The sequence below is a fragment of the Talpa occidentalis genome, unplaced genomic scaffold, assembly GCF_014898055.3.
Source record: "Talpa occidentalis isolate TD23 unplaced genomic scaffold, MPIMG_talOcc4v2.1 talOcc4.7, whole genome shotgun sequence".
Taxonomy (NCBI): Eukaryota; Metazoa; Chordata; class Mammalia; order Eulipotyphla; family Talpidae; genus Talpa; species Talpa occidentalis.
Genome location: NW_023605083.1, coordinates 78,297,078 through 78,585,435, shown reverse-complemented (window position 1 = coordinate 78,585,435; position 288,358 = coordinate 78,297,078). Strand labels below are relative to the sequence as shown.

Genomic DNA, 288,358 nt, shown 5'->3' with positions numbered 1-288,358 from the left:
CTTTTACTTTTTACATTTAGGTGAGTTCATTTTTGTGTATGGTGTAAGATCAGAATTAAGGATAATTTCTTTTTTATATGGCTATCCAACTGGTTGAGTATTTATCGGTCCTTTTAATACATAGATTAAGATCTTCCAACTTTAGGAAATCCTCTAGCACCATCTCTTAATAATCCCCTCTCTGTTTTCTGTTTTGGAGCTCCTGTCACTCAGTTACCTGGAGGGTTCCTCTGGATCAGTTTTTTTTTTTTCCTCTCATGTTTGTCTTTTTCACTTTTTCTTTTACTTTCTGAGTAATGACCTCAACTTTGTCTTCCATGCCTTGTGTTAAATTTTGTTTCAACATTTTTGTGTCCATATTTTTTTTATTTCTATGTGTTTAATCTTATTTTCTAATTGTTCTTTTTCTACTCTGCCCTCCTGATTGTGAATGGCAGCCACTGTTGTATGTCCCTTGGTGGATCCTTCCCATTCCCTGCAGAGCCTTCTGTGCCATAGTGGAGGGCTGAGACACCTAGCCTTGGTTGAAGTTCCAGAAGGGATCCACACCTCCATTATTCCTGCTTTTGATGTCATCTTTCTTTTCATTCTTTCTCATTGCCTAAAGTCAGATTCCCTGGGGAAGTGAAGACTGGAAAGAAATTTATACACAGGACACTTCTGGGAGTGTCCCCAAGATCAACCCTGAGGGAGGGTAAAGGAGATAGAAATGGGTTGAGAGAGGAGATGAATTACAATGCAGTTGCAACAAAGGCTTCAGCTGATCCCCAAGACAGCTCTGAAGTTGGACTGGTCCTCTAGAATCATCCTACCTTGAGGAAAGGGAGCAGGAATTTTGTCCTCCCCATCCCATTGTTCTGTTGTTGAGTATAGGTTTTGCTGGGGAGCAGGATATGCTCTTGGGCTAAGTAGCTCTCTTCAGATGAGGGAAATAATGGAAGGACTCAGCTGAGACCTATCGGCTGCTCGCCCTCCCGGCAGTGGGGGAAGGAGTTCCCCCTGCATTTATGGGACCCAGTCCTACACATACTCACTCCTTCAGGATACATATTGCCTGCGTCCCCCAATATCTAGGATACATAGTCCCGTTCCCTTCTAGGGTACATAGTCCCGTTCCTTTTCCAGGAGGTGCCAAGCTTCACCAGTCAGATTATGTATTAACTTTATCCTAGTTATCAGTCTGGTGACCAAAGAAGAGATAGGAGCAGATGCTGTCCAAAGCCACCGCATCATCTTTCCCAAGAGGGAGAGCGGGAGACAACTGGCCAAGTTCTCTGGAGCAGGCCCTAAAGGACAAGGGGATCCGAAGATTCAAACTATTTGAGTGCATTGATGAAGATGGTCCCATAGCAAGTCTCAGTGCCCCACTCCTTCGGTCATGGTTCTGACTTTGATTTGAAATAGCTGAAGGGGTTTGATATTGAGTTTTTCCTGCCCTTCAATTCCAAGATCATCATAGAGGCTGCTTCCCTGGACCTCTCCTGGGACTAATTTTCTTAGGTTGACTTAGGTGAACTCTGAGACAGAGATTTATGTTCAGAAAGTTTACCGGGAATTTCTTTGAGATTGACACCCTTGGGGGAGTGTCAATGCCCTCCCTGTGAAGGCTCAAGAAATACCTCTGCAGATAAACAAGCTGAGTCTAATGCTCATTACAGTGAGGAAGGTCAGACACCAAGGAGACCCATGGGAAGTCTCATTAAGACAGTGTTAAAAAGCACTTATTATAGAATTTTCATGTTAGCTGATTTGGGGAACTTTGCTCTGAACTGGTTGTTCTTAGGAAGCAAGGCTAATTCTATGATCAGGTGTCTTAATAAATCTTATCTAGCAGGAAGAAAGGCTAAAGTGAGGCTAAAGCCGTAGTTGGTAAAGAAGCAATATTCATCACATTAGTCCGAATAGGGGGATATTTGGCATTTTGTGGTTTGGACAGTGAGCGTGCTCTGTCTTTGCTGAGACAGAGTTGTTTTGGGTTTTGCCTCCTTTCACTCCTTATCACAGAGGTCTTATCCCGTGTTCTGTAAGACTATTTTACAGGACTAAGTATGAGAGCAGAGCCTGGCCATAATCCTGGCTTCCTCAGAGCTGCTTGTCTCTTCCTCAGGAGTGAAGGAAGCAGGAATGGGTGAAGGGAGGAACTGAACTGTGATGAAGCCATAGGAAAGGGCTGAGCAGATCCTGCAGAGAGCCGGGGAGCTGAGAGGGCCAGTCATTGCTGTCCAACTCTGAGAAGGCACTGAACCCTCAGACCTCCCTCCCCTCACTGAGCAGTAACTGGGTGCAGACCAGCCCAAAGCTCTTGTTTGGCTGAAGCAATTCCAGAGAACAACTCTGCTATTGCTGTTCTCATTGAGAGCCATCAACTGGGGGAATGATGATTCCTCGCTGAAGCAGCACAGCATCCCACATCACTATACCACTGTCCTTAGCCTCTCTCTCTCTCTCTCTCTCTCTCTCTCACACACACACACACACACACTTAGACACATATATACTTACGCATCCATACTCACTACACTCACTTAGACACACGCCTGCCCCACGTGAAACCAGATCCCTAAAACTCCCTCCCTGCTCTCGACCTTACTGTGGGGAAATGAAGTTGACATCGTGCTGTTCCCCTCAAGCTGTGTAACACCCTCCCACCTACCACAGGAAGTAAAGGGTGGGATAGAGAGGGAGAGGGTGGGAAAGGGGGGTGAATGACAAGACTCTGCCCAGGACCAAAGATGGCAGGTATATCTAAAACTAGCACCTTTGCACCAAAACCTCCCACTACAACCCCCAGCTCAGGCCTGTCTTCTGCATCCCTCCTGGGAGCAAAATAATGTAAAATATCCTTGGAGTAGCTAATCTGCACTACAAAGAGAAGTTGAGGGGAGAGACATAGGCTAGAAGGGAGGATTGAAAATGCTCAGGGGGCCCCATTAATAAAAACAATAATTCAGCTTCTTCCTGAGCAATCCTGAACAAAGAGGAGAAATTGCTGAGTCCCTACCTAAGTGGGCAAGGAGTGGACAGGAGAGGTGAAACTGGGACAGGTTAACAGACTGGGCTAGAACCACTAATGTGCATTTGAGTTTTTCCAGAGAAACTTAAAAGTCTGCAGTTTTAACAAACACTCCCATGGGGCTAAAACCAAAATTTCCTGCCTGCTTCCCTTGAAAGGTCTCCCAAAAGGAGCTACAAGAGGGGAGATGACCAGAGTCTTGGATTCAGTGAGTGGCTCCCTGCACCTCCCAGATTCGTCTGCACAAAGAAAGGGATAGGCAACACTGCAATCACCAATTACGTGTCAGGCCATCAGCTGATGACAGGGTAGCCAAAGCAAAGTTGACTTCTTTATTTCCCCACAATAAGGTCTAGTGCAGGGAGAGAGTTTCAGGGATCTGGTTTCACATAGGGCATGTGTGTGTCTGTATGAGTGTAGTATGTGTGTGTGTGTGTGTGTATGCGTAAGTATGTATGCTAGCTCTTCACACCTGATCTCCTATGATCTCCAACAGCCCTGTGATAATGTTAATAATAAAATAATTAGCATATATGGGAGCTCATTATATACCAGATGCTGTGCTTTATCTCGTTGACCTGCACAACAAAACTGAGAGGTAGACCTGTTAACAGTCCTGTTTCTCTTTGGTACCAGCTTTGTTGAGATGTAACTCACATATTGCACAATTCATCAAAGTGCAGATATGACTCAATGGTTTTTAGTATAGTCTCAGAATTGTGCAACTATCACTACAATCAATTTTAGAATATTTTTTATCATCTGGACATATAATAGCTGGTCTTTTGTGCCTGACTTTAACTTAGCATAATGTTTTCAAGGTTCATACATGTTGTAGCATGTGCCAATACTTCATTCCTTTTTATTGCTGACCAGCATTTCATTGCACTGATACACTGTGTTTTGGCTACCCTGTCATCAGCTGATGGCCATTTGGGTTGTTTCCACATTTTGGCAATTATGAATAATGTGGCTGTGAATATTTGTGTGCAGTTTGTGTGTGGATAAATGTTTTCACTTCTCTTGTGTACATAAGTAAGAGTGCACCTGCAGAATCATATGGTAACTCATGTTTAGCTTCTTACGGCTGTCAAACTGTCTTCCAAAGGAGCTGCACTATTTTACATTCTCACCGTAAGTGCATGAGGGTTCCTACTTCTCCACATCCTCGCCAACACTTCTTATCATCTGTCTTTTTTTATTATATTCATCCTGCTGTTGTTAAGTGGTATCTCATTATGGATTCAATTTGCCTTTCCTTAATAACTAATAAGGTTGAACACCTTATCATGTGCATATTGGCCATTTGTACATCTTCTTTAGAGAAATGTCTATTCAGATCCTTTGCCATTTCTAGTCGGTTATTTGTGTTTTCATTATTATGTTATAAGGATTATTCACATCTCCTAAATACAAGTCATTTATCAGATTTATGACTTGAAAATACTTTCTCCAATTCTGTGGATTGTCTTTTCATTTTCTTGATAGTGTCCTCTGAAGACAAAGGTTTTTCATTTTAATGTGCCTATGTTATCTACTTTTTCTTTTGTTTCTTACCATAACCCATTTTATGTATGAAAAAAACTGAGAAGGAGTTTTAGCAACTTGCCCAAGAACACGTAATAGTAACAAACAAAGCTAAAATTCAAACCCAGGACTGCAGAAGCCAAAGCTAACTTTGAGCAGCTGAGGAAGTCACCAAGAGCAGGGACTGTGTCTCCTGCGGTTCTGCCTGAATTGGTACAGGTTCCTGAGCCCTGGGAGAATGCTCGTTCCTACCCGCTGCCCATAGGGTGGGGCGTGGTCATAGCAACTGGTCCTGGCAACAGAATGGCGGCTCCCTGTCCCAAGCGCTGATTCCTCAACCACCACTCAGCATGTCTGCCCCACAGGCCTAAAGACAGAATCTCTGCCCGCGGGAAGTTTCTGTACAGCATGACCTGTGTTAAGTGGATGGATAAAGGGTAACTCTCACTCTAGGACCCTTCAACTTACCAGAGATCAGGAGCTCAGCCAAGAGTATTAAGATTCTTACAAAGTCCTTCATGCTCCAGTTTAATATTTCCCACATATCACCTCATTTTTCTCTATAAATATTCATTCCTTCAACTAATCTGTAACAGCATTGAACTGAAAAACTGAAAGATAAGGTGTTTTTCTCTTTAGGTCACCCTGGGAAAGACGGAAAATTGTCTCTGCTCTACAGATGAGGACACAGAGTTACCAGAATATGACTGGACCAAGGTGACAAAGCCAGATAGTGGTGATCAAATAGAGCCCAAGGCCCAACATCTGGGCTCTGTCTACCCCACAATGAATATCCAGTCAATGGGTTCAAACTCAAGGCTATCTCTGCTTCTGTTCCCCATCTAACAATTGGACTTGTCGATTAGAGAAATGTTATCAAGACTGAAAACACCAAGACAAGTGGGTCTCAGAGCAACTATCCCTTCTACCTGTTCTGCTGAAACAAAATGATAGCCCCACAGCTTCAGAAAGAAGCTACTACCAGGTGCTGATATGGCAATCCAGCTTCCTGTCTAGGAAGATAGGGTCCATGCCCATCCTTTAATTGTTATTATTTTATGACTAATTTTCCAGTCAAATCCTTTATTTGTGCAAGAGCCCATCCAGCCTTGAGCGTATTCTTCTTGTCTTTGAATTTTATGTCTCTCTCTTTTTTTAAACAAGATTTATTTATTTATTTATTTATACAGGCGCTGGGTACAGTCAGAAGTGCGGGAGGGTGAGAGAATCCACCAGAGCCAGAGCGGGGAGCAGAGCAGGCAGAAGGACCCAAGTACACTGCTGAGGGGAGCAGCGGGCGGCAGGAGAGGTCTACGCGCGATGTGGGACCCTCGCCGGCTGCCGGCAATCGAACCGATGCTGCAAGAGGCTGCGAACAGCTTCGCAGACCAGCGCTCAATCGCTGCGCCACCGGGGAGGCCCTTATGTCTCTTTTTAATTAAAAAAAAATAAGAAGGCACAAATTAGGTCGCCACCAAAGACTTCCCTTCGCAAAGAGCAGATCTACAGTTATTAACCCTAGCACTGCCAACAATGGGTTAACTTCTTCCAGGTTGATCCCTTCTCTAAAGAGTTTTTTCTCTCAAGTGGTTTGGGATCCAATGTCCTGAAAGTCCCTTCCAGCTCTAACTTGCTAAGGATGGGATGATAGCCAAGTTGCACAATGACCTCCACAATGACCAAGGGCATACTCCACCTGTTCATGAAGATGACAAGCTCATTTATTGAGCACCTGTTGTGTGTCAGAAACCTCATTTTTAATATTCCATCACCATTGTGAAGGAGTAGCCAGAGGAATTCCTGTTAAATATAAGTCAGATCATATCATCTCTGCATAAAACCCTCTGAGGGTTTCCTTCTCACTTGGAGTCAAAAGACGAAATTCTGACAATGACCTACAAGGTCCTACATGATCTGCCATCTCTCCACCTCTTCTGCTCCTCCTCTATCCTGAGCTCCCTCCTTTTCAGCCACACTGGCCTCCTCACTGTTCCATGGATGTACCAGGCAGGCTCTCACCTCTGCACTTTGCTCTTGCCTGGAATTCCCTTCTAGACCAGTAGTATTTTTTGCCAAAAGACATTTGACCCTATTTTTGGTTGTCACAGCTGGGAAGAGAGTACTACTGGCAAGTAGATATAGACCAGGATGTTTCTAAACATCTGACCCTGCACAGGATAGCCCTGCAACAAAGAATCACCCCATCCCAAATGTCAAGGCTGAGAAACTTAGACACAGATGGTCTTTCAGCCCACTCCTTTCCTCCATGGCAGCTCCCCTTTCTCCATCTTACAACTGGAACCATTGAGGTCCAAGAAAAAATGAGAATGTCTTCTTACATGCATTTAGAGGCAGCAGCAAGAGATTCAGATCTTGGGCCTCCTAATTGCCTGGCTGTGCTGAGTCCCTGGGTGTAAAATACTAATGGGCAGATTCCACCCACACAGTGATCAGAAAGCAGGTGAACAGATGCTCACAGACAGATCAGAGACACATTGAAGGAGCAGGAGCTACTCGAGATATGCTTTACCATTCTTGTTGGCTTCGGGTAAGGGCTGTTGGGCCCCAGAAGAGGCATAGTTTCCGGAGGGCTAGAGCACTGGTGCCTTCAGGTGGTGCCTCTCTACGTTCTCCCACCCAGCCTTGGCTTCAGAGCTGAAGGGTGAGGCCAAGTACTGGCTCTGTCTCCTCTCTGCTATGGACACTTGGCCAAGTCCCTTTCCTACCCTGGCTTCAGTTCCCCTGCCTGTGAAGTGTGAAAGCCGGATGTGTGGTTTCTGAGGGACCTCTCCAGCAAGAAGACTCCAGCTGAACCCAGGACCCCCCAGGTAAAAGTCACATAGGGATGCCCCACATTGAGCCTCCCCCTCTCACCCAGCCCCCCCCACCAGGTTGAACACTTGTCTCCTCTGACCAATCAATTAAGGGAGCTTGAGCCCCTCAAGGTGTTCCCGCCACTGCTACTCTCCTTTGCTTTCCTAAGTTTCTCAGCATCTCAGCTCCTATTTCTGGGGCTGGGTCTTAGAATTCTCACAATTAGAGAGAAGGAAAAGAGAGACCAATAATTGCTAAACATTTCTGAGCCCAGCAAAACCCACAGGTTTTCACACACATTTCTAGTTAGGATCCTCCCAGTGGGGAGTCTTATCCCTAACTGAGACATCTAAGAGTCAGAGAAGTTAAGTAACTTGCTCAACATCACACAGCCCTTGCTTGGCAAGGCCAGAATTCCAATCTGGAACAGTGCATGTTGCATTTGCATCATCAGAGAAGTCATATGCTATGAGAGGTCACCCCTTCTCTCCCCCACCTTCACCCACCCCTCCTAGCCATAAAACAGCCTCACCCGTGTTAGAAAAAGATAGCATGTTACTCTCAGAAGCCAAATTTCAGGCCTCATGTGAGAAGCAGCCAGAAACTATGGAAGAAACCCAGACTGTAGAGGCCCCCGCCTTGAGGCTCACTCTTGAATGCCACTGCCAAATGGGTAAATTTGAGCAAGTTATAACCAGTTTCCTCATCTGAAATGAAAGGATGTCAATACCTACCTCCATGGAGTTAGTACGTGAACTGAGCCTGCCAATGAATATGAAAATACCTGGCACAGAGTATATGTTGGATAAATCCATTCCTCCTTCCTTTTTCCCACAGCCCAACTTCTCTTAGGTTAAAGTCCTGATTCTTCTTCAGATCTTCAGCTCTAAGAAATGGGCCTGGATATATTCATCTTAGCAACATCTTAGCATCTTAGCAACATGCCTCATCATAAAGACATGTTCAAGAGAGTGTTTTTTCTCTAGTTGAAAAGGTATATATACACCCTTCTGTTCATGACAGTACAAGTATACAAAGACAAATGAGTGGATCAAGAAGATGTGGTATATATACACAGTGGAATACTACTCAGCAATATAAAAGGATGGCATCTTGCCATTTGTGACAACATGAATGGACATAGAGGGTACTATGCTAAGTGAAATAAGTCAGACAGAGAAAGATAAATACTGTATGACTTCAGTCACAGGTAGAAGATAAAGAAACAAAGCAAATAAGCAAACAAAACAAACTCTTAAATAAACTCTTCCCCTCTTGGTTACCAGAGGAAGGATGCTGGAGAGTGGGTTAAATGAGTAAAGGGGTCAAGCATATGATAATGGGTGGAAACTAGACTTTTGGTGGTGATCATGACATTGTGTTTACAGATGTAGAATCATAATGCTGGATAACAGAAATTTACATGGCATTGATAAAATAAACCTATGGTACCTCAATCAAAATTTAACAAAAATTAAGTTTAAAAAATGGTTTCCTGTCTGCCCCTGCCCCATAGAGGAGGCATAGCACAGACAGTGGCCACAGCAGCCATGACAGCCTAGCAGGCCACCGTGGGCTTTTCCTGCCTCCCCCCTGCCTGGGAGCCTGCCATCTCCATGCATTCCGTTCAAGCTGAAAGTTGGCACACAAGCACAACAAGCCAGATGTTTGAGTTTTGTTAAGAGCAGCTTAAATAAATCCTTTAAAACAATAATTCTTCACCACCAAAGGGACATTTCTGTTCTGGCTTCATCTTTCTGACACACAAGAGATTTTTTTAAGGAAAAAAGGGGGAGATATTCCCTCTATGAAGCGGGAACATTTTTAAAAAGCACACAGGTTTTGCCATCATGCTCTGGCCTTTCTGATATCACCAATGAAAGAGAGAAGAACTTTGGGGACTAGCCAATATTCTACAGCCCTTGGCACACACCTGAAGCTGCAGAAGGTGTCTGGGGAAACCTGAACAGGTGGAGGCCATCTGACAAACTCCCTAAGGCTGAATTTAAAGAGACATACACTTGGATGGCGTTGGTGTGTTGGGGAATCTTCTTCCTTCTCCTTCCTAACCACACTTCTTTTCCCAATGGAGACTTTGCCAAAAGCATGCTTGAGAGAGAGACAAAGTCCATCGTCCATCTCTCCACCGCTCTGTATGATGGTATCTGAAAGTGTGTCCTGAGATTGGATGCCCTGTCCAGCCTAGAGGCAATGCTTCCCAGGGAAAGTGATATTGAAGGAAACATGCACATGAGTCAAAGCCACCCTAAAGATGGTGCTGGACACAGTGCACAATACTTCTAGGAATCATTTACAACACACGATTGTCTTGGTATAAATACCTACTATTATATATTGAAGACCAGATTGCTAGGCCTGGTGTAGCTTGAACAATATACCCTACCTGGTAAGAGCTATAGGAGGAACCATGTGCTGAAAACTGGACCAAGACTTCTAATGATGGGCAAGCAGCTACTATCAGACCTGTCCACCCACAGATGACAACAATCAACTCTGGGTAAGATATTTTAAAACTACCTAAAGGCACTGGTAAAACAAAAGGCAGGAAAAATTAAAGGGAAATTGACATTTGGAAGAACAGCAATGGGTGTATTTAGTGTTTTAAAGCTTTTCTCCTGCGGGCAGATCACAGTCAATGTCACACAGGATAGCTAAATTTATAGAAAACCCACAGCCTTAATGGTTTGAATCAGAGAAAATGTGGATGAACACAGCAGCTGGAAAGTGATGGCAGAAATCCCAGAAATGAGAGAGCCACAGAGATTAAGTTCCAACTTTTATCTATAAACTTTGTGTAAAACTGATTCTTCATCTTATATTCACAGGGAAAACTCCAAGTAGCCCAGCTGAGATCATAAGAACTGAACTGAGATTTCAACTGTTGCCAGCAAAGCAGAGACAGAGTTTGGAGTTTGAGTTCAGATGAATTAGAAACAAAATAAATACTCTTTAGAGGCATATCATAAAATCCAGAGTCTCCCATATATCATCACAATGTCCAGGACACAATCCAAAATTACTAAACATATGAAGACACAGAAAAATGTGACCAAACTCAGAGATATCAGTGGGATCAATGGTGAGAAGACATGGTGACTCTGAGATTAGATAGGGCTGGATTTGTGTCCCAGCTCCACCACTCCCACTTGTGTGACCCTGGATAGTTCCTGTACTTCTCTGAGCCACAATTTCCTCAGGTACCAAAAGAGAATAACAGTAACTTCTTCCCAAAGCTACTATGAAACCAAACAAAATAATGAACATGAAGGTGTCTGGAGCAGTACTTGGAACAATACATAGCATGAGCTCAATAATTATCTGTTGGCTTTAAATAATGATTCGCAAGTCAATGGTGCATTTAAACCCCAACTTCAGGAGTCTGAAAGCCTCTTGACATTCCCTCTCCTTCATTTCCTAAGTTGAAGTGGTTTGCATTGCATGACCCAAGGTCTGAGGAAATCGTTCTGATGTTTTCTGAGACAGCCACACCCATAAAGTCATTTGAATTGCTACATCTTCAGTAGGTTACTGGAAGAGATTAAGAGAAAGAAACAAGTTCCTGTATTCTCCAAGCCCTGGGCTCAACTAGGAACACATTGATCAGGAACTGAAATGCCAAGATAGTCAAGATCAGATGTGTTCAGATTGGAAGGGGAACAGAGAAGTGACTTGATCTAATATCCTCATTTCAGATACGGGCTATCTGAAGCCCAGGAAGGAGAGGTGAAGGGGGTAGATTCCCATGGAAAGTTAAAAGAAGAGTCCACCACCTTGACACCATACCTTAGAGGATACTGAGTACATATTATTCATAATTTTTTATTCATAATATATAGCATTATGAGCTGTATGAGTAAGGATATGAGATGACTAATGAAAGGAAATGGCATTCCCATTTTTCAGATAAGAAAACTGATCCCAGGCCACCCCTGGTTGCGCAGCACTTGAGCACTGGGCTGCCAGGCTGCCCACAGCCTCTGCAGCACCAGTTCGATCCCCGGCCGCCGGCAAGGGTCCCACATGGTGCAATAGACCTCTCCTGCCATGCCCACTACTCCCCTCAGCAGTGTATTTCGTCAGTCTGCCTGTTCTGTTCCCCGCTCTGGCTCTGATGAATTCTCTCACCCTCCCGCACTTCTGACTATACACAGTGCTTGTATAAAGACATAAATAAATCTTAAAAAAAAAAAAAAAGAAAGAAAAATGATCCCTAAGTTGTGATGTGATTTGTTTCTTGACATCCTGACAAGCAATGTCTACTCAGGGCTCATCCCAGCTCTCTCCATCCCAATTCTCAGGCAGAGGCATTCCTATTAGACTATTTACCTAGGAATATGCTTCCTGAGTGCATTCTAGGAAGAGGAAACTGGACTAGCCAGAAGGAACCATGCTGGGGAAGTGGCAGAGACCAGTCACTACTGGTTAGCTATGGGAGAAATGTCAGCTATATTCCTACCCCATCTGTACTGAAAGCCATACATTTGTGTGACCTTGACTTGGGGATGACCTTTGGGATGTTCCTCTGGGTTCCTGGAACTGGATCTATGCAGAGTATCTCACCATTCTCAAACTAAGAGTCGCTAGGGAGATGGAAACTCCTCAAAAATAAGCCTCTTGAACAACTGGGTCTCACAATCTCCCTCACTTCCCCATCTCTCTTTTGCCAACTAAACCTCTCAATTCTAACCTAGTGCCTCCCAAGGCTAGAATAAATACCCCCTGTCTTCACCTCTCTTCTCCCTGGTACCTAGCCAAGGCCCAGGCCACAGGGAAATCAAATTAGGACTTATAGGTGACCCCTCCCCCCAAGCCGATGCCTGAGGAATCCCTGCCATTCACTGAACTTGACTTACCCCATTTGTCCAAGGCACAGATAACTCTATAAAACTAGTGGTCTTGGTGCTAAGGCTGGGGTCCTTTGTTCTCCCCAGTCCCATCCCCACCTCTGCCCCCCAACTATGCCTATCCTTCAGACAGTCCTCCAGCCTCTCCCTACCTCCACCATGCTGCTATTCTGAATTGCTCATAAACTGCCAAATTTGACTCACTTTTCTTCATAAATCCAGAGTTTCCAACCCCCTGTTTGATTTGTGTTCCTGAATTATCCATGAAATTTTCAATGGCTCGGTGAACAGCCAAGCAGAGGTCCCCCTCAGCCCCTCGTAGAATCCACTAAAGACTGAGACAAGTGACGATGGGAGCACCAGAAAGGGGGGATTCAGTCTCTCAAGAAGGAGAAACTCCAGGGTCATGGCAGGGAACTTACAGAAAACAGTGAGGGGAAGCACCTGGCCAGTTTTGGAGAAGCTACCAGAAGTGGCGGGAACAGAGGAGTGGACTTAGCAGAAATCAAACAGCTTGTTCCTGGAATCTCTGTGAATAAGAAATAAGGCCATTATGCTCAGTGAAATAAGTCAGAAGGAAAAAGAAAAAATATCAGATGGTTTCATTTATAGGAGAAATATAGGGGAATCAAATAAGGGATCAGGAAAATATAATAATAATAATAATAAATAAAAAACCAAAATTAGCAGGAAACTATAAATCAGAGACATTCCATAGGGGAGGGGGAGGGGATGGAGAGGGCTCAAAACAGGAGGGACGAGCACAAGGGACTGTGGTGATGGGGCACAGGTGAGCTGATGGTGGGAATTTTATGTGGCCTACACCTGAGAGAAGAAAGCAAATATTGTACAAAAATGAACAATGATGTAAAATATATATAAATAAATAAGTTTAAAAAAAAGAAAAAGAAATAAGGCCTCTGGCATTTCTTTGAATCCAAGATCATCAATCCACACAGCATTGGGTTATTAAAAAAAAAACAACAACACTTCAGATTTACTTGATTTCATTTAAAGGGATTTTTGGCCATGGTAAATATTCATAACAAAATTCACCATTTTAACCATTTTTAAGCAGGCAGTTCAGTGCCATTACATGAATATTGCTGTGCCACCCACCATCCATCTTCAGAGCTCTACCTGATTTTACAAGGTGAAAACCCAAGTGCAGAAGACAAGAGGACCAGCTCAGGGCATACAGCATGTCTGTAGCAGAGGCCAGGTTACAATGTGTCCAATGAAGTGCCGCCCTGTGTGGCTAGGGGCTGAGTGTGTGCTCCAGAGGAGAAAAAGCCCTTCCCAAAAATTCCTCCCCAGCCACGGCCCTCCCCACCCGACAGGTAGCCCCAATCCTGAGCACCTACTCATCCTTTCCTCCTTGAACTTGAGAAACAGCTCCCAGCTGCATCTGAGCCAAGAAGTGCAGTGGGGGTGCTGGCCCCCCAGCAGGTTTATGGAAGGCATCCATCCCCAGCTGAAAGCTTAAACACATTTACATAATCAACCCCCCTTGACCTACTGTTCCAACCATTTCTCATGAAACCTCACGGAGACCCTCATTCTTACTTTTTTAATCAAAAACATCAATTGACACTACCCCTCCTCCCCCAAGTTGGAGGAGGGATGCTGCTCTGCTTAGATCCAGGATTCTGGTGTGACACACAGTAAATTAGACCCGGGGAGAGGGAGAGTTATCAAATACAGCTCCCCTACACTCCCATACCCATACACACACACAAATGTGAGCATTTGATTACCATGGAAAATCATTTCCTGACAATAAGTGCCCCCCTACTCTCTCCGCCTCAGCCAGATGGCTTTTGCTAGAATATTTGTCCCTGTAATGAACCCTCATCCTGTACCTGAATAATTCAGACACAGATAGCACTGGGTCTTGGAGGGAGGTTTGGGATGAAGCAGAGGAGACACAGGAAGCCCCCCGGGGCTGACAAAAGTGAGACCAAGGCCAGTCCACCAGGGGGTAGGTAGGAGAGAGAGGGTCCCTGAGATGACACTTAACCTGACAATTAAAAGTTTTTAAAAACCCAGTCATGGGAAGAGAGCAGAGGAGAACATTCCCAGCAGAGGGAATAGCATGTGCAAAGGCCAAGCCTTAGCCACATGTCTCAGGTTACCTGCTTCCCACCTTGTCCCAGCCTATCTCTTCTTGGGGGATTGGAGAGGTGGGGAGCTCTCTCCGCCCTGCTTACCACTAACTCCTACCCATGAATAGGTGAACGGTGTTTCATAACTGACAAGCAGTTATCCTGTGAAATGGAGCAGGAAATGTTATTTTAGAGGTGAAAAAGTGTGCTTTAGAGACACTGAGTGACAAATAGTCTGGGACAAGCCAAATCTTCTCCCATAGAGCCTGTATTGCTTCCCACCACCACTGCCCTGGAGACCTTGCGTGCCAGCATGCGTAAGGCACGTTCACTGTCAATTCGGCTGGAAGGATAAAGAGAGTCCTGGAGCCCTCACTAGATTTTTACAGGCCTTTAATGTTGGAGCAGGGAACTAGATACACAGGCATACCACATAGAGGGGCTGGCATGTGAGGAGGCAGGCACAGACCAGACAGGGGGCCTGGAAGGCAGGCAGGCAACCAAGCCCACAACCCCCCATGAATCTTTGCACTCTTTCTCTGGCCTCTCTCTGGCCTTATCTCTGGAGTTCTCAGTTTCATGTTGTCTCATGGTCTCGCCTCAGAGTGGTCCCCTCACCATGCTGCCGCCACTGCCTTTAGCCCTCTCCTAGGCACAGGTGTGAGCCTTTACACATGCCTGCCCCGGTGCTCTTTGGGCCCAGGTATCCCTAGTCATGGGCGTGCAGGCCCCACATCCATGCTAGCAGCAGGATGGCAAGCCTGCTTACTTCATTTACCCTACAAGGCCCCAGAGAAGCTGAGCAGGTCAGCTGAAGTCCCACCTCTTGCCAGAGGGCCCTTCATTCCCACTGGCCCCCGGGGGAGGGGGGAGTTAGGGTCACGGAGATGTGCTGTCCTGCAGGATGGCGAGAGAGGCGCAGTCAGAATCAGATGTCCTGCTTTGTATCCCAGCTCCTCCTCTGACTGCTCCTGGGCCACCCACTTCCTCTCCCTCTCTTTTCTCATCTGTAAAATGAAGTTAATAATTTTCCCTACTTGATAAGGTTGCTCTGTAAGCACTTGGCGCAGTGCCCAGCACATAGTAAATACTCAAAAAAAATAATAAAACATAAATAAGATTAGTATTATTCAAGTTCAGGCACAAGACAAGATTGCGTTTTCTAATTTGTCTTAAAAATGAAACACACACCCTCCAGCCCCCACATTCACAGTTTTTATATAAACCAAATGCTGTCTCCATCCTACTCCCCTCGCCCCGCCTTCTGTGAATGACCAAAACTGTTGACCATTGCCACTGTGGGAAGAAGCCCCAGGCTGCTGTGACAGTCCATTCAGATGACATGGCAAGTGCCCTTGCGCCCTGGACAGGGCTGTATTAATGGTCTCTGTTGATGAACATGCTTTTAAAGTACGGACCTCATTATCTGCTGCTCCTGGACCCTACTGGTCCCTCTACTTCTATTTTTCAGCTATAAGCAAGCAGGCATAGAGCGGCCCCCTAAGTCATGAGCAGACTTTCATGTTGTAATCAAATAAAACTTACAACAAAGCTAATCAGCCACACGTGGGTGCTGTGTGTTAGGCTCATTCTGCTACTTGGAGGGAAACACTCAATGGTAAGCCACTGCTCAGTCAGGAAGTGTTTATGTTTTTCTCCTTTGTCAGTCCTGAATCTTTAAATGGTGGTGGCATTAGACTGAATCTGTATCACAGATAGGTGTTCTGAAGTGCCTTCTTGGGAATTCCGAAGACCCTGGATCCCTCAGTCAGAGGTGCCTGCTGCTCCCGTCCCTGCCCGGCCACTCGGCCCCCAGGCTGAGGCTTCCTGGCCTGCAGGTGTGTCTCTTCCATCCCTCCCTTCATAGCGCCATGCTTGTGTCCATCAGTCTCAGGGAAGTTGGTCAAAAGAACACGGATGCGGAATTAAAATGTCTTAGATTCAAATCTTGTCTCTCCCACTCAAAAGCTACTTGACAGAGAGCCACTTATCTTCTCAAAACTTTAGTTTCCCCATTTATATGAGGGGTGGTTGTCAGGATAAAGGAACCCGCATGTGTTTTACCAGAGGGGCACGTTATACACACCCTGGCATCAGACCACTAGCATTCAGCTTAGCTACTTGTGGGCTATGCAGCCTTGAACAAGTTGCTAAACTTCTCTGAGCTTCAGTCTCCTCATCTTTGAAGTCAGAATGGACAAAGTATCTACCCCACAGGGCAGTCATGGGCTAAGGGGGACACTTCATGTGAAGTGTAAGCAGCATGCCTGACACACCTACAGAATATATGCTACAAACGAAAGCAGCACTATTACGGGTCCAGCGCTTGGCATATCACAGGTACTCTCTGAAATATGTGGATTCCCTGCTCCCACCTGAAAGGACAACCTGGAGGGTGTGAGCAGCAGGGGGCCTGGAGCCCACAGCCAACACCTACATGACCAGGGTGGTAACACTGAGACGGGTCTTCTTTGGCATAAGGTGGTCAGGAAAATCTGAACAGGAGAAAGTTGGGTTGGAAATCAGACAGGTAGGAAAGTGAGGGCTCAGGCAGGACTGGCTCCAGGTCTCAGGGCTGTGACTGGTGGACCAAAGATGTAGGCCTTCACCCTCGGCTACGGAGAGGTCAGCAGCCCTCGCTCTGAAATGTGCGCCACTCAACTGTGAATGAATAATTTACATTCTTTGATTTTATATTGCTAAGGAGGAGAGGGAGAAGACCATGAGGGCAGTGGGTACCTGAAGATGAGAAAGGAGGAGAGGGAAATTCCCTTCTGGCCTGTCGAAACTCCTCGGAGATGGTTCCTATAGTCTGGACTCTGGAAAGTTGGCTCATCCTTCCCCACTGGAGGACCCTCCCCCTCACCTCCAACATAGAAAGCTGCATGTGCTTGTTTGGACTAGTGCCTCAGTAGCCGAGTAGGGAAGAGAACAGGAAAGGGAGTGAACACAGAGGCATAATGGTGCAAAGCTACCACGAGCACTACCAAGCAACTTCCATTGTTCCACGCAGATCTCAACTCACCCGCCAGAAAACCTCTGTTCCTTCCTTCAGAAAACACTGAAATAGTCCTTTCTTCACCAGCACGTGGGGGTGGATGACATTATTAACACCCAAATGTGACTAGCTCCAAGCAGCTATCTGCCTTCGTAAACTCCCTCCCGAATCTAGGCGGCTCCTGGGAATATCTCACCCATGACTAGATTGAGGTTTCCGTTCACTTGATTGCTCTGCAAATTTACTATGATAAAAACCCTTCACTAAGTGAGGTGTGTTTTGTTTTATTTCATCTTCATCTCAATATTACTTTATCCAAGTATCTTTGAGCACCTGCTTTGCAGCAGGCACTGCGCTAAGAAGGCGGCATTCCCCTGCACGGTGGGAAGAATGTTCCCTAGATCATGTTATGTTAGGTACCAGTGTTGTTTGAGCCTCCAAAGGCTTAGAAAGTTCATAAAGAGATGTTTTCAGGTTTCTCCTCTCTGGGGACCCTCAGGCTACCAATATCATTGGGTGTGGAAGCGTTTGATGACCAGTCACACCCTTGTACCCAGAACAACTGTCCCTCCAGCCCTCAGGCAGACTACAACAGCCAGCCCTCAAGACTCCTGTGCCTTATGATCCAGCAATTCTACCCCTAGGAATCTGCCCAAAGGACACAAAAACACTAACTCAAAAGGAGACCTGCATGCCTATGTTTATTAGGCCTGTATGTAGCAGCACTATATACGCTAGATAAGATATGGAAACAACCTAAATGTGCCAGTGCAGATGAATGGATCAAGAAGATATGGTATGTATACGCAATGGAATACTACTTAATGATCAAAAAGATAAGCTCATGCCATTTGTGGCACTATGGATAGAGCTGGAAGGGATTGTCATGAGAAAATAAGTGAAGGAAAAAGATAAGTATTGGATGGTTTCACTTATATGCAGAAAATAGAGAAACTAAACAAAGGGTCAAGAAAAGACAAAACTTGCATGCTGACCATAGATATGAGGCATCAAGCAGGGGAAGGGGAAGGAAAGCGGTCAAGACAAGAGAGGGAAGAGTACAAGGGATGGGGGGATGGGTCACAAGGGTTATGATGATGGGAGACCTATGGGGACAACACCTGAGGGGAGAAATCAAATAATGTCTAAAAATAACAATTATATTAATTTTTTTAAAAAGACCTGACCCCGGGCCTCCCCTGGTGGCACAGCGCTTGAGCACTGGGCTGTAAAGCTGCCCGCAGCCTCTGCAGCGCTTGTTCGTTCCGTGGCTGCCGGCGAGGGTCCCACATGGCGCGCAGACCTCTCCTGCTGCCCGCTGCTCCCCTCAGCAGTGTATTTCGTCAGTCTGCCTGTTCTGTTCCCCGCTCTGGCTATGGTGAATCCTCTCACTCTCCCGTGCTGCTCACTGTACCCAGTGCTTGTATAAATAAATAAATAAATCTTTAAAAATAAATAAATAAAAAGACCTGACCTCTATGATGAATTGTCTCTCAGAGACCCCACTATCCCCCAGCATCCTGGTTTCCACAGTCACTTCCTTTGGTCTAGCAGACACAACTCTGAATATATAACCCCACTTGTGGACAGAGTCAAGGGTTTGTGTTACCTAACCCCACTCACCCCCCACCCCTGCCAAAGTCTTACTCTCCCCGCTGGAATCAGCAAATGCACACAGGTGCTTGGGGTAAGAAGGGGCATACTGCAAATGCCAGCTAGAGCTGAGCCTCAGTGAACCAGAGGGTGCTATATCCCTCCTCAGTCTTGACTGGCAGCCCATATGTGCATCTCCTGGACACTCCCTGCTGTGAGAAAAGGAGCAGCCTTCAGTGATACAGCCAAAGATGGAAGGAATGGCTTCCTGCTCTGACCTGACCTTTCCCCCAGGGCTGGGCCTGCTCTTCTCTAAGTCTGGCATGTAGGGTGCTTGCAATGCACCATGCTTCCAGCTGGAAGCCAAGATGTGCAAGAAGCATGTTGGGGGAACTCTGAAGGGGTGGGTGGGGGTTCAGTGACACACACACACACACACACACACACACACACACACACTTGACAACCTTTCCCAGCCTTCACATGAACTTCAGGATCCAATTTTCACCTAGTCCCAGGTTCCAATTCATGGTTTCTGTGGCCTCCTAACTCCTTCCTGAAGCCAAGTCTCTTGGCCCCCATTCTGCTATCTACAATCAAATCCTTGAACTTGAGAACTGGCCTCAATAGCTTACTAATAGTAGTAATAAAATCAGTAATAATGGCTAATATGAGCCAGGTACTACTATATATAATACAGTCAATTTTTTCACAACCTTGTGAAGTACTATTATTAACCCCACTTTGCAGGTTTAAAAACTGAGGCACGTACTCCACAGATGATGAACCTATCTCAGAACACACCTTCTGGCTAACAGACCTCACCAAGGTAAACCCCTCATCCGCACTTCTAGATGTCCAAGCCAGCAAGTGTCAGAGCTGAACACTGGTCTGTGCCAAGCCTGTGCGAGAGGCTTCATGTACATCTTATTTTGTCCTTAAAATGCTCTGGATAGTGGGCATTACTGCCCCACTTTGCAATTTCAATATGCTTAAAGGGCATGCCCAAGTAAGAGGGCAAGCTGGAAATATGTGGCAGCCCGGCCTCATGCTTCCTGCCCTCCACACAACCACCCAGTATCTACAGCTGGCAGGCAGCACCCTAGCCCTACCTCTCCTCTGGTCCTGCATCTCTGATCCTGGAGGGGGGGTCCCTGTTCCAGGGGAGACAAAGGCAAGAGGGAAAGTCAGTACCCAGGAAAATGCCACAGGCATGAGGACTGAGGGCAATTCTCTGGATGGCTGCACTCGTCTCCTCCACCCCCTTCCCTGGACCCAGTGAGGAGAATCTTGCCAAAATGTAAAACTAAAAGGCTCTTCCACCTCATCAAGGGGGCCCTAAACTCCCCTGAAGACCAGTTTCTGGGCTCATATTGGCAGTGGGCTCTTTGCCACTTGGGGTGAGTTTCTCTTTAGCATCTTGCCCACCCTCACCCCAGGGTGAGGGACTGGGTACAGCCTCTTAACATTCACCTCCCCGACCTTGCACAGGAGGAAACTAGTCTTGCTTTCTTACTCTAAGCTCACCTTTCCACTACTGTTTTGTTTAAATAAACCTCCTTCTTTCAGATAGAGGCAGCACCTCCTGAGACCCCAGTCTATCCCCAGTCTTGTCATATCTGGGCTTCCATGCCTCTTATAAGAAGGCTTCCCTGGGGCCTCCCAGGTTGCGCAGGTGGTTGAGCGCAGCACTGTGAAGCTGTCCACAGCCTCTGCAGCGCCGGTTTGATCCCGGCCAGCTGTGGAGATACCCACATGGTGCGGCAGACCTCTCCTGTCTCGCCTACTGCTCCTCTCAGCAGTGTGTTTCAGTCAGTCTGCCTGTTCTGTTCCCGGCTCTGTCTCTGGTGAATCCTCTCACCCTCCCACACATCTGGCCTGTACCCCAGTTCTTGTATGCATGAATAAATAAATCTTTAAAAAAAAAAAAAACAACAAGAAGTCTTCCCTGAACAGCCCGACCCAACTCTGCATCCTCCAACCTGGGTTGTGTCCCTTCAAGGTAGGTGGAATCTTTCAGAGCATTCTTGGAAGGGTGGGGGAGCGGCCTAGAATCTCCATATCCAGGCCTTTGCAAATGCTATGTCATCTTCATTGTCAAGAAAACCACTCCACATATCCTGCCCACAAAACTTTCTTATGTTCAGCACACTGTGAAACCACCTCTAGTCACCCCAAGTTTCATCATTCCTTGCTTAGAGCCCTCTACAATGCATCCCCTTTTTCCTTCTTCATCATAATGTGATATAATTGTAGGCTCAGGAGATTAAGCACCTTGACAGCAGAGAAGATTCTTAGTGCAGCACACAGTGCCAGCACATGGTGGGTACTTAGTAAAAGTTGAGTGGAGAACTTTGTCATTCCTGAGGGCTAGGAGCCCCCTGGAAGGGCGGGCTCCTAAGCCTTTGTACCTCTAGCACTGCATTGGTCTCAAGAGCAGAATCCACCTGGAGCTGGGCATGGGGTGGGCATTCAGAGCACACACAGTAGACTATGTAACTGTGAATAAAATCAACATTTAATCGGCCACTTACAAGGGTGCTGGGTGCTGCACTATGCACTTTACACCCATTATCCTGTTTACCTCACACAATAACTATGTCACAGAGACACCATTAGCCCCATTTGCAGATGGGAAAGTGAGAGATCAAAGGGGTTAATTGAACTGACCAAGGTGACACCACTAAATGGCAGAGCCCATACTCCATCCAGGTCTGCCTGACCCTGGAGTGCAGGCTCAGACCCACACCTGTCCCTAGGGTATTCACACCCCACCTCCACTGCACAGTGCCCCCTTGTTTGAGTTTGAGGCTCCATGTGAGTCCACAACTGGGAGGTCCGAAGACTCGGCTGAGAGTGACAGTGCTATCCGGCATACCCTCCCCATACCCCATGCCAGGACTCAGCTGCTAGGGGACACCATCAAAGGTAAATCATCCTGGTCAATTACAGAGTCAATTCTCCAGCTCTGGGAGATAAGCCTCACCTGGCATATGAAAGCCCTTACCCTAGGCGCCCAGCCACCTGCAAATGATAATTAAAGTGACGTGTATTCAGATGTCGAATCATAATGCTGTATGCCTAAAACTTACATAATGTTGTAAACCAATGTTACTTTAATTTTATTAAAAAAAAAAAAAAAAAGGAGGGCTTCCCCAGTGGCTCAGCGGTTGAGTGCTGGGTTGCGAGGCTGCCAGTTCGATCCCTGGCTGCCTGGCGAGGGTCCCACATGACGCGTAGACCTCTCCTGCTGCCCGCTGCTCCCCTCAGCAGTGTACTTCGACAGTCTGCCTGTTCTGCTCCCTGCTCTGGCTCTGGTGAATTCTCTCACCCTCCCTCGCTTCTGCCTATACCCAGTGCTTGTATGAATAAATGAATAAATCTTAAAAAAAAAAAAAGGAGTGAGGAGGGGAACCCAGGGCCTCCGAGGGATCTGAAACTCCCAACTCAGCCCTGTAGGCCCATCTCACCCTGCCCTCCCCTTGCTCCAGCCACCCAGGGCCACAGTCCTTTACCTGAACCACGGCCCTTAAAACTGCCTCTCGTTTTCACCAAACCCAGAGGCATCAATGGCCAACCCTGGGCAACCTAGAGGAAGAGGAGCCCTCCTCACCTGCGCAGGACCCAGGGCCTGGCTTACCGGAGGTCCCAGACCTTAGGTACTCAGGGGCATGCACACAATGAAGACATCTTAAGAGTCCCTTTTAAAAGGATGTGATCTAAGTCACTTCATCTTTTGAGCCTCCGTGTGCTCACCTGTAATATGGGTGGGAACTCCTGGCAGGCCTGTCTGAGGCTGCTGTGGGGAGATCAAGCAGCTCACTTGGTGGAAAGGTTCAGTGAGGAGCATCCGGTCACACAGATATATGAGGCGATCCCAGCCAACAGCGTCCCAGCACACTCACAGAGCACTGTTCTAGTGCTTTGTTTGCCTTACTCATTTCATACTCAACAACCCTCTGAAGTGGAAACTATTATTACCCCATTTTACAGATGAGAAAAGGGAGGCTAACTAAGTTGCCCTCAGACACCTAGCTAGTGTGTGGCTGCGGTGAGTTTGAGGCAGGACAGTCTGGCTCTTGCTCTGTTACAACCACTGAGCCACACTCTCTCTCTGAGCTACCATTTGAGGGGGAGACAGGGGGTGAGGGAGGTGGCCTTTCTGGACAAGATGGCCAGTGGGAGCTGCCTTTTGGTGAGCACCTACTGTGTGCCAAACACCTCTCAATTTAGCAGCCCTGGGGAACAGGTACCCTCATCCCCATTTGGTGCACCAGGAGATGGAGGCCCAGAAAGCGTTCAGTCTCCTGGCTGGTAGAGATTTGCACCATGTCTTCCTATTTCCCCGTCCCAGTTATTTCACTCTACCCCAAGCTTGTCCTCAGGAACTCTGCCACCCTCTGCATTTCTGACACCCTGAGTGGCTAGGGGGGGTGCACAATAAGAGGATCAGGCTGGACATAGGCCACATCTGCCTGACATTTCCCACCACAAGGCTCCTGCTCAGGTAGCCATCTGCTCGGCACCCACCTTTTCTCTCCATTGCCCCATCCAGACTGCTATCCAGGACACCCACCACCTGCAGAGGGGGCCTAGCATGGCCAGAGCCTGAAATTGAAGGGCTTTGGAATGTGATAAGAATCTCTCCTCTGGCCAGCCCAAGTGGCTCTCAGAGCTCCCCATGCCCTACCCGCATAGCCAGCAGCAGCCCTGGCTCCCCTCAGGCCACATCTTCCCTCTTCTCCCGCCCCGCAGGCCCAGAGGGAGGGAGGCGGGGACTGGAGCTCTTCTGCCTCTTCCTCCTGGAGCCCCCACCGAACCCTTAAAGCAACTGGACGCCACAGAGCGCTGCAGAGGGTGCGTGGGGTAAGGCTGCCCCCCACAGGTAGTCAGGAGAGGAGGTTGCTTTGCTGCGAAAACCTGAAGTCTCTATGTAAGTGTGGAGAAAAGTAATCAGAGGTGTTGTTTCTTTGCTGGATTGTCTCTGGAACACTGAACCTCACCCCCAAACCCTGAGGCTGGGAGAAATCCATTTAAAAGTATAAGAGAAGAGGGGTAAGGATATGAGGAGCCAGCTCAAAGTGGGAGGAGGGTGCTGGAGAGTTCCAAGTCCAGCAAATGCGTATTGGACTCAAGCAGAGAATAGCAAAGCCAGAACCTCCCCTAGCACAGGGTCAAAGGCATGTGCCACCACCACCCCCTTCACCGCCCACAATCTGGTTCTCAGCCTTCAGAGCTTCATCCTATACCCAGCAGCTTCAGACCAAGGGCAGCAAAGCTCCTAAAGACATTTGCCTCTGCTGCCCTTAGTTTAGAGCCCCACGTCTGTAAGGACATTATCCTCACTGCTCTCTCACCCTGTTGGAGCATGCGTGCAGTGAGGCTCGAGAGCCCACCCAATAGATAAGCCCACCGCCAGCCAGCGCTGAAAAGCAGGTGTGAGCAGGGGCTGGAGCAGGCCTTCCCTACCAGCCGGTCAGGGCCTTGACGGGGCTGTTTCTTCTTGGTTTGGCCTGGATTTGAGTCCCAACTCCACTACCTCCTCTCTGAGTCTGTTTCTTCATCTGTAAAATAAGGAGAATGATTCCTGCCTCATTTGGTGTTTGTAAGGATTTATGCAGGGTATTGCTTCATAAAGTTTTAACATAAAGTTAGGTACATACTCTGGTCTCCATACACTAGGGAAGGCCTTGATTGGATTCCAGTCATCTCTGCAATTTATCCAACAGTTCCTGGATACCTTACTTAGCCCCTGTGTGCCCAGTCTCCTCATCTGTGCAGTAGGGATTAACACGCCCACCACAGGCTGCAGTTACAGTTAAAGAAGGCACATGTGGAAAAGCTCTTGGTGTAATTTAGGTTTATGCTCAGTCAGAATTATTAGTACCCAGGGCCTCCCCAGTGCCGCAGCAGGTTGAGCACAGTGCTGTGACGCTATCTGCAGCCTCTGCAGCACCGTTTCAATTCCTGGCTGGCAAGGGAGATACCCACATGGTGCAGCAGACCTCTCCTGTCTCGTCCACTTCTCCCCTCAGCAGTGTACTTCGGTCCTTCTGCCTGTTCTGCTCCCTGCTCCATCTCTGGTGAATTCTCTCACCCTCTGGCGCCTCTGGCCTGTACACCAGGGCTTGTATAAATAAATAAATTTTAAAAAAAAGAATTATTGGTAACCAGATAACTGTCAACCAATTTTTGGCTAAATCATGGAACCCCAATATTTTCAAAGGAATTCTGAAGCCAGATGAGGGGTTTCCTAAAGAACCCTCCAGCTTGAATCTTCCCCATCCAGATAGTCATACCCATTGTGTTTCAGAGCCCTGAATTCTAGGGTCAGAGTCCCTGACTCCTCATCAGGGCAGAAACAAGGTGGGCCCAAGGACTGGAAGTTCTCCCCATGTTGTGCAGATGAGTAAGCTCCCTGGCTGCAGCTCAGACCCCTCACCACATGCCAAGTCCCAGCTCTGAGACCCCTTGATCAGTCACACTCAGGAACCAGCAGGAGGACAGGAGAGGTGGACTTCTGCCTGGCTAATGCAGGGCATCTTCAGGACTCTGTCCTGGGGATCCCCCAGAAGTGGCCTGTCCTTGTGCAAGGGGATCCTTCTGAGCACCTATCTCTACAGGAGTCAGGGTTGGTGGGGACCTGGGTCCCTTCCTAAGGAAGGCGTCAACTCCACAGGGCCACGAGCAGGTTAGGACAGAGAGGCTCAGAGAAGACGAGGAGCTGAGCTCCAGTCAGAGCGAGTCATAACTGACAGGCTGGAGAGCAGCTCTCAGACCAGCTGAGTCCTAGACCAGGGCGCTTCCCCTGAACCCGTCTTTCCTGGCTTCACTGAGCTAGGGAACCCCGCCTGTGCAGGGCATCATTCAGTGCTCTGGTGCACAGGCAAGTGTAAGTTCAGAGCCTGGCTCTCCCGGTTCCAGGTTGAGGCCCCTCCGACAAGCCCACTTAAACTCTGAGTCTGTTTTTCATCTGTAAAATGGGGGCACTAATGTTTACTTCACAGGCTGGCTGGAGGATGCAGGAAGATAATGGGAAAGAGTTAGGTAAAAGGATGGAGTATGTGCTGGCACATGACAAGCATGAAATATGGGAATGCAATTATCACGGCCACCCCTCTGTAAACCGCATTCTTGTATTCACACACACATACACATGTGTGCACATGCATACACACCCCACGTACACAAACATGCCCTCTCGCATCCCCATGTACACAAACACACACAGCACATATGGCAAATAGCAATAAAAGAGAAGAAAATAATAACCTCAGCCTGGCAACCTGAGACTCTGGCTAATTCCTGCACACTTTACTTTTGATGGCACTGGATGAGGGAGCCAGGGAGGAGGGAAAAGGAGAAGCAAGAAGACAGGCCCTGAGAAGGGACAAGAATTCACACAGAAGCCAAGAGAAAGGGTTTTCCACAACAGTCCTGCTACACCTCTCCCCACAGGCCCTGCTGGTCACCTAGCAACAAGAATCTCTCCAGAATCCTTCCTAAATCGCCAAGAGCCTGCGCCTCAGCAGTGCCCTCCATAGTTCCCCATCACCCTCTCTCAAGGCTAAAGCTGCCCTCCCTGGAAATCCACACCTCACACATCCTCAGAGCCTTCCCAGACCAGGAGAACCACAGGAAGCATTGCTGGGACCTCGATGACAAGGTGATCCATAGGAGGGGCAGCTGGCCTGGGCTGGACAGGATGAGGGCGTGGGGGCTGGGGGGCATGACCCAGCCCTGGGAAAGGGAGAAGGGACAGAGACCACCCAGCTATTCGGCCAGATCCAGAATCATCTGCAATCTTTTTTCAGAAGGCACAGCTGTGAAAACCCAAAGCCATTAAATGCCAGAGCCAGTGTTTGGGGAAATTAAGAGCAGAGCAGGGAAAAGTGAGCGAAGCATTTGCTGAGCTTGTGCTGCGTGCTGAGCATCCCACACACGCAGTCTCGCCACACACCCGGGGAGGTTAGGACCCCCATTCTCATTTTACCGAAAAAACAGCTGAGGCCTGGAGGGAAAGGGTCCCTTGCCCACCATCAGAGCAGATGGTTGGCAGTCCTCGGGTCAGAACTCAGATGTGTCTCACCCAGGACACAGGAATTTCAGGGCTGGTGCCAGGAGCCTGTGAGACAGAGCCTGCAAAATACAGGCCCCTGCAGAGCGCCCAGCACCCACAGGCTCGCTGCCACAGGAAACACCTGCCTGAGCAGTGCACAGCAATCCGCACAGTCCTTTCCTCCGCTCCCCTCCAGGGCCCATGGCCTGTTTCCCAGTAGCCCCGGGCTGTGGTGGTGAGTCACTGGTCCCCTCCAAGGGTTCCTGCAAGTCCCAAGGTCTCTGACAGTCAATGACCACCCACCCCTGAGATGTCCATGCCCTCCTGGAAGTCCAAGCTGCCTCTGAGAGCCAGGGCTCTTTATTACTGGTCCAGTACCATTCTGAAGGTAGGGCTCTACACACAGCTGGCAGCATGGCTGGTGGCTCCACAGAGAAGCAGTGATGGGAACAGTGGTCTTAAGTGAAAGCCTGCCCCTCACCAAGGCAGCTGGCACCCCAGGACAGGTGCAGGGCATGCGGTAGGCTGGTTATAGGGAGATTCCCTGCCCAGGACTGCCAGGACCTGGGCTATTGGGTATGTGCTGAAACCCCCCATCCCCTGCCCCAGCCAGCAGCCCTCAGAGTTCTCCCTGCATTCATCCTTCTGCCCCTGCTTCACAGTCCCTGCCTCTGGCTTGCAGTTCCCTGAACAGGCCACCCTCGCTCCCACCTTCACACCTTCCTTGTCTCACTGTCATCCCCCTCCCCATTAGCCTGGAATGTCTTTTTCTTCTTTCTTCCCGAAGTTCAGTGGTTCTCACTGCACATTAGAATGACCAGAGGAGATTGTGATTCAATAAGTCTGGGCAGGGCCTGGGCATCTGCATTTTAAAGTACCCCAGGGAGATTCTATCATGCCAACTCGAGGCTCTCGGGTGGAACTACTGCTTTTCATCATGCCGCAGCTCAGAAGTCAGCAACTCTAGGAAGCCTTCCCTACCCATCCTTCCAGCCCCAGCCTGGGCTAGATGCTCCTCCTCTGAGCTCCAGGTCTCCTGGTACCTCCAACTACAAAAGCCCTTATCACATAATACTATAATTGCTTTTATTACAGCCTGTCTTGCAAAGCCTGCCATCAACTCCAAGGTCAGGTCTGGGTCTTAGTTATTTCTACATGCCCAGCATGCAGCACAGGGCCTGCCACAAAGAGGCTTCAGAGATATTTGGTGAATGAATGACTGAACCCAGGTGCTAACACTGACCACTGGTGTCTCTTTCTCTCCTTCCTCAGACAAGACTTCCGGATACTTAACTGCCTGCCCCTTTGCCTAGTCATCCCGCTGCAGTTTCCCAGACCACCCTGGGTCATATGCCGAGTGTGCCCTCCACATCAGCCTGGTAAACCTGCTCCAGAATCTCTCCTGCTCTGGGAAGCCCCCATGATTAACTCAGTGGTTCCTACTATCCTCCTTGATTTAGAATATCCCGGTTACTTTCCCACCACATTCCCTCACGTGACACTTGGGAACAAATCCAGGACTAAGAGTCAAGAGACTTGAGTTCCTGTCGCAGACTTCCTGTGTGACCTTGGGATAGCCACTTAATCTCTCAGTCTCTCATTTCCCACCTATGAAATGGGGGAAATAATAGTAACCTCCTAATAGAGTTGCTGGCAGGTTTAAGAGTTAATAAACCTAAGGCCTTACCACAGTGCCAGGCAGAGTAAGTGCTATCATCAAAGTATTTGTTACCTACTATTTATCTACCATTTGAGGGAAGGCGAACCCTGGGTTTGAGGCCTTTCAAGCCTGTTGCACTATTATCCTAGGTCATCTGGCCCAATCTCCTACCTATGGCCAAGTCAACCGGCAAAGGGCGGTGGAAGGGCCAGACTTGGCCACTGGTCCAAGCCTAGTAATGTTCTGCAAACACAGTCACGCTGTGTCCAGACCACAACCCAGTCACAACCAGGGCTAGTAGATGTCCCACCCCACAGGCCTCAGACCCCAGCGCAGACCACTCCACCAAGGTTGGGAGAAGCACATGTTCCTAAACCTCACAGCCAGTGCGGTCCCTCAGTTGCTTTTCCTGCTCACTTTTCAGCCTCCGTTTCCCACTCACCAAGGCCCAGTTCAATTCCCTCCTCACTCTCCCCCTCCCCCTTTAAACAGATGGGAGCATCAAAGCCAAAAAACACTGAAATTGTCAAAGGCAATTTCTCTCCAGAGATAACGAATTTGCTGCAATTTATATTTCCAAACAGGAAGTGCAGCTGAGGAGCGGCAACCAGGCAGGTTCACACCTCCAATGACCATCTCCTCAGTCAGTGCAGCAGGGAAGGGGGCCTTCCCTCTGTCCACCTCTACAGAAGAGGTGCACACCACCCCCATCTTCACTCTAGGGGCAGGAGTGCTACAGCGGTAGGGGTCAGAGCAAGGGAAGGAGATAGAAAAGAGAACCAGTTGGCCGGTCCCTCAAGGTTCACACAGCCATACCCATCCAGCCAAGGGCAGACAGTGCCAACAATGCATCCTGAAAGGGCATAAAGGGCCACCTCTGCCTCTGGTGACAGCAGGACAGCAACAGAGGCCAGGTGCATCGCCAGCTGGACCAGTCATGTTACTTACAAAACCTCATTACTCTGCAGCCCCTGAGAGTCGGGTGGTCTTCCCCCATTACAGGAGAGGACACGCCTGACAGGGATAATGGGGCCTCCCTCAAACCACACAGTTAGTAGGACACGACTTTGCCCACTCGCCCCCCGACTCCAAAGGTGCTTCCCAACACCTTCGGCACTCTTTCCACCTTAGTTTCTCATTAGCAACTTGGTTTTGGACCAGTGTTTCTTAATATATACTTTTAAATATATGCCCCTGTTTAAGAAGCAACATTAGGATCGCACATTCTTTCTGGGATCTGTGTTATGAAAACATAGAGGTATTTTTGTTGTTGTGTTTTCCAAAATCTTAACGCTGAATTTACTGTTTCTTGTGATAACTCCTCCCTGTGCTCCTGCAGGAGGACAGGGCCTCCAGCCCTCATGCCAGCCCTCACTTGGCTGGAAGGCTCTGGGCTAATCTTTTGGGTGCTATCAAAGCCCACACCCCATGGGAGGTAGCAGACCCCATGTCAGGGGCACCGCTCTGAGAGCCTGGGCAAGTCAAAACCTCACTCTGTAACCTGAGAATAGAAATAAAAATAGTTCCCAAAAAGTGGTGCAATGAAGATTAAATGAGTAAATACCTGTCAGGCACCCAGAACACTAAGGGTAAGTGGTAAGTGCTCTGTGCTAACTGCCTTTAGGTCATACGGATGTGTAATCACAGATCACCACTGGTCTGTTGCCAGGAAAATTCCTGTCGCATGTGCCTGTTCCCTCTCTTGATCCTGGGGCATCATTTTGGGGACATGTTCATTACTGCAGACCCTCAGTGTCCAGGATGACCCAGAATTTTGTGGGCCTGGGATATGTGAGTACCCAAACAAATCACAGCCTCTGATCTGTTTGGGTTTGATTTCAAATATGAAGAACTTCCATTTCCTCATATTTGAGGAACTAGCCATCTGGGAAAAATTTTAAGTTAGGTATTTGCCACACTCTACACACCAAAATAAATTCCAGATGGATCTCAGATTTAAATATAAACAAATGAAACCATAAATTTAAGTGAATCTTATGTGGGCAAAACACCTTTCTAACTAGGACACAAAACCAGAAACCAGAAAAGATGGATAAGTAAACTACATTAAATTGTTTTATGTGAAAAAAAAATTACAACCAAACTTAAAACACAATTATAAGGTCAAGAAAAATATACCTTTGTACATCTTTCAGAAAAAAAGTCCTAATTTCTTAAAGAACTGGAAATGAGAGAAAATACCAAAGACCCAACTTAAAAAATAGGTAGAGAATATAATCAGACAATTCACAGAAAAGGAAACAAAAATAGCACTAAGACATAAGACAAGAGCCTCAACCTCATTAACAAGGAAACACACAAAACTTGAAGCTCGCACTCTGTGGCTTTCCATCTGTCTCTGGGGGGGAAATTGTCAATTCCATTTCAATAAAATGGGAGAAAATTTAATTTTAAAGTTTGATAATACTCTTTTGAAGAAACAGGAAGTTTCCCATTTTGCTGGTAGGAATGTGAAATGACAAAATGTGCATGGAGGGTAACCTAGCAAAATTTGACCCAGGACATCCACTTCTAGGAATTCATCCTATTGATGTCTTTCTACTTGTGCAACGTGACTTACATACAAGGATATCATTGTTCTATAATAAATCCCACATGGGGAAAATTAAACAAATGTGGCATCTTGGACAAAGGTCCTTAGCCACTCTAGGCCTCCATTTCCTTACCTGTAAAGTAAGGATAAAATGGCCCCTGCCTCAGACACTGTTGTGTCATATAAAGATGTAAAGTCCCTGGTGTGGACACCTGGGGGTTGGGAGGGCTTTGTGTTACTGTTCATAGCATTATTATGACTAACGTTGTCCCCGACGAGACCCTACCTAGAAACTGACTCTGATCTTGTAGGTGAGTTGGAATAGCCAAGTCATCTCCCTTTAAGGAGCCATGTCTGGTAGGCAAACTGAAATGGTAACTGAGGAGGTAAAACCCAGTCAATGTGTTGTGTCCTGCCAATGTCCACAGAAGCTTGGTCAGCAATGGAAACAGAAAAAAATGGCTCTCCCGGAAGCACGCCTTGACAGTGTCCTCCCAGCTCTCGCCCTGAGAGGGGGCATTTTGGTCAAGTCTATTGGCCATTTTTTCCTCCTTTCTTAGAAAATTTAGCATTGTGATTGGGGAAAGCTGAACAGAATTAGCTATTTTTCATACCACTCTATCAGGTAAGTATTATTATTCCTCCCACTTTATAGAAGAAGAAACCGAGGCCCCCAGTTGGAAGGATTCACACAGTGGCCAAGCAGCAGGGCCCACACTTGGGCCTGGGTCTCTGTTGCATCAGCCTTGCCCAGGTGGGCATTCCATCCACCTGGTGGCTGCATTTCTCAGTGTAAACCACGGGGTAGCATTCTGGCTTATATTTATCTGCTTCTTCCATGTATCTGTCAGTATGAACTGGCCCCAAAGGTAAGATCTCTCTGCGCATAAGGACAAAATAGAGTTTAGCACCAGAAGGTCAAGATGGGGTCAGGGGACCCATTCAGGTATTCTTAGGAGTTTATTCTCTCCTTACTCCTATTTTTAGAGAAGGAAGCTGGCTTGAAGTGGCACATCCAGCAATGGCAGTGCCAGGTCACCCTGTCTCCTTCCTGCATCTCCCCTAAGAAATCTTGGCAGACTGATGGCAGAGAGGGAGAGGGCGAAGTGGGGTCCGCCTTTGTGTGCCCATAACGACAAGAGGCCTCTGAACAGAATCAGCATTCCTTTCAAGGCCAGTGAGTCCCAGCCTCCCACACAGGGGCAGGCTCATATGGGCTGCCAGCTGTCCTAGCTAGTTACCTCCCCAATAAAGGAGGGCGCCAGTACTGGGGAAGGGGTATTCAGTAAGAGCACCGGCTTCCTGGAATCCTCGTAGTCCCTTTAGCACAAGATAAATTGTTGCCTCTGATTCAATTTCTTCCTCACTCGCCCCCGCCCTGCTCAGCTTCCTAAAACAATAAGAAAACACATTTCTCATCACTGCATTTAATCCTTCAGGCAGGGAACAGGAGCTACACATCTAGTCTCATGCGTGAAATGAGGAGAGAGGGAGAAGGCCAGGGAGGGGCAGTGGGAGGGTAGGTAGAGACTCAGAGGGGAAGACGGCTGGAAATGAAATTCTTGGGGATATAGGGCACAGTTTGCTCTCTTATGCCCTTAGTAAATTAATTATTCTTTCACTCAACTAGTATTCATTGCAGCAGGCTCTATTATATATTGCACAGAGAGAAAAGGGAAAGACACAGGATTCACCATGTAGTCGGGGACACTGACCTATAAGCCACCTGCTGAATTACAGCATTTCACAAACTCTCACGGGGAAAGTTTTGGGTTCTGAGGGAGCCAGGGATCAGAGTTTTCCTGTGGCTCTGGAAGATTTTGCAGCACATGGGGCATTTGTGGTGGCCCTCAGAAATTCACCAGACAGGTGGCACAGAATGAAAATGTCACATAGAGGGGCTTCCCCGGCAGCAAAGCGGGTTGACCGCAGTGCAGTGAAGCTGTCCACAGCCTCTGCAGTGTGGGTTCAATTCCCGGCAAGCCAGGGAGATTCCCACATGGCGTGGCAGACCTCTCCTGCCTCGCCCACTGCTCCCCTCAGCAGTGTATTTCCGTCACTCTGCCTGTTCTGTTCCCTGCTCTGTCTCTGGTGAATTCTCTCACCCTCCACTGCCTCTGGCCTGTAACCCAGTGCTTGTATAAATAAATAAATCTTAAAAAAAAGAAAGAAAGAAAGAAAGAAAATGTCACATAGAGGCATTCCAACACTGCAATGGTCCTTATAGGAACTGCATGTACAGGGCCGGAGTGTCTGCAAAGTGCTATTGCACCCACAACATGCCATCCTGTGAAGTAGAATTATTCTATCACACACACACTGCAGATGAGGAAACAGAAGCCCAGGGAAGTGACATGTCTTGTGTGGGTTTCCACAACCAGTCAGTAACACAGCTAAAAGTGAATTTCAGGTTTGTCTGCCTCTTAAACCTGAGCTCCTTCTACAATCCTGGGGTTATTGCTTTGTTCCCCAGGAGAAGAATGCCACAGAGGAGGGTGTAGTGGGTCTCAGGTGGGGTTAAGGAAGCCTGCAGACAAATGGCCAAGGCTGCCTGAAACTGGTGAGTTACACCCCCAGGTCAATCCACACACATTACTAGGCCTGAGCTGAGAGCACCTCTGCGCTTGAAGTGACGCTCTCACTCAGTCAAGCAGTCATAGCCACAATGGAAATGGTTAGTGTTTTGACGAAAAGGATGTCTGGTCTGTTGGCTTAAATTTGCTCTTGCCAGGCCTCCCCTGGTGGCGCAGCGGTTGAGCGCTGGGCTGCGAAGCTGCCCGCAGGCTCTGCAGCGCCGGTTCGATCCCGGCTGCTGGCGGGGGTCCCACATGGCGCGACAGACCTCTCCTGCCATGCCTGCTGCTCCCCTCAGCAGTGTATTTCATCACTCTGCCTGTTCTGTTTCCCGCTCTGGCTCTGGTAAATTCTCTCACCCTCCCATGCTTCTGACTGTACCCAGTGCTTGTATAAATAAATAATCTTTAAAAAAATTTTTTTCTTGCCTTATAATGATGGGTATATATACATGTGTCCATATGTACATATACATGTACGTGTGTATATATAGGAAATCAACTGCCATTTTGAAAATGGATTGAATGAAAATGAATAAGGAGGTAACGGACATAACTTTTTGTAGCACTTACAGTGTCCATGTACCATACTATATTGTCCATTTCATTGGCTACTCTGATAATGCTATCAAAGGAAATGATATAATCCCCATTATACAGATGAGGAAACTGAGGCTCAGAGAGGTGAAGTTACTTGCCCAAGATGTCTGACGTATCTCTTGAGCCACTGCTCATATCTTTGATCCATAAATGTCCAGAAGAGGAGTAATAGGAAGTCAAGACCCAGGATACTGGGAGTCACTGTACAGCATCCTCCTGGGTGTCCATGGTTCTACAGAGTCCCCTTGTTATCGGGGAAGATGAGGGGCATCCCAGGATCCCCAAACCTACCCACTATAAATGGATTCTGCCATCTACTACATTAAGACAAAACGTAATCTAGTATGCAAAACCTTTAATGACAAGGAGCATTAATACAATTAATGTGCAATAAAGAGAAGGGAAAAGATAGGATAGTTTACACAAGAAACACCCAAAGTTACTGATCCCCATTACTAATACCCAGCAATAAAGACATTAATTTGTCAATACCAGACTTGACAAAATTTGTCAACTCAAAATTTATGATTGAAGAAATAGAAGGAACAGGGTATGGAAGGGAAGCAGAACCACCCAAACTGATGGTTGAACCCATGACAAGTTTCCGAAAAAAAAAAAAGTTTCCAAATTTCCAAATTTCCTGCCAAGGATCTTGCAATTGTGCTACACTTTAAGGCAACTGACACAAGTTGAGGAACCTTGGGCTGGTTAACCATGGGTGCCCCCGCCTTACTAGCTCATCAACTGTTCCAGGGCAATAAGGGGCACTAAAACTAGCCAAGGACAGGGCCCAAATACTTTACCATTCATTGTCTGAGTTCACCCATGCAAACAATTGCAAGACCACTCAGGTTCAGGGAACAACAATGTGGGATTTAACAAACAGGGTGAAACAAAGAGTCATTGAGGCCACGAGTGATTGTTTACCTCACCCCACTTAGTGTCCAGTGTTTAGAAATCCTAAACAGAATGGTGTCCAAGATGGTGTCTTCCTCACGCCGAAGACCTGCAACACATATTCCAAACAAAAAGCCACACTTCCAAAATGGCCTCTTCCCGCCACTGAGGGCCTGGAGCACATGGCAGCCAGAGGCAGCAGGCGGGGATCCAACTCGCAACAACAGCAGGAAATGTTCACAGGAGCCAACAAGATGTGCGAGGCACCAGCAGAGCCTATCAGACAAGCAACACTGGAGGCAGCAGTGGTCAAATGACCCAACAAATGGCCCACATCTGCATAGCTCAGTGAGGGTCCAGCTCCAGGCCCTCACCTTCCCCTCCGGGATGTACTGGCAGCAAAGGTGGGAACAGTTTCAGCTGTCTGGCTACCTACAAAACCTCTCAACATTTTCCTCCACAGTTGGCTGCTGGAAGCTTCTCCTCATCCTTTGGAGGCCAGCAACAGCAATCAGGAAGATCTGCACGGTGGGGCCTGGAATGGCTGACCCCAGGGGATGCTTCTTCTCTCCCGTATATTCTCTGAGCCCCCAACCCCACCAATTCTTCCTTGCCTGGGCATATTCCACCTAGCCTATTCATCCTCACCTGCACTCCTCCCGAGGCGGTGACACCTATTAAGAGCCCTTGGCCCCAGTCTTGCCCTTTAGCCCTTGTAAAGGGCAGGAAATGACCACAGTGCAGGTTTTCTGATCCTATGCAGAATGGGTAAAGGAGGAGTCAGAGGCCTTAGTGGCTTTTGCAGGTCTTTTATTGGGGTTCACTAGGCATATGGCAGGCAGGGGTGCTGGGGGGCCGGGAGGCTGGCAGTCCTCCCAGCCCCCCAGCAAATCCGCACTCTCTGGGCTCTCTGGCGTTCTCTGCTTCTGCTTCTTTGCTTCTCTCATCGGCTTCTCTTCGGCTTCTTTCTCAGCTTCTGCTGCTTCTGCTGGCGTCCCCATGATGCCGCCCTTAAAAAGCACAGTCTTAGCGCAGGTGTACCCACTTCAGGTGCCCGCCATCAGGCATGCATTCAGGATCACAGGGTTCCCTCATCTATCCTGATGGCAGGAGGGCAGAAAAGCCTGATTTTTTTACCTTACCCTACAGCCCTCCACCCCCCTTTCACCCTCATCTTCATTTTAAGGTGATCAGTGTCAACAATAGTAAATTAGCGCTGACACTGGCTTATGAGAGCATGACCCCAAGAGTTGTGGCTACAACATTAAACTGAACCATGAGACAGAACTAGAAGTCCAAAGGATGCCATTTTAGTATCTAGGGAAATGTGACCCTAAGAAATAGAAAGAACATAAACTTTTTAAGAAGTAGCAAGGTCAAAGGTTTTGGAGGCTTGGAAATAGGAGAATATTTCAGTCAAATGACTGAAGAGACCAAGTGAAATCCATTAACTTATTGGCCTGGGAAAGAGTTGCTGGTTTTCTGTAAGAGAATAAAGAACTGAGTAGTAAAGGGACTCAGATACTGGGGTGTGGACTGTGTGACACCCCCCCCTCCTTCTTTAGTTTATGGAGTCCTTGATTAAGCATCTAGATATGGATTTAGTGGGTTCCATCAATGCTACTGATAAAAATCTAGTCAGTATTGTGGCTGAAAACTCTGATTATTATACAACCTCAGGCATCTGACGAGGTGACTCCCAAAACTACTTGGCAAGGAGTAATCATCTCCTTAATGGGTAAAGATCTTTCATCCTCAAATATAGAAATGTTTGAGAAACTCAAACCAGCAAGATGAATATTTTTAGATGTTAAAGTTTCTGTGATATTAGTACCCCCAGTATTTGTAATGTTTGAGAATTTGGCTTATTTGAATAGAAATAAGCCCTTAATTCCCATCTAAAATATAATTTAATGATCAAGTTATATTTGTGATTTTAATTTGAAAAATCATATTAAATTCATATACAATATTGGAGCATCTAAGATGACTTAAGATTCTCTTAGATTTAAGATTCTCTTAGAGGGCCTCCCCGGTGGTGCAGCGGTTGAGCGCTGGGCTGCGAGGCTGCCTGCAGCCTCTGAAGTGCCGGTTCGATCCCTGGCCACCAGCGAATGTCCCACATGGTGCGCAGACCTCTCCTGCCGCGCCCGCTGCTCCGCTCAGCAGTGTATTTCATCAGTCTGTCTGTTCTGCTCCCTGCTCTGGCTCTGGTGAATTCTCTCACCCTCCCGCGCTTCTGACTGTACCCAGTGCCTGTATAAATAAATAAATAAATCTTCAAAAAGAAGAAAAAAAGAAAAAGATTCTCTTAGATTTACAATTCTCTTGGGTTTATAAGAACTAAATCACCGAGGAAGGTTTATTAGGTAATGAAGCATACTATTTAAAATATATTATATCTATCAAACGACAGTTGAAGTTGTTTAAGTTTGTAATGGAACAAACACCATCCCAAAGTGTTTTGGTAGACCTATAAATAGAAAAATTAAAAATTAAATAACAAGCTAAATTTCAAAACTTAAGGAAAATTAGGTTTTTATAAAATGTATAAAATTAGCAAATTAAGTATTTCAAAAGCCAATTGTCCCTTGAATCTTTCTGTGCATAAAAACCCTACAGCTTTGCCACTCACTCTGTGTTCCAAGGACTAGCAGTATGGGCATCACCGGGGAGTTTGTTAGCCATGCAGCCTCTCAGGCCTACAACCCTGTCTTTCTGAATCAGAAACTGCATTCACAGGCTGCCCAGAGATGTGGCTGCCTGTCAGTTTGAGAAGTCCTGCCCTATCACAGCACTCCGCATCAGTCTCACTCTACCTAACACAACAAGTGGCAGCCCCATTGTCCCTCTCCATAGAAGTCCCCCCAGCCTCCTGGGGGCAAGCAGAGTGTTAATGAAAGAGGTGCAAAGAAAGGCCCAACCCTTCCTGAGTGGGAGTTTTTCTACCACTCCACCTTCCTCCATCACTGGCTGCTGAGAAAGGTAAATTTTGTTGAACTGCCCAAGGCCACACTAATCTTTAATTATGCCGCTAATGTCTCTCTCCCCCCAGGTAGCCATTATGCCAGCAGTTACTCTAGTGCCCTGGCTTTAAACAGCTTGCAGATTTCCTGACAGTATTAATGGAAGTTTTGCAAATTGATTTGGGGAGATTAGGTGGAGAGAGGCTGGTGTGACTTGACGTGAAGCGGCTCAGATCTTCCTGTCCTTGATCCCTACCCAGGGCAAAAGAGAAGAGTGGGTTCCAGGCCTGACTCCTAAAGTGACCTCGGGCATGTCGCTTCCTGGGTGAGCCTCTTCTTTAAACTAAGTGGGTTGACCCTGTCTAGATCCGCTGGTTGATTTCTCCAGGCTCGCACTGCTCTGATACCTCTCAGAGGCTGTCAGAGCGGCTTGCCTTAGACAGGATGAGTTTCCTTCCTTCCTTCTTTCCCTCATCCACTCACTCATTCTCCTCTTCACTCAGTACACAGGACTGAGGACCATATTAAGCTCTACAGAGGGCACTGGGAACACAGAGATGAATTAACTGCTTTCATGCTGGCACACAGTCGCCCTCGGGAAAATCAAGGGCAAACAGTTCTCACTATTCACTGGGTCAGGACAGGAGCACACAGCCCTGCCTCCATGATCCCCTCTCCTCCAAAACCCAGAGGAGAGAGAAGAAAAGGGGCAGTGAGACAGGACAGAAAGAGAATTGGCCTGGTGTCAGGGACCTGGGATCCAGAGCCAGGTTTGACTCTACTTGCTCTGTGACCTTGGGCGAGTCACTCTCTATTTCTAGTCATCTGTTTCTCACCTCTCCACCCCCGAAAATGAGGAAATGAGGATGGTAATTCCTATTGGGTCTCGCTAGGGGGCAGTTGAAAAGAATGTAATGAGGGAACCTGACAGCCCTCTGGGTACTGGTGTGGGAGAAGGACTGCCATCTTTTCAGTTGCCAGGGAGCTGCCTTGCCCATCTCTTAAGAAATCCAGCCATAGGGCAGAGTAACAAAGGGGCAAGCCTTGGCTGAACTCTTGTAATACTTCCTGCCCCCATCTCATAATTGACAGTCAAGGCCTTTAAACATTCCCAGAGACAAGCAGAGCAGGGAAAATGGAAAAATAGACCCAGGAAGCAGAGTAACGGTAAAAGCCAGGAGTCTGCCCACTCTCCTTGTAGGGGGCGTCCAATAGTGGATCTGGGTCCTCGAGTGTATCCCCATCTCTAAGGCATCCCATGTAGAAAGCCAAAGGCCCATCCTGACTCTTCTCCCAGGAAGGGTTAAGTAACTAACTTGGGGAAGTGACCCTGGCCCACACGAGTCAGGGCAGTCAGGAGACGAGGTGAATTCCTACCCGCATCTCTGCCCTTGCCCCTCTTGCTGCCAGCTTCAGCCTTTGCTCCTCTCTCCTCTGAACTTCAGCTTCCATGTCTTTACCATCTCTGACAGCCCCTCTAACACGTGCATCCTAAATTCTGCCCAACACCACTGTCCCTGCCTTCAGAGCCTCTGTCACTTACAGGCTCACACCCTCCACCATCATTGCCACCAGCAGCAAGAGGGTTTATGGGTCTGGTTTTATTCTAAAAATAAGTTTTCAATTAAAATTGAGAAGTATGAGAGAATGCTGCCTCAGGCAGGCAGCCCCTCTCTGAAGCTTCCTTTCAAACAGATGGTTTGTAGCATTTTTAATTAATGAGAGATGTGCAGATGGGGACCCTTAAGAGCCTGCAGCAAAATGTGGAGGCTGGGAAGGTGTGGGGCAGAGCTGGCCCTGAACAGGCTCTGGGCCAGGGGGTGACGCCTGAGTCCGGAAGGGAGCCCTGTCCTTCAGCCCTGTTCTCCTCCTTGGCCAGTTAGGCAGGCAGCACCTGGGACCGTCCTGTCCTGGCAGCCCTGAGGATAAGAAAGTCTTGCACCCTGAATTCCTTGTCCTGCACCAGCATGCAGGAAAGAAAGGATGGTGGAAGACCTCTACAAGTCAGACAGACCTGATGGGACTTTGCAGACCTTGCTTTAGGACGTTTTATGCTTCTCTCATCAAAAGGCCCCATCTCCCCAGATCTCCACCTTGAATAAGTGTTTATTATCTCTGAGCCTTACTATTCTCAAGGGGAAGATAAGGATTGAAAAATCATAAAAACAGGCTCAAAAGGATCATAAAGTCCATGCAATTCAACCACCGGGGCTTGAATATCTACCAAGAGGCAACCTGGTCTCCAAGGCCAGAGGTTTCATAGCTTCCAGAATCACACAGTGGCCGGCTTTACTTGCAGTCGACTGTTAGAAGTCTTCCTTAGAATAAAGTAGAATCTGCCTGCCTTAGTTAAATATGATCACTGTGAAATCTAGGAAGAGATCATATATATGAGGTTGCTTGGTACATTGGCTATAACTGACTTTGATTGGGAGCAGGTGATCTGGAGCCAGGTGAGGACAAAGTAGGGATCAGCCAAGGTAGGGTCACAGAACAGCATTCCAAGCCTTCTACTGAGGCCCACAAAGTGAGACACAGCCTCCCCAATCCCTATTCCACCCCAGAATTCACCCCTGCCCCTAGGGCTCAACCAAGGGAAAATGGTGATAGAAAGGGCCCCACATTAATGGGTATTACTCCATCAACAAAATTTCCTGAAGTCCCTCCTCTGTGCCAGGACTGTTCTAGGAACTGAGAGTTCAGCTGGGAACAGAGAGCATTTTCCATTCTAGTTCAGGGGAGATGAACAATAAGCAAATCAACATTTCATTTAAATCTCAGGTGGTGATGAGTGGTCTAGAGAAAGATAAAGCAGACCATACATAACAAGGCAGGAGGCAAAGTGTTTTGCTAAAAATGGCAGTGTAACTAAATTGAGTGAGCCATGCAAGAGTCTGGGGGAGGAGTGTTTTAAACTGAGAGAAAAGCAAAGTCCCCAAACAGAAATAAGCCTGACAAGAGCAAGGGCGGGAAGCAGTGTGGCTGGGGAGAAGGGATGGGGCAGGTGGTACTAAATGAGAACAGAGGAAGGGTGGAGTAGAGTAAGATCTCTTAGGCCACTGTGAAGCATAGGAGTTGGGGACACAGGAGATGATTCCTGACAGGACCTTCCTCCTCCCACCCTGCCAAGCTCATGTTCTGCTCCTGCTTACTGTTCTGCAAGGACAAAAATGTGGCAAACCATTTATCATCCACAGAGGCTTTGCCAAAGAGAAGCGGGCTAGCAAGGAAGGGCAGGCTGGATGGATGGCTGCAGGGACTGAGGGAGAGATGCTGCGCTATTCGTGAGGATTCAGGAGATGTGAATTTTAGCGGGGAAGGGAAAAAACAAAAGTGTAGACAATGTAGGCAAAGAGAGAATGCCGAATAATAATAGCAATTAACACCATGTGCCAGGCACTGTTCTTAAAACTTGACATTGTTTTTTCCTCATCCCCAAAGCCCTTGAGGATACTCATTTCATAGATGAGAAAACTGAGGCAGAGAGCAGTTAAGTAACTAACTGAAAGAGTCAACCAGGTTAAGTCACAGCACAGACCCAATGAGGCAAGGTGGCTTCCAAGGCCATGCTCTCAGCTGCGTAGGCTACTCGGGAGAGGGACCGGACAAAGATGGCTTAAAGAGAAGCAGGCTGGGCAAGGCGGAGGGAAGCTCAGGGGATAAAATTTTGCCTGGCATACCCTCTCGCATATTCTCTCCCCACACTCAATGGTGATGCAATCCACTCAGTGGCTGGGAAGTTTCCAAAGCACTTTCCTATTTGATCTTTTCAATGACTGCGAAGTCAGCACTATCATCATCCCCAATTTATAGATTATGACACTGAGACTCAAGAGATTAAATGACTTCACTAGGAGGTGGCAAAGACAAGATTCAAATACGGGTTTGCCTGACTTCAAATCCCATGCTCCCGCATGCATCCAAAAATGCCTCATGGGCACCTGTGAAATGGAAGACATTGAACTAAGTGTTCAGACATGGGAAAGAGACACTGCCCTTGAGAGGATCCTCTGCTTAGTGCCCCTGTCACTTAGTCCAGAAGGAGCATTCATCTTACTCCTCCGACCTAAGGTAGGTAAGGGGAGGAGGTGGGAGTAAAGAGGCTGTGAAGAACACCCCTGTGCTCCTCCTGCTCTGGGCTCATCATGCATCCCCGAGCCCTTCCATGAAACCAACAGGATACATGTAGCTCAGACTGTTTCCCACCTAGCATCACGCTTCCCTAGCCTGCAACATGAGAACCCTGGGTGCATCTAGAGTGGCAATGTGCCTGCCTAAATACTACATTTCAGAGCCTCTATCGCAATTAGGCTAGCCAATTAGTCTAAGTTATGGCTAATGAAATGTAGAGGAAGTCATTGTGCAGGACTTCAGCAAAAGTTCCTTAAAATATATAGAGATTTTTTTTTTAAGATTTTCATTTCTGTACACTTAGAATAATCAATTCTTATGTTTTGAATATTTATGTTAATTCATGGTATTTTTTTTTTTGAAGTTGAATTAGTGTTTTATGCTAAGTATCATGGCATGTGATATTTTACAGACTCCATTTCTTCTCCCCTCCATCTTCAATGAGAAAAAATTGACTAATAAATTTATAGGAATTTTAAAGTATAAAAAAAAAAAGAGAGAGAGATTTCTGTAGGGACCTCCTTTGACCCCTTTCTCCCGCTTCCTGCCTGGAACTCAGTGGCTGAGTTCCAACATTCATCATGGATCATAAAGACAACTTTGAGGCTGGAAAACATGTACCCGAGTTGCCATCCAACAGCAGAAACAAAAAAAAAAAAATTTAGAGTCCTGGGTCCCAGATGATACTGAAGAACCCTGATTTCCCTTCTTCTATATGCGAGGAAGATATAAACTTTCATATTGCTTAAATATAGTTATTATTGCTGACCTTAGTTGCTGACAGTTCAAATGCTTAACAATACAATAGTTATTACCATCATCTCCATTTGAAAACTTAGGTTAGCAAGTTGCCCTGAATCCCACAGCTAAGTAACAGGACACAAACTTGAATCTGTCGGGTTCCAGAAGTCATGCGCCTCCCATCCCTTTGGTTCACTCAGTGAATCATAAGGTGGCACAGGAATTACAGCTGACAATCTCCACATCCCCTACCCTTATCTCTGGGATGTATATCGAGGAGATCATCTTCCTCCTTATCTATGCACTCTAGGAGATAAATTAAAGGCAGCAAGCGCCTCTTTAATTTCCATTTTAACATCCCCTTTACCTCGAAGTCCCAAACTGCCAGGCTCTTTCAAGATTCCTGGAAGTCCCCCAAACTCATTCTCATGCAAACTTGGTAATGTGCTCTCAATACGTCTTCTCTAAGGAAACTAGTGTTTAATTCATCCCTTAGAATTTACTAGATACCAAATAATGTTGTCTGGGAGTAAAAATCCTATTTCTTCCTTTTCAAACTGGATGCCTTTATTTTTCAAGACTGCATTAGAATAAATCTCAGGAACTCTCTTGAATCAAAGAGGGGAGAGTAGTCATCCTTGTTTTGTTCCTGATCTTAGGTGGGAAGCATTCAGGTTTTCACACTGAAGTATGACTTCCCTAAAGTCATTTATATCTCCTTTATATAAATGCTCTTTTTATCAGATTAAGGAAGTTTCCCTCTAAGTTTATTGAATTGTATCATGAATTTTGTACATGATTTGTGTGTATTGATTGATTTTGTGTGTGTTGTCCTTTATTCTGTTAATATGTATTACATTAATTGATTTGGGATGTTAAAACATAACATTCCAAGGAGAAATTCTACTTGGTAATGGTATATAATCTTCTTATGTGATGTTGGTTTCAGTTTGCTACTATTTATTTTATATATCATTCTTCATTTGTGTACAATGTATGCTTTCTCATCTTGGTTATAGTCTCCGAGAAATTCCTACCACCAATTCGCCCTTGTACCATCACCATGGTTCCTTGAGCTCTTCCCACTTGTTTTGATCCTACTCCCTTCTCCTCCCACCACCCCGTCCAGCATAGAATGTCTCTGGTTTATAGTTGCCTGTTGATTTTGATATTCACTTTATTATAATTACTTTTTTTTCCTGATCCCTTATTGGGATCCTCTAAATTCCTCCTAAAAGTGATACCATCTGGTATTTTTCTTTTTCTTTCTGGCTTATTTCACTGATCCCTTCCAGCTCCATCCATGTTGCTATGAATGGCATGAATTTATCTTTTTTGATTGCTAAGTAATATTCCATGGTGTATATATCCCACACCTTCTTGATCCAGTCATCTATTTTTGGGCATTTGGGTTGTTTCCATATAGGGTTGTTTACCTATTGTAAATAGTGCTGCAATAAAAATAGGGGTGCACCCTATGTTTATAGCAGCACTATTTACAATAGCTAAGCACTATTTACAATAGGTAAACAACCCAATATGGAAACAACCCAAATGCCCCAAAATAGATGACTGGATCAAGAAGATGTGGTACATATACACCATGGAATATTACTCAGCATTCAAAAAAGATAAACACATGCAATTTGCAGCAACATGGATGGAGCTGGAAGGGATCATGCTCAGCAAAATAAGCCAGAAAGAAAAAGAAAAACACCGGATGGTCTCACTCATAGCAGGAATCTAGAAAACTTAAATAAGGGACCAGGAAAAAGAATAACTATGAGAAAGAAAATATCAAAATCAACAAACAACTATGAACCAGAGACACTCTATGGGGCGTGGGGTGGGGAAAGGAAGGGGTTGGGGTCAAAATAAGGGGGTTGTAATTGTATGGGGAATATAAAAAATAAAATTTAAATAAATTAATAAATTAATTTAAAAAAGGGGTGCAGGTGTCCTTTTGAATTAATGTTTTTGTGTCCTTTGCGTAGATGCCTAGTAGTGGAATTGCTGGATCATATGGAAGTTCCATTTTGAGCAGTTTGAGGAACATCCACACAGCTTTCCATAGTGGTTGGACCAGTTTGCATTCCCATCAGCAGTATAGGAGAGTTCCTTTTTCTCCACATCCTTGCCAATATTTGTTGTTGCTAGTTTTTTTAATATGAGCCATTCTCACTGCTGTGAGATGGTATCTCATTGTGGTTCTGATTTCCTTGATTATACGTGACGTTGAACATTTTTTCATATGTCTGTTGGCCATTTGCATTTCGTCTTAGAGAAGTGTCTTTTTAGCTCCTCTGCCCATTTTTTTACTGTGTTGTTTACTTTGTTTTTGTTGAGTTTCACCAGCTTCTTGTACATCTTTGTGATCAGTTCCTTATCATTAGTATTGTGTGCAAAAATTTTCTCCCAGTCAGTGGGGTGTCTGTTTTTGTTAATGTCTTTTTTTTTTTTTTTTGCTGTACAGTAGCTCTTTAATTTGATGTCTCCCCAGCTGTTTATCCTTTCCTTCACTATCTTTGCTTTGGGTGATGTTTCTTTAAAGATGTTACTGACATGTATGTCATGTAGTGTTTTGCCTATATTTTCTTCTATATATTTTATGGTTTCAGGTCTTATATCTAGCTCTTTACTCCATTTTGAGTTGGTTTTTGTGCATGGTGTTAGACAGTAGTCGAGCTTCATTTTTTTGCATGTAGCAGCCCAGTTTTCCCAGTACCATTTATTGAACAAACTTTCTTTGTTCCATTGCATATTCTTTGCTCCATTGTCGAAGAGTAGTTGTCTGTAAATCTTTGGGTTTATTTCGGGTTTTCTATTCTATTCCATTGGTCTGTGTGTCTGTTCTTGAGCCAGTACCATGCAGTTTTAATTATTATGGCTTTGGGGTATAGTTTGAGGTCTGGGCTTGTGATACCTCCATTCCCTTCCTTTTTAGTCAGGAGAACTCTGGTTAGTGAGGGTTTTTTTGTGGCTCCATATGAATTTCATCAATATTTGTTCTATTTCTTTGAAGAATGTCATTGAAATTTTTATTGGAATAGCATTGACTCTGTAAATTGCTTTTCCGAGGATGGCCATTTTAATAGTGTTTAATTCTTCCAATTCATGAGCAGGGGATGTCTTTCCATCTCTTTGTGTCTTCTTCTATTTCTTTTAGCAATGTTTTATAATTTTCTTTGTATAGGTCCTTCACCTCTTTTGTTAGGTTTATTCTCAAGTATTTGATCTTTTTTGTTTCACTTATAAAAGGGATGGGTTCTGTGCTACTATTTTACTGAGGATTTTGCTTAGATGTTCAGTAGTTTTCTTGTAGTGTCAAGAATATTATAGGTCTTGGGGATCCTCATCACCACCAGGTGTGATGACTCACTAGGAAAACTCAAAGAACTAATATAAACTCATATTCATGGCTACATTTTATCACAGAGAAAGGATACAAAGCAAAATCAGCCCAGGAGAAAGCATATGATATTAAGTCCCCATGATTAAGAGGAAACCAGGTGCAAGTTTTCAAGGGATTTCTCTCAGTGGAATCAGACAGGATGCTCTTACTTTCCCCAGCAACCAATTGTGACATGTGTGAAATGTTGCCAGTCTAGGGAGCTCATTAACAACTCAGTGTCCAGGGTTTTTACTGGAGGCTAGTCACATGGGCACCTATGCCTGACATGTACCCAAATTTCAGACACCCAAAAGAAAAGCAAATGTTCAGCATGAACTACATTGTTGACAATTTAGGCACAGTGAGTGAGTCACTCCTTACAATTAATGCAGTGGGAACAAACATACTTGAAATCCAAGTTACCAGATGCAACCAAAGACCTACGTTGTAGGCAGGACTTTCTTAGAAAAGCAGTCAGGCCTGCCATGTTAACTCTTTCCTGTAACAACAATTTCAGAAAGTAGACAATTCTTACTACAAAAGAATCAAATGCCAATGTTGGAATGTAGGCTGCAGGAGGGAGGAGGGCTTGAGTGTCAGGACATTCTTGGTGCCTTGAAACCATACTTTAGCTTACTTACGTGTATGTGTAAGGTCAGGCCTGCATCTCTACAAAGTTTAATTTGGAGTCACAGAAAAGGACTCTCAGTTCAAGTCATAAAGTGCTTGGGAAGAAATATTTTCCCTGCACTGGGAAGTTATGTTCCCATTAGGAAAATGACTTTGGGGTCTGTCAGCAACATTAGGCTCCCCCAAAACTGCACAAGATTCATCAGCCACAGTATGGAGTAGAGGTTACGTGTGTGCCACACGGAGGTGCAGGAAAGCACAATCATTTTATCACATCCTTTTTGTGTACTCTCACACAATCAACCTGCCTCCAGGCAGTATAATCTTTGTTCTATAATCAAAGTAATGTTGATATTTTTTGAGCTCCACCAGCCAGGGAATGAAGTTTATCACCACTCGTTCCTTTTACCCTACTCATGTCGCAAACTGCACCCTTAACCCTTCTCTGACGCACAACATTTATGGTAATAAATGAACAAAGCACTATGTGAAGCAATTTATTCACACTGACTTATCCCTTCAATAATCCTCAAAGATAGGTACAATGTTACCCCTTTGTACAGATGAGAAAACTAAGGTTAAGTAACTGGCCCCAGATCACACAGTGAACAGATGGCAGGGATGACATATGATCCCATGCCAGCATTCTCAACTGCTGTGAGCACAACCTCACTTCACAAAGACAATCCATGACAGAGGAATTTTCTAGCATTGTTCTCCCCTTAGGAGAGTCAATCACATTTTTTGACCTGGTTGAGGAGTGAGACAGAAACTAGTACTTCTTGAGGCTGAACTTTAGTAAAGACAAAGAACAAGGTAATTATAAACAATGATATTTAGGTGGGTAGATTTCAACAAAGTTTTCTTAGTAGTACCATGTTCCAAGGAACATCTGGAAATGCAGGGGAATTCTTGGCTTTCATGGTTGGAAGGGATAAAGGGATGGTGCTGGCCTTCAGTGCCTGGGAGCACTGTTATATCCATTGTAGGAATGTGAACAGCCAACACAATGAATGGTGCCTCCCATATGTCAACAGCACCCCCCACCAACAAACAGTGCATAACAAAATGGCCTCTGTATATAGCTACAAGGCTACATGAGAGGCAATAGGAAGAGATTCTTTTAAGCTCCATGATTTTGAAGCCTTAACATATGCATCTTGAGCTTTTGTGAAGCACCTGCCAGGCAAGCATATGGCCCAAACCTGTGTCTCTAATTCTGAATCTAGATTTATCTCCAACACATAGGCAGAAGCCAGATTCTGGTCCATAGGTTATATGTCCAACAAGATACTTGACTACATTGAGGCCCAGGCAAAGAGTAGACACTGGGCTGGGCCTGGATGGAGCCTGCTGATTCTTGGACTAAGCAACTGAAAAATATTGAGAAAGTCTTGAAAGGAAGGAAACTGTGGTCATTGCTCATTATGACTGTCATCAGCTCTATACTATCAAGGGCTCTTAAGCATAGATAAGATGACAAGTGGGATCATGGGAAAACCTTTCTTTCCATTTGTGGGCTCTAGGGAAATAACCAGCACCCTGGCACTTCCCTTCTCTGTCCTTAAACATAATGCCCTCTCAATAAAGGCTCCAACACAAGCCTCTAAGCCTCCTTTTAAAAGAAAGCTAATATTTGTGAAACAAACAGCAGCATAGTCAAGAATCCATAATCAAGTCTATGTTGCAAGCTAACCTTTATAAATAGCTTAGCAGCATATGTCTATCTTTCACTAAAGCACTAAATCGCTGATCTTTTAAACACTGAAATACTCACAGTCCAGTTTCCCATCCCTGTCCCGTTCCTATATAACCTAAATATCTGGCCAGGAAAAGTATGATTAAAGAGTAAATCTAATTCATGAGGCATTTGATTTCCTCATTGATAAGCTTAAAGACCTCAATCTAGAATAGGATAAGGAAAGCAAGACTATTTACAGAGTCACTGGAGATATCTTTAATAACTATATCCTTGTTCCCCTAGATCTCTTTGACAATTATATAGGCAGCTGTAAAGGAAGAGTGAATGAATTGTTACAAGGTCTTAATACTTACAGATATTAAACTGAATTATGTTCAAGAGCAAAACACTGGGATGGGAGGGTAGTAATGTATGACTATCAGACAGGATCAAAACATAAAGCAATGGTGATGGTACCAATAAAGTGATCTCAAAGAAATAGTTATTGTTATGGAAAGGACTATAAAAAAAGATAGGGAAGAAACAAACTGTTAGGAGAATGACAGACAGGGGGATAACGAGTCTTGGCTCATGATAGTTTAACTGAAACTGAAAGATTTACGAGACAATCTTAGGATAAAGTCTTTTTTTTATTTTTAAGGGAACTGTCATGAGAAATTGGCTACTCTCCATAAAAGAAAAAAATTAGTTAAGCAATTTGTATTAAAAATAGGTCTGGCAGTTGTAGCATATAGCAGATTTAGCAAATGTAGACAACCTTCCACCTAACCCTCAATTCACAAACAGAAATCTGCCAGATAAAATGCAGCACATTTGAAACTATATGGCTCACAATGAGCTACCACTTCACACTCATTAGGATGGCTGTTATCAAAATACCAGAAAATAACAAGAGTTAGTGAGGATGCAGAGAAATTGGAACCCTTATGTGCATTGCTGGCTGGTATGTAAGGATTAAACACAGATGATCATATGATCCAACTTTTGCGTCTATATCAAAAAGCTGAAAATAAGGACACATACAGATATTTTTACATAGCAGGTCCTTGAACAGTGTCATTTTGTGATTAACATCAGTAAGTAAAAATGAATCCTGGTCCACACTGAATGAAATGATATTATTCAAAGACCTACTTTTCTTTTGTTTCATTTAAAGTTTCAGGTTCCAAGAACCTATTAATGGCATTAAGTGAGGACTTACTGTACATATGGTTATAGCAGCATTATTCACAGCAGCTAAAAGGCAGTCCAAGTGCCCAAGAACAGATGAATAAACAAAATGTGGTATATATACATGTAGTTGAATGCTATCTAGTCTTAAGAAGGAAGGAAAGATGGTATCTCGTTGTAGTTTTGATTTGCATTTCCTTGATTACAAGTGATACTGAACATATGCCTGCTGGCCATTTGCATTTCCTCTTTGGATCAGTTTCTTTTTAGCTCTTCTGAGATACCATCTTACACCAGTGAGAATGGCACATATTAAAAAAAACTAGGAACAACAAATGTTGGCAAGGATGTGGAGAAAAAGGAACTCTCCTGAACTGCAGGTAGGAATGCAAAATGATCCAACCACTATGGAAAGCTGTGTGGAGATTGCTGGAATCATATGGAAGCTCTATCTTTAGTAGGTTGAGGAATCTCCACACATACCAAATATATGCAAGAATAGTACAACAAAAAAAAAATTCCAGGCCAATTCAGCTTATGAACACATGCAAAAATCTAAATGAGTATTAGCATTAAGTCCAGCAATAAATAAAAACTGACATGATGTTTCATGGACTCTAAAATGCCACTGCTCATAAGACAAACCATTACTTTATATAGTAGGAAAGAAAAATGTTGTCACTTCAACCATAACATAATACTTTGTCACTTTATAGTTATTTTATTCTTACTGAAGGAATTTTTAGGCTTATTCACTCAGATTTTATCATGAAAAATTCTTACGCATTTATAACAAGGAAAACAGGCAAAATAAATAAGACCTTCATATTAAAAGACCAACTCTTCTTTAAAAAAAAAAAGATTTATTTATTTATGCATATAAGAACTGGGGTACAGGCCAGAAGCATGGGGGGTGAGAGGATTCACCTGAGTGGGGAACAGAACAGGCAGATTGACTGAAATACACTGCCGAGCGGAGCAGCCAGTGAGATAGGAGAGGTCTGCTGGACCATGTTGGTTTTCTCCCTGGCCAGGGATCAAACTACTTGTGCTGAGGTGGCTATGGATAGCGTCACAGTGCTGCAACTTAACCTCTTGCACCCCAAGATCAACTCTTCTAAATCACTTTCAACTCAGAGTCTTCGATATTCATTCTTGCCATCAAGAGGTTATAGTGCAACAGTTCATGAAACAGTCTCTGTACCATTCTCTTATGGAATTCTAAGTTACTGACACCCATTTTGACGCTGAAATTTTCTTTAACTTACAGAAGATAACAGAAAATTTTCAGCAACAATCAAGACTCAAATGATCATTAAATGGTTGTTGACTGAAACATCAAGGAATTGCAGATAATCAAATTCAAGAGCAATTAGGAGATGTCACTGACTAGAAAACAATCTATTACAGAAATGTGAAAAATCTGTCTCAGAATCAATAAACAAGGACTACCAATAAACATGGAATAATAAGATTTATTTCAAGAATGCAAGAATAGTTTAACACTAGAAAATCTATTAAAATGGGTCACTACATTAAAGAAAAAAATCTCAATAAAACTCTCATAAAAACTTTTGATAAAATTAAACAATCATAATTTTTAAAAAACTCTCTTGGCAAAGCAGAAAAGAGACTGAACTTTATGTAGCTTGCCTTCTGCCATCATTTCACATCCAAACAACACAAAACAAAATTGAAAAAAAAAAAAAAACAGTAAAATACTAGAAACAGTCCCTTTAAAGAAAAGAACAGGATAAAGTTGGCTGCTATCATTGCTTCTAGTCAATGTTATTTAAAGGTCTCAGCCAGTTCAATAAAAAACAAAAATAGTAGAGGTAGCACAAGAAAAGGAAAGAAAAAAACTAAACAATTTATTATAACCCAGATAACCAAAACATAGTCTACAAACTGTTGCACTAATAAGAGTGTTCAGCAAGGTTGTGAAATATAAAACTCCACAGAGGGTCCATACTACAGCAACAAAGAAAAATATAATGCTTATGAAAGACCTAATTCATAACTTCAAAAACAAGATACATAGGAATAAATCTAGCCAAAGATGCAATGTTTTTATAGAGGACACTTAAAACTTTATTGAAGACAAAACATTTATTAATAAAAAAGTAAGAACTACGATAAATGATGTGACATAAAATATTTATGAATTAGAGAAATACATATATGTGTGTACACCCACTCACACACACCCTTTTTATTTTCTTCAAATTGTTTTGACTATTTCAGGATCTCACCTTTTTTCTCTATTCCATATGAATTTTAGGATCAGGTTATTGAATTATATGTTTTGATTAGAATTGCAATGATCTAGTAAATTATTTCATATAGAAATGACAAATATATATCTTGCACACTTATATATGTAGTATATATGTTGAACTATAGGTAGAGATACCAATCAGAAAGACAAATTCAAAGAAGAAAGGGCAACAAAACGAATAGGCAATTTTATAGAACTGAAAATGATTAATAGATTTATGAAAAATCTGTTGAATTCCACTAACAATATAGGTAATTGCTATTAAGATGAAATCATTGTGTTTTACCCTTCACATTGGCAAAAATTAAAGTTTAAAACTACGAAGACTTGGTAGAGCTGTAGGAAAATGGAACTATTCCACATTGTAGGGGAGAATGTAAATTGGTATAATCATGTACAACAGTAACTATAAAGATGAGAAGCCCTAAAACCCAGCAGTTCTATTTCCAGGTATAATCTCTAGAAACACTCTCACATTTGTGCCTTAAGGAGATGTGGATACAGAAATTCAGTGCTGTGGTGTTTAAAATAATGTAAAATTTGAAATAACCAAAAGGTCCATCAAAGCATAAATACATTACGGTATATAATACACTGGAATACTCGTATAACTAACATGAATGAACAGGTAAGTCTCAAAAATATGTTAAGTCGCAAATAAAAGCAGCAAAAGCACATATCTTACAGACTCTTAAAAAAAAATTTTACATTGTTACAGGCATATGCATATCTATGTTAAAGGGTTTTTTTGAGATAGTAAATTTTTTTTTATTTATGTATATATATTTTTTATATCATTGTTCATTTTTGTACAGTGTTTGCTTTATCCTCTCAGGTGTAGTCCCCGTAAAATTCCAGCCACCAGAGGCCTCCCTGATGGTGCAAGGGTTTAAGGCTCAGCCCTATGAAGCTATCGGCAGCCATTGGGGCATGAGTTTGATCCCCCACCAGAGAGCTGGCATGCATGGCACAGTGGACCTCTCCTGCCTCACCTACTGCTCCCCTCAGCAGTGTATTTCAGTCAACACACCTATTCTGCTCCCCATTCTGTCTCTGGTGAATCCTCTCACCTCCCTGTACCTCTGGCCTACACCACAGTTCTTGTGTGCATAAATAAATCTTAAAAAAAAAAAAATACCACCAATTCACCTGTGCACCATCACCATAGTCCCTTGTGCTCTTCCCTCTCATTCTGATCCTTCTCCCTCCCAGTCTCCTGCAGAATGTCTCTGATTTATAGTTGCCCGTTAATTTTGTTTTTTATTATTTTTTTTCTGAACCCTTATTTGGTTCCCCTATATTCCTCCTATAAATGAAGCCATCTGATATTTTTCTTTTTCCTTCTAGCTTACTTCACTGAGCATAATCGCTTCCAGTTCCATCCATGTCACTGCAAACAACATGAATTTATCTTTTTTGATTGCTGAGTAATATTCCACTATGTATATATACCACATCTTCTTGATCCAGTCATCTATTTTTGGGCATTTGGGTTGTTTCCATAATTTAGCTATTGTAAATAGTGCTGCTATAAACATAGGGGTGCAGGTGCCCTTTTGAATTAATGTTTTTGTGTCCTCTGGGTAGCTTCCTAGGAGTAGAATTGCTGGGTCATATGGTAGCTCCAATTTTAGTAGTTTGAGGAACCTCCACACAGCTTTCAATAGTGATTGGATCAGTTTGCATTCCCACCAGCAGTGTAGGGGAGTTCCTTTTTCTCCACATCCTTGCCAATATTTGTTGTTGCTACTGTTTTTAATATGTGCCATTCTCACTGGTGGAAGGTGGTATTTCATTGTGGTTCTGATTTGCACTTCCCTGATTATATGTGATGTTGAACATTTTTTCATATACCTGTTGGCCATTTGTATTTCCTCTTTGGAAAAGTGTCTTTTTAGCTCTTCTGCCCTGTTTAAAAAAAATTTTTAAGTGGATGGGGATTACACATATCAAAAATCAGAGACTATCTCTAGGTACTCTTTATCTAGGGAGAAAGTAGGGAAAAACATATGATGGGAAGTGGAGAGAAGAAGGTAATTTTACTATCTGTACATTTTTATTTCTTTTTTTAAATTTTTTAAAAGATTTGTTTTATTTATTTATTTATTTTTAAAGATTTATTTATTTATACAAGCACTGGGTACAGTCAGAGGCGTGGGTTGGGAGGGTGAGAGAATTCACCAGAGCCAGAGGGGAGAGCAGAGCAGGCAGAGTGACGAAGTATACTGCTGAGGGGAGCAGTGGGCGGCAGGAGAGGTCTGTGCGCCATGTGGGCCCCTCGCCCAGCGGCCGGGGATCAAACCGGCGCTTGCAGAACTTCGCAGCCCAGCGCTCAACCGCTGCACCACCGGGGAGGCCCAACATTTATTTTATTAATACAAGAGCCAGAGTACAGGCCAGATGCATGGGAGGGTGAGAGGATTCACCAGAGACAGAGTGGGGAACAGAATAGGCAGAGTGATGAAATGGGTCTGCTTCGCCATGTGGGATTCTCGCCAGTGCGCTGCAGAGGCTGCGGACAGATTCACAGTGCGTCGCTCAACCGCCTGCGCCACCAGGGAGGCCCACATTTTTATTTAAGAAAACTTGAAGGAAAAAATCATATGTCATCTAAAAATTAACAATGACATAAGAAAAGAGGTACATTTAAAAAAATTTTAAAAGAAAATGTGAAGCAAACATGACAAAATGTTACTATTTGTTAAAACTAGGTATTGGGGACAAAGGTGTTTTTACTATATTACTTTTTGTCCTTTTTGTATTTATTTAAAATATTTCAAAATTTAAACATTTCACATAGAAAAGTTCTGACAATATGCACAGATGCTGTTTTAAAAGACCAATCTTATAAAGTAGGGTAGAAGCTTTAAAAAAAAAATTTTTGTTTAAATGGGAAAACTAAAAACAGAGGTGGTTAAAAAAATTGCAATATAGGGACCTCCCTGGTGGTGCAAGGGGTTAAGATGCAACCTATAAAGCTATCCCCAGCCACTGCAGCACGAGTTCAATCCCTGGCCTGGGAGCTACCCACATGGTGCAGCAGACCTCTCCTGACTTGCCCACTGTTCCCCTCAGCAGTGTATTTCAGTCCATCTGCCTGTTCTGTTCCCCACTCTGTCCCTGGTGAATCCTCTCACCCCCACACACACATCTCTGGCCTGTACCCCAATTCTTATATGCATAAAATAAATCTTTAAGAAAATTGCAATATAGGCATACAATGAAATGTCATGTAACCGTAAAAAAATTACAATTCAGAAGTATGGGTTATTAACTTAGAAAGTTGACAACATATTAAATAGAAAAAAACAGGCTATAAAATTAGAGGTTTTCAACTAAACCATTATTAAATGGTTAAACAACCTTCTCTTATATGCATTAAAAAGCTGAAATTCCATTAATGGACCTGCCATATTTTAATCTCTTATCAACTTGAATCCATGGAAAGAAGTTAATTATACAGAACCTAATAATAACAAATGGTATAGTAGAGTAATTCTAATATTTTGAACAAGAAAGATATTGCTATAATACTGATTGGCACAGCTGCATTCAAAGCCCAAAACAGTATTTCCCTGTTTGCATCAAGAATCCCCACATTTCCAGATAAGACCTGCTCTATCTAACCACTCAAAGAGCAATCAGAGTTAGCATAATAGCATACATTGTTTATCATATATACCAAAGAACCAGGCAAACTATATGCAAAATAAACTGTCAGGTATCAATGAAACTCAAAACCCTACTACCAAGTGATTTATTATCAGTGGAAAGAGTGGCAGCTGGAAGTTACTGAAGGAATTTGGAAAGAATAAAATATTTTGTCCAGTTACAGCTATATCCTCTGATAAGCTAAACTGGAAATTGACTTGGGTACTCTAAAGCCTATGCTCTATATTTTGTTCATTACAAGTTGTCTGAAAGGTCTAAGAAAAATAATTTTCTGTATGCTATAACATACAAAAGAAAAGCAGTTTCCTGTACTCACATTTCTGACACAAATGTGGTTTTCCCACACCAATTACTTCTCCAACTCTCTAGATACCAACTGTGTGTCCTACAAGTAGTAGGTCCCCATATTACCCACATTTCTGCCCAACTTGGCTACAAATCAGGAGTTCCCATGATCCACTCCTCATGTTCAATAATGTGTTCTGTCTACAGAACTCAGGGAAATACATTTGCCAGCTCTTATATAGGATTAGATGACAATCAGATGAAGAGATACATATAGGACAAGGTACTGGAGGGTCCTGAGCACAGTCGCTTCTGTCCCAACAGGGCTGGAGTGGACCACCCTCCTGGCATGTGGATGTGTTCACCAACCTGGAAGCTCTCCAGGGATTTTACAGACACTTCACCACAGAGGCATGATCGACTATTTAACTCAATCTCCAGCCCCACTTCCTTCCCTAGAGGTGGGGATTGGGAAGGCTGAAAGTTCTAACCTTTTCACAGAAAATCGGTTCCTCTGGCAACCAGCCTCCATTCTAAAGCTGTTTAGGGGTCCAGGAGGAGTCACTTAATTAGCATTAAAAAAAACATACTCATTAATTTCAGAGATTCCAAGTGTCTCAGAAGTTCTTATTTCAGGAACTGGGGACTAAAAACAAAAATTTTAACAAAAAAATACTCCTATAATGGCTATTATTCAAGAAATTACAAAGGTTTTAGAAGTTCTTGTGCTAGGAACTGAGGAGTAAGACCAAATATATATTGCTTATTATATTATAAAATTACACATTAAAAGAGTAGGGAGTTAGAACACTTAGGAAAAAATATTTTCATTATTGTTCTTTTACTGTGAAAATATTTCTAATCTTTTTAAGATGAATTTTTTATAAGAGTCTGTTTCATTTTGATTCATTTTTGCTCTACATTTCTCTTTTTTCCTTCACATATATATATTGTTTATTTTTTATATTTTCTCCACCATCATCCTTTTTATCCCCATCCCTTACTTTCCCCCTTTCTTCTTAAACTCGGAGTCCTCAGGATGTTTATTGACGTCCACTGTTTTTTGAAAGTGTTTTACATTATTGAATTGTCTGACATGTAAATGTAAACTGTTTTTATTGTTCTGGCTTAACTTTGTGACATTAATTCTCTTAAATTCCTTCCCATTTGCAAACTGGTCCAACCACTATGGAGAGCTGTGTGGAGATTTCTTGACCTACTAAACACAGAGCTTCCATATGATCCAGCGATTCCACTCCTAGGTATTTACCCAAAGGACACAGAAACATCAATTCCAAAGAACACCTGCACCCCTATGTTTATTGCAGCACTGTTTACAATAGCTAAGCTTTGGAAACAGCCCAAATGCCCAAAAATAGATGACTGGATCAAGAAGATGTGGTACATATATACCATGGAATATTACTCAGCATTCAAAAAAGATAAACACATGCAATTTGCAGCAACATGGATGGTGCTGGAAGGGATCATGCTCAGCGAAATAAGCCAGAAAGAAAAAGAAAAATACCGGATGGTCTCACTCATAGCAGGAATCTAGATAACTTAAATAAGGGACCAGGAAAATGAATAACTATAAGAAAGTGAAAATCAAAATCAACAAAAATCTATGAACCAGAGACACTTTTGGGGGGGTGGGTCGAGGGAGGGGAGGGATTGGGGTCAAAATGGGGGGGGGTTAATTGTATGGGGAATATAAAAATAAAATTTATTAAAAAAAAAAAAAGGTGCAACACCAAGAATGAACCCGAAAGTAAACTCTGGACTTTGCAAAAAAAAAAAAAAAAAAATTCCTTCCCATTTGTTTGGAAATGGCTGTTTCATCCTTTCTTATGGCTATATAATATTTTGTGGTATAGAAATACAACTTCTTCTTGATCCAATAATCTATCAGTGGACATTAAGGTTCTAGCTAAAACTCTAATACTAAATTAAACAGAAGTGGTGACAATGGACTTCCTTATCTTCTTCCTAATCATGAAGGGAAAGCTTTCACTTTTCACCATTAAGTATTAAATTGAGTTATTGGAGCCACTGCCACCACCATCATAGCCACTGCCACCACCAGACCCCAGCTGGACCCCAGCCCTGGGCTCTCATCTGCATCAGAGACCCTGAGAGACCCTTGGATACCTCATAGGTGAGAAACTGTGACACCAATGTCTGCAGCCTGCATCCTAGGAGAGGAGAGAAACTGAACTACAAACTATTCTAGAGTCCTTTTTGTTTCTCTCTTTTTCTCTCTCCCCTACCCCTCTGAGATGCTATCTAGGAGGGACATGAAGAGCTTAACTCAGAGGTACATCCCACTCATTCTCCCAGAACCCTACACTGGTGGTAATTTCTGAGAGGGGACAGAGCCCTAAGGCACAAATTTCGTCATTTTTTTTTTTTTTTTTTTTTAATGATTCTTTACCCCATTTTTTCCCTTTTCATTTTCTTATCTGTTGTTTGTTTCCCTGAGTTATACCTCAAAGGAGATAGCTGACCCCTGAAAGACTATCCCACTCAGCCTTATGGTGCCCCCCCCCACCCCCGGCCCCAGCGGACCAGACTAAAACAGTAGCCACTAGCTCCTTGGAAGCCAAGAGTCCAGAGTTGGAATCCCCCCTCCTTTTTTTTTCTTTCTGTTTTTGGTTTTTCTATTTTCCTTTTTTCTCTCTGTTATAATTATTTTTCCCTTGTCCCTTCCTTCTTCTTCCTCTTCCTCCTTCCTCTTCTTTCTCTTTTTTCTTTTTAATTTCTTTTTTCATTCTTTTTATCTTATTTCTCTCTTTATTTTCTTCCTTTCTTTCTGCTTTTCTGAGCCACAACCTTGAGGGACCTAACAGTTCAACAGAGAAGTACATCCCACTAAGCCTGCAGGCACCTCTCAGCAGACTGGGCCTCAGTTTGTGACTGGCAGTGCAGCACTCCACACAAGACTCTTGACAACCCCAGGCTGAAATACTGGATCCCAAACTGCATAGTGGGAGCTGGGAAGGCAGGGGTTCCTGGGGCAAATCACAGCTCACAACATCATCTGCCAAAGTAGAAATGTGTTCAGGTGGGCGATACAGGAAGTCCCCACCTCAAGCTCCACCCATCCCTGACAGTATTCCCTAATACCCCATAGGAGAGTCTGGAAGAGCCACCACTGACATCAGCTATCTGGCAGATGCATACCCAGGCAGGAACTGCAGGAAACCCACAACTGCCAATTTCAGTGGCCCCCAAAACCCTGGGAAGAGTGACTGGAAGTCCCACATGCCTTCAGCAATGGTCTAGTTGAGGGGATCTAAGGGGCAAGCAGCAGGAGCCCCCACCCCTACCTCTACCCATGAGCCACAGCAGCCCAGGCACTAGGCAGATACTTCCACATTCTGGCAAGAGAAGTTATGACCACCAGCACAAGTGGTACAGGGGTGCAACAACTAGAGCAAGTGGGAAGCAAACAGTGGGAAGAAAGAAAAAGTACAAGTGATCAAGCAGGCCCTCAAGGGAATAATACGCCACAGACAGAAAGTCAGCCTCCAGAAACCAACAACACAAACACAGAAGAACATTTCCGGCTGATAGATCAAGAATTCAGAATTAGCATGATAAAAACAATTACATCGTTAAAAGAAAATGCAGAAAGAGCAAAGAATGATATGAGTAATATAATCAATGAACTAAGGAATGAGAATGAATCCTAAAGAAGAAAATAAAGGAACTGCAGGATGTTCAAGGTTCCATGGAGGACTAAAGAATTCTGGGAAAAGCCATGAAAAGAGAAGAAATCAAAGAATAAATGAATACTCTCAAAGATAAAGCTATAAAAAGAACCAAGAAAGAAAAGAAGAGAGAGGTACAAAGGGAAAAAATGAAGAAACACTTCAAGAACTATCTGATACCATGAGGAAAGAAAATATAAGTGTCATAGGAATTCCAGAAGGTGAAGAGAGAGACAAAGGAACTGAGAAAATATTCAATGAAATAATTGAAGAGAACTTCCCAAACATGAAGAAGGAAATGTAAAGAGACATACAGGAAGCTAGAAGAACATCAAATTAGCACAGTGAAAGGAGAACTATAGCAAGACACATAACAGTAAAGTTTTCAAGACTCTAACACAAGGAAAAAATAATGAAGCTGACCAGGGGAAGAAACAGATCATCTATAAAGGAAAACCAATTAGGCTGACATCAGACTTCTCTGAAAAAGCACTATGGATAAGAAGAGAATGGATGACATATCCAACAAACTCCAAGACAAAAAATGCCAGCCAAGAATACTTTACACTGCAAAGCTTTCCTTCCTCTATGAGGGAAAACATAAGGACCTTCTCAGGCAAACAAAATCTTCTTTCCTTCCTCTATGAGGGAAAACATAAGGACCTTCTCAGGCAAACAAAATCTTCAGAAATTCATTACTACAAACCCCCACTCCAAGAAATATTACAAGAAGCTTTAAATTCTAAACCAACAGAGGAATGAATAGGGAGAACAGAATAAGGCAGTGAATAGAACCACAAAATGATAAACAAAATGGCAAGTACAGACTCCCATGGATCAATAATCACCCTAAATGTAAACAGACTAAACTCATCAATAAAAAAGACACAGAGCAGCAAACTGGATTAAAAAAAAAAAGAATCTAAACTTCTGTTGACTTCAAGAAACACACCTAACTGCAAAAGATAAATATAGATTGAAAGAAAAAGGGTTGGAAAACAATTCTACAAGCAAATGGACCCCAAAAGAAAGCAGGGACAGCCATACTTACATCAGACAAAATAGTCTTCAAACAAAAAAGGTTATAAAGAGACACAGATGGTAATTACATTATGATGAAGGGGACAATACAGCAGGAAGATATAACATTCCTTTACATATACTTACCAAATGAAGGAGTATCAAAATACATTAGACAATTATTATCATCTCTGAAAACAGACATTAGACAAAATACACATGTAGTAGGAGACTTCAACACCCCACTCTCACCAACAGACAGATCAACGAGACACAATATATTGTGTCCTAAATATAAGGACACAATATCCCTAAATAAAGACTTAGACCACATGGGTCTAACACATATCTATAGGACATTGCATCCCCCAAAATTCCAAATGCATACTTTTCTCAAGCACACACAGATCATTCTTCATATTGACCACATACTGGGCCACAAGACAAATATCAACAGATACATGATGATTGAAATCATACCAACTATGTTCTCTTAACATAAAGGCATCAAACTAGAAATCAACCATGAAAAGAAAACAAGGAACCCTCCCATTTCATGGAGATTGAACCCCGCAATACTGGAAAACCATTGGATTAATGAGGAAATCAAAGAAGAACTTAAAAAACACCTTGTGATGAATGACAATGAGGTCACAACTTTCCAGAATGTATGGGACACAGCAAAAGGAATAAGAGGAAATTATATAGCAATACAGGTCAACATCAAGAAACAAGAAGAACCCAAAGTAACAATCTAATCTCCCATCTCAAAGAACTAGAAAAAGAACAACCAAAAGCCAATAGAACACAGGAAATAATAAAAATTCAAGTAGAAATAAATGAAATAGAAATTTTAAAAAGACAATCCAAATGATCAATGAAACCAAAAGCTGGTTCTTTGAAAAAAATAAACAAAATAGACAAACCTCTAGGCAGGCTCACAAAGAAAAAAAGGGAGAAAATGCAAATAAATAGGATCATAAATGAAAGAGAAGAAATAACAATAGACAGAGCAGAAATCCAGAGAATAATTGGAGATTACTATGAACATTTATATGCAAACAAGTTCAACAATCTAGAAGAGATGGACAAATTCTTAAAATTATACAATCACCCAAAGCCGGATAAAGAAGAAATAGAAAAACTAAACAAACCAATTACAAGCAACAAATTGAAACAGTATTCAAAATCCTCCCCCAAAACAAAAGCCCAGGACCAGATGGTTTCACAAATGTTCAAAAATGAACCTATCCTACAAAGATGGTACCTATCCTATAAAAACCTTTCAATTGAGAAAGAAGGACTACTACCAAATACATTTTATGAAATCAACATTACACTAATACCAAAATCAAACAAAGCCAACACACAAAAAAAGAAAACTATAGGTCAATCTCCCAAATGAACACAGATGAAAAAATTCTCAATAAAATCCTAGCAAACCATCCAACAATGCATCAAATGGATAATATACCATGACCAAGTGAGAATTATTCCAGGGGCACATGGATGATTCAACATCTGAAAATCAATTAATGTAATTCAACAAACTCACAAAAAGAAAAATAAAAACCATATAATCATATCAATAGATACTGAGAAAGCATTTGACAAAGTTCAATATCCATGTATGATGAAGGACCTTGAAACTCTTGGGATAGAAGGAACATAGCTTAACATAATAAAAGTCTATATGACAAACCCAAGGCCAATATCATTCTTAATGGTAAAAAGCTGAAAGTCTTCCCTTTAAGATCTACAAGAAGACAAGGATGTCTGGTCTCACCACTGCTTTTCAATATAATACTGGAAGTCCTAGCCAGAGCAATTAGGCAAGATAAGGACATACAAATAATCCAAACAGGGAAAGAAGTAAAACTATCACTATTTGCAGATGATATGATAATATACAGAGAACCCTAAAACTTCTACAGAAAAAAATAATCAAAACAATAAACCAGTTTAGTAAAGTAGCAGGATACAAAATCAACACACAAAAATAAGTAGCCTTCCTATATGCAAGCAATCAGTCTGAAGAAGAAATTAAGAAAACCATCATATTTACAATTGTACCAAAAAAAGTTAAACACCTGGAGATAAACCTAACAAAGAAGGTGAAAGACCTATACAAAGAAAATTATAAAACATCATTAAAAGAAACAGAAGACATACCGGATGGTCTCACTCATAGCAGGAATCTAGAAAACTTAAATAAGGGACCAGGAAAATGAATATAAGAAAGTGAAAATCAAAATCAACAAAAAACTATGAACCAGAGACACTTTTTGGGGGGTGGGGGGCGGGAAGGGAAGGATTGGAGTCAGAATGGGGCTTTTGCAATTGTATGGGGGAATATAAAAATAAAATTCATTATTTAAAAAAAAAAAAAAAGAAACAGAAGACAACACAAAGAAATGGATTGAAGGAATTAACATTATCAAAATGGCATCCTATTGAAAGCAATTTACAGATTCAATGCAATTCTGATAAAAATCTCAATGGCATTCTTCAAAGAAATAGAACAAGTACTGCTGAAATTCATATGGAATCACAAAAAAAACTCAAATAGCCAAAGCTCTCTTGACTCAAAAGGAGAACGGAGCTATCACACTCCCAGACTTCAAATTATACTCCAAAGCCATAACAATTAAAGCAATATAGTACTGGAACAAAAACAGTCACACAGACCAATGGAATCTAATATAAAACCCAGAAATAAAGACACACCTATATGGACAACTAGTTTAAGACAAGGAGCAAAGAATATGCAATGGAACAAGGATAGTCTGTTCAATAAATGGTGCTGGGAAAACTGGACTGTCAAATGCAAAAGAATGAAACCAGACTGCTACCTCACACCATGCACAAAAACCAACTCAAAATGGATAAAGGATTTGAATATAAGACCTGAAACCATAAAATATATATAATAAAACATAGGCAAAACACTCTATGACATACACCTCAGAAAAATCATTTAGGACTCATCTCCAGGAACAAAGAAAATGAAGGAAAAGATAAACAGCTGGGACTATATCAAACTAAAAAGCTTTTTTACAGCATGAGACAATAACCAAAATAAAGAGATACTCTATTGATTGGGAGAAAATATTTGCACTCCATACAACTGATTAGGGACTGATTTCAAGATCTACAAAGAGCTCATACAACTCAACAAAAACAAAGCAAACAATCCAATCAAAAAATGGGCAGAAGAGGGACTCCCTGGTGGCTTAAAGTCTCTGCTATCAAGCTATCACCAGCCACTGTGGCGTGGGTTCAATCCCCAGCCAGGGAACTAACGCACATGGTGCAGCAGACTTCTCCTGTCTCGCCCACCACTCCCAGCAGTGTATTTCAGTAGATTCACCTGTTCTGCTCCCTACTCTGTCTCTGGTGAATCCTCTCATGCCCCGCACCTCTGGCCTATACCTGAGTTCTTGTATGCATAAATAAATAAAAATAAATCTTAAAAAAATAGGGGGGGGGCAGAAGAGATAAAGACACTTCTCCAAAGAGGAAATACAAATGGCCAACAGGTATGCAATAAATGCTCAACATAACTTATAATCAGGGAAATGCAAATCAAAATCACAAGATACCACCTCACACCAGTGAGAATGACCCATATTAAAAAAAAAAAAAAAAAAAGGGCAAAAACAAATACTGGCAAGAATGTGGAGAAAAAGGAACCCTCTTACACTGCTGGTGGGAATGCAAACCGGTCCAATCACTACAAGCTGTGTGGAAGACCCTCAAACTACGAAAAATGGATCTACCATATGACCCAGCAATTCCACTCCTTGGTAATCTACCCAACGGACACAAAAATTCATTCGAGAGGAAAGCTGCACTCCTATGTTTATTGTAGTGCTATTTACAATAAGTAAGATATGGAAACAACCTCAGTGCCCAAAAACAGATGACTGGATCAAGAAGATATGGTTTATATACACAATGGAATACTATTTGGCAATCAAAAAAGATAAACTCATGCCATGCACGGCAACATGGTGAGAGCTGGAAGAGATTATTCTCAGTGAAAAAATCCAGTAGGAAAAAGAAAGATATTGAATGATTTCATTTATAGGAGGAATATAGAAAAACCAAACAAGGGATCAAGGAAAAAAGACAAAACTAGCAGGCAAACTATAGATCTGAGGCATACAGCATATAGCAGGGGAGGGGGATGAAAAGGAAGAGGGGTCAAAATGGGAGGGACGAACACAAGAGACTATGGTAATGGTTTACCATTGGTGAACTTGGTAGTGGGACTTTTATGGGGATTACACCTGAAAAGAGAAATCAAACATTGTACAAAAATGAATAACAATAAAAAATAAATATATTAAAATTAAAAAATTAATACAATTATATTACCTATTTTAAAAGTATTAAGTTTGCAATAAGTTGTGATCTATAGCCTTTGTCCTATCTTGTTCAGAATTTTTATCATAAATGGATACCGAGTCTTGTCAAATGCTTTCTCTGTATCTATTGATATTATCATGAATTTTATCCTTTCTTTTGTTAATATAAAGCAGTATATTGATTGATTTATGTATATAAATCCATCCTTGCATCCCTGAGATAAATTTCACTTAGTCTTGATGTATGATCTTTGTATACTTTGATGTAATTTTTGAAACCACTAAGACAAATAAATTTAAATTATTTATTATGTAAAAATTAACAATGGTCTGGGCTTTATAATGATAGCTAGATATAAGATGTGCTATATATTTCAGCTTCCAGATTTTGAACTCAATCACCCCTTGAGAGAAGACATACCAGCTCGCATAATTTCATCAACCAGGAGAATGTTGGTGGCAATCACTGTGCTAAGAAAAAAGATGACAGGGTGAGTAAAGCCTCCCACCACATTCTTATCCTTTACCCCTAGCAATATTTAGTTATAAATGTATTTTGTTTTTTAATGATGTTGGTGAGATTTTATGAGACAAGCTATTATAAACACAAACATCACCCCTTGTATTATAATTTCTACTCCTTGCTGATAAACAAAAAGCCTGACTTTAATTCCAGCAAAACAGAATTCATTTTCAGCACACTGTTTGATTGATTTCCCACTAAACATGTTGTTCTATTTCTTTCCCCTCTTCCTCGAATAAACTGTAAGAATAAACTGTTAGAATTTCCTACAACTTACACTGCTAGAACTAAAATGTAAAAAACACTGTAAAATGACAGAATCCTATTTTAATAGCTGGATACCATGCCTTTTCCTATACTTAACGATATCAATTATGCCCCAAAGTCTTTTTCTTTTTAGTAATACAAACTTACCAAGAGTGAAGAAGTTGTTTTTTCACACAATAATTATCCCAAACTCCTGCATCTGCTGCTATCATTGGTTCACCTACAAAGTAAAAAACAACTATTTTTAATACTGCATTCTTGATATATTCTACTAATATAGGATGTAAATTCTAATTATACTTACTTTCCACCAGAACTACGATCGTCAAGGTCACCAAAGCCCTCCATTGATGTCTACAGTCAACTCTGAGGCCTCATCTGCTTAACACATGATTACACTCTCCTAACTACCTTTCTTCACTTGTATTCCATCACTCTTGCTGTTTTTTTTTCTGTTATATTTGTGGCTCCTTTTCTGTCTGCTTTTCTAATTCTTTCTCTTCTTCCCTGAGCCCTTAAAGTGTGAGTACCCAAAGGTTCAGGCCTGTATTTTTCTCTCAACATTCATTTCCTAGATAATCTCATCCAGCCTTTTGGATTTAAACCATGTTGTAGGGGCTGGAAAGGGCCACAATGCAGGTTTTCTGATCCAGCAGACTGGGTAGAGGAGGAGTCAGAGTCCTCAGTGGCTTTTGCAGGTCTTTTATTGGGATTTACCGGGTACATGGCAGGTTGGGGTCTGGGGGCCGGGAGGCTGGCAGGCCTCCCAGCCCCCAGCAAGTCTTCACTCTTTCTGGTCTCTCTGACGTTCTCTCTGCTTCTCTGCTCTCGGCTTCTCTGCTTCTGTTTCGTTCTTGGCTTCTGCTTCTCTTGCTTCTCCTTCTCTCTCTGCAGCTGCTGGAATCCCCATGATGCCGCCCTTAAAAGTCCAGTCTCTCAGCCCAGGTGTACCCACTTCAGGTGCCCGCCATCAGGCGTGCATTCAGGACCACAGGGTTCCCTTATCTATCCTAATGGCAGGAGAGCAGAAAAGCCTTATACCTTTTACCTATCCTACACATGTACACTCTGGTGACTCTCAAGTTTTTATCTTCAAGGCAACCTCTTTCTTGAGTTCCATCTGTCTATTTTACATGAAAGTCTATAGACACTTCAAACTTAACTTTGCAAAATTCAACTGATCCACCACTATCATAACCTGCTCTACCGTGGTCTTCTCCAATATAGTTAATGACAATCCCAACCTTCCAGTTGTGACTTCCCTCCAAAGTAGCCACAGTAATCCTTTAGACCATGTCACACCTCTGCTCAAAACTGTTCTTATTACACTACAGTCAAAGTTCTTAGACTGGCTGATAAGTCTTTGTATGATGTACATGATTATATCACCTTCTACCTCCCTAAATACATCAGACTGACTGTTTCCTCTGTTTCTAGTTAACAGTTAGTCTAGTTAACTCTTTCTCTAGTTAACCACATGGCTAACTTCTTTTGATTTTTTTTTTCAATAGACATATTCTCAATAAGGCCTCCTATAACCACAATCTTTAAATTGCAGACCTCTTTCCACCTCCCTGTGCTAGCATTCACAACCATTCTATTCTTTTATTTTCCCCCACAGAATTTGCTACTTTTTAAAATGTGAAAGGGATTTGTTTGTTAAGGTTGGTATTAACACCTGTCCTTCCCCAATAAAACATAAGCTCACAAAAGCAAAATTTTTATGTTTGTTTTATGTGAATCTCAAAAATCAAATAACACTCTATTTCCTAGATGAATAAATATTTCAAGAAGTTCAAAAGTAAACTAAAGGCACCCAAAACTAAGTATTTTTTTTTAAAGATTTATTCATTCATGTATACAAGAACAGGGGTACAGGCCAGAGGTACGGGCGGTGAGAGGGTCCACCAGAGACAGAGTGGGGAACAGATCAGGCAGAATGACTGAAATACACTGCTGAGGGGATCAGCGGGATTGTCAGGAGAGGTCTGCTGCGCCATGTGGGTTGCTCCCTGGCCAGGGATCGAACTTGTGCTGAAGTGGCTGCGGCTAGCCGCATAGGTTGCGTCTTAACCCCTTGCGCCACCAGGGAGGCCCCCCAAAACTAAATATTAAAGTCACCTAAACTTCTACTGTTACTATAAGTTCTGAGTTAGTGAACTGCAAAATTCTGGGTTAGTGAATTTTTCACCTTACCTGTATTCAAATCTATGCCAACAGGTTGTTTTGATTCTGAATGCACAGCCTGAACTTTTACTAGCGTTTCTTGCGGGTCATAACCAGAATTCTGAGCAAGAACCTTTAGAAATAAAAAAGTAATAAATATGTGTGAAATGCCTTCACATATATATTTGAATATCAAGTGTTGATACATGGAAAAATGTTTTTTCTTCTTTTCTAGGAATTATAATGACAATGACAAATGCAAACTAGTGTTGGGAAGTGCTAAATAACCTGAAGTTGTTACATTCCACAATGTAAAGTGATAACACTTTTGACCATCAATAAAATAAGTTTACCCTAAAATCTAATTAAATTTTAAGTTCTAAGTTATAAAATATACTTCAATATAATTAGTTAATAATGAACTATTTTTTGAGGGAAATTTTTGGAATTACTTCAACTTTTAGAGCTCAGAGAAGGAAACAAGATGCTAAAGTGGCTATTTGTGAAACTTCTATAAGGATTCTCAGCTGTTATGCCAAAAGTTTCCCTACTTTAGCTATAAAATATCTTCGAAAAATGTGCATGAAGAAATGCAAATATATAACATGGGCAACTTCTAATTCAACACCTGTATGTCTAACCAGTTGTTCTTTGGCTATTAAATTATTGTACCTTAGGAATAATAAGTAAAGCATCAGCAAAAGCTTGGACTCCAAGACGGGCTCTTCCTTGTATACTGTGCTTGTAGGTAACAAGAGCTTCAGCTATCGCCACTTCAACTGCACCTGCACCTGGAACCACACAGCCTGTTGGGAGAGAAACACTAATGGCAAAACAAGCCATACAAAAAAAAAAAAAAAAATCAAACCAGAGATAAAAGCAATTAGGTATTCAAGTCTACTTGTGTATGTCAAAAATGTATTCAAATATATAAGAAATAAAATAAGTACATGACGCAGATGAAGTATCCTGAAGTTACATGCCATTAAATAAGCCTGGTATGGACAAATGGATACAAACAGCTTTTTTCATTGCTTATCCATGGCAAATAAGAGTAGACATTTCTTCCATTTTCACCTGATTCCCTTATGACTACATTTTAAAAAACTGGTTATTTATAATTTATAGTGGCAGGAAACTAATTATAGTATCTAATTTTTGCTGAGTTAACAGGCTCTACCCCATCACCTCACTTTGGTCCCACCTGGAAGTATCAACAACTGTAAAATCTAGATTCTTTCACTTAGCATACTGTTTTCAAGATCATCCATGTCATAGTATATATCAGTATTTATTCCTTTTTGTGGTGAAATAAAACTCCATTATATGGATACACCACATTCTATTTATCTACCCTTCAGCTAATGGATTGTTTTCACTGTTAGGCTATTATGAATAAAAAGTTGTTATGAACATTTGTGTGCAAGATCTTAGTGTGGATATGTTTTTAACTCTTGTGAATTTATCAAAAAGCTGATATTTGGATCATAAAGTAACTCAATGTTTAACTTCTTGAGGAACTGTCTGTTATCCAAAAGTGCCCCAGCAATGTCTGAGAGTTCTGATTTCGCTACATCTTTGCCAATATTATTATCCAGCTTTTTGGTTATATAGCTCTCCTGACAATTGTGATATGGTACCTCATAGTGGTTTTTATTTTCATTTCCCTAATGACTAAAGATGTTGAGCTTTCATGCACTTATTATTCTATTTGAAATGTGTACTTTTATGTACTTATCTACCCTAGCTTCTTTTAGAAGGGATATGGTTGTAAATTATCAATAAATATTAAATGTTAATATTCTTTCCTAATCCTCCTTAAATTTACACCACATTTGAGGTAATGGAATGAATTCAAAGCTGTAAAAGCTTTTCAGGTTTAAAAAATAAAAGTCTAAAAATTTAAAGATGATACTATAGCATTAAATGTATATTATAGCATTATGTTTATTTCATAAACATAAATTAATCAAAATGGCAGCATATTATTAAGAATATTTTTTTAAAGATTTATTCATTTATGCATATAAGAACTGAGATACAGGCCAGAGGTGTGGGGGAGTGAGAAGATTCACCAGAGACAGAGTGGGGAGCAGAACAGGCAGATTGACTGAAATACACTGCTGATGGGAGCAGCAGGCCAGTCAGGAGAGGTCTGCGGCACCATGTGGGTCACTTTCCTGGTTGGGGATTGAACTCATGCTGCAGTGGCTGTGGATAGCTTCATAGTGCTGGCTTAATCCCTTGAGCCACCAGGAAGGCTCCTTATTAAGAATATTTTTTTAAAACACTTTTTTAGACTACAAATTGCCCAAAATATATTGATAGAAACGTAACTCTTTGTATTTTTTAAGATACTTTACAAACCATGATATTTTTATTACCACTTTAAAAATATGTATCTATCATGAAAAAGAACCTACCATCTTCAATGGCATTTTTGATGGCACGAAGTCCATCCCTTACAGCATCCTTGATTTGAGTGAGAGTATGCTTATTTGGCCCCTTAACTAACAAGGTGACAGCTCGAGGGTTAATACAGTTCTCAACAAAAGTGAATTTTTCTTCACCCTAAAAGTAATATAAGAAGATATAACTTTAGTATGTTATATTTATGAAATCAAGACCGAGATAATAATGTCAGAATTCAATCTTCAGGTGAATTTTTCTTATCAAGCATTATTAAATATGTTAAAAAGCAGTTAAGCTATATTTGAACTCTTAACAAGTGTTTGAAATAAAGTATGAAATCTCTGTGGATTATTCATATCTCAAAATGTAAAACCTGAATTTAAAAGTTTAGTATTTAAAAACACAAAAGGTTTACTGTTCTCTTTATACCCACTGCTCACAGAAATACTCACTAATGTGTACTCATGTACAAGACCAGCATATCCCAAGAAATCTACACTGAGATCTTCAAGACTATTCACAGCCACTCCACCACAAGCAAGAGAGAGTCTGAAATTACATATATATTACTATAGCTTAAATTATGGAAACCTAAAGACTAATTTCTTAAAGATGAAAAGACATCTAACACAAAAGAGTGCATTGTCACTATACTGTATTGGTTTTAAAATCTGTTTTAAGAAGATGAAAACCTTCCTTGTATTTCAACAAAGTTCTGAAGTAGGTTAAAATCTTGCATTTTGAAAATTTTAAAACCTTGAGTTTTAAAATTTTGACTTTTGTATATGAAAATTCAAGAAAAAATTAAGAATAAAATTCGGAGTTTGTACACCACTATTTTTTTTCAGCATGTATATATAAGCTAACAAGAAAACAAGTGGGATGATTACAATTTAATCTGTCAGAAATAACTGGGACACACAATTATCTGTAACTTTACCTTTCCATATTTCTTCTTTTTGCTCTGCGAAGAGCCACTATGCCATGTTTTGCAAGAGCATCTAAGGAAAATGGATCAATTCCCTATAATGAAATTAGCATAAAAGTTACAAGCATGTTTTAAGCCAGTAGTTCTCAAACATTTTGGTTGCAGCACTGTTTCAGACTCAAAAATTAAGAACTCACAGAGATTTTTGTTATGTGAACTGTATCTATAATATACATCATATTATGAATATAGAGAAATTTCAAAAATATTTATTAAACCATTTAAAATAATAAACAGTTTATGTTGCTATGAATACCATTTTGAAATGAAAATGTATTACACTTTCCTAAACAAAAAATAAAAATATACAGTGAGGGTAGTAGCATTATTTTACATTTTCTGCAAATACTTTTAAAATCTGTGTTAATAGAAAATGGCTAGAATCTCTTATCTGTTTCTGCACTCAATTTGGCACAATATATTATTTTGGTTGAAATATATGAAAAAAACTTGATCTAATACAGGTAAGTATAGAGAAAGGGAAGAACAGCTTAATAGTATTTTCGTATAAATATGGATATACTTACTTGATACTACAAACAAATGATAGCTTCTTAAAAGTCAGTTGCAATGTGGACTATGGAAGCATATCTGTGGAACATTCACATTAAAAATCCATTTGTCTATCTTTTTGCACTTTGAATGAATTCTTTACCCATGCATGATTTTGTTAGATTGTAAATCTTTTAGTCATTTAGAAAATTTCAACTCACTAAATTAGGTAGAACTTTCAAATGCTGGCATATTTCATGGTTATACAGTGTCAAAAGTATCACGTTTGCTAATACTATCACCAATATTATCAGCAAAGCCTTTTAACTATTAGAAAGCTGTCAAGTTCACAGTGGCATATACAAGTTTTCCCAAGTTCGAATTTTGTGAAGTTCCAATGGTATTATGAGCAACAAATACTGTTGTTCCTTGTTTTCCTTGAAGTGACAGGAATATTTCATTAATTTTTGAGAAAAATCTATCAAAACCTCTGTCTAAATAATCATAGCTTATCTGTCATTCTTTCAAGTAAAAAATAATGTTCCATCAAAAAAAGTATGATTTCCAGTTCACAATTCAATTACACAAGTACTTTCCTTCAAGATAACCATATTTTGACATGCAGTAAGAGTGCTTTGTGCATACTTCACTTTTTGTCACACATAATTATAAAAGGATGCACATTTAAGGATCAAAATTTATAAAATTAATGTTTTACCACTTCATCAAAAAAAATTCTTAAATGAATCTGCCATTTTTTTTAAAGACTTATTTATTTATGCATACAAGAGCTGGGGTACAGGCCAGAGATACGGGGGTGGGGGAGTAAGAGGATCCAACAGAGACAGAGAGGGGAACAGAACAGGCAGACCAGCTGAAATACAATGCTGAGGAGAGCAGCCAGTGAGACAGGAGAGGGCCTCGACATGTGGGTTGCTTCCAGGGTGGCCAGGGACAGAACTCATAGCTGCAGAGGCTGCGGATTGCTTCACAGCTTAACCCCTGCACCACCAGGGAGGCCCTGCCATTTTTTTTTTTTTTAACTGCTAGTGTGTGGTGGTGTGGTGACAAGAAATATGACTAATAAAGCAATTTGGTGCTACTGCTTTGATTTGTACTAAGATGTCAGCGGTTTTACCTACTGTTGTTTTTGCATCATCATTGAACATGCCAACACATGTAAAAGGCATTATTATTATTAATGTAAAAAAGTTTTGACTCTATGGACTCCATGAAATGGTCTTAGGGATTGATTTCCAAGGGTCCATGGACCATACTTGAACAAACACTAAAGAACATTTAAAAAGAGTTAAAATCTAAAATTTCTTTCTCACCTTCTGATTAATGACAACAAACCCTTTATTAGAATGAGCACAGACTTTGTCTTTCAGGTCTATTATCTTTTGTACTCGATCTTCAATAAATTTTCTTTCAGCTTTTACCAACTTCTCTTTCTCTTCTGCAGTCTTATAAAAGAAACCAGAGCTCACCTCTCTAAAAGATAAATAAAAACAAACTAATAAAGGTGGTGGTTGGTGGGAAAGAAAAGGTAAAAGGATTTACACTAAACACTTGGGAAAGAAAAAAAAAAGATTTTAAAACACTTTCAGGAAAAAAATGAAAAAACTGACATAACGTACGTCTTTTCATATTCTAGTGACACATTGCAAGTAAGTATAAATGCATCTTCTACTTGTTTCTTCATATCTGGATGACGGGCACCATGATCCAAAACTAATCCTCTGACCAATCTGTTAAAAATAACATAATGTTTCTTACTCTGAATATACACTCTAAAATTTAGTATAAAATCAGAATTTATAGGGCCTCCCCTGGTGGCGCAGCGGTTGAGCGCTGGGCTGCGAAGCTGCCCGCAGGCTCTACAGCGCCGGTTCAATCCCCGGCCGCCAGTGAGGGTCCCACATGGAGAGGCAGACCTCTCCTGACGCAACCGCTGCTCCCCTCAGCAGTGTGTTTCATCAGTCTGCCTGTTCTGTTCCCTGCTCTGGCTCTGATGAATTCTCTCACCCTCCCGTGCTTCTGACTGTGCCCAGTGCTTGTATAAATAAATAAATAAATCTTTAAAAATAAATAAATAAAATTAGAATTTATACTCGTAAAGTTGTAACAGAACTGCTAGGGCATACACTGCTTTCTCACATCAATTTCAAACCTAATACTTAATTAGTAAAGAGAATTTACTTTAACACAACATGACTGTGAAATCACAACAGAGTCAGCTTAAAATGAATTATTCTCTAAGTTATGTGGCTCAAACATAGTGACAGCTGATCAAATAATAAAAAGTGGGCATACATGAGCTTCTTAGGAACACTGTTCAAAATAATTACATGGAATAGCTTAAATTGTTAGCTTAATGTCCAGCAGTAGATTCTTGTTCAGAAGTAATAACCTAACTATTTATTGGTCATGAAAACTATGTATTAAGATGGGAAAATGTTTCAGGGGTAGCTGATAAGCACAGAATGACAAATTGCATGCAAAGCAACGGTAACTATTCTTTAAAAATATATGCACCTTGGCATTGAAAAGAGAAAATGGAAGAAAAGTAAAAGTAGTGTTATGCTTGGATGGTAGGAATACAAGTAATTGTAGGGTGAGGGGGAGAGCTTTTACTCATTCTCCAAATGTTCTTTCCACAATAAATATTTTTATAACCTTTAAAATTCATGTATATCCAATTATGAATCTTTTATAACCAATATTTGTTACACATTAAGGAAATAATTTTAAATAGTTTAACACAATTAGAAGTTTTCAAAATTGTAATCTAAATCCTAAATGAATGTGAAAATATTTTATTTTACAAAGAAACAAGCAAACTATGTTTAATATTCTGTTTTCAAGCCTCCTTTATACTTGGCCCCTCCTCACTTTCAATAAATGACTTTGCATCTCCAAGAAAACAGAAACACTGTTTCATTACTACCTCTACCAAAGCACCTGCACTTGACTTGAACAGCTTCCTCTCTAAGGTTAACCTCTGCACTTGGGTGCTGTGTTCCCTTTCCCCTCTATGATCCTGCATGGCCTCATATTCCTTGAATTCTCTGGATTCACATCAATTGTCTGAATTCACAGAAGCATTCTCTTCAGAATGCTTCTCTTCAGAATGCATTCAGAAAGCATTCTCTTCAGAATGCCTCAGAAATTCATTCTTCTCCTTCAAACCCATTTCTATATTCCCTTTTAACTGCTATCCCATTTCTCTGTTTCTCTTTATAGCTTAACTCCTAAGTCATCTATATTTGCATCCTCACTTCTTTCTTAAACATTCTCTCAAGTCCAATGTTTCATACACTTTGCTGAATCAACTTTCATTAAATCAACCAAAAAATGAAATGTTTTCCAAATTGGTCAATTTTCAATTCAGAGCAATTGGCTCACACAATGTATATGACATGACTATTCTTCCTTGAAATACTATTTTCTTTTAGCTTCTGCAACACTACTGTCTCTTGCCTTTCCTCCAATCTCACTGACCAACCGTTTTCATTCTCCTTTGCTGAATCTTCATTTTCTCAATTTCTACACATTGAGTTTCCAGGGTTCAATCCTTAAACGTTTTCTTTTCTTTATCTATATTCACTTCCCAGATGATCTCATTGACTCCCATAGCTTTAAGTTACCCATACACTAATGATTCCTAAAAATATATATTTCTGGTCCAGATCTCTATTCTGAACTCCAGACACACCTCTCTAATTCCCATCTCAACATCTCCACATAGATAGCTAATCGGCATGTAACATTCCCCAAATCAATCTCTTAACTTATTTTTTCCAAACCTACAGCTCCCAGTCTTTTCCATCTCAAGAAATGGCAATTCTACTTTTTCAGTTTCTCATGCAAAAACCCAAGAAATGTCCCTGATTCCTGCTTCTGTTATATACTGTAACCCATCAACAAATACTATTCTCCTTTCTAAGTAGACCCTGACCTAAAGCGTATTTCTCACCTGTATTAAAATAAATTGTAGGAAAAAAAAATTGTAGGGCCTCCCTGGAGGCACAATAAGATGCAACCTATGAAGCTGTTCACAGCCACTGCAGCATGAGTTCGATCCCCAGCCAGGGAGCTACCTATACATGGTGCAGCAGACCTCTCCTGCCTCACCCACTGCTCCCCTCAGCAGTGTATTTCAGTCAGTCTGTCTGTTCTGTTTCCCACTCTGTCTCTGGTGAATCCTCTCAACCCCATACTTCTGGCCTGTATGCATGAATAAATCTTTAAAAAAAAATTGTAACTGGTATGTTTCTGCCCTTGTACCTCCCATGCCACTCCTTGGTGAAGTCTCCATTCAACAACCAGATATGCTTCTGAAATATAAATCTAGAAATTGCTACCCTCAGCAATGATAGGTTAATTTGAACCAATCTTACTACCAAAAACAAAAAAACAAAAAACTGCTAAGTTAAAAAAGTAATAACTCTAAAAACAGTTTATGCTCAATGAAATAGGTCAGAAGGAGAAAGAAAAATATTAGATGGTTTCACTTATAGGAGGACTATAGGGGAACTAATAAGGGATCAGGAAAAAAATAACAATAATAAATAAAAGATCAAAATTAACAGACAACTATAATCAGAGACATTCTGCAGGGAAGAGGAAAGGAGAGGGAGGGAAAACAGGGGAGGGAAGAACATAAGGGAGTATGGTGATGGTGCACAGGTGATGGTAGGAATTTTATAGGGACTAAATTTTTAGTCCCCATATTTTAGTCCTCTGAATTTTACTGAGAGGAGAAAGCAAATACTGCACAAAAATGAACAATGATGTAAGATATATATAAGTAAATAAATTTAAAAATACCAAAAAAAACCTCTAAAAACATTGGAGGATCATATGAAATAGTAAAGAAATAGGAAATAATTTTCTTTTCAAACACAAAAACAAAGCAGAAACTCCAAGATGTAAGCAGGGGATGACAAGCATTCTTATCCTAAGGTCATTTGACAGTCAGGCATTTCTAAACTTTAGTTTCAATTACCTTTCAAAGATGAGGACACAATTAAAAGTTTGGAATTCATCTGAGGTAGAATCTAATGGAAGACCCGTTCACATTAAACTGGTATTCAAAGGGATATATACTCAGGATAGAAACCAACAGGATGAACTTGAAGCAATCAATCCTCATATGGATTTGCAGTTAGAATTCACAACTGGATATTAAAGAAAAAAAAAATGAAGAGAAACACAAGACCTCAAGCTGAGGCATCAATTTAAAGTAGTACCTAGGCTCCTCACCACAGCAAATTCAAATTCTCCATACAGAAAGATACCTTCATCCTAGGTCTCAAATTATTTCTACAAATACTTTTTCAAACACAATGAAAGGCACATATGGAAACAAAGCACAATGAGTGAAAATCAGCAAAATATAATAAACACCAAAATTAAGCAAACCAAAACTACAGCGGTGACCCATATGTTTAAAGAAATAAAGAACAAGTTTGGAAAGATCTGCAGGGAACAGGAAACCATAAAAAGTGACATGGCAGGGCCTCCCGGGTGGTGCAGTGGGTTGAGCACAGAGCTGTGAAGCTGTCCGCAGCCTCTGCAGCATGTGTTCGATTCCTGGCTGGCTAGAGAGATACCCACATGGCGTGGTAGACTGCTCCTGTCTCACCTGCTGCTCCCCTCAGCAGTGTATTTTGTCAGTCTGCCTGTTCCGCTCCCCACTCTGTCTCTAGTGAATCCTCTCACCCTTCTGTGCTTCTGGCCTCTATCCCAGATCTTGTATAAAAATAAATAATTTTTTTTTTAAAACGTGACATGGCAGATTTCAGAAGAACCAAATAGATTTTCTATAAATAACAAAAAAAACCCCACATATATTAAAAATAAAGTATTAACAGATGGAATATGATATCTGAATTGACTTTAAAAAATGCAGGTTTGAAATAGGAAGGAAGGAAAGAAGAGTACATTAAGGAATATAAAGGGAAACAGGATGGGCCACCCACTAAAAGTTGATAAAGACAGAATTTTCCACAATAAAATGTTAAAATGAGTCAAATACAAAAAGCAGCAAGATGCAACACACTTAATGTCAATCATCTGGCCCCTCTAATCACAACCTCTACTCCTTTTTCCTCTTGCTATGTTCCAGAGATACTGAAACACCCCAGCACACTTTTACTCAGGGCCCTTTCAACTATTACTCCCTCTGCTTAGCACCCTCTTCTTCCAGATAGTCACATGGCTAGCTCCCTTGTTTCTTCAGAGACCTCTTTAACTCTCCAGTTCAGTTTCTTATCACATGAATTCCTGACCCATCTAAAATCATACACATGTTCATATGCAATGTTACACTAGCCTCTTTGTAGTATTTATTATAATATGTTTATCATCTCCTTCAACTAAACTTCTCAGACAAAGAAATTCTATTTATTATTCTTTCCTGGTATCTAAAACAGTGGGTGGTTCATAGTAATATCCAATTAATGCATGCTAAATGAACAGATTGAAAAAAGCAACAAAGTTCATTAGAAATTCATTTAAAAGGTCATCTGAAGATACCCATATATTCTAGAATCTATGTATTGTCAAACGTTATGTAATTTACTTTGTATCTGTTTCGGATTTATGCTTCATCTCCATGATTTCTACCATGAAAAGATCAATAGGAAAACCTGGTCTTCTAATAGCCAAAACAGAATCCACCACAGCCTGAAAGAGAAGTGAAGAACAGTAAATTACTAAAAGAAATCACTGGTCCCACTAATCCATCACCAAACAAGTAGGTGAAAGGCTTTAGGCTCCAAAATATAAGGTAAAGAGAAAAAGTGTCACTTTTGTCATGGCACTAATAATAACCAATGCCAATGGATACTTCAGAGACGAAAGAGACTTTAAAGATCATCAGGTCCAAATCCTTTATTTTACAGATAAGGAAATAAAGATAAACCTTTAAGAATTTATGGTCTTAAGACAAAATCTAACATGTAGTAGCAAAGTCAGAACTAAAATTCAGATCTCTTTGACTGTCATTCCACTACTCCATCTATTCAATAATTCTCAAACTTTTCCATGAAGGAACACCTTCGTAGAAAAGAGGGAAATGTAGTCTAAGGGAACAGCTCAACTTTGCTGGCTATAACAACAGGAAATTTTTAAGTCTTTTGCTTTACCGTATATGAAGTTTCCATGTCATGCCATAATATACACGTGGTTGTTTTAATGTGAAAGTAATGCTCTCCTCCAAGATTACAAAGTAAAATTGACACTCCAGAAAGATGGGTCTCATTTTTTCTGTTACATATTCCCGGGAATATGCACTTTGAGAAACATAACACAATATACCCTATTGATTAGCTCAGAAAGTAGTAAAAGGACAATAACTGACTACTGAAATCGTGCTATGTTATAACTGTCCTAAAATACAAATAAACCTGATATTTGGTTTGGAGTCCAACAGGGAAAAATGAGAACTACCACTGAAGAATGAGATAATCATTGTTTTTATCATTGTTTCTTCCCTGCCAAAAGAGAATGGAGGCCTTAACCAGATTACATGAAGGCTCTGATCTACTTGATACATGTATTCCAACAGTAGAAAATACAGCAAAGTATTTATTTGTATCTGATCAGTAAGAAATTGCCTAATCTTGAGGGACATATGCAAATTAAAATGTATTGAAACAGCACAAAAGACAGTAAGGAGAAATTAGGAGCATACTGGTTTAAGGTTTTCCCAAGATATATGCAGCTGTGTATATATTTCTTTTAAAGAAATACCATGGTGAATTAAAGATATAAACTGTAAAAGAAAAAAAAAGAAAGAAATTGATTAATCATAATCTGATTTCCCAAGTAGGTATTCCTATTTAAGGAGAAAAAGAAACAACTTCGGGGCCTCCCTGGTGGCACAAGGGGTTAAGCACCACACCATGAAGCAATCCGCAGCCTTTGTAGCACAAGTTCGATCCCCGGCCAGGCCAGGAGCAACCCACATGGCACAGCAGACCTCTCCTATCTCACCCGCTGCTCCCCTCAGCAGCATACTTCGGTCAGTCTGCCTGTTCCGTTCCCCACTGTGTCTCTGGTGAATCCTCTCACCGCCCCTCACCCCCCCCCGCATCTCTGGCCTGTACCCCAGCTCTTGTATGCATAAATAAATAAATCTTTAAAAAAAAAAGAAAAGAAACAACTTCAGTGTTCTAATCCATTTGGCATTTATATTTCTCAAAGCAAGTAAGATAGCATTGTAATTTATATGTTGATGTCTTGTGAATTTGGTTGTAATTAATTTGTCATTCTTGATAAACTAATAAATTCAAGAAACAGCAAAGCTAAGGAATAGTAATATGATCAAACTATAGCCACCTGATAAAAATCCATCCAAATATACCCAATATTATCCTTATATTACTTGATACCTTCAGGATTAAGCAAAACAAATATGCATTTTCCAGATGTGAATATATAATCTGTCAGATTAATTATGCTTTATTGAAATGGTAATCTTAAGTACAACACACATTGCAAAAACAACTTCCCCACATGTCACCTCACATAATGAATACAGAACTATAGGTTTAAAGAGTGAGTACATCCACCCCAATGGCTTCCACACAGGAAACAATCCTTATGTAAGGTAACTTTAATGTTACCTTAAAAGAAGGCTTAACATGACACCTTTGAAAAATGATACCAATCAAATCTAGTCTATAAGTCTATAAGTGTTTATCTTCCATATTTTATTTTACATGCACAAACACATAGAATACAAATTGCAATATTTCATTTTACATTCAAAAAGAACCACTTGATTATCTTATAGGCAAAAAAAAAGAAAGAAAAAATATCACCGTATGTTAGGCACTATTCATTCTGAATGCAAAAGTTTAATCACATACCTCTGTTAGCACATCAGCCAGTTCAACATGAACTTTAGTTCGTAGAGATGTTCTAGCCACATCTAAGAGGATTTCTCTTTTCATCTCTTTTTCAATTTTAACTTCTTCCAAAACTTCAAGTGCTTTCATCTTTGCTGCTTCAAATCCTTCAGCTATTATTCTAGGGTGCAGGCCCTATTACATCAACATAAAGCTATAAATTATAAAATAAATCACCAAAAGTAAAAGCAACTATTCTCTTCTATAAATAGGTATGCCCAAAACAGGTTATAATAACAACATCAATGCCACTAAATGTATTATGTAATTTATAAAAGTCATTTTGCAGTGCTTAATTTTTTTCTCAATTTTTAGGTGATTCTATGCCTTTCCTCAGCATTTTGCAAATCATTCCTAAGATTGGAAGATTATAATGTGAATGACTGCAGAGATTTTTAAATTTCAAATCTTATTCCTCTCCCACTTCAAAAAGAAAGGTTTTTGGTTTTCATTTTTCTTCCATGTCTTTATGTCCCTCTATACAGAGAACATAATTGTTTTGTGAGGAAAAAATTTAATGTTTTGATAGCAATATGTTTAAACTCCTAAATTACAATGTTGGATCTGAAAAAGTCATTTCAAAGCAATACATGAATTTCACATTTGCCCAATTTCCATAAAGTATGTTAACATTCCATGTTAACATTTCTGAATTTTTTGCTTATATCTCTTGTTTACCACACTTTAGAACACTGAATTCCTCTCTATTTAAGATGCTTCTTGAAGATAAAAGCCCTGATCTTACAGGCCAGAATTTGGCACTTTACTGTCCTTTTTTTCTCATTTTCAAACTTACAGAAAAATTGTTAAATCCAATATAAAAACTACAAAAGTCCTTTTACCTTCTAAAAATTATGATACATAATTGTCATGTGGTGCCCTTCTAATGGGCACAAAAGACTCCCTTTAATGCAAAGGGGAAAGTCCAGCACTGATTTTGAGAAAAAACAGATACCACCCTGACCAAATGATCAAAGTTAACATCACAGTAAAGAGACAGATAGACATCAGGTGCCCCCTGATATGATGTATTAAGAACACAATAGAACTTCTGTGGTATTCCTGCCAAAAGTTCATAACCTGAGTCTAATCAGGAGGAAACAGACAAATCCCAATTGAGGATCTTACTACACGATAATTGGCCTATGCTCTAATAGCAGCAAAGTCATGAAACACAAAAGATGGTTCAGGAACAATTCTAGCTTAAAGGAGACTAAAGGAACATGAGAACAATACAGTGCGTGAACTTAGGTCTTCTACTATTATAAGACACTTGGATCAAATGATGACATTTGAATAAAATCTGAAGATCAGATAATAGTACTGTGTCAATGTTAATATTAATTTCCTCATTTTGATCACTATACCATGGTTATATGAAAGAATTCCCTGGTTTTACGAAATACACACAGGAATGTTTATATCATCATGCCTATTATACCATTCATTAAAAAAAATATTACTACACACATACATATTTCTTTTTTTTTTAAATGTGCTGTCTTTTTTTTTTTTATTTTATTTTATTTATACAAGCACTGGGTATAGTCAGAAGTGCAGAAGGGCGAGAGAATTCACCAGAGCCAGAGCAGGGAACAGAACAGGCAGACTGACGAAATACACTGCTGAGGGGAGCAGTGGGCACAGCAGGAGGGGTTTGCATGCCTTGTGGGTCCCTCACCGGTGGCTGGGGATTGAACCGGCACTGCAGAGGCTGCGGGCAGCTTCGCAGCCCGGCGCTCAACCGCTGCACCACCAGGGGAGGCCCTACACACATACATATTTCTATACACATATATCTCTGGAAAAGAAATGCTATTCTTTGGAAAATTCCTCCAACTTTTCTGTGGGTCTCATATAATAACTTTTTCAAATCCGTATAATTTATTCTAAAATATACAAATTTACTGAAAGTTAGAACTAGGTCTAATTTATTCCCTTCCTTCATTTCTTTACATCAATCTGATAGTAATTTTTTTTATATTTATTTATTCATACAAGAACTGGTGTACAGGCCAGAGGCGCGGGAGGGTGAGAGGATTCACCAGAGACAGAATGGGGAGCAGAACAGGCAGGCAAACTGAAATACACTGCTGAGGGGAGCAGCGTGCAAGACAGGAGAGGTCTGCCATGCCATGTGGGTAGCTGGGAATCCCTGGCCAGCTGGGAATCAAACATGTACTGCAGAGGCTGTGGACAGCTTTACAGCGCTGCACTCAACCCGCTGAGCCACCAGGAAGGCCCTGATAGTAATTTTTTAAAGATTTTATTTATTTATGCATACAAGAACTGGGGTACAGGCCACAGGTGCGGGGGGTGAGAGGATTCACCAGAGACAGAGTAGGGAACAGAACAAGCAGATTGACTGAAATACACTGCTGACAGGAGCAGCAGGTAACTCAGGAGAGGTCTGCTGTGCCATGTGGATGGCTCACTGGCCAGGGATAGAACTTGTGCTGCAGTGGCTGTGGACACCTTCATAGGTTGTGTCTTAACCCCTTGCACCACCAGGGAGGCCCTTATAGTAATTGTGAAAAGTTGACATTTAGTGAGCATTTGTGCCAGACATTATTCTAAATGGCTTTACATGTATTATCTAACTTAGCCCTCTCAATACCATGAAATGAGTATTGTTGTTATTGCTGCTTTACAGAAGAGGAAATTGAAGCTTAAAGGGAAAATGTAATTTGCCTTAAACTGGCTGGCAAAATTTAACCCCAAAAGACCTGGCTCTATAGCCTGTGTTAATTACTATTATTTTTTAAAGATTTATTTATTTATTTATACAAGCAGTGGGTACAGTCAGAAGCGCGGGAGGGTGAGAGAATTCCCCAGAGCCAGAGCAGGGAGCAGAGCAGGCAGAAGGACTGAAGCACACTGCTGAGGGGAGCAGTGGGCGGCAGGAGAGGTCTGCGTGCCATGTGGGACCCTCTTCCGGTGGTCGGGGAGCAGCTGGGGATCGAACCAGCCCTGCAGAGGCTGCAGGCAGCTTCGCAACCCAGTGCGATACCGCTGCGCCACCAGGGAGGCCCTGTGTTAATTATTTTTAAAACACTTTTTTCAGTCTAGAACCTCACAATTTCTCACCTGGACTACTCTCAGAACCTCCAGCCTTGAATCTTTCAAAACTGTTCCCCAAATATTTAAAATGTCAATCTGGCCACATTATTTATTAATGTATTAGTACATTAATGATGTACTAATGTACATCATTGATTAGTATACCATATGCCTTTCATGATGTTGTTACCAACTACTTTCCCAGGCTAATCACCACTATCCATGTCACTTTAAACACTGCCAACACCAAACTACTTGTAACTCAACATACTATGATGTTGCTTCTCTTCCTCTGTGCCTCTACTCATGCTGTCTCTTCTGCCTGGAATGGTTTTCTCCTACTCATCCTAAATATTTAGCTTGTTTCCTCCAGAAAGACTAGATTAGGATACCCCAGCTTCCTCAGTATTTCTACAGTATCTTATTCCTAGCTCTATCACTCTATCACTATCACAGTACTGCCACACAGTCTCATATTTATGTCAACGTCTGTCAGCATCTCTCCCTTCCTGAATTTCTCTCTTCTTAATCCACCCCTAATTTTGTTTAGGTATTTCTCTTTCTCTAGTGCTTCAGAGGAAGCTGACTCTATACCTAGTTCAAGAGTAGAAACCTGATTAGATTAAGTGAGTTCCCCTAAAAACTCGTATTGGCATGGGATGGACTAAGACCAAGGTTGGTCCAATTATATAAAGAATTTATATTCCATATTTTCTCAGGCCCTGTCCTGCTGAGTGTTTTGAAGGGAAACAGAGAGCCCTCTTATAGAAGTAGAACTAAACCTTAAGTGGAAGAGGTGAGAGCCAGAAAGCATACGGATACTTGGTGAGTGATTTTTTAACCAACCAACCCTGGAAACCTATCTTCTCTATGTTCAATTACGTGAGATAATTTTTTTTATTGTTAATTTTAGCTAAGTTTCTACTCTCTACAGGCAAAAGTTAAGATAAAGTAACAGACGTTGAACAGACAACTCCCATTACTAAACGAAACACAAAGTAATAACTAGCACTTTAGCCAGTCTATGCTTTACTGAAATGGTCCTTGAAATGTTCAACATCACATGTAATCAGGGAAATGCAAATGAAAACTACAATGTGATACCATCTTATACCAGTGAGAATGGCACATATTAAAAAAACTAGCAACAGGGTCTGCCCTGGTGGCGCAGCTATTGAGCGCTGGGCTGCGAAGCTGCCCGCAGCCTCTGCAGTGCTGGTTCGATCCCTGGCCACCAGCGAGGGTCCCACATGGTGTGACAGACCTCTCATGCCGTGTCCGCTGCTACCCTCAGAAGTGTATTTCATCAGTCTGCCTGTTCCGTTCCTTGCTCTGGCTCTGGTGAATTCTCTCACCCTCCTGCACTTCAGACTATACCCAGTACTTGTATAAATAAATAAATAAATCTTAAAAAAAAACACAACAAAACAAAACTAGCAACAACAAATGTTCGCAAGGTTGTGGAGAAAAAGGAACTCTCTTGCACTGTTGGTGGGAGTGCAAATTGGTCCAACCACTATGGAGAGCTGTGTGGAGATTTCTGGACCTACTAAACATAGAGCTTCCATATGATCCAGCAATTCCACTCCTAGGTATTTACCCAAAGGACACAGAAACATCAATTCCAAAGGGCACCTGCACCCCTATGTTTATAGCAGCACTGTTTACAATAGCTAAGCTTTGGAAACAACTCAAATGCCCAAAAATAGATGACTGGATCAAGAAGATGTGGTACATGTACACCATGGAATATTACTCAGCATTCAAAAAAGATAAACACATGCAGTTTGCAGCAACATGGATGGCGCTGGAAGGGATCATGCTCAGCGAAATAAGCCAGAAAGAAAAAGAAAAATACCGGATGGTCTCACTCATAGCAGGAGTTTAGAAAACCTAAATAATGGACCAGGAAAAAGAATAACTATAATAAAGAAAAAATCAAATCATTGGGGTCAAAATAAGGGGGATGTAATTGTATGGGGAATATAACCAAGATGAAAATGCATACATTGTGCAAAAATGAAAAATGATGATGGGCCTCCCCTGGTGGTGCAGCGGTTGAGCGCTGGGCTGCGAGGCTGCCCGCAGCCTCTGCAGCACCGGTTCATTCCCCGGCCACTGGCGAGGGTCCCACAAAAAAAAGAAAAAAAAAAGAAAAAAAAAAAAGAAAAATGATGTAAGAAATATATAAAATTAAAAAAAAAGAAAAAATATATGCAAAACATCAACTTAGTTATTATCTTCAACTGGGTCAAAGCAGGGTCAATATTGTGAATTTATTCAGTAAAATGCTCCCTCTTTTTCTTCAGTCGGTGTGTATTTTGAATCAGAGGACTTCTTAGGAGGTGTAAATGCAAAGTTTAGATAATAAAATAAACTTTTAATACCTGAAAAAAAAATGCTTTCCAAAAAGTACTTCCCATTCAATATAAAGTACTATATAAATGTTAATTCCACGAAACTCTAATACCTCAGAAATGTAAAGATCGGCTTGTTTTAGTAACTCTCCAATAATTAGAACATTTGAAGTAGTGCCATCTCCTGTAATATCATCCTGAGCTGTTGCTACTTTTGCTATCAAGGAAGCTGTTGGGTGTTGAATTTGCTGGGAAATATAAGCAACAGATTAAAAAAAACGAGAAAGAGTGAGATAAAGAAATAGTCTACCCAAAACAAATAACCTAAGGGTCATTTGTAAAATTACAAAGTGAAATGAGCTTCATTCTACCAGCCCACAAGTTTTATGTCATCAATACTAAATAAATGTTAAGACCAAAACTTAAGAACAGAAAAAATTCATGCGGTTTGAACATTTTATAATAGTATTTGCTTCAAATGTAACATTTCCAAAATAAGATTAAATCTTTCAATTTTGAAGATGAATATATTCACTAAAATTGCAAAAGGATTTTTTAATTTTTCCATGATTACAAAGAATATAATACAGTATCTTTAAAAGATAGTTTGCAAATGTCCCTAAACTATTATTCGGATTATATTCAAAGATTTGAAAAGAGTTTGGTGAAGTTTAATTCAACGAACATATGCCATGACTGCAGTATTTAGCTGACAAGCTTGGTTTAAAGATACTGTAACAAATGTACAATGTTTTTAATTAAGCTTTTTCTAGGTGTATTAAAGTCAGCAACATTAGCTCACCATTTCATGGAGTAGCACATTGCCATCTTTGGTGAGTTTGATATCACCTGCACCAGAAACAAGCCTGTTCAGGAAACAGTGATCTTATTAAGCTCATATGGCAGGAATCAAGGCAGACACTCCAGTGCTTACTACTCCACTACCCTTATTTAATAATGGGAACTGTGCTCAGAAAATGTCCATCTCTACCATGGGGAGATAACATGGTAATTACCATTTGCTGCCCATAGAATAACTTCTCCCTAGAAGGACTAATATGGCAACTTCATTCTAAATGAAATATCTACAAGTTTAAGGACAGAGCAATTAATGAGTAATGAACAGTGGTTTGGTCAAAGAGTAATCTGAAGTCTGTAAACTACAATTTTGTTAATTTGCTTCAGGTTTTTTATTTTGGTGAAATGTTACCATTGGTTCACTCAGTCTCTTCCGTCATCCCTGTATTTGATGATCTAATGATCAAGTTCTGTCAATTCTACAACCTAAGAGGTTCTTGAATCTACCTACTCCTTTCATTTTCATTGTCATCAGCATTTCTAGTGTGGACTACTTAGATATCTCTGGATTTGAATCTACCCTCCACACTAAATTTCTCTAAAAGGTAATGTGACTCAGTCAGTTCCCTGATCAAAAATCCTTAAAAGATTTTTATGTTTTTCATCACTGTCAAGGTAAAATTCAAACTATTTAGCAATAACATAGTTGAACTTTCCCAGTCTAGCTTATGTATGCCTCATCTACCAAATGAGATTGCATGCAAATTTTGTGGTTCTCTTAATACTGGCTTTGTTTCTGTTGGATTTACATCATTGGGCTTTCTCCTTCCTCTTTCAAGACTTATCAAAAATAATCTATTATCTGAAAGGTTTTTCTCCCATCAGTAATTAGTCCCTTCCCTCAGTATCAGCCCCACTCCTCACTGTCCCCGTCCCCTCCCCACACACAGAACATACATCTGTATTAGATCTAAACTGTATCAGTTATCTGTGTTCAAGTAGCCCAGCTAGTACATAAATAACCTTTTACTGTTAATATTAATTTACTTTGCTCACTCCTGAGACAGTCTTACACCTTTTTTCATCCTCATCTCTTTCCCTCGCCCTCTTCTGAAGAACATAATGGTGCTAAGTAAATCTATGTTGAAAGGACAAACAAATATGAAGAACCGTAGGCACAGAGCATTCAAATAACTTGCCGAAGTAGCCACAGCTAGACCTTGGATTTGAATCCTTGCCTGCCAGGCTCCACAACCTGTACCCTTCCCACTACAACACACTGCCAAACAAAAATCAAGTTAAGGGCACATAGTCTTAAAGAGCAGGGGTGTCAGACGGCTGTGTTTCTAAGCAGACACTAAATGAACTTTCTAACTGTATAGGACCCCTAACCCAAAAAAGCGGGTATAGAGGAGGTGTCACAGCTTCACATGTAGGGTTCTTTGCTCAATCTCCCCCCACAAGCTAGCGATGACCAAATCAAAATCAACAAGCACTATAAATCAGAGACACACGGGGGGGGGGGGGCGAGGTAGGGGGGGAGACGGGATTAGGGCCAAAATAAGAGGGGGGTGGGAATTGTATGGGGAATATAACCAAAATGAAAATGCATACATTGTGCAAAAATGAAAAACGATGTAAAACATATAAAAAATAAAAATAAATAAAATGACCACTAGATTTTATATGCATATAATGCATATATATGTAATAAAATTTTTTGGAAAAAAAAAAAGGCATGAGAAAGGGCATCCAGAGCCAGAAGTGGGTCCACACCGCCCCAATCTATTCGCAGAACGTACACGGAGGGCGCCCAGACACCCACCAACCCCCCCGGCGCCCAAACCGCCGCTCCAACCGTCTTCTCACATTTTCATGGTGCCCTTAGGACCCAAGTTGGTCCGCAGCACATTCTGCAGCCCCCGGGCGGCGCATATATTGACAGCCAAAGCCGCCTGGGCCCGCGCCACCTCAGCCTTGGAGTTTGCCGCTTTTATCGCAGCCATAGCAGCCGGGTTGAAAGCGCGAGCCCAGGCCAAACACAGCCGCGGCCGCGGTTCTGGAGGAAACCGGTCGCCAAGGCGCACACTCCTGAGCATCAGCCAATCATCGTCATGACCGGAAGTGACGTGATCGGGCATCGCCCCGACGAGAGCCAGGAACGACTACGCTCTGGCCTCAAAGATGGCGTCCTCCGCCTCTGCTCGGACATCGGCGGGGAAGCGAGTAGTGAATCAGGATGAACTCCGGCGGCTGATGAAGGAGAAGCAGCGTCTGAGCACCAATCGGAAACGGATAGAATCTCCATTCGCCAAGTACAACCGTTTGGGGCAGCTGAGTTGTGCCCTTTGTAACACTCCGGTTAAGAATGAGCTCCTGTGGCAGACTCACGTCCTGGGAAAGCAACACCGGGAAAGAGTGGCCGAGTTGAAAGGCGCAAAGGAAGCCGCCCAAGGTCGCTCCGCCAGCGCAGTGCTTCAGTACGTGAAGAGGAAGGCTCCCGACACAGACAGCCAAGACGCCAAAAGAGCAAAGGCCTCTCCGGTGCCCCAGGTACAACCCTCCACATCCGGTTTGTCCACCAACTTTGACAAAGCGGGGAAGGAGTCCACAAGAGCGACCCTCAGCAAGTCTTCCGCTCTGGGTTTACTCCCTGATTATGATGAGGAGGAGGAGGAAGAGGAGGAAGAGGGAGGAGAAGGAAAAAAGGGGGAAGCAAGCAAGCTGCCGCTCGACCCACTGGGCAAGGAACATTCAATTTCTTCGCGCGAGGCAACGAATAATAAGCTGCCAAGCGATTTCTTGGATACAAATCCTCCCAAGGCCCCTTTAATTCCTCACTCAGGGTCAATAGAGAAAGCAGAAATACACGAAAAAATCGTGGAAAGGAAAGAAAACACCGCGGAAGCATTACCGGAAGGTTTTTTTGATGACCCTGAGATAGATGCGAAGGTACGAAAGGTTGATGCCCCCAAGGATCAAATGGACAAAGAGTGGGACGAATTTCAAAAAGCTATGAGACAAGTCAACACTATTTCTGAAGCCATAGTTGCTGAGGAAGATGAGGAGGGACGGTTGGACCGGCAGATTGGGGAGATTGATGAGCAGATAGAGTGTTACCGGCGAGTGGAAAAGCTGCGGAATCGTCAGGATGAAATAAAAAATAAACTTAAAGAGGTTCTCACCATTAAAGAACTGCAGAAAAAAGAAGAGGAGAATGTTGACAGTGACGATGAGGGAGAACTACAGGATTTGTTATCTCAGGATTGGCGGGTGAAAGGGGCTTTGTTATAGTGTTAAAAAATGTTTTCAATACGATACAGATTACTCCATGCCTGGCATTTGTTTACCTGTCTGGGTTGGTGAAATACAGTGAGCCTGTGAGGGATTGCACTTTGGAAATTTCTGAGGTACTGTTTTGGAAATTTTTGAAGTATTGTATACTGAAATGCCGACTTTTTTTTTTTTTTTTAACATTTACAGATTTGAGTGTATAATTCTGAGTTGTAAAGTTTGCAAGCTGTAAATATTGTACAAAGTTAAATATATATTTACTTAAGTAAGTTTGTTTTGAAATTTATATATACATAGAAGTCAGACCAACAGACAAGCTTTTAGTTGACTACCAAGTGTGCTGTGGGAATATTTATGACTTTTTCTTTTCTGGACGCCCTAAATCAAACCCAAAGGGTTTGAGATTTTTTTTGGCTTGGGTTTTTTTTGGTAAGAACACTACTCATAAACATATAAGTCAGTCTGAGCTGGGTAACTGGGTATTCAGTTTCAAAAACAGGCTTTCTAGAAACATGGAGAAAAAAATGTGTAAACATGACCAGCTTCCTTGTTCCAAAGTTTCTCTTGATGAAACCCAGTGATTCTTAGGTGTAGGTGCTCATGAAGATCACCTATGAAGCTTTCTAAAATGTCCACCTGAATCACTTAAGAAGCTTTTAAAAAAATGATAAACCTGAGCCCTGTCAATAGAGAGATTCAGTAAATCTGTTGTTGTGTATAGGCATCTGTATTTTGAAAGCTTCCCAGGTTATTCTAATATGTACCAAAGTTGAGCCACTACCCTAAATCCAGAACCCATTTATTATTTTTCAGGGGTTTTTTCCTTTATATGCTCCATAAGCTTACTGTCTTGAATAAAATATACCTTTTTTCTTAAAATTTATTCAGCATATACTCTTATTTTTATATATTTTTAAAGATTTATTTATTCAAGCATACAAGAACCGGGATACTGGCCAGATGTGCAGGAGAATGAGAGGATTCACCAGACACAGCGGGGAACAGAACAGGTAGACTGACTGAAATACACTGCTGAGGGGAGCAGCGGGCAAGCGAGACAGGAGAGGTCTGCTGCGCCATGTGGGTATCTCGCCGGCTGGCCGGGATCGAACCCATGCTGCGGAGGCTGCAGACAGCTTCACAGCGCTGTGCTCAATCACCTGAGCCACCAGGGGAGGCCCCTTGAATAAAATATACTTTTATTTATATCCCAGCCAGCCTTAAATTTTATTACACTCTGTGGTAAATAAGGGTTTATGGTTACAAGTTCTACTTATTGTCGGAAGACCAAGTTGTTTTCTTCAGCAGTAACAATTGACGGGTGCCCATCCTTGGTCATTTTAAGTCACTATTTCTCCCTTGGAAATAGAGGTATTCAGATAGGAAAAAGGAGTTACAAGTGTTCTTGGGATAGAAATGCATACAGTGTATTCAAATAAAAGTGAGCCGTAATAATAGCTGAAACTTAAAAGTAGTGCTTACAGTATGAGGCCAGGTAGGGTTCTAAGTGTTTTATGGAAATTCAGTCCAGTTTCTCTAAAGCCCAGTTTTTTTGCAAGAGAAATAAAGTATATAAAAGCCTTGAATGCTACATGAAAGAATTCCTGCAGGCAATGTGGGAAAAGTGAAAGATTAAATTATAGTATATAGCATGGAATGAACATGAGGGAGAAAGTAGATGGGAGACTTGATTGTAAACTAATTTTTTTAAAGCAATGTCACTTAGTAATTAGGTATGGATTAAGAGGAAATGAATAAACAATTTCACAGGAAGAGCTGAGAGTTTAGAAGTGGAAGAAGAATAACTGGAGGGATAAAGATGGAATTCAGGGGATTGGGTTTTTTAATTGTGGATAGCTAGAAGAAGTTATCTAATACTTTTTGAGTGATTGCCTATTATCCTGCTCCTGAACTATCATTGCAGATAGTTACTCAGTTTGAGCAGGTCATCTCTCGGAACCTTAGTTCAATTAATAAAATGATTCCTCAGAGTATGGTGAGAGTCAAGTAACATGCGTGTGAAAGGAGAGTTAAAGTATTTCTACAGCAGTATCTGATTATCCCTTACCTGGCGCTACTAACTTGCTACCTTGATCTTAGGCTAGTAATTTAGTGCCCCTCACTTTCCCCTTTAAAATGAGAACATTAGAACAGATTTTTTTTTTTAGATTTTAACGCCAATCCTTAATTTTGCCATAAGACAAATGGCATCTCACCTTTTTTTTTTTAAAGGATTTATTTATGCATACAGGAGTTGGGGTACAGGACAGAGTTGCGGGGTGGGGGTGAGAGGATTCACCAGAGACAGTGGGGAACAGAACAGGCAGACCAACTGAAACACACTGCTGAGGGGAGCAGTGGGTGAGGCAGGAGAGGTCTGCTCGCCATGTGGGTCTCTCCCTGGCAGACCGGGGACGGAACTCGTGCTACAGAGGCTGCAGATTGCCTCATAGCGCGGTGCTCAATCCCTTGCACCACCAGGGAGGCCCGGTATCTCACCTTTTAAAGATGTGAAATCATTTGGTTGACTTTAATGACAGATGATTAAAATTTTGTTACTTTTTACTGAAAGCTTTGCCCAGAATGGTTCTAATTGTCTTGTGTAATTTTGAATAGTGCTCCCTTTCACTCTCAACAGTGTTCTTTTTTGGAAAGATATTTACGTTAAAGTTTAATGTGAAGGAAGACCATTTTCTAATAAAGAATAAAATGTCTTAATAGACATAGTATATATTTCCTGTTACCAATGCACCAGTTGACTGACTACTATGTTGTATAGAGGGATTCGAGTAAATTTATGGGTAGGGGTGGTGGCTAGATGACCTTAGATTGCTTTTTAATTCTAAGAATCTAGCAGCCTGTATGATAATGGGAATTTAGATGCTTTCAATTCAGAAAGGAAAAAAAAAGTCCCTTAACTTTGCTTTCTATTTTCCATCTACATTTCCTCCCTCAGTGATCTCATCCCTTCCCATGACCTTAAATATCACATGTATAACATATACATGTATAACATATGTACACGCATATATCCACATACACATATGTGTATATATGTACAACATATATATATAACTATATATATAGTTGGTTCCCAATTTACATCCCCAGCCTTGACCTTTCTCCTTGAAGTCTTCTGAAATTGCCTTTTCTTATCCCCCAAATCTAAAGTATTAAGTCCTGGCAGCAGTACATCTCAAATATGTCCACTTTCTATCTCCACTGGTTCTAGCCACCAACCACTCATGCATTAATTGTTGCCTGTTCTGTTTGTCCCCCACTTTAGCCATAATCTATTATTAACAAAACTGTGATCTTTTAATAATTTGGATCAAGTCACTGGGTTGCTTAAAACTGGTCGTTGTATGCTTCCATCACACTAAGGGGAAAATCAGACCCTTATTAAACTTACAATAGTGCTCAGTGGTTGCTAATTCCCTGGTGGTGCAAGGGGTTAAGCACCGCACTTTGAAGCAATTTGCACCCTCTGCAGCACGAGTTCGATCCCTGGCCAGCCAGGGAGCAACCCACAGACAACCCACAGCAACCCAACGCAGCAGACCTCTCGTCTCACCCGCTGCTCCCCTCAGCAGTGGATTTCAGTCAGTCTGCCTGTTCTGTTCCCCATTCTGTCTCCGGTGAATCCTCTCACCACCTGCACATCTGGCCTGTACCCCAGTTCTTGAATGTATAAATAAGTCTTTTGAAAAGGGGGGGAATGTAAGGGGGCAGGAGAGCATACTACTCCACATAGAAAATTGTTACCTATTAGGGATTACAACTTGGTGTGATAAAGTTTTAGTTTTTAAGAGAAATCTCATACTTTGCGGACTAATGTATAGGCCCCCAATTTGGAACTCTAACTTCATCTGCTACATACTTTCCCTTTATTCTCTATGTCCCAGTTCTCACTGGTTAACTTTCTGTTCCTCAAACATGCCATTTTCGGACTCTGTAGGCTTGTATTTCCTGCCACTTAGAAGCTGTCTTCAAATAACTGGGAAGTTTTCTCATTCAGTTCTCAGCCTTAATGTTTTTTCCTCAGATGGTGATACTCATCCCCCGACCCCTCATCATTGTATCACATTTTTCTATGAATTTATTAAGCTCATTTCTTTTTTAAAAAATTTATGCATACAAGAACTGGGGTACAGGCCAGAGGTGGGGGGTGAGAGGATTCAACAGAGACAGAGTGGGGAACAGAACAGGCAGACTGACTGAAACACACTGCTGAGGGGAGCAGCAGGCGAGACAGGAGAGGTCTGCTGGGCCATGTGCATGGGTCCTTGGCCTGCCGGCCAGGGATTATACTGCAGAGGCAGTGGATAGCTTCATAGTGCTGTGCCTAACCACTTGCACCACCAGGGAGGTGCTTATTTTTCCATAAAGTATGTTTATCCTCACCACTATAAGCTCCACAAGGGCAGGAAGCTCATCTGTTTTATTCACAACCTAAAATAATCAGAGACATAATATGGCTTGATAAATATCTGTTAAATGAGTAAGTTGCCTTGAAAAGTGGTAAAATATGGGGCATCCCTGGTAGCCTAGGGGTTAAGTCTCAGTGCTATCACCCCTATGGTCTGAGTTAGATCCCCCCGGCCAGGGAGCTATCCCATATATGGCACAGCAGACCTCTCCTGTATCTCCTGTTGCTCCCCTTAGCAGTGTATTTTACTAAATCCACCTGTTCTGTTCCCCACTCTGTCTCTGGTGAATCTTCTCCTCTCCCTTCTGGTCTACACTCTAGTTCATCTATGCAAAAAAAAGTAATTCTTTTCCAACCTATGTCTACCTTCCTGTCATATGAAGTCCTTGCCTATTCTGAGATTAGATAGTACAAGGAGGTATCCACAATAGTCTCTGGAGAGTAATGGGTCTCCTCCACATTTAGCAGCTAATAAGAATTCCTCATGACACCAAACAAGAGGTATATCCATATATCAGCTGGAGCTAGTGGGCAGCCCTGATCACCTATAGGTCTCTTAAGTGGAGAAAAGGAATAAGGTGATTCAGTAACAGAGTGAGATCAAAGAGTTAGCAAGTACACATTACCTCCCAGCTGCTCTCAGCCCTAAATCCCCTCCTTTGCCATCACCATTTCATTTGGCTCACACCTTCTGTCACTTGGCAGTCAAAGCTATTTCAGAATCAGTCTTTGCACACAGCCATCCTTCATTGAAATCACTCCCAGCCTCTCAGAGGAGGAAAGGAGTTCCATCTGGCTGCACCTCCATTTTGCTAATAGCATTTGGCAGGCTTTAAGTACACTTGGGAGCCAGCGGTCACCTTTAGGGGAAGCTGGAGAACCATGGTGATTGGGTAGGTGATGGTGGTGGTAGTGATGTGTGTGTGTTTTGGTTGTTTGCTTGTTGTTTTGCCAAATGTGTTTATAATAGAGTATTAACCAAGCCAGGTTGTCAGGTTATTATTAATAATAGCTACCATTTACTGGATACCTACCATGTACCTAGCATTATGCTAGGGCTTCATATATACCATGTCTAATCCTCACACCAACTCAGTAAAGTGTATAATATCTTCATTTATAGATGCAGAAACTCATACTCAGAAGTAAAATAATTTGCTCAAGGCAACAATCTCAAAATCCTTGTCCTACCTCTTTCCCTGCATTATTATTTATCATGAACTTATATTTGCATAATGACTTTTTTTTAATCAACATTCACATTTATTTTCTTTGTCTCAACTACCCCTAGGGAAGTAAAACAACTAATATCTCTATTTTAGATAGTGACTTATCTGAGGTCACTCAGCAAGTTATTTGCTAAAGTAAAACTAGAAGTAACATTCCCACCCCAACATATGTACTCTTTTTTAATGTCCAGATGGAGAAAATGGGAGGGGGGGTCCCCTCAAATAGCAAGAATTAAGATTAGAGAATTTTACTGTCAGTGAAGGGAACTGAGTGCTGTTCCAAGACCTTGGCAAGCTTGGGAAGCCATATTTCTTCAAGTTATTACAGTCTCTCCACACTTGCCCTGCATTACCCACATTTCATCAGCAATAAGTGTTAGTCCAGGCCTCCCTGGTGGCCTACAGATTAAGTCTCAGCACTACCATTCCTATGGTCTGAGTTCGATCCCTAGCCAGGGAGTTAACCCACATGGCAGACTCCTCCCACCTTGCCCACTGCTCCCCTCAGCAGTATATTTCAGTAAGTCTGCCTGCTCTGCTCCCCACTCTGTCTCTGGTGAATCCTCTTACCCCTTGCACTTCTGACCCACACCCCAGTTCTTCTACACATAAATAAATAAATCTTAAAATAAATGTTAGTCCTATTGGTCTCTGATGGGAGCAAGATCCATGACTTCAGTTCTGATATTCCAGCTGAGAAACAACAGTTTTATAGTCTACCACTTTCTAACAGTGTGACCTGGAGCCATTATTTCACTCCAAGTTTCCTCAATTACAAAATTGGGAGCATAATAATTTCTACCTGGTGATTATTGAGAGGATTAAATGAGTTAAATACATGTAAATACTTTTAGCATAGCATATGGCCCATGGCAAGCACTCACTAAGTGTTAGCTTTTTTAAAAAACTTGGATTCCCTGGGCTTGAGACTGGCACCTGAAATCTAAAGTGGGGAGAGGACCATGTGGTACTGAGCCATTAACCTATGAGCTCTGATGCTAACTATGGACAGTATCCGAATTGAGTTAAATGGTTGGATACCTGCTGCTGTTGCGAATTGCCTGATGTATGGAAAACCCACACATCTGGTGTGAGAAATATTACTAATTACTCTTAATAGTAACATTGATGCTATTACTATTCATGATATTACTATTACTAAATTACTATTACTAATATTCAGACCCCATTGTGTCTGAAAATGTAGTAACATAGATGAAAACAATTTTTCTTTTCTAATCACCAAGGCAAGAGAGTGAGAGCGCAGCAGCTGCATGGCAGGAAGACTTCAGTAATAGGGCTTGGGTGGGAGGAGAGGAGTAGGGGCTCTCCTGGTACAAAGGAAATGGCATGAAAAACAAGACAAATAGGAAGAGTTTGACCTAGTCTTCAACTCCTGCCACTGTACCAAAACTGAACATCTAACCATCAGCCTAACTTGTCAACCAGCTCAGAGTTCAATAGAAGTGACAGAACTTGTTTGTTTCCCAAACAGGCTCATCTCTTTGTCAAATAAATTTCCCCCTTGAAAGTTATAAATTTGCCTCCTAAAATTAATTTGAAATTTACTAATTTGCCTCCCAAAAAATATGACCACCATAACTTCACAGTAGAAAACCCAACCTAGAAGTTCAGGGAAGAAGGCAGCAACTTTGAGTCTCCCTCACACCACATGTAGGACCTCAGCCTACTTCTCAGCCCTGCCCCTGACTCTGTCCCATGGATCTACTATTCCCAAAGGTACACTTGACTCCTCTCTGCTCTGTCCTACCTCATCCTGACAGCTGCAGCATAAAGATATTTAGAGGAAAGACCCAACCTCCACAGCCTTTAGTGAGAAAGGAGCCATGAGCTGACTTGAATCACTACATCTTCCTACAGCTGTTCCCTTTTAAATATTTATCCTGCAAAAAATCACTGTTTTTTACAACTTATTTTAATGCTGTGACTACTAGCAAATCAAACCATAAAACTGGTTCTCAGTGCTGAGATTTATGTGATTTATAGATCAGAAATTATTTAAAAAGGGAATCTACTGAATGCAAGCTAACCATACAAGTGCCCTGTACCCTCTCTAGGAAGGTGTGATGCCTTTTCCCTGGTTCTGCTTGTGGCTTCCAAGTTTCTATGGTGAGTAGCATAAAATACTGAATAGAATTTCCCTTAATTTTTTTTTTTTTTTTTTCCCTGAACAATCCTGATGAGTCTAAGTTGGAAGTCAGGGAAGTCAAAAAGGGTGGCAGGATGCTCCCCTCAGCAGTGTACTTCGCTCCTTCTGCCTGCTCTGCTCCCCGCTCTGGCTCTGGTGAATTCTCTCGCCCTCCCGCGCTTCTGACTGTACCCAGTGCATGTATAAACAAAACAAACAAACAAATAAATAAATAAATAAATAAAAAAACATGCCTCTATTAAAAAAAAAAAAAAAAAAGGTTAAGTCTAGCCTTTAAAAAAAAAAAAAAAAAAAAAAAAAAGGGTGGCAGGAGCTCTGCGAGGCTCACAACACGATCAGCACCTTGGAGGATTTAGGTCAGTGTCTGAGGGAAGAAGTTCATTATGGGACTTAGAATTGCTAGCAGCAGGAGAGATCCACCTTTTCTCCTAGAAGGTAGTTCTTGGGTCAGGGAATGACTTTGAGTTGCCATTAAAAGCTCTCCATCCAAACATTGCACTCACACACAAAGATACAAAATTTCAAGTGGTTCAAGGATATCCCTGAGCCCATCCATAATTTCCAAGGGAGTTCAGGAGCCCCAGGTTATGTGTTACTGAGTCCTAGGGCAAGTTAGGGTCAGCTTTATAGTCTACCACTTTCTAACAGTTTGACCTGGAGCCATTACTTCACCCCAAGTTTCCTCAATTACAAAATTGGGAGCGTAATAATTTCTGCCTGGTGATTATTGAAAGGCAGCTCCAGGGACGGTAGAGACAGGAACTTAAGGAGAGTTAAAAGAGGCTTCTGAGATAAGGACAGTAAATTTCAAGAGGTGCTAACCAAATATACCCAAGAGATGAGGTCAGAAATCCAGGAGGGTTAATGGGGCCAGTAAATTTTAGGGTTAAAATTTAAAACTAATGAGGGCAGTAAATTTTAAGAGACCTTGGACAGGGGAGGTAACCTCTAAGATAAGAGCTGGGAAGATGGGCACAGCCGAATAGGGAAGTACAGCCACTACAGAAAGAGCCAGTCACAAACCAGGATAATGAGATTTTTTTTTTTTAAAGATTTATTTTATTCATTCATACAAGCACTGGGTACAGTCAGAAGTGCGGAAGGGTGAGAGAATTCACCAGAGCCAGAGTGGAGAGCAGTACAGGCAGACCTACGAAGAAGTACACTGCTGAGGGGAGCTGAGGGCGCAGCCGGAGAGGTCTGCGCGCCATGTGGGACCCTTGCCTGGCAGGCGGGGATGGAACTGGCGCTGCAGAGGCTGCGGGCAGCTTCGCAACCCAGCGCTCAACCGCTGCGCCACCTGAGAGGCCCGATAATGAGATTTCAGAATAGAGAAAAAGGTTTAAATATCCCCTAGAGAGCCTCCCTGGTGGCGCAAGGGGTTAAGATGCAACCTATGAAATTGTCTGCAGCCACTGCAGCACAAGTTCGATCCCCCACCAAGGAGCTACCCACATGGCACAGCAGACCTCTCCTGTGTCCCCGCTGCTCCCCTCAGCAGTGTATTTCAGTCTTCCTGTTCTGTTCCCCACTCTGTCTCTGGTGAATCCCCTCACCACCTGCACCTCTGGCCTGTACCCCAGTTCTTGTATGCATAAATAAATAAATCTTTAAAAAAATAAATATTCCCTAGCAACAAGCCCATTCTGTTTTGTTTGTTTGTTTTACTTTTTCCCCTTTTTTAAAAATTTATTTATGCATACAAGAACCGGGGTACAGGCCAGATGTGCGGGAGGGTGAGAGGATTCACCAGAGACAGAGCGGGGACCAGAACAGGAAGACTGACTGAAATACACTGCTGAAACACACAGCGGGCAAGACAAAGGAGGTCTGCGGCGCCATGTGGGTATCTCCCTGGCTAGCCGGGAATTGAACCCGTGCTGCAGAGGCTGGGGACAGCTTCGCAGCGCTGGGTTCAACCGCCTGCGCCATCCGGGAAGCCCCACAGGCCCATTCTTTACCCCTTCCAGGTACAGCGTATCTGGGAGTCCTTGCTTTTGTTCTTTTCTCCAAACAAATTTTGTTGAACAAAGTTCATTTCTGCTTATCTGAAATGTCTGCGAATTCCTTTTTATGGCTTCTTGGGACAAGAACCTGTGGTGGTTCAAGGGCTAAATTAACAGCACACATGGGCTTCATTATTACTTGCACTGTGACCACCCAAACTGCCCTCATTTTCTCCCTATTGTTTTCACAGTAGTCACCTAACTCATCTCCCAATTTCTCTACACGCCAGCCAAGGTGATAAGCCATCCTGTTAAAACCTAAGACAGATAATGTTCTCTGCTCAGGGCAATCCACTAGCTTCCCATTTCACCTGCAAGAAAAGCCAACATCTTTACAAGGGCTATATACAGGACCTGTCTCCAGATACCCTGCTGACCTCATCTCCATCTCTTTTCTTTTTTTTTTTTTTAAAGATTTATTTATTTATTTATTTATGCAAGCACTGGGTACAGTCAGAAGCGCGGGAGGGCGAGAGAATTCACCAGAGCCAGAGCGGGGAGCAGAGCAGGCAGAAGGACCGAAGGACACTGCTGAGGGGAGCAGTGGGCGGCAGGAGAGGTCTGCGTGCCATGTGGGACCCTCCTTTGGTGGCCGGGGAGCAGCCGGGGATCAAACCGGCGCTGCCGAGGCTGCGGACAGCTTCGCAACCCAGCGCTCAACCGCTGCGCCACCGGGGAGGCCCTCCATCTCTTTTCAACCTTAACTCCTATGGCTCTAGTCATACCATCCTCCTTGAGTCCCAACGTAGCAGACACATCCTGGCCTGTATCTACCTTATATCTCCACGTGGCTTCCTCCTTCACTCTTTTACTCATTTGTCACTTTATCCATGAGGTCTTCCTGACCATTGCATTTAAAACTAAAACAGAACCACAAACTTGGCCCTACTTGGCACCTCCTATCCTCCTTCTCTGCTTTGGTTTTCTCCATTCATCTATCACCATCTTATATACCATGCATTTTTACTTAGTAGCTTATTCTCTTGCTCCCATACTAATGTGTTAGTTTCATGAGGACAGAATTGGTTGTTTTCTTTCACTGATGTATTCACAGTTACTGAAATAGTGCCTGACACAGAGTAGGCACTTAATAAATACTTGACTGATGATCGACGGAATGATTTGACTCTGCAGTGGTATGAATGTACCCAGGTTGGAGAATGGAGGGAAATGTACATTTATTGAAATACCTCTAAGTGCCAAGTAGTTTGCAAGTTTAAATCTGACATCTCATTTAGTTAGCACACAATCCTAAGAGGTATTTTTATCACCACAAAACCTGAAGCCTAGAGAACAGGTAAGATTTACAAAGCTGGGTCTCCCTGGTGGCTCAAGGGGTTAAGATGCAGCACTATGAAGCTATCTGCAGCCACTGCAGCACAAGTTCGATCCCGGCTGGGGAGCTAACCCACATGGTGCAGCAGACTGCTCCTGCCTCATCCGCTGCTCCCCTCAGCAGCGTATTTCAGTCCATCTGCCTGTTCTGCTCCCCACTCTGTCTCTGGTGAACCCTCTCATCCCCCACACCTCTGACCTGCACCCCAGTTCTTGCATGCATAAATAAATACATCTTTAAAAAAAAAAGGTTTACAAAGCCAGTGGTGAACATAATTCAAACCTAAATCTGTGTTATTCCAAAGCCTGCTATTCCCAGCTCACATTTCCTCATTCTGCTTGGTAGCAGTTTCCACTTCTTTAAGGAAATGCAACTGCTAAACCTCACCCATTTCACAGTTGGGGTCTCAGTCAAACAGATCATTAGGTGTTCCTTGGAGCTCTAATTAAGCAAAACAAACATTAAAAGCCTAAGTCTTTTTGCTAATTTATATCAAACATTGTCAAAGAACTGCAATGAATACCCTTATGAGGAAGCTTATCATTTTCAGAGTTTCATGCATTCTATTCACTCATGATTTTCATTCATTTCTCATTAATATTAGCTAATGCCTACTATGGGACTGAACTGTTCTAGGCATTGGAAATAAAAAGATGCATATGGCACTGATGCCACCTGCCATAAACAGTTTTGATGTATAGTGCAGTGCTGTCCTTAGAAATATAATGCAAGTCAAACATGCGGTTTTATATTTTCTAGTTCACCACATTTTTAAAAAAGTGAAAACATGCAGTGAGATTAATTTTAACAATGTATTTTTATTTAATGCCACAAATTTGAAATATTACTTTAAAATGTAATCAATATAAATATATTACCAAGTAAGATACCTGGCAGTTATTTTGTTTGGTTACACATTTTTATTTTTTTTAAAGATTTATTTTTATCTATTCATGCATATAAGAACCAGCGTGCAGGCCAGAGGTATGGAGTAGTGAAAGGATTCACCAGAGACAGAGAGGTGAGCAGAACAGGAAAATCTACTGAGAAACACTGCTGAGGGGAGCTGCGGGCAAGACAGGAGAGGTCTGCTGTGCAGTGCGGGTTAGCTCCTGGCCAGGCATTGAACTCATGGCATAGCTTGACAGCCCTGACACTTTAACCCCTACTCCACTAGGGAGGCCCTGGTTATACATTTTTAAAAGGTGTTCATTTTATACTTACATCTCAACCTGGACTAGGCACACTTCAAGCACTCTATAGCCATATGTGCTAGTGGTGACAGCACAGGGCTAGGGAACAAGAGAAATACAGACGGGGATTTTCAATATGATGTGTAAATGCAGTTACAGAGATATATTCAGGATCACTCAACTGCCAGTGAGCATCCAGGGGCCTTCCATTCCCAAAGATTATGTTCATTCGGTGGGACATTAGACTATGTTCTACTTGAGACAGTGGGTTTGTGGTTGGCCTCAGCCAACCAAACCTAATATATCCCAAACAACTCATCTCTTACCCCAAATACCTCCTCCCCACCTCTCATTTTCCATTTCAGTTGATGACACTATCATCTATCTACCTGCTCTCTAGAGTCATCCTCATTTCATCATTAGGTAAATGAGAACTTTATCTAGAAAAAATTTAAAATCTAAATGCCTACTAAAAATACACCTTTTCCACCCCAACTAACTGAGCTTGTTCAGGCCACTTTCACCTCACACATGGGTAACTTACAAAAAACTTTTAATGGGTTCTGTAGCCTCAATCTCTCCTACCCAGCTTCAACAGCAATTACTATTCCAGAAGATGCTTCAAGGCTATCCATTCTCTACATAAGAAGGCGAAGCTATTTCCCACATATTACAGAATTCCCTCCAGAATCTGATCTTCGCTTATTGCTTCTAATAATGCCCCAATTTTCTGACGTTCCTAGACCCTGAATAAGTTGAAATACCTTCTCTGAACCTGCTACTCTTTTGTAAAAACGGTTATCCTAACCTCTTAAAAAGCTGACTTGAGGTATTTTGTAAGTCCCACAATGCAGAGGCTCCTCTCCCCATCACTCCTTTACCTATCTATACAATTCAATATTTACTGATTATTTACTATATGCTAGGGACTGTGCAGACAAGAGAGGGACTGCAGAAAAAAAAGGGTGAATGCCCCAATCTTTGCCTTCTCCAAGCTCATTACACTATAGTTTCTCAACCTATATCCATAAGGACAGGCTAATCATTAACACTGAGAAAATCAAGGCGGAGGGGTGTCCTTGGAAGTTCAGGCACGGCTGCATCCCTGGGCATCAACACGTCCTTGTAGCCTGGCTTTCCAGGGTCCCGACAGCAGGTAGGAAGCCAAACCCTCACGGAAATTAGGAGCCTAGGGGATCCCTAGCCTGAATCCAACCGCGAGCCACGTGGCCGGCGAAGGGGCGGCGGTGATGGGAGGGGCCCGTGGGAGGCGGGGACACCTCGTGCAGCGTGGGCCTGGATCTCTGCGCTTGCGCGCTGCCGCTTGCGCAAAGACCCGGATTTAAAGAGACAGGCGCTGCAACCGTCGCGGGCTGCCGGTGGCCTGTGGGGGCCTGGGCCTGGGGCCTGTGGAGCGTAACCGGACCGGGAAGGCAGGTGAGAGGCGGCGCGGCGGGGCCGAGCCGGGCGGGGGGAGGCGGCTCGCGGCCCGGGGATCGGCGCGGTCGGGGAGCCAGCCCCCTCGGCTCCTCCCCCGCCCGCCCGCCCGCCGGCGGAGCCCCGGGGCACACCCTCCGTGACGTGGCGGCCCCCCGGGAGCCCGCCGTGGGTGGCTCGCTGCTCCCGGGGACCCCACTGCCCGCCGGAGCGAGCGCGCCCCCGCCCCCCGCCCGGCCGCGTGCCCGGGCGGCTCTGGCCCGGGCTTGTCCGCGGGCTGGCCGCCGCGGAGTGGGAGCGCCTCCCCGGGAGTGCGGGAGCCGCGCGCTTCCCGCCGCCGCACCCGGTCCTCGGCTGCGGCTCGCGCTCTCGGGGCCCCGGCCGGCCAGGCCGAGGACTCCGGGGTGCGGGCGCGCGCCGCTCGGCTGGCTGGCCGCTCTCCGGCGGCGAGGCGGGGGGCCCCGGGAAAGCGGCCGCTGGGCTTCCCCGGGGCGGGGCGCGCAGGCCCGCGGTGCCCTCCCGGCCCCTCGCTGCGGCGCTGACTGCGGCCGGCGGGGGCTGCGCGGTGCGCGGGCTTCCCCGCCGCGGCTTTGTGCCTCCTCGTGGTCGGCATCCCGGCCCCTCCCCGCGCCGGCGCCCTGCGCCGCCTCCTCAGCCGCTGCCGTCTGGGAAGTGCTGAGACCGCTGGTGTCCGAGCCCCTCTCTGGGGCCTGCCGTAGTTTCACAGACCCACGCGGATTTTAAACTTCTGGAGGCCATAAAGCTGACTCTGACCCGCACGAGAAACACGCCTCCCCCAACACATTGATGAACACGCACGTTTTGTAGACATTTTCAGAGCACTCAGAGCCCCCCATCAGCCAGATTTTATTTTTCCCATCCTGTGAGGTAGGCATTATTTTCCCTGTGTTAGAAATAAGAAGAGACTCACAGGGCCTCCCCTGGTGGCGCGGCGGTTGAGCCCTGGTTGGTTGAGCTGCCCGCAGCCTCTGCAGCACTGGTTCGATCCCCAGCTGCTACCCGGCCACCGGAGGAGGGTCCCACATGGCGCGCAGGCCTCTCCTGCCGCCCGCTGCTCCCCTCAGCAGTGTACTTCGGTCCCTCTGCCTGCTCTGCTCCCCGCTCTGGCTCTGGTGAATTCTCTCACCCTCCCGCGCCTCTGACTGTACCGAGTGCTTGTATAAATAAATAAATATTTAAAAGAAGAAAAAGATTTATTAAAAAAAAAAAGAAGAGACTCACAGGTTTCTTAAAGATTATATAGTCACTAAACTACAGTCGCCGCTTGCACCCCCATCCCGGATGCCCATCCATTTGCTTCCTCAGCATGGTGTTGCACTACTGTGAGTAAAGTCTGTTTTTCATTTTAACCCAATAGCAATTTCACTACAAAGCAGTGTGCAGATTGAAAATAATTTCCAGTATATTTAAAATTACAATTGTGAAGACATCTTAGAAAATAAGAAGATCCAATCCATGGGGAGCCTCTACTTAAAGGATAATAGGAGTTAACAGGTATTGAGCTCCTACTGTGCTCAACTCTGTTCCAAAGGCTTTACTCTTAGCACAACAACCCCTCAAGTTAGGTATTATTAGACACAGTTTTACACGCAGAAATTGAGGAATGAAGAGGTAACCTACCAAGGTCACACAGCTAGGATCTGAACCCAAACAGTCTGATTCTTGCCACCTTTTAATTCTCAAAATAGGGCTTATGATTAAATCAATCACATTTATTTCCTGAGGACTGACTATATGTCACATTTGAAAGTTCTTGAACATAATGTAATTTTTCTTGGAGAGTAAAGCGAAACTTCTGGATCTTGTAATACTTAGGGTCATCATCCATTTTAAATAATCAGGTTTTGATATGACTTGAGAAAAGCTGTGATGCTATTTGAATTTTCTCTCTTTTTTTTAAAGATTTATTTTATTTATACAAGAGCTGGGGTCAGATGTGCGGGAGGGTGAGAGGATTCACCAGAGACAGAGTGGGGAATGGAACAGGCAGACTGACGAAATACACTGCTGAGGGGAGCAGCGGTCGAGAGAGGAGAGGTCTGCCATGTGGGTTGCTTCCAGGCTGGCGGGGATCGAACCGGCACTGCAGAGGCTGGGGACAGCTTCACAGCCCTGCGCTCAACCATTTGCACCACCAGGGAGGCCCTATTTGAATTTTCTTGGTTGTGATTTGCTAGATACATGCCTATACATTGACTAATTGGACATCGTTCTGCAAACTGAGTTTTCCTATATTGGAATTTCATCCTAAAGGCAATGACCTTTAACACTTTGGAAGGTGTTTAATTTGTCAGCATAAACTATATAGGATTTTCACCTTTGAAGAAATTGGAAACCTCATAGATCTATCGTTTTCTGCTTCCCACCCTTTTATACAGCTGTATGACTTTGGCTCTGAAGATACTCTTCCCATCAGCCCTCCGTGCTTTCAGCCGAAAAGAACCCTGCCTATTCCGAAAACATTATCAGCCTGACATAAGACAATTCAGTCAGTGGTCAGAAACCGATCTGCTTCAGGGGCATTGCCTCCTCCAGAGAAGAAAGCCTGTTCTGTCATTCCAGGGAGGCAACCTAAGGTCGTGGGTCTCCTGCCTTGTTTTCTTGCCAGGGTCGCATGTGGGACTGTGCGGTGGTCCCGGTAAGATGGCTGAGCAGCGCTTCTGTGTGGACTATGCCAAACGTGGCACAGCTGGCTGCAAAAAATGCAAGGAAAAAATTGTGAAGGGCATATGCCGAATTGGCAAAGTGGTACCCAACCCCTTCTCAGAGTCTGGGGGTGATATGAAGGAGTGGTACCACATTAAGTGCATGTTTGAGAAACTGGAACGCGCCCGGGCCACCACAAAGAAAATTGAGGACCTCACAGAACTGGAAGGCTGGGAGGAGCTGGAAGATAATGAGAAGGAACAGATAAGTCAGCACATTGCAGGTGGGGTGGAGAATACTGCTTTCTTGTCTTACTGGTGTTGAAAGAAAAAAAGGAGAGTAGAGTCCTTTTTTTTTTTGTTCCAATTTTTGTCAGATTTTTTATTTGGAAATAATTTCAAACTCATAGAACAGTTGCAAGAATAAAAATAGTACAAAGAATGCTAATCCCAGATTTTACCTATTGTTGAATTTACCCAGACTTACCTGTTGTTAACATTGTACTTTCTGTTTTATCATTTGTGTTCATGTGTGTGCACGCATTCTCTCTCTCTCTCTCTCTCTCTCTCTCTCTCTCTCTGTTACTCTTTCCACACATGCAGTTTTTCCTTACCCATTTGAGAGTAATTTGCATATTTCATGGCTCTTTGCCTTCAGTGCTTCAGTATATATACCTTGAATAGGAATATTCTTTTACATGACTCTAATATAGCTATCAACTTTAGTAAATTTATCTTTTTTATGATACCTTAATCTACCATCTGTATTCCAGATTTGTCAATTGATCAAATAATATCGTAATAGTTTTTTTTCCTCCTCTAGTAGAAAATCCCAATTTAGAGTCAGGTATAGTATTTAGTTGTCATATCTCTGGCCTCCTTTAATCTGGAACATTTCCTAGTCTTTTCTTTATGACATTGACATTTCTAAAGAACAGAGTACCTCCCATCACCCCCTTTTATCTATCAAGCTATCATCTGTGTGGACTCATGAATTATTACTTTTTCCCAGTGGCTTGTAATGTTGCTGTACTTAATTTGCTACTTAATTATCCCATATTTGGCCAGTTGGAAGACCTTTCAAGCTTAATTCTATGTTCTATATGCCCTCATCAATGAAAATAAGTATTTTTACTCTTTTTACTCTTATTTTATTTTTACTTACTCTGACATAACAGGATGCTCTTAAGTTTAACTTGTATGTATCCTGCCCTAGCCCTGATAGCCATTTCTTAGAATAGTCCTGATTTCTGTTAGTGGGGAAATGATATTAGAGACCAAAATCTGTATGCTTATGTATCTTGTTGACCTGAAGTGTCTGTGCTTCTCAGCCCTTTTAACAGACAGAGCAAGAAGATTGCTATGTATATACACAAAACACATATACACACCCAGAGATACATATCTACGGACATATACATGCATGTCCACATATGTGTGCATTCTGGAATTCTTATACTGAGACTTCCAAATCCAATTAGTTTTTTTTTTTCATTTTTTAAAAAGATTTATTTATTTATTTATTTATTTATACAAGCACTGGGTACAGTCAGAAGTGCGGGAGGGTGAGAGAATTCACCAGAGCCAGAGCGGGGAGCAGAGCAGGCAGAAGGATGGAAGTACACTGCTGAGGGGAGCAGCAGGCGGCAGGAGAGGTCTGCGCACCATGTGGGACCCTCCTCCGGTGGCCGGGGAGCAGCCGGGGATCGAACTGGCGCCTCAGAGGCCGCGGGCAGCTTCGCAACCCAGCGCTCAACCGCTGCGCCATGGGGGAGGCCCTCCAATTAGTCTTTTATGACCTTTGGTGTCCTTGTCCTTAAAAGTAATAGCCACAGCTTCAGTTAACAATAGTTCTGGTCATTGTAGGGACACTCTGAAGGTGGACTCTATCCTTGTTCTTTGAGAGGGAAAAAAAAAAGAAAACTATTTTCTATATACTCCATTCTGAAGCTTCCCATCCTGCCTTACCATGCCCTGCCTTATTCACAGGTCTCAGCTTTTGTTACTTCTTGACCCATCTCAATTCAGAGAAAGAGAAATAGAAGGTAGAGTTAAACTGTCACATAGCTCAAATAACTTAACAGTTGGAAAAATTCCTGCCTATGCCAAACCCATATGCGCAGTTACCCATCTTCGTTTACATTTTTTTTGTTCATTTATAAAATTATTGCTCATTTCATGAGCTGGGATCCCCAAGTTTTGTCCATTGAGCTGTGATTTCTGATTCTCAAATAACTTGGAGGCTATTATGCATGGGATAAGACGTAGAGAATGCTTTTGAAAATTAAGGTTAATAATGGAAATAAAGAGTAACTGGGTCTCTTATCCATAAAACGCCCCTTCCCACAAAGCCCCATTATCTACTACCTCCACTGAAAAAGATTGGTCAACCACCACTCAGCCTTGGGGTAATGCCATCATAGTAACTCACCAAACAAAGTCCTAAGAAGAATTGGTTGATTCTTGGGAAATTTTCTCAGGGATCTTTCACTGTAAGATATTTCCCCTTCTTTTGGGGCCCTATAGATCTGTCTTCTAAATCAGCGAGCACACCAAAGAAGAAAGCTGTTGTCCAAGCTAAGTTGACAGCCACTGGCCAGGTGACATCTCCAGCAAAAGGCACTTCATTTGTCACCAACACCAATCCCCGGAAGTTTTCTGGCTTTTCAGGTAAGTTAGGTTCTCCTTTTAATTTGGTATCCCATTTTGGGCTCCTATTTTGTTGTTTTAAGACTTTTTCTCCTTGAAGTAGTTATCTGGGTCCGACAGGTTATTATTGTCATCTGCCCTTTATATCCTTATTTTTTGAGAGAATTTTGCAAAACCCCACCCTTAAACTTGCCTGAATTGGAGATGGAGGTACAGAAGAAGGTGATGACATTCATGGCCTTTCGATCGCTATTGGCTCTGCTGCAGGCTTGCAGAATGAAATGTTTTGTAAATGGTCTCCTGCATGCAGCTAAGTGGGAATCATGAAAGAGTCATACAGCAAATCCTCACTTAAATGTTGTAAGTAAGTCCTTGCAAAGCCAGGTCCTTGACAGATATAATTTCCTTGTTTCATTCATTCTTTGCCCTACACTAGACGTTTTGAGAAAAATGCTCTACCACATGTAGTACTATACCCCATTATAAAAAAAAAAAATTGAAAAAATGTCACCACTAGATGTATTTATACAAAATCCAAATATATTTCTCCTTATTGGAAATAAAGTAGATGGACAGCCAGAAAAAATTAATTTTTTGTTTATTCATAGTACATAATAGCTACCTATAGTACAGCTCCTTCAGAAAGGGAAAATAATTTGGAGGGTGGGAACCGAAGAGAGAGGGTGGGTGGCAATCTTTATATTAATTAAGACTGATATTATATAGATTTTGCTGTTACAACAAAACAATGTTTACCAAAGTTTTTCAAGGACCTGTACTATACATAGTTATTTTTTTGGCATCCGGAGGAAAGCCCTGCTCATTGACTAACTTAATTTGACAGTAAGAAAGGTAAGAAAGCAGTAATGGGGGTGGGGTGGAAGTGATGAGGGCCTGGGAAGTTGGGAGCACACTAGTGAGATCTGGCTGTCGGTGTTCTTATACTGGCTTTGCCACCATTGAGGATCATCTTAGAAGTTTGTCTTCTCAGACCTTGGTCTCTCATTGGTAAGAAGAGATTGAACTTTAAGAGATTATCTTTAAAGTTTCTTCCAAGTCCAGCAATCTGCAGTAGCAGTTATTTCACATTGATCAACATGTCCCTTGATTTCTTCCCTCTTCGCTATCCCAACTTTTCTGGAATCAGCTATACAATCACTTTGAGATCCTCCTGACCACTTCGGCACAAAGGAGATCTTTATTCTTTCCTGAAATTCTAACTTAAAGTGATACACATTAACTGGTCCTCTGCTTGGGTGTGAGGACACTTTGTTTACCATCAATAACTGTGTGATTGGGAAAGTTGCTTCATCTCCACTCTTTACCTGTAAAATGAATATAATATTCAAAGGGCTATTTTGAGGGATTAAGTGACTGCATTATAAAGTACTACCAGTATACGTGTTAGTTTCTCTTTCTTCCTTCTCAACCAGGCAGAGTGAATCATCTCTGCTATTTCACTTTTCCTTTTTCTCTCCAATAGCCAAACCCAACAACTCTGGGGAAGTCCACTCAAGCCCTACCCCTAAGACAAGTCTGTCCTCAAGCAAGTGTGACCCCAAGCACAAGGATTGTCTGCTGCGAGTGTTTCGGAAGTTGTGTGCCAGCGTGGCTGAAAATCCTAGCTACAACACAAAGACGCAGATCATCCAAGACTTCCTACGGAAAGGTTCAGCAGGAGGTGGGGACTAGAGCCTCCTGGATGGGCTTTTCCTTTGGAGAGCTCATACCCATAATGGCCTCGTGGACATGTGCACTGTACAGTTGCACAGGGCCCTATGCTGGATTTAATGCTCTGCTCTTGTGGTCTTGAAATTCTCAATAATACTGCATAAAGGAGCCTTGCATTTTCATTTTGCATCGGGTTCTGTGAAGCATGCTACCAGTTATGCCAACAGTATGTTGGCATCTTTCTTCCTTTGCCCTTATTCTACTCTTAGAAGCTAGAGCCCTCCCATTTAACCAGATTCACTGCATGCATGTTTTATTAGGTTTTTGTGACCCACATGCACAGCTGGGAATAGAATCTTCTAACTCTTTTTCATCTAACAAGTCATTCTTAAACATCTGTAATGTACTCATCACTGGGGACACTTAAGTGAAAGTCATGACTCAGTGATTCATCCATGTGCTAAAGCGGAGACAGACACATAAAGCACCAGCCACTGAGTGCTGTGGCCTCTACTAAAGGTGAAATGTATAGGGTACTGTGGGAACACAGGTAGTGTTCCTTGAGTTTATGTACTTACTTGTTAAGCTCCATTTCTCAAGAAGGGTTCCTTTCTTCTGTTTTCAGATGGTTTTCATGGTGATGTGTACCTAACAGTGAAGCTGCTGCTGCCAGGTGTTATTAAGAGTGTTTACAACTTGAATGATAAGCAGATTGTGAAGCTTTTCAGCCGAATTTTTAACTGCAACCCAGATGATATGGCACGAGACCTAGAGCAGGTCAGAGAGGTGGGGGAGGGTAGGCAACATTCCAGGGCGGGTTCTGCCAAGCCAGCACCTGCATACTCTTTTTTGTGGTTGGAGCACTGTTGTTTTAGGAAACTGAAACCCATTTGAACTGGCTTCTGTTATGAGGGAAGCTGAATGTGAGGCTACATCTGTTAGTTTCACAAGTTTCTGAGGACTAAAATCGTGCTGCTTCCATGGGAAGCTTAGATCTTAAAGTATCATTATTTGAGACTTGCTGCTGTCTCTCCTAGGGCTCTTATTTTGAACTCTACTTTTTCTCCCCATAACATGAGCTTACCATTCAGCCTTAGTTTGTTCATGACTTCAACTTGGCACCATGGCAAGTTTTTACCAAGCACTCCCATTATCTGATGGTCATATTTGGCTCTACTTCAAATTATAAGGGGAATCAAGTTGACTCAGTCCTGGACTAGTTCTTGCATCCCTTCTCACATAAGGGATGTGGGCAGATCCAATGGTGGATTGAGGTGCCCTTGCCAGGAGCAATGGGTGGGATGGATCCTCTAAGAAGTCAGGTCAGTGTGTGTGAGTTAGAGACAGAAGTGGTTGAAATCTCAGTCATTCATCTTTACTCCTAAGGGTTTGGGGTTATGCTTGACCACTCTGGGGCTAGAGCAGTGGCATTTTGTTTTTGGACACAGGGTGATGTGTCAGAGACAATCAGAGTCTTCTTTGAGCAGAGCAAGTCTTTCCCCCCAGCTGCCAAGAGCCTTCTTACCATTCAGGAGGTGGATGAATTCCTTCTGAAGCTCTCCAAGCTCACCAAAGAGGATGAGCAGCAACAGGCCCTGCAGGACATCGCCTCCAGGTAGGGGAGCTGCGTAATGGGGATGGGCTTGGAGAGATGGAATCTGAGGGGAGAAGTGGGTTGGTAGATCCTAATGTTACCTCAGTTTCAAAAAATTAACTTATTTTTTAAAAACTAATACAATAATAGGAAAAAGAAAACAAATTGAGTTATACTACATTTGCTTACATAGTATTTTGGAGGTTTGGCAATTTCTGGCTAATCTTACATAAAAAAGAGAGATGGAATCACTTGGGAAGGAAGATTTGAAGGTCCATAGCTCTTCAAAGACCAAGCTGAATGTGCCTCATCTCCCCAGGTGTACAGCCAATGATCTCAAGTGCATCATCAGGTTGATCAAACATGATCTGAAGATGAACTCAGGTGCAAAACATGTGTAAGTATCTGTTCCTCTGACAACCTGAGTTGCCAGTTTTCCTTTGTTGCCTGCTGATATCAGGATTTTGGAGTCCCAGTGTGTATTTGAATCCTGATTTTACTTTCTTCCTGTGTGGGACCTGATATATCACTTAACCATCAGTCTCCATTTTTCCACATATAAAATAGAGAGAACAATACCTTTTACTTACCATATGTTTGGTAAGTTTAATATGGGTTACTTGCCCACGCCAGCTCCCTCTTTGCTACGGTGGCATCCATGCCACTGTATCATATCTCAAAAAAACCTGAATTTTCCAAGAACTTTTTCTCGTCCGTTACAAGCTTTTGAACAATAGAACATAACCCCTCCTTATATTGAAATGCTTATTCTCTGTGAGGACAGATTTCTGTGAAAAGCAGTCAGTCACAGGCAGTGGTTGTTTCCTCAATCCTGTCCACTTTGGCAGGTTAGATGCCCTTGACCCCAATGCCTATGAAGCCTTCAAAGCCTCACGCAACTTGCAGGATGTGGTGGAGCGGGTCCTTCACAACGAGCAGGAGAAGGAGCCAGGCCGGAGGCGAACTCTGAGTGTTCAGGCCTCGCTGATGACTCCCGTGCAGCCCATGCTGGTAAGGATGCTGTTCTGTCCCTGTTACATTTCTCCAAGTTTCTGACCTTCTGTTTGAGACCTAGTAATGTATGAATGTTGATAGCCCTTGCAGTTTGGGGGAGGACCGAATATGCAGAGAGGTGTTTCTCAATGGAGAAGTAAAGCAAAGAACATAGTGTGATTTAGTAGAATGATGTGAACTTCTGTCCCCACCCACTCTGCCACCACCAGCTACAAAATCTTAGATGAGTTACTTGCCTCTCTTAGTCTTTACAGACATGTAAACCCTCTGAAGCATCTACTTAGAATGGTGTATTTATCATCTTACCAGAACACAGGTAGATTACATGTACCCATAGTAACTCTAAGTTGGAAACAGAGACAGACTTCCTGTGACAGGGTAACTTATGTCTCCTTTTCTTCTGGATTGAGGAAGCTTGAGGAATGAAGACCAGCTCTGACAGAGATCATCTTGGCCTCTGTTCATTTCAAGAGAAAACCTGTTTCTTCTCTGGCACTAGTTTTCCTTACAACTGGATATGTATGCTGCCATATCTGCTTTGAGATACCTTGGGTTGTTTCAGTGGTGTGAGTGCTTTTTTGAAACAATCTTGAATGATACATTAAAGCCTTATTTGGGATCCTGTGTTTGGGATAGGGACATGTTCTACCCCTCAGTGCGAGTTCGATCCCTGGCCAGGGAGCTACCCACATGGTGCAGCAGACCTCTCCTGACTTGCCCGCTGCTCCCCTCAGCAGTGTGCTTCGGTCTATCTGCCTTTTCTGCTCCCCGCTCTGTCTCTGGTAAATCCTCTCACCTCCCACGCCTCTGGCCTGTACCCCCAGTTCTTGTAATCATAAATAAATAAATCTTTAAAAAAAAAAAGTGTGTGGAATAACTAGCACCAAATAGTGAGATCTCTATCCCAGGGACAGAAACACAGTCACCTGCAGCAGTGACCTTTCTGACTTTTCCCCCTGGATTTATTTATTTATTTATTTATTTATTTATTTATTTATATGTGTATTATAGAAGAACTGGGGCATAGAGAGGTGGGGAGCAGTGGGTAGGGTGAGCACATTCACCAGAGACAGAGTGGGGAGCAGAACAAGCAGATCTACTGAAATGCACTGCTAAGGGGAGCAGCGGGTAAGGCAAAGAGGTCTCATATGTGGGTTAGCTCCGTGGTGGGGGATTGAACTCAGGCTGCAGTCACCAGGGAGGCTCCCTTTCCTGAATTTTTAAAAATTCTTTCTGGAGCCTGTTTTACAAAATGTCACTTGAAGAATGGCATAGGTTATATAGCTTAGTGGTTAGCTACACTGTGGAGTTGGGCCTAGCTTCAAATTTTATTCCTGCCATTTACTAGCTATGTAACCTTAAGTAAGTACTTAACCTGTTTGAACAGGTTTTCTTATCTGTGAAATGATAATAGTATCATATACGGGTAAAATGAATTTGTGTGTATGATCGGACATGTACAGGTTGTTTGATTCAGGGTGGCACAGAAAGGTAAAGAAGCTCTCCTGTGACTTGGATGTCTTATCCAGCAAATCCTCATCACTGCCAGCCCCACTGTCATCTATACCCTTTGGTCTTAATCTCTACATACCTCTGGTACCAGGATAAACTATGTGTGCCAGAGGGCCTGCATGATCTAAATTACTGAGAAAAAAAATGAAATGCTATTTCAGTGAAATTTTATTTGCTCTACAATGAATGAATTGCATTCATAGTCCTCAAAATACAAGCTCCTATGTCAGCTCTGGTGCTGCTTTCATACTCAGAATAGGACACTGCCTAGCCTTTTCCATTCCTCTCACCTCTTCAAAAGCCTGCCATGAAGGTATGCTTAGGCAGATAGTTCCCAGGACCTGGATTTTTAGGCTAAGCTGCTTCTCATTAGAAGAGCATTTTTAAGTCTCCAGAATTTTCTTTCCTCACCCGAAGGCTGAGGCCTGCAAATCCATTGAGTATGCAATGAAGAAATGTCCCAATGGCATGTTCTCTGAAATCAAGTACGATGGGGAGCGAGTCCAGGTGCATAAGAACGGGGACCACTTCAGCTACTTCAGCCGCAGTCTCAAGCCTGTCCTGCCTCACAAGGTATTGGTTTTTTCCTTTTCACTAGGACTGTCTGTCCCTTCCTGTCTCTAAGAATCTCAGGGATAGAAGTCCACAACTGTTTCAGCTCTGGTCTGTATTTAGGGGTTTGTTTTATATTTGTTGAATGAATGAATGAATTTACTTATGGAGTGTTCCAGTCATGATTGCTTCTCAGTAGCATTACCGCCCCCTGAAGCTCTGTTTTGACTAACCCCAAATCTGGACTCTGAATCTCCTTTTGCCTCACCCAGGAACTGAAAATAGGAATCTATTTCCTGTTTTAAAATAAGGGGCGTTGAGAACCTCCATCCTTATCCTCTCTTAGTCCCAGGGTTTCTGAGTGCCTCTGGTGTTTTCTTCAGGGGAAAGCAGCTGAACGCCTGGCTTCAGTAGCTTTTGAGTAGATTCCTACCCTTGTTACCCCTTCTGTCTTAGCTTGGACTCCATTTTTCAGAGCCCCCAGTGTAAAGGGGCTATGTGTGACTCATATCCTTACCTCAGCCGTGCTCGGGTGCTGGGGACAGAGCAGTTAGGCCATCTGTTTCAGGTACTGCAGAGGAGAGCTCAGCAGTGGGTTCCCCCATTAGCGCAGGCTCACTGCTCTGGGAGCAGAGTAAACTGCTAAGGAATTGCCTCATGGTAAGGCTTATGTTCAATGGGCACCCCCCAGGAAGAAGTTTGAGCACAACTTTCCAGAATTAGAGCCTTTTCCCTTACCAAAGTTTCCTTAATTGCTTACCTGTCAGTGCTTGGGGATTGAAGGGAAATGTGGCTGTGCAGGGTTTTCCTGTCCCTGCCCCAAACATCACAGGTAATCATGGTCTGCATATCTCTTCCAGGATAGGAATTGGACCACAGTCATGCTCTCTAGATCTCATTGGTGGCATCATTTGGCAGGGACTGCCTTGGGGTACAGTGGAATTTCTTCCTGTCTGGAACTAACAGAGACTAGGGCTCTGCCTTGATTAAGAAAAATCCAATTCCAAGCATCCTTTCTTACTAATTCTGAAGATAGCTCTAGGATCAGCTGCTCTAGAAAAGACCCTCCTCACATTTCCTTGCTGCTTCTAAAGGGGTTTGTTTCTTCCTTTCTGTCTTCTTTCCTGTTCTCCCTCAGTCTTCCACAGCCTGATACCCACCCATCTTCTGCCATAGGCAAAAATCTGCTACCTTTCCTGCCTCCCTTCCATGTTTCTCTTTGACCCTTTCCTCCCCATATTATTTCTAACCTTTTTTCCTCAACTTTCTCTGCAGTCCATAGAGAGTGATTCAACACAGGCTAATCCCTTGCTGGGTCTAGACATAGGTACTGAAACAGATACTCTGTTCTTGGCTAGGTGGCAGGCAAAGCCTGCATCCAGGATCTGCTCATGGGCCTCCAGATGTTGATGTTCTGTGTTTCTTCTGGAGCCTGTGTTTTGTTCTCTGTGATTCAGCTTGAGATGCTATTCCTCCTCACCTAAGTGACTTTTCTACTTTCAGGTGGCCCACTTTAAGGACTATATCCCCCAGGCTTTCCCTGGGGGTCAGAGCATGATTCTGGACTCGGAGGTGCTCCTGATTGACAACAAGACAGGCAAACCATTGCCCTTTGGAACTCTGGGAGTACACAAGGTACTGGCTCAGGGCCAGATGTGCAAGAATGAACATGCATATATGTGCATGTGCTGTCCATCTAAATGGGGAAGAACATATCGCTTATTTAGGATAGGGTTTATTCTTTGTTTTTGAACTGTTTGTGAATTTAGCTCTGAGCTCAGTTCTTTCTTACATGGTTCAGGGGCTTTAGAGCATAAATAGCACTTTTACATCAGATATATCAGAGAGCCTCCAGAAATTGACTGGTACTTCCCATTACCTTCGTCCCTCATTTAACTACTGCCTCATGTTCCTTACAGAAAGCTGCCTTCCTGGATGCTAATGTCTGCCTGTTTGTTTTTGACTGTATTTACTTCAATGATGTCAGCTTGATGGACAGGTGGGGAATCTATTTTCAGTTCCTGGGTTAGGAGATAGGGGATTCAGATTGGAAAGGGAGAAAAAAAGTCTGGCAAATATACCTTTGTGCCTAGGAACTGGGCAGGGACAGGGGAGTGGCAGGAGGGAGCTGAGAGGTAGCACAGTTGTTGCAGTCACCTCCCCCTCCTTTCAGTGTTAGGAAGATTTGCATCTCATTGTTGAGAGCTTAAGTCATATATTTTTTTAAATTTATCTTTATTTATTTATGCATAGAAGAACTGGGGTGTAGGGAGGTGCAAGGGGTGGTGGGAGGGGAAGTGAGAGGATTCACCAAGACAGAGTGGGGAGCAGAACAGATGGATCTACAGAAATAAACTGCTGAGGGGAGCAGCAGTCAGGACAGGAGAGATCTGCTGTGCCATGTGGGTCAGCTCCCTGGCCAGGGATTAAACTCATGCTGCAGTGGCTGGCAATAGCTTGCTAGTGCTGATACTTTAACCCCTGCACTACCAGGGAGGCCTGAGCTTAAGTCATTTTTACAATAGCAAAATAGAGTGTTGCAGATCTATAGAATGCAGAAGGGTTTCAGTTTATTTCTCCAGTATCCCCCACAGGGCATAAAGCAAATGGTTTTGCTTTCAAAAAGTCAAAGGTTTTTCTTTCAAAAGAGGCTAACAATAGAAATTTGTGATTGTAATGAGGGCTGTGGGTAGGGCCATCATAAGGAGAACTAGAGCTTAGAATGTTTAATTTGCATCTGAATTCTTGGACCCAAGAAACCAGTATTAGCCCCTTGCACACTTAAGTTTCCCTACCTCCACCTCTCCCACACTGGCCCATGTCCTTGTGGAAGGGGAAGGAATTAGGGAGATTGTAGGAGTTGGGCTTTGGGCTTCAGCCTGCTGACCCAAGATGAACCAGCCAGCCTTGGGCCTGAGGTGGGCAGGGTGCCGGGGATAAAAAAGGAGTATCAGAGTAATTTCTCAAGTAGAACCAAATTTTATACAATCTGTTTGAACCAGTGACCAATTTTCCTGTGACCTGGTTAAGTAGAAACAGGAACTATAACAATGGAGTGGCTCTATGCCATGGCTAACAATTGTCTTTCAGTTAGAGAGTCTTTACAGGCTTTGACAGGCAAAAAATGTTAGACACCAGGGCTTTAAGCTATGACACACCCGCTATAAAGTAAGTTTGTCATAGGGCTTGCCACCTCAGAACTCCTGGCTTGACCGCAACCTCCTGTCCCCCTTAGGCCCCTGTGTGAGCGACGAAAGTTTCTTCATGACAACATGGTTGAAATTCCTAACCGGATCATGTTCTCAGAAATGAAGCAAGTCACGGTGAGCAAAGACCCCACTGTAGGCAGCATCCTTGTGGTTTCAGAGCAGAGCAGAGAACCCCTACACTAGATGTGATTGGGAGAAAGTGTCTTATTTTCCCATGGGGGTTGCTGTGTATATGTGCTCTACTAGTCTCCACATGGGAGGGCAGGGCGTCAAACAGCTTTCCTATGTGAGCTGTGTCTCAAAACCGAAGCAGCCCCCTGGTTGAGGGTGTCCCCCACTTTGTAAGCATTTTGTTCTTTGTAATCAAAGGAGTGCTTCTACTGGGCACTTGACTAGTATGCAGAAAGAAACTACCTCCACTCATCCCAGGGCACTGTCTATTCTCACACCCATTTCTTTCTCTCCTATTTTCCTTCAGAAAGGTTCAGATTTGGCTGACATGATAAACCGGGTGATCCGGGAGGGATTGGAAGGGCTGGTGCTGAAGGACGTGAAGGTAAGATGGCCACCACCTTTGCAGACACTTCGCAGAGCCCTCTCTCCCTAAGCCTTTCCAGCCTTGACCAGGAGATGGCAGTGGTGGGTTGAGGTTCTTAGGATGGCTGCTGAGGGGAGCCTTTTCAGGGTGTGGACAAGTTTGTTCTTTCTAGAACTGAAGGATAGGTATATGTACTTTGTAATGTCTGGAGTCTCTGGCTCTTTCCTAGAATCTGAGCACCCTGCTAGATCTGGTAAATTCCACTCTTTTGAAGTGTCCATTCTAATTCATCTCTTACTTCCCTTCAGGGTACTTATGAGCCTGGGAAGCGGCACTGGCTGAAAGTGAAGAAAGACTATTTGAATGAAGGGGCCATGGCTGACACAGCTGACCTGGTGGTCCTTGGGGCCTTCTATGGACAAGGAAGCAAAGGTCAGGATGTCCTCTGGGCTCTGGGATGATACTTCTTTGGAAGGCACTGCTTAAGATACAAGCTGGCCTTTTTGCCGGCTTGACCTACCCACATGGCCAATCAACATTTCTGAAGTTTTGGGGCCGTAGTCTGGCCCGTGTCACCTCAGAGTGGGGATATCAGAGTTACAAACCTAGGCAGGTTTGTAAATGAAATGGCCTGGCATGAATACCCTGTGGTAGCCTGGTAACTGTCTCCTCGAGGAACAAATCTCTTTTTATTGACTAGGGGAAAAGCTGGCGAGTAAGGAACTAGTGCTTTTATGTGCCAGGTACTATTCCGTTTACTCCTTACCAGAATCCAACAGGTTAGGTGTGATTATCTTTACTGAATAGGAAATTTGGGCTCATAAAGGTCAAAATTAGTAAGGTAGATCAGGAGGTGAACTCTGGCATTCTGACGCCAAGGCCCAGGCCCTTTCCTCTCCACCAGGCTCTCTCACTGGGCACGTGGGACTGGCAGAGATGGCTCCCTCCACCCACAACTTAGCCCATCCCCCCTCCCAGGCGGCATGATGTCCATCTTCCTCATGGGTTGCTATGATCCAAGCAGCCAGAAGTGGTGCACAGTCACCAAGTGTGCTGGAGGCCATGATGATGCGACACTTGCCCGCCTGCAGAAGGAACTGGACATGGTGAAGATCAGCAAGGTGAGGCCCTGGTGTCTGGACTGACCATCCTTACTGAGATAGGCTGCACATTGCGTTTTGTCTGTCTCCCCAAAGGAAAGATGCTACTTGGCCATGGGAACCTGGGAGGCCTTCAAAGTCTTTAAGTGCTTACCTTACAAAAACTGACCTGTGTGCCCTCTAGGTTATTCTCTGGGCAGGGCGGATCCCTGAGGGTAAGAATTGTTAGCCTTTTGTGCTAAATTACCTTTTCTCAGAAACTGATGCCCATGAGGGTGTTTAAGTCTTATTATGGCTCAGGAGCAGCCCTGGACAGCATCTTTTCTCCTTCAGGATCCCAGCAAGATACCCAGCTGGCTGAAAATCAACAAGATCTACTATCCTGACTTCATCGTCCCAGACCCAAAGGTATCAGCCCAGTGACCTGGGGTCCTTCAGCCACAATATCAGCTTGAAAGTTTTCTAGAACCACAGAGTCCCCATCTCAACCTCATTGACAGTCCACCTAGGGAAGAGAAATGGGGCTGTTCAACCAAACGACAGATACTGCCAGTCAACACTGAGGAATCATCCTCAATAGATGAGCACTACCATCCCCTAGTCACAAAGGATCTATTCTAGAAGTAACTTGGCCCAGTCCCTTCTTGCAGTGACAAAGAAACTGACCCAGAGAAGAGACACGACTTCCCTGAGGTCATTCATACAGCACCAGCCACAAAAAGTAGGACTGGAACTTGCCTCCCACTGTTAGGCAGTGCTTTTTTCATTTTAACTATCCTGTACTGTTTTTAACTGGTTGGGAGATGTTTTATTCTTAATCAGTGAGTGACCTACCTGATGTAACTCCTGACAGAAAGCTGCTGTGTGGGAGATCACAGGGGCTGAATTCTCTAAATCCGAGGCTCACACCGCTGATGGGATTTCCATCCGATTCCCTCGCTGCACCCGAATCCGTGATGATAAGGACTGGAAATCTGCCACCAACCTCCCCCAACTCAAGGTGCTTGATCTTAGCTGCATGTGGTGTCCTCTAGCCCACTGTCCCAGCCTTAAGGATTTCGGGCGTCTGATCTGCTCACATGTCTTCTATCTTCCCCATTCTCCCATTACCCTGAGACAGGCAAGCAGGGCAGTTTAGGGGCCAGGAGCAGCCGCATAGGCCTCCTCACATCTGGAATAGAGAGCCCTGAGCAGCTCTGGGTCCAGGAGAGGGAGAGTTCCTGCTCTCAGAGCCTCCTGGTGAGGGTTTGGCCCCAGGCTAGTTTCTACTTTGCTGATAAGAACTAGGGAACAAGAAAGTGCAATTGTATAGGGTATATAAAAATAAAATTTATTATTAATCAAAAAAAAAAAAAAAAACAAGGACAAAGTTTAGAAAAGCACCAAAGAAACCAATTTCTTTTTTTTGCTATTTGCCTTTCGCTTTCTGACACATGCACCTAAAACATACACCTATCTCTGATCACAGCTCCTTTTTCCCCTTCCTCAGGAACTGTACCAGCTGTCCAAGGAAAGGGCAGACTTCACTGTAGTGGCTGGAGATGAGGGGAGTTCCACTACAGGGAGCAGCAGTGGAGAGAATGAGGGTACCTCAGGGACTACTGTGTCTCGCAAGGCCTCTGGAACCTCCCCCACTGCCAAGAAGGCAGGAGGGAAGCTGACCAGCCCCAGCAGCAAAGGCAGTAAGGAGAAGTGTTTGGGGGTGGGTGCTGGGTAATAAAGGGTGTGGCAAAAGGGAAGGGATTGAAGGATGGAGACCCTGGTTTCACATTCCTCCTTTGTGATCCAGTGATTTGCTCTGTGCCCTGAAGCTGATACTAATTTCCTATTGTGTGTCCCACTGTGGGCCAGAAGCCCTTATGCTGGACACCCTTTATCTGCGCAGTAAACCAGAATGACAGGACACTGGGGAGTGCATCTGATTCAGGGATAAAGTGTTTTTGAGCTGAAAGACTTACCTTCCCAACGCTTCCCTCTCTTCTCACCCATGCTCATAGCAGAGGGAGAACCTGCCTTCTCTTTGCTGACTTCAGGGACCTCCCCTACCTCTTAGTTTATTCCAACCTCTCTTCTGCAGGCAACAAACTGACTGCAAAGCCTTCCTCTGTGAAAGTGGGAGAGAAGCAGGCTATGAAGTCTCCTGTGAAAGTAGGGCAGAAGCGGAAGGCTCCTGATGAGACTCCTTGCCAGACAAAGGTGAGGGTGAGAATAGCAGTGCCCCAGGGGCTCAATTTGCCTACAGTCTCCTTTCAGCCTGCAGCACATGAACTCTGAGATGAGCAGAGGTGTTTTGGGGACTTAGGGCTAAATCTCTCCACTCCTGTAGCTGCTTCTCTCCTGTGGGCAGGGCCGGCAATGCCTCTGCTCCACTCTGTGCTCTCTCGTTGCCTTGCAGAGGCGGCCGGCCAGTGAGCAGAGAGGAAGGAGAGCTGTGCCAGCAGGCAGGAGATAAACAGCCCCGCCTAGCAAGACAGCCACAGGACCTATGTGGTTCCTGGTCCTAAGTCTCAATTTACATTAAAGGGGAGAAATCCCAGTCTGGGTATGGGCGTGTGGCAGCGTGAGTTTATGTTCAGGGTGGGACCGAGGACAGCCAGCAAGGAGGGGGAGAGGGCACTGGCTTGGTGACTGTCCACCCCTCTGACTACCTCTGACTACCCTTTCCCTTTCATACTTCCTTGACAGTTACTGGTTCATCGTAGCTAGGGAGCACCTCCTGAGGCCAGGAAGTAAGTTTAGTACTGACTCAGTCCTGGAGGGCTGAGGCCCAAAGGGCAGATGCAAAGTAAATGTTTGATCACTATATAGTGGGATTGTCCCCACCTGCTGGCAGCTCAGGCCCTGAATCCAGACCCCAGCTGACCTGTACGACCTTGTCCCTCTCTTCCCTCCCTGAAGCCCTTGAGCCCATCTACAGTGACAGCAGGGCTTCTGGCCCCCAGGGTATGCCCCCAAGATGGCCTCCATCGTGCAACATCACTGTATCTGAGAGTCAGTGGCCTGGCCTTCTGGTCACTGCATGGTTCTTGTAGACTCGTCCCTTCCTTAGGTCCCCAGTTTTGTTCCTCCTCCCACCAGGGATAGAGTCAGTCAGTCTGTGTAATGCCTAGTGACTAGAAATGGGAGATTTTGATGTCTTTTTCTCTGCTCCTGTCCATACCACTAGGCTCCATCTCTGGCTCTTGTTCTAATCTCCTTACTACCTCTGGCCTGTGCTCAACTGGGTGGAGACCTGCCTGACCCCTGTGCCCTTTGCAGGTGCTGCTGGACATCTTCACTGGGGTGCGGCTGTACCTGCCACCCTCTACACCAGACTTCAGTCGTCTCAGACGCTACTTTGTGGCATTCGATGGGGACCTGGTGCAGGAATTTGACACGGCCTCAGCCACACATGTGCTGGGTAGCAGGGACAAGAACCCTGAGGCCCAGCAGGTCTCTCCAGAGTGGATTTGGGCGTGTATCCGGAAACGGAGACTGGTAGCCCCCTGTTAGGGGTGCTGCCTCCCCCACCTTTGGATCATTCTTTCCCTACCCTGTTGCTAGTCACCAGACTGGGCTGAGGCATGGGGCAGGCGGGTGAGGGCTAGAACAGGATGGAGACAGGCTTTCTTCTGCAAGTAGTACATCTTCTAAAACCTGCCATCTGTTCGGAACTAGGGGTTAGTTGCTGTGGGTGCCACCAGTGAAGTCAGTTTCTCTTGCCTGGTTTACATAGATCTTGCATATCTGGGTGCTGGTTTTTGTCCTTTTGTTTTCTTTAAAAAGAAGCTTATTTTTTAAGATAATATGTCCTTCAACTTTATTTTTGGCCTTTACCCCCTGTAATTTCCCTAGTGATTAAGGAGTGAAGACTGCGCAATTGAAGTTCCTCAGATAGCCAATCCTGATACGTCTCCTTCCTTGCCTGACCCTTTTGCTTTCAGGCCCATTTTAAAGTATTTTAAAAACTCCCCCTAGAAATGCTTCTCAGGTTTGGCAAAACTTGTATTCAATTCAGCCTTACCTGTGTTTTTGTTTTTTGACCCCAGGAAAAAAGCTTAATTTGAAAGAAAACAAGATGCATTTTATGACCTAAGTCTCTGTGTTCTCCTGTTCTAGAGTTTGAGTCCTGGAGGGAGGGAACCAGGATCAGGTAGGAAAATGGAGCCTTTATAAGGAAAAGGACTGTCTGGGCTACTGCTCTGGGAGTGCAGGGCTTTAGGAGGATCTGCCTCTCCCAAGTCTAAAGCAAGAGAAGAACCCATTTGAGGGCCAATATACACAGCCTGCTTACAGACAACAGTTCCTGTGCTGCCACGGCTGATAATATGTTAATAAAAGGGAAACAGTTTAGTGTAGATCAGTACTGTTCAATAGATCTTTCTGCAGCAGTGGAGCTAGCCTGTTAAGTCTGCACTGGCCAACATGAACTTTGCACATTCAGCTGCTGAGCACTGAAATCTGAAGCTCAGCCAACCCAAGTGAGGGGCTGAAGCTTTCATTTTAACTTCAAATGGTCACATGTGGCTAGTGACTACCACATTGGACAGTGCAGGTAGACAGACTGGTTCAAATCTGAACCCAGGAACTGAAATAGCTGTAACCTTATGCAAGTTATTAACATCTGAGCCTCTGTTCCCCCAAAAGGAATGGGGATACAAATTGTACCTAAATCACAGGGTTGTGGTAAAGATTAAGTGAACTCAGATGTGTTATGTAAAGCTCTTAGCAAACAGCCTAGCAAAGATCTAGACTTGGGGAAGTCTGTTGGCGTACATGTCCAGACCCTACCGGGAGGGGGGGGTGGCCCATTCAGAAGTGTCAAACCCCCTTCCACAGGCTTACGTCTGCCTGTTACAGCTCACACTGGTCCCAGTGCAAATTGTCAGGTCAACATCTGGTCACAGACTGGCGTGTTTTGTCTACCTGTGAGTAGGGCTAACATGATTCAACCTCAGGAAGAAACTTGAGTGTCTGAGCCTACAGGATCAAGGCTCACCACTTCCCCCCAGCCTTCTGCTGTGCTTAACTGGTACTCTGCTCGCTGGTCAAGTTGGAGGCCAGTGCTAACCAAATCTGGGTTTCTCTCTGTTGGTGAAAATATATTGGGGAGGAAGGGGAGGGATAGCCCTGATTACTCAGGACATTTGATTTTGAACACGCGCCAGGCTGGCTTCAGTTTTGAGAATAAGATACTCTATTCTGTCCTCTGTGGGGATGAAAAGCTGCTCCTCCTCAGAGCACAGACCTACGTAGATTTCCACCTCCCCCCCTCAGGCCAAGTAACAGGACAGGGCAGCAGAACAAGGCTCTGCCCTTGGGGTTCTGTCAGAGGACACCAGCACTGCCCTAAGGCCTGGATGACCTAGCTCCTCCCCCCTGCACTGATTGCTTGTGCTCAGCCTGCACCTTCCGCCAGAGGGCCCTGCCAGCTGCAGGGGATCATCTCAGGAATAAGCTAATCCTTATTAGCTGGTCCTTCCCTGCCCATTCTAAAGTATTTAAAAAACTCCCCCTAGAAATGCTTCTCAAGTTTGGCAAAACTTGTATTCAGCCTTTGGTCCTTCCCTGCCTTGCTGGGTGTTATCTGCAATTCAAGGTTCACACATTTTGTCTGTTTCCTTCCAATCGTTCTGATGCCTGGTTTTTTTTTTTTTTTCCTTTTTTTTTTTTTCTGCTGAGATTATACTGTACAGTTTTGTATCCTTTCAGTCCCAAGCAATGTTCTCCTTTGAGCTATTACTTGCAGCTGACCGGCAGCAGACAGGACAGTAGGTCATCTCTGGGTGCTCAATGGGTTGGCCACTGACAACTATGAAAACAAAGTGCTGTGGCTCAACCTTCGGCCTTTACACCCTTTGTGCAAGATTTCTTCTCAGTCACAGGGCAGATCTGCACATAATCCAGGACTGCTCTTCCCTCCCCTTGTCACCCATTGTGACATTGCCCACAGCACTCTCTACAGGGCTGGGCCAACCTCTGAGCCACACTCCACCTGTACCATGGCAGCCTCCAAAGCCACCACCCATCTCCTCGGCTCACCTGGAGACTTTACATTAATAAAAGGGCACACCTGGCTATGCTCAGGTTTCTTCCTACCCACATCTTCAAAGCACATCTCTGACATCAGTGGAATAGGTGTTCCTTCCTACTTGGTCTTAGGATTTTGTTCTTTCCTACACAGCCCCCATCCCCTTCTATGTTCATGGCCTTGCCACCCTAATTGTGAGATCTTCAATAAGTCACAACAACACTAAGCCTCAATTTCTTGTCTACTGAACAGGGATATCTTGATCAAGGCCATATGGCCTAACAATCTCCAGAAATAATGCAACCTCAAGATCATGCAAATTCTTTTGTCAATCTGTCATTCTTACACCAGATGGGACAGGCATCTATATTGAAACTTTATTACAAAATTATAAAGCAGCGCTCTGTAACAAAAAAATACACATTTGGGTTGGTTTTAACACCCAAACAAATTTCAGAGAATATAAGCCACTTGAAATAACACATTCACATCCAAAAGATTTCAATAAATTTATACAATATATATTGAGCATTAATTCCTGTACAGCTTATTCTTACTAGTTTAGACCCCCACTATTCCAATTTATTATAAACCAGTTAGGTCTCCAAGACTTCAATAAGTCTCAACTGAAATCTGCACAATCACAGCAAAAGCCACAGAATAACGAAGAATTAGATATCTCCATGATAATAAAGACCAAGGATCCATGAGGAGCAGGAGGGAAGATTCAAGGATAAAAATCAATTTTTCTATTTGGGTTAGATATTAATTGGAAGGGATCTTGAATTTTCAACTTTTATTTGGTATAAAGATACAAAAAAATTAGGTTGTTTGACACCTTTTTTACCTAAATGGAAACTTTCACCAAAAGAGGTTAGATGACCCAAAGACAAGGTTTTTCTCCAAAACCAGTAAATGACATCAGTTCTAAGTCTTACTGACTATATTTTTAGCACATTTAGGAAGGAAATTGGGAAGTAGGAAAAGGTAAGGCCCCAGCAGAGAAAGCAAATTTTAAGTAGAGAGCCAGCTTCTGTTCTGAAGTTACTTCCAGATGGTAACTGAGTTGCATATATATATATATACATATATGCCTATTTCACAGTGAAGTTGAGGCAAGCTGAATCCTTCCCTAAACTGGTAGTCTTTGTAAACTAGTATTTACTGTCCAGCAGAAAGGTAAGTGATGATGTCACCATGTCACCACAGGAAAATCTTCTGATTCTCCTAATTCTACAAAGGCTATTATGGCCGGGAATCAGACCATCCAGAGCTTGGTATAATGTTGAGGTAAGTGGCCCAGTGTTTAGCTGACAACTGTAGGAAATTATTTTATTACCCCCCCACCCCAAAGAGGATTAGTGGTTGATGAAGGAAAAGTATGATTAAGTCTGTACCAATAAATAGATCCTACACTGCCTTCCAAGTCATGATTAGTTGTAGTTTGAGATCTTGGCTACATAGGGGTAGGGGGTCTGCCAAGGTCTTCAGTGTTCAGGGTTTGCATAGTTCATCCATTGGGAATGGCAGCACACAGCTCTTCTGACTGCATGTATAGTTGTGCTTGGCTAAGCTGCTTCAACCAACTTTCTTAAGCTCTTTGGCTCCTCCAGTGGTGTGTCAAGATGCTAAGACCGGCACCTACTCATTATATCACATGATCCTTAATGGACCTAAAGAATGCTTCTTGACCTCCCCAAAAGGTAGGCTGAGAAAGGAAATTAGAGAAGGGAGTCCTCACCATCCTGTGGAATTAAGACTTCTAGCTGTATGCTCAAGGGTTGAATCCAGCCTTATTCAGCACCTTCTGAGATCTTTCAGGTGCTTTACTTACATGTTTGGTCTACAGGAACTTCATGAGAAGACTGGCTAGAGAAAAGCAAGACTTTCTGCTTAAATATGCCTTCAATGAGACCAAGTTTAAAACCTCCACAGGAAAGGTGGCACTTCATTCTCAGGGGAAAATGTTGGAGAAGTCTTAAGTCACTGCTTTCACCTTCTACTCTCACCCTTGTCAATTAAATGGTACAAAATTGAGCCCCAAGAGAAGCAGCAGCTGAGATGATCCATGCATACGTCATTTCTTGCCCAGACTAGAATTTCTTAGCAGTTTAAGAGCCAGATGCTTTGTTGGCTCGCGGGAGCAGGTAAGGGGACTGACGGCTTCTAATCCTAGCACTTAAGGAAGCAACTCTTATGATTTTGAAATTTTCCAATAGCATTTGTGTTTCTCACCAGAGATAAGTTTACTGGTCCAAATTCTGTCCGAAAAAGGGCCACTGTTGGTCTGGTAAACATCTTTTTGGTCTGGGAAAGAAAACGGAATTTTTAGGCAATCTAGCACTCTACCTTTAGCAAAGTAGATTAAAGCACAGAAAGAGACCAGAAATCCAGATGTGCTAGGGAGAAAGAATTATTTCTACCAAGACTTCTGATTGGTGGGACATAAGCGGCAAGTAGCTCAAGGTATTGGGTTGCAGGTGGAAGGATGAAACGCTAGGTTCTTGGAGAAAGGAAGATACACTTCAAGTTCTGGAAAGTCCTCTTCATTAATTACTATCACCACCCCAAGACCACTGAAACAGGGACTTCCCAATGTGATCTGTACCAGTTTCTACTGGCCTTGACTGACAGCCAACAAATGCACCTCTGGTGGCAAAACAGGCATACCCAGAGATGACATGGCAGTTTTGCTTGCCTTGGTCTTGGGGACACCACATTTTCTTGTTAGCTTGCCCTTTTGCAAGCTCGCCAAGGTGAGCCCAGGCACCTTTGAGCTCTGTCTCTGTAAGGCACTGAAGAAGCTGGAATGAGCCCTCAGGATCGGAAGACGTGCACAGCTCGGATCACGTACTGCCGACAGATGGGACATTCATTCATGCGCTTGCCACACTTGGTACAGGTTACCATGTGGCCACACTCCAGCAGAACACAGTCAATGGGTGAGTCCATGCAGATCCTACACAAGTTATCCTCCAGGGTAGGTGGTACTGCTCCCCCTGAACAGAAAAGAGGGACAGAGGGAAGAGTAAGGAGACTTACATGTATGGGGTGGGGGAATGGCGGTGGGAGGACACACTGTGACCAAACCTCTCTTCCCCAATCCACACTTCCCTCAATTAGAATTCCTCCCAAAAAATATTTCCCCAGTAACCAATTCCATTTGCCTGTTCAATCCACACATCCATTGGTCAGGCTACAGATTTGAAGAGTATAGTACTGATGGATCAAACGCATCCCAAGAACACATGATCTAAACAAGGCAGAGTCCTCAAAACTTAAAAAATTTTCAGACAATTGCAGGTGTATCATACCAAGGGAGTGGCACTTAGGGATTCATTATCCCCTGCAGCAGAAAAGACTGAAAAGACAACTGATTCAGCAGAGTTTAGATAGAAATAAAACTCATGAATGATTCATTAAGGATCACAAGGTTTACTGTAAACACATCTCCAATTTAATAAAGCCAAGGGTCATGAGGCCCCCTATGCTATCCCACTAACTACCCCTGGGGGCTTCTGGTGGAAGAGTCTAGCAGAGATTACAGCTCTGTCTTCTGGACCATCACCACAGAACTTTCCTCATATCCCCATTGGATTAGAATTTTTGAGTCTGCCTACTTATTTCCTCCCCCTAATAGACTATGCTTTCCTTAATTAAATAAATCCAATTTCTATAATTATATAGTTAGCATTTGGTATGTGCTCTGATATTTATCTCTGAATTCCTAAAACTCCGGTCACGTGGTGGGCACTTTCTAAATGTCTGACAAGAGAAGGTCTCTCCATGGAATGATAACTAACTCGCACTTACTGAACGTTAACCAGGCACTACACTAGGCAGGGTCCTTAAGAACTTTGCTGGGAGTAACTCACCGAATAAAAAAAAAATACAAAGTTTGAGCTCTCATTACTCCTATTTCACAGATGAGGCAACTGAAATCAGAGGTAAGTGGCTTGGCCAAGGGCACACAGCTGCTAAGCAGAGGAACAGGACCCAAAGCCAGGTAGGTGGCCACCTGAGGGCCAGTAATAACTGCCCAGTGCACAGCTAGTTCGCAATGACAGCTAACTGCCTTGTGAGCGGTGAGACACACCGGGTGGTATTCTCCTATTTTAGGTGCAGTAACAGAAAAACTTTCATGTCCAAAATCCGAGTATCCCCTGTGTATCTTAAATGGTGGTGTGAAGCGAGTGGGCAGGCAGAACTAGGTAACTGGCCTTGTACCACTCACCTCTGCCACTCCACAGGGAACTCTTGTACTCTGTGGCATCTGCAAATTTTTAGCTTCCTGGACTATTCAAAAGTTCAAGAAACACTTGGTGTTCTGGCTGTAAAAGGTACTAAAAACCATTTGTTTACCCTATGAGGATCTGTGGGCCCTAATAGGGAAGGTTTCAAAAGGACTAAACCACACAAATACCTCCAATGGGTTGGAGTAAGTTATAAAACTTCAATTACTAATTACTTCTCTCAGCTGAGTTGCTGAGTTTTCCCAGGGAGTCAAGGAAAAAAAAGGAGACATCAAGAGGATGAGCCTGATTTTGCAATCAGGTGACTGGTTGGGTCCAAAACTCCAAATGGTTAGGGGAACCAAGAACTCAACTCTTGAGAATGTCAGCAAGAGTGACTGCCCCACGGTGGGCAAAAGACCATTTTACTCAATAATTGTGGGAATCTTCTAAAAAAGTTTTAAAATGCTCTGCAGGCCCCTGTACTACACTGAGAACATTTTCTTGGGGAGAAACTCATAAGCACACAGCCTTGAGCAGATGCTGCTAGAGTCCCATGTGCTGTCAAGGGCAGCAGAAGGCCCAATGATAACCTCTAACACAGACAGGTGTGGCAGCTGAGGTGAGAAATGTACCTTCGGCCCAGAGAGCACCAGACATGACATCTTTCCTAATCTGTCCCCAGAGTTGCTCAACAGCTGGCCGCCCTTTACAATAAAACTCTCAGGCCACCTTGGTCAGTATCAGAAACTGTTAAATACCCCAACTGATTTTGCACACAGAAGTCCTCCCCAACCTGGACCAGAAAGTGAGTGAGAACTGACAGGAAGGAATGCCTTCAAACCAGAAGTGTCAAAAAATGAACCAAGTACCAGGGTTGTAACACATGCTACCATGGCGGGTGTCAAATATTTGCATTTGGTATTTTACAAATGTAGGCTGCTGAGCTCTGGCTCAGAGACATGCACCTCAGCCTGCACCTAGTTAAGATGATGCTTCTTCTTTCACAGGGAGGGTAGAACAAGAATTTCTAGAGATGCTGAGAAGCCCTGGTGCTCGGTGAATGGCCCCCACGCCCTCTCTCTTGGGACACCCATCTGCTAACAAGTCTTACTATGAGCAGGAATGAGGGAGGGAGGAGGAACAGGACACAGAGCTGAGAGCCGAAGCTCCTCCCCAAACACAAACATCTACATACCGTTTTGGTCTTCAGCACCACACACTGAAAAGAAAAGAGAAGACATCTGAGGAAGTCATGACACGACGTTAGTCTCTGACCACCCGTGTCACTTAGGGAACCCCATCATGGTGGGAACCAGGCTGACCAAGAGCCCACCCCCACCCCCACCCCCACCCCGACTCAATTCCCTGCTCCTCAATTGCTCTCGGGGTCAGAACCCACACCAGCAGCTGGTGTTATTACTGGTTCACACGAACAGAACTGCTAGGGAGGAAGGAGACCGCCTAAGCATGACAGCCTTTTCTATTGCTTTTGAAGCCAGCACTAGAGTCAAGAACAGTCTTCCTGTCAGTGGGAAAGTCTAAATGAAATTCCCAGGTGGAGCCAGCTCTTCTGCCCCCCAGGTCCTCACAACTCTGGGGCAATTCTGGGGACAACCCCAAAGTACAGAGTGAGTCTGTGATCAGGTGAATAGTCACATGTACCTGAACTGAGGGATCTGAGCTACTTAGAGAACCTGAAACCTGACCTCAGCTATTGTTAGAATGAAGGAAATCACAATGTTCATCTGTAGGAGCCAAATCAGCTGAGATGGGAGGAAAGAGAAAAGGTTCTGGGTAAAATCATTTCTGGAAATGCTGAGCTCAAAACAGCTAAACACATTTCTCTTCTGCAAGACTTCTCCGCCTTTTCTATAATATTGAACATGAATCAGTAACAGGATATAATATATTTTTTCCTGAAATCATTTGACCATAAACCTAGATATCAAAGTGAAAATACCAGCCTGTAGAATGCTTTGGGAAATGAGTAAGAGCGGGCAGAACAGATATATTCTCCTCATCCTGTGTGTGCCAAGGTTTGCTTCCTAATCTCCCAACTGGCCAGAGTAAGTATCATTGTAGGTACTAGTGAGTAAGGCTGGAATGATGTTCTGATGGGAAAGACCATGTACTCAGACCAGGACTATCTCACTTCCAATCTTGGCTCGACACACAAGGGGATGCTTAAAATATTTATTTCATAGGTTGCTGTGAGGATTAAACCCATGTCTACAATGCCCACCAGTCCTGGCACTCCGCTCCAAATTGCAGCTCTTGGTAGATGGTGCCAACAGGCAAGGTAGCTCACTCCTCAGCTAAAGATACAGGTATGTAGTCAGATCAATGCTGCTGTGTTTTAGAGTGCCAGCAACCACTCCACAACTCTGTGCAGCCGCCCCCCAGACAGCCCCTCACCCAGGTGCTGGAGTCCTTTCTGATCCTTGTACAGCCGCGTCACCCGCTCCATCAGCTCCCACTTCTCACAGCAGCCCTTGTAATTGACGAAGTTGCGAGCCAGGATCTCCTTCAGCTGCCGCACAGTCAGGCCTTCAATGTCCTCGAGGTCAGTCAGATCAGAGAGAGAAGCCCTCCGGCCCGGGACGAAATTATCCTCTGAGTCGACAGACTGCAGAGAAAGATGAGATCGGTGGGCTCAGTGCTTCCCTGCCCTCAAACTCTCGCTCCCAGGACCCCAGAGCACTCTTTACACCACGCACTTTTAGTGACTGGCCTCAAGAGTGGGTGTGGAGGCAGAAGAGCACCTGGCATGGCGCTCTGCAAAGCAGTCTCTTCCTCACCCACAGTTCTGTGCTCAGGCACAGCCAGCCGCAAACCAACCTATCAGTACAACAGAGTAGGAGGCGCATGGGTCCAGGTCCAAGGGCCCTCATTTTGCATCCTGACTCCTCTACTGATTAATGCTGAGTAACACCAGGCAAGTGGCTTACCTCTGAGCCTGTTTGCCCCTCCACAGAGAGAGCAATACCACCACACAGGTTGCACACAATCCTATGAAGATTAAATGTGGCAGCACAAGAAACCACTAGCATGGAGCTGGCCTCTCTCTAGCGAGTTCTGCTTTCCTGTGGAAGAAGCAGACGTCCCTCGTAAGCAACCTCGACCCTATCTCTGTGGCCCAGAGGGCTGAGGCCTGAACTCCCTCTCATCTTTCCTCCTGTCCGACCTCCTTCCTCTGACAATGGTTACTGTGTGCTAGAAGCAGAAGAAAAGGACAAGATTTGCACAGTGGCACTAAGAACCTGCCTTCTGGCGGCTTTTAGAAAAACAAAAGACTGGAAACATAATGGCCCAGGAGGCTCCCTGGTCTCCACTGTGAGCTCACAGCTGCTCACTGACACCCCGACAACTCTGAAGGTTAATCTGGAACGTTAACACTAAACTCCACCCCTGAATGCAGCATCTTGCGACTGTCATAGGTGGATCTCTCTCCACTTCTGAGTTTGCTGAGCTGTTCCGAATAACAGTCAAAACACCAGTGAAAGGGCAAAGGCAAAAGCAGACGTGAGCAGAGCCCCACCTGGGTCTCATCCTCAGCAGGTGCTCTGGCCGTGCTCTCCAGGTAGACGGGTTCCTCTTGGTCCTGAGACACATGGCCATTGGCCTGTGGGAAGAGAAAGGTGCCATCACATCCACAGAGATGTCCCAGGGCTTGGCGTGGGCCTCTTTCCAGAACATACCATGTCCAAAACGCCTTCCCGTCTCCCCCAGAGATCTGGAGTCTCACACAACAGCATTGTAGCGCCTGTGCTTTATTAATGACTTTGTCAGAAAGAAAAACAATACAAATGGATTTCAACTCTAGAACAAGTGTATTAATTCTGTCCACCACCAGGATAGCATTAGCCACACACTGTCAATTTAGTCTCAGCCTGAACGCTCCAAGTAAAGAAAATCACATGTCCACTCCACTGCGGGACTGCTTTTAACTTCAAGAATTTTTCTTGACAATGACCAACACTGTCCTCCCTGTAACTTCCACCCACCACCTCCAGTCCTTCCCCTCAGTCTATGATTTTTTTGCAAACTGTTCATATCACATCTTCCCTTTCTCCTCACTAAATCTCCCTGACTTCCTCATCTGGCCCAGATGAGACGACGTTTCCAGACCCACACTACCCTACTCCCACTCTTCTGGCCAGTCTCTGTCCTCACATCCTCGAAATGGGTTTCAACCGGAGGGGCACACTACAAAAAGAGCTGTCTTGAAATCTAGTAAAAAATTATTTTCATGCATCTAAGAATTTATTAGCCTAAGACTATAAAAGACAAATGACTCTGCTTAAGGAGTTTCATTCTGCTTAGGATTCTAATTCTCAAGCGTCCTCCTAGGTACTTCTTCAGGTTTTGCCAGAGTAGTTACAACTGTGAGCCTCCTAATCCCATCACCTTTTAAGTCACAAACTCCTTAACCAGGCTCCTCCACCCATTGCTCCTTCCAAAGGGGCTGGGAAACCAGTCACCCCAGATACTGGAGCTAAGTAAGAAGAGGTCAGCAGCTACAACAGAAGAGTAGAAATCACCACCACCAAGTCCAATGATTGTCAGATGATGGTGAGTTCACTTGCACAGCACACGTGTCCGGGGCTGCAGCACCCAACACAGCGTCCTCATCAACACCTCTACTTTTCTCTTAGCTATTTGTAAGCTGTACCCTCTAGCCTCCAGAATAGTATCATCTTCAAGTCACAAAAAGATTTGCAGCACCTAACCTGTTCCTTAGACAACTTTTGTATATCCTTTTTCCTCATGCTGCAAAACATTCTCTTTTCAGTTTATCAACAGGCTAAAGGAAACTCAATAAATTCTTTTCAGTTTTGCTTATTCCACACACTTGCTTCCCTAGCAACTGTGCTAGGGCATTAAAGATAAAAGAAAGTGCCCTGGGAGAGCAAGCACCTCAAGACTTGCATGTATTCTAGGTACAGCTCACTTGAGGAATTTCAGGGATCCTTACACAAAGTATTTCACTTCTCCATGTCCATTACTCTGCCTTGAAAAAATGCAGGTCTCAGCAGAACAGGGCATGTGAGCTGACATGAAGGCCCTTGGAAAACATCAGAGGAAAAGTACCCACTGTAAGCTGGTATGGAGTATGACCTGTAGGTACAGTCTGGAATATTCTGGTTAATGACAGGAAGTTTGTGACCTCCTTTCACTGAAAAACTCACCAGAAGGTTCTTCAGGGAAAAAACTATTTTCCCAAGGTCCTCTTCTAATTGCCCATGATCAGTGAGGCGTATTCAAAAGAACCAAGCCAAGAGAAGCCATAGTGGAGGTAAAGCCTACCTGGCAGATAAGAGAGCTCAGGAAAGAGCTAAAGGCAGCAGGGTGAAGACATGTCAGCAGGGAGCTAGATGAGTTTACAGCAGATAAATTAGACTGTTACATTGGCCTTTATGCCGTGGTGCCTGCCAGGAGCTGAATCAGGGGGTCCGGTCCTGGCCCAGGAGGTGATCACGAACGACAGGCAGCAGCCACCCACATCCTGCATGCAGACTGACAACACGAGCACTATGCCAGCTCTAAGCAGCTCAGAGCTCATTAGATGGGATATCATGCCAGCCAACTGTCCTAACAACTTGGCAAGAGGAAAAGTGGTGTGGAAGGACTAATTCCATCTATCATGGAGGGCTCAAAGTCTGCCCAAGGTGACCATGGAGCCAGTGGGGAACCGTATCTTCTGGGTCCTGGCCTCCCCTGTGTTGCCAAGCCATCTAACAATAGGGCCACTAAGGCACTGAGGGCATCCGTGAGACCCTGCCAGCTGGTCCAACCCTCTGGCCTCGCTCTAATCCAATAGTTGTTTTGCATTCCCACCTTTCCTCTTCAAGGACTTTCTAAGGACAGAAAATCCTGTTCTTGGTACTTCTTCAGGCATTGCCATCAGCAGGCCCTCCTGGGAGGGTAGGGCAGCTCACTGTCAACACTAAGCCAAGCGCTGCCTGACGCAGCCTCCATGTTCATCATGGTGTCCCCCCACTGGCCTGTCCCCCTCCCCCTCCAGGTTCCTTCTTCTTTCTATGATGATAACTAAGGAACCGAGTTGCATATACAGCTAAGGCAGGCCACAACAAAGGTAAGTTGGAGGGCAAGCTGAATAGAACTAAATTTGGAATGCTAATGATAAGTTCTTTTGAAATTTGTCTGAAACAGAATTTTTTTGAAATGTCTGACTGGGCTGTGTATTTCTTATACACATCTCCACCCCCCCCCACACACACACCCTGCTCTCCCCACCCCCCCCACCATGTACTATCATCTCTGAAAAAAGCGAAAACATAATTCTAGTGTCCAGAAAACATCATTCATTCATCATCAGTAGGGAGAAACGCCTCACACAGTCAAGACTCTTAACCTCACACCCTACTCCCACAAGGCAGACAGGAGAGGAAATGAGCCCTCAAGCTGGCAGCGAGTGCAAAGGGACATACCTGCTGATTCTCCTGAGCCCGGGCCAGGGGAACAGAGGTGGCCTGTGCCGGTGAGGAGGCGGAGAGGCTGGGTGAGGTAGGAGGCGCTGTGCTGGTGTGCGGCTGGGTCAGGAAGGCCTGCTGCTCGGGGAAGTCTGGGGACAAGGTGGGGGCACGAGTCCTGCCCTCCTGGGAGGTGACGGGCTGCTGGCCAAGCACCAAGAGCACCAGCTCCTCTTTCTCCCGGCACATGTCTGTAGAGATGTCATGGAGGCTCAGATAGTCCCGCAGGTCCTTCACCTTCATCTTCATGAGCTCTTCTCGCTGAAAGGCCGTGGCTCGGAATCGTTGGCAGAGAAGGCAGAGACGGGGCCCATTCCCCACTTGGCTCGAACAGATCATGCAGAAATTTTTCTTACAGTCCAAGCAGGTCTGCTGCTTAGAGCAAGAGGCACAGGACACCATGTCAGATTGTGAGAACAAGACAAAGAATGGGATGGGACCTGACAGCTGCCAAACCTACGGAGACCTCTGTGGTGTTGCACATTCTGAGTGAGTAGCACCTGTGTATCCATGTACAGGATGCTACATTTATTTTTCCATTGGAGGCTTATTTTATTCATTTTACTGACAGGAAAAATAAATGCTATTAATTATGACTATCATCAGTTTTATAATCAAAAAGCCCTGTATTAAGTCTCCCTCCTACATTTCCTGTGGTATCACCTTGGTTAAGTAACTTAGCTTCTCTGGTCCTCAGTTTCCTCATCTGTAAAATGGGGGTGACAACAGTTATCTAACTCTTTGGATAGTTGTAAATTAACAGACAACACCCTTGCTTGAGCGTTAAATGTTTTATTACTGTTGCTAGGAAAAACAAGCTAATGATGACAGCCAGGACTCAAATTCTAAACTATGATTCTTTCTACTTTATTGCTGAGACAAGAAATACATAAAGGTGGGCCTCCCTGGTGGCGCAGCGGTTGAGCACTGGGTTGCGAAGCTGCCCGCAGCCTCTGCAGGGCCGGTTTGATCCCTGGCTGCTCCCCGGCCACCGGAGGAGGGTCCCACATGGCGCGCAGACCTCTCCTGCCGCCTGCTGCTCCCCTCAGCAGTGATTTCAGTCCTTCTGCCTGCTCTGCTCCCCGCTCTGGCTCTGGTGAATTCTCTCACCCTCCTGTGCTTCTACTGTACGCAGTGCTTGTATAAATAAATAAATCTTTAAAAAAAAAAAAAAGAAATACATAAAGGTTAGCAGCGTGGTGGTGGTAGTCACAATTAATATTATTAATTAAATTTACTGAGGCATAACTAGGTAGAACGATACTTAGCTTGCCATTTGCTTCTCAAAGAAACCCCTCAAATTAAGTATTCAAGTACTTAGCATCACAAAGCATCAGAGGCCTAAGGAGATTTTATTCAAGGGCAGGCAGGGGATGAGGTCTGCAGGAGTTCAGTGCCCACAATCATGCTCTTTCCCTGGGTCACGCTTCCTAATTCAGCCCCTGCAATGACGCAGTTCTAGTGAGTCAAAAGCCTGGCTCTCCATCTTCAAACTCCTGAGCCAAAGCCCCATCCTCAGGAGCTGGTGTCCAGGTTCCCCCATCCCAGGAAGGCAATTCAGTGGTACAGAAGAGCATATCCAAGACAAATATTTAGACAGCTCCAGGAGGCCCTCTGGACATGATTAGTGAATTCTCATTTGAAAAAGTACAAAGTGTCTCAGATGGGTGACAAGAGTGCCTGGCAGGCAAGCTGGTACTGCCTGGCAGTAACTACTCCCACAATCATAGACAATACAACACTGCAAGGCTTACTCAACTCACAGGAAGCCTATCCCCAGCCTCTTGCCCCATAGACTGAGCGAGCAGTGACATCTCTTTGGGGCTGTTCTGGCCAAGACTGGTCATGTTCCCACAGGAGAAGTAACTCCTAGGCATGCTGGGATGATCCTGGGAGGCACACTCACTAATCTTTCAAAGAAAAACTTTTCAAGCCATGGTGACATAGACATTACATATTTCTGCTCCCCCTTTTCTAAGTATAGAAAGCTATGCAAGCTAAAAAGAAAGCCCAAGAGACTTGTATGCCCATAGTGGAGCTCACAGGTACTCTGGTGTGAGGTGGAGGTGTTAAGTCTGCATGGCCAAGAGGTCTATTGAGTTTTGTCTGTGTCACTTGTGTAAGTGAAGGAAAACGGACAGCATGTTACCACCCAGTTTTGCCTAATAATACTTAGAAGGCGTTGCAATATATATTAAACATCCTCATTCTCTACACAGTTATAACCACACAATAAAATGTTCAGAGACTAACTTGAAAGGATGCATGGCTGCACCAGCAACATAACGGTTCTGGGACTAGCAGCCACCCAGGTGGAAAAAGATGCTTTGAGGTATTGGGGGCTTATTCATATCTAAAGCTTTTCTATTGGGAAATGAAATGTGTTTAGGATGAATGATAGCGAAATGAAGAGGCTTCGGTGCCATAAAGCTGTAGGCCCTGACATGGAACACTGCCTCAGTCACTGCAGTCTGAAAAGACATAGCTTGACACAATTAAAAAGTCCCAAGTTGCTCAATCAGTCAGATTTAAACAACTCTCTATTCTTTCTTCAAACATGTGAGGTTTAGTGGATGAAGATCAGAATGCAATGACAGCAACCCAGCTTCTTGGTGTCCCAGCTCACCAGGGACTCTGAAGTAAGCCTGCATCTGAAACACACCCTAAAAGCTCAGTTTGCAGAGGAAGGAGAGAAAAAAGGAAAAAGGGGGAAAAAATAGTTGTCAACAAACATATGCTGAATGAACAAAGGGAACACCTATGTACAAACTTCAGCAAAGGCTGCAAACAAACTCAGTAACAAGGTAGCATGAAAGATGAACTAGCAGAACCATGTGCCTGCAGAAATGCCAGGAGAACCGCACTGCCAACATCAAAAAGTCCAGTAGGTAGTGCCCTTCAGGGGGCCTGCCTGTTTTGCTCCCCTTTGCCAACCTTTCCTTCTCTTATTCCTGAGCCCTCTCCACACATATTTCCTAACCCAGACCTGGCTCACTTTCATACCCTACAGCCTCTTCTACAGGCATTCCTTCTTGTGGCCCGCTGGGAGGGAAAATGGCAGCCTGGGAAGGGACACGGTTAGGAGTAAATCCAGCCAGTCACTTCCTGGCTAAGGGAACTTGTGTAAAACGTAACCTCCCAGATCTTTGAAGGCAGACGGTCAACCCACCTCTAAGGACTGATGAAGTGTCCACTGAGATCACAGGGTGGGCACTCAAGAAAAGGCACCAGTTACCTTGTATCTGTCCCTGTCCCTGTCGCCTGTCTCAGAGGTTCCACTGGTCCTAGGAGTCGCTCCACTCTCCACTCCCGGATCTGGGTGTCTCTTCCATGTTTCCAAGCACAGCCTCCTCCTCCTCCTCAAACTGGTACAACTAAAGAGGCGAGGGCCAAACTGCCTCCAAATCTGGCAAGGCTGCTGCTAAACCACGTGTAGGTGTTACCAGAACAGATAGATATTTTGTTTGTGGCAAAATTACAGCCTGCCTTTTCTCTCCAAGACCAGAAACTCCAAGGCAGCAGGGGATGTTCTCTCTGTAGAGTCCTTAATGCCATCTGTGTCCTGTACTCAAAGAGCATTCACAAAATACTGACCACAATGAAGCAAAGAAAAAAGGACAGCAGAATCCATGTAGTCATTTCAGTTCAACCACTTCTAGAAAAGACATTTTAAAATCTTGCAGCTGTTAAATGCCAAACCCTTAAGATAAGAATGTTGATCCACTTAAGCATGAAATTACAAATGAAAAATTCTCATAGGAGACAACATGCTTAATATTCACAAAGTTCATTGTGAACCGCACAGAATTCACACATTTCTGGCAAGAAAATAGTATCACAATGACCACCTTTCCATCCAAATTGGAACTCCCCTCTCACCCTAAGAGCGCTTCCTGCTACAGAAGCTTTTTAATCTCTGTACTACTGCATATTTGCCCCATCTGCAAGCTCCGTGATTTTTTCCATCTCCATCTCCTTAGCCCAGGCAATGGACCACATACATTAGATATACAGTAGATAGTCAATAATTTATTTTCCAAGGAATAGAGGGAATTTCCCCTAGCATCTGGAAGGTGATCCTGTCATCTTCACTTGACCTCCTTCTTGTGCATTTCACCTGTTTTCATTGCTGTATGTCCTTATATCTTCGTAGCTAAGTACTTTAGTGTCTGAGTCTTGGATTTTTCATCTGTAAAATGGGTGAACAAATACTACACACAGGAGCAGACATGAAAAGGTGCTTACTAAGTGGTAGCTACATGGCTCAGTCAGTCACCACCCTAGGCCAGGCGTGGAGAACTTCTCACCAGCTGCACAAGGGCTTCCAAAGTGCTATTCCTACCACTCTACCCCAACTCCCTCCTGCTGCAGCTGCATCACTCTACTGAAACAGAAATGATCATACCTGCCTTTGTTCAAAATCTTCCTGAAGGTTCCTTGTGGTCTGGTGTCCACAAACTCTTTACCATGGCAGTCATGGCCCGTAACTGCCTCACCCCAACCCGACCCTCATTTCTCAAGCACCCTGCACTCTGTTCACATAGGCCACTCACAGTTCACAAATGTATCCCACACTTGTCCTACATCTGGTGCCTTTACTTTTTTGCTTTGCAAATCAAGCTTTGTTCGTCTAGCAAGAATTATCACCTATGCCTCCAAATGCTAGTACCTGATTCTTTATAAATGGAATCTTCCCACTTTGAAAAGAGAAACTGTCTGGACTGCCTATTCTTATTTGAATTGTTCTTAACTCAACTGTCCAATAAGGTTACAATAAAAAGTTCTGTTTTCTACTTGCTATATGTCAGTCACTATTCTAGGCACCAGGGACAAAGTTGTAAGCAAAACTGACAAAATCAGTGATGCTATGTACCATTTGAGAAGATGGGCAATCCACAAACATGTATATATGGGGCCTCCCCTGGTGGAGCAGCGGTTCAGCGCTGGGCTGTGAAGCTGCCCACAGCCTCAGCAGTGCCGGTTCGATCCCCCGTCACCAGTGAGGGTCCTGCATGGCGCGACAGACCTCTCCTGCCACATCCACTGCTCCCCTCAGCAGTGTATTTCGTCAGTCTGCCTGTTCTGTTCCCTGCTCTGGCTCTGGTGAATCCTCTCACCCTCCCGCACTTCTGACTGTACCCAGTGCTTGTACAAATAAATAAATAAATCTTTAAAAAAACAAACAAACATGTATGTATGATGTGGTGATAATCACTATAAAGAAAAATAAAGCATGTTCCCCACCAGACCTAGCTGTTACTCTCTTCTCTCTGGGGAAGGTTTCTTATTCACATCCTGTCTTCTAACTTAGCAGTGTCAAGAAATTGCTAGAACCCCTGCTTCTCTCCGATTTTCTTTTTTTTTCTTATTTTTAAAGATGTATTTATGCATACAAGAGTTGGGGTGTAAGCCAAAGGTGCAGGGGTGGTGGTGAGAGGATTCACCAGAGACAGAGTGGGGAGTAGAACAGGCGGATCTACTGAAATACACTGTTGAGGGAAGCGGTGAGCGAGACAGGAGAGGTCTGCTGCCCCGTGTAGATTAGCTCCCTGGCCAGGGATTAAACTCGTGCTGCCATGGCTGTTGGTAGCTTTATAATGCTGAGACTTAACCCCTTGCACCATCAGGGAGGCCCCCTTCTCTCAGATTTTCAACATGTTTGACAAGCTGAGCCCCAAGTTTGGATCACCACCAACACCTTTTTGCTCTTTTACCATCTCCATTCCAGGGCACAACTCACGTTGAAGAAAATAGGTTCAAATAACCTAGTGCAAATTCACCTGCCTCATTTAAAAAAGGGTCTTTCGTATTCCTTTCTGAACAACGACTTTGCCACTTTTACCAGCAGTTGTTCCTAGAATTTCTCAAGCATAAAATAATGAAAACAACCAGCCCTTGGCCATTCAACAAACTCTTGATGTACCTAAGGAGGCCTTGAAAATACTAGTTAGATAAAGAGAACAATTTCTTTGTAATATGTTTACAAATAACAGTTCGTATTTCACAGACTGTTCAATAAGGTTATGCATTTGAAATGCCAAGCTCAGTGCCTAGCACATGACAGGTACCCAATAACTATGCCCCACCTGCTGCCTCATCGAAAAGGCTAAATGGCCATGAAGTACCTCGTGTTTTTTCCTCTGCTTCAGTCTCGACCTATTGACTCAATCTTTCAGAGGGGCGCCTCAGCCCATCAAGTTATAGATCCAGGGCCCCCTGCCACTACTCTAGTTGAGTTCTCATAGTGACTGGGCAGCCAGGTAAATCATAGCAATGTGCCCACCTTCACTGCACTACAATGACACTTAGGCCAAATGCCACCCACAGACAAAATGCCAATGCACTGGTCCTCCACCACCTTCCTGGTAAAGAGGGTGGGAAGTCAGCGCTTCAAGCTGCAGAAATTCTGATGTGCGGAATGTCTTCTGGGAGATAGCTTTGGGCCTCAGAACTGTGTTTGAAAACTGGACCTGCCATTTAATAACTGTGTGCTCTTGGGGCACTACCTAAGTAGAAGGATAAGGATGAGTATTTTTAATGTCTCTCAAGCTATTTGTCAGGAACTTGACACAGAGAGTTTTTCCCTTTTAACTGCTACTCTAAGTCTCAGTTTCTCAGGTATAAAATGAAAATCTAGGGACCCTAAAACCAATGTCATGGAGTTACTACATCAGAATTAATGCTTTAAATTGTCCCTGGTATATAGTAGATGGTCTAAAAAGTGTATTTTTTTCTTTCAAATTTCCCATTATCACCATTTTAACATGACTTTCTGACCTGCAAGTCTCACATTCTGCAGAAGAATGCAGAATGTAGGAATTCCTTCTCTAGTTCAGGGTTTACCTTCAGCCCCAGTCATTCCTGACCACAGAGAATGGTGGTCACTTCACTTCTGCCTTGATAATCTGGAAAGCAAAGCTGCCGGCCTCGAGTAAAATCTGCTACTATAAATAGGCTCCAGTCTTCGACTTGTTAGGGTCTTGATGTACCTGAGGCATCCCTGACATTGCCTTTGACAAAAAGAACAAATTAACCTGCAGTCAGGCTTTTCATGGTGGCAACCAATAAAGGAGCTAACACTGCGTGCCTGTCATTACCCAAGCATCGTGCTGGACACCCTTCACAGCTTATTTTATTCTTGCAACACTATGAAATGGGTACAATCACTCTAGAGATGGGGAAAACGAACCTCAAGAGGTCAAATCCCACAGTAAGTAGAAAAGCTGCCATCTGAATTTAGGTCTCCTTAGCTCCAAATCAAGATTGAGGTCCTGGGCTTTGCTTAGTTAGCTCTTCTTCTGTATTTTCCTGACAGAACAGGTCTGGATAATCAGCATTGCTCAGCAAAGGCAGTGTGGCAGGAGTTGGAGAGGGTGTCAGCAGGCTTACCTGAGAGCCTGAGGCTGTAGCACCAAAATAGGCAACACTTACCTTCCTGGCCATGTTCGCAAAGTGGGCCCCACAGGCCTTGCAGCTTGGTTCTGAGCCTGATGGAGAAGGGAAGGAGCTGTAGCCAGGGTTGGAATAGGCCTGTGTCCTGGCTCCCTGGGGTGGTGGGGCCTCCTCAGGCTGTCCATCCAGGCAAAACCAGTTGCAGCAGGTTGCCCACATGATAAAATCTGGTGCAAGGGAGAAAGGGGAAAAGGCTAGAGTTAAGACACACCTCGAGTGCTGTTTAACTCCCAAGGGCATAGGTGTGCAGGGATACTCAATCCACACCTGCATCAGAGCTGAGGCGAGAGTCCCCTCCTCTATCACCACAGTTGCCATTGCACTTAAGAGGTGAGTATAGACACCTGGGCTGTGAGGACAACACCGGCTGCCAAGTTAGCACACTAAGTTGGAAAGGCTGCTGATCTCTGGGTTTAATCTGAGATCTAACGTCAAAGAAAATCTTTTCCTGCCCCACCAATTACAAGTAGCCTAACACTCACTTTATTCTGGAACCTGGCTTTGCCCTTAAAATTCAGACAGAAATTTATTATACACACACTCTGGCCATGGACGGAGGCATTATTTCCTTTCTGTCGACGAGACAACTCAGGCTCAAAGAAGTCAAGGTCACAAGGCTAATGAATAGAGAACTGAGATTCTGAAAACGCAGGCCTTTTAACTCTAAACCTCGATGTTCTTTTCCCTATTCCACCTGCCCCTTGGCTTTCCTTCCTCTGTGGGCAGCACTCTTACATTTGTATCTTCAATCCTACCTAAGTTCCTTCACAGCACCTGTAACAGTTTCTTGCACAGATATGTTTACCCTTTGTTCTCTACCACTGAACCATCAATTCCTTCAGAGCAGGGACCACTTCTTATTTATGTCTGCACTACACCCTGGCAGAGTGGTGCACATAGCAGATACTCAGCAAATGTTTGCGTCTTTGCTGAATCAGTACCACTGTGGGCTTATTAAGAGATTTTGGATTATTATCCCCATTCTACATATCAAATACAAGTACTGGGAACAAAGAGGATACAATCCCTCAAATGTTAGAGTTACATAAAGATGGCAAGAGGGTCCACTAAAATGCCAAGCATTGTTGTGATAAAGTAAGAGTGTGCTTTTCTCAGTAGACCAAGGCAGGCAATACTGGACACTTTGAACCTGAACTCACTGCACAGAGATAATAAATATAACTTTAGGAGTTATTACTCAATAACCAGTTCACACAAAATAATGATACTTTCTGTTCTGCCTCCTGACTCACTGAAAATGCCTTTGTTAAAAGATGTTAAGCTGGGAGGAACTAAGAAGCCAACGGGCTTCTTCAGAGGAAAAGAGAGAGATCCAGCAGGGGGAAGCAACTGCCTGGTCCACAAGGCTCCAGCCCGAGGCCTTTGTAGCTTCCTGTGACAGAATTCACTCACTTCAGTGGGTGTGTCTGAGTAACACCTGTGTTCCCTCTCCTGGGACCCCCCCACGGGAACGGGAACCACCACAGTCACTGCCGTGCCCGGCAGGTAGATGGCTCAACAGGACCACTGGATGAATGAATCACACAGTATTTAGATCTTAACTAACCACTTACTTGTTCCATTGCCTACCCATTTGTTTCTAGCCCACACCTTGCTGTTTTGTTCTCCACAGCACTTAATGTCATAGCACCCTCTCTAAAAATGCAAGTAAGATCACAAAACCTCATGGCTCGAATCCCTAATAGAGTCCCATTACATACAGGAGAATGTCCAGACTCCTTCCCATGCAGTACAAGGTTTTTAATGGCTGCTTCTTTATTTGCTGTACCCTCACCCATCCCTAGCCCTTACTCTTGTTCCATCCAAACATTTTGTAGTTTCTTTTTTTCAAATATTTATTTATTTATTTATTTATTTATTTATTTATTTATGCAAGCACTGGGCACAGTCAGAGGCACAGGAGGATGAGAGAATTCACCAGAGCCAGAGAGGGGAGCAGAGCAGGCAGAAGGACCGAAGTACACTGCTGAGGGGAGCAGCAGGCAGCAGGAGAGGTCTGTGCGCCATGTGGGACCCTCCTCCGGTGGCTGGGGAGCAGCCTGGGATTGAACCGACGCTGCAGAGGCTGCGGGCAGCTTCGCAACCCAGCGCTCAACCGCTGCGCCACCAGGGAGGCCCCATTTTGTAGTTTCTTTAATGTAATGGTGCATGCTGTTTGTTTTTTCTTGAAAATTTCCTTTATTCTTGGCTTTCTGGTAAATTCCAAAGTATCCTCACATCAGCATATGTGTGGCAATCTCATTTGGAAAATCTTACGCTTACTCCTCTACCTCTAAGGAGCTGATCACTTCCATCTTTGTAACCCCCACACACTGTACAAGCATATTAACACACACTGATTATCCTAAAATTTCAATTTCTGGTTTTACATTTCTAGTTCCCCTCCTAGACCATCAACCCCTTCTTGGGGGTATGTACCCATTCACCTGGCACTGGCAACAGCAAGACATGGCTTCCATAAAGGTTGGATGCATGAATGAGTACAGGTTTTGACAGGAGTTAGTGAATTACTCATAATTCTGTCTCAGGACTGGTCAAGTCCTCCTCCCTCCTCCCACTTCATACAGTTATTTGACAAATCCTGCTAATTCTGTGAAAGAGCTATTTACCTCTTTTGGGGTCAAGGCCAGAAAGCCAAATAATAATTGTGGTGAAATTCCTTACATTTTACCTGTGCCTTCCCCGAGAAATTGTAACTAAAGCACTGTTACAATGCTGGTAGCTGCCACTATGTTCATTTAGTGCTTCATAGCCTGGAGAATATCCAGATGAGAAAAATGAAGTACAGGAAGGGTATGACTTGTTAGAGGTCAGCAACACACAGTTTATAAGTTATAGAGCAGGACTTGGGACCCGGGTCTTTTGATTCCAGATTCTACGTTCTTTGTGTAAGTCAGATGCTTCTGTCAACAGAAGATGCAAAGAATTATAAAATTCCTCTTTCGGAGGGCTCCTGCTCCACTGTTGTGGCCAATAAATAACCTTGCCAACAAAGAAACTCTTTTATTTAGTGGTTCTTTGCTTTATTAATCCATGTGAACTATTAAATGCAAGTAAGGCAGATTAGGTCCCTGTCTTCTGGGAACTTGAGTCTTCAGACAAGTAATAGTGAGTCAGAGGGAAATGTTCTTGGTGTGTAGGCAATGGAACAAGTAAGTGGTTAGTTAAGATCTAAATACTGTGTGATTCATTCATCCAGTGGTCCTGTTGAGCACCGCCACCTACCTGCCGGGCACGGCAGTGACTGTGGTGGTTCCAGTTCCCGTGGGGGAGGTCCCAGGAGAGGGAACACAGGTGTTACTCAGACACACCCACTGAAGTGAGTGAATTCTGTCACAGGAAGCTACAAAGGCCTCGGGCTGGAGCCTTGTGGACCAGGCTGTTGCTTCCCCCTGCTGGACCTCTCTCTTTTCCTCTGAAGAAGCCAGTTGGCTTCTTAGTTCCTCCCAGCTTAACATCTTTTAACAAAGGCACTTTCAATTAGTCAAGAGGCAAACATGAGGCCTGAGCCTAAGAGAAATGTCATAGATCTTTGACAGTACTGGCAAGATTGTTAATTGGCCAAAGAGGTTGGGGAAGGAGAAGAGAAAACAGTCTTGGAAAAATCCCAGGGTCTCTGAATTACACAATAGGAAAGAGAGTGTGATCTTTAAGCTAGGATAAAGGCTTCAGGAGGAGGTATGGGGGTCGGGGAGGTTAAGAACATGAGTCTTGAACCCGTGGGACATAACGATGAATATACAGTACAAGGTTGGGGGCGGGGGGACGGGTGGTTATCAGTTGAAGATAAGAGTTTGAAAACCCTCAGCCTTCTGGAAGTATGTAGAGCCAGAAGACTGATTAGACAGTCTGGATCAGAAGAGAAGAGATAGAATGCCTGGGGGGAACCCTGAAAACCCCTGGTCTGAAGGGCAAGCAGAGGAAAGCCAGCCAGCAGCAGCAGAAGGAAGAATGCTCAGAGGTGGGAGAACCTGAAGAGTATTTTGAGTTTCAAAAGGAAATCATCAAGGCTGTCCAGCGATCCAGAGAGTAGATTCAACAAGGAAGCCAAACACCCAGTTTTTGGAAAATGTGTGTATGCTCTTTGTCTGAACAGTTTAGGAAGACAAGCTGACTGATAACCACAGACTAGCAAGTGAATGAATGAGGATTTGAAAGAATCCAAGGAAGGATATGAGCATTATTCTTTCAACAAACTTTTGACTGTGAGCAGAGAAGGGGAGAGCCAAATGACTGGGCAGGGAAGATATCTGGAGGCTGGTGTGTAGACATCAGGCACAGGTGAGGTGAGGGTGTGAGCCAAGACCAGGAGAGAGGCTTCTGACTAATGGAAAGAGAAGGCAGTAGCTGAAGAGGATCCAGAGTCACTAAGATAAATGAACATATTTATTAGGCTGGAGAGGAAACCCCCAAAGACTGAGATTATAGAGAAAGGGAAGGTGGCAAAAAATGATGGGCGTAAGAGGCAGGAGTAGGGAAAAAAAAGTGGTCATGTGACAGGTTAGTAGTTGAACTACTCCTGGGCGGGAAGAAGGTTACCTTTTTCACCAGAGAGTGGTACCAAGTGGAAGACATGTAATCAAAAGTTTCCAGCACTATATAAACTTATAGCAGAGAAAAGTGAAAGAATGAAATAAGGGGAGATATATTTAACTACAAGACGAAAACTTTTCTTTCATAAGAAGTCTGCGAGTTGCAATTTTTTACATGTTACAATTTTACATGTTGTAATTTTCCTCTAACAGGTAAGAAAGAACTTTGCCACATGATGGACAGACCCCTTTAGTAAGACACAATCAGTAGAGAGAAACTGGCCAGCGGTATACTGTATAAATTTATTAGCACTCAGTGATTGAAGTGATTAGCGATTTAAGAGCACTTAGAAAGCAGGAGATGGGCACGGGCGTACTAAAGTGATTTGGATCAGGACCTTGCCCACAGGGGATTTTGGGGCTAGTAAGGCACCACTGCTCAGTTTGGCCATCCTGGTACAAGATCTTTCTTTGCTAGGTGTCCAGAGAACCTACCTTTCTCAACACTGTTTTCATTTTCTCAACTTGCTTTCTAATTTTAACTGCCTGCTCTGAACAGCTCTGAAAGAAAAACTGCTGGCTTTTCTTTTAGAGGCAATTACCTACCCGTACAAGGACTTGGCTCTGGGAGTAGATTTGAAAACTGCCATTCTGTTATTTCATGGGCCCCAGGTTTTGGTGGAGAATGGAGTCTTATCCTGAAGATGTGCTTATGTGGGGAAGGAGTTATGTAAAAACAGATGGAAAGAGTCCCTGGTGCTACAATGCCCAAGTCCTGCTCAGTTTCACAGAACAGCTTCAGCAAAATCAGCAAACTGAGCTTTTATTCTTTCTGACATATATTTAAGTACCAAAAAGAAGCATTTCAGTAAAACCACACTCTTAACAAAATGGAACATTCTAAGCCTAAATAACAACTATACTTGGGATTATTTCAGGGAATAAAATGAAAGAATTTGTAATTTTAACACTGCCATACAAACGAAACACTTTTCTCTTGGAAATATTTTTTTCATCCCTCAGATATGTAAACATGCACACATGGCATCTGATTACTTTACTAGGGGGTTGAAAGTAGAACGAACTGTGGGTGTAACATGTCTCCCTAAGGTTACTCCTTTGAGTACCTTCACTGATCTACAAATCTCTTTCTGATCTTGAAAGAAAATCATTGACAAATCTTCACTGAGGGCTTGAAAATTCCTTCACCCTCTTCAGAAAAGATGGATTTGGCAACTTAGTTCTCAAACAGTCTTTGACTGCTCTCTTACTGTTTGTATGAAACCTGCCAGGCTCTCTTCTTCCATTCTGCCTAGAGGGGAGAATGATGGGAGATATAGGGCTGGCTGAAATGAGCAAGATAATTTACTAGTCCCTTAGTAATGAGGCAAGAATGGCTAGCTAGCACATGGAATTCTATTAGCTGGTACATCTTGGGAGACTGAGCTCTGCTGAGCAGGAACATTAGAGTAAGGTGAGTGCCTAGCCCAGCAGGCTGAGTACAGTCAGAGAGGCAAGAGAGGAGATAATGTGATTTCTCCCCTATTAAGTCCAAGAATCCTAAGCAATTTTTTAAAAAACAATCACTTCTCCACTTGTTCATTTGCCCAAGACAAATACTTTTAAGCAGATCAAAGTTTGTCATGGGCTTTCCATCCAGGGAAGGGTGGTAGTGGTCTCACACTGTAGAAGGGTCAGAATGTCCAGGTCCCACTAAAACTAGATGCACTTTGCAGTGCAACTCCAAAACCACCTTGCTAACTGCTAACCATCAAAAACTAAGGTGGCAATGTCAATCCCAAGCCTCCCATCCAATATGTTTTCACTGAAGCAACTCTGTGGGCTGACTACTGTAGCAACAACAGCACAGGCGCAACATCCTGGAAGTAATAAACCTATGCCCGCTCTATAGACTTTACAAAAATCCTTTAAAAATACCCGGTTACAATGCCCCAGTTCTGAAAGAACCGATAAATCACAAATTGCTAGATGTCAAGGCTTACAGAATCACCTCCAGTGTATTGAGGGATAGTTTGCTTACTGCGACTACTGTATTCCTGGAATTGTTAAAAGCATGTATGCTGTAAGTGCATAAAGCAAAGTACCCTACATTATTGATCACTAATACACAATGGGCTTTGTTTCATCTTATATATTATCCTTAAAAAGCAATTAAAGTACAACTGCAATAGCTATGGAAGGTAATGCTGTGAAAATGTCTATCAATATCACTTAGCTATGCCTCTTTGAAATAATTGATAAGTAATTACATATTTTAAGATGTAAAGGAGAAAGTGGTCATTCTCCATTGGAAGAATGATTTTTAGGTACTACTTAGTGTTATTGCAATGATCCTCACAATTCTGGCAAGATAGATTAATTCTCCCTGTTCTTAGGGGAGAAAACCAGGGTTCAGAAGTAACTTGCTAAAGGCCAGAGCTAGAGGGTAGCAAACCCAGGATTTAAAGCTAGATTGCTTAATCCCTGAAGCCTATACTCATAGGCTCTAAGGAGAGTTCCCGATTCTTTAAAAAAAAAAAAAATCTGTCTACTCTGCAGCCCACATCCCCTGAAACTTTCATCTCCAATGACACTCTCATTAGCACACAGGTATACTTCAGAGTCAACCAGATTTTAAAAGTTTCCCTTGTCATAAGGTAAATACAAATTACAACCACAGTGTTTTACTGCCCAGCACTCACTGGATGGCTAAAATGAAAGACAAAGGCTAGATAGTGTTGCTGAGGAGACAGAGTAACTCCAACATTGCCAGAGTGTAAATTGGTACAACCACTTTGAAAATACACATACACACGCATACCCCTTAGTTTTGCAATTCCACTTCTAGGCACATACAACAGAAATACATTCCCCCTAAGAAGTATACAGTAACATTCTTAGCCATACTACTGTCAGAGTCAAACTAGAAATGATCCAAGTGTCCATCAATGCAATGGAGAAGTAAATTACAGTATGTTGCAACAGCAACGAGAATAAACAAATTACGCTACATGAAAAAGGACAGATGAATCTTATAAATACAGTCTGAAAGACAGGTACCAATATGTACTAAATGGTCAGAATTATATAAAACTCAAACACTGGCAAACCGATTTATGGTATTAGAAATCAGGGTAGTGGTTTCCCTAAGGGGTAGGCCAGTAGATGGAAGGCTATATTTACTTTATGAAAACTCACCAAACCGTACACTTAAAATCTGTATACTTCTCTGGTTATTAAAAGTTCATGTGGGGCCTCCCCTGGTGGCGCAGGCAGTTGAGCACAGTGCTGTGAAGCTGTCTGCAGCCTCTGCAGCGCTGGTTCATTCCTGGCCAGCGTGCGAGGCTCCCACATGGCGCAGCAGACCTCTCCTGTCGAGCCCACTGCTCCCCTCAGCAGTGTATTTCATCAGTCTGCCTGTTCGGCTCCCCACTTTGTCTCTGGTGAATCCTCTCACCCTCCCTTGAATCTGGCCTGTACCCCAATTTTTGTATAAATAAATAAATCTTTAAAAATAAATAAATAAAAATCTTTAAAAAAAAAAAAAAGTTCACATGAGTGTTAGCTTTGGCAGCACATATTTTAAAAATTGGAACAAAAAAAAGACTAGCGTGGCCCCTGTGCAAGGATGATACAAATTTGTGAGGTGTTCTACGGTTTGTCCTGTTGCCCAGCATCCTGCCACCATTTGCTGATTAACTAACTCCCAGGAAAAGCAGTGAGTCAAAACACAATGTAGGGTGCTAATTGTTTTTTTTTTTTTTTTTAACCTTAAAAAAAAGCTTATATGGGAGTTGTATCTAGTAAGATACTTTTAATTTTTAGAAAAACAACACCAAAATACCCATTTTGAGCCCACGTCCTTTTATCTTCTTTCCATTACATCATAATTTCTCCAAATACTGGACTCCCTCAACCTCTAATTCACTCTTCAACCTTCTCCAGTCTAGTTTGACCACTCCACTCCATCAATTCTTTTCAAAGTCATCAAGAAATTCCAAGCGGCCAGGTCCAACTGACACTCCTCTAGCTTCACCTTACTCAACCTCCCAGCAGTACAGATACCACTGACCCTTCTCTCCTCTTTGAAACCCTTTCCCCTACACACAAAAACTGGAATGACTCCATCTTGTATCAACACCATCTTGGGCCTGTGACCAATAATTGCTCTACCCTGGGAGGACAGCCAATTTCCCCAGAGTTTCTTTCATGTGTATTAACCCGTACTCGTGATCTACATGTGACTCTATTAATCTTAGAACAAAGATGCACATGGCATGTCTCCCCACCCCACCCCCGGCATCTGGCATCATTAGTCTCACACCAGAATAATCACACATACTAAGAAGGGTATAAGATGGCCTCTGTGTGGGGGCTGGTGTACATCCTGTTTCCACCTGAAGCCCTATCCATTTGGGGCTCTGGACCAAGGACCCCCTATATGGAAGTTGCCCTTAATAAACTTCAAATGTGATTAATGGGTGTCTCTGCTTTGTTCTTTGGACTCAATTACCTTCTCAATTTGGGGTAACTTATTTGTTCCCGCAGCTGCACAGCCCCTCTAATCATTTCTTTGCTTCCAGAACTCTGTACCCTTGGTTTTCCGCTCCCTCAAAGCCTCTTTGCTAGTTCTTCCTCTTCCCTCTGTTCTTAAATGTTAGGAGTGCTTTGACTGTCTCTTGCTGCCCTTTGTCTTCTCCATCCTCTCTACCTCCCCTGAGAAGACCCCAGTTGGGTGACTTAAATACAATTCTTAAGCTGAAGAGTAACACCTTCCTATATTCATCTTCTCTGCCCACACAGAGGTCTAACTGCCCTCATTCATCTATTACTCATACTTCCCTCCTCAGGCCCTTTGAATTTGCTGTGTATTCTTTCTGCCTGGACTCCCCAAACTTCACATGCTTAGCTCCTTTCTTGTCATTCATCCCTCAATTTAAATGTCACTTTGTAATTTCACGCATAACCCTAATTATTAGCTGATATCTTTTGTTAAGTGCCTTTTCTAATTAGAATAAGAACTCCACAAGGGCAGTGACTCTGTGATCGACCATATTTTCAGAGTCTAGAAAGGCTTTTTGGACAAATGAACAGCCTTCTAACTAGCTTCTCAGCTTCAGTTCCTTTCTCTCTCAGGTTTTTTTTTTCCCCCACAAGGTATCATCTACTTTCCTCTACTCCCAATATATACACTTAAATGCCTTTAATGGATTCCAGTTGCCTTCTAGAATTAAAATTCCAACTCCTTATGTGATTAAAGACCTTGCATGTGCCACCAGTCCCTGCCTTCAATTCATGCCATGCCACTGTTCTCACCACTCACTGTACACTTCAAGCACACCAAGAGGCTTCCCACCTCAGGGTCCCTATGCAGTTATTGCTCCCTCTCATCCTCAGGTCTCAACCCAAACCTCACCTATTTAGGAGTCGCCGCCCCCTGCCACCCTTCCCATCACACAAACAGACACACATCACTTTTGGTTTCCTACATGAGAACCAGCATAATCTATAATTATATTTCTTTACTGGCTATCTACCATAGACTGTAAACTCCAAGGAGAGGCACCTCACTGTCTTTACTTTTTTATCTGCTTGCCCAGCAAAGTACCACCTCACAATAGGCACTCAAATAATTTATGGAATGAACAAACTGAGGTCAGAAGAACACCCTGTATTTTATCAATAAAGCAAACACAGTTACTTCCCTTTCCTTAGGACGCAAAACGTTTTATCTATATAAACGTTTAGAGATATAAAGAGATATAAAGATATATATCTAGAGATATAAATTGATGATGTAAAAGTCCTTTATCAAAAACAAAGGGAGCTGGGGCCTCCCCAGTGGCGCAGCGGTTGAGCGCTGGGTTGCGAAGCTGACTGCAGCCTCTGCAGCCGGTTCGATCCCCGCCTGCTCCCCGGCCACCGGAGGAGGGTCCCACATGGCGCGCAGACCTCTCCTGCCGCCCGCTGCTCCCCTCAGCAGTGTACTTCGGTCCTTCTGCCTGCTCTGCTCCCCGCTCTGGCTCTGGTGAATTCTCTCACCCTCCCATGCTTCTGACTGTACCCAGTGCATGTATAAACCAAACAAACAAACAAAATAATAAATAAATAAATAAATAAGACATGCCTCTAGAAAATTAAAAAAAAAAAAAAAAAACAAAGGGAGCTAACCTTGGACAGGTCACTTAAACTTTTGAGTCTGCTTCCTGGCCTGTATAAAAAGGATAATTACTCCCTTGTTGGAGTAATTGTAGGGATGAGAAACAACAGACTGCCCAATTTATAGTAAGTGCCTGATAAATAGCACATTAAAATAAATTATCGTTAAAGGTACAATTCTAAAATGGCAACAGTTTAATGTTCAATGTAACACCTGGCTGCAAAATCCAATGTTTGTCTGTGCACCCCCCACACTCCCTGCCCCACTCCCTGCACAGCCTTCCTCCCATCTCCTCTAGTCACCCAAGCTTCAGTTCCTTCTTACCCAAAGAATAGGATTGGGTGGGAGTTCACCCACACACTAAAGAATCATCATTATCTTGAGAACTCACCTGAAATTTAAAATCATCTCTCAACTTAGAAGGCTGCTTACTTAAAAAAATAAGCTGGTCTGGGGAAAAAAATTGAACTCCCTTGAAACGGTTTAATTTAAAACAGAACCTCAGAGTTGCAAGTGAAAATTTCCAGTAAACCTGTCTGAGGCATCCACCCTGGCTGGGAGTGATTTAAAATGCTGGTGAAAACACAATGAGCATAAAATAGGGTAACTGTTGCATTTTTAAGTAAGCAACCTGCAGAGTAAACCATGTTACTGGCTGGTCTCACTTGCTGGGTGTGGGACAATGAAGCACCTTCTCTGCATAGTATTTGAGATATTTTAGAATAAAGAATTCAGAATACCTAAGTGACCAAGGAGATGAATATATTGTGGAACTTCAGAACTCAAGGACTGACTAGATCAAGAGCCCTGCTGAAGGGTGTACAGGGCTGGACATAAGGGATGTTTCACCAGTGGGGCAAAGCGTTTCCAAAGGCATTACATCCTAATACACATTTTCCATCCTCTAAGGCTTCCCTTTGAATGTGAGTAATGAATAATGCGTATTTCCTAGATAAAAATTTTATTTTAGGGCTAAGGTTTTTGAAAACAGAACAGTAAAGCAAACAAACAAAAAGTTCCTGAATACATTTTATTTTGGTTGCTGGCTCAGTTACACGTGACCTTAAAACCTGGTTCTAACACTGAGCAGTGGAATGATCTTGAAAAAGCTGCCTCTCTGAACTTCAGCATGACAGGAACAAATTTACCTAACATCTCACAGGCTGAACACAGTGGCCCAGTTCAGTGTAAACAGGGCACATCCCTGGACCAGGTTTTTCAATGTTACATGAATAGCAGACAGCAGTAAATGGTAGATGGTATAATAAGTCACAGGGTTAATGAGGATTAAATATTTGCCTCTCTAAACCAGCTTGCAGTCCCTCTATTCACAGTGAGATTGTCAAAGACTTCAAAGACACTGGGGCTCACATCTCTAATCCAAAGCTTTAGGTGAGAGAGAGAACTCTCTTGTGCTATTATTTTAGAGGGTAGACAAGGGAGAAACTGGAGGAGTAAGTCAAACTCAGGGTGTTGATGTTTCTTCTCAGATGACGAAAATGTTATTAAGGAAAAACTAAAAAACTATAAAACACTGAACATGTACCAAGTGAGTTGTTATGTTTGTATCTACAGTCTCATTTATAAAAATCAAAACTGAAAAGCTCATTTTGTACCTGAAGAGGCTGGCACAGAGGATTGGGCAACTGAGCCGGCATCCACACAGCTAGAGGGTGTTCAAATTCAAATTCTTTGATTAATGTATGGCCCTGCAGAAAGAGAGGGCCACTTTCACCACCCATGCTCCCTACCCTTCTCACTGGCAATTCAAGTGCTCCAGGAGAGCAAGGTTAATGGGCTGACAGTAGAAGACAATGGAAATCACCTAATGCAGCGAGCAGGGAGAAAGTTTTTAACACTAGTTCTACTTCCTTCTAAGGGCCTCCAAAAGGGGTAACTATCAACTCAATACTTGAGCACCTTATAAAAGATAGAGTAGACAGAAAAACTGGCTCTGGGAATCCAGAATTTTAATTATATAGGAGGGTGTGGGCATAGGTAGGTGAGATTCACCTGGGCTAAGACTGTGCTTTTTAAGGGCGGCGTCACGGGGACGCCAGCAGAAGCCAAAAAGAAGCTGAGAGAGAAGCAAAGAAGCAGAAGCAGAGAACGCCAGAGAGCCCAGAGAGAGTGCGGATTTGCTGGGAGCTGGGAGGACTGCCAGCCTCCCGGCCCCCCAGCACCCCTGCCTGCCATGTACCTGGTAATCCCAATAAAAGCCTGCAAAACCACTGAGGACTCTGACTCCTCCTTTACCCGGTCTGCATGGGATCAGAAAACCTGCACTGTGTCCTGTCCTGCCTTACACATATTCATTTCTATTTTTGCCCACCTTTGTTTCTGCTGAGGAAGGTTTTACTTGTCTCACCTACAACTAATGTTTGATTAGCCCCCTCTTATTAATTGTTTTCACTCGTAACCATTAAATAGATAATGAAACAATCCTAGTGCTCAGGACCTTGCTCTTAGCTCCAGCTGTACTATTCTTTCAGTCCCTCAAATGCCAAGCTCATCTGGACTTAAGGAACCTTCTGTTCCCACCATACCTTCCTCATTTCCTCAAGGAAGACTTTTCTATGTCCTTCTTGCATCTGTACACCTCCCCATAGTTTCAATTCATTCATCTGATTATCTTTTAAGCACTCCTCTCTGCCCACCCTTCTCTAGTTGCTGAGGATTCCAAAAGGAACAAAGCCAGACAAGGTCCTCGTATGGCTAGTGATGACATTCTGAGGAAAGGAGCATTCTAGCAGCACTGTGTCTAACCAATTGTCTAACAATTTGTATAATTATTTTTAAAGTATTATTCTCCAGTGGTGAGGGTGTAGAAAGTGAAACAGGAAACAAGAACCACAGTCTACCTTGTAGCTTTATTCCCAGTCTTAGTGCCAGGTAAATGCAATCACTAAGTATTTGCTGAAGTAGCACTAATGATAACTAAGATAACTGGGCTGAGGGGGTGGGGGGAAAGACCTCATGTTTGAAAATAACCACAATCATGGTTCCAAGGTGATTAGCAAATTTAGGATTTTGAACCCATATAACCACAGCAACACCTTTAAGGAAAGGTCTAATATTAACATCTCCACTTCAAACATACTAAAGATAATTTTTAAGTTCCAAGAGTACCTGAAAAATAAGAAAAGAATGGTAACAGATAGACGGGTTAGAAACAGAAACATGTTAAAATTGTCAGTTACAACTGCACCAGAAAATCAGGAAGGGAGTGTCTGGAGGATTACTAAAATCATCACTTCCGTCCCTGTCCTGTGTCCAAAGGCACAGGTTTCAATGCCCTCCCAGTGGTTTTGATTTGTGAGAGCTGCAAAGAACACAAGTAAAATCGAAAACAACAAACAGAAGTAAAATCACAAGCAAACACTAGTAATCAAGTAACAGCCGTCTACCAGATGCACCAGGTCTAAGCTGGGCGCTGTGTGCTGCTACTAAGTGGCACAGCCTAAGCAGACAAAGAGACAAAAAGGCATGAGAGAACAGCAGAAGGTTTTGGAGTACAAACTGTTAAAATAACAATATGACTAAGGAGGAAAGGGGAGAGATTTCACTTTCACCTAGTAATAAATTAACTTTTTCCTGAAGTGGTAACTGTTGTAAACAACTGAAAAGCATACATAATAATCACAAGTTAAAAATGTACTTGGAAACTCCCTGGTTTCAACTAGTCTATGACAAATATCTGCAGAGGGACCTCAGCATCTGCTATGAAGTTCAGGAAAAGTAATTCTAACCAATGGAATTGTGCCAAATATCACCCTGGGGGTCTGACCAATTAAAATGGCTGCTTCTGAGTATGGCGGTTAAGAGAGATGACAGATTGAACACTGCAGTAGAGAAACCTACACATTTAATTTCAGCCCAGGCATTCTGCCCCAAAGGGTGAGTCAATCAGGAAGGCAAGCGGTGCGGAGTAAATTCGTCTAACAATGCTGAAAACAGAATAAAGAGACCTGCAGTTTAATTACCACACAGTCCTTCCAGCAAATCTGATGACAAAGCTCATCAAAAATGAAGAGACTCTGATCCCCCTGTATTCTTGCACAAGAAACAGGATTTACCAGATAAGATTTTCTGGGACCTTCTGATTGAAGCAGCTTTCAGGAGATATTACCACAGCGACTGACTAATGGGTAATCAGGATAAAACACATTCAGGATTCCAGAGGGTTTCTTATACTCCTATTGTAGGGGCTGGAAGGGGCACAGTGCAGGTTTTCTGATCCCATGCAGACGGGTAAAGGAGGAGTCAGAGTCCTCAGTGGTTTTGCAGGTCTTTTATTGGGGTTCACCAGGCATATGGCAGGCAGGGGTGCTGGCTGGGGGGCTGGGAGGCTGGCAGGCCTCCCAGCCCCCCAGCAAGTCTTTACTCTATCTGGGCTCTCTGGCGTTCTCTGCTTCTGCGTCGGCTTCTCCTTCAGGTTCTGCTGCTGCTGGCTGGGGCTGCTCGCGTCCCCCCGTGACGCCGCCCTTAAAAGCACAGTCTTAGCTCAGCTGAATCCCATCTACCTATGCCCACACCCTATTCCAGGTGCCCACCATCAGGCATGCATTCAGGACAAGGATCCATCATCTATCCTGATGGCGGAAGGGCAGAAAAGCCTGATATTTTCTTTACCCTACAGTCCACCCCCTCAGGGTTTTCTGCCATACAGTCTATACATATATACACAATTTTCTAAGCAAACAAACAATGCAGCCATGGCCCACAAAAGCAAATACATCAAATAACAAAATACAACATAACAAAATACAACAGAACACAAGTCCAGGCAGGGCACCAACCAAGTGCAAAAGACAATTATTGGTACCAGCAGATGAGCCACCAAATCTGCTGCCGAAGGCACTGCTCATACGAGGGAGGGGAAATCACACACGGCATCTGCTATAACACACCAGGAGCCGTCAGGCTTCCTGGCCTTCTCTGGCTGTAGTCTCGGCTACAAGGCACACACAGCATCCACCCCCAGGATGCACTAGCTCTGGGATTGGCAATTTTATTCTGTGGGGGTAATCGCCAACCCTCAGGGTTTCTGTCTGCAGTCGCTCCAACACTCGGCCTTCATGGCCACCCATGCGACTCACAGACCCCTGCTCTCAAGCCAACCCACTGCACAAGCACATGGGTTGGGGATCCAAACTTTGCATTTGGCTTGGGCTCCACCCCAAGCCACATTCCCCACCCGTCCCCCAAGGACGGGCTCCTCAGCTCCTCACCCTCACTCAAGAATGAGCAGGGCATCACCCATAGGTGATTTTACGAGACTCACAGGGCTTCAGCATACCAGGCTGCTTATCAGCCGCTTTAGGGCTTCTCAACTTAGCATCAGTACCAGCTTTGCCACCTTAGTTGGCTTTTCTCCTCCACCTGGCCACTGGGCATACACAGGCTGCTTTTGGCCATCTAGGCCCACTGGCCACCCCCAGATTCTCAAAAATAAACATAACCTGCTAAGGTCCTCCGCCTTCTGGCGGATTGTGAGTCCAAAATCATCAGTTCATCAGTCTATCAGTCCATTGGCCTCTCCCTGCTTCAGCAATGGCCTGCTGCCTCAGGGTCATTGGCTGGTCCTTTCCGGTGTCGTTGGCTGGTCCTATCCGGTGTCGTTGGCTGGTCCTTTCCGGTGTCGTTGGCTGGTCCTTTCGGGCGTCTCCTTCACGCCAGGTCTCATCCTGTAGCTCGTGGACGTATCCATCTTCTATACCGCCATGGTGCCTCCAGCGTCGTCACAGGCAAAGTCTGTTCTCCTTAGTCCCTCCAGGTCTTCGGAGGGCTCCAATACCCGTCTGCATGGATCCTGCCGACTACGCCAATTGTAGGGCTGGAAGGGGCACAGTGCAGGTTTCTGATCCCATGCAGACCGGGTAAAGGAGGAGTCAGAGTCCTCAGTGGTTTTGCAGGTCTTTTATTGGGGTTCACCAGGCATATGGCAGGCAGGGGTGCTGGCTGGGGGGCTGGGAGGCTGGCAGGCCTCCCAGCCCCCCAGCAAGTCTTTACTCTATCTGGGCTCTCTGGCGTTCTCTGCTTCTGCGTCGGCTTCTCCTTCAGGTTCTGCTGCTGCTGGCTGGGGCTGCTCGCGTCCCCCCGTGACGCCGCCCTTAAAAGCACAGTCTTAGCTCAGCTGAATCCCATCTACCTATGCCCACACCCTATTCCAGGTGCCCACCATCAGGCATGCATTCAGGACAAGGATCCATCATCTATCCTGATGGCGGAAGGGCAGAAAAGCCTGATATTTTCTTTACCTACACCTATGCTCTGGAAAAAGGTAGCTAGCCCCTCAGGAGAGGAATTCAATCTAGAATGAAAATTATGCAGTTTACCTTTGCCTAAGTAGGCGCCACAAAAGTTACTGCAGTGAAAAGTACTGTGGTGTGGGATGACAAGGACTCCAGATTCCAGTGTTATTTAATCCCTGTTTTCCACAAAAACAATGGAACCGGCTGAAAGGCTAACTGAAAGAATTAAATTAATGCACGCCAAGCATTTCTCCAGAGCCTACCACATAAAATGTGTCCAATAAATATAGGCCTAGAAATAAATATTTTTTAAGTTTCTTTAAAGAGACACTCTATCCCCTATCTACTTTCCTTAAAAAAATAAAAATAAAAAAAATTGATAGCTTTAATCAGGCCCAAACTAGTTTCCCAATGATCCTCCAAAAATTAAATGATCCCAGGCTCTTCCCACCAGCTTTTATTTTAACAATCCCCAAATAATTTCTCTTAGAGATGGTAAGAGTGGTGTATCATCTGTGCAGCCCTCGCTGTTACACTTCTTCCCAATTCTACGCCACTGCTAAAGAGTCTCACTTTTCCCACACTCCAGCCAGTTTAGATTTTCTCCCTTAGTTCTTCAACTCCTCTAACCACCAAATTCAGAGAACACCTGGCTCGCATGGGTGCTCCTAACTGCTTGCACCGCACCTTAGATGGGATTGTCATTAACCCAGGATGAATACAGATTAAGTGCCCCCTTCACCTACGGACCTTTCGCTTGGTTGGATGTTTGATCTCAGTCTGAAAATTATGCTTTCTAAAATATTTTCTGTGCCTCCCTGGTGGCGCGAGGGGTTAAGCACAGCACTATGAAGCCATCCGCAGCCTCTGTAGCATGAGTTCGATCCCCGGACGGCCAGACAGCTAACCCACATGGCGCAGCAGACATCTCCTGTCTCACCCACTGCTCCCCTCAGCAGTGTATTTCAGTCAGGCAGCTGTTCTGTTCCCCACTCTATCTCTGGTGAATCCTCTCACCCCCTGTACCTCTGGCCTGGATCCCAGTTTTTGTATGCATAAATAATCTTTAAAAAAAAATATTAAAATGTTTTCTGCTCCTGTCAGGATATGATAGGCCCAGTATATACACCAAAAAGCAGAAACGGAGATTTTTAGTTCACTAGTGCCACAAAGAAACCTTTGTATTCTCACCATCCTTTCTCCTTGTGAAGTACACCTGTCTTTAACCCAGTTTCAGGATTTACACTTTGCCCACATATCCCACAACAAAGTGCAAACTGGCCCATATTCACCATTCACTGCAGACTTACGCAAAGATACTTGTACTGGTATCAGGAAGTAGTACTGTTCTAGCTGATGTTGAGATGTTCTGCTACTTTACCTATTTGCCCATTGAATTTCAAAATGGAATGACAGTCTTCTTTTGATTGTGGCAGGGATATAGAATAGAATGCACAAAAAACAATACCCAGGCCTTTATTTTACCTGCCCCCATTCATCTGTTTACAGTTTAGAGACCATCAGAATGGACTGTTCTGGAATAACTTAAGCGGTTACGACAATCCAGTAAGATCCCAAGATTATTCTCCACAGTTGTTATTCTACACCCAAACCTGTCCTATGAACACAATTCACAGTAGGAAGCAGTAAGGAATAGAAGAAGGATCAGAAAATAGAAATTGCTAAGATTGTTTACCAGTTGAGTGACTCCCAAGCAAATTATTTAATCGCTTCTTCAGAAATCACCTAGGGGGTAAAAAGAGTTGAGCAGTGAGCATTAGATCCACCCACTAATACTCAAGGAGATTTTCAATGCAAAGACTAAAAAGGTCCAGGGGTAATTTGCAAACTACTACCCTCAGGAAATACTCAAAAGGTATGCTAGAAATCCTGGAACCCAACATGAGGAACCTGTAATTTAAAAGGCTAGTGACCTAGAGGCTAAGGTTTCCTATTGCTATGACGAATAAAAACAAAACAAAACAAAACAAAACAAAACAACAAAAACAGCCAATCACAGTTTGAATCCCACATCTACCAAGAGAAACAGACCATTCGGTGGCTCATTTTATAAAACATGTGGATGCAATATGGTATAAGCAAGGAAAAAAACACCATGCCCTGAAGAAGGGCCTCATCCCGAAAAGACGTGCACCTGTGTAAGAAGGCAAGGGCAATGAAGGAATGGCTGCTTTAGCTCCTTTTCAACAAGAAACAGTCTTTTTCCACCAAGCTCAAGTACTACAGAAGTCTAGCTCTATAACCACACCAGGTTTCAAAACACAAACACACAAGTCACAGAAAAGACAAGCACATCCTGTTTGCACTCAACTTCCTGTTCTAAGCTGCCTGATCTCTATACTGCTGCTCCCTAGTCACAAATAGGTAACCTTTTATATTCTATATCCATTGGCAACTGGTTCACTACACTGTATATTAGTAATAATAAAATATATTATTCTATGAGATAGTAAAAGAGCCACCTAAGATACATCAAAAACTAATCCTGAGGCTCTAAGATGCTTTCTGGATTTCCCAGGTTCCTACTGATATAGGCTCTATGAGTAAATAATAATAAAAAGTATAAATACTGCTGAGAGTAAAAAAAATTAAGCCTGAAACAAAACTTGGAATATGCAGGGTGGGAAAAAGAACACACAAAAAAACTGCAAATGGTTTTATTATTAAACACTGGCCCTTTTTCAGCCAAACCTTACTGAGCAGTCTCCCAGAAGGGGAACACCCCAAGCGACCAACAGTTAAAAGGGGCCCTTCCAGTGAACAGTGTCCTCAAATCCAACCTGCTACCAATGAAAGGCTACTTTTCAGCACTGCAAAAGCTTTCTTTCAGTTTCAGAGACCCAAAGTTTCCATTTCAGGTGAAACTTCCATTGTTTTCAAAGAGCTAGAGATTTCCCCAGACCACATACAGTATTAAAAGTAAAGGGCAGGGCCTCCCCGGTGGCGCAGTGGTTGAGCGCTGGGTTGTGAAGCTGCCCGCAGCCTCTGCGGTGCCTGTTCGATCCCGGGCTGCTCCCTGGCCACTGGAGGAGGGTCCCACATGGCGCGCAGACCTCTCCTGCCGCCCGCTGCTCCCCTCAGCAGTGTACTTCCATTCTTCTGCCTGCTCTGCTCCCTGCTCTGGCTCTGGTGAATTCTCTCACCCTCCTGTGTTCTGACTGTACCCAGTGCATGTATAAACAAAAAACAAACAAACAAACAAATAAATAAATAAAACAAAAACATGCGTCTATTAAAAAAAATAAATAAATAAAACAAATGTCATTAAAAAAAAAAAAAAGTAAAGGGCAATGAATATTCCAGTTTTAATAGACGTATCACTTAGCCTTCGTGGGTCTGTTTTCTGATCTGGAAAAAAAGAGAGCTGAACTACATAATTTATAATGTTTCTTCCAGCTGCTTCAAAAAACTCTGGAATTCAACACTAACAGTGGAAGCTTCCGTAGCTTCCTGCATTATTCTTCGGTGAAATAAGATGCCACTAACATCTCATATCGAACTGTGTAAATATATGCCTTGACATTATCTCCCAAGCACCTAAGGACTTTCCCCTTAAAAGGTGGATCAAGGAGTTTCCCACTTGAAAGCAATATATACTAATAAATCTTAAGGATTATTTTTCACACATGCTCTTTTTGTTCACCACCAGATTCCCAAGCTGGTCATATGATTTCCAGAGAAAACAGAATCTCAAAAGGATGGAGAAAATCTGACCAGCAGCATGTGGCACTCCCACATGATGACTGCTAATGAGAAAGAATGAGGCAAATCTGGATAAAAGAAGGGAGTGATGAAGACAGTTAGGTGAGACAGTGCAAGGGTAAACAGCAAAGCTAATAGAAAAGGAAATGGGAAAGAAGAAAAGCAAAGGGGGAGGGGGACCTAAATCAATGTGCAGAAACTTAAAATTGAAATTCTGCTTATCCATCCATCCATTCATCCAAGAGATATCGAATGCTGCTACAAAGGTCAACCAGACAGATATGCTATGCTTGGTGAGCTTACGGTCTACTAGAAGAGATAAAGACATGGACACAAACTATTGAATTATACAGAAGGCATATTATGCCATAAAGGAGACATAAAAGAGACTCTTCTCTATGCAACCCAGGAAGAGGTGGTGATTACTCTTGGAGAAGGATCAGACAAGGAGGCATCATAAGAAGAAAGACAGTTTTAAACACAACAGGAACAAGGACACCCAAGTAGGAAATCAAGGACATAAGGCACAGTGGATAAACCCATTTGAGTGGACATGAGGGAAAGGACAGCTAGTGATCCAGAAAGCCAAAGAGCCATGGCCAAATTGGACAGCTGGACTGGTGCTAGACTAAGTTTTCCAAAGCCAGTCTCAGAATTTGAATCTAAATCCAGTGGAAGAGGAAGGGCTGGGCAAGGGGTTGGGGATGGGGAAGGCTGACAAACAAGCACTGGTTGAATCTCATAAATTGACCAACAAAGTAAACATAATAAAATCAACACAAAATCAGTATGCACAGATATGTAAAGTCCCTCCAAAGGGACATAAGGCCTTCCCAACCAAAGGCAAGACAACAAGAGGACAAAAAGGTTTGGGTGATGTTATTTATATAATTAAACAAGAAAAGGACAAGATCAGAATGTGGTCAACAAAGAAACTTAAGAAAATTTAGAAAGAGGTCCTCTCTGGTGGTGCAAGGGGTTAAGTCTCATCACTATGAAGCTATGGGCAGCCACCGCAGCAAGAGTTCGATCCCTGGCCAGGGAGATAGCCCACATGGCGCAGCACACTACTCCTGTCTCGCCCACTGCTCCCCTCAGCAGTGCATTTCAGTGAGTCTGCTTGTTCTCCTCACTCTGTCTCTGGTGAATCCTCTAACAGCCCCTCCCCGCACCTCTGGTCAGTATCCCAGTTCTTCTACGTAAAAATAAATAAAATCTAAAAAAAACAAAAAACCAAAAAAAAAACCACCAAAAACCTAGAAAGAACAGAGAGGCCCACACTGGAGTGAGGCAACATACCATCTTCTCTGCAGTGGGACAAGTTTCTTGGGAAGTTGTCCCAAGTTTAAATGGGAAAAGCATAAAGTAGCAGTTAGGATGGCATGGCGTCTTTGTCATAGGGATTTCGCTTCAATCTCTCTCCAGACTTTTACCAGCTTAGAAAGAGCTTTTGTTTTCCTCATTTGCAAACTGAAGAAAATTGTGCCTGTCTTGCAAGAGAACCACTGAAAAATTAAGTAAGTGTCCTACCATACACAAGGGACTTAGCACAATACTTGTCTCATAGTAAGCAATCAATAATCTTAGTTATTTTTTTAAAAAAGATTTTGTAATAATCTTTTTTTGTAATCTTAAGCCTTTTTGGCTTTATTATTCTCCCCCCCAAACTAATCTATTGTATTATTCCATGCTCACCAAGAAAGCATGACATTACTAGATTTCATTTTTTAGATTTCTTGAAATTAAAAAAAAAAAAAAAAAATCCCAGCAAAATCCAGAATCCTGGTAACAGGAAAGGAATACTTCATTCTAAAATAATAAATTGGCATTCCATTCTGAACAGAATCATTTGAGTCTGAACACAGTCCTGTCTCCAAAAAAATCAATTATTTCCAGGTACCAACAAAAATGAGTCTTTGAGTGTCCTGAGAATCAGACTGAAAAAACAAGAGTGACCAAAACCTTCCAAGAGGTCTTCCTAAGAAGCCAGACGGCACCTAACACCACTCTCCAGCTACAACAAGCCAACTAGTACAACTCCTTCCCATATTTCACTTTCCCGCCGTGCACGCCCTTCGATAGTGCGCTACAGAGAAGTACTTATCTTCCCCTCTCTAACCTTCTGGAAGCCAAAGAACCCATCACATCCACTTTTATAGTCCTCCCTCTACCTCCCAATATACCGAAATAGAATCACAATAAATACTTTAAACAGAACTTCAAACACTACTTTCCTTAACAACACAATCCATTGCAATCCGCCATCCTGTACTCTGGGGCCCTCTGCTGTGTTACTGACGTCTTACTCTACGTTTTTCTTCCCCTCTTCTGCTACCCTTCCCAAACTCTCCATATTAGAGCTACCAGGTATTACAGAAAAGTCCGAAGATATATACTTGGTTCACGACAAATACATATAACTGGGAACAAGCCATCCCTGTGCTCTGAAATCTTTTGTTCATCTCTATTTGATGTCTCCATAGCGACTTTCCAAAGGAATATGCCTAGAGTCAGAACTCATAGTCTTCTTCATGCGTGACCCCTGCCAGGTGCTAAACTTTCCTCAGCTTCATTCTTTTTATCTGTAAAGTAGAAATGAGGTGATTAATGCAAACCTATAAATGCAAAAAAGGGGAACATCAGTTTTCCACTTTGTCTACTTTATCTTCCAGCCCCTATGCCCTTTTCCACTCCCTTCCTTCTTTGTCTAAAAGCTAGAAGTCTCCTCACCTCTTTTACCTGAACTGTTTCTTTCTTTTTTTTAATGATTCATTTATTTATGCATACAAGAGCTGGGGTGCAGGCCAGAGGTGCGGGGGGTGAAGGGATTCACCAAGACAGAATGGGGAGCAGAACAGGCAGAGTGACTGAAATACAGTGCTGAGGGGAGCAGCGGGATATAACACGTGGGTAGCTGTGCCATGTGGGTAGCTCCCTGGCTGGGGATTGAACTTGTGCTGCAGTAGTTGCGGACTGCTTCATAGTGCTGAAGCTTAACCCCTTGCGCCATCAGGGAGGCCCTTGAACTGTTTCTTTTGAGAGGTGGTGGCACCATGGGAAGAGCACGGGAAACAAGTCCCACTGGTGCGCAAACTAGTTATGAACCAGGCGTTGACCACTGCAAAGCAGACAGAATTAGGAATTGCTGTGAGAATCAGGAAAATATGATAAAGCATGGAGAGAGGCGAGAGGAAAGAGGAGGGAAGAATAAGGTGATAAGGCTTTCTAGTAAAACAGACCTAGTTTTAAATTCCAGTTCTACTATTTAACCATGTGTGCCCTCAGGCAAGTTAAAATCTCTAGTCCTCAGTTTCTTATCTGCAAAATGGGGGAAATAACTTCACAAAGTTCTCAAGGGGGTTTAAAACAGAGTGCTGCCTACTTGGCAAGTTGATTTCCTTTCCTCTTTATCTCTTTTTTCCTTTCCAACTCAAAAGCTCTCCCTCATTTACTAGACTAGTAGAGAACTCAGACCATCAGTCTAAAAAAGAGAAACTAGCAATTTCCAATATATCTATATTTAACAGCAAGTTAGATAATACTATACAAGAATACTGAGCTCTCAAATATAACAGAGTAGGAAGGTAAGATTAAAAATATACATAAACTAAATTGTAATATTTCCTTCCCACACTTCAAAGGAAGGTCTTATATAGTCCTTGAACTTCGAAATTCATTTGGGAGGTCATTACACTATGACAAACTGTTGATAAACAAGGATAAACAGTTTTGGTATAATTCCTAGCACAGTTACTGACAGAGTAGACACTCAGTAAATATTAATCCATCACAATTTGTTTCTTTTTTTAATCTTCACAGACATGCTTCTCTGCGCACGTGTGTGCAAAGTGAACTCTGCTCGGTCTCCCTTTCTCTTGCATTAACAATTTTCCCAAGCGAGTAGTAGGTACTCTGATTTCCTCACACATCACACACTTGATCATTCACTTCACTTCACTCTACTAAAAGCCCTTTCTCCAGAGTGACCAGGGATATCCCGATGGTTAAATGCATGGTGGCTTCCTAAGTCCTCAACCTTCAAGGCCTCCCCTGCAGGCCCTCTTACGATGACCTACCAGGTGGGTGCTTCAGTCTCTTTTCCAGGCTCCCTCTTCTTTAGCTCCCAATACAACTGCAATGGCTTAACTGTCCTTTGACTTCAAGGATTTGTCTTTCTCCCAGTTCCTTTCCTCACTCCTCCTTTTGCCCTTTAACTATTGTCCTGGGACTCTGCACTAAGCATTCCGCCATTCCTTCTCTAGTGAATTCTATTGGTTTTAAAATATAGCCTGCAAATACCCCATATTCACTTTGCTCACTGCCATATCCCGCCCTATATGCTATTATATCCTCAAAAACTAGAGCAAACACCTCCTTATTTATTGGTCCTATATCTGCTACCTCCATTCTCCATGAAGTCATCAAGGTAAACTGCTTGTTAATCTCCTGTTTTTGAGGTTTCGATGGTTTCCATCATCCCCTTTTGTACCTACCAAGGCTTTTTTCCCACAAAGGCCCAATGTGATGTGCGCATCTCTCCCCACTTTGCCTTATATTGTTCCCTCTCACTTCACTCTGATCCCTTGGTGGTCTCCTTTCCGTTCTTCAAAAATAACAAATTACTTATTGCCTCAGGCCTAGCAGACTTGTGGTTATGGGTCATTCTCCACAGTTGTTTCCCCTCCCCTCCAAGTTGGCTTCTTATCAGCCAAATTTCAGCTCCCTTTCCCTGTAACTCCATTGTCAGGCAAGCAGAGACTCAGTAAGTATTTGCTGAATGAATAATCAGGTTAACTTCCGAATCTAAATATCTGGACTGGACCTTACCCTTCAGTTTAAGTACCTCATTTCTAACTGCCTGCTAGATGGCCACACCTCAAATTGAGTATACCAAGTACACTCAAAATCAAACCTTTCACCTTCTCCCAAAAAGGGTTTTTTTTTTTTTTCAATTTTCTGAAACCACGTGAGTAAAACAATCCACTTTCCACTTCAGAACTCTGAATTTCCCATCATTTGCTCCAAAATTCTAATCACCCTTTAAAATTGAATTCAAATATCCATTCATGCAATCAATCAATCACTTATTCATTCAACAAATACCTACCTAGTGCCTTTTATGAGGCACTATGTTAGATACTGGAAAGCAAAGCAGATATATTTGTCTATTACACATCAAATAATCATACAAATGTTTGATTATAAACTAAAAAAATGTCTAAGAAGGAAAAAATGCTAGAGACTATGAGGAAAAACAGGTGAGTAATTTAGACAATGTGCTGATTGAATGAGACCTCTATACAATGGGAGGGTAGAACGTGCCAGGCAAAGGGGTCAGCTGAACCCTTCACAGGGACCAGCAGGTCTATCTTAAATATGCTACCTTCAAGTATTATGCCTATCTGGATTTGTCTTGTTCCCTTCCCCAGCCCCATTCTCCTTTTACTGACAGTTACCTGAAAGGACATAGAGTGTCTCTTACATGCCAGCACCCTTTGGCCATGCTGATTCACATGTTTGGCACTTAAGGAGTCTATACTTACAAAAAGCTACCAGATGATGCTGACAGAGTTATTCTTGTAACTCATATGCTCAAACTCCCCATTCAATAGACATGTACTGATTATTCTCTCATTAAAATCTATAAGGTTAGTGTGGTAAATTGTTTCCCAAAGTACTATTCCCCAAATTATAATTCCGATCATACTGCATGCCCCTTTGCAGTGTGACTCTAACACTTTACCCTCCCAGAGGTGGAGGGGTCCATGTCTCTTCCCCTTGAATGTGGGCTACATACTTGTGACTTACTCTAACAAAAGAATGGTGCCTAAGTGATGTTTGACTCCCAGACCTATCCTTAACAGGCCCTGTAACTTTCATTAAGGTCCTCTTAGAAGTCAAACACCATGTAAAAGGAATCCTATTGACAGAGACGAACCTCACAGAGTGAACCAGGGTTTCCCAGACAAACACGAGCACCCAGATATTTGAGTGAAGCTATGCTGGATCCTCCAGTACTCTAGTCATTGAAATGTTTCCCAACTTTGACTATCAAAATTACTCCTTCATCCAAAGAGCACCTGCACCCCTATGTTTATAGCAGCACTATTTACAATAGCTAAGCTTTGGAAACAACCCAAATGCCCAAAAACAGATGACTGGATCAAGAAGATGTGGTACATATACACAATGGAATATTACTCAGCATTCAAAAAAGATAAACACATGCAATTTGCAGCAACATGGATGGAGCTGGAAGGGATCATGCTCAGCGAAATAAGCCAGGAAGAAAAATACCGGATGGTCTCACTCATAGCAGGAATCTAGAAAACCTAAATAAGGGACCAGGAAAAAAAATAACTACAAGAAAGAAAAAATCAAATTCAACAAACAACTATGAAACAGAGACACACTATGGCGGGGAGAGGGGGAAAGGAAGGATTGGGGTCAAAATAAGGGGGTTGCAATTGTATGGGGAATATAAAAATAAAATTAGAAAACAAAACTAAACAAAATTACTCCTTCAGTTTAAGCCCATTTGCTTTTAAATCTTTGAAATACATGAAAAATAATAAAAGTCCCCCTGGCAAAAACTATTATTGTACTTGAAAACAGCAATCAAAGCTGTCCTATAACTCTTCCTTCTCTAGGCTAAAATCTCTCTCTTTTTTAACTTAAAATAACAGAATTTATTTATTTATTTTTAAAGATTTATTTATTTATTTATACAAGCACTGGGTACAGTCAGAAGCGTGGGAGGGTGAGAAAATTCACCAGAGCCAGAGCAGGAAACAGAACAGGCAGACTGACAACATACACTGCTGAAGGGAGCAATGGGTGGCAGGAGAGGTCTGCACGCCATGTGGGACCCTCACCCGGTGGCCGGGGATCAAACCGGCGCTGCAGAGGCTGCGGGCAGCTTCACAACCCAGCACTCAACTGCTGCGCCACTGGGGAGGCCCACAGAATTTATTTTTTAACTTTTTAATCATCTTTGATTATCTTCTCCTAAGTACGAGGGGGCTAAAATTGGATGTCATGTGTCATTATCTAACAGATTATTTTCCTTATGGGAAATAATATAATACAGAAAGATGCCCTTATGGTTCATCTTTCTATAATCAAATTTTGCATAGTTCAAAATATGGCAAGTTGTGACGTACCTTACAATTTAATCACTAGAATTACTGTGAAACTATTTTGCTCTCAACAATCAGCTCATTCTGTTTTGTGCTGGCTCCCTTCACTCATCAACTGGTCCAATGTAACTACTACAGTAGGGCTTAACAAATTCTAGATATTTTGAAGCAAAATAGAAAGTTTTAAAAGGTTGCATTGCATGCACCATTAATGTCAATGAAGGTCTCTAACCATGGTCTAGGTCATTCTATAAATCAGCAAACTCCTCTCCTCTTCTTTGATGATACGGTAGCCTTGTAAAGGCAAGATCTTTAGCACGTGACTATTTAGCAAAGGCACCCTTTTGTAGAACCAAATAGGGTATATTTAACTACAAAGAGACAAACCACTTCTCGATGCAGTGTAAGAACAGGTTTTCTCTCTGAGTCTTAACCTGAATGTAGACTTCAATGTCAGAAGTAGCTTTATAATTACCAGTAAAATAGGGATAATAAAGACTACCCCCATCACAGGGTTACTAGAGGTATAGTATAAAATGATACAAGTGAAATAATTTTGTAAAGTACTATAAAAATGTTATGTGATATTTTGTAACTAGTTTCAGCAAGCCCTATAAACCTTCAAATTAACTTTGAATGGTTACCTTCTGTTTCCACGTGACATGTACAACAGGCAGCCATGGATTCAAGTTCATCAAATAAAAAATATGCCATCTTACAAGGGAGCTGAAGAATCTTCTGCTACTGCCAAGATGTTTGGACTAGTAGTTTGACCCTAAGACCTATTTTTCAACAACTGTCTGATGATTCTAAGTTATAGGACTAGATCCAGGGAAGAAACTCAACATTCCAATGGAAGGGACAGTGCCTCAAGACTAGGAAATAACGCTAATAAGGAAAAATAACACTACCTAAGGAAGTCAGAGGAGGTTTAACACAAGAACTAAGTCTTTGGGGGATGAGGACTGTGCTGGTCAGAGATAGGGGGACAACTAAGAATAGGCACATGGTCTTAAAAGGACATGGCATAACAAGGGAGTTATGTGCTGACTCATAAAACTCATGGAAAAATGAGTCCAGTAAGGTCGAAGAGGAAAGAAATGGCTGGAGATAGGAGAGTGAGATAAAGGGAGGTAACAATAGGTAGGACAGGGTCAAATTATGAAGAACTTTAAGTAGGAAACAGGGAACCAATGGCACTCTGAAAATCTAAAATTAAAAAGAGTAGATGTGGACTTTTGTAAGATAACTTTGGCAACAATATGGAAAAAGTTGAAGCATAGACAGATAGTGGAGGAGCCTAGTCAAAGTTTTGATTAAGGTTTGGAACCATAAGTTACCAATCAAATTCCTGTAGGCAAAACAGGTAAAATGTGACATCTTTTGTGAGTAACACTTTGATGAATGGTAGTATTTGTAATTTTTGAAGAATGCTGGCCCTATCTAAAAGGAATGCACACAAAATTTTGAGCTATAGATTGATTTGATGTCTTGTTTTATACATCTGGAAAGTTAAGGCAATACAGTGGGAATGAAGAAAAACCACATGAAATAGTACTCCCATACATCAGAAGGGTTTAGCAGCTATAAATAAAGCATATTTAGAGGATATGAGGCATAAAAAGAATGAATAGGAAGATTTGGTAGCTATAATTAACAGAGTTCAAACATACAGCAATACAAGCGATAACAGATACTGAGTGGGGGAGATAATGAGTTGTGTACACGGGTACATGTTGAACTTAAGATGACTTTTCTTTTTTTTTCTTTTCTTTTTATTTTTTTATAGAGGCATGTTATTTATTTGTTTGTTTGTTTGTTTATACATGCACTGGGTACAGTCAGAAGCGCGGGAGGGTGAGAGAATTCACCAGAGCCAGAGCGGGGAGCGTAACAGGCAGAAGGACCGAAGGACACTGCTGAGGGGAGCAGCGGGCGGCAGGAGAGGTCTGCGCGCCATGTGGGACCCTCCTCCGGTGGCGGGGAGCAGCCGGGGTATAGGCCGCGGGCAGCTTCACAACCCAGTGCTCAACCGCTGCGCCACCGGGGAGGCCCTAAGATGACTTTTCAAACACCCTGGTAGGCTTGTCAATTCTGACAAAGCTTATTGATAGTTGTCAAGTTGGAAATAAGGACCCGAAGTTTGGGGAAGACAGGCTGGTAATACACACTGAAGACAGTTAATGGGCATTTTTATAGACAGCAAGTATAGAAGACAATTAATGGGCATATTTGAGATCCTTGGAGAAGAAGGAAGGGTGAGAGTGAAAAGATACCTAAAGCAAAGTCTTGGAGCATCTCAACACTTATGATAGAAAAATATGAGAAGAAATAAAGGAAGGCTACTCTGGAAATTCAGAAGAGACAAGGTCACCTCAATAGCTAAATAACGAGGCTGTTTGGCGGGTGGTCAGGAAGGGAATGGTTCACCTGTGCCAGACACTGGGCAGAGATTAAGTAAGATGGAAGCTGAAACCAGGACATTGAGTTAGGTAATTAGGAGCCTACTTGTAATCTTCAGGAAAACACTAGAAAGGTAATTGGGGGTAGAAGCCAAAATAACAAAGGGTTGATAAGAGAATCAGGGTTGAGAAGTACTGTTCCTGATTCTATCATTACTGAGAAGCTACAATGTGCCAGGTATCATGGATACAATTCCAACATAACAGATGCTGACTCTCAATACAGCCTATGATTAGAATAAACACAGGGCTCTCCTGAGCACTCCTCCAGTCTTGGTTGAGTAAGCAGTGACTTCATGGAGTAAGTGAAGCCAGTTGGCCAGGTTAAGCCAGGGTGGGGTATTTCAGAGAGGGCTCTTTTGTGCAATGTCCTGAGGCGAAAGAGACCATGGACCACCTGGGGATAAGTGAAAGCAGCAGAGCAAACTTTGAGGGGGGCAACTACCTAGCAACTGAATCTGAAGTTAAAAAGTTTGAGAGAAGGTAGTAACCTGAACAGAATTAGGGACGAGGGGAGGTAAACTCGCTGGTGAGACAGTGCTATGTACAATTCAATGTTCACAATTATTAGGTAGATAAGCAAATATGCTTGCCTCTTTCTCTTCCCTTAACAATTGTTTGCTCTAAACTATGTCTCACAAGACACAGTAAGGGCCAAAAACAAGCAAAAGCAAAAGATGTGTAAAGCTCTAAACGTTTCGCTAAGGTTTATACAATAAACAGTCTAATTAGGTGTAAAGCCACATTCAGATTCCAAAAGAAATGAAACCTTTCCCCTTAAAACCCCCTCCAAAGAGCTGAGGACTAACTTTAAGATAGCTAATTGATGAGGCATTGACTCACTCTGAAAACTAAGGCTCTTCCCAGTGTCTACTGCAGCTCAGTCTAGCTAATGAAGCTGAGAGATAATAGTCTGGGGTTACCTGATTTTGCCTGTTTCAAAACATGGCCATGGCAGAAAGCAAGCTGCCTCCAGTTCCTGCCGCTGAGGTCCTTGGAGCCATATTCAGATGAGATCATCTCAGTAACCAACACTGGCGGCTTTCAGGCAGAGTGAATGGTGCCGCCTGGGGACGTATCTTTGGTAAGCAAGATTGCAACAGAGCAGGCAGTTTACCCAGGGAAGTGCTGACTCATGCTAGGCAAAACTCGAATTTCCCAAACAACTCAGCCAGAGCCAACTGCAGTCAACTGTGACCTGGAAGAGGCGCTCCATTGATTTTTTTAAACTGAGGGCTGTCTACTTGGGACAGGTAAACCTCATTCCCTTACTGTTGGTTACTCAGTGGCCACTGCAGCCCTTACCTGGAAATATCCATGGGTCACTTTCTGAAATTTCATCTGAGAACAACCTGGGGCTCAGGGCAGCAAGATTTCTGAAGGCAGGGGGTTCAGAGCTCAGAAGATTTCCTCAAGAGGGTGATAAAGAAGTCACTTTCCATTTACAAATTACAATACTGGGGTCAGAGGACTCAGGGATTTTGCCTAGTTGTTGCTAGCTAGCTGGCCAAAATATTAGGGAGAACACACTCACTGATCTTTTTTTCTAGCAGGACTTCTCAGATCTCTTTATGTTCTTAGCTCTGGTTTGCTAGTTAACACAGAAATGCTGGAAGCTTTTTTTGTTTAATCTGCTGCCATATTCTCCATGCTAACGCTAAAATTATCCATCACTACACCTACTAGATGCTTAAGAAATAAAGGAGTCTGTTAAAAAACACAGTAACACTTGCTTTTAAAAGAAAAAGCCCTAAATTTATATTGTTTCTCATTTGTTGGACAGCTTATTAAAAAGTCAATTCTAGAATCATTGGCTCATCAACAGCTATTATTACTGAGTTTGTCCTGACACACTAGAGCTGGCACTGGTGCTATACAAAAATAACAAAAGATCAAGTCCTTGCTGTCTATAAGCTTTCACTTGACAAGAAAGAAACTAAACTTCACAGCAAATCCTCCTGATCACAACTTAAAATTTCCCACAGCCACATCAGCTTCTTCTCAGCAAGAGCATTTGAGGCCACCTTCTTGTCCATCCTTCAAGGTAGGCCTCACATAGCATGATCTCCAGATATAGCTGTCAACTTAGTTTGCCATTCAATAAATATTAGGTTAATTAAAATAGATGAGCAGACCATCAGAACTTGCATCTAAAAAATTATATTCCTTTTTCAGGGACTAGTTTTTAAAATGTTATTTATCCAACTCACTTAATCTTCACAATTATATTAACCACACCTTGGATAATTACACTAAGCTTTATTTTAATAAGGTTTTATAAAATGTTCCCTCTTTTATTCCCCTTCAGTGTTTTCTTTTGCAGAAAATAACTGTGTGTTTAAAGATGTTGTCCTACAGTATGTGTTAATTAGTCCTTTTCAAATGATGAAAGCATTTTTACAGCAGTTGACAACCATTATCTCATGGACCACACTTTAAAAAAATATTTCTGTAGTTGATGATAAGTCACAAGCATTCTAATATGGAACAACTCTCCATAAGGCACAGTATGGAGCTCTATCAGAAGTTGTTGGTTTATTCTGCATTAGAAAACTTTAAAGAAGAGAAAATCCAGATGGTACTGTGCACAAGATATAAATGTAAATTACATGAAGAGTAACAAGAGAGCCAGAAGTATCAGGACTTCCTAATTCTGCTGAAATAAGTACTATTTAGCAGGTGAGGAGAGCTATCACAGGTTATCACTTCTCTATTAGGATTTTGTATAGTTTCCAAGACTTTTCCCAAAATATGACCATACTCCACCCTAGTTTCTTTCTTTTAGACCAGAAAAGCTGATGGTTTGCACATTTAGAGCTTATAAAAGATGCTAAATTTGGGGCCTCCCCTGGTGGCGCAGTGGTTGAGTGCTGGGCTGCGAAGCTGCCACAGCCTCTGCAGCACCAGTTCGATTCCCGGCCACCGGCGAGGGTCCCACATGGCGCGCAGACCTCTCCTGCCATGCCCACTGCTCCCCTCAGCAGTGTATTTCATCGGTCTGCCTGTTCTGTTCCCCACTCTGGCTCTGGTGAATTCTCTCACCCTCCCGCGCTTCTGACTGTACCCAGTGCTTGTATAAATAAATAAATCTTTAAAAAAAAAGATGCTAAATTTGAACTAATGGCTTTAGGCACTTGAGGTTTTACAAGATTGCATGAAAACTATGAGAACATGAGACTGTGAGAAATGAGAAAGTAATTGTGGGCTTGGGCTCAAGGTAGTTCAATACATCATTTCAAAACTCAGACAAGTAAGTTACCGCCCAAAGTTATTTATAGGTTTATTTTTTATGGGTAGTCATGACACTCATTTACTATGTCTATGTATCACGTATGCATGTATGTGATTTGCATACACCCACATCCATTGTTTTACTTGAACAGAAGTATGCCATGCATTTTATAGCCCACTTTTTTTTTCATTTTTGTTTTTTGCAACAGATCTTAACATCATAAACAATAAGTAGGTAGCAGGTGTCAAAAGAGGAATAAAAATATTCATTTCTCAGGATTCTGCAGTCTTTCAAAACCAAAGAAAATTACCAAACACATACCAAAATATGGAGGGATATACAAAATAGGGAGAGAACTGCAATCGGAGCAGAATAAGGAGGTATTTTTGGCTTTATTAGTATTTGAATTTTCTTTACAACAAAGGTATGTTCAAATATTGGTAATTTAAAATTTGGTTCAAGTTTAAAATACTTTACTTTTAATAAGCTTTAATCTTTTCTCCTCACTGTTTCCTCAACACCTCTCTTACCCACTTCCCCATTCACAACACAACACCCTAAATGACACTGCTCATTTCTTTTTTTTTAAGGATTTATTTATTTATACATACAAGAATTGGGGTACAGGCCAGAAGTGTGGGGGTTGAGAGGATTCACCAGAGACAGTGTGGGGAACAAAACAGGCAGATTGACTGAAATACATTGCTGAGGGGAGCAGCGGGTGAGAGAGGAGAGGTATGTGGTACCATGTGGGTAGCTCCCTGACTGAGGATTGAACTCATGCTGCAGTGGCTGCAGATAGCGTCATAGGTTGCATCTTAAAACCCCTTGCGCCACCACGGAAGCCCTCTTTTCTTCTTTTCAACAAAATGTATCTTACATCCACATGCTTTTTTCTGATTGAAAAGATGACGCAGGGTAAGTGATTATCAGACTTTTCTGCCCTCCCACCATTAGGATTAATGATGGATCCCTGCGGTCCTCAATGCATGCCTGATGGTGGGCACCTGGAGTGGGGTGGGGGCATTCGTAGGTGGGTACACCTGGGCTGAGAGACTGGGCTCATAAGAGTGGCGTCACGGGGAACAAGCAGAAGAAGCAGACACCATGAGAGAATGCTGGAGAGCCCATAAAGAGTGAAGATTCACCAGGTGCTCGGAGGCCCGCCAGCCTCCTGGCCCCGCACCCCTAACCCTACCCTGCCCCGCCCCCCTGCCTGCCGTGTACCTGGTAAAATCCAAATAAAAGCCTGAAAAAGACACCAAGGGCTCCAGGACTCTCCTTTACCTGTCTGCATAGGTTCAAGAAATCCTGCTCTGGCCTATCCTGACACTACAGATGGTAGATTGATAAACCCAAATTTCCAAGAACTAGTGGCCATCTCACCTTGGTGGTAACTCAAGACATAGCCAAATTCTAATCTTTAGTGTTCAAAGATCTTAAAACCTTTTTTAAACTGAAGTATATATACTTCCAAAATAGACAATGAGTGTCAAACAAACACCATCTAATGAATCACAGAAACTAAGCAAAAAACACACCAAAAAAAAAAAAAAAAAAAAAAAAAGACCATGCAGTAAACTTTAGAATATTCAAGAATCAACAGCAATGCTTACTGAATATGATCACCTCTCACCCAGTCCCTCAGAAACTCTGAATTAGCAGAAGTGGAGGGAAGCCCCAGTATCTGCATTTTTTTATAAGCATCTCCCTCTCCCAAGTGATTCTGATACTGATGTGCCTTAGATAATGTTCTGAGAGAGGGCATAGCTATGGTCCCAACCACTGTCCACAGTAAAATAAAGAAGTTTCTTCAAAGTTCCCCAAACTGAACAGTCACGGAGAAGGTCTTAGACATCAGTCCCTTCACACTCAACTGGCAAGAATATGACGACTGAACTGTATTTTGTTGGTTGGACCATTACTTTCTTCAAGCCTCCAGAGATAATTACCTTAAGTATTCTAAAAGATTTCAGCTGTCACCCACAGACTTTTTACACTGACACAGTTTCACACCTGGGATGCAGTACAAGGAGCAGAATGGAATTTATATGACTATGAAAATTAAAGTTCGCTTGACTCAACAGTCAAATAAAACAAAGGAAAAAACCCTTCCCTCTTCTCGCTGCCCCCAACCAGGCACAAGTTACAGCAGAGACTTCTGACTTCCTGATGAGGCAGTTCTGCTCAGAAATTCAAACCATGGGATGCTGTGCAGCTCATGTATCCGGAGAGTGCCCGAATGCCAGCTTATCACCACGGCATCAGCCAATGCAAGCTTACTGTAACATTTGGAAGCACAACCAGCTGTATAAAATGGTCTCTCCTGGGAGACAAAGGCTGTCGCCATGGCAGAGATCATTCCATCTCGGGGCCAGAAGGACTAGGCAGTCCGTCCCTTTAATCTTTTACGAGCTACTTTCATGTTCAGATGTAGGGACTGGCACTGCATGAAGCTCAACCCACTTCACTGTACTCCACTGGCCCACAACCCATAGGCTGATGAAGGCATGCGAACTGAGCCTGTGCCGCAGGTGCAGTTACCAGACTGTTGTATAATGTAATTGTGGGTGCTTTGTTATCCTCTCTGGTGTAAAACTTCATAGTTCAGAGAGGTATCCAATATCAAGAGCACAGCAACTGCCTACTTCAGGCACAATGAAATACTAGGTTCCTAAATGTCAGGAATTTTAAAACGAATAAGCTTATAGGAAAAGCCGACTCCAAAGTTGACAGGACAGTCTGAGGCCCTGATGACAAGACTGGGAGAAAGGAAGTCAGTGACATGATCACTTTAGAAACCTGGCAATAGAAATCTTGGGATCACCCCATGTGTAATTTTCTGCACAAAGCTATTTCTTCATTTCCCCTCCCTCCCCTGAGCTGCTAATACAGAAGCAGGTCAGGGGAAAGGCCCCTGTCATCAAATTCCATCACCGAAACAACTCCAGTAGCTTTATAGGACCAGTAAGTGTTCTACGCCTTGGTAACCACCCTCTCAGAAAAAAATATTTTGTAAATTCGACCCTGAATAATTTCCTGAATTTATAATTCTTTACTGTATATCAATATCTCTGGATTTTTCTTCCTCCCAGATTATTTCTCCCTCTCCATGACCCCCCCCACTTTTACTCTCAAGCCCTGCCTTTAGTATGTCAAACTTCCCACATTTTCACTATTGTTTCCTCTAAAAATACAAGATTATCTCCACACAACTATAGGAGGCCTTTGTGACATGTATTACCATCTTGATGGGTGATTTCTAGTCAAGTAGGTAAGATTAGCTGTTCATCTACAGTTAATCTTCAAACTGACTTCTGTAGACTATGTAAATAAAAGGATGGGACTGCACAGCTTGAATGTCCCATCAAGGTAATCAAAGTAATGGAAAAGGGAAAGAAGACAGAAGGAGAGATTTCAAACTAAAGACTGAACTGTACATTTCAGTAGCACTTAAGAAAACACTCCATCTGACTAAAGCAGCTGATGAGTAGACAAATACCCAAAGGACTGCACATTCTCTAAAGATTATTGTGCTCACAGTTCTTGCTTCCCTCAAGGTTCTGCAAGAGATCACATCATAATCAGATTTGCATTATTTATAATAAAATGGATAGATACTCCCTAACAATCAGAATTCTACTGATTTACTTGCAAATAAAACTACAACCTTATATCTACCCAAGTCTATGTAACAGGAATAAAATACAATTTAGGCCTTTCAAAAAGATCTCTATTATTCCTTTTATATGAAAACAAAAAAGGGTTAGAGAAACCAAAAGCTCTGCCCTAGGCATTCATACTTTAAAAAAAAAAAAAAAAATCATCTCGGACCTCCCTGGTGGCTCAACAGGTTGAGCACAGCGCTGTGAAGCTGTCCACAGCCTCTGCAGCGTGGGTTCAATTCCCGGCGGCCAGGGAGATTCCCACATGGCAAGGCAGACCTCTCCTGTCGTGCCCACTGCTCCTCTCAGCAGTGTTTTCGGTCCTCCTGCCTGTTCTGCTCCCCACTCTGTCTCTGGTGAATCCTCTCACCCTCGCGTGCCTCTGGCCTATACCTCAGCTCTTGTATAAATAAAAAATAAATCTTTAAAAAAAGTCTCAGGAAAAAATTCATTATCAATTGAAAAAAAAGCACTGCAGAAGAGTAGGTAAAGTATGCACACAGAACATACACATATACACACATGGAGCGCTAGAGATATAAACGGATCATTTAAAAGTCAAAAACCACTTAATAGTGGTTACTTCTGGAAGGGATGGAGGTTTCATCTCCTGTTTTATATATACTCTTGTGCTTTTTTAGTGTGTTCAAATGAACAGTGTAAGCTAATTAATGTCAGAAAAAAAGCACCCAAGGTCACCTGACAAAAAGCAACAAGTTTTCAGGGCCATTCTGAGCCAAATTCTATCCATTGAGGAAAATTTATAAAGAATTAACAACAAATTCCATTTTGGGAATGGTGCTGTTAGTCCATTTGTTCACTAGCACTGGCAGCACTGGAGGTTGTGTTGTACTAGGTACTGGCAGGTAAGAGTCTTCACGCTCATAATTCTTGCCCGTACCAAGGTTAGTCTTAGTCTTCCTCCTCTAAAGGAGATGGTAGCGGAGGGCAAGGAGGGGGTGCTTAAAAAGTGGAAGAAAAAAAAAGCCAAACCTCTGAACACTGTGGAGGCAGCCCATGAAGGGCTAACTTGCACATGTCTCAAAAATCTCTGATCACTGTTAGTCAAACCAGTCTTACTGATGATCACTAATCTGATGAACAAATAAACAAAACAAAAAAAAACAAAAAAAAAAAACCAGACACCACCTGTTAGAAAAGCTAAAATAAAAAATGGTGACAATAACAAATGGTGGCAAGGATGCAGAGAAACTGATTTTCCCACATTGCTAGTGAGACTGCAAAATGGTCCAGTCTGTATACTTGGGCACACACCCCGACAGGTTACAACGTGTATCCATACAAGTGCCTGTACACAAATATTCATGAAGACTTTATGTGAAAGAAGGAAATACAGGCGAAACACTACATGATATGCACATCAAAGACATCTTTACAGACACATCACCCAAAGCAGTGATAGTGAAGGCAAAGATAAACAGCTGGGACTACATCAAATTAAAGAGCTTCTGCACAGCAAAAGTGACAATAACAAAAACAAAGAGAAACCCCACCGACTGGGAGAACATTTTTGCACGCAACACTAATGATAAAGGACTGATCACAAAAATCTGCAAAGAGCTGATGAAACTCAACAACAACAAAGAAAATAATCCAGTCAAAAAATGGGCAGAAGAACTAAAAAGAAACTTCTCTGAAGAGGAAAGACAAATGGCCAACAGGCATATGAAAAAATGTTCAACATCACCTGTAATCAGGGAAATGCAAATCAAAACTACCATGAGATACCATCTTACACCAGTGAGAATGGCACATATTAAAAAAACTAGCAACAACAAATGTTGGTGAGGGTGTGGAGAAAAAGGAACTCTTCTGCACTGTTGGTGGGAGTGCAAACTGGTCCAACCACTATGGAGAGCTGTGTGGAGATTTCTTGACCTACTAAACATAGAGCTTCCATATGATCCAGCAATTCCACTCCTAGGTATTTACCCAAAGGACACAGAAACATCAATTCCAAAGAGCACCTGCACCCCTATGTTTATAGCAGCACTGTTTACAATAGCTAAGCTTTGGAAACAACCCAAATGCCCAAAAACAGATGACTGGATCAAGAAGATGTGGTACTTATACACCATGGAATATTACTCAGCATTCAAAAAAGATAAACACATGCAATTTGCAGCAACATGGATGGCGCTGGAAGGGATCATGCTCCGCGAAATAAGCCAGAAAGAAAAAGAAAAATGCCGGATGGTCTCACTCATAGCAGGAATCTAGAAAACTTAAATAAGGGACCAGGAAAAAGAATAACTATAAGAAAGAATATATTAAAATCAACAAACAACTATGAACCAGAGACACTCTATGGGGGGTGGGGGGTGGGGAAAGGAGGGATTGGGGTCAAAATAAGGGGGCTGTAATTGTATGGGGAATATAAAAATGAAATTTATATAAAAAAAAACACCAAACTTTATGTGAAATAGCTCAAACTGGAAACAACGTAGATGTCCTTTAATATAATGGATCAATGGCTAAACAAAACAAAACAAAACTGTGATACAGCCATACCATGGAATACTATTTGGTCACAAGAAAGAATGGATTAGCACTACATACAACTTGGATAGAGGGCATCATGCTGAGTAAGAAATGCCAAGTATCAGAAGGACACACAGGTATGATTCTGCATCCAAAACATTTCAAAAATGATAAAATTATAGGGAACAGATGATGGCAGAGATGTGGATGTGCGTAATTCTAAAAGTGTAATTATTCATTCCTTTGTCCAACCACTATGGGGAACTAAGGAAGGTGAAAAATTTATAAATTAGAGCACATTTCATATTATTTCACAGTTCCCACTATATCAGAAACAAAGAATCTTTGTTTTTAATGTTTTTGTGTGTATTTTAAATTTTTAAGTATATTTTTATTGGAGTGACTTTGCATTTAATATTATATAAGTTTCAGGTGTACATCATTATAAATCAATGGAGACTTATTCTAAGGAAAAAAGAATTCTTGAAGCATGGATCGAGTCCTGGCCTAATCAACAGAAATACATTTCAAGTGTTAACCTGTGCCCCATCCCTTTTGGCACTTGTGTCAGAGCTCGCCCAGAGCCATGAGGAATGAATAGGAACGCAGCCGAAGTAACACATACAGAATGAACTCTCACTGCAATTTCAGCTCATCTTTCAGCCAAAAGTGTCCTGTTTGATACAAAAAACATCTTAAAACTGCAGCAATCAGAAAAACTATAAAATATGTGGCTTCCAGGTTGGGCACCTCACATGTGTCAGGCTTGCTGCAAACAGCATTTCTTACAAAAGTTTAGGTAGCAGTCTCCAAAACGTGGGAGAAATGTTGATGGAAAAAATTAAAATGATGGGTCTCCCTGGTGGCTCTGGGGTTAACGTCTCAGTGCCATCAAGCTATCACCACCAAGGCCTGAGTTTGATCCCCAGCCAAGGAGCTAACCCACATGGCTCAGCAGACCTCTCCTGTCTCTACCGCTGCTCCTCTCAGCAGTGTATTTCAGTGGATCTGCCTGTTCTGCTTCCCACTCTGTCTCTGGTGAATCTTCTCACCCCCCACACCTCTGGCCTACACCCCAGTTCTTGTCTGCATAAATAAATAAATCTTAAAAAAAAAAAATGATGCTTCTTCTGTGATCCTGCAAGGCAGTCCTTGCAGGGCCATACATGTACCTTGTCTCAAACCTAGATTACAAAGCTGTACTTAAATCAGGGCTTCGGGGGGAGCGGAAAGGGGGGTGTGCGGTGGCGCTGTGGGACATCAACACTTATCCATCTTATGTAGAAGCCAATTTATTGGAAAGGCCTATTGACAAATAGGAAATACCAAACAAACAAACAATATCACCGATAAATTCTCTTCTTCCCCAATGCTTTAGCTATTTAGTCAAAGATTCTAAGGTAACTTGCTTATACATTAAATACACTTACTTACAATTTTAGAATTAGTAACTGCTAACACAACTAAAACAAGTATCAAGTATTACTAACACCATTTTTTTTTAAATGTTTTTTTTTTTTAATAGAGGCATGTTTTATTTATTTATTTGTTTGTTTGTTTTGTTTATACATGCATGTTTATACAGTCATGTTTATACAGTCAGAAGCGCGGGAGGGTTAGAGAATTCACCAGAGCCAGAGCGGGGAGCAGAGCAGGCAGAAGGACTGAAATCACTGCTGAGGGGAGCAGCGGGCGGCAGGAGAGGTCTGCGCGCCATGTGGGACCCTCCTCAGGTGGCCGGGGAGCAGCCGGGGATCGAACCGGCACCGCAGAGGTCGCCAGCAGCTTCACAACCCAGCGCTCAACCGTTGTGCCACCGGGGAGGCCCCTACTAACACCATTTTTTAAAAAAGATTTTATTTTTTTTTTTAGGGGCCTCCCCTGGTGGCGCAGTGGTTGAGTGCTGGGTTGCGAAGCTGTCCACAGCCTCTAAAGCGCTGGTTCGATCCCTGGCCTCCAGTGAGGGTCCCACATGGCGCGTAGACCTCTCCTGCCGCCCGCTGCTCCCCTCAGCAGTGTACCGTCAGTCTGCCTGTACTGTTTCCCACTCTGGCTCTGGTGAATTCTCTCACCCTCCCGCGCTTCTGACTGTACCCAGTGCTTGTATAAATAAATAAATAAATAAATAAATAAATAAATAAATAAATAAATAAATAAATAAATCTATTTTTAACAAAAAAAAAAAAAGCTTTTATTTTTAAATTTATGTATGCATACAAGATCTGAGGTGTAGGCCAGAGAGGTATGGGGGTGGTGAGAGAATTTGCCAGAGACCGAGTGGGGAGCAGAACAGGAGGATCTACTGAAATACACTGCTGAGAGGAGCAGCAGGTGAGACAGGAGTGGTCTGCTGTGCCCTGTGGGTTAGCTCCCTGGCTGGGGATGAACTCAGGTCATAGCAGTGCCAGCACTGAGACTTAACCCCTGTGCCACGAGGGAGGCCCCGACTATTTTAATTTTTTTTATTTTTTTAAAGATTTATTTACTTATGCACACAGGAGCCGGGGTGCAGGCCAGAGGTGCAGAGGGGTGAGAGGATTCATCAGAGACAGAGTAAGGAGCAGAACAGGCGGAGCTACTGAAATACACTGCTGAAGTGATAGTGAAGGCAAAGATAAACAGCTGGGACTACATCAAATTAAAGAGCTTCTGCACAGCAAAAGAGACAATAACAAAAACAAAGAGAAACCCCACCGACTGGGAGAACATTTTTGCACACAACACTAATGATAAAGGACGGATCACAAAAATCTGCAAAGAGCTGATGAAACTCAACAACAACAAAGAAAATAATCCAGTCAAAAAATGGGCAGAAGAGCTAAAAAGAAACTTCTCTGAAGAGGAAATGCAAATGGCCAACAGGCATATGAAAAAATGTTCAACATCACTTGCAATCAGGGAAATGCAAATCAAAACTACCATGAGATACCATCTTACACCAATGAGAATGGCACATATTAAAAAAACTAGCAACAACAAATGTTGGCGAGGGTGTGGAGAAAAAGGAACTCTTCTGCACTGTTGGTGGGAATGCAAACTGGTCCAACCACTATGGAGAGCTGTGTGGAGATTTCTTGACCTACTAAACATAGAGCTTCCATATGATCCAGCAATTCCACTCCTAGGTATTTACCCAAAGGACACAGAAACATCAATTCCAAAGAACACCTGCACCCCTATGTTTATAGCAGCACTATTTACAATAGCTAAGCTTTGGAAACAGCCCAAATGCCCAAAAATAGATGACTGGTTCAAGAAGATGTGGTACATATACACCATGGAATATTACTCAGCATTCAAAAAAGATAAACACATGCAATTTGCAGCAACATGGATGGCGCTGGAAGGGATCATGCTCCGCGAAATAAGCCAGAAAGAAAAAGAAAAATGCCGGATGGTCTCACTCATAGCAGGAATCTAGAAAACTTAAATAAGGGACCAGGAAAATGAATAACTATAAGAAAGTGAAAATCAAAATCAACAAAAACTATGAACCAGAGACACTCTATGGGGGGTAGGGGGGTGGGAGGGGAGGAATTGGGGTCAAAATAAGGCGGTTGCAATTGTATGGGAAATGTAAAAATAAATAAAATTTATTATAAAAAAAAATACACTGCTGAGGGGAGCAGTAGGCGAGGCAAGAGAAGTCTGCTGCACCATCTGGATTAGCTCCCTGGCCGGGGATCGAACTCGTGCTGCAGTGGCTGCCAAAGCTTCATAATGCAGAGTTTTACCCTTGTGCCACCAGGGAGGCCCATTTTTAAATCACATTCTGCACGAGGAAGCCCACAGATCATTTTAAGCCCACATTGTATGAAATGGAACCTAGTTCTAAAGTCCTACTCTGAAAAATAAAAGTAATAGATGAGTTGACGGAATGTGAAGAAGCCATAGCCTAGTGGCTGAGAGCTGGGCATCTCTAACCAGACAAGTAGGATTCAAACCCCTGTGCCCGGGATCTTTCTTGCTGGAGACTGTGTGAACCAGCAGAAGGCTCACCAAGGAGACAGAGGTAAGCTGGGAGGCTTGCCCATGCTGGGCGCCTTCTAGCCTGCAGTTCCAGCCCAGAGGGGAGCAGCACCCACCGCTGGGGCAGACCGGGCGTGCAGGGGAGCGCGTCGCCGGCACCGGCATTTTGCAGCAGGGACCCTTCTTGCTGGAGACTGTGTGAACCCAGCAGAAGGCTCACCGAGGAGACAGAGGTTAAGCTGGGAGGCTTGCCCGCACCGGGCACCTTCTGGCCTGCAGTTCCAGCCCAGAGGGGAGCTGCACCCACCGCTGGGGCAGACCGGGCGTGCAGGGGAGCTCGTTCCCGCATCGCCATTTTGCAGCAGGGACCTTTCTTGCTGGAGACTGTGTGCACCAGCAGAAGGCTCACCGAGGAGACAGAGGTAAGCTGGGAGGCTTGCCCATGCTGGGTGCCTTCTAGCCTGCAGTTCCAGCCCAGAGGGGAGCAGCACCCACTGCTGGGGCAAACCAGGCGTGCAGGGGAGCGCGTCGCCGGCACCGGCATTTTGCAGCAGGGACCCTGCTTGCTGGAGACTGTGTGAACCCAGCAGAAGGCTCACCAAGGAGACAGAGGTTAGGCTGGGAGGCTTGCCCACACCGGGCACCTTCTAGCCTGCAGTTCCAGCCCAGAGGGGAGCAGCACCCACCGCTGGGGAGAGCAGGGGAGAGCGTCCCCGGCTCTGGCATTTTGCAGCAGGGACCCTTCTTGCTGGAGACTGTGTGAACCCAGCAGAAGGCTCACCGAGGAGACAGAGCAGGGACCTGTCTTTGCTGGAGACTTGTGAACCCAGCAGAAGTTCCCCAGAGGAGCCAGTGGTGAGCTGGGAAGGTCGCCCAAGATGCCGGCCAGTACCAGCAACACAATGTCACAAGGAATACGGCAAATTAGAAAACAGGCAGTAGGGAGTAGAAAAACAACATGCAACCCAGCAACTCCTCAGCAAAATAGCACACCACAAAAAGAAAACCATCTACCAGATTGCAACGACAGTAACTTGGAAGAACTTCTGAGCCTTCCAGATAGAGAATTTAAAATTGCTGTGATTAAAAAACTGACAGAAGTCATAAAGGAAAACAATGATAAGGGGAAAATAATTAATGACCAGAAGAATGAAATTGAGTCCCTAAAGAGGGAAGTAAAAGAAATGCAGGAGATCAAAGAATTAATGGAGACGCTAAAGAACTCTGGGAAAAACAGTGAAAGCAGAATAGATGAAATGGAAGAACGAATAAGTACTCTTGAAGACACAGAAATAAAAAGAACTAAAACAGAAAAGGAAGGAGAAGTACGAAGGAAAAAGACCGAAGAAAGACTTCGGGAACTATCTGACTCCATGAGGAAAGGAAATATAAGAGTTATAGGAATCCCAGAAGGAGAGGAGAGAGATGTAGGAACAGAGAAAATATTCATGGATATAATTGAAGAGAACTTCCCAAACGCTAAGAAGGATCTGAAAATTGATATACAAGAAGCAAGAAGAACACCAAACTTCCATGACGAAAGGAAAAATACAGCAAGACACATAATAGTAAAGCTCCCAAGAATCCAAGACAAAGAAAAAATAATGAAACTAACAAGAGGGAAGAAACAGATAACATTCAAAGGGAAACCAATCAGACTGACATCAGACTTCTCTGAAGAAACACTACGGGCAAGGAGAGAGTGGAGGGACATAGTCAACAGACTCCAAGAAAACAGATGCCAACCAAGAATACTCTATCCCGCAAAGCTCTCCTTCCTCTTTGAAGAAAGAATATGGACCTTCCCAGACAAACAGAAACTCCGGAATTTCATTGCGACTAAACCCCCACTCCAAAAAATACTACAAGGAGTCCTAAAGCCAGAACCTCAGAGGGACGAATAACAACAAAAGAAGGCCAAAGAAAGTTATTAAAAGAATAAATAAATAAAATCAAAGGAAAGACAAACACAATGGCAAATACAGATGCTAACATATCAATACTAACTCTAAATGTAAATGGACTAAACTCTCCAATAAAAAGACACAGAGTTGCAGGCTGGATTAAGAAACAAAACCCAACCTTTTGCTGTCTCCAGGAAACACATTTAGCTGCAAAAGATAAAAATAGACTCAAAGTTAAAGGATGGAAAACAATTCTACAAGCAAATGGACCAAAAAAGAAGGCAGGAACAGCTATACTCATATCAGATAAAACAGATTTCAAACTTAAAAAGATAAAAAGAGACCCCAGTGGTCATTACATTATGATCAAGGGATAATACTTCAAGAAGAAATAACACTCATTAACATATATTCACCAAACGAAGGAGCACCAAAATATATCAGACAACTATTGGCATCTCTGAAAACAGACATCAGAGAAAACACATACGTAGTGGGAGACTTCAACACACCACTATCAACAATGGATAGATCAACAAGACAAAAAATAAGTAAAGACACTAAAGCTCTAAATAAGGATCTAGAGTGCTTAGGCTTAACAGACATATATAGAACACTAAACCCAAAAAAATCTGAGTATACATTTTTCTCAAGCGCACACGGATCATTCTCTAGGATCGATCATATACTGGGGCACAAGACAAACATCAACAGATACACCAAGATTGAAATCATACCAACCATCTTTTCTGACCATGAAGGCATCAAACTAGAAATAAACCATAAAGAGAAGGCAAGGTATTCTCCTACCTCGTGGAGATTGAAACCCACACTACTGGAAGTCCACTGGACTAACGAGGAGATCAAAGAAGAAATTAAAAAATTCTTTGAATTGAATGACAAGGAGGACACCAATTTCCTAAATGTATGGGATGCAGCAAAAGCAGTAATAAGAGGAAAATATATAGCAATAGATGCTCACATCAAGAAACAAGAAAGAACTCAAAGAAACAACCTAATCTCGAAACTCAAAGATCTAGAAAAAGAACAACAAAAAAGCCCCAAAACCAGTAGAAGAAAAGAAATAATAAAAACCAAAGCAGAAATAAATGAAATCGAAACTAAAAAAACAATCCAAAAGATCAATGAAACCAAGAGCTGGTTCTTCGAAAAAATAAATAAAATAGATAAACCCCTTGCCAGGCTCACAAGGGCAAAAAGGGAGAAAGCACAAATAAATAGGATAATAAATGAAAGAGGAGAAATCACAACGGACACAGCAGAAATCAAAAGAATTATTAATAACTACTATGAACAGTTATATGGAAACAAGTTTAACAATCTAGAGGAGATGGACAAATTCCTACAACTCTACAATCACCCAAAGCTAGATAAAGAAGAAATAGAACACCTAAACAGACCAATTACAATTAGCGAAATTGAAATGGTAATCAAAAACCTCCCCAAAAACAAAAGCCCAGGACCTGATGGATTTACAAATGAATTCTACCAAACATTCAGAGACGAATTGGTACCTATCCTTCACAAACTCTTCCAAAAAATTGAGAAGGAAGGTATAATACCTAACACGTTCTATGAAGCCAACATTACACTAATACCAAAACCGAACAAGGACAACACAAAAAAAAGAAAACTACAGGCCAATCTCCCTAATGAACACTGATGCAAAAATCCTCAATAAAATTTTAGCTATCAGAATCCAACAGTGTATCCATAAGGTAATTCACCACGACCAAGTAGGATTCATTCCAGGGACACAAGGATGGTTTAACATCCGAAAATCAATCAACGTTATCCAACACATCAACAAAAAGAAATATAAAAACCATATGATAATATCAATAGATGCTAAGAAAGCTTTCGACAAAGTGCAACACCCATTCATGATAAAAGCCCTTGAAATTCTTGGGATACAAGGAACGTACCTCAACATCATAAAGGCCGTATATGACAAGCCAACAGCCAGTATCATTCTCAATGGTGAAAAGCTGAAAGCAATTCCATTAAGATCTGGAACAAGACAAGGATGTCCACTTTCACCACTGCTTTTCAATATAATACTGGAAGTCCTAGCCAGAGCAATAAGACAAGAGAAAGACATCCAAGGAATCCAAATAGGAAAAGAAGAAGTCAAACTATCACTCTTTGCAGATGATATGATAATATACATAGAGAACCCCAAAAACTCCACAGAAAAACTAATTCAACTCATCAATCAGTTCAGTAAAGTGGCAGGATACAAAATCAACACGCAAAAGTCAGTAGCCTTCCTATATACAAACAATAAATCTGAAGAAGAAGAAATCAAAAAAACTATCCCTTTTATTATTGAAACAAAAAAAATCAAATATTTGGGAATAAATCTAACAAAAGAGGTAAAGGACCTATACAAAGAAAACTATAAAACACTATTAAAAGAAATAGAAGAAGACACAAAGAAATGGAAAGACATCCCCTGCTCATGGATTGGGAGAATAAACATTATTAAAATGGCCATCCTACCAAAAGCAATATACAGATTCAATGCTATTCCAATCAAAATTTCAATGTCATTCTTCAAAGAAATAGAACAATTATTGATGAAATTCATATGGAATCACAAAAAACCCCGAATAGCCAAAGCTCTCCTGAAAAAAAAAGAAGGGAATGGAGGCATCACACTCCCAGACTTCAAACTCTACTACAAAGCCATAATCATCAAAACTGCATGGTATTGGAACAAGAACAGACAGACAGACCAATGGAATCGAATAGAAAATCCAGAAATAAACCCACAGATTTATGGTCAACTAATCTTTGACAAAGGAGCAAAGACTATGCATTGGAGCAAAGAAAGTTTGTTCAATAAATGGTGCTGGGAAAACTGGGTCGCTACATGCAAAAGAATGAAGCTTGACCACTACCTCACACCATATACAAAAATCAACTCAAAATGGATTAAAGAACTAGACATAAGACCTGAAACCATAAAATACATAGAAGGAAATATAGGCGAAACACTACGGGATTTGCATATCAAAGACATCTTTACAGACACATCACCCAAAGCAGTGATAGTGAAGGCAAAGATCAACAGCTGGGACTACATCAAATTAAAGAGCTTCTGCACAGCAAAAGAGACAATAACAAAAACAAAGAGAAACCCCACCAACTGGGAGAAAATTTTTGCACCCAACACTAATGATAAAGGACGGATCACAAAAATCTGCAAAGAGCTGATGAGACTCAACAACAATAAAGAAAATAATCCAGTCAAAAAATGGACAGAGGAACTAAAAAGAAACTTCTCTGAAGAGGAAATGCGAATGGCCAACAGGCATATGAAAAAATGTTCAACATCACTTGCAATCAGGGAAATGCAAATCAAAACTACCATGAGATACCATCTTACACCAGTGAGAATGGCACATATTAAAAAATCTAGCAACAACAAATGTTGGCGAGGTTGTGGAGAAAAAGGAACTCTTCTGCACTGTTGGTGGGAGTGCAAACTGGTCCAACCAGTATGGAGAGCTGTGTGGAGATTTCTGGACCTACTAAACATAGAGCTTCCATATGATCCAGCAATTCCACTCCTAGGTATTTACCCAAAGAACACAGAAACATCAATTCCAAAGAACACCTGCACCCCTATGTTTATAGCAGCACTGTTTACAATAGCTAAGCTTTGGAAACAACCCAAATGCCCAAAAACTGATGACTGGATCAAGAAGATGTGGTACATATATACCATGGAATATTACTCAGCATTCAAAAATGATAAACACATGCAATTTGCAGCAACATGGATGGCGCTGGAAGGGATCATGCTCAGTGAAATAAGCCAAAAAGAAAAAGAAAAATACCGGATGGTCTCACTCATAGCAGGGATCTAGAAAACTTAAATAAGGGACCAGGAAAATGAATAACTATAAGAAAGTGAAAATCAAAATCAACAAAAACTATGAACCAGAGACACTTTTTGGGGGGTGGGGGGCGGGAGGGGAGGGATTGGGGTCAGAATGGGGGGATTGCAATTGTATGGGGAATATAAAAATAAAATTTATTAATTAAAAAAAAAGAAAAAGGATGTAAAAATATACAAAATTTAAAAATAATAAAAATAAACAAAAATTTTTTGAAAAAAAAAAAAAAAAAACAAACAAACCCCTGTGCCCTTGGATTGTACGTCAACATTTCTGTGCAGCCTTTATTGCATCCATGGAACATAGATGAGAGTACCTATATCTCACAGCATTGTTGAGATGATTAAAGTCCCTGACATACAGTTAAAGCATTGGTTAGCTGTTCATGCAGGCAAAACATGGCACAGTTTCACACAATAAAAGAAATGTCTGTCTTTTGTTCAGTCTTACATAAAATTCTCCCAAACTTACGGACAAATATAAGCCTTCTCTTAATTCCCACCAAAGTACCCACACAATTTCATTCAGAAAAAAGGATCATTAAGCAAACTTCTTACATAGTGCAGTAAGTAGAACAAATCCTGCTGGGACATACCTCATTTTCCAAGCTCTTATGGGCAACATATCTCAGTAGGAAGGGGATCTCTCTTGTAAAGACAATTTTATAACATCGTTCACCAAATGAAATATTCAAAGTAAAAAGTCAAAACTTTGCAAAGCAGGCAGAGAGGCTTTCAAACACACCTGTACGCCCACTCATGCCCCCCATCCTTCTTTCCTAATCAAGGTTGTAATACCCAAGTCTGGTGACAGCTGGCACACAATCTGACAACACTGTTATCCTACCAAACAGTCATTGACTAGAAAAGGCCTGGTAAACCAACAACAGTGCTTGAAAAACCTCCTCTAGCCTGGATCCAGTTACAAAGCTGGAGTTTGCTCTGGAGATGTGTAACGAAAAAAAGCTTGACTTGAATAATCTAGATACATGTAATAACTTTCTCCCATTTCTAAGTTTCCCAACTATTTTAGGCAACAACCAAAGACATTTCAGAATCAGAAACACAAATTTCCAAAAGTTTTCCAAAAGTTTTAAACAATGCTTGCCCAAGGTTCCAACATAACTAGTAATTTAGACAGCCGTGCTAGGAGTTACAGAAGCTGCATTTGTTAAACTAGCAGTGCTTCTGAATAATTGAAACCTCCTCCAGAGCAAAGTCCAGACACAAAACAGTTCCTTGCTAACACCCAAATGGTTTCATTACTGTTTAACCACCAAAATAACAGCTTCAATAATCTATTAATATTGACATTTCATCCAACGAAGGATGCAAAGCATGAACAGTAAGATTTTTCTCTGCCCAAATCAACACTTACTTTGACATTATAGCCACAAAAACTAATGTTTGCACCTAGACTATGTATAAAAAGGCTTCTAACAAGCAAACACAAGCTGAAATGCCTCAAAGAAACTATACCCCCAAATTTTATTTTCTGCCTTGCTCCTTGGCCCTTTGACTATATTTAACTGTGAGTAAAGTTATAGGCCTAAAGTTGAAATTTTCCCCCTAGTGCGTAATCAAGAGCGATAAAAAGGGTCTATAGCAATGGTGCACAAGTGAATTGGTGGTGGGAATTATGGGGACTACATCAGAGAGGAGAAAGCAAACATTGTACAAAAATGACCATTGATGTAAAATATATATATATATAAATTATATAAAAATTAAAGAGATAACTATCCCTCTTGATACGGGAACAAACTCAAGTTCTTTCAATGTATTCTAAAACAAAGGTTAAGTATTAACAATCAAGAATTACATTGCGGTTGTGATCTTAGCAAATCATCCAGTGACGGAACTTCTCCCCCTTGGCAGGAATGGAAATTCTCAGCTGGTTCAGTTACAGGTAGCTTAAGAAAATGATCAAGGACCTCTGATATCAAGTTGCTAAGATGTTCTCAGAACCCCCAGTGCTATTCAAAGGGTGTAGTTGCAGATTCTTGGTGGAAGTCCAAGTCAAGATAAACATAATGACTCATAGCAAGGGTGTAGGAAGGGGTATACACGCTGGCACTGCTGGGACACGCAAGTGCCTGATTCTCCTGATAATTATTTATTTTTTGTACTTGACCGAAGTATTAGTTGGTAACAGATTGGGAGAACATTTACAAAACTGGATCTTTTAAAATTTATTTATTTTTGCATAGAAGAACTGGGGTAATAGGCCAGATGTATGTGCGGGATATGAGAAGATTCATCAGAGACAGAGTGGGGAGCAGAACAGGCGTGTCTACTGAAATATAGAGAGCAGTAGGCAAGACAGGAGAGAAAGGGATCAAACTCAGGCCACAGTGGTGACAGCACTGAGACTTAACCCCCAGGCCACCAGGGAAGACCAAAGCAGATTCCTCACCATGGCTAATTTGAGATGCACTATGCTTTCACACTATGAAGTACCAATTCAGTCATTTATTGTTTTGAGGGAATCAAAGTACCTTCGCCCTCACTGTCCTATAGCTCCTGATTTGAAGATTAACTAGAAAAACCAATGGAGGATCTGTGAGTTAATCTAATGGAACGAAAACCTCACTAGGAAACAGAAGGCCTTATGATCTGTAGCAAGTCAACTAACTAGTTGGAGACTCTGGGTGAGGTCTGTAGGTCTGGGCTAGGAAGCAGGAATTTGAATTTCTCATAAGCACCCAGGGGACTATGATGCATACTAAAATCTGATACCTGTTGCCTTTAGGAATGAAAAAAAAAAAGTCACAATTGTATAATCCTCACTAAATTACTTCAGAAAAAATTATTATAAAAGTATATTAAAACTGGGGCCTCCCCGGTGGCGCAGCGGTTGAGCGCTGGGTTGCAAAGCTGCCCGCAGCCTCTGCAGCACCGGTTCAATCCCCGGCCGCCAGGCGAGGGTCCCACATGGCGCGCAGACCTCTCCTGCTGCCCGCTGCTCCCCTCAGCAGTGTACTTCGTCAGTCTGCCTATTCTGGTCTCCGCTCTGGCTCTGGTGAATTCTCTTACCCTACCTCGCTTTCTGACTGTACCCTATGCTTGCATAAATAAATAAATAAATAAATAAATAAATAAATAAATCTTTAAAAAAAAAGTATATTAAAACTTACAGAAAGCAAATTTCAATAAGCTTTCTATAATGTGTAACAAAAAATTCCAACCTTTCCCCATTTTTAAAAATGATGTGGGGCCTCCCTGGTGGCACAAGGGGTTAAGCACAGACCTCTATGAAGCTGTCAGCAGCCTCTGTAGCACCAGTTCTATCCCCAGCCAGTGAGCTATCCACATGGTACAGTAGACCTCTCCTGTCTCGCCCGCTGCTCCCCTAAGCAGTGTATTTCAGTAGATCTGCCTGTTCTGCTTCCCACTCTGTCTCCGGTGACTCCTTTCATACCCCTACACACCTCTGGCCTCCTTTTATCCCCCCCACACCTCTGGCCTTCACCCAAGTTCTTGTATGCATAAATAAATAAAATAAATCTTAAAAAAAAAAAAGCCTGGTAACTCATTTTTATGTTTGTGTTGTTTCTAGAAACATGAGACAAGGAGAACAATCTCGGCTGCCATTGTGAACATTTCCACAAAGAGCAGTATGGACAGAGCAGATATGGACAGTTTATATCTCAAATAAAAACCTATCAGATGTACTTATCAACATACTTTCATTTTCACAATTAGGTTTGGTAGTACGAAAGACATTCTGATGTGCTATATAGGACATTTTATTAAATAATAAATGTTAGGAAGCTGATGACAATCATCTGGAAATGAAGCTGAGAACTACTGGTTGGTTCACTTCACTCTTCCTCAAACTGTTGGTCTGCAACTGTAGCAACAGTTAAAAGAGCTAAAAAACACTGAATTAGATCAACAGGCATTGTGATGATTCAGAGTCACCTGGGGCACTTGGTTCAACCATGTGGCCAGAGCAGGGAATGTGTCAGGCTCATTGCCAACCTCTGGGGATACTCTGGCGCCACCCTCCCCACCCATTCTGCAGGAAAACTGGCTAAGTAACTCAGAGGTACCTATGCCTCTGACAAAGGATGATTGTGCAAACTCTTCCATCACTACTAGACAAATTGACCAAGAATGGGACCTGAATCTAGTCATGCCCAAAAGTTAGAAATAGAGAACCTCCCCCTGTCCTAGGGACCACCCTATTACAGTAGAACCCACTGTGGACTGGGCAAATCCTACTCCCTGAAGCTATTCCTACCCACCCATGCCCCAGCACAACATTTGAACCCCAAAATGTTCCTCTTTGTCCCTACATAAAAATCTGAGCCCCAACACAAACTGCTAATTCCGAAACAATCCCCCACTCTCCCAGAGTATCACCCTTGACTAAGGATTCTTCAAACTAGCTAACTTCAGGCCCTAGAAGACACTTCTTCCTCTTTTCCCAAATTAGAATTCTCCTTTACTCAGCATTTCTAATAAAGGCTTAAGCACCTTTATTAAACCTCCTTCCATACATGTACAACCGTAATTCAGCATGGCCAAAGGGGGGGGGGTATCATTAATAGGCTATGACCCACTGATTCAAGATCTATGGAAAGGTTAGAAATCAAAAAAGGATGAGGCTTGATTATTTCCCATTATGAAAGTAAAAAAAATAGGAAGATTCTCAGAAAATGCTGGCGGAACAACATTCTTTCCTATGTATTTTAGGATCAAATATGTGGATTTGTGTGCCACTAAGCTAAGACTGGAAAGATTTAACAAAGTAATGAAAAGGAGTACAACAAAGAAGGGGATAGGATAGGAAAGGAGAATGCTCCATTTACTTAAGAAAAGCTTTTTTCCCCAAGTCTTTTTAACATAATCCAGCAGTTGCAAATAAACAATGGTGCTGATTACAAACAAATTACATTTACCCACTTGGAGGCCTGCAGAGGCTCCAGTTGGCTTAACTTCCCGCTAAGTTTCAGGATGACTAGGCAGCGTTTCTTTAAGGAAGACAAAGACAATAAAAATGTCTCAGCAAATGAAACTGGCTCCAAATGATTCAGAATTGGGTGCAAGCACTGCCTACAATTCAGAGTGGATGTCACAGGGCACCCTGACCACTCCACAACCCAGAGATAATGAAACCATATCTTTATATGTTATTCTAGAAAAGGGATGTGAATGTCAAACTAAGAGAGGGGCAACTTTAAAAAGCCAAGTAACACTAGCTCAACAACAAAAAAAATTTTTTAAGTTCAACACATGGGAATAGTCTTGCTGTGAGAGCAAGAAGGTTTTGCTGTATCTTTTCAGAGGAGAGGACAAAGGATACCAGACTAATGTCATTTTCCATTAAGGGGAAAAAAAAAAAAAAGATTAGGGCAGCCTTAACCGATAAAAACCTGTATAGGTCATAACTCTATGAAATCAGCAGCCTGGTGAGACTCTCCCCAAGAATCCTGTCAGAAATTAAGTGTGGAGTAGAATAATTAAATGTAGAGTCTCCTTGTGCACAACTCCTGGTACCTGAAGACTTGAGTCATTTCAGTGAAACATATCATTGTAACGTTGTGAAGAGGATTTGCCAGACATCCTGGCTTTTCCACTTTTACATTAGGTTTGCAAATGCTATGATCTAAAAAGAACAGAGCACCAATTTGGGGAGAGAATTAAATATTACAGCTTATCAGAGAAAACCACTCCATTCTCTAGTCTTTGCAAGAGTTCACGTGCTCATCATGTAACTATAATATACTTAGGAGTTTCCATTCCTGAAAAGAGATGTAGGGAAAAATATAATCATGGGGTAAAGGCCAAACATTGTCTCTTTTCAATGTCTCTTTAAATAGCCAATTATGTGTCTTAATACATTAATTCTATAGCGAGAAAGAGACTATTACAGGAAAGTTGAATAAGACATCTTAAAAAATGTACCCTGGGGCCTAAGTCCATTCAACTGACAATAAAATCACCCCTCAGTAAAGCAGTTTTATGCAACATCTAGTATTTTAATTTCCCAGCTGCCAACAGAAATATGTAAGGAGAAATTAAACTAATTATGTCAGCAGGGCAGTGAACAAAACTTTAATTGTATTACACATTAGTTAGACAATTGCAGAACAATGCAAAGGCCCTTAAGGGTTGAAGCTTCTTTAGAATATAAAAGATTCCCAATCAATATGACTGAAATTAGTCTGTTTGGACAATAAAGAGATTCATGGTTTAGAAGTCAAAATCTTAAACAACATCATAATTCAATATAAAAAAATATATGTAGAAATGGCTTTAAATCACTCTGTGATTTACATATGCTATGTCATCAATGGGTCCCTTAATCCGCAGCATTGTACTAATCAGCGTTTTTAACATCCAGCCCACAAAAGAACCTATTTATTTGACTGGGAGACAGGTGTTAGCAACCCCTTTTGGTCCAGAGTTCCAGGACTACTGTGGCATGACTGGCAAGTCTAAAGGAAGGGCAGCATGAAAGAGGGAAGGAGAGAACAGAGAAGAGAAACAAAAGAGACTGAAACACAGATGAGGAAAGAAATGGATGTCAGGTGCTATTTAATGGGCCACCCTCAAAGCCGCCTAGCCTAATTTGAGCTCCTGGGCTACCACCCCAAAACATAAGGCAAAATTTATTACCACAGACATTAACTCTGGGTATATGCCCACACTCTACTCATTCTAAAAAAAAAAAAAAAAGTTTTAAGCATCCCATGACTCATTCTTCTTACACATATCCTCTAGTTCTTAACTTTAGTCCTCACTCATTCACACATTTCCTAAAAAAACTGACAGATATTCCCAGAAAGAGATACAGAGAAGGCCAGATTTAGAAAGACATATGAAGTCTACAGAATAAAAATCCTATGAGAAAGTGGGAGAAGAGAAATTCACAGTTACCTACAATGTACAAACGTCGTATTTTCTCTTTCAATCCTCTTAAACATCCTACCAGATGTTACTTTCGTTCTGCAAATGAAGCTCACAGAGGCTAACAAAACTTGTCTGAGGTAGCAAGGCCAAGCAGTAGAGAAGTTGGGATTCAAAACCAGGTTTGCCTATTTCCTAAATCTTAGACTTTTCCAAGTTTAATTACCTCATTAACACTTCTAGGGCCCTGATTATGTTTTAACCCCAGTGGTTCTGTATCGCAGCCATTTTTCTTCCTTCCATGAAATCAGCAAAGGACCTGGCCAAATTCTGTTGACTCCCGAGAATCCATTATTTTAAGAAGTGCTTCAGCTTTGTAGAAAAGAAACATCCGGCAAGTTGGCTTTATTTTTAAATCCTACATACAGAGAATTCTTTTCCATCCAACACTGATCATAACTACATTGGATTGCCCTATTCAGACCTCCAGCGGTTTCCACATTATCATTCATTTGTCCATTATTTGTCCACTCAGGAAATAAAAGAAGCTACTCTCTCACCAACCCTCCCTCATGACTCCAGATAGATAATACAGCCCGAGGCAAAGGGAGGGGGGCAGATGGGGAGGAGGCGCTCTGTAATTTACATTAAAGTTATAAAAGCTCTTTGTTATCTGACAGGACTAGGAAATGGGCAATTTCAGCAAGTCAAACATCCTGGGTAACAGAACGATGCTTTTAAAGGGACTACCAATTTATAAAGAATTTCAAAGCAATAGAATGGCAGTTCCCAAACCGGGCTGCATAGAAGAATCACATGGGGAGATTTTTTGGAAAGGGATGCCAGGGCGGTTTCTTTAAATGCAGATTTCGCTCATCACTTATCCACTCAATCAAAGCCTCCAGGAGGTGGGACTGGGAACTCTGTATTCCCAAAGAATACCTCCATGACTCAGTAGCAAACTATCAGGTGCCCCACCTTTCAAGTAGTAATTGGTTTGGGGGAACTCCTTGCAATAGAGCACACGAAGAAAGCTAAAGCTGCACTGAAAACAATGTGATCTCCTTCTGATGATTCAGGAGACTTCCAGGATCTCCCCAAACCTCTGGTTCATCAATTACTACTGACTGCACTAGTCAAACCAGAAAATAAGGAAAGGTTAAGAAGATTTTGTATTGGTAGAAAGCTGGAAAAACCAGCTTTTGTTTTTCTATAGGATTCAAAGAGCTGATTTCCCTGCCCCCCACCCCACCCCCCATGAAACAAAGATTTTCTGCTTGCTTTGTAAAAGGACATTGTTTAAGAATATCAGTAGGACACTTAGCAACTGCTTCGAGGCCCAAATGCATCAAACATGGAATATTCAACCCAACAATCTTAGTGAAGTGAAAGGAGGATGGTGGGCTTAAACGAAGAATGGCATTACCAGATTAGATAAAACTACTGACCACAGAAACTTAAATCCTAGATACAGGAGAAGCAGATTTCTGTCAATTCTTGAGGCCAATGATCCCTACCTACCTGGGAGAGCTTTCAAGTGGGATCTAACAGGATATCTTATTAAGAGCCCAACTAGTTTTAGGATTTTTAAAACTCCAAGAATAATAAAGTCAGTAAATAGGAAGGCAACCTGTCCATCTCCCTATGGAAGAAATCAAGGGTTACATGTTTGGATGTGTCCTGACAATTGACAATATTTTGCATAAACACAAGTAACCATTACCAGTAACAGGCAACTGAACAAAAATAACCAGCGACCACGATCAAATCACTAACCACTACCTAACAGCAACAACAGTAATAAAGCAGTTCATCCCTTGAGATTTCACCAACAGCAATGTAGACTTCGTATTAAACTCTAAATCTTATTTTAGTTCTGGTAATACAGGGGTTAAATCTTTCCTCCCAAAACACAAAAAGTAGAGTCAGTACAAGTTTGATATAACTCTCTAATCTACACGGAAGAACTGAATTAGTCTAACAGTCCTTATGTTAGGGGGAAAGGATGTCCTGAGCTAATTCCTGTAACACATAGGTTTATGTAGGTATTTTCAGAAAGTCTGAGGCACAACACTCCCAGAGATGGGTATTAAACACTACAGTGACCATGTTATTAAGACAGAACTGTGCCCTCTTTTGTTATTGTTGCTGTTTGTTTTGTCTTCTTCAAATGCTGGTAACTGAAAAATCCTCTTTTCACTGCTATTTGAAGAGTCTTAAAGAGAAATTCCTATTAGATGGTGCAAAGCACAGTTACTCTTTACTGATGTTGCTGCAAAAAAGTTTTAAAAACCAATTTCTAAATTTTCTGAGAACAGCTGTCTCTTTTTGTGTGTATTATTTTACCAACTGGTTAATTAAGTCAATTTAGAGGATTTACAACCCCTGGTCCCAATGTAAATAGAGTAATAGCTGCCTACCTGATCAATATGAAAGTTTTTAGTGGGCTGGTCTTCGTAATTAGACATAGACATTAAATGCGTATGGCCTTGACTGCACAGAAATTTTCTTCAAGCACCATCAAAATACTAGTGTAGCCACATCAATCCACAATCGTGTTACAGTTTTCAAACGTAGGGAAATAACTACTCTAAATAAACTAAAACTTCTGAACTGTATTCTGAAGTCCAGAACCATTACGAAATTTGCCATAAAGTTCCAGAAACATTTGTCATCATTTATTTCCTTCAATGTGAAGGGAATGCAACCAGGAAAAAGGGTCAAGAAGTTGTAAAACCTGAAATCCCCTGAATGCATAGAAGTATCCCTGCCGGCAGCCAAGCCTAGAATTCTGTAGAAAAATGGTACAATAAATGGTCAGTCTGGACAGTCTTGACCACATCAGCGACTTTGTTACTGGATAAACCACAAGACTCGCTAAACAGATACAGCAACAGGGGTGACAGAAATCTTCTCTGTTCTTCAAACCACCTGTAAAAGGATGTAGAAGAACTTTGCTTTCTTAGAAGGCCAAATGCACCTGGGTATGTTTGTTCATCAGGTTGCTGTGGCCTCTTGCCAGTGAGAAGTGCCAGTTGTGGGCAAAGTCCTATTTCCAAGCTAACAATAATCCTTCCCTGGGGTAGGCTGGAAGAAGCATGCTACACTCTTCCTTGATTACACAAACAGGTCTTTTCTCCCTGGAATAAATGACAGAACAACAAAAAGGAGAAAGTATGCTGCTGTTTATACTTTCAGACAGCCCGAAATCAAGCTCTGAGCAGACAGATGCCAGGGAGGCCCTGGCTCCCCAGTGTAGCCAGACTGCCCCTAACCTGGGCATGTGTCTCCTGGGCACCCAACCAAAGAGGGCCCACTCCCGCTCCCTCGGGGCAACTGCAGCACGGCGGCGACCTCACACACACCACTTCAAATGAACACAGACAACTCCCTGAAGAGGGACTAGTGGAGGCAGGGCGAAGAACCACATTCCCAAACTTCTCCATCCAGCCTCCAAACTCCAGCCGCCTCCCTCCTCCCAGAAGCCCGCAGCCCCGTCCACGAGGCAGCAGGGGCAGGTTAGTTCCTTCGAAGGGGGGAGCAGGCCGCCACGTCCTGCCTCAGTTTCCTCTGCGGTAGAAGCAGTCTTTCCCCCACAAACCAGCTGGCTCTGCCGGCCCCTACGAAGTGGAAAGCCACCTGAGGACACACATTTCCTGCTGCTGCCCCCGCGGGGGAAATGCTCTCTTTGAGGGGACTTTCCCCGGGACAGGTGCGGGCACCTCCCTGAGTCCTCCCCCATTCCACGAGGGGGGCAAAGGGAGCCCCAGGCCGCGCCCGGCGCGGAGTTGCCGCCACACCGAGAGCTGGCAGGACTGGAGGCCGCGCGGCGCGCCGCCCGCCGGCCTCCCCAGGTGCCCTCCAGGTGCCCGCCCCGGCCCCGCGCCCCGCGGACCCCCGCGGCGCCGTCGCCTCCTCACCTGCCGCGGCCTCCCGCCCAGCCCGCACCTGGGAGGGCAGGGAGGGGCCGGATCCGGGCCGCGGACGCCTTAGGCTGAGGGGCTGCGGGTTCCGCCGCGGCGGCGTCTCCGGGGCTGAGGGGTACCGGGGGCGGTCGCGACATCCTCACCGGCGGCCCCAGGAAGTTGGCCCCCCCACCCATGCCCAGCTCGCCGGCCCCGCCGCTCCCGCCCCCCGCGCGGCCCCGCCCCCCGCGCGGCCCCGCCCGCCCTCGGGAGCGCGCGCCCGCGGCGCACGAGCCACCATAGAGAGGAACGAGGCGCGCGGCGGGGTAGAGCGCGGCTCCCGCGCGCGCCCCCTGGCGGAGCCGAGGCCGCCGGCGGCGGAGCCAGCGGAGCTTGCACGCCCGCGAGAGTCGGTTCCCTGGTGTTAGGGCGCCCCCTGCTGGTCGTGGTCTTGGTTACTCAATTGAGCTGGAGGCGTGGATGCTCCAAGTCGGGGACTTAACTGGGTTGTGATCCAATCTGGTGGCCTTGAGCGAATCCCTTAACACCTCTGAACTCGTAACGAAAGTTTGAAAGATAGCCCACTTCCTTGTTGATCCTCACAGCAATGCTATGAGCAGGTGATGGTTGCCCAAATTACAATCGAGGACACCCAGGTCCATCAGGGTTCGCAGCTTGTTCAGGGTCCAATAGCTGCGTCGAATTAGAGGCTGCAAAGTGTTAGCTACATATGTGAAAGTCCATAATTCAAAGACTGCATTCAGTGATCATGTGTCAACTCCATCGTCGGAAGGCCCTCTCTTATTTCTCCCCGCCCTACCATCCAGGGAAGGGTTTGCATGGTTGCATCTGCATGGTTGCATCTTTGCTTTAAATGGCACTTGGTCAGACCTATCTTTGGAATCCTGTGGCAGGACCCTTCCAGCCCAGGAGCAGCAGTTGGTCTAACACTAGCAGCTCCTTTAGACTTCAGGAGGACCAGGAACCAGACTTTCAGGCCTTCTGGACACTGGGATCTTTTTCCTGTCTGGAAAAAAAAACCCCTTGAAGTGTTCATGCAGTTATGAGAAAAGACAACTAACTCCCTTATTCTGTAGGATAAAGGATTATAAGCCCCTGCAGTATATCTCAGGAAGGTACAGGATCCCACATCCTCATTACTTCTTTTTTTTTTTAAAGATTTATTTATTTTATAAGAACTGGGGTACAGGCCAGAGGCACAGGAGGGTGAGTGAATTCACTGGAGACAGAGCGGGGAGCAGAACAGGCAGAAAGACCAAAAACACTGCTGAGGGGACCAGTGGGCGAGACAGGAGAGGTCTGCTGAGCCATGTGGGTATCTCTCTGGCAGACCGGGAATCGAACCATGCTGCAGAGGCTGTGGACATCTTCACAGCCCTGTGCTCAACCCGCTGCTCCACTGGGGAGGCCCTCCGTTACTTCTCTTATAACTTACCAATAACAATACAAGTATGCTTTTTAAGTATGTAATAGATAGTGTCTGTACTTATAGCTAGGTCTCAGAGTTCCTGCTTTCAAACAAATATTTCTCTATTGTTAAGATAAGTTTATATTTTTTCAGGAAACACAGGTAGCACTATGTTTAAAATACATTAAGGTAATGAATTAGGATATTAACTGGGTTTAATGTTCATAAACATTCTCCAGCTTGTTTTCCTGGTTTATCAAGATTGAGGTTGTCATAGAGGTTTGAAATCATAACAATTTCTGTAAACTAACTCCTTTTTGTTGTGTATCTCACAGCAAAAAAATTTGTGTGCCCACAGCAGTCATCTGAGGATACACATGTCATTTCCTGATGTGTGTTCCCACAAACACATACACACATGATGTATGTACAAGTATCTTTTGGAAACTTTGAACTACTCCAGCAGTTAAATATGTATTAGTTCCGTTTCACCCTTTCGGTCCTGAGATGCTTTGTGACATACCTAGGCTACAGGATTCCTAGGAGCAAGAAATGCATTGGTCCCTGGGACTCTGTGACCCAAGGTTTGCACAATGAATTTACTGTTATTTTTTTCCCCCCATAGACAATTTGGCTTGTGTTTATCTTATCTGACTGCTACTTATTGTATGCACTTATTTTCTTTAACTTCCCACAAGAATTTTTTTTCAAGAATTGTATCCCAGTTTTCATCTTTGATTATTAACATATGGGAAAGCCCACACTAGAAATACTTTTCTCCCCCAAACGCTTCATATCATGTGTCACATCTAAGTATATTTTAGATGCAGCCCATTTCAACAAATTCCATCACAACTGCATATAACATAAAAACATCATAACAGTCCAACAATGTTTCTATAGATGAGATTTGAATAAATATATTTTCCAAGTGTGTTGCATTCAATTATATAAGAATCTGTGATATTTCCCCTTCTGGTAAGGACACAAGTTGCTCTATGTTTATATTAGAAATGAAAATACTCAAAATTGGGCCTCCCTGGTGGCGCAGGTGGTTGAGTGCTGCGCTGTGAAGCTGTCCGCAGCCTCTGCAGTGCAGGTTCCATCTGGCCCAGCCGGGAAGATACCCACATGGTGTGGCAGACCTCTCCTGTCTTGCCTGCTGCTCCCCTCAGCAGTGTATTTCAGTCACTCTGCCTATTCTGTTTCCCGCTCTGTCTCTGGTGAATCCTCTCACCCTCCTTCACATCTGGCCTGTATCCTAGTTCTTGTGTGAATGAATAAATAAGTCTTAAAAAAAAAAAAAGGAAAATACTTAAAATTGTGCAATTGGTTTCTGTGTGGCACAGCTTTTCTAAGGTGCTCAAGAAATTTGCTTATTTCATGGCAGGAGTTGGTTTTGATACAGAAGAGCCACTGTCCTCCCAGGACTACTGCCTTCTCAAAGAGCACATGGCCCTGGAGGCATTGAGAGCAGGGTTCTTATAGTCTACCTGGTTTGGTCAATAACTCTGATAGATCCACCCCAGTTCTAACACTGGGACTTTTAGATCTATATTATTACTTACTGTTAGTATTTTAGATTTAACTATAATTCATGCCACTATTCTTCAGTCCTACATGTCCCTCTTGTTTGAGTTTGTTTCTCGTGTGTACTAGAATTCTTCCAGAATTCTCTCAGAAAAGTCTGTGTGTAGTGCCATTGCTATCTCTGTCTGAAATTGTGTTTGGCTTGCTGTTACATCTGAACTTTCATTTGCCAGCCTCGGTGCTTGCTAAGGAGTGATGGGGCAAACGTTCCCTGTGTTTAGGTGACTCTCCTGGGAGCAGGCTTAATGCTGTCACATTAATAAGTAGTGTGCATTATACATAACACTTGCCAGAAAACAGTTTCACTAAGTAGCATCATGCTGAATTTCATTGTTTACAGGAATTTTTAATTGATCTCTGAGATAAAAAGTTCTGGAATAGTGAACTCTCCTGTCCATAAAACTGTTTTTGCCTTGTAAGAATTGTTGATTTCTTCAACTACATGGTCTTTTATTTCTACTCCTGCCCAACGTGTCTGAGATGTTCACACTTTCCCAGAACTTTGTGAAAATCAGGTCTACACATTTTCATTTATGACCCTTTATACTGTCTTACGTGTATCTCTTATTAGATCCTTATTTAGGTTGATTTAATTCTTTTGCATTGCATTATATGTCTGTCTTTTACTTTTATATTCTAGTGAAAAGAATGCACAGGGCTTGACTTTAGAAATAACCAAAGAAGTGGAGTCTTTAAGAAATTCCAACTTGGTGACAGGAGCAAGAGTGAGTGTCAACCACAATTTCAGAAGGCTTATAGATTGGAAAACAGAAAAGCTGAAACTATGAAAATAGTGTTGCCAAATTACATCAGGTTATCTAGGTCTCAACCTATGGAAAGTCATTTCATAAGAAGTCAGTCCTCCTTTGGAACCGGCAGCTATCACGGTGACAAGTATAAAAATAAGGCCGTTTTTATGAATTTTTAATATTATCCTCAATTGAATGAAAAATAATACAGTTTAAAGAGAAAATTTCAATTTACTATTCAAGAAATGTAATGGTCTCTGATACCTCTCAAGTTTTTCTGGATGTGATTTAAAGTGTTACAAATACAAGATGGAAATGAAAACCTACTTAAATGATTTTGTAGAGAATGCTGGGGGCAGTGGAGCCATTTGATAAACTGGACATGTCAGCTATGCTTAAATTGGAGTCGGCACTGGACCGAGAGCAAATTTCCAGACAGACCCTCCCAGAGGTCTCTCCAGTCATTGTAGATTGGTAAGCCCGACTAATAACATTTTCAGTGTGATTTGTAAGCTGGTGACAAAGCACTTACAGTGAAGTAAACTCCAACAATGTGAATAACAAGATCATACAGACAATGATTGTGGCTAATGAATGAGCCAGTGTAGGTGAGATGCTGTACTATTGGAGAATAAAAGGGAAAAAAAAACAGAAAAATTCAAGTCAGGGTGAAAATAGAGGTGACATATGTTTCTTACATAAATGTGCTTCAAAAGAGTAATTTAGTGATATGAGAAGAAAAATAAGTGAGGGCCACTTTTGGTGTGTAAAGTCTTATTCACTAATTATAATTACTGCTAGCATTTGGACCAACTTCAATGCAAGAAGTTGAAGTACTTAATGCCAAAAGTTTTATATGATGCAAATGATCCAAGTATGAGAGCAGAATACTTTATTAATGTGAACAGGAAAAGACATTTTTCACTATGTGAATGATATGGTGTGAAGCGCTATTGAATAAAATCCATCTAATCTTTCAGTCAGATGAAAAGGTATATATATTGTCAGCTGTACTTTTTTGGTTCCCTGTGTAACAACCCCTATTGCAGTTGTCAACTCTCTTTTATTCGGGATATTTAAATATGAAATTCTGCTTGAACGAGGATTCTAATGCCACTAGCCCCACAGTCGAGTAATGTGGGGTTGATTATAGGTCAATCTCCTACACTTTAATGCTTAATGATATCTTCCCTTCTTTCTGTCTCTTTTAGTAAACTGAAAGCCAAAAAGAAGTACCAATCTGACCTGTGGTTAGAAATTGAACACTTGAATAAGGGTGAGGAGCTCAGACACAAAATGGTGTGGGTTAATAGTTGTCTAAATAAGGACTTGTGGGCCTCCCCGGTGGCGCAGCGGTTGAGCGCTGGCTTGCGAAGCTGCCGAAGCCTCTTCAGTGCCGGTTCCATCCCCGGCTGCTACCCGGCCACCGGAGGAGGGTCCCACATGGCGCGCAGACCTCTCCTGCCGCCTGCTGCTCCCCTCAGCAGTGTGCTTTGGTCCTCCTGCCTGCTCTGCTCCCCGCTCTGGCTCTGGTGAATTCTCTCACCCTCCCGCGCTTCTGACTGTACCCAGTGCTTGTATAAATAAATAAATAAATCTTTAAAAATAAATAAATAAAAAATAAAATGCCTCTGCCTACTTGGACTTTAAAAAAATAAAAAAATAAATAAGGGCTTGTGCACCCCGGTTATGTGGGTCCAGTTACCCACAATTACCTTCAGCCAATTTTCTACAAGTATGAGAGTAACTCTTATAAGGCAGCCTGGAGCCCAAGGTTAGTTTGTGTGTGTGCGTGCGGTGTCTACTCTTATTTGACAAACTATTTGAAGATCCATTTTGTTTGGTTTTGTTTTACATAATTTAGATACTTTTCTACCCTAGTGAAAGCAAAAATTTTAAAGTATAACCACCTATTTGAGTATCATGATACATTTCATAAAGACATTTTTCTCATTTAGAAAAATGTGTTTCTTACCCCAGTCACTTCAGTTTTGGATGGTCCCTGTGTCACGGCATGAGACAAAGCCACCTGGTGATGGTGGAAGTCCGCTCGCTGCTGTTCAAACTGAATCAGGCCGAGGGAATGTATCTGTGTGTTGGGGGCTGCCTGCTTCCCTGGCCCCAGAGAGCAACGAGGGGGCTTCACAGCAATGCTGTCCAGTGGTGGAGACTCAGTACTCAGAGTCACACTGGCATGACGATGAACACCTTCCACTTTCAATGCTTGGATTTCCTACTTTACGTCATTTTCAACTACTTAGTTAATTTTCCTTTTCCCAACAAGAGTTCTTCAACATTTTCCCATGAATCTGAAAGCTACGATAGGGCCATACTTCCTAATACATTAATTTCTTAGGTCTTCTTTCATTATTAGGGTATTAATAATGACACTTAAATAAAATAAACTGTGAATGTTATCTTTTAAACTAAGGAGTATTCTATTTACAGAGGACAATAATTAATTATAAATTAGTTAGTGGGTCATCTTCTCTGTGTCTGGATTCCCCTTTCTTTTCATTCTTATTGCTGTGGCTCACATTGGACTGCATCTGAGTGGGTTGGGCATTCACCACCTGAGGAATATTCTGGAAGGCGGAGGATGGGAAAACAAGGCAGTCAGGATAGGCAAACTCCAGAAAACACCAGCTGTCTAATAAGGATGGGTGGAGATTTTCTTGGACGATAGAAGCAACAGTTGAAGAGAGTGCAAGTTCCTTTCTGAAAATGAAAAAAAAAAGACAAGTTCTAATTCAAAAAAGATGTAAGATGGCACTAAATGGAGGATAAGATATACAGAGCACTCAGATGGCTGTGGATCTAGAGGCAGATGTTCTGACAAGAAGCCTAGACCAGAGCATCGCTCACCATAAAACACCTGTGGATGGAGTACATTGGGTCCCAAAAATTGATTGAAGGGGAGTACTAATAGACGACATTTTTTAAGAAGGAACCTAAAAGAGAAAGCCCATATATTATTGCATGGATTTACAAATTAGCACTTTAACACAATTTTATTTTTTTTACCATGCTTTTCTCTTTGAGCACTGCAGAGCAATAAATCCTTAACAGCATGATGTGGCATTTCTGAACACACTTTCTTTCTTGGCCATTGAGCAATCAAGGGAGTGATTTATATTTGAAAACTCATGTTTCTGGAAATATCACTTACTAAGGTCATGCTTCTCAGAGAAAGGCAATTTTTTAAAAATCTAGCTCTATTAGTTCACAGGAAATACAAAGAATAGAGAGAAAGTAAAAAATTGTGTCTGTCCATCTGAGCTCCAGATATAAATATAGACTCAAGGTAAAGTGTTGAAAAATAGTCCTACAAGGGAATAGGACCAAAAGGAAGTCACAGACAGCCACACTTATATCACCCTTAAAAAAAAATAACAAGAGGCAGGGATGGACACTATATAATGATTAAGACAAGAATACATCGGAAGGACATAACAATTTTTTTATTTCATATATTTCTTACATCATTTTTCATTTTTGCACAATGTATGCATTTTCATCTTGGTTATATTCCCCATATCATAGCACCCCCCTTATTTTGACCCCAGTCCCTCCTCTCCTCCCCCCCCCATAGTGTTTCTCTGGTTTATAGTTGCTTGTTGATTTTTTTTCTTTTTTTAAAATTTCTTTATTATAGTTATTCCTTTTCCTGGTCTCTTATTTCAGTTTTCTAAATTCCTGCTATGAATGAGACCATCTGGTATTTTTCTTTTTCTTTCTGGCTTATTTTGCTGAGCATGATCCCTTCCAGCTCCATCCATGTTGCTGCAAATTGCATGAGTTTATCTTTTTTGATTGCTGAGTAATATTCCACTACGTATATGTACCACATCTTCTTGATCCAGTCATCTATTTTGGGGCATTTGGGCTGTTTAAAAGATTAGCTATTATAAATAGTGCTGCTATGAATATAGGGGTGCAGGTGCCCTTTTGAATTAATGTTTCTCTGTCATTTGGGTAAATATCTAGGAGTGGAATTGCTGGGTCATATGGAAGCTCTATCTTTAGTAGGTTGAGGAATCTCCACACAGCTCTCCATAGTGGTTGGACCAGATTGCACTCCTACCAGCAGTGCAGGAGAGTTCCTTTTTCTCCACATCCTCACCAATATTTGTTGTTGCTAGTTTTTTTTAATGTGTGCCATTCTCACTGGTGTAAGATAGTATCTCATTGTAGTTTTGATTTGCATTTCCCTGATTACAAGTGATGTTGAACATTTTTTCATATGCTTGTTGGCCATTTGCATTTCCTCTTTGGAGAAGTTTCTTTTTAGCTCTTCTGCCCATTTTTTGCCTGGATTATTTTCTTTGTTTTTGTTGAGTCTCATCAGCTCTTTGCAGATTTTTGTGATCAGTCCTTTATCATTAGTGCTGTGTGCAAAAATGTTCTCCCAGTCATTGGGGTTTCTCTTTGTTTTGGTTATTGTCTCTTTTGCTGTGCAGAAGCTCTTTAATTTGATGTAGTCCCAGCTGTTTATCTTTGCCTTCACTATCACTGCTTTGGGCAATGTGTCTGTAAAGAAGTCTTTGAGGTGCATGTTATATATTGTTTCGCCTCTATTTCCTTCTAAATATTTTATGGTTTCAGGTCTTACGTCTAGTTCTTTAATCCATTTTGAGTTGGTTTTTGTGCATAGTGTGAGGTAGTAGTCAAGCTTCATTCTTTTGCATGTAGCGACCCAGTTTTCTCCAGCACCATTTATTGAACAAACTTTCTTTGCTCCAGTGCATACTCTTTGCTCCTTTGTTGAAGATTAGTTGACCATAAATCTGTGCGTTTATTTCTGGGTTTTCTATTCAGTTCCATTGGTCCATGGGTCTTTCTTGTACCAATACCATGAAGTTTTGATTGTTATGGCTTTGTAGTATAGTTTGAAATCTGGGAGTGTGATGCCTCCATTCCCTTCTTTTTTTCTCCAGGAGGGTTTTGGCTATTCAGGTATTCACATGGTGGCTCCATGTGAATTTCATCAATATTTGTTCTATTTCTTTGAAGAATGTCATTGAAATTTTTACTGGAATAGCATTGAATCTGTAAATTGCTTTTGGTAGGATGGCCATTTTGATAATGTTAATTCTTCCAATCCATGAGCAGGGGATGTCTTTCCCTTTCTTTGTGTCTTTTTCTATTTCTTTTAACAGTGTTGTATAGTTTTCTTTGTACAGGTCCTTTACCTCTTAAGTTTATTCTCAAGTATTTGATTTTTTTTTTTTGCTTCAATAATAAAAGGGATGTTTTCTTGATTTCTTCTTCAGATTGCTTGTTTGTATATAGGAAGGCTACTCATTTTGTGTGTTGATTTTGTATCCTGCCACTTTACTAAACTGATTGATTAGTTTGATTAGTTTTTCTGTGGATTTTTTGGGATCTCTACTTATATTATCATATCATCTGTGAATAGTGATAATTTGACTTCTTCCTTGCCTATTTGGATTCCTTACATGTCTTTCTCTTGTCTGATTGCTCTGGCTAGGACTTCCAGTGTTATATTGAAAAGCAGTGGTGAGAGTGGACATCCTTGTCTTGTTCCAGATCTTAATGGAAATGCTTTCAGCTTTTCACCATTGAGAATGATATTGGCTGTGAGCTTGTCATATATGGACTTTATGATGTTGAGGTATTTTCCTTGTATCCCAAATGTTTCATGGGACTTTATCATAAATGGGTGTTGTACTTTGTTGAAAGCTTTTTCAGCATCTATTGATATTATCATATGGTTTTTATATTTCTTTTTGTTGATGTGTTGGATTTACATTGATTGATTTTTGGATGTTGAACCATCCTTGTGTCCCTGGAATAAATCCTACTTGGTCGTGGTGAATTATCTTATGAATACATTTTTGGATTCTGTTAGCCAAAATTTTATTGAGGATTTTTGCATCAGTGTTCATTAGAGATATTGGCCTGTAGTTTCCTTTTTTTGTGTTGGAGGACATAACAATTTTTAACATATATTCACCAAATGAAGGAGCTCCAACATATCATCAACTCAGAAAACAAACATTGGGAAAAACACATTGTCACATTGTGGTAGGAGGTTTTACACCCCATTCTCACTGATGGGCAAATCAATGAGACAAAAAAGTGAATGGAGACCTAATAGCTTTAAGGAAAGATTTCAATCATATGGACATCTATAGGGCTCTAAAACCCTCCAAAACACAGAATATACATTTTTTTCAAGTGCATATGGAATATTCACCAAGATTGACCACATATTGAGTCACAGACAAATATTAACAAATTCAGGAAATGAACACTTACAAAATATCTTCTTAGACCATAAAGGTGTCAAACTAAAAAGTCAACTCCAAAAGGACAGCAGGGAAAACATCTAATATGCAGAGACTGAAAAACACACTACTGGAAGATCTCTGGGTCAATGAGGAAACAAAAGAACAAATCAAAAAATACCTCGAGACACATGACAATGAGAGCACAACCTTTCATAATAATGGGCAAAAACAGTACTAAGAAGGATGTATATAACAACATAGGCCTACAGCAAGTTACAAGAAACAGCCCAAATAAACAACATTGTTTCTCATCTGGAGGAACTAGAAAAAGAACAAAAAATTCCAAAAGGCAGTAGAAGGAAGGAAAAAATAAAAATTAGATGACAAAGAAATATAAATCAAAAAGATAACCCAAAAGAACATAGAAACAAAAAGCTGGTTCTTTGAAAAGTAAAATAGAAAAAACTCTAGGTAGGCTTACTGAGAAAAAAAGGGAGAAAACTCAAATAGGATGAACAACAAGAGGGGAGAGGTTACAACAAATGCTGCAGAAATTCAGAGGATAATAAGAGATTACTATGGATACTTATATGCAAACAAGTTCAATAATCTAGATAAGATAGACAGGTTTTTAGAATTATATAATCATCCAATACTGAAAAAGGAAAAATTGAAAGCCTGAACAAACCAATCATAAGCAAAGTTATTGAAACAGTTATCAAAACTCTCCTATAAAACAAAAGTCCAGGACCAGATGGCTGCACAAGCAATTTCTACCAAACTTTCAAAGATGAACTAAATAATATCCTGCTCAACACTTTCAAGAAATTGAGAAGGGCCTCCCCGGTGGCGCAGTGGTTGAGCGCTGGGTTGCGAAGCTGCCTGCAGCCTCCGCAGTGCCGGTTCGATCCCAGGCTGCTCCCCGGCCACTGGAGGAGGGTCCCACATGGCGCGCAGACCTCTCCTGCCGCCCGCTGCTCCCCTCAGCAGTGTACTTCGGCCCCTCTGCCTGCTCTGCTCCCCGCTCTGACTCTGGTGAATTCTCTCACCCTCCCGCACTTCTGACTGTACCCAGTGCTTGTATAAATAAATAAATAAATCTTTAAAAAAAAAAAAAAAAAGAAATTGAGAAAGAAGGCATACTTCCAAACACATTTTATAAGGTCAACATTAGATGAGTGCAAAAACCAAATAAAGGCAACACAAAGGAAGAAAACTACAGATCAATCACCCTAATGAACACAGATGCAAAAATTCTCAATAAAATCTTAGCAAACTGAGTGCAACAATGCATTAAAAAGATTTTGACATGCATGACTAAATGGTATTTCTATCAGGAACACAAACATGATTCAACATCCAAAACTCAAACAATGTAATTCACCACATAAAGAAAAAAGAAAATGAAAACCATATGATTATGTCAATAGATGCTGAGAAAGCATTTGATAAGATTCAGCACCCATTTATAATGAAAACCCTTGAAAAACCAGGGATAAATGAAACATACCTTAACATAATTAAAGCCATGTATGACAAATCCACGGCTGGTATCGTTATCAATGGTGAAAAACTGAAAGTCTTTCCACTAAGATCTTGTACAAGTACAAGACAAGGATATCCACTCTCACCAGTATTTTTCAATATCATATTAGAAGTCCTACCTAGAGCAGTTAGGTAAGAGAAAGCAATAAAAGGAATCAAAATTGGGAAAGAGGTAAACCGATCATTATTTGCAGATGATATGATAATATTTATAGAGAATCCCAAAGACTCCACAGAAAAACTAATGCAATGGTAAACCAGTTTAGCAGAGTGACAAGATACAAAATCAACACACAAAAATCAGTTGCTTTAATGTAGGCAGACAGTGAGCTAGAAGAAATAGAATTTAAGAAAGACATTCCATTTAATCTCACAAGAAAGATATAAATACCTGGGATGAAACCTAACAAAGGAGGTGAAAGACCTATACAAGGACAATTATAAAACATTGAAAGAAATTGAAGATACAAGGAAGTGGAAAGACAGTCCCTACTCATGGATTGAAAAAATAAACATTGTCAAAAATGGCCACCTTACCAAAGCAATTTGCAGATTCAATGCAATCCCAATAGAAATATCAATGCATTCATTCTCCAAGGAAATGGAACAAATGTTACTGAAATTCAATTGGAACCTCAAAAGACCTCAAATAGCTAATCTTTCCTAACTAAAAAGGGGAGCAATGGTATTACACTTCCAGACTTCAAACAGCATGGTACTGGAACAGAAACAGACATCATATTGAGAACGATAGAATAGGATTGAGGGCCCAAAATAAAACCACATATTTAAGATCAAACAATCTGCAGCAAAGACATAAACTCACGCCATTTGTGGCAACATGGGTGGAGCTGGAAGGGATTGTGCTAAGTGAAATAAGTCAGAAGGAGAAAGAGAAATACTGGATGGTTCACTTACATGTGGGATATATAGAAACTATCTCTGCTTTTTTAATATTTGAATAAAATTATAATCATACTTCAAGATTCTATTTTGAATACCATATATTTGAATTACTAGATTATAAAGTATGGAATTTCTTTAAAATTTTTCTGAGGGAACAACACTGTGACCAGATACTTTATTCTGTCTAAATAAATGTTAACTTTTAAGATGATAAAAGTCTTAGGTAAAATTAAATATATTTGCCTTTTATGTGTTTATTTATTTTTTATCACATGTAAGTTAGGCTAAGAAGTACATAATAGGTACCTGGAAGGAGTAATTTTAAATTGAATCCTAGTGTGGGACAGACTGGTATAGAAAAATCAGCCTTTGTTTACATGATTATGTTTTCTATAATTCTTTTGGATCTTCCAAAAATGTTTCAAGTTTTATTTAAATGAAATGCTAGTGGGGAAATAACAGCAATGATCTGACAAATAGGAGATAAATAATTCATGAAATATTTTGTAACTTATTTATATGCTTCCATTATAAGTTTACATTAATTTCTCAAAATAGTTTCTTTTGAGGGCCTCCCCTGGTGGCTCAGCGGTTGAGTGCTGGGCTGCGAGGCTGCCCGCAGCCTCTGCAGCGCTGGTTCATTTCCCCTGCCTCCGGCGAGGGTCCCACAAAAAAAAAAGTTTCTTTTGACATGCAGAATGCTAAGATGTATTAAATATATTCATAAACTTATTTTGATATAAATGTGTATACATGATAAATCAGATTCTGTGAAATAGGGTCTGAAAACAATCTTAAACAGATTAAGACCTAAAAAGACACAACTACAAGTTTCAATTTTCTGACTTAAAAATGTCTGCCTTTGTCTTCTAGGTATCATGCAACAAGACCCAAGTTCATTTTCCTTGGTGCTTTTTTTTTTTTTTTTTAAATTAATTAATTTATTTATACAAGCACTGGGTACAGTCAGAAGCGTGGGAGGGTGAGAGAATTCACCAGAGCCAGAGCGGGGAGCAGAGCAGGCAGAAGGACCGAAGTACACTGCTGAGGGGAGCAGCGGGCGGCAGGAGAGGTCTGCGCGCCATGTGGGACCCTCCTCTGGTGGCCTGGGAGCAGCCGGGGATCGAACCGGCGCTGCAGAGGCTGCGGGCAGCTTCGCAACCCAGCGCTCAACCGCTGCGCCACCAAGGGAGACCCTCCTTGGTGCTTTTTAATACCACCACCAACGCTGTGACTCAGCATGACATAAGTACTGTGCTTCTAGAGTTTGTTCTAAGCCACTTCAGAAGTCGCTGATCTTCTCAAAACATCACTTTCCTCTTGCATTAAAACATAGATGGAGCTGGAAGGGATCATGCTCAGTGAAATAAGCCAGAAAGATAAAGAAAAATACCGGATGGTCTCACTTATAGCAGGAATTTAGAAAACCTAAATAAGGGACCAGGAAAAAGACTAATTATAATAAAATAAAAATCAAAACCAACAAGCAACTATAAACTAGAGACACACTACGGGTGTAGGGGAGAAGGGAGTAGGATCAAAACAAGGGTGGTGGGAATTGTATGGGGACTATAACTAAGATGAAAATGCATGCATTGTGCAAAAATGAAAAATGATGTAAAAATATATATAAACAAAAAAATAGCAAAAAAATAAAGTTAAAAATAAAAAAAAAATAAAAAAAATAAAAAATGCAACAGGGGGAAAAACCTGTTTTGTTAACTACATGTGAGAAAACTGAGGGACTGACAGAAACACATAGGAAAGGAACAAAGCTGAACATTTATATGAGTTGTAAAATCATCTCTATTAAAGCTAAAATAGCTAACAAAATGCTATGCACTGTGAGCTATGTCACGTATACAGGAAAGCCAATCAAACACCTGGGTAACCTCCATTCAGTGGAGATCAAAACATCCTGGTACCCACAGTCTGCCCTTCCCTCTGAAGGGAAGCCTCCCTCTCCCTGGGACAGCTGCTAACCTGCTGCTCATGGTCCTGCCTTTCTTGCTGTTTGTGATGATTTTATACTTGTTACAGTTATCCCTGAATAGTAGGTTTTAGTTTCAGTGTGTCAGTGGAATCATCTTGCGTATGTTTGTGTCACAATGTCCTCTATGAGTTTCATTCATATTTCATTCATTCAGTTGTATATCTTTATAATTTTTCATGATATGAATATACTGAATTTATTTTTACCTGTTGTTGAGGAAACTTTGGATATGTGTCTGGCTCCAGTCAGAAAAACAGAAAAAAATAAAACCACTTATTTTATTTTCCATTTAATTTCATTTAATTTTTTATTTTTTTAAAAAGGGTTTCCTCAGATACTCTTTTTTTTAAAGATTTATTTATTTATGCATACAAGAACTGGGGAGTAAGCCAGAGGTGCAGGGGTGAGAGGATTCAGCAGAGTGGGGAGCAGAACAGGCAGACCTACTGAAACACACTGCTGAGGGGAGCAGCAGGTCTGCTGTGCCACTTGGACCAGCTCTCTGGCCAGCCAGGGATTGAAACTGTACTTCAGTGGCTGGCAACAGCTTGATAGCGCTGTGTCTTTACCCCTGCGCCCCAAGGGAGGTCCTATACCAGTTATTTTAATAAAGATTGTCAATTATTTTTTTTATTTTTGCATAAAAGAACTGGGGTACAGGCCAGAAGTGCAGGGGGTGAGAGGATTCACCAGAGACAGAGTGGGGAGCAGAACAGGCAGATCTACTGAGATACACTGCTGAGGGGAGCAGCGGACAAGAAAGGAGAGGTCTGCTGCATATTGTGTGTAGCTCCTTGACCAGGATCAAACGTCAGCCTTAGCTGTCAGAGTGCTGTGACTTACCCCCTAGGCCCTTCAATTAATTTTTAAAAAGCTTTTAAAAGTTAAAGCTTTATTGAGGTGCAATTGCTATATAAGAAATTTTGCATGTTTAATGTGTTATATTTCATAACATTGGACATACGCACACAGTCATGAAACCATCACTACCCTCAAGGCAATAGATATAACCAATTCCTCCAAGTATTTCCTTGTGCCTCTTTGTTGTAAGGACATTTGATGTGAGCTAAACCTTAACAAACTTTTAAGTGCATAAGGCACTGTTGTTAACTATAAGCGCTGTTGTCCAGCAGGTCTACAGGGTGTGTTCCTCTAGCATACTTGAAACTTTATGCCCATTGACTGACATCTCCCCATTTCCTTCTCCCCCAGCTCCCTGGCAGCCACCAGTTCACTCTGTGATTCTCTGATGGTTGCTGTTTTAGATGTCTCATGTAAGAGGAATCATGCCCTGCTTGTCCTTCTCTGACTGGGGTCTTTCACTTAGCATGTCTTCCAAGTTCACCCATACTAGAAGCATTTCAAAACAGAGAATTGGTTATACAACCATTGGAGGACTGTAGGAGCAAAAAACAGTTTTAACGCAGAGGCAGCAATTGGAAAGAGCAGCCACCACATTGGGGGCTTGAGAAACAAAACTAAGGGGAAGGACTTCATGATCCCACCTTGGTAGAGGGGAATGCCAGATCTCTGATGTGCCATCGTGGGGTGCAGGAGGAAACAGCAGACCAGGCCAGGCAGGTCCTGCTAAGAGGGAGGACACTGCAGGCAATGAAAGTCACTGTCACTGTACACTGGGCAGGAGAAAAAAAACCAGACACTTCAGAGATTGTAAATACTGGCCCATCAGGGATACTAATTCCTGGGACCCTCAAATCCCACTATTGTTCTCTAGTCAGCTTGGGATTATATCACACATGGTGGTAAATGATAGTTTCCCCTGTAACTATCTCAGTGAACCCGTGTGTTCATGGACCTAATCTGTGACAAATTCCATGGTTATTAAATATAAAGGAATAAACATACTCAAAAACTGAAATGAGCCATTCATGACGTTCATGGACTGAGGAGGGAAGTATCTTGTGGGAGGAAGAACCAAATAAGGTCCTAAAATCTCCACTCTAGGACAGTTTGCTAGGTGGAATTCTAAGCGACTCTTAAGATCCCTGCCACCCAGTGTACACATCCTGTAAAATCTCAAACCCCTTAAGTGTGATCCAGATCACTGACAATTAGGTAGACTATCATTAGGTAGACTACGGTTAGGTAACTAATCAATTAACGTTGAGTTAATTAAAAGGTGTACCTGCCCTAATCAGGTGAACTCTTTATAAGAAGGTTGAGGGTCAGACACATCTGTTGAGCACATCTGTTGAAGATGCCCCCTCCCAAACATGAATTTTAGATCTACAAGGAAATGAATTACGCTAGTAACCAGGAAAGTTTCAAAGAAGAGCCCAAGCCTCAGGTAAGATTGCAGACCTTTCCAACACATTGACTTCAGTTTGTGAGGCAGCAGACCCAGCAGTCTGTGCCCAGAGGACCCTGGGCAGAGCACGCAGCTGAGCTCAACTTCTCACATGAAGAACTGGGAGATAATAAATGGACACTATTTTAGGATGCCAGGTGTGTGGTCATCTTTTTATTCAGCAAGGGAAAACTGATAGTAGAGCAAAAGTGATACTATGTCCTGGGGCAAGCACAGAGGATAACGCAAAGATTTGAACATGTGCCACTCCACACACTTCGTGGTGGAATAGAGAGTTTGGGGTCACCTTCTCTTCCAAAAACAACAATAAAAAATATTTGCTCAAAGGAAGAATAGGAAGCTCCTCAACAGAGTCCAAGGATTTTTCCACAGATGACTTGCACTAAGGCAAGTATCTTGCTGCAGGAGAGGAGAGAAAGGAAGTGTAGAGGAACATGCAGGATGCAGGATGCAGAAACCGGCTGGCAGAACAGGCTGGGAGCTGGCCTTCAATGTCCTGACAGGGTGCATTGGGGCATGGTGAATGTCACTGAGGGATTTTTTGGAACGGGAGTATTGTTACACTTGGGCACACGTCTTACCTAGGTCTCTTGTAGTCCGCAGCCTGTGCAGGCAAAGACTTGAGTAAATAGCAGAGGGAAGAACGAGAGAGAGAGAGAGAGAGAGAGAGAGAGAGAGAGAGAGAGAGAGAGAGAGAGAGAGAGAGAGAGAGAGAGAGATGAGAGAGATCTCATCTCTCTTTTCCAAAAAATCAAGTGGATGTGCAATGCTTGCAGTCCAGTTTCCTCAGTGTGCAGGGTGGCAGAGTTGACAGTCTACAGCCATTGCATTGCTGGGCAAAAGGACACAACTTACTCAGGTGTCCCCTGGCTGCCAGGGACAGCTGAGTTCTGGAGCCCAAGATCTGTGGACCATGCTTAGCTCCATTGCTGAGATGCAAATTTGGTGGACAGTGACCTACAGCAGAACTGAACAGCAAGGTTGAAGGGCAGGAAGGTGGGACAGCTGAGGCATTGAATGGAGCTTGCTGTGAGAGAACAGGCGGAAAGGAGGCAGAGCTGACTGCCCTCACTCCTCAACAAGACTGAGACTGGATATTTAGACCAGCCTCTACTCTTGCTGACATCTCACACGAAAGTAAACAGAAAAAAAAAAAAAAACAGGCAAAGCTAAATCCATAGATCCCCAACCACAAAAAAACAAACAAGGCAAAACATATGCCTAGGAAGCAAGGGGCATCTGAATGCAGAATGGAAAAACAAAAAGAGAAGACTAGAAATTCTAGGACACATAGAGGATACAGAAACAGTGGACCTATCAGACAAAGACTTTAAAACAGTAATATGAAAAATGCTAGATGAGCAAGTGGAAGGTGTTTCAGTCAAAGACAAATAGGCAGGTGTAAGATCTTAGAAAGGAGATCTAGGAACAAAAAGAGTAATTCATCAGTGAGTTCAAAAGTGTTAAAATGACACAAAAAGGGACTGAGTGAAATGAAGAAAAATACAGTGCTTTAAATAGAATTAAACTGGCAGAAAGGGGAATTTCTGAAACAGAAGACTTACGTGTACAAACCACCCAAGATGAAAGAGAGAGAGAAAAAGACTTAAGAAAAACTCTATCAGAAATATCAGACTCAATTAGAATATACCCACGTATAATTCCAGAGGGTGAAGAGTGAGAAGACAGTAGAGAGCCTATTCAGAGAAATAACTGCTGAGAATTTCCCAGATCTAAGGAAAGAAATAGCATGAATTACTAGGTAGGCTAGAGGACACTCAAATTTCCAAATACAAAACAACTTACACCAAGACACATCATTGTTAAAATTTCCAAAATGAAAGAAAAGGAAATTTTTTATATGAACCCCAGAAAAAGGAGGTGATTTGCAAAGACATACAAGTTAGACTTTGCTTTTGCTGCAGTCACTCTCCAGGCAAGAAAAAAGTGGAATGAAATATTGACAGGGATTGCTAGCCAAGAATATTCTGACCTGCAAAATTATCATTCAAATATGAAGGCAAAATAAAGGCTTTTCTCAGACAAACAGAAGCTAATGGACTTTATCAACACCAGAGTTGGCCTATGTTGAAAGTAGCTGACCACAGGAAAGGAAAAACCAAAACATGAGCCCTGAACAAAGTGATAATAAAAATTCAAAGTCAGGGGCCTCCTGGGTGGCACAAGGAGTTAAGTCTCAGCACTATGAAGCCATCTGCAGCCTCTGCAGCACAAGTTCAATTCCTGGCCAGGGAGCTACCCATTGGCACAACAGACCTCTCCTGTCTTGCCCGCTGCTCCCCTCAGAGGTGTATTTCAGTAGATCCACCTGTTCTGTTCCCCACTCTGTCTCTGGTGAATCCTCTCACCCTCCCCACACTTCTGGCCTATACCCCAGCTCTTGTGTACATAAACAAATAAAATATAAAAAAATCTGAAAAAAAAAAAAAAGATTCAAAATCAGAAGTATAAAGAAGAATACAGGAGAGGACAGGAGAGGTCTGCTGCACCTTGTGAGTCACCTCCCTGGCCAGGGATTGAACCTGTGCTGCAGTGGCTGCAGGTAGCTTCATAGTGCTGAGACTTAACCCCTGTGCCACCAGGGAGGCCCCAAAAGGAGCTTTTTATACATAGCAAGTTTGGTAGTAAATTTGGTGTAACCCCATTGGTAGTCACTAACCAAAAGTCTAGAGTAGAGGCACACAGAAGAAGAAACAAAAGAGAAAAAGTGAAAGAAAGCCATACTTGGGAAGGTCATCCAAATAAAACAGCAGAGAGAAACAAATGGAAAAAGAAACCACACAAAAACCAGCATGACAGTAGATAAGCACCATATATCAATAATCACCAAAAATGCAATGGTCTGAATACATGAAATAAAAGACACAGAATGAAATATTTGGGTTAAAAGTTTTATCTATCTTTGTTTGGAAGACACACATATAAAAACAAAAGACAAAAATAAACTTAAGCTGAAAGGTTGAAGCAGGTGCTTTAAGCAGATAATGAAAAGAGAAAGGCAGTAACTGCTATTCTCATATCCAATAAATTAGATTTTTGCAAAAGAAAGATAATCAGGGACAAAGATGAACACTACATAATGACCCAGGGAGCAGTTCATCAAGACACTATAACTATTATTAATATTTATGCACTGAACACAGGGGCACCTCGTTATACAAAGCAACCATTAACAGACTTAAAACACAACATATTGACAAAAATACAATTATTATCAGAGCCTTCATCACACCACAGATGTAAATGGATAGATCATCTGGACAGAAAATTAACAAGAAAATAAAAGCTCTAACTGAAGTGTTGGACCAGATCGAATTAATGGCCATTTACAGAGATTTCTGTCCCCAAAGAAATGAATATACTTTTTTCTCAAGTGCATATGGAACATTCTCAAAATATAGAGCATAGGCTGGAACACAAAACATGCCTCAGAAAATAGATGAAAATAAAAATGATACCAAGCATCTTTTCAGATCAAAATGGTCCACCTATATGTAGAATTATTTCTGTCCATGGGTTCTATATATTCATGAAGTTAACCAATCATGGATGTTAGTTGGTGTGTTCATGCATGCAGAACCTGTGTATAAGGAGAGTCAACTATAAGTTATATGTGGATTTTCAACAAACAGGTCAGAGTTCTAGCTCCCAGCTTTTTCCAGAGTCAACTGTAATCAAAATACAAAGGGACATATTTTGGGGTGACATATTCTGAACCCTTACCTCAGGAACAGGAGTCTTATCTTTAGTTTCTAGTTTATCCACTCTGGATGGGGAGAATTTTTTTTTTAAAGATTTATTTATGCATACAAGAGCTGGGGTACAGGCCAGAGATGCAGGGGGTGAGAGGATTCACCAGAGACAGAGTGGGGAGCAGAACAGGCAGATCGACTGAAATACACTGCTGAGGGGAGCAGCAGGCGAGTCAGGTCTGCTGCGCCAGCCGGGGATCGAACTTGTGCTGCAGAGGCTTCAGATTGCTTCATAGTGCAGTGCTTAACCCCTTGCGCCACCAGGAAGGCCGGATGGGGAGAATTTTATGCTGAATTTCTTTTGAGGTCATGGCACATCCACCTGGAGTGCTCAGTGCATGCCAAAGGGGATCTCCTTGCATTGTCTCTGCCCATGGTGGAGCAATGTGCTAAGTATGTTGGAATGTGTCTAACAAAAATATTAAATAGTCTTGTTACCTATTACTGAGAAATATTGCAATGTTCATGACTTAAACTAGGAAATGTGAATTCTCTACAGTGATGTTTTGAATTTTTGTTTTCCCTAACTTACTTTTCTATACTGATCCAGTTGAGAGCATACTTGAGCAGAATCTGAAGATCAAGTTTTACATTAGTTCTGGATCCACTTCTCTATCCTCACACAATGGAGATGAAGCTGATCCAGTTAAGGTACCTGGCTGGGGTATCTTTGGCCTCCTATGATTAAAGGGGGAATGGATTCCATTTAGAAACAGAGGGATATTTCACCCCTAATTAAATACTTTCCTCAGTTAGGCAGTCTATTAGAAAATAAGTTTAACTGTTAACACAGGAAGATTTGAAATTCAAATGAGAACACCCTTCTTGAAAATCAATGAAAGAAGATAAAAATCCTCTCTGCACTTGAGCAATGAGATTAATGGTGGTGGGTATGATGAAGCAAGGAGTTGAAAGAGCAGATAAAATGGTGCTAAGAACAGTGCTTAAAGCAGAACTAAATCAGTGCCAAAGGACAGTGCCAAGGTGAGGACAGGTCACTCTCTGTGGGATCTCACCTGTGTGTTAACAATTGTGAGACTACTCGGGCTTATGATGCGACTATTTATAATTTTTTTTTTTAATAAAAATGAGCTTGGGGAAACAAGAGTTTCTAAGGCCACAAATGACTGGCTGTCTCACCCCAGACTGTGTCTACAGTTTCCAGTAGTTCCAAAGACCTCTCATGAAAGACAGTGCTGTCCCATCAATGAGGGCCGGGGACTGGTATAAGGAGTAGACCAGGATCCAACTTATGGTGGCAGCTGGAGGTGCTCACATGTGGGTCTGCTGAGGTAGCACTGCAGCAGCCCATAGCAACAGTCTGAAGACCAGGATGGATAGCACTGCATGCCAGACCAGACAGCAATAGAGGCAAAAGAACTGGGAGGTGATGCTGAAGAAGAGGTGGAAAGCTTTCAAAGGTGTCCACACACAGAGTGACGGTAACTGGTCAGTACTCACCAGGAGGTAGTGTCACAGACACCAGTGTTGCAGCTCTCTTTGAGCTGTTGATATGAACTAATAGTCAACAACTCTTTGAGACACCGGGCTGAAGCTGATGGTGCTCCTTTCATATGATGTCAGAGACAGGGCTATAGGCAGTGCAGTGGCCAGGTCTCTGCGAAGGTCTGCAGAGGTCTGGAAGTTTACTCAGGTCTTCAGTTCTGCAGAGGTCTTGGAGTCCGTGAAGTTTGGCTAAATCTCATGGGAATCTTTGACTCATTGCAGCTTCTTTGGAGGCCATCTGTTGAATATGTATTGGCTCTTCTGAGGCCATCTGCTGATTGAATCAAGCTGACTTCTGTCCTGCCTTATATTCTCTTCAGGGTCCCCCACCCCAGTTTTTTTTGATCCCAAGTGTTTGATAGCGTCATTAAGCACCAATCAATTTGTTGACTTTTCAATCTGCATAATGAGGTTAAGCCCTTGACTGGCAGCTGGAGACCTCAAACCTGACTGGTCCATTTATGATCCTGGCACCGATAGAAAAGGGAAAACCCCAGTGCTTGCCCAAATCCAACCTGTATTGAGGTCAGGATAGGCTCTGGGCCAGTGGGTTCTGGAGAGCCATAGCTGGAGCTGGCTTCCGTGGAACCAGAAGCACACTACCTCTGCCCCTTCAGCAGGGTCAGGTGTAACAATGCCAAGAGGAGAGGGGGACCTGCAGCAGCACTGGGTCATGGGTCCCAGTTGCTGCAGGGTGGGCTCTGCTGGGAGCCCAACGTGTTGGCCTGGCACTCTGGGGCCTCTACCACCTGTGATTCTGGGAAATAGCAGCACTGGAGCTGCCCTAGTGGGGCCAAACACTCCTCTGTGCAACCCCAAACCTGCAGGGCTTAGGGCAGTCTCTGCTGCCAGAGGGCATGCAGCCCTGGGGTGGTAGGGTGGGGGTACCACTGCTGCTTGCCACCTCTGCAGGCTGCTTTCAGAGTGTGTGTGCATTCTCAGACCTGCAGTGTTCTCAGACCTGCAGCTGGAGCCCCAGGGCTGCATTGTAAGGATGGCAGATGGGGAAATGCCCACTCACTGCTGCTCAGGCAGACCCTGCAGGAGCCTCAGGGACTCGGCAAACAAATCAGCTGGCATTGGGGGAAAGGGAATGACCACAGGCTGGGGGTGGGGGAGCTGGTGATGCCCTGCAGTTTGTGAGATTTGTGAGGGGGGCTTCAGTTTCAAAGAAAGCACAGTTGTGTGAATTATGAAATGGTTGATAGAATTACGGTGTAGGCCAGGAGGACATGGGTTTAGCAGTCTGGACCATCATTATGTACATTGCTTTAATTAATATTAAGAAGTTATTTATAGCAGAAACACTTCATATAGGCATATAATTATCACAATGTTAGGTCTAGTGTTACATATAATTAATAAGGTATAAAAATACATTTGTGACTGAACTTATTAAATTGGGCATAATTTTCTATCTTCCACGTAAGACAAGACTTTATTGGCCCTTTATGTTAATATGAGAAGTCTAAGTGTTGGTTATCTCTCAGCTTACCTTCTCCCTCTTCCTTCTTTTTCTGCATCTTACTCACCCTGATTAATCTGGGCTAGGGTTCTGTGCTGCCCACATTACAATCCTGGGGTTTGCTTCTGTATTTTTTTGACATATCTCCATGATTCTTTTTTTTTTTTTAATAATAAGTTTTATTTTTATATTCCCCCATACAATTGCAAAAGCCCCATTCTGACCCCAATCCTTCCCTTCCCGCCCCCCAACCCCAAAAGTGTCTCTGGTTCATAGTTTTTGTTGATTTTGATTTTCACTCTCTTATATTCATTTTCCTGGTCCCTTATTTAAGTTTTCTATATTCCTGCTATGAGTGAGACCATCTGGTATTTTTCTTTTTCTCTTTGGCTTATTTCACTGAGCATGATCCCTTCCAGCGCCATCCATGTTGCTGCAAATTGCATGTGTTTATCTTTTTTGAATGCTGAGTAATATTCCATGGTATATATGTACCACATCTTCTTGATCCAGTCATCTATTTTTGGGCATTTGGGTTGTTTCCAAAGCTTAGCTATTGTAAACAGTGCTGCTGTAAACATAGGGGTGCAGGTGTTCTTTGGAATTGATGTTTCTGTGTCCTTTGGGTAAATACCTAGGAGTGGAATTGCTGGATCATATGGAAGCTCTATGTTTAGTAGGTCCAGAAATCTCCACACAGCTCTCCATAGTGGTTGGACCAGTTTGCACTCCCACCAACAGTGCAGAAGAGTTCCTTTTTCTCCACACCCTCGCCAACATTTGTTGTTGCTAGTTTTTTTAACATGTGCCATTCTCACTGGTGTGAGATGGTATCTCATGGTAGTTTTGATTTGCATTTCCCTGATTACAAGTGATGTTGAACATTTTTTCATATGTCTGTTGGCCATTTGCATTTCCTCTTCAGAGAAGTTTCTTTTTAGCTCCTCTGCCCATTTTTTGACTGGATTATTTTCTTTGTTGTTGCTGAGTTTCATCAGCTCTTTGCAGATTTTTGTGATCCGTCCTTTATCATTAGTGTTGGGTGCAAAAATGTTCTCCCAGTTGGTGGGGTTTCTCTTTGTTTTTGTTATTGTCTCTTTTGCTGTGCAGAAGCTCTTTAATTTGATGTAGTCCCAGCTGTTGATCTTTGCCTTCACTATCACTGCTTTGGGTGATGTGTCTGTAAAGATGTCTTTGATGTGCAAATCCCGTAGTGTTTCGCCTATATTTCCTTCTATGTATTTTATGGTTTCAGGTCTTATGTCTAGTTCTTTAATCCATTTTGAGTTGATTTTTGTGTATGGTGTGAGGTAGTGGTCAAGCTTCATTCTTTTGCATGTAGCGACCCAGTTTTCCCAGCACCATTTATTGAACAAACTTTCTTTGCTCCAATGCATAGTCTTTGCTCCTTTGCCAAAGATTAGTTGACCATAAATCTGTGGGTTTATTTCTGGATTTTCTATTCAATTCCATTGGTCTGTCTGTTCTTGTTCCAATACCATGCAGTTTTGATGATTATGGCTTTGTAGTATAGTTTGAAGTCTGGGAGTGTGATGCCTCCATTTCCTTCTTTTTTTTCAGTAGAGCTTTGGCTATTCGGGGTTTTTGGTGATTCCATATGAATTTCATCAATAATTGTTCTATTTCTTTGAAGAATGACATTGAAATTTTGATTGGAATAGCATTGAATCTGTATAATGCTTTGGTAGGATGGCCATTTTAATAATGTTTATTCTTCCAATCCATGAGCAGGGGATGTCTTTCCATTTCTTTGTGTCTTCTTCTATTTCTTTTAACAGTGTTTTATAGTTTTCTTTGTATAGGTCCTTTACCTCTTTTGTTAGATTTATTCCCAAATATTTGATTTTTTTGTTTCGATAATAAAAGGGATGGGTTTTTTAATTTCTTCTTCTTCAGATTTGTTGTTTGTGTATAGGAAGGCTACTGACTTTTGCGTGTTGATTTTGTATCCTGCCACTTTACTGAATTGATTGATGAGTTGAATTAGTTTTTCTGTGTAGATTTTGGGGTTCTCTATGTATATTATCATATCATCTGCAAAGAGTGATAGTTTGACTTCTTCTTTTCCTATTTGGATTCCTTGGATGTCTTTCTCTTGTCTTATTGCTCTGGCTAGGACTTCCAGTATTATATTGAAAAGCAGTGGTGAGAGTGGACATCCTTGTCTTGTTCCAGATCTTAATGGAATTGCTTTCAGCTTTTCACCATTGAGAATGATATTGGCTGTTGGCTTGTCATAGATGGCCTTTATGATGTTGAGGTATGTTCCTTGTATCCCAAGAATTTCAAGGGCTTTTATCATGAATGGGTGTTGCACTTTGTCGAAAGCTTTCTCAGCATCTATTGATATTATCATATGGTTTTTATATTTCTTTTTGTTGATGTGTTGGATAACGTTGATTGATTTTCGGATGTTAAACCATCCTTGTGTCCCTGGAATGAATCCAACTTGGTTGTGGTGAATTATCTTATGGATACATTGTTGGATTCTGATAGCTAAAATTTTATTGAGGATTTTGCATCAGTGTTCATTAGGGAGATTGGCCTGTAGTTTTCCTTTTTTGTGTTGTCCTTATTCGGTTTTGGTATTAGTGTAATGATGGCTTCATAGAACGTGTTTGGTATTGTCCCTTCCTTCTCAATTTTTTGGAAGAGTTTGTGAAGGATAGTCACTAATTTGTCTCTGAATGTTTGGTAGAATTCATTTGTAAATCCATCAGGTCCTGGGCTTTTGTTTTTGGGGTGGTTTTTGATTACTATTTCAATTTCGCTAATTGTAATTGGTCTGTTTAGGTGTTCTATTTCTTCTTTATCTAGCTTTGGGTGATTGTAGAGTTGTAGGAATTTGTCCATCTCCTCTAGATTGTTAAACTTGTTTCCATATAACTGTTCATAGTAGTTACTGATTATTCTTTTGATTTCTGCTGTGTCCGTTGTGATTTCTCCTCTTTCATTGATGATCCTGTGTATTTGTGCTTTCTCCCTTTTTTCCTTTGTGAGCCTGGCTATGGGTTTGTCTATTTTATTGATTTTTCAAAGAACCAGCTCTTGGTTTCATTGATCTTTTGGATTGTTTTTTTAGTTTCAATTTCATTTATTTCTGCTTTGGTTTTTATTATTTCTTTTCTTCTACTGGTTTTGGGGTTTTTTTGTTGTTCTTTTTCTAGATCTTTGAGCTTCGAGATTAGGTTGTTTCTTTGAGTTCTTTCTTGTTTCTTGATGTGAGCTTCTATTGCTATATATTTTCCTCTTATTACTGCTTTTGCTGCATCCCATACATTTAGGATATTGGTGTCCTCCTTGTCATTCAATTCAAAGAATTTTTTAATTTCTTCTTTGATCTCCTCATTAGTCCAGTGGTCTTCCAGTAGTGTGGTTTTTAATCTCCATGAGGTAGGAAAGTTCCTTGCCTTCTTTTTATGGTTTATTTCTAGTTTGATGCCTTCGTGGTCAGAAAAGATGGTTGGTATGATTTCAATCTTGGTGTATCTGTTGATGTTTGTCTTGTGCCCCAGTATGTGATCGATCCTGGAGAATGATCCGTGTGCGCTTGAGAAAAATGTGTAGTCCGTTTTTTTTTTTTTTTTTGGGTTTAGTGTTCTATAGATGTCTGTTAAGCCCAAATGCTCTAGGTCCTTATTTAGAGCTTTAGTTTCTTTACTTATTTTTTGTCTTGTTGATCTATCCATTGTTGATAGTGGTGTGTTGAAGTCTCCCACTACGTATGTGTTTTCTCTGATGTCTGTTTTCAGAGAGGACAACAGTTGTCTGATATATTTTGGTGCTCTTTCGTTTGGTGAGTATATGTTAATGAGTGTTATTTCTTCTTGAAGTATTGTCCCCTTGATCATAATGTAGTGACCATTGGGGTCTCTTTTTATTTTTTTGAGTTTGAAGTCTGTTTTATCTGATATAAGTATAGCTGTTCCTGCTTTCTTTTTTGGCCCATTTGCTTGTAGGATTGTTTTCCATCCTTTGACTTTGAGCCTATTTTTATCTTTTGTAGCTAAATGTGTTTCCTGGAGACAGCAAAAGGTTGGGTTTTGTTTCTTAATCCAGGCTGCAACTCTGTGTCTTTTTATTGAAGAGTTTAGTCCATTTACATTTAGAGTTAGTATTGATATGTTAGCATCTGTATTTGCCATTGTGTTTGTCTTTCCTTTGATTTTATTTATTTATTCTTTTAATAACTTTTTTTTTTTGGTCTTTTTTCGTTGTTATTCGTCCCTCTGAGGTTCTGGCTTTAGGATTCCTTGTAGTATTTTTTGGAGTGGGGGTTTAGTCGCAATGAAATTCCGGAGTTTCTCTTTGTCTGGGAAGGTCCATATTCTTTCTTCATGGAGGAAAGAGAGCTTTGCGGGATAGAGTATTCTTGGTTGGCATCTGTTTTCTTGGAGTCTGTTGACTATGTCCCTCCACTCTCTCCTTGCCCGTAGTGTTTCTTCAGAGAAGTCTGATGTCAGCCTGATTGGTTTTCCTTTGAATGTTATCTGTTTCTTCCCTCTTGTCAGCTTCATTATTTTTTCCTTGTCCTGGATTCTTGGGAGCTTTACTATTATGTGTCTTGCTGTGTTTATCCTTTCGTTGTGGAAGTTTGGTGTTCTTCTTGCTTCTTGTATATCAATTTTCAGCTCCTTCTTCGCTTTTTCGAAGTTCTCTTCAATTATCTCCTGGAATATTTTCTCTGTTCCTACATCTCTCTCCTCTCCTTCTGGAATTCCTATAACTCTTATATTTCCTTTCCTCATGGAGTCAGATAGTTCCCGGAGTCTTTCTTCATTCTTTTTCCTTCGTACTTCTCTTTCCTTTTCTGTTTTGGTTCTTTTTATTTCTGTGTCTTCAAGAGTACTTATTCGTTCTTCCATTTCATCTATTCTGCTTTCATTGCTTTTCCCAGAGTTCTTTAGTTCCTCCATTAATTCTTTGATCTCCTGCATTTCTTTTACTTCCCTCTTTAGGGACTCAATTTCATTCTTCTGACCATTGTTTTCCCTCTTTAGGGACTCAATTTCCTTCTTCTGATCTATCACTTTTTTAATCATGGCAATTTTAAATTCTCTTTCTGAAAGGCTCAGAAGTTCTTCCAAGTTGCTGTCGTTGCAATCTGGGGAGTGGTTTTCTTTTTGTGGTGTGCTTCTTTCCTGAGGAGTTGTTAGGTTGCGCGTGGTTCTTCTACTCCCTACTGTCTGTTTTCTAATTTGTCGTATGCGTTGGGACACTGTGTTGCTCGGACTGGCTGGCATCTTGGGTGAACTTCTCCGCTCCCCTCTGGCTCCTGCAGGAGCCATCTCTGGTTTCTGGGGGAGCTTTCTGATGGTTTTAGGCAGTTTTTACTGAAGAAATGTCCCTGTTCTATAATGGCGAAGCGGGAAGCAGTCCCTGCGCCTCCGGTCTCAGGCACACTCTTCTGTGTGCCCGGTCTGCCCCGGACGTGGGTTCCTGCTCCCTCTGTGGGCTCAGACTGCTGGTCGGAAGGGGCCTAGCGTGGGCTAACTTCCCGGCTGGCCACTGGGTCCTCCAGAAGCCTTCTGCCCTTCTCAAGCAGTCTTAAGAAATTTCCTGTTCTATGGGGTGTTAGTGACTTTTTTTTTCCTGGTCGCTAGGTGGTGCCAGAGATCTCTCCTATTGTCCTTGGGGGGCTGTTTTTCGCCTCCCCCTACCCCGTGGGACAGGGAATAGAGCGGGAATGGTAGGGTAAGCCTCAACAGCTTTGGGGTGCTGTGTCTGCCTTGTGCCCCACTGTCGTTCTCCATGATTCTTTTAGCGCTTTGTTTCTATCCGGCAGAACAAGAATATGAGCTCATTTGTATTGTACTATTCATGGATTCAAATAGATGTTTTTAGTGGGGAATGGTAGTTAGAAGTTAAGATCTGGGTATTAGGTGTGCTCATTGCTATTGGAGTGCCATTATTTGAAGTCATTTTATTGGACAGAACTAGAGAAAAATATATGTTTTTATATCAATCTACTGAAATGTCTCTCTTTCTCTCTTCTATGTATTTATCGACAATCATCTGTGTATCTACTTATATACATATCTATAGATATATCTGTAAAAATAAATCTATCTTTTTTATGAATTCAGACACTATGATATGTCTGAATCCAGCAACATAGGATTCATGCTAGTTTCCTCATTCCATATTTGTAACTCCCTTCTGTTACAGTGAGAAACTTGCCTTTTTTTTTTCTCAGTTCTATTCTCTGTAATTAATCTCTCATTCCTACAGGTAACCAATGCCTTCTCACACTACTTAGGCTTGGTGTCAAAATCCTAGCCTTGCCTTGATGTGCACACTCTTCTCATCCAGACTAGGAATGAAAAAAAAATACAATTAAAATATTTCCACACTTATTTTGCAGATGTAAACAGTTCTCTTTTCCTTATATCCATGTTGACATCTGCTGTTACTAACATTTGAAATTTTGCAATTCTAACAGATTTGAGTTGATATCTAATTATTGCTCTCATTTGTTATGCAGAGGTTTTTGATTATAACACACCCAAATCCATAAGTCTTTTATTGCTTGCACTTTTTGACTGACTCCAAGAAATCCATTCCTATCCTATTTTAAAAGTTCCTAAAAGATATAAAGTTTTACTTTTCACAGGTTGTTGCATCAACAGATGATTATATTTTTGTTTTCTTTGAAATAGGAATCTATTTTTTAATGCCATGAGAGTTAGTTGTCCCAGTAACATCTACTGACTATCATTTTCCTAATAATTTTTGATGTCATTTCTGCCTTTTTGCATTTAGATTGTTCCATAGATTTGCTATTTTAAATAGTGCTGCAATAAACAAGAGTTTGTATGTCCCTTCAAATAGCACATTTACATTCTTCAGGTAGATATGTAGTAGTGGAATTGCTGCAACACATGGTAGATCTGTTTTTAATATTTTGAGAAATCTCTGTATTGTTTTCCATAGGGGCTGGACCACATCCTTGAAACACTTGTGTCTGGTCATTTTTAAAAAATTTATATATATTTTACATCATTGTTCATTTTGTAACAGTGTTTGCTTTCTTTTCTCAGGTGTAGTCTTCAAAGAATTTCTACCACCAAATCATCACCACAGTCCCCTATGCTCTTTCCTCCCTCGTTCTGATCCTTCTCCCTCCCCTGTAAACCAGAATGTTTCTGGTTTATAGTTGTCTGTTTATTTTTGTTTTGTTGTGTTGTGTTTTTTATTGTTATTTTTATCCTGATGCCTTATTTGGGTCCCCTGTATTTCTCCTGTAAGTAAAACCATTGATATTTTTCTTTTTCTTTCTGACTTATTTCACTGAGCATAATTCCTTCTAGTTCCATTCATGTTGTTGCAAAAGGCATGAGTTTATCTTTTTTGATTGCTGAACAGTATTCCATTGTGCATATATACTGCATCTTCTTGATCCATCTATTTTTGGACATTTGGGTTGTTTCCAAGTTTTACCTACTATAACTAGTGCTGCAATAAATATAGGGGTACAGGTATTCTTTTGAATCATTGTTTTTGTGTCCTTTGGAGTGGAATTTCTGGGTCATATGGTATCTCCATTTTTAGTAGTCTGAGGAATCTCCATACAGCTTTCCATAGTGGTTGGATCAGTTTGCATTCCCACCAGCAATGTAGGAGAGTTCCTTTTTCACCATATCCTTGCCAACATTTGTTGTTGCTAGTTGTTGTTGTTTTTTTTTTTTTTAATATGTGCCATTCTACTGGTGTAAGGTGGTATTGCAATGTGGTTTTAAGTTGCATTTCCCTTATGATAAGGGATGTTGAACATTTTTTCATATGCCTGTTGGCCGTTTGCATTTCCTCTTTGCAGAAGCATCTCTTAAGTTTTTCTGCCCATTTCTTGACTAATTTATTTACTTTGTTTTTGTTGAGTCATATGAGTTCTTTGTAGATCTTTGTGACCAGTCCCTTATCAGTTGTATGGTATACAAAAGTTTTTTCCCAAATCAGTAGGGTGTCTCTTTGTTTTGGTTAATGTCTCTTTTGCTGTGCAGAAGCTTTTTAGTTTGATGTAATCCCAGGTATTTATCTTTTCCTTCACTTTCATTGCTTTAGGGGATGAGTCTTTAAAGATGTCACTGCATTGTATGTCTTGTGGTGTTTTACCTATATTTTCTTCCATATACTTTATGGCTTCAGGTCTTATGTTCAGATCTTTCATCCATTTTGAGTTGATTTTTGTGCATGGTGTGAGGTAGTAGTCTAGTTTCATTCTTTTGCTTATGTTGGTCCAATTTTCCCAGCATCATTTATTGAACAAACGATCCATGTCCATTACATACTCTTTGCTGCTTTGTCAAAGATTAGTTGTCCATATATGTGCAGCTTTATTTCTGGACTTCCTACTTGGTTCCATTGGTCTGTGTGTCTGTTTTTGTTCCATTTACCACACTGTTTTAATTATTATGGCTTTGTAGTATAGTGTAATCTGGAAGTGTGATACCTCCATTCTCCCTTGTTTTCATCAGAAGGGCTTTAACTATTTGAGGTTTTTAGTGGCTCCATATGAATGTCATCAATATTTGTTCTATTTCTCTGAAGAATGTCATTGAGATTTTTATTGGAATAGTGTTGAATGTAAATTGCTTTGGTAGGATGGTCATTTTAATAATGTTAATTTTTCCAATCCATGAGCAGGTGATGTCTTTCTGTTTCTTTGTGTCTTCTTCTATTTCTTTTAACAGTGTTTTATAATTTCCTTTGTGTAGGTCCTTCAGCTCTTTTTTTAGGTTTATTCCCAAGTATTTGATTTTTTTTTTTGTTTCAGTTATAAAAGGGCTGGTTTTCTTGATAACTCCTTCAGATTGATTGTCGTATATAGGAAGGCTGATTGTTGTGTGTTGATTTTTTTAAGAAGGACCAGTCTCTCCAGGCATTTAGTAATATTTCATTGAGGTTTTGGTTTTCATTTCCCTGATGATAATGGATGATGAGCAATTTTTTCAAGTGCCTGTGTGTTCTTTTGTATAGTCATGTTGAAATGACTATATTATTCTTTTGTCCTTTTTAAAATTAGATCATTTTAGTTGAATTGTATTTCTTTGTTAAATCTTAGATGTCAATTTCTTGTCAGATGTATGGTATGCAAATATTTTTTCCCCATTCAATAGGGTGTCTTTTTGTTTTAGTGATAGTTTCTTTTTCGGTGTGGAAGCTTTTTAGTTTGATACAGGCCCAATTTTTTATATTCTCTTGTTTCTTTTGCTCTTGGAGACAAATTCACAAAAACATCACTAAAGTCTATGTCCAGGAATGATTTGCCTATATTTTCTTCTATTTTACAATTGCAGGTTTTACATCCAAGTCTTTTATCCATTTTGAATCGATTTTGGTGCATGGTGTGAGATCATGGTCTAGTTTCATTCTTTTCATGTGATTGTCCGGCTTCCCCAACACTATTTATTTATTTATTTATGTATTTATAAAGATTTATTTATTCATGCATACAAGAATTGGGGTTTAGGCCAGAGGTGCAGGAGGTGAGAGGATTTACCAGAGACAGAATGGGGAACAGAACAGGCAGAATGACTGAAATACACTGCTAAGGGGAGCACTGGGTGAGTCAGGAGAGGTCTGCCGCGCCATGTGGTAGCTCCCCATGGGGGGATCAAACTTGTGCTGCAGGGGGCGGAGCAACATGGCGGCGAGGAGATGCTGCGAGTAAGATCTCCCATTAAAAAAAGTTAATAGGGAGAAAAAGCGGCAGGTCCCAGTGAGAACTGGGACACGGAAGATAAACAGGTGACTCCAACAAACTGCACGAAGAAGAAAGTTGCCATAAAAGAGGACCAGAAGGGAGGAAAGCGCAGAACCCTGCTCCCCTTCCCCACCCACAGAGTCGGCACTATCCGACCAGCAGAGAGGAGGAAAAAAAAAAAAAAAAACAAACTAAAACGACCAACAAGAACAAACTACGCAGCAAGTGGGACTGTGAGTGGAAAGGAACTATTGCAGCCACCACACCCCGTGAACAGGAGCTGTGGAGAACCCTGCAGGATTTGCCGCGGCGGTGAGCTCCAGGCGCCATTAAAGAGAGGCCCCCCCCCAGTAGGAGACCAGCACCAGCACACAGCCCTGGGCCGCCCGGTAAGCTTGCGCGGAAAAGCAGCGCACTGGAAAGCAGACGCGGATCGGGATCGGGATTGCGTGGAAAAGCGGCGCGCTGGAAAACCAAGTGCGGATCGGAATCGGGATCGCGCAGAAAAGCAGTGCGGTTGAAAAGCAAATGCAGATCCGGATCGCAGCTGCCCAGGTCCCCGAGCCTGCGACCTAGGCTTGCGGGGAGACGCGCGGAGGCCCTCACTGAGTGAGCAGGAACCAGGCGCCCAGGCACGGGAGCGGGATTCAAAAGGCGCCATTCCTGCGCCACTGAACTGGGCTGCAGCCCGCGTCCTGGAACTGAGGGCTTTGGAACTGAGACCCGGGGCACGAAATTAGGGGCGTGGGTTCCCCACGACGGTGGGGCACAAGGCAGACACAGCACCCCAAAGCCGTTGAGGTTTACCCTACCATTCCCGCTGTGGTCCCTGTCCCACGGGGTGGAAAATCAGCTCCCCAAGGGCTCTAGGAGAGATCTCTGGCGCCGCCTAGCGACTTGAAACCAGCAGAGGCTCCTGGAGGAGCCAGTGGCCAGCTGGGGAGTTAGCCCATGCCGGGCCCCTTCCGACCAGTAGTCTGAGCCCACAGGGGGAGCGAGCACCACAGCCGGGGCAGACCAGGCGCGCAGAAGAGTGTGCCTGAGACCGGACGCGCAGGGAGTGTGTCCCACATCACCATTTTAGAACAGGGACATTACTTCAGTAAAGATTACCTGCAGAAGGCTTCCTCAGGAGCCAGAGGTGAGCGGGGGAAGTTCGCCCATGCCAGACCCCCTCTGGCCTGCAGTCCAAGCCCAGAGGGGGAGCAGGAACCCACCGCCGGGGCAGACCATGTGCACAGGGGAGTGTGTCCCCACATCGGCATTTTAGAACAGGGACCTTTCTCCAGTAAAGACTGCTTGAAACTGACATATGGCTCCTGGAGGAACCAGAGGGGAGCAGAGAAGCTCACCCAAGATGCCGGCCAGTCCCAACAACACAGTGTCCCAACGCATACGGCAAATTAGAAAACAGACAGTAGGGAGTAGAAGAACCACACACAACCTAGCAACTCCCCAGGGAAAAAGCACACCACAAAAAGAAAACCAGCCCCCAGATTGCAACGACAGTAACTTGGAAGAACTTCTGAGCCTTCCAGAAAGAGAATTTAAAATTGCCGTGATTAAAAAACTGACAGAAGTCATAAAGGAAAACAATGATAAGGGAAAAATAATCAACGATCAGAAATGAAACTGAGTCCCTAAAGAGGGAAAACAATGGTCAGAAGAATGAAATTGAGTCCCTAAAGAGGGAAGTAAAAGAAATGCAGGAGATCAAAGAATTAATGGAAGAACTAAAGAATTCTGGGAAAAGCAATGAAAGCAGAATAGATGAAATGGAAGAACAAATAAGTACTCTTGAAGACACAGAAATAAAAAGAACCAAAACAGAAAAGGAAAGAGAAGTACGAAGGAAAAAGAACGAAGAAAGACTTCGGGAACTATCTGACTCCATGAGGAAAGGAAATATAAGAGTTATAGGAATACCAGAAGGAGAGGAGAGAGATGTAGGAACAGAGAAAATATTCAAAGAGATAATTGAAGAGAACTTCCCAAATGTGAAGAAGGAGCTGAAAATTGATATACAAGAAGCAAGAAGAACACCAAACTTCCACGACGAAAGGAAAAATACAGCAAGACACATAATAGTAAAGCTCCCAAGAATCCAGGACAAGGAAAAAATAATGAAGCTGGCAAGATGGAAGAAACAGATAACATTCAAAGGAAAGCCAATCAGGCTGACATCAGACTTCTCTGAAGAAACACTAAGGGCAAGGAGAGAGTGGAGGGACATAGTCAACAGACTCCAAGAAAACAGATGCCAACCAAGAATACTCTATCCCGCAAAGCTCTCCTTCCTCTTTGAAGAAAGAATATGGACCTTCCCAGACAAACAGAAACTCCGGAATTTCATTACAACTAAACCCCACTCCAAAAAATACTACAAGGAGTCCTAAAGGCAGAACCTCAGAGGGACGAATAACAATGAAAGAAGGCCAAAAAAAAATGTTATTAAAAGAATAAATAAATAAAATCAAAGGAAAGACAAACACAATGGCAAATACAGATGCTAACATATCAATATTAACTCTAAATGTAAATGGACTAAACTCTTCAATAAAAAGACACAGAGTTGCAGCCTGGATTAAGGAACAAAACCCAACCTTTTGCTGTCTCCAGGAAACACATTTAGCTACAAAAGATAAAAATAGGCTCAAAGTCAAAGGATGGAAAACAATCCTACAAGCAAATGGACCAAAAAAGAAAGCAGGAACAGCTATACTTATATCAGATAAAACAGATTTCAAACTCAAAAAGATAAAAAGAGACCCCAATGGTCACTACATTATGATCAAGGGGACAATACTTCAAGAAGAAATAACACTCATTAACATATACTCACCAAACGAAGGAGCACCAAAATATATCAGACAACTGTTGTCCTCTCTGAAAACAGACATCAGAGAAAACACATACGTAGTGGGAGACTTCAACACACCACTATCAACAATGGATAGATCAACAAGACAAAAAATAAGTAAAGAAACCAAAGCTCTAAATAAGGACCTAGAGCAATTGGGCTTAACAGACATCTATAGAACACTAAACCCCAAAAAAACGGAGTACACATTTTTCTCAAGCGCACACGGATCATTCTCCAGGATCGATCACATACTGGGGCACAAGACAAACATCAACAGATACACCAAGATTGAAATCATATCAACCATCTTTTCTGACCATGAAGGCATCAAACTAGAAATAAACCATAAAAAGAAGGCAAGGAACTTTCCTACCTCATGGAGATTAAAAACCACACTACTGGAAGACCACTGGACTAATGAGGAGATCAAAGAAGAAATTAAAAAATTCTTTGAATTGAAAGACAAGGAGGACACCAATATCCTAAATGTATGGGATGCAGCAAAAGCAGTAATAAGAGGAAAATATATAGCAATAGAAGCTCACATCAAGAAACAAGAAAGAACTCAAAGAAACAACCTAATCTCGAAGCTCAAAGATCTAGAAAAAGAACAACAAAAAAACCCCAAAACCAGTAGAAGAAAAGAAATAATAAAAACCAAAGCAGAAATAAATGAAATTGAAACTAAAAAAACAATCCAAAAGATCAATGAAACCAAGAGCTGGTTCTTTGAAAAAATCAATAAAATAGACAAACCCATAGCCAGGCTCACAAAGGAAAAAAGGGAGAAAGCACAAATACACAGGATCATCAATGAAAGAGGAGAAATCACAACGGACACAGCAGAAATCAAAAGAATAATCAATAACTACTATGAACAGTTATATGGAAACAAGTTTAACAATCTAGAGGAGATGGACAAATTCCTACAACTCTACAATCACCCAAAGCTAGATAAAGAAGAAATAGAACACCTAAACAGACCAATTACAAGCAGCGAAATTGAAATGGTAATCAAAAACCTCCCCAAAAACAAAAGCCCAGGACCTGATGGATTTACAAATGAATTCTACCAAACATTCAGAGATGAATTAGTGCCTATCCTTCACAAACTCTTCCAAAAAATTGAGAAGGAAGGGACAATACCAAACACGTTCTATGAAGCCAACATTACACTAATACCAAAACCGAACAAGGACAACACAAAAAAGGAAAACTACAGGCCAATCTCCCTAATGAACACTGATGCAAAAATCCTCAATAAAATTTTAGCTATCAGAATCCAACAATGTATCCATAAGATAATTCACCACGACCAAGTAGGATTCATTCCAGGGACACAAGGATGGTTTAACATCCGAAAATCAATCAACGTTATCCAACACATCAACAAAAAGAAATATAAAAACCATATGATAATATCAATAGATGCTGAGAAAGCTTTCGACAAAGTGCAACACCCATTCATGATAAAAGCCCTTGAAATTCTTGGGATACAAGGAACATACCTCAACATCATAAAGGCCATCTATGACAAGCCAACAGCCAGTATCATTCTCAATGGTGAAAAGCTGAAAGCAATTCCATTAAGATCTGGAACAAGACAAGGATGTCCACTCTCACCACTGCTTTTCAATATAATACTGGAAGTCCTAGCCAGAGCAATAAGACAAGAGAAAGACATCCAAGGAATCCAAATAGGAAAAGAAGAAGTCAAACTATCACTATTTGCAGATGATATGATAATATACATAGAGAACCCCAAAAACTCCACAGAAAAACTAATTCAACTCATCAATCAGTTCAGTAAAGTGGCAGGATACAAAATCAACACACAAAAGTCAGTAGCCTTCCTATACACAAACAATAAATCTGAAGAAGAAGAAATCAAAAAAAAAACATCCCTTTTGTTATTGAAACACAAAAAATCAAATATTTGGGAATAAATCTAACAAAAGAGGTAAAGGACCTATACAAAGAAAACTATAAAACACTATTAAAAGAAATAGAAGAAGACACAAAGAATGGAAAGACATCCCCTGCTCATGGATTGGAAGAATAAACATTATTAAAATGGCCATCCTTCCAAAAGCAATATACAGAGTCAATGCTATTCCAATCAAAATTTCAATGTCATTCTTCAAAGAAATAGAACAATTATTGATGAAATTCATATGGAATCACCAAAAACCCCGAATAGCCAAAGCTCTCCTGAAAAAAAAAGAAGGGAATGGAGGCATCACACTCCCAGACTTCAAACTATACTACAAAGCCATAATCATCAAAACTGCATGGTATTGGAACAAGAACAGACAGACAGACCAATGGAATCGAATAGAAAATCCAGAAATAAACCCACAGATTTATGGTCAACTAATCTTTGACAAAGGAGCAAAGACTATGCATTGGAGCAAAGAAAGTTTGTTCAATAAATGGTGCTGGGAAAACTGGGTCGCTACATGCAAAAGAATGAAGCTTGACCACTACCTCACACCATACAGAAAAATCAACTCAAAATGGATTAAAGAACTAGACATAAGACCTGAAACCATAAAATATATAGAAGGAAACATAGGCGAAACACTACGTGATTTGCACATCAAAGACATCTTTACAGATACATCACCCAAAGCAGTGATAGTAAAGGCAAAGATAAACAGCTGGGACTACATCAAATTAAAGAGCTTCTGCACAGCAAAAGAGACAATAACAAAAACAAAGAGAAACCCCACCAACTGGGAGAACATTTTTGCACCCAAGACTAATGATAAAGGACTGATCACAAAAATCTGCAAAGAGCTGATGAGACTCAACAACAACAAAGAAAATAATCCAGTCAAAAAATGGGCAGAAGAGCTAAAAAGAAACTTCTCTGAAGAGGAAATGCAAATGGCCAACAGGCATATGAAAAAATGTTCAACATCACTTGTCATCAGGGAAATGCAAATCAAAACTACCATGAGATACCATCTTACACCAGTGAGAATGGCACATATTAAATAAACTAGCAACAACAAATGTTGGCGAGGGTGTGGAGAAAAAGGAACTCTCCTGCACTGTTGGTGGGAGTGCAAACTGGTCCAACCACTGTGGAGAGCTGTGTGGAGATTTCTGGACCTACTAAACATAGAGCTTCCATATGATCCAGCAATTCTACTTCTAGGTATTTACCCAAAGGACACAGAAACATCAATTCCAAAGAGCACCTGCACCCCTATGTTTATAGCAGCACTGTTTACAATAGCTAAGCTTTGGAAACAACCCAAATGCCCAAAAACAGATGACTGGATCAAGAAGATGTGGTACATATATACAATGGAATATTACTCAGCATTCAAAAAAGATAAACACATGCAATTTGCAGCAACATGGATGGCGCTGGAAGGGATCATGCTCAGCGAAATAAGCCAGAAAGAAAAAGAAAAATACCGGATGGTCTCACTCATAGCAGGAATCTAGAAAACTTAAATAAGGGACCAGGAAAATGAATAACTATAAGAAAGTGAAAATCAAAATCAACAAAAAACTATGAACCAGAGACACTTTTAGGGGGACGGGGGCAGGAGGGGAGGGATTGGGGTCAGAATGGGGAGGCTGCAATTGTATGGGGAATATAAAAATAAAAGTTATTATTTAAAAGAAAAAAGAAAAAAAAATTAGGAAATACCAAAAAAAAAAAAAAAAAACAAACCAAAAAAAACTTGTGCTGCAATGGTTGTGGATATCTTCATAGGTTGGGTCTTAACCCCTTGCTCCACCAGGAGGCCCTCCCCAACACCATTTATTTAAGAACTTTTCTTTTCTCCAATGTATACCCTCGACTCCTTTGTTATAGATTACATTGTATCTGTATATTGCTCCAATTAAGAAGGCCATCTTAGCAATGTAAATTTTTCCAATCTATGATGAGGGAATAATTTTCCATTACTTGTATCTTTTTCTTTCTTCTTTCTTTTTCTACTTTAACACATGTGTTATAATTTTTGTTGTTCAGTTCCTTCAACTCCTATGAGGATGTGGAGAAAAAGGAACACTATTGTATTGTTAGTGGTAGTTTGAACTGGTAAAACCATTATTTAAAGCAATCTGATCTGTGTTTATCTTAAAAAAATTAAAAATGCTTCATGAGACGGGCAATCTCTCTCTTGGGCATTTACCCAAGGAATATGAAACCATAAATAGAAAAACCCTTATTTTCTACAATATTTACAGCAGGATCATTTACAACAGCTAGGATGGAAGCAACTTAAATGTCATTCAAGAAATGAAGGAATCAAAAAGATATGGTGTATAACATGGAATACTATGTAAACATCCCTGATAATTTTCTATATAATCATGACATCTGAAATAGGATGGTTTGATTTCTACCTTTCTCCTCTGAATGCTTATTAGTTCTTATTCTACCTGCCACACTGGCTAAGACTTTCCATCTGATATTGAATAGGAGTGCTTGATAGTAGACATTTTGTCTTTTTTCCATTATTAGGAGAAGGAATTTAGTTCTTCATGTTAATATTTGTGTGTCTTTGTTTATTTTTGTAGAGGCCTTTTTTTAAAGATTTATTTATGCATACAAGAACTGGGGTATAGGCCGAGGTGTGTGTGGGGGATGAGAGGATTCACCAGAGTGGGGAACAGAACAGGCAGACTGACTGAAATGCACTGCTGAGGGGAGCAGCAGGCACAACAGGAGAGGTCTGCTGTATCATGTGGGTAGATCCCTGCCCAGCGGGGATCAAACTTGGGCTGTAGAGGCTGCAGATAGTTTCATAGTGCTGTGCTTAACCCCTTGTGCCACCAGGGAGGCCCAGCAGAAGATTTTAGGTTGAAGAAGCTTTTCTATTCCTAGTTTGTTGAAAGTTTTATAATGAATGGATGTTGAATTTTGTCAAATTTTTTTCTGTACCAATTGATATGATTATGTGATTTTTCTTCTTCAGCCTGAAGTCTTTTTAAATAAGGCTTTTTTGAAATAAAAAGACTTTTAAAGAAAATAAAGAAATGTTGTAAATACAACAAATAAAACTAAAGTTGGAGTTAAATCATGAATGAACACAATCTAAGATTCCTAAGAAAGAATCTTTGTTATATTCATTTTTATATGTTTGTATGAAAAAGTTTATTTGTTAGGATGCAGAGTAATATTGCAACAAAATGCCATCAACTTTTAAGAATTTATTTGTAAATTTAGCCAATGTCCTCAATCTTCTGCATTTACTGTCAGCTTTTTTTTTGTATTCTTCTTCCATGGTATTTAGTACCCTGGAATATAAGACATTTTCCAAGTCTGTACAATTATATGTTCTGTTCAAGTGCTTAACATCTTACTTAAAATCAAACTTTATTGCCCAGTAACATCTATTAGAATTCACTGATTTCCATTAAAAAAAATGTTGTCTCAGGGCTTCCCCGGTGGCGCAGCGGTTGAGCGCGGGGTTGCGAAGCTGCCCGCAGCCTCTTCAGTGCCGGTTCGATCCCCGGCTGCTCCCCGGCCACCAGAGGAGGGTCCCACATGGCGCGCAGACCTCTCCTGCCGCCCGCTGCTCCCCTCAGCAGTGTACTTCGGTCCGTCTGCCTGTTCTGCATCCTGCTCTGACTCTGGTGAATTCTCTCACCCTCCCGCGCTTCTGACTGTACCCAGTGCTTGTATGAATAAATAAATAAATAAATAAATCTTAAAAAAAAAAAAAAAAAATGTTGTCTGCTAGTTCCCAGGAAAGAAAAGTTTTATTTCATATAAACAGCTAAATTTTATATAATTGCTGAAGTTCAATTACATGAAGGTAATGTAAATTACCTGGGTTTACTTTTAGATTATTAGTACTCACAAATCTTGTTGAATCCTTTACAATTAATATTAACATGTTTCTACATATTTTTAAACCATAAAATTCTTTCTAACTTATAAAATAAGTAGCTCAAAAATATTTTGAAGATTCTTATCACAGATCTAATTATTAAAATGTCTCCTTTAAATACATTTATGACTACTTTTCTTTTTAAAATGTAATCTAAATGCTATGAAGTACTATTTTAAAATACTAAATTGAAATGTGCATTTTTCTTGAGAAAATGCAGGCAAATTTTAAAATTAGCTAAGTATATTTTCAGCACTGTGAACTTCTTTTTTTGGTCTTTCTTTTTGCATAGAACTGGGGTGTAGACCAGAGGTGGGTGTGTGTGTGTGAGAGAGAGAGAGGATTCACCAGAGATAGAGTGGGGAGCAGAATAGGTGGATTTACTGAAATACACTGCTGAGGGGAGCAATGGGTAAGACAGGAGAGGTCTGCTGTGCCATGTGAGTAGCTCCCTGGCCAAGGATCGAACTCCTGCTGCAGTGGCTGCCAATAGCTTCATTGTGCTGAGACTTAACCCTTTGGGTCACCAGGGAGAACTTGAATATCTTAGTTTTAATGTGCTTTTATTATTAATAAGTATAGTTCTTTTGCTTTATTTGAGAAATTACTTCTTGATATTTTAGAGATAAATGTGACTTGTTTTCATTTATTTTTATCTCTTTGGTTCAGATTGTAGATTCTGCTCATTTCCCAGTTCACACACCAACAATAAAGAGAAAGGATTATCATAGTAGAATCCTTTTTCCAACTAAGGTAATTGATTTAGTTAGAAAATTCCTTAATAAATAAGAATGAATTGTTTTTGCTCTTTGTTATTACCTTGACATTTAGCAAAAATTTTTTGCATTTACATTAATTAAAGAAAACCACAACAGAATATCCTACTGTAAATATTTCTTAGAGTTGGAATACAGCCAAAACAAGAGTCAAATATTTAGTGACAATTTCAGGAAATTTGGTTTTTTTTTTTTTTTTTTTTTTTTTTTTGGCGTAATTCACTTTATTTCCTGGTATAAACTCTACTGGGAAATTTGTTTTTTATTGATATTTTTCCTTCTTTATTTTTTTAAGATTTATTTATGCATACAAGAGCTGGGGTACAGGTCAGAGATGTGGGAGGTGAGAGGATTCACCAGAGACAGAGTGGGGAACAGAACAGGCAGACTGACTGAAACACACTGCTGAGGGGAGCAGTAAGCGAGACAGGAGAGGTCTGCTTTGCCATGTGGGTTTCTCTCTGGCTGGCCAGAAGTTGAACTTGTGCTACTGAGTCTGTAGATTGCTTCATAGTGCGGTGCTTAACCCCTTATGCCACCAGGGAGGCTCTGTTGATATTTTTCTATTTTTTCCCTTTTAATTGATTTAACGTTGATTTACAAAATTATGTAAGTTTCGGGGGTATAATTTCACAGCTTAATGCATGTGTATGTCACACCACATGTACTACCAAATATCTGTTACTATTCACCACTATCAAATTGAGCCTGTCTCTACAAGTGCTATTTCAAATTTATAGATGGTGGTGAACTAACAACTTTTTCTCCGATATCAACTTGAGGAGTCTTTCGCTCATAATTGACCCCCAGATAAATTCTAAAGACACTTTAAATGTAAAGTTGAAAACACTTAAGTAAAAGAAATGAAATAAAAGTGACAAGTAAAATAAAGCCTGTTTTCTCAAATCTAGTATCAAATATTTTTCTAAATGATGAAATATTAAAACTTTTAAAAACAGGACTGGTATAAAATTATCAAATATCACTATCTTATTCAGCAATTTCTTGACTATTTTAAGATGTGCAAAGTGGAAAGTAAATGATTTTAATAAACATTGGAACATGACACTATTTCATAATATGATTGATGCTTTTAAAAACATTGCTAGAATTAATAAGATAATTTGGATATAAATAAATATATAAAATAATGAATGTTATTTCTATCATATAATGAATACTCAGAAAAGAAATAAGAAAATATTTATACACCAAGATCAATAAAAACATGTTAAAGAAAATGAAGAAGAAAACACACATAATAAACATTCTATCTTGTCAAAAATAATGTATGATTATAAGATGCTATAACCTCAAGTGCTTCCTTCCTTTATTCCTTCCTTCCTCCACTCCTCTCTCCCTTATTCTTTTTTCTCCCTAACCTTTTTTCTTGGGGTCTTCTGGTTAAGCACTGTGGATTGAAAAATGCATACATTTCTGCTTTGTAATGAAATACAGTAAAGAAAGAAAAAAAAAAACAGGCAAATGTGAACACACTTGGTAAGATGGAAGGCCTGAGCAAGGGGACGGTGGAGCTGAGAATCCTGACTTAGAGAGGATTTGCCAAAGTCATGAGACAGTCAGCATCTCGAAAGCCCATAAGGACATAGGGATTAGAGTTCCCAGGTCCCTCAGGGGGCAGAGGGGCTGTGTAGTGCTAAAAACAGGATACATTGAAGATCTATACAAGGAAAGAGTAGCCTGACACACATAATGCCCATAGGAGATCCCCATTTCACTACCCACTTCACAGATAAGAAAACAGACACAAAGATGTGAGAATATTTGCCAACTAGTGTTTGGTAAAGTCAGCTTTTTGTTACAATTTGCATATTGGTAATTTATGACAACAATAATTTTGAGGGAAAGAGACAGGATTAAGAACTTGAAAATCCATAGTGGAATATCAGGTTGTTTATAATTTTGTGACATTTTCAGTTTTAGTTATTGGGGTTTCAGTCAGAAATTTCAGGATATCCTTTGTTTTGGAGTGTAATATGGTCTGCTTCATAGAAGGTCCTGACCCATAAGGCATATTATCTTTTACTGATGGAAATATAAAGTATCAATAAAAATGTAATTCATAATTTGCCATAAAGATGAAATATAATTGAAATTATTCTTTCTTTCCAAAGAAGGCATAAAGCCACATTATATTTTGTTACCCATCCCCAATAAAAATATGTATACATGACAATTGTCCTCACTCCATCCACTGTTAAAGAACCATTTGAAGAATTTCCTAATCTAGAATCTTTTCAAAAGTTCAGCAGTATCAGGACAAATAAAGCACATGCTTTATGTAATTGCTTCCAAATAATATTAGTCAATATTTGATTACAACTTAATCCCCCCCACCTCCCCACTCTTTTCTTTGTTGGGATCTCTTGCTCAATATTTCCCAATTATAAAGAAATTAAGGGACATGAATCTTAAATGTCAGTGGTAAAGCAGGCGAGCTCCTTCTCCTCATCTATAAAATATTTTGTGCAGGATGGCTTGAAGGAATCACCAGAACCACCTATTCAGTCATTTAACCATTTATGCGTCTTTGGTCTTTCTGATTTGTAGAATAAGACCCACCAGTTTTTCCTCACGTCCTTTACTGCTCCCACCAAGTGTCACCAATGCACGTCTCTGATGCTGGGTTTGATAAGGCAGGGCTGCATCTGTGATGGTAAGACCCGAGGAGGGTTATGTGGAGTTAGAACTGTATCTTTATACCTTTGCTTGCATGGGCTATCATAAAAAAGTGCTCTAATAAACTGGGTGGCTGGTAAACACAGAAATTTATTTCTCATATTTCTGGAGCTCGGGAGTCTGAGATCCAGGAACCAGCTTCAGTGTCTGGTGAGAGTGCCCTTCTTGGTTCAGATAGTTGTCTTCACTGTGTCTTCAAATGGCAAAAGGGGAAGAGGCTCTGTGGTATTTGTTATAAGGGCACTAATCCCATACCTCAGTGTATCCCTAAGGCCCACCCTCTGTGTACTGTCATATTGGGGGTTTTGATTTCAACATTTCACAGATTTTCGTGTCTTTGAATTACAGAAGCGTGACTGATCACATTAATGAAAGTGTTGCTGAATCTGATTCATATTGGAAAGAGTGGTCACTGGGAACATTTTGGGAGCTCCAACTGCATAGTCTTATCCCCTCCCAGTCTATGTGAATCAGGTCTCTGGAGCCAGTCTTTGCTAGTCTGCTGGCAGGGGCACATTTATGAAGAAAATGTTCTTTATACATTTTGTTGTTTATAGCACTAGTCGAGGGTGAAGATCAAGTCCACTAGCTTTTGTGACAGGAAAATGAAATGCTATCTTTGGGTTGTAATACTTTCCTGCCCTTCTCCCCCATTTCACTTATTACGGTAACTATTGTTGAAAGAAAACAATATATTTTTGAAATACCAGTGGACCACTGTGCTGCACAATCTCATTCCTCAGCTTAGAGAGCAGTCTTTCGACTCATTGGTTTTCTCATCCTGTTGTGCTGAGTGCTCACTGGGGACATGACGCTGAACAAGACAACTTTCCTGCCTCAGAGTGGTGACAGCTGGATATCCTTAGCAAAAATGTGTGCTAACACACTAAACAAAACAGGATTAAAAATGAGGAATTAGGGCCTCCCCGGTGGCGCAGCGGTTGAGCGCTGGGTTGTGAAGCTGCCCACAGCCTCTGCAGCGCCGGCTCAATCCCTGGCCGCTGGGCGAGGGTCCCACGTGGTGCGCAGACCTCTCTTGCCGCCTGCTGCTCCCCTCAGCAGTGTACTTCATCAGTCTGCCTGCTCTGCTCTCCACTCTGACTCTGGTGAATTCTCTCGCCCTCCCGTGCTTCTGACTGTGCCCAGTGCTTGTATAAATAAATAAATAAATCTCTCTAAAAAAAAATGAGGAATTAAGTGCTTATAAAAGTCCTAGGGTTGCTGAGACTGACTCTGAGCTGAGTTCCTGAGAGCATCTCCTGACCCCAGCACTGTGGTCTCTGCTGAGCTGGGACAGCTGCATTCCATGTCACAGAACGGAAGTTACCTATCACAGGAAGTTACCACCATTACTATAAGCCCAAGCCTCAGTACATGCTGCTTCTGTTGGGATCAGACAAGACCTTGCTCTTGCAGAGTCTGCAGAATTAGGACATCACCTGCAAGTTTAGAGAACTCCCCTATAAACCTGGAAGCTGTCCCTGCATCTGTGACCTCAAATCCCTCTGTCAGGATCCCCACCAGCAATACAGATTATATTATCTTCCAGCTTGTTGCAGTAGGGATTTTAGCGTGTGGCTCTCATCTGCTTCTCTCCCAGCATGGCTCAGAACAAGTCTTATCATTAGTGGAAGTTAAAGCAGCTCTGAAACAGTGCAAGGCAGTCCAAGGAAAAGAGTTTTTAACATTTTAATCTCCACAAGAGTAGACAGAATTGTAAAGAGGATAAAGGGAGTCAAACCAGTGTCTCCAGCACAATCATCTCTCTTTATTTTTTTTCAAAAAGCATGTGGGTTCTCATATCACACAACCTGTGTAGAAAAAGTTCCAAGGGCTTGTCCAGTGCCTTCTCAACAGAAGAAAGGTGTGCTCTGTCTAGAATCTCAGGAAGGCATGGAGACAGCCTATGAAGGCCACATCAAGGTAAGTGTCAATATATTGGGGTTAAATACACTCTTAGAGAATTTATTACTTCTCAATCTGTCAACACAAATTGTATTTGCAAGAAAGATATATGCATATATGTACATATCTATACATATATACAGATATATATATCATGCTATACAAATTACAAAAATTGAAAATTTTTGTTCCATCTTAAGAAGAATATTTCTTCTTAAAAACAAAATTTAACTGTCCTCCACAAAAATATTAATTTGAAAGGATACCTGCATCCCTATGTTTATTGCAGCACTAGTTATATAGTAGGTAAAACTTGCAAACAACCCAAATGCCCAAAAATAGATTATTGGTATATATAAACAATGGAATGTTACTCAGCAATCAAAAAAGGATAAACTCATGCCATTCGCAGCAACATGGATGGAGCTGGAAGGGATCATGCTCAGTGAAATAAGCCAGAAAGAAAAAGAAAAATATTGATGGTTTCACTTATAGGAGAAATATGGGGGAACCAAATAAGGGATCTGGAAAAAATAATTGTAATAAATTAAAAAACAAAATCAACAGACAACTCTAAATAAGAGATGTTCTGCAGGGGAAGGGGATGGAGAGGGATGAAAACAGGGGAGGAAAGAGCACAAGGGACTATGGTGATGGTGCACGGGTCAATTGGTGGTGGGAATTTTCTGGGGACTACACCTGAGAGTAGAAAGCATATATTGTTACAAAAATGAAGAATGATGTAAAATATATATAAAATAAAAAATAAATAATAGTAAGTGATTGGGCAAAAAAAAAAAAAAAAGAAAAAAGAAAAACAAAAGAAAATTAACTGTCTTCCAAATATTTTGAAATGTCCAAAAGCCTATTTAGACCTTTTGTGATGACCATATATTGAAAGTCCAACTAATTTTTTTTGACCCTATGTTTGACTTCCCTATATTCCTCTGATAAAATGAAACCATCTGACATTTTTCCTTTTCCTTCTGACTTATTCCACCTATGTTGCTGCAAGTGGCATGGGTTTATCTTTTTTGATTGCTGAATAGAATTCCATTGTGCATATATACCACATCTTTTTGACCCATTCACTTGCTTTTGGGCATTTATAAAAAAAAAAAGAGAGGCAAAACTTGTAGGCAAACTATAGGTCTGAGCCACACAGCAGGGGTCAGGGAGGGAGATGGGTCAAAATGGGATGGAAAAGCATAAGAACGGTTTACAGGTAATGTCGTGGTGAGAGATTTATGGGGACTACATCTGAGGGGAGAAATCAAATATTGTACAAAAATAAACAATGTAAGAAAATAAAAAAATTTAATTAAAAAAGAGAAACCCCCATTAATGATACAACTTTGACTTCCAGTCAGTAATAATAAGGTGTGAGACTAAAAATGAAAACATCTTCTTAAGAAATGTTTAAAATCTACATTAAATTTGAGGCATGGTGCTACCAAATTTCAATTTAATATGCAGAGAGATCAAGTTGTAATTGTCATCTTAATGAATTGTTAAGTGTTAATTGAAACTTAACACTTAAATCTTATTTCCAAAATGTGAGTCATTCGTCCCTTGCAGCCTTGCCTGTTCTTGTAATTTCATTCTATTATCTTTCTACTCATATCCCTAACAAGGTAAATGATAGATTTATAACAAATTGTCCTAATTTGATTATTTTGGCATATGGGTAGAATTGGATGTTTCATCTTGAATTGCTTTTATTTGTTTTTTAAAAAACAAAACAAAAGATCCCAAAGAAAGCAGGAGTGAAAAGAGGGTGGCAGAGAGCATTGGCTATGGTTTGTGACTTCAAGCTCTTCCTGTATGACCTGGATGAAGAAAAAAGACTTGAAACCCAATGTTGTTGTGAGCCAAGTGATAGACATGAGGTAAACTTTTCAAAGGGAGAATACTTTTTATCAAGCAAATATGGGAATAATATGGTTTCTGATTTTTTAAAATGCTGTTGTCATTTAAATTTGAGTATGTTAATTTCCTAATTTTCTCCATTGCCATATGAATTTCAAAATAGAAGGTTTTTATCTAAAGTTTGCAACACCACCTCTTTATCCAATTCAATGTGATGTTTATTAAGACATTTTTTAGTCAATTGTTTATTTTCTTGCCCTGTGTTTTTATGTTTGTGTGTGTGTGTGTATGTACAGAATGTGTGTGTGTGTTTAGTATAAATTAGTGCACAAAAATCTGCTGTCCAAAGGTAGGCCCTGGGACTGGCCACAAGCTGGAGCCCAAAGTTGGATCCGGCCACAGCTGGAGCAGACCGAGGGTGCAGGGGAGTGCCTCCCAGATGCATCATCTTTAAGACAGGGAGCTTCGCATCCAGACCTCACCAAAACTGTGTGGAACTGAGAAAGGGCTGTCCCCAAAGTCAGAGCTTCCGATAACCCAGATAGAGCTCACCAAAGAGATGCCAGCCAGTACCAGTGACATAGTGTCCCAATGCATAGGACAAATCAGAAAACAAGCAGCAGGGAGAAGAAAACCTACAAGCAACCAAGCAAGTCCTCAGGGAAAGGACACACCACAAAAAGAAAATCAACCACCAGACTGCAACAACAGTGACTTGGAAGAACTTCGGCACCTTCCCAACAGAGAATTTAAAATCGCCATGATTAAAAAACTGAAAGAAGTTGAAAATGATATGGGAAAAATAATCAACGACTAGAAGAATGAAATTGAGTCCCTAAAGAGGGAAATGAAAGAAATGCAGGAGATCAAAGGATTAATGGAGGAGCTGAAGAACTCTGGAAAAAACAATGAAAGCGGAATAGATGAAATGGAAGAATGAATAAGTTCTCTGGAAGACACAGAAATAAAAGAACCAAAACAGAAAAGGAAAGGGAAGTACAAAGGAAAAGGAATAAAAAAAGACTTCGGGAACTATCTGACTCCATGAGGAAAGGAAATATAAGAGTTATAGAGATCCCAGAAGGAGAGGAGAGAGACAGGAACAGAAAAAATATTCAAGGAGATAATCAAAGATAACTTCCCAAGCATGAAGAAGGAGCTGAAAATAGACATACAAGAAGCAAGAAGAACACCAAACTTCCATGATGAAAGGAAAAATACAACAAGACATATAACAGTAAAGCTTCCAAGAATTCAAGACAGGGAAAAAATAATGAAACTGACAAGAAGGAAGAAACAGATAACATACTAAGGAAAACCAATCACAGTGACATCAAACTTCTCCAGAGAAACACTATGGGCAAGAAGAGATTGGAGGGACATAGTCAACAAACTCCAAGACAACAAATGCCAACAAGAATACTTTATCTTGCAAAGTGTTCCTTCCTCTATGAAGAAAGAATAAGGACCTTCAGAATAAGGACAAACAGAAACTGCAGAATTTCATTGCGACTAAACCCCCACTCCAAAAAATACTACAAGGAGTGCTAAAACCAGAACCAACAGAGAAATGAATAAGAACGAAACAAGACAAAAAATAAAACCACAGAAAACACAAACAAAATGGCAAATACAGATGCTAACGTATCAGTATTAACTCTAAATGTAAGCGGACTAAACTCCTCAATAAAAAGACAGAGTCACAGACTGGATTAAGAATCAAAACCCAGGCTTCCCTGGTGGCACAGGTGGGTGAGTGCAGTGCTATGAAGCTGTCCGCAGCTCTACAGTGCAGTTCAATCCCTGCCAGCCTCAGTGCAACCCACATGGAGAGCAGACCTCTCCTGTCTAGCCTGCTGCTCCCCTCAGCAGTGTATTTCGTCAGTCTGCCTGTTCTGTTCCTCACTCTGTCTCTGGTGAATCCTCTTGCCCTCCCGCGCATCTGTCCCGTACCTCAGTTCTTGTATAAATAAAATAAATCTTAAAAAAAAAGAAACAAAACCCAACTGTTTGGTGTCTCCAGGAAACACATTTAACTACAAAAGATAAAAATAGACTGAAAGTAAATGGACGGAAAACAATCCTACAAGCAAATGAACCAAAAAAGAAGGCAGCAACAGCTATATTTATATCAGCAAAAACAGATTTCAAACTCAAAAAGGTAAAAAGAGACCCAGATGGTCACTACATTATGATCAAGGGGACAATTCATCAAGAAGACATAGCACTCATTAATATATACTCACCAAATGAAGGGGCACCAAAATACATCAGAAAACTATTATCATCTCTGACAACAGACATCAGAAAAAATACATATGTAGTAGGAGACTTCAACACACCACTATCAACAATGGATAGATCAATGAGCCAAAAATTAAGTAAGGACACTAAAGCTCTAAGCAAGGATCTAGACCTCTTGGGCTTAACAGACATCTATAGAAAACTATACCCCAAAAAATCTGAGTACACATTTTTCTTAAGTTTTCATGGATCATTCTCAAGGATTGGTCACATACTGGGACACAACACAAATATCAACAGATACACCAAGACTGAAATCATACCAACCATCTTCTCTGACCATGAAGGCATCAAACTAGAAATAAACCATGAAAAGAAGGCAAGGAACCCCCCTACCTCATGGAGACTGAAACCCACACTACTGGAAGACCACTGGACCAATGAGGAGATCAAAGAAGAAATTAAAAAATACTTTGAATTGAACAACAAGGAGGACACCAATTTCCTAAATGTATGGGATGCAGCAAAATAATGAGGAAAATATATAGCAATGCAGACTCACATCAAGAAACAAGAAAGAACACAAAGAGACAACCTATCTCACACATCAAGGAACTAGAAAAAGAACAACAAAAAACCCTAAAACCAGTAGAAGAAAGGAAATAATAAAAATCAAAGCAGTAGTAAATGAAATAGAAACTAAAAAAAAAAAAAAAACAAAAGATCACTGAAACCAAAAGATGGTTCTTCAAAAAAAATAAATAAAATAGACAAGCCCCTAGCCAGACTCACAAAAGAAAAATGGGAGAAAGCACAAATAAACAGGATCACAAATGAAAGAGGAGCAATCACAACACACACAACAGAAATCAAAATTATAATCAGACATTACTATGAACAGTTATATGCAAAGAAGCACAACAATCTAGAAGAGATGGACAAATTCCTACAACTCTACAATCACCCAAAGCTAGATAAAGAAGAAATAGGACACCTAAACAGCCCAGGTACAAGCAGTGATGTTGAAATGGTCATCAAAACCCTCCCCAAAAACTAAAGCTCAGGACCAGATGGATTTACAGATGAATTCTACCAAACACTCAGAAACAAACTAGTGCCTATCCTTCACAAACTCTCAAAAAATTGAGAAGGAAGGGATAATAGCAAACACATTCTATGAAGTCAGCATTACACTAATACCAAAACCGAACAAGGACAACACAAAAAAAAGAAACCTATAGGCCAATATCTCTGATGAACACTGATGCAAAAATCCTCAATAAAATTTTAGCTATCAGAATCCAACAATGTATCCATAAGATAATTCACCATGACTCAGTAGGATTGATTCAAGGGACACAAGGATGGTTCAACATCCGAAAATCAATCAGTGTAATCCAATACACCAACAAAAAGAAATATAAAAACCAAATGATAATGTCAATAGATGCTAAGAAGCTTTCAACAAAGTACAACACCCATTTATGATAAAGGCCCTTGAAACTCTCGGGATACAAGGAACATACCTCAATATCATAACAGGCCATATATGACAAAGCCCATAGCCAATATCATTCTCAATGGTGAAAAGCTGAAAGCATTTCCATGAAGATCTGGAACAAGACAAGAATGTCCACTCTCACCACTGCTTTTCAATATAATACTGAAAGTCCTGGCCATAGCAATAAGACAAGAGAAAGACATACAAGGAATCCAAATACGGAAGGAAGAAGTAAAACTATCACTATTTGTAGATGATATGATAGTATACATAGAGAATGCCAAAAACTCCACAGAAAAACTAATCAAACTAATCAATCAGTTTAGTAAAGTGGCAGGATACAAAATCAACACACAAAATCAGTAACCTTCCTATACACAATCAATCAGAAGAAGAAGAAATCAAGAAAACCATCCCTTTTATTATCGAAACAAAAAAATCAAATACTTGGGAATAAACCTAACAAAAATGTTAAAGGACCTATACAAAGAAAACTATAAAACACTGTTAAAAGAAATAGAAGAAGACACAAAGAAAGGGAAAGACATCCCCTGCTCATGGATTGGAAGATTAAACATTATTAAAATGGCCATCCTACCAAAAGCAATTTACAGATTCAATGCTATGCCAATAAAAATTTCAATGATATTTTTCAAAGAAATAGAAGAAATACTGATGAAATTCATATGAAGCCACCAAAAACCCTGAATAGCCAAAGCTCTCCTGAAAAAAAAAAAAAAAGGGAATGGAGGCATCATACTCCCAGACTTCACACTATACTGCAAAGCCATTATAATCAAAACTGCATGGTATTGGAACAAGAACAGACACATGGGACAATGGAACCAAATGGAAAATCCAGAAATAAACCCACAGATTTACAGTCAATAATATGCAATGGAGCAAGGAAAATTTGTTAAATAAGTGGTGCTGGGAAAACTGGGTTGCTACATGCAAAAGAATGAAGCTTTACTACCTCACACCATGCACAAAAGCCAACTCAAAATGAATTAAAGAACTATCATAAAGGGCCTCCCCTGGTGGCGCAGGTGGTTGAGCAGAGCATTGTGGAGCTGTCCGCAGCCTCTGCAACATGGGTTCCATCCCGGCCAGCCGGCAAGTAACCCGCCTGGCACGGCAGACCTCTCCTGTCTCACCCACTGCTCCTCTTAGCAGTGTATTCAGTCAGTCTGCCTGTTCTGTTCCCCACTCTATCTCTGGTGAATCCTCTCACCCTCCTGTGCACCTGGTCTGTACCCCAGTTCTTGTATGCATGAATAAATAAATCTTTTTTTTGAAGTTTGTTCTTCATTTATTTTTTTTAAATTTTATTGTTATATTCCCCACACAATTGCAACCCCCTTATTTTTTTTTAAATTTTTTTATTATTTTTTTTAATAATAAATTTTATTTTTATATTCCCCATACAATTTCAACCCCTCCATTCTGACCCCAATCCCTCCCCTCCCTCCCCCCACCCCACAAAAAGTGTCTCTGGTTCATAATTTTTGTTGATTTTCACTTTCTTATAGTTATTCAATTTCCTGGTCCCTTATTTAAGTTTTCTAGATTCCTGCTATGAGTGAGACCATCCGGTATTTTTCTTTTTCTTTCTGGCTTATTTCGCTGAGCATGATCCCTTCCAGCGCCATCCATGTTGCTGCAAATTGCATGTGTTTATCTTTTTTGAATGCTGAGTAATATTCCATGGTGTATATGTACCACATCTTCTTGATCCAGTCATCTATTTTTGGGCATCTGGGCTGTTTCCAAAGCTTAGCTATTGTAAATAGTGCTGCTATAAACATAGGGGTGCAGGTGCTCTTTGGAATTGATGTTTCTGTGTCCTTTGGGTAAATACCTAGGAGTGGAATTGCTGGATCATATGGAAGCTCTATGTTTAGTAGGTCCAGAAATCTCCACACAGCTCTCCATAGTGGTTGGACCAGTTTGCACTCCCACCAACAGTGCAGAAGAGTTCCTTTTTCTCCACACCCTCACCAACATTTGTTGTTGCTAGTTTTTTTAATATGTGCCATTCTCACTGGTGTAAGATGGTATCTCATGGTAGTTTTGATTTGCATTTCCCTGATTACAAGTGATGTTGAACATTTTTTCATATGCAACCCCCTTATTTTAACCCCAATTCCTCCTTTCCCCACCCCCAACCCCCATAGTGTGTCTCAGGTTGACAGTTCTCTGTTGATTTTGATTTTTTTTTCTTATAGTTATTCTTTTTCCTGGTCCCTTATTTAGGTTTTCTATATTCCTGCTATGAGTGAGACTATCCAGTATTTTTCTTTTTCTTTCTGGCTTAATTCACTGAGCATGATCCCTTCCAGCTCCATCCATGTTGCTGCAAATTGCATGTGTTTATCTTTTTTGAATGCTGAGTAATATTCCATGGTGTATATGTACCACATCTTCTTGATCCAGTCATCTATTTTGGGGCATTTGGCTTGTTTCCATAGCTTAGCTATTGTAAATAGTGCTGTTATAATCATAGGGGTGCAGTTGCCCTACTGAATTAATGATTCTGTGTCCTTTGGGTAAATACCTAGGAGTGGAATTGCTGGACCATATGGAAACTCCATCTTTAGCACATTGAGGAATCTTTACATAGCTTTCCATAGTGGTTGGACCAGTTTGCACTCCCACCAGCAGTACAAGAATGTTACTCTTTCTCCATATCCTCGCCAACATTTTTTTTTAAAGATTTATTTATTTATTTATACAAGAACCGGGGTACAGGCCAGATGTGCAGGAGGGTGAGAGGGTTCACCAGAGACAGAGTGGGAACAGAGCAGGCAGACTGATGAAATACACTGCTGAGGGGAGCAGTGGGCGAGACAGGAGAGGTCTGCTGTGCCATATGGGACCCTTTCTGCCAGCAGGCTGGGATTGAATTGGCGCTGCAGAGGCTGAGGACAGCTTCACAACGCGGTGCTCAACTGCCTGTGCCACCAGGGGAGGCCCTCGCCAACATCTGTTGTTGCTAGTTTTTTTAATATGTGCCATTCTCACTGGTGTAAGATGGTATCTCATTGTAGTTTTGATTTGCATTTCCCTGATTACAAGTAATGCTAAACATTCTTGCATATGCCTATTGGCCATTTGCATTTCTTCTTTGGAGAAATTTCTTTTTAGCTCTTCTGCCCATTTTTTGACTGGGTTATTTACTTTGTTTTTTCTTGAGTCTCTTCAGCTCTTTGTAGATTTTTGTGATTAGTCCTTTATCATTAGTGTTATGTGCAAACATTTTCTCCCAGTTGGTAGGGTTTCTCTTTGTTTTGATTACTGTCTCTTTGCTGTACAGAAGCTCTTTAATTTGATGTAGTCCCAGCTGTTTATCTTTGCCTTTGCTATTACTGCTTAGGGTGATGAGTCTTGAAAAATGTTGCTGAGGTGTATGTCATTTAGTGTTTCATCTATACTCCTTTCCTTCTATATATTTTATGGTTTCAGGTCTTATGTCCAGTTCTTTAATCCATTTTGAGTTTGTTTTTGTGCATGGTAAGAGGTAGTAGTCAAGCTTCATTCTTTTGCATGGAGCAATCCAGTTTTCCCAGCACGATTTATTGAGCAAACTTTCTTTGCTCCTTTGCATATTCTTTGCTCCTGTCAAAGATTAGTTGACCATAAATCAGTGGGTTTATTTCTGGATTTTCTATTCGATTCCATTGGTCTGGGTGTCTGTTCTTGTTCCAATACCATGCAGTTTTGATGATTATGGCTTTGTAGTATAGTTTGAAGCCTGGGAGTGTGATGCCTCCATTCCCTTCTTTTTTTTTTTCAGGAGGGTTTTGGCGATTCCTTATGAATTTCATCAATAATTGCTCTATTTCTTTGAAGAATGTCAATGAAATTTTTATTGGAATAGCACTGAATCTGTAAATTGCTTTTGGTAGGATGGCCATTTTGATAATGTTAATTCTTCCAATCCATGAGCAGGGGATGTCTTTCCATTTCTTTGTGTCTTCTTCTATTTCTTTTAACAGTGTTTCATAGTTTGTATAGGTCCTTTAACATTTTTAAAAAAGATTTATTTATTCATTTACACAAGAACCAGGGTACAGGCCAGATGTGTGGGAGGGTGAGAGGATTCACCAGAGACAGAGCTGGGAACAGAACAGGCAGACTGAGATAATACACTGCTGAGGGGAGTAGCGGGCGCAACAGCAGAGGTCTGCGTGCCATGTGGGACTCTTGCCAGCCGGCTGGGATCGAACCGGTGCTGCAGAGGCTTCAGACGGCTCGCAGCATGGTGCACAACCACCTGCGCCACCAGGGGAGGTCTGATCCTTTAACATTTTTGTTAGATTTATTCCCAAGTATTTGATTTTTTTGTTTCGATAATAAAAGGGATGGTTTTCTTGATTTCTTCTTCTTCTGATTGATTGTGTATAGGAAGGTTACTGATTTTGTGTGTTGATTTTGTATCCTGCCACTTTACTAAACTGATTGATTAGTTTGATTAGTTTTTCTGTGGAGTTTTTGGCATTCTCTATGTATACTATCATATCATCTACAAATAGTGATAGTTTTACTTCTTCCTTCCGTATTTGGATTCCTTGTATGTCTTTCTCTTGTCTTATTGCTATGGCCAGGACTTTCAGTATTATATTGAAAAGCAGTGGTGAGAGTGGACATTCTTGTCTTGTTCCAGATCTTCATGGAAATGCTTTCAGCTTTTCACCATTGAGAATGATATTGGCTATGGGCTTTGTCATATATGGCCTGTTATGATATTGAGGTATGTTCCTTGTATCCCGAGAGTTTCAAGGGCCTTTATCATAAATGGGTGTTGTACTTTGTTGAAAGCTTCTTAGCATCTATTGACATTATCATTTGGTTTTTATATTTCTTTTTGTTGGTGTATTGGATTACACTGATTGATTTTCGGATGTTGAACCATCCTTGTGTCCCTTGAATCAATCCTACTGGGTCATGGTGAATTATCTTATGGATACATTGTTGGATTCTGATAGCTAAAATTTTATTGAGGATTTTTGCATCAGTGTTCATCAGAGATATTGGCCTATAGGTTTCTTTTTTTTGTGTTGTCCTTGTTCGGTTTTGGTATTAGTGTAATGCTGACTTCATAGAATGTGTTTGCTATTATCCCTTCCTTTTCAATTTTTTGAGAGTTTGTGAAGGATAGGCACTAGTTTGTTTCTGAGTGTTTGGTAGAATTCATCTGTAAATCCATCTGGTCCTGAGCTTTAGTTTTTGGGGAGGGTTTTGATGACCATTTCAATATCACTGCTTGTACCTGGGCTGTTTAGGTGTCCTATTTCTTCTTTATCTAGCTTTGGGTGATTGTAGAGTTGTAGGAATTTGTCCATCTCTTCTAGATTGTTGTGCTTATTTGCATATAACTGTTCATAGTTTTTTCTTTTGATTTCTGCTGTGTCTGTTGTAATTTTTCCTCTTTCACTTGTGATCCTATTTATTTGTGCTTTCTCCTATTTTTCTTTTGTGAGCCTGGGTAAGCATTTGTCTATATTTCAAAGAACCAACTTTTGGTTTCATTGATCTTTTGAATTTTTTTTACTTTCTTTTTAATTTATTTCAACTTTGATTTTTATTATTTCTTTTCTTCTATTGGTTTTAGGGTTTTTTTTTTTTTAAAGATTTATTTATTTATTTATACAAGCATTGGGTACAGTCAGAAGTACGGAAGGGTGAGAGAATTCACCAGCGCTAGAGCGGGATGCAGAACAGACAGACTGATGAAATACACTGCTGAGGGGAGCAGCAGGCATGGAAGGAGAGGTCTGCATGCCATTTGGGACCCTCACTGGCTGGCAGGGATCGAACAGCTTCGCAGCCCGGCACTCAACTGCTGCACCACCGGGGAGCCCCTAGGGTTTTTTTTTTTGGTCATTATTTTTCTAGCTCTTTAGATGTGAGATTAGGTTGTTCCTTTGAGTTCTTTCTTGTTTCTTGATGTGAGCCTGATTGCTATATATTTTCCTCTTATTACTGCTTTAGCTGCATCCCATACATTTAGGAAATTGGTGTCCTCCTTGTTGTTCAATTCAAAGTAATAATTTCTTCTTTGATCTCATTAGTTCAATGGTCTTCCATTAGTGTGGGTTTCAATCTTCATGAGGTAAGAGGGTTCCTTGCCTTCTTTTAATGGTTTATTTCTAGTTTGATGCCTTCATGATCAGAGGAGATGGTTGGTATGATTTCAATCTTGGTGTATCTGTTGAGGTTTGTCTTGTGTCCCAGTATGTGACTGATCCTGGAGTTGATCCATGTGCGCTTGAGTAATATGTGTACTCAGATTTTTTTGGGTTTAGTGTTCTATCGATGTCTGTTAAACCCATGAGCTCTAGATTCTTATTCAGAGTTTTAGTATCTTTACATATTTTTTTTTGTCTTGTTGCTCTATCCATTGTTGATAGTGGTGTGTTGAAGTCTCCTATTACATATGTGTTTTCTCTGATGTCTGTTTTCAAAGATGATAATAGTTGATATATATTGGTGCCCCTTCATTTGGTGAGTATATGTTTATGAGTGCTATGTCTTCTTGATGAATTGTCACCTTCATCATAATGTAGTGACCATCTGGGTCTCTTTTTACCTTTTTGAATTTGAAATCTGTTTTATCTGATGTAAGTATGGCTGTTCCTGCCTTCTTTTTTGGTCCATTTGTTTGTATGATTGTTTTCCATACTTTTACTTTCAGTCTATTTTTATCTTTTGTAGTTAAATGTGTTTCATGGAGACAGCAAAAGGTTGGGTTTTGTTTATTAATACATCCTGTGACTCTGTCTTTTTATTGAAGAGTTTAGTCCATTTACATTTAGAGTTAATATTGATATGTTAGCGTCTGTATTTGCTATTTTGTCTTTTCTCTGGTTTTATTTATTTATTTTAATTAATCTTTTAAAATTAATTGAAGAGAACTTCCCAAACATGAAGAAGGAGCTGAAAATAGACATACGAGAAGCAAGAAGAAGCAAACTTCCATGATGAAAGGAAAATTCAGCAAGACACATAATATTGTCTCCATTCCTATGTCTCTCTCCTCTCCTTCTGGGATCTCTATAACTCTTATATTTCCTTTCCTCATGGAGTCAGATAGTTCCCAAAGTCTTTCTTCATTCTTTTTCATTGGTACTTATCTTCCCTTTTCTGTTTTGGTTCTTTTTATTTCTGTGTCTTCGAGAGTACTTACTTGTTTTCCTATTTCCTCTATTCTGCTTTCACTGCTTTTCCCAGAGTTCTTTAGCTCCTCTGTTAATCCTTCGATCTGCATTTCTTTCACTTCCCTCTTTAGGGACTCAATTTCATTCTTCTGATCATTGATTATTTTTTCCTTATCATTGTTTTCCTTTATGACTTCTTTCAGTTTTTTTAATCATGGCAATATCAGAAAGGCTCAGAAGTTCTTCCAAGTTGTTGCAGTCTGGTGGGTGATTTTCTCTTTGTGGTGTGTCTTTTCCTTGAAGACTTGCTTGGTTGCTTGTAATTTTTCTTCTTCCTGCTGCTTGTTTTCTAATTTGTCCTATGGTGTTGGGACACTGTCACTGGTACCGGCCGGCATCTTTTTGGTGTGCTCTTTCTGGGATATCAGAAACTGGTGGTCCAATCTGGTGGTCCAACTGGTGGTCCAAACTGTTATGCCAGAAGTCCAGTAGGGCAGTGGTACTATGCATATATTAGTGGTCGCCATCACAGAAAACCTCCTCCTTCTCTATTTGTTTAATTCCAGAGGTTGGTCTTGTGGTCCCACAGACTGCACTGGCCATGGCTGGTTCACCCACTGGACTCCAAATTGCTGGTTACCCCTTGGGCTCCAACTGGCAGCCAGATGGGGCCTGGCTTGTGGGGGTTTTCAGCTCACCTCTGGCTGTGGGGGCAGCCTTTTCCTAGTTCCATGAGGTCTAAGTGGGTTCCGGATGCAAAGATACCTGTTCTAATATGGCGAGTCAGGAGGGCACTTCCCTGTGCCCATGGTCTGTATGACAGTGATTTTTATAACTGAAAAGGCAGAAAGTATGTTGAACTTCTTTGAATTACAAATAAAAACATTTCTAAAGTAGTGCAAATCCTTTACAAAAGTTATAATTGTATGAAAAATATACCATATTGATGTATGTGACTTTTGGAGGCATTTTAGTTCCTACCATAAACTTTATAATACTTTTAAAACCTGCAAGGAATTTAATAACTATTTTTCTCTCTTCATGAAGTTTATAACTGGACATAATGAATCAACTACCTTGAAAGTTACCAATATAATTCTTTGCCTTTCAAAAGTAATTATAGTAGCATAGTTACTTTTTAACATCTGAAGTAGTAATTTTCAGCAAAATAAAATTTCCAAGGTGAAGCAGAGGTGTTTTAATTTCAAGCTTGAGGTTATGAAATATTCTTCTAATTTGCTTTTCTCCTGTTCTTCCCTCTTTGCTTTAAAGAAGAATCAGAGTCAGAGATGACAACCCTGCCTAAGACTTATCTGTTCTCATGCCGAAAAACTGAAAAATCTACTTTGTTCCGGGCACATATTTTATGCTGAGGTATTTCTGTGTACAGAATGCATTGAGTTGCTTTTGATTTTTTTTCTAAAAAATTCTAGTTTTGTCTTAATAAAAATAGGGCCTCCCCTGGTGGTGCAGTGGTTGAGCGCTGGGCTGCGAAGTTGCCCTCAGCCTCTGCAGCGCCAGTTTGATCCCCGGCCCCCCGGGAGGGTGCCACATGGTGCGACAGACCTCTCCTGTCTTGCCAGCTGCTCCCCTCAGCAGTGCATTTCAGTCAGTCTGCCTGTTCTGCTCCCTGCTCTGGCTCTGGTGAATTCTCTCACCCTCCCTTGCTTCTGACTGTGCTTGTGTAAGTAAGTAAATAAATAAATCTTTAAAAATCTTTAAAAAAAATCACTAATGATCAAAATCTTTTAATGTCTTATCTGACAAAAACTAGTTTATTTTGGGAGATTTCTGTGAAAGTGACAGTCAATGGAGATTTTATTTTAATAGTAAACTCATGGTTATGTCTTAAACTAATAACAAAAAGCCTGGATTTTGATTCTTATTCACTTGAAGTCAGACATTCAATTTAGAAGGAATTCCATGAAATTCTCCACTAGTTAAAGTGATCCCCCTCTCCCATGCCCTGACCATGTAGAACTTATTTTGAACCAAACAGACTCCACCTTGTCTCCAGCTGCCATGTTGAGTCCTGGGTGAATTGCCTAACCCAGCAATTGGCTGTTTTTTCCTTCATTGGTGACTACAAAAGAAACAGGACATCATCTGACAATAGTTTCAAAAGACCACAGGCTGCAGCCTTCTGTCTGAAGACTATTGTCTACCAAGAACCAACCCAAAAAATTCAAAGCAGTTGACTTAAGTTTAGACTAACTCCTTACTTTTAAATCCCTCTTCTTGCCCCTTGTAGAACACATCTTAGGGCTGCCCCTTGGTGGTGAACCCAGATCATGATGCTTAGTGTTGAACGAACACTTTGTTGATTATTTAATAACTTGATTATTTCTCAGTTGACACCCACTAATTGTACTCCTGGGACTTAACATGTGCATCTGATAGTGCTAGATTAAGGATCTAACCACATTAAACCCCCACTCCCCATATTTCATGGCTGGAGGTTTGCTGACATTGCTGAGAATTGACATTCATCTCTGGATGCAGGAAAAGTGACAAGCTTCTGGAGTTTTTACAGCAAAGAAAGAATCGAGGTGGTGTAGGTTGTGATGAGAGGGGGTGTGCTCATAAGCAATCTATTTTTCCTTAAGCTCCTGTTCCCTGAGATTCCTACATATCTTCCTAACTGGTTTCTCTGTTCTTTATTGGTGAAGTGGTGTTAATTTGTGAAGAACTGACAACTTTAACATGCTGACACCTCCCATTAATGAACAAGGTATGTCTCCCATTTCTTTTGTAACTTTCAGCATATAGCTTCTGTGTGTGTGTATCTATATATACACACATGTATATACATATTGTAAGTGGCCAGTAATGGACACAGTGCAGGTTTCCTATGATCCAGCAGACCAGGTAAAGGAGGAATCAGAGTCTTTAGTGGCTTTTGCAGGTCTTTTATTGGGATTACCAGGTACACAGCAGGCAGGGGTGCTGGGGAGCCGGGAGGCTGGCAGGCCTCCCAGCCCCCAACAAGTCTTCACTCTGGGCTCTCCAGCCTTCTCTCGGCTTCTGCTTCTCTTTCCTCTCTCTTGGCTTCTGCCACTTCTTTCTTGGCTTCTCTTTTGGCTTCTGCTGGCATCCCCATGATGCCTCCCTTACAGGCCCAGTCTCAGCCCAGGTGAATCCCATCTACCTATGCCCACACTCTACTCCAGGTGCCCGCCATCAGGCATGCATTCAGGACCACAAGGATCCATCATCTATACTGATGGCGAGAGGGCAGAAAAGCCTGACATTTTTCCTTACCCTACATATACACACACGTATATACATATATATAAAGTATATGTACCTAAGTAATTATTCTGTAGTATTTGTACATGGTGTTATGTTTTAAATTCTGGTTTCTGCATGTTCATTGTTAGTTTATAGAATGCAGTTATTTTCTTTTGGGGGGCACTAATTTATACCTTTAATTATTTTCAGTCACAGAATGTAACTTCATTATTAATCTGATATCAGTATCTGAAAGTAGTCATTATTTTTTTATTGTGGTGAAATACATGTAAAAATTATCATATTAAGTATTTTTAAAAATAGACTCAGTATCCTTGGTCAAGGTCTGTTAACACTCCTTAATTACCTTCCTAAGCCCATTGAGTTGCTTTTCTGGTTTTATTTTTTGTTTTCTAGTTTGTTGCATTTCTTTATGATAGCTATTTTGAATTCTACATCCACAAAATTCTATGTGTTTAAGTTTTATTTCTGGAGCTTTATCATTCTTTTTTTTTATTATTCCATGTTGCTGTGATTTTTTACAGATTATTTGATAATATGCTCTCCTGCTATGCACTTGCTTATCTAACACTAAATGAGTAAATCGGTGCCTTTCGTATTTGCCCAGTAGGTGACACTGTTGCTTTACTTTTAGGTTTCTCTTTTTCCAATCGGAACATACTGGGCTGCCACAAGTATACAGCCACCGTGATACCCCTTCTTCCTATGAATACTTGCCCGTTTTAATTCTGTGCACACAGCTTTTGTGGTTTCTTCCTGCTTCAGAACTTCGGGTCTGTGTGGTGGGCCACTGATTTTGTATGGAGCACAGACTTCCTTATGATGGGAGGGATGGAAGAAGGGATTGTAGTCCCATTCACTGCTGCCAAGCCGATAGGCCCACAAGGACCTTGTCTGCATGGCAAGCTTTTCCTCCTTTACCACACTAGGCATCATTGGAGTCTAGGGGGTGGGTGTCCAAGTTGTTTATGTCGTCTCCCTTCTGGCCTGCTAGTCCCAATATCTCCCTGGCTTTAACTCCAACAATTCCATTAGCCCCAACCCACCCATCTCCAGAGCACAGATGTGTGGGTCTCTCCAACTTTCTGACTGGTTCAACATTCAAAATTCAATTAATGTAATCAATGACATCAATAAACTAGGGAAGAAAAATTCTGTGATAAAACCCATAGTGGCAGCAAAAATCATTTGATAAAATGCAATGACAACAAAAATGCAATAAAAATATCAACTGTAGTAAGACATAAGGAGTTAAAAGGTATACAGATTGGAAATAGTAAATAAAACTACCTTTATTCACAAATAATATGTTTGTCTATGGAGCAAATCCTCCCCAAATTAAGAAGAAACCAAAAATCTCCTGGACCTAATAAGTGGTGTGTCAAGGTTGCAGGAAGCAAAGTTGATATATATATATATATATATATATATATGATTTCACTCACATGTGGAATATAAAATAACTAAACCAAGTGAACAAAAAAATGTAAAACAAAAACAAATATTTAGATACAGAGAACAGACAGCTAGTCACCAGGGAGGAAAGAGCTAGTCATGGTTGAAGCAAGAAAAGGGGATTGATTGTAAGGTGGTGGATGGAAACTAGAATTTTGGTGGTGATCATGATGTAATATCATGAGTATAATGTAGAATATACAGGTATCAGAACTTATATAATGTTACAAACCTATGTTACTTTAATAAAAATATTTTAAAAGTCAATTATTTCCTTATATAATGAAATAAATTATTAGAATTTAAAACTGAAATCAATATTATTTATATCAGGATAAAAATGAACTGCTTAGGCATAAATCTAATAAACTATATATAAAAATCTCTAAGAGAAAATACATAACTCTGATGAAGGAAGTCAAAGTTCTAAATGGAAGAATTAACACTGTTTAAAGGGCTTTTTACTGAAAGACATATGCATAGATTCAACGCAATCCCTATCAAAATTTCAATAAGTTTTTCAAGGATGGAACCACAAAAGACTATGCACAGCCAGTGGAATCCTGATTAAAAAAAGGGCACAAATGTGTTACCCCTCCAGACAAAATGCCAGGCATTTTGTAAGAACCTCAGCACATATCTAGTGAATTGGATTCATTGTCTTGCGTAGGTCTGAACTGCCCCAAAGTTTAGGGTTGACAGGTGAAGTAACCCCTGCTCTCTATTGTGGAGCCACCCTCCTTTCTCATTTACTGATAGCCCAGTCCAGGCATAGGTGCAGGGGGGTTGTTGGAGGGGAGCTGGGAGGGCGCTGTGGGTCTGTCAGGGTCTTGTGACCCACACAAAGAAAGAGACCCAGTGTCCTGGACACTGAAATCATCCCTCCTCACCACTGCTGACACAGGAAATGTGTCTGGTGGGTTTGGAATGAGAAGATCAAAATTCTGTAATTTCTAAGTGTTCTAAAATGAAAACATACATATATATAAAAATAATAAACAACAGTCATTAAGACACACACACACAAACATATACTACCTTAGGTGATTACTGAGAAGGTCAAATTAGTTGGAAGATTAAGAGGTGGTATTTCATACATTTCTATGTGACTTAATTTCTTTTATAAACCCCTCAGAATTTAACATCAGAAAATGTAGTATTTTAGATAGTTGAGAAATGTAAAGATACAAACATGACAAAATATTAAAATGTATTTTATGTGTGCGAAGGATATAAACATCCAACTCTTTGTATCTTTTCTTGTAGATTACATATATGCATCCAATAGCTTTAATGGTTGTCACGATTGTAAAAAGATCTATGACTAAGATGAACTTATTATTTTCGGTTACTTTGTGATGAAGCTATGTGGCCACTAGGTGGCAGTGTGACAGTGCAGAGCGGTGCTAGGGCCCGCTGAGACTTTATAAAGTGAAAAATCAAATAGAAATTTTGTAGAATTGGGTCCTTTAGAATTTAACCATGTTAAATTTACTCCCTTCCAGAGACCAAATATGACACATATTCAGGACAAAAGCATAAAGGTAAATTATTCAGTAAGAGTTATCCATTCTTTAATAATACTTAATATTTTTGGTTTCAAATAAGTTGTATAATGTATGTCAAGTACATAAAAACCTATATTCAAGGAGAATTCAGTGCTTTATAACATCAAGAAATACATATTTGTGTATATACACCATATATAAATCTTAGGAAAAATGATGACCTTTGTCACGACAACCTTTGATATTTCCACATATATTTCTTTCTTAGCCACTGAAAAAGTAGCAAAGAACTTAATAAATTGATTAATTCATTTTTTTCTAGGCAATCAACGTTCACAAAGTTGGTTAGACTATCAGAAATGGTAAAATGACATGTCAAAACAGCAAAAGGTTCTGTCAGGTTAGTATCGTTTTTCTGTCACAGCAAACTCAAAAATTCTTTTGTCTGAGCAGATTTTATTTGCACTCATTTACTTGTATTTTTTCTTTTAAAACAACCCAAAACTCAAAGACATTTTTTATGGCGTTTATTCCTTTAGAGAAAGTATAGTTGTCTATGACAAGTCTGTGGGAATTTGATGTAATTATTTTACTTATAAAATTTAAAACTAGTCAACAAGTCAGGTTCCAAGTGCCATTTCCCTGAATAGGGACAAGCAAAGGCGCTGTCCTTCCCTGACTGTGGGGGTCACTGGCCACGGGGCTAGGACACCACCTCAGGTCAGGCTGGAAAGCTCTGTCAGTGACAGGGAGGAAGGAGTGTGCTCCTCACCCTGAGCCATTGTCCTTGTCAGTGGTGGATGCAGGTTCTCTGCAGGCTCCCAGGCTGGCTGTTTAGTCTTCACTCTCCTCCTCCTTAGCAGTGAGGTACAGATTCTCACAACCTTGGGAGTTGGTACTCCAGACCCAGAGGGTCAGAGTCAGGCCCAGAGGGGCTCCTTAGGGTTTGGGGGGGCGGGTCCTGAGTGATCCTGCACAGGCAAGGCCCACAAGACTTGGGAGTGTTCCTCAGAGTGCTGGAGAACTCAGAACTGCACATTCATTGAGGCACTTGTCTAAGTTTGCTCACTTTTAGGAACTGCCTACTCTAATGTCTTCTGTAAACAGATGAGGTCACCGGGTGAGGGTGTGGAGGGTGAGGGCAGGGTGTGGGCTTATACTTTTGCCCAGGACTGTGTCCCACCCAGAACTTGTGCTCATGGCCTAAGGGAGTTGAAGCAATGTTAGATGCTGGAGTACACAAGAACTGGCAGCAACAATTCAACAACAAAACCCCAAACAAGCTAGATTAGATTAAATTGGATGTAAGACCTAATGGGTGGCTAAGGGGGCGGGAAAATCAGGTAAAAGGGGTCAACTGTATGGTGAAGGATGTAATTGGATTTTTAGTGGCGAACATTATGTAGCATACATATTTGATTTATAATGATGTTCATCTGAAACCTATATCATATTGCATACCAATATATATTTAATGACGGAGGCCTCCCTGGTGGCATAGGGATTGTCAGCGCTATCACTGCTATGGCCTGAGTTCGATCCCCATCCATGGAGCTGACCCACATGGTGCAGCTGACCTCTGCTCTCTTGCCCCGCTGCTCCCCTCAGCAGTGTATTTCAGTTAATCTGCCGGTTCTGCTCCCCACTCTGTCTCTGGTGTATCTTCTTACCTCCTGCGCCTTTGGCCTACACCTCAGTTCTTCAACACAATAAAAATAAATAAATCTTAAAAAAAAATTTTTTTTAAAGGGTGAGCTGTCACCATTGTTTATAGCACTGGAAAGTCTAGCAAGGCCACAGGGATATTCCTGAGTATGTTTTGTGGATTGGGGGTCCCAGAAAGCAGATGGCAGTGAGTGGAGGGGTGAGTGGGAGTGTGGAAATGAGGAACCCTTCATAACATGTGTAGCGCCAGGACAGGCACTGAATAGGTTTTCTAAGATCCTATGCAGACAGGGTAAAGGAGAGTCCTGGAGTCCTCGGTGGCTTTCTCAGGCTTTTATTGAGCTTTTACATACAGTGCAGCAACCAGGTACACGGCAGGCAGGGGTGCAGGGGGTGGGGGGGTGGGCTAAGAGGCCAGCCCCCAACCTCCCCTGAAAGTCTTCATTCTGAGTTCCCTGGGTTTCTTTTTCCCCTTCCCTCTCCTGTTCTTTCACCTGCTTCTGCTTCTCTTGGCGAATATCTCAATACAGAGCCATGACCCACAGAAATAAATAACACAACTTATAAAAATGTAGCAAATGCAGGTGACCCATCAGGCAGGGGAATCCTAATGGCAGGAGGGCAGAAAAGCCTGGAAATCACTTACCCTACAACATGATTTGCCTTTGAGTAGTGGGAGAGCTGGGGCCTCACAACAGGTGGTTCTGGTTGGAGCATGAAAGTACCTGAAGTAACTTATGATGCCCATGAGTCAGGGAGGAAAGCTGTCTTTGCACCCTAATGGAAAGCCTACCCAGCCTGAACCCTCCACATAACATCCAGTGCCAGGATCCTGTTATCCAAATCCACATCAAATTCTGGGGAAGAGGGACTTTCAATGGGCTCAGGATGCGGGTGCCATGCCCCTGGCACAGTTCCACTCAGACCTTCATAATGTAACTAAGAGATGCCAGCACAAGAAGAAAAACAAAACAAAAAACAAGACACTGCAGAGAACAGAGCAAAATGAAGCCAACCCAACACAGACAGGGATGGAGAAAGTCAGCTGATCCTGGATGTTGTTTGCATCTGGGAACAGCTGTGCCTGCAGCCTACCCCTGAGCATTTGGTTACACAGTCTGGATACCCACTGCAGTTCCAGCAGTTTGAATTATATCTGTCATCCACATGCAAACTACTCCTGGTTATAGTCACTGATTAATCTATTATCTGAAAGTTCAAGGACATTTCTATGGTGACTGGTGTGATTTTGGCAAGCAGATCACCATTACCCCTAAGGTCATGTGTTAATTTTAATTCTAAAGTTCATAAAAAAGGCTGAGTTGTCTGACTACAGTCAGAGGAAAGAGTATGAGAATAGATGTGAAATGATGGTCACTTTTTCTTCCTCAAATAAGACTGTCAATATTTTTCAGTCAGTTGATCTTGCTATAAACTAGCTCCTCTCCTTCCTCCCACTCCCTTCAAAAAAAAAAAAAAAAGGTGGGAGCAGTGTGGAATAAGATCATTGTAGTAAAGACTTTGGGTATGTTTGTTTGAATTTCCTTTTCTGAGGGCTGCCCCAGCCCTCACTGCCAAGGCTGCACTGTTTCTGTTGCTTACTCCGATGCCAGCCTGGGCTGCGTGGAAAGGAGCTGACCTTCCCAAGGTGGGTCACCCATATTCTCTCTCCAAAACTTGGGAATTGAGATTGAGAGGTGCCCACCTATCCCTGCAGGTCACTTTACTTTGGACTATTTAAATTTGGGAGCTCTGGTGCTGCCACATTTACCAAGTGCTTGGGAAAGCAGACCAATCGAGTTTGGAAAAGCAAAACTTTGTGGAGAGACAAGCTGGGAGCAGAACTCAGAAGTCTGGGGCGAGATTGGTTAAGGGCTGAATCTGATCCAAAAGTCCTTCAAATCCTGGTTCTAGCTCTTCTGCAAGCTTCTATGCTTCCTGCCAAAGGAATAATCTCTACTTTTTAGATTAAGTGAAACACAATATTGATGAGGCAAATAATATAGGTAGAACTTTCCAAGAAATACACGCACACATACCTTATCTCAAAATGAAGAACATTCAGCTCTTTCAAAGTTTCTTAAATATTGATTTATATATATTTTACATCATTTTTCATTTTTGTACAATATAGGAGAGGAGGTTTCCTTTAAAATAAGTGTTTTTGTGCTCTTTGGATAGATACTGAGGAGTGTTATTTCTGCAAGATATGATCGATCCATTTATAGTCTTCTGCAGAAACTCCACACTTCTTTCCAGACAGAGCTCAAATAAATAACATTTCTCTTATCTCTCTCATCTCTATAATCTATTGGCAAAAGTCAACAGAAGAAAAAATAATAAAAGTCAAAGCAGAAATAAATGAAATAGAAGAAAAAAGATAGTCTAAAAGATTCTCTTTGAAAAAGTAAACAAAAGCAAAAGCAGTTCTCTCTGAAAAAGTAAACAACCAGTCTGCTGGATCCTTTTTCTCCACACCCTTGCCAGATCTTGTTTTTGGTGCTTTAGATATGAGCAATCCTCACAGGTGTGAGGTGATTTCTTATTATAATTTTGATTTGTATTTCCCTCCTGATTAGTGATGATGAAAATTTTTCACATGTCTCTTAACCTTTTGCATATCTTCTTTGGAGAAGTGTCTATTTAGCTCTTCTGCCCATTTTTAAATTGGATTGTTTGTTTTCTTTTTGTTGAGTTGTATAAGTTCTTCTTAGATCTTCAGTATCAATTCCTTGTCAGATGTTTGTGGTACAAATATTTTCTTCGATTCGGCAGGGTGTCTCTCTGTTTTGGCCACCTATGTCACTGAACAGAAGCCTTTTAGTATGATGCAGTCCCAGTTGTTTATTTTCACCTTTTGTTTCCTTGCTGCTGGAGATGAGTCTACACAGATATTTCTGAAGTTTATGTCATGGATTATTTTGCCTATGTTTTCTACTATGTATTTTGTGATTTCAGGTATTACACCCAAGTTTGTTTTTTTATTATTTTGAGTTGATTTTCCTGTTCGGTGTGAGATAATGCTCTAGTTTCATTCTTTTGCATGTGGCATTAGTTTTTGTGTGGAGTCTTTGTGATTCTTTATGTATATTATCATATCGTCTACAAATAATAATAACTTTACTTCTTTTCCTATTGATTGCTTTCTCTTGCCTAATTGCTCTAGCTAGGACTTCTAAAACTATGTTGAAAAGTGGTGGTGAGAGTTGGCATCCTTGTCTTATACCATATCTTAGTAGAAAGACTTTCAGTTTTTCACCATTGAGAAGGATATTAGTGGCAGGCTTTTCATATAGAGCTTTTATTATGTTAAGGTATGTTCCATTTATCTCTAGTTTATCAAGAATTTTCATCATAGAGGCTTAATTTTATGATCCTATCCTTTTTCTTTTCTTTTTGTTGATATGGTGAATTATGTTGATTGCTTTTCAAATGTGGAACCATCCTTGTTTTCCTGCTATAAATCCAATTTGGTCATGGTGTCAAATCTTTTTAATGCCTTGTTGGATTCAGTCTGCTAAGATTTTATTGAGGATATTTGCCTGTGGGTTCATTAGGGAGATTAGTCTGCAATTTGTTGTTTTGTGTGCTGTCTTTGGTTTTGATATTAAAATAATGTTGGCTTCATAAAGTGTGTTTGAAAGTACTCCATCTTTGTAAATTCTTTTGAAGAGTTTTAGCAGGATAGGTATTAGTTCATCTTGGAAGGTTTGGTAGACTTCATTGGTGGAGCCAGCTGGTCGGGATCTTTTGCTTTTGGGGAGTGTTTTGGTTAGTTTCAATTTATTTGCATTTGATTGATTTCTTCAGGATTTTTGTTGGTTTTAGTCAGTCTTAGATGATTGTATATTTCTAAGAATTTGTCCTGTTCTAGGTCATTGGATTTGTTTTCATGTAAATGTTCACAGTAGTCTGTATCCTCTGAATTTCTGTAGCGTCTATTTTAACTTTGCCTTCCTTTTTGATCCTAGTTATTAGAGGTTTCTCTCCTTTATTCTTAATGAGTCTGGCTAGAGGTTGTTCTGTGTTAGGAGAGATCCCGTGCAGTGAGCAGAAGGACCTTGACCTGAGTCCCTAAGGCATGTGAAAACACATGCGTCTTGGAGGAAAACCTCTGGGTGACAGGACTTGGTGTTGAGTGCCCGGAAAGTGACCTGCATGGAGTCAGGCCTCTACATCTCCACAGTCTGAGAATAACAAAAATAATGAGCGAACTTCTCAGGCTCTAGCTAGGGGGCGATAAGATTATGTGTGTGAGAACTAACCACCTGGTATCCTACTGTCTGAAGTAAATAGATAATTGTAAGAAAGTAGACAAATCATTCATATGTGTTATCATTATATGGTATGCTTTGACGTTACACCTGCTGCAATTAAAATAGTATATAACGAGCATTAAGACAATAAAGATTTGCTGCATGCTGGACATGACAGTCCCCCATGTCTGATTTCCCTCACTGTCGCGTCCCAGGTCCAGGACTCACTAGAAGTCCACAATTCTGTTTTGTTTACTTTTTCAAAGAGAATCTTTTAGACTATCTTTTTTCTTCTATTTCATTTATTTCTGCTTTGACTTTTATTATTTTTTCTTCTGTTGACTTTTGCCAATAGATTATAGAGATGAGAGAGATAAAAGAAATGTTATTTATTTGAGCTCTGCCTTGTTTCTTGATATAGGCGTGTATTACTATATATTTGACACTACTGCTTTTGCAGTATACCATAAATTCTGTGTACTACTTATCATTTGTCTTGAGGTATTTTTTTTTAATTTAGTTATTGTTTTCCTCTCTAACCCAGTAGTCTTTCAGTAGTGTGTTTTTAAGTATCCTTTAGGATTTCCTTGCTTTCTTTCTGTCCTTGATTCCTAACTTGATACATTACCATCATAGGGGATACTAGGTATGATTTCAGTCTTTGTGAATTTGTTGGTATTTGTATTGTGACCCAATATATGGTTTATCTTGAAGAATATACCATGTACTCTTGAGAAAAATGAGTATTCAATTTTTTTGGAGTGTATGCAGCATAAATGTTGATTACATCCATGTGTTCTAATTTTTTCTTTAAGGCTGATGTGTGCCTATTTATTTTCTGCCTAGTTTATGTGCCCATTGGTGAGAGTGGAGTGTTGAAGTTCCCTGAAATAAATGTGTTTTTTCCAATATTTGTTTTCAGAGTTAATATAGTCATGAAATATATTTTAGTGCTCCTTCATTTGGTGAGTACGCATTTATGAGTGTTATATAAAGTCAATCTTGTCTCTTATTCTCTTTTTTAACTGGAAGTCTATTTTGTTTGATAAAAGTATGGCTGTTCCTGCCTTCCTTTGAGTCTCATTTGCTTGTAGGATTGTTTCTCAACCCATTTTGTGAGTTTATGTTTATCTTTTGAGCTCAGGTGTGCTTCTGGAGACTGCAGAAAGTTGGGCTGTTTCTTCATCCTGCAAGTAATCTGTGACTTTTTTTTTAAAGATTTATTTATTTATTTACACAAGCACTGGGTACAGTCAGAAATGTGGGAAGGTGAGAGAATCACCAGAGTCAGAGCAGGGAACAGAACAGGCAGACCAACGAAATCCACTGCTGAGGGGAGCAGCAGGCGCGCAGGAGAGGTCTGCGTGCCATGTGGGACTCTCCCTGGGGGATCTAACCTGCGCTGCAGAGGCTGTGGGCAGCTTCACAGCCCACCGCTCAACTGCTGCGCCACCAGGGGAGGCCCAGTAATCTGTGACTTTTACCTGGAGAGTTCAGTCCATTTAGAGTGAGTAGTGATATGTGATAATTTGTTGCTTCCATTCTGCCCTCATTTTGTCTGTCTGTCTATTGCCTTATTTAGTTCTTTGTGCATGTTCCTCTATTTGGTGCAGATTTAAGAATTTGTTCCCAATATTTCATAGAGGTGGAACTAGTATTTGCAAACTCCTTCAGTTTCTGTTTGTCTGAGAAGACCTTTGTTTCTCCCTCAGATATGAAGGAGAGCCTTGCAGGATAGATATTCTTGGTTTGGAGCTTTTATCTTTAAGATTTCAATTAAGTCTATCCATTCTCTTCTTACCCACAGAATTTCATCGAAGAAGTCTGATGCTAGCCTGATCAGTTTCCTTTATAGGTTACTACTTCTTCCCTCCATCTCAATATTCTTTTTTTGCCTTGAAATACTGAACCATGATGTAAGCTATTGACTGGGTGATATTGATACATAACGTAGGTTCATCAACTGTAACATTGTGCCACTCTGGTGTGGGATATTGTTGGAGGGAAGACTGTATCAGGGAGAGGGATATTGGACAGGAAGAATATGGACACCTACTCTTCAGTTTTGCTGTAAATCTTAAAATGATCTAAAATGTTATACAAAATATTCTTTTATTTTTTAAATTATTTTTTAAAAAAGATTCATTTATGCATACAAGAGCCGGAGTACAGGCCAGAGATGGAGGGGCTGAAAGGACTCATCAGAGACAGAGTGGGGAACAGAACAGGCAGACTGACTGAAACACAGAACAGGCAGACTGACTGAAACACACTGCTTGAGGGAAGCAGCGGGAGAGACAGGAAAGATCTGCTTAGACTTGTGGGTTGCTCCCTGGCCTGCTGGGGATTGAACTTGTGCTGCAGAGGCTGTGATTGCTTCATAGTGTGGTGCTAAACCCCTTGTGCCACCAGGGAGGCCCCCAAATATTCTTTTAAATAACAATTTATTCTCAAGTTGCTACTAGATACCTTCTTCTTCATCAAAACTTGAGGCTGATGAGGCTTATGCTAGGGCCTGGAAATGCCTTTTTTCCCCCTGTGTTTTCCAAAATACAGATCAATCACTTACATCTTGTTATTGAGGAAAAAACCAGTTTATACTCATTCAATGTAAATTTACCTTTGTCTAATTCATGTCACCACAAACTGTAAAATCTGAAATCTTACTGTAAAAACTAAAATCTTTCTCAGTTTAGTATATATTTATTGTCGTCCTTAGAAACTTTTCTTAAATGGTGGCCCCAAAGTTCCAGGAAATTTGTAATGAAAAACCAAAGACCAGTGTGGAAAGTCTGATAGATTTGGAAAATATTCTGCCTCATACGTCCTCTATCTCTGAACAGCATAGTGAGTCCATATGAATTTGTACACTTGCACATAAACTATTGTGCTTGTGGAACCCCAATTTTGGACCTGGCAGGCCTCCCAGCCCCTGGCGAATCTTCACTCTTCCTGGACTCTCTGTCATTCTCTCGTGGTCTCGTTCTCTCTCTTTTGCTTCTCTTTCATTCTTGTTCTCCGCTGGCATCCTCGTGATGCCACCCTTATAAGCCAGTCTCAGCCTAGGTGTACCTACCTATGCATGCCCACACCCTACTCCAAGTGTCTGCCATTAGGCATGCATTCAGGACCGCAGGGATCCATCATCAATCCTAATGGTGGAAGGGCAGAAAAGACTGATAATTACTTACCGTACAGTTGCCCTGTGCCTGACCAAGAGGCCCACAGCCTAGAGCTCCTGACAACATTGCTGAGGAAGACCCTTACTACTCAGACCTGCTACATCATTTTCCTTAGTCATTTCTCTTTTGTAAAGAAGTTATGACACCCCTGGATCACCTGGATCTGGATTTCCTCCACTATCTGGTGGTGTGAACATGACAAAGTGTTGCTATTTCTATCTGGGTGTATTTCCAGAAATGTCTTTCTGTGGGAGTTTGTTACAAAGTTAAAGTTTACAGGACTGGAAGAATTTTATATTCTCTCTACAGGACCAGCTCTTAAGGGTTCACCTTATGCATTGTACAGTGATTCCTTTTTCCAATTTTTTCTTTACTGGGAACGATTGTTATCCCTAGGAGTATTATGAAGTCAGCACATAATTGTCACCCTTCATGTGTTGTTCTAGAATGCCTGCATTATGGAAATCAGTGTGAGCACTGCTTTAAATTAAATCAAACTCAAAACCAAACTTGTAATGCATATGGAATATCATGTCAGGGAGCTTTTACCTGTACATTAAATATCATTTCACTTTCACTTGTTATGATGCGAAAAATGTAAATGAAAAAACACCTGTTTTTTATTATTTTCTCCACTATCTTGTTTTTGATATCCATTTCTGTTTTGTGTGTATGAATGATAAAATCTTTATGAGATTTCGGTCATGGATCTCAGCAGTAATTTAATAAGGTGACCACAAAGTCTGGAAATACTGACGATGTGTTGTGCATAAATTGAACCCCTCGTTTGTTTCTACTGGGGTACTGGGGTGAAGGAACAATTTTTTGTCATGGAAACCAGACATATGAATTGTCTGGGGCACATGTGATGTGTGTGTGCGTAATGGCTGATGGAGCCCAGCTTCAGTGCACAGGTTTGCTGCAGTTCTACACGGCTGACTGAACTGCAGGAGCAAGAGAGGGGGCACTATCACACATAATGGCAGCAAATACCACAGACATTTGTCTGGTTTTGGATTTTAGGGCACCCTGAAGACTTTTATTTCAAAGATTAAGTAAGAATCATTTCCTTTAATCCCATTAAAACAGTCAACTTGACAAATAGACGTCCCACTCTTTGAAAGGCACTGTTTTCCTTTTGTGGTTGAATTAACCTTGTTCATAACATTGTATGGGTTTCAGGTGTGCAGATTTGCATATCAACATCACATATACTGTAAAGCATTTCCTGGAGGAAACTTTTCCTAATTAGTGTTATTTCATTGTGATCTTTATTTTATTTATTTATTTATTTAAATTTTATTTTTATATTTCCCATACAATTACAACCCCCTTATTTTACCCCAATCATTGTGATCTTTAAACTGAAGGTGCTCAGAACAGGCTTTCTCCCAAGATGATCAGACCAAGCCTCCCCAGCAGGTGCCTCTTTGTTATGCAGAAGGTTGTCAGTTAAGATCAACTGAGGCCTAAAGGACTAAGATAACTGTTACCACTTCTTTGATTACCAAAAGATGAAAACTGGAGGTGTTAACCAGGATTAAGGTTAGCTCCAGAAATAACATTTCTAGCAGGGAAATCTTTCTCCATACCCGGGCGAAGTGTAATTACAGAGCACAGGTTGCTGTCAGATGTGTTTGCCCTCTCTTTCCTTATGTACCGGGCTTCCACCCCATTCCTTAGCTCAGCATGTCTACCCTCCAATTCCACACTGAAGACGGAGTCCTTCTCTCTGTGTTGATCACCCAAATGTATGCAATTAAATGGATCCTTTTCTCCAGCTCATCTGTCCAATGTTGTTTTCATTACTTGTTCAGCTCAAGAAGAACCAAAAAAGGAAATCCACCCCCCCAACCTCACAAAACTTATCTGCGTGGATTGCAGTGTGAAATAAATAATACAAAGCACTAGACTACTAGAGGATACCCATGACCATTGTCCATCATTTGTGATTCAATGGTGTCAGAAGGGAGTGGGCAGAAAAATAATAACAAATCTGCAAATCATGAATCAAAGAAGGGAGTTTTGTGTGGCGCGAACAAGGCCAAAAGAACCCTCATGTCAGCTCTGCTCCTGCTAGAGAAAGGACAGTTGCCTGCCTTCCCAGTGGATAATCTGAGAGACCTCCCCTAGACATGTGCTTGATAGGTGCCATTTAAATGATTTTAATCTAGGGCCTCCCTGGTGGTGCAGCGGTTGAGCGCAGGGTTGCAAAGCTGCCCGTGGCCTTTGCAACGCCAGTTCGATTCCCGGCTGTTCCCTGGCCACCGGAGGAGGGTCCCACATGGCACGCAGACCTCTCCTGCCGCCCGCTGCTCCCCTCAGCAGTGTACTTCGGTCCTTCTGCCTGCTCTGCTCCCCACTCTGGCTCTGGTGAATTCTCTCACCCTCCCGCGCTTCTGACTGTACCCAGTGCTTGTATAAATAAAAAACAAAAAAATAAATAAATCTTAAAAAAAAATAAATGATTTTAATCTCATTTTGTGTACCCTTTGGAAAGTGCTGGATAGGCTATGTAAGGATCTATGAGGACTAAGAGACAGTTCTTGTACAGGAGTGTACACTTGGATGATTACTGTTTATTCAATTCAGATAATAAAATGTCCCTACTGGTAATTTTATTCCCATATGTCTTCTTCAAGCATAGATTAAATAATACATTTAAAAAAAATTTTATATAATTCTTACATCATTTTTCATTTTTGAACAATGTATGCATTTTCATTTTGGTTATATTCCCCATACAATTGCACCCCTCTTAGTTTGACCCTAATCCTTTCTCTCCCCGCCCATGCCCCTCCCCATAGTGTGTCTCTGGTTTATAGTTGCTTGTTGATTTTGATTTTTTCTTTATTATAGTTAGTCTTTTTCCGGGTCCATTATTTATGTTTTCAAATTTCCTGCTATGAGTGAGACCATCCGGTATTTTTCTCTTTCTTTCTGGCTTATTTTGCTGAGCATGATACATTTTTGTTCATATTTCAAACTGTTTGAAGCAAAGCGTTCTATGATGAAAACTGAAAGGGAGCTTGGATGCCTGAATTGTAGAAAAGTTGCATTTTTAAGAATTATTTTAAAAATGAATTCTCCTGGGTCTCCAAGGGGTTAAGTCTCAGCACTATTACCAGCCGCTGCTATTACCAGCCACTGCAGCACAAGTTCGATACCTGGCCAGGGAGGTGACCCACATGGTGTAGCAGACCTCTCCTGTCTCACCTGATGCTCCCCTCAGCAAAGTATTTTGATCTGCCTGTTCTGCACCCCACTCTGTCTAGGGTGAATCCTCTCACCCCTGCACCTCTGGCCTGTACTCCAGTTCTTGTATGCATAAATAAATAAAGATAAATCTTAAGAAAAAAATGAATTTTTCTAAGTAGTATATCTGTTTCAACTGTTAGCTGGACATTAGGGCATTGTCACATCCAACAAACATTTGAGGATATTGCCACATGGTAAGGAACGAAAGTTAGTAGTATAATTTTGCCAAAGGACAAAGTGGAATATTGTTAGATAGTTCACACATTTGTAACAACCCTCACATAATTGTTAGCTTATTTTATTTAAAAAGCAAAGAAAACCCACAAAGCTGACATAATCTGATATGCACAAAAGAATGTGCTAGCTGCACCGCTACCGGGGAGGTAAGCAACTCCAGATTCCTTTTGCTGGTTTATTTTATTCCTTGGGTTTTTTGCTGTAGCAGATGTTTCCATATTACCATATGAAAAAGTCAGTTATCTTGAGTTCAGCTCTTGTACTTAGTGAAAAAAAATGAGCTGTTGACTCCATTTGGATGATAACTAAACCTGGACAAATATTTTCTTTTCATGGGTATTGGAAACATTTTACTCATGTTGAAAATTTGTGTTTCTCCAAACTGTTGGACAGAGCTCATTAATAAAAAACTGTAGAAGAAAAAATTTTCTAGTCTCTTTGTGGAAAATGTAATCCTTTTGCTGGAGGTAATTAATTTTTTTTTTCTTACATTGTTGTTCATTTTTTGTATAGTATTTAGTTTCATCTTCAGGTGTAGTGCCCAGAATTCTCCCACAACTATATCGCCTGGGAACAATAACCATATTTCCTTTAGTTCTTCCCTCCCTTGTTTTGACCCACTCCCTCATCCTCCCTTACTGTATGCATCAGATCTATGTTCAGATTGCAAGCTGTCTTTTTCTTGACTTTCCCCTCCCTCTATATTCTGCATATAAGTGAAACCATATGATAATTTTCTTTTTCCTTCTGACTTATTTTAGTTAATACAAACCCTTTCAGTTCAATCCATGTTGCCACAAATGGCATGAGTTTTGTCTTTTTGATTGCTGAGTAGTGTTCCATTGTGTATACATACAACCACTTTATTATCCATTCATCTGTTTTGTGATTTTTGGCTTGTTTCCTTATCTGGCTAAAATAAATAGTGCTTCAATAAACATAGCAGTGTAGGTTTCCTTTTGAATTAGTGTTTTTGTGTTCTTTGGGTAGATTCCTAGGTGTAGAATCACTGGATCACATGTAGATCCTTTTTTGAATTTTTTGAGGAACCTCCACAGTTCTTTCTATAGTGGCTGGACCATTTTATGTTCCCACCAGCAGTGTAAGAGGGACCCTTTACCTCCACATCCTTGCCAGCATTTGTTTTTCCCAGTTGTTGTTTTAATGTGGGCCATTCTCACTGTGCGAGGTGGTATCTCACTGTGGTTTTGATTAGCCTTTCCCTGAAAATTAGTGATGGTCTCCTTGTCTGTTTTCTCCCCTCAGCTCCCACCTATGAACCTCTTCTTGATGAGAAAATATATTATTGAGCAAATGAATATAATAAAGATTCCAGCAGAACTTTCAGCCCAGGTGTAACCAACAAATGCAGGCATGATTAACAAGCTTGCATACTTACAGCTCTTTCCCTTTAAAGATTGGTGGCAGGGCCTCAGCACTGCTATCTAAACAAAGTTGCATTTCCGAAGCGCTGGGTAGCCAGGCAAGCTGGTCTGTATCTCCAAGGCCATCCTGGTTGTCTGCCTCTTTCCCCCTTTGCCTGTCCTCCCCCAACCCCTTGTCTGGGGACTTTGCAGCAAATGGTTGTGCCTGCTGAAAAAACAGTGCAATCGATGTAACAAATATGAAGACAACGATGTATAAAAGGAAACTTTTGTCTTTAAATGGGTGCTCAGACCTCACAGGGCTACCCAAGTATGGGACCTAGTACATGAGTAATAAAGCTTTTCCTGGCCTCACCATGCCTGAAGTACCACTTATTTTTCCTTGCCGGGTGAAAGGCCAGAATTTCTACAACATTCTGATGAAAAGTGAGTGGCTCTGAATGCTGCCTGGGTGGCTGTGGCAGCTGGGTGGTTTCAGGGGCAGGGAATCCCGTGGCACCCATCAACTGGACCCCCGCTGCTTGCAAGTGGAATATCCTAGCACATCACCTTTGCATGGGTGGTGCACCTGCACACTGTGGCAGCTGTTCAGGAGTGGGGGCACCTGTGAGGTCTCTCGACCAGAACACTTGGGGTATCCAGTGGTCCCTGATGTAGGACTTGGCACCACAAGGCTCCATCTGTAGTTCTGTACCCCGGCAGGTGCAGCAGTGTGAGCAAAGTGCACTTCCTGGTGGTGTTGGGGACAACTGAGGGTTCCCGATGCAGGCCATGGCTACCAAGAGGTTCCATGTGTGGCTGGTCTGGTTGGAGGCTTGGGCTGGTTGAAGCGGTGTGTCTGGCATCTATTCAGGTTTTTCACAGGTGCAGATGGCTGGTTGCACCAGCCCACTGAGGGGGATGCACCTCCCAGCAGGGGTATAGTCCTTAGTTGCATCTCAGGAAAATGAAACAAAGTTTCTAGTACTCCTGTGGAGATGGGGCTGGTACTGAGGTCTGGGTTGATCATCTGTGGTTTTCCATGGTTCCAGATAGTGTAGTAGAGTGGTATACTGGGGGGGGGGGTGCGGGTTCCAGGTTAGGAGATAGTGTGGACTTGGTGGGCTGAGCTTCTCCCTTCCCCTGGGTGAACATGGAGTATGGATTCTTCCTCTTTTTTTTTTTTCTTTGTTCTTGGGCTTCCTTGAGAATTGCTTGTGTTGTATAGATTGTCAAAGAATCAGGGTTTTGCTAAAATCTTGTTTTCAGTCCTTTTAAAAGTTTTTTTTTAGGAGTAGATTGATGCCAGACTCCCTATTTTTTTCAAATATTTATTTATTTATTTTATACAAGAACCGGGGTACAGGCCAGATGTGCAGGAGGGTGAGAGGGTTCACCAGAGACAGGGCAGGGAACAGAACAGGCAGATTGACGAAATACACTGCTGAGGGGAGCAGTGGGCACGACAGGAGAGGTCCACCGTGCCATGTGGGACCCTTGCCAGTCAGCCAGGATTGAACCAGCTCTGCAGAGGCTGTGGACATCTTCACAGAGCGGCGATCAATTGCCTGTGCCACCAGGGGGCCAGACTCCGTATTTTGCCATGTTGTTGGTATCATGCCCAATGGTGGGTATGATGAAATTCTTTACCAGGCAGAGAAATTCTTCCATGTCAGTGTTGATTTCTGGGAGATGATTTTCTTTTCTTTTTTTTTTTTAAATAAATTTATTTTATATATTTTTTACATCATTTTTCATTTTTGTACAATGTATGCATTTTCATCTTGGTTGTAGTCCCTGAAAATTTCCACCACCCACTCACCCATGAACCATCACCATCGTCCCTTGTGCTCAGCCCACCCTTGTTTTGATCCTACTCCCTTCTCCACCCCTGTAGTATGTCTCTGGTTTATAGTTGCCTGTTGATTTTGATTTTTACTTTATTAGAATTAGTTTTTTTCCTGATCCCTTATTTGGATCTTCTACATTCCTGCTATAAGTGAGACCATCCAGTGTTTTTCATTTTCTTTTTGTGGTGTATTATTCTCAGGAGATCTTGTTTGACCACTTTTGTCTCCCCATTATTTGTTTTTGGCCTGTCTCTAGGTGTAATGCCACCTGACTGCTGGTACTGCTCAGCATGGTTTCTGGGTACTGTGCCAGTATGCGTCTGGATCTGCCTGGTGCCTGAAAAACTGAGGGAGGTTGGCAGAGGTACCTGCCTCTGCTGATGGCAGGCTGATTTCCAGATGCTCTTACAGGGCCTGGATGGAGCTACACGCTGCCTGAGCCACTGTGTCTGGTGAGCAGGGTTAGGGGTTCCTGTGGCTCCTGTGGATTAGACCACTGATGTTGGCAGGTGGGACTTCTGGGCACTCTCACTGATCAGACTGCTTGGAGTATGTGAAGGTGCCTGATGCAGGGCCCGACACAACAAGGCCCAGGCTGGGCCCAGTCAGGAGACACCCAAGGATGCCTGAAGGCACAGCAACATGAGGTTGCGGCTGTGACCTGGTCTGCATGGAGGCATGGGCCTATTGAGGTACGGGGCCATTGCTTAGTCTTCCAAGGTTGTGGCTCAGAAAGGAAAAAGAAAGGAAAATAAAAGAAAAATAAAGCGTGCAGCTCAGAGTTCTGTCCACTCCAGAGTAGTTGGCGGCTGGCACTGAAGGCTGCGTTGCTCATCT

The 288,358-nt window shown here is 41.9% G+C and overlaps 4 protein-coding genes and 1 non-coding gene across 11 annotated transcripts; 3 read left to right on the top strand and 2 right to left on the bottom strand.

Annotated features, from left to right (window-relative positions):
* Window positions 1-65,624: 65,624 nt before the first annotated feature.
* CCT6B (chaperonin containing TCP1 subunit 6B) lies at window positions 65,625-89,416 on the bottom strand. Its single transcript, XM_037492887.2, has 14 exons — window positions 89,181-89,416; window positions 87,316-87,379; window positions 86,627-86,761; window positions 81,058-81,231; window positions 78,765-78,868; window positions 73,816-73,926; window positions 73,510-73,669; window positions 71,636-71,718; window positions 71,148-71,244; window positions 70,707-70,854; window positions 68,956-69,089; window positions 68,314-68,416; window positions 66,265-66,337; window positions 65,625-65,798 (listed from the first exon to the last, which is right to left on the bottom strand). Exons 1-14 carry the CDS (start codon window positions 89,408-89,410, stop codon window positions 65,726-65,728), a joined length of 1,689 nt encoding a protein of 562 aa, XP_037348784.2. The 5' UTR covers window positions 89,411-89,416; the 3' UTR covers window positions 65,625-65,725.
* A 34-nt stretch (window positions 89,417-89,450) lies between these two features.
* On the top strand, window positions 89,451-93,641 carry ZNF830 (zinc finger protein 830). The gene has a single exon (XM_037492888.2). It carries the CDS (start codon window positions 89,496-89,498, stop codon window positions 90,603-90,605), a length of 1,110 nt encoding a protein of 369 aa, XP_037348785.1. The 5' UTR covers window positions 89,451-89,495; the 3' UTR covers window positions 90,606-93,641.
* A 10,658-nt stretch (window positions 93,642-104,299) lies between these two features.
* On the top strand, window positions 104,300-124,923 carry LIG3 (DNA ligase 3). Of its 3 annotated transcripts, none has more exons than XM_037494629.2 (20): window positions 104,300-104,405; window positions 106,805-107,355; window positions 109,598-109,741; window positions 111,204-111,401; window positions 112,017-112,168; window positions 112,840-113,006; window positions 113,305-113,382; window positions 113,834-113,996; window positions 115,929-116,084; window positions 117,567-117,698; window positions 117,983-118,062; window positions 119,299-119,386; window positions 119,751-119,828; window positions 120,119-120,242; window positions 120,789-120,931; window positions 121,244-121,318; window positions 121,764-121,910; window positions 122,400-122,592; window positions 122,988-123,106; window positions 124,169-124,923. In XM_037494629.2, the coding sequence occupies exons 2-20, from the start codon at window positions 106,809-106,811 to the stop codon at window positions 124,400-124,402; spliced, it is 3,018 nt and encodes a 1,005-aa protein (XP_037350526.1). In that variant the 5' UTR covers window positions 104,300-104,405; window positions 106,805-106,808; the 3' UTR covers window positions 124,403-124,923. The 3 variants fall into 3 exon arrangements, with proteins under 3 accessions (XP_037350526.1, XP_037350525.1, XP_037350527.1); XM_037494628.2 differs by lacking the exon at window positions 104,300-104,405 and adding an exon at window positions 105,638-105,748; XM_037494630.2 differs by lacking the exons at window positions 104,300-104,405; window positions 124,169-124,923 and adding exons at window positions 105,639-105,748; window positions 123,306-124,149.
* A 1,700-nt stretch (window positions 124,924-126,623) lies between these two features.
* RFFL (ring finger and FYVE like domain containing E3 ubiquitin protein ligase) lies at window positions 126,624-205,483 on the bottom strand. 5 transcript variants are annotated; one of them, XM_037494623.2, is made up of 7 exons: window positions 176,316-176,426; window positions 145,081-145,268; window positions 137,608-138,021; window positions 134,694-134,777; window positions 133,571-133,781; window positions 132,351-132,374; window positions 126,624-129,919 (listed from the first exon to the last, which is right to left on the bottom strand). In XM_037494623.2, the coding sequence occupies exons 1-7, from the start codon at window positions 176,410-176,412 to the stop codon at window positions 129,738-129,740; spliced, it is 1,200 nt and encodes a 399-aa protein (XP_037350520.2). In that variant the 5' UTR covers window positions 176,413-176,426; the 3' UTR covers window positions 126,624-129,737. The 5 variants fall into 5 exon arrangements, with proteins under 5 accessions (XP_037350520.2, XP_037350521.2, XP_037350524.1 ...); XM_037494627.2 differs by lacking the exon at window positions 176,316-176,426 and adding an exon at window positions 205,368-205,483 and having other exon boundaries at window positions 126,625-129,919; XM_037494625.2 differs by lacking the exon at window positions 176,316-176,426 and adding an exon at window positions 156,206-156,535 and having other exon boundaries at window positions 126,625-129,919.
* Window positions 153,213-153,315, top strand: LOC119233116 (U6 spliceosomal RNA). Its single transcript, XR_005122271.1, has one exon. It is a non-coding gene; the product is annotated as a U6 spliceosomal RNA (small nuclear RNA).
* Window positions 205,484-288,358: the final 82,875 nt, after the last annotated feature.

Bases quoted from the DNA above. Each gene is read 5' to 3' on its own strand.
- CCT6B (XM_037492887.2), bottom strand. From the start codon at position 89,410: ATGCTCAGGAGTGTGCGCCTTGGCGACCGGTTTCCTCCAGAACCGCGG. The intron at 70,855-71,147 runs GTGAGTATTTCT...TATTACTTTTAG, and splicing joins TTGTACATGAGTACACATTA to GGTGAAGAAAAATTCACTTT. The intron at 68,417-68,955 runs GTACAATAATTT...TTATTTCTAAAG, and splicing joins CTTTACTTATTATTCCTAAG to GTTCTTGCTCAGAATTCTGG.
- ZNF830 (XM_037492888.2), top strand. From the start codon at position 89,496: ATGGCGTCCTCCGCCTCTGCTCGGACATCGGCGGGGAAGCGAGTAGTG.
- LIG3 (XM_037494628.2), top strand. From the start codon at position 105,708: ATGCCCATCCATTTGCTTCCTCAGCATGGTGTTGCACTACT. The intron at 111,402-112,016 runs GTGGGGACTAGA...TTCTGTTTTCAG, and splicing joins ACGGAAAGGTTCAGCAGGAG to ATGGTTTTCATGGTGATGTG. The intron at 113,383-113,833 runs GTAAGTATCTGT...CCACTTTGGCAG, and splicing joins AACTCAGGTGCAAAACATGT to GTTAGATGCCCTTGACCCCA.
- RFFL (XM_037494623.2), bottom strand. From the start codon at position 176,412: ATGATCTCATCTGAATATGGCTCCAAGGACCTCAGCGGCAGGAACTGG. The intron at 138,022-145,080 runs GTAAGTGTTGCC...TGCTCTAAGCAG, and splicing joins TTGCGAACATGGCCAGGAAG to CAGACCTGCTTGGACTGTAA. The intron at 134,778-137,607 runs GTATGTCCCTTT...CTCTTCCCACAG, and splicing joins GGGCTCAGGAGAATCAGCAG to GCCAATGGCCATGTGTCTCA.